We start from the raw sequence: 240,115 nt of genomic DNA on the forward strand, positions 1-240,115 counted from the left end.
AAATCAGCTGAGGCAAGGCAGGGGCTTGAACTGGCTTCCATAATCCTCTCTCTCCAAACACAGATGGAAGAAACAAACAAACAAGAAGTTTTTTTCCTGTGTTTTTTTTTTTCCTGTCCTCTTCAAAACTCATGTCTTGCAGAAGATTTTGGGGTCCCAGTGATGGCCATCAGCAGCAGATGGGCTGCAAGGCCTCACCCAGCAGGAGACCACGGGATGGGATGGTGGGATGCGCCATCACCCAGTCATCAGCCACATCTCCCCCCCTGCCCTCACTGTGGGCACGCAGCAGGTCATGAATCCCACAGGGACATCTTCCCCATCTTCCCCGTGCTTCCTGCCCCCCCGGCCCCTTGCCCAAGGTGCCTTGGTCAAGGGACAGCCATGCTCTGCCCCTCAATTCCAGCTAACTGCATCAACCCAACCTGGCGCTAATCAGCTTATTCCAGTTCTTGTTTGGGCTTTTATGGCTGCCAAAATAAAACCTCATTCACAAGATGCATGAGTGGAGTTCAGCAGCATGAGCCAGCATGGGAGAAAAAGCAAAAACCAGATTAAAGGCAAGGGGAAATGCTGAGGACACAGCCTCAGAAGACAGAGGGATATCTCCAAAGGACGCTCAACGCTGGCAGCTCAATTAATGCAGCTTAATTCATTGGGCAAATTGTTCAACCTTCTGTTTTTTTTACAGCATCCTTCCCTTTTTTACAGCAACACTGGTGCATGTCCCTCACCCAGACACGTAAAAGGGCATTGCTGTGGAATTAGGATGTGGGTGGTGGACTTAGGACATGGGCAGAGCCGGGGCTGCCAGGGCTGTGCCAGGAGCTTGGTGGACGGCTCTCAGTCCGGAGAAAACCTCTGCTTGGTTTTGGGCAGATCACTTCAGGTATTCAGGAGGCTAACGAGGCATTGAGGAACTCTGCTGGGCTTGGCTCCTGGGTTGTTTTTCTAGCTTATTTTCGTCTTGGCTCGGCGTTCCCAAAACATCCACCTACCCTCACAGCCCAGGCAGGTCCATGGGGGAGCAGTGCCCTTGGCTCATTTTGGGAAGGTGTTACTTTCCCACCTGGAGGTGATCCTGCATCCTACACCCATACTTGCAAATGTCACAGCTCAGCACCCACATAGACAGAGACTAAAGCCCCTATAAAAGCCAGCAAAAAAAAAAAAAGTCTTTTTCAGTGATTTCCTGCGTATTATCACTGGCACCTCACTTCGGGAACTCCAGGCTTTACAAGCTCTTGCGTTAGCCAGAGCAGCGAGCTGGGGCATCATCCTCACCAAAATTCACCAGCAGCTGGAGCCCAGTCCCTGCCCATGCTTCCCAGTGCCAAGTGGCACGGAGGAGAGACCCATGGACCTTCTCAAGGTTAGAGGTGGACTTGGACTTGCTCAGTCTGACTTCCAAGTAGCTGCCCTATGGGAACTGCCATCTGGTGCTCAGGGCTTGCAGCCTCCTCTGGGATAACCCACCTGAACCAAAAGACAGGGAAAGCTCTCCAGTTTTTATGTTATTTCCCCATAAATGTACAGCAAGGCTAAAGCTGGAAGGCGCTGAAGAGGCATTTAGGGGAAGATAAGCTGCGAGTATTGGTAGATAAACACTTTAGTTTTCTTTTGATGAACTGTCATTAATTGACATGGTAAGTTCTTCCTTTAGAAAGCTGAAACATCTGCTTTGGTTTTTTGAACCACTTGCCCGATAGCACTGACCTCAGAAAAGCCTTTCCAAGGGTGTCAGTAATGATTAAACGACCTTTGGTTTGGGGAAAGCAGCATTAGTGGGATCCCACATCACACCCAGAGCGATACATCAGGAGAAATGAGGCTTTAAGCTGAGGAATTCAGCTGACAGTGCAGCCCCTGTGCCATTTCCCCCCGTGCAGCAGAAAACAGCTCCAACATCTAGCATGAGACCAGGGATGAGAAACACCGGAGATCAGAGCCGAGAGAGAGGCAGCAGGGAGCTGCTCCTATTTACTGCAAGAACAGGGAACGAGGAAAAAATGAAGCTCCCCTTCCCAAGGAGTGTTTTGGTTTGTTTTTAAGATGCAGGACTGATGACTGCAGAATTCCCCACCCTGCTTGCGCAGGAGACGAGCAGCAATATTCCACCTTCACGGCAAATCTCCATGCAGACAATCACAATTGCCACTCAAAACCATCCCTGTGGCCTCCCCTGCATCCTTTCCTCACCCCATACTTCTTCCCATTTACCCCAGAACAGATGAGAGTGATTGCTCAGGGGGCAATGGCACGACCTGGGAGGCTCAGCCCATCTGCAAGCACACGTGAGGAGTTTCCCCCATGCACCCCGCTGAACCGAGTCACGCTGGGCTGAGCCGTACCCAGCTCCCATCAAATATTTAAGTGAGCGAAGATCGTTCTCTGCTCTCCCATTTGGGTCTTTCTTGATTTCTGGCTAAACAAGTCTCTTCTTCCTCTGCCATCAAGATGGGGAAAAGGATGCTTAAACCCAGTGCAAGCCAGGCTCCTTCTGGTTCAGATGCTCCCAGGAGCCCAGGGACAGAGGGAACTTTCTATATTTTCCAAACCTATGTCCCAAGAGGCTCAAAAAGCCAGGAACCATGGGCAGAGGGAGTCCAAATAACTCCTCTGATACCAACAGCAAATGAAAGATTTTCAGTTGCTGCATTGTCGATCCTTTCCCATCCCTCTTTTACCAGTGTTGTGTTATTTTTTTTAATATTAAAAACTAGAAAAATAATTTTGTGGCTTTTTGTTTTTTAATAATAATTTTTAAAAATTAAAAGGCACGTTTTCCACCACCCGCACAAACAAAAATAGCAAAGGCAGCCCTGCACAGAAGCCGCATTATGCTTGGAGCAGCTTCCCCTGGCCAGGCGGGACGCAGCGCTCCTTTCCAAGTCTCAGAGTGCTTTAGCGAGCATCCATCCTCCCCGCGGATGCTGAGGATGGCCAGGGCCAGCAACCCAGCAGCTCTGCTCGTGGCCAAGCACGATTCTGAGCAAACCACCAGCCCCGCTTGCTTTTGCAGGCTTGGGATCCAGGGGGGGTGAAGCTATTTTTGCGCCTCGCTTTGCATAAGGGTGAGCTCTCTGCAAAACGCTGGGGCAGGTGAGCCAGCCCGGGATAAAAAGGGCACCTATGCCACCTGGCACAGCGGTGTTTTGAGGTCTGGGGCTGCCCGGGGTCAGGACCCCGTGGAGGGAGATGCCTGGAGAGAGCCAGCTTTGAAGATGAGCTGCCTGAGCCAGCTGGCAGCTGGGCTGCCATGCAGCCTCTGCTTGCACCTCTCAAGAAAAATCCCTCCGACCCAGGCTTCCAAAGCCTTTGGAAATGAAAACGGGTGGATGCCAGTAAGCGCTAGATAACAGCAGGCATGTTTGGTTTCAGCCCCACAATGGAGCAGGGTAAGCCATTTAGAGCCTCGGACTCGCAGTGCCTAAAGCCCATGGCCCGGGGCTGTGACAAGCTGCCCAATATATCCATGGGCACCTACCCTCGAGTCGTTGCACTGGGATCTCAGTGGAAAAAGGCAGGACCTTGTGGAGATGTGATCCATCGGACCCAATCTGGACACTCACCTCCCTGCACTCACTGGACCTGCAAAGGGAGATGACACAATAAAACCCAGCACTGGTGCCCACCCTGGGCATCCCTGGGGGAAGCAAATGGAGGTGGTAGCACGGGGTGCGGAGACACAGCCACCATCCAGGGAGCTTGTCCCATCCCCATGTGGCAGACCAGACCTGCACAGAGCCCGGTGCAGGGGGAAAGGAGACCCAGGCAGCAAAATATCCCAGCAGAGCTCCGGATCTCCGAGCGGATGAAACATTAGGATGTTCCCTAGCATCGGGGTGCATAAATATTGCATAAGCTGCAGCGAGGAGGAGGGCGATGCCTGGATCCCAGCGGAGCTGCGTGCTGGGCACACAGCGACCTGCAGGCTCCGGCAGCAGCACCAAGCATCCCCCGGGGGCTTCGGCTTCCACACGGCAGATCTTCCACAGAGGCTGGCCCTGAGGTTTCACGCTTGTTGTACGGACCGAGACGCTCAGCGAATCCCATGCAGATAATTACACCCCAGCTCAGTGCCTCACAGCCTCTGGGGCTGTTTCTCAGGCTAATGAGCAGCACCCAGCAGGGCAGCGTGCGTCCCTGCCATCCCTTGCTCTTCCTCACCACGGGCGAGAGATGAAGGCCGCTGGTGGGAGCTCTTCTCTGCGTCAGGAGATGATGGCACAATCCACCATGCAGCCCAGTTTGCTGCAGTTGGTTTTGGTTTTGTGGTATTAGAAGCTTTTGGGGGGCAAGGCACAAAACGTGCCTCACCAGGACCTTGCACACAGCAGGATCATGCACAGGATGGGTTAGGGTGTGAGCAACCGGTTACAGAAAGAAGAGGTGTCCCTTCTCTTAGGGCTTTATCTTTTGGCTACATTCCCTGGGACACTGCCATTTTGCTGTCCTTACCTGGGCTGAGCAGCTCCTTTAGGGATCTATCCGTGCATTAATGACATCTAGATAAATCTTCTGGTCCTGGAAGGGCTCGTTCAGCTGGCAGCAGCTGAAGCCCCTTGATGGCACACGACATCCAAGCAGCACTGGTGCAGGCACAAGTGGGGGACAAGCAGGGTTTGCTGCCAACCACTGCAGCTTGCCTTGGGAGGACGAGAGTGGAGGAAGACGATCTCCAGCCAGCACGATCCCAGCAGCTCCTTGGCACTGAGCCATGGGGCATGGGGAGGGCTGGTGTCTGTCCTCAGCCCTAAAATGGGGGTGTCTGAAACCTTGATGGGCTGAGGACCTGGCGGGGCGTGCAGGGGTCCCTGGGGCTCCAAGCTTACCCACAGGGATGACCAAAGGGAGCTGGACACTCTTTGTGGGGCACCTGCAGCCAAAAAAAAATCCTTCCCTCAGCCAGGGGATGGGCAGAGGAAGGATCAGCCCAGACCTTGCCTCTCCTGGTCAGCAGGAGGAGAGCATACCCACCTCAGGACCATCGCTTCAGAACCACATCCCCCTGGGGAGCCCTGCAGCCAAGGGGAGGCAGGGGGCTCCAAACCTCTCCTCCCATCAGAGTCTGCAAGGAGCTGGCCGTTTCCACCAGCTAAAACCCAGCCAAACATCCCCGGGGTCCTGCAGGATGAAATTCCCCCAGCTCCAGTCTACAGCTACCTAAATCCCACCAATATCCGTGGAGCACGGGGAGAAGCAGGGACACACACTCATCCCATAAAGGTGCTCCTCACTATCCAGCTCAGCGAGCCGTGCTTTTCACCTCTCTCCAGCCCACCCCGACACATTTTTCTTTTCTCCTCGGATGGAGCAAACCGCGCGGCATTCCCAGCGTGACTAATCCCGTAATGACGGCGATCTCCCCAGCCTCCCGTGCAGCCCAGGGGGGTGCCAAGCACCATTAGCAGGCTGATTTGTGTTGCTGTTGAATAATCAGCTGGATCTTCCCGGGGGAAAACGAGCTGAATTAGACCGTCTCCTGCACTGGAATAGCAAGGACCAACGGGGATTTCCGCAAGAGAGATTGTTGTAAAAGGAAAATCCATATGACGCCACCAGGAACAGCCTTGAAAAAGTGCTGTCATCTGGAAAATGCTCTGGTGTGCCAAAAAGGAGCCTGCTTATCTTTCTAGCACACGTTTATGTGGTTGTGAAAGTGAAGGGGCTCTGTCTTTCCGTCCTTCCGTGCTTCTTACACCGTGATGCACACACTGCAAGGTTTTGTTCACCTCTTCACTTCAGGACTGAACATGCACCAAAGGGTGCAGGAGGGTTTATCCAGCACCATAGCTGTCATAGGTTAGTATGTTCTCTTACTCCAGAGGGATTTTAAAGAAGTAACTAGATTAAAAACAAATAAATAGATGAATAAATGAATAAATTTTTCAGGTTTAGAGGTAGAAGTGGAATTTGTTGGGCCACACAATTCTGTTGGCATGACCAAGGAAAAGTCCTGCTCACCATGGGGCACATCCGACCCCAGGAAAACAAGGAGTCTGCTCTGGCAAGGTCCTCAGGCAGACTCCTGGCTGGAGCAAGGTCTGCAGCCAAGGAAGATGACATGCATAAAGATGCATTGCCACCAAGACGTGTGTCTGGAGGGCGGGAAGCTCACCTGCAAGACCTCTAACGTAATTCCTTTCCTTGTGCCTGAAATCACATGCCAGTGACTGGAAACTCAGCCAAGAAAGGCTCCAACTTCCAGCCATTAAGTGTTGAAAAGTGACACAGCTAGTGACTGATAGCACCACACAGGACATCTCTTCCACTTCGCTGCAGCTGCCAGTGATAACAGCCTCCATGGGCTCTGATTTCTGAGCTCTGCTGGCCCAGGGGCACGTGGCTGCCCACCCATCCCCTCCTGATATTCACGGGGTACAGCCACACGCCGACATCCCCATGTACCCCTGCAGTGTCTCTTTGCTCTTCGGCTAAATTTCCCTAACTTGGGAGCAGCAGCCTGTACGTAGGATGTATGAATGTCCCAGACAGCCCTGTCTATTGTTAATAAGTTTCTACACGTGTGTGAAAGTCCCTGCAGCCCCCTGCAAAATGGACCTCCAGATGCAGATTTTGTGATGCTTCCCTTGGATGCTTTTCCCTCTCCGTTAATGGAAACGGGTTCCAGCAACATGTAGAGGCTGACAAGAGAAGAGGGACCATATCAGCCTTTGTCATCCTCCTTTGCCAGTGACCAGAGGTGCTTCCTAAGCGATGGCTGATCAGTTCATTTGAAGTGTGACACGAGTGGTTTCTTGCCCACCACGACTGTCGTGCTGTAGCCTGAAGAATGACGTCGGCTCCCATCACGTTGGTTTGTGAGATGGATGTTGGTCAGGACATCGTCCAAGTAAACCCAACACTCGTGCTCATTAAGAGCATTCAGTGCTTGTCAAATTCTTAATGAAGAACTTTGCAACGTTTTGAATAATTATCCCCATTTCGCAGAGGGGAGTTGGGGAAAGGCAGAACCAGCCCAGGGCTGGGATTAGCACTGAAGTCATGGCTGCCAGCACAGCCTTTCCCCGTGATTCACGTGGGAAACAGGAGGGCAAGAAGGTGTTTGGGGGGATCCTTTTCCTGGGGAAACAACAGCCTTCCCAAGGTACCACCGAGAATTTATCCTTTTTTTTTTTTCCTTTTCAGCTCAGCCAGGCTGGATGAACTGCCCTCCAGTGCAAGCAGCAGAGCTGCCTTTGGTGCTCTGCTTTCAGATAGCTTTGATCTTTAGCACAGCAATTGCCCAGGGCCTTCTGCTGGAGCAGCTGAGTGGAGAGCTGTTAGTTTCTCCTCCTGTAAAGAGGTTCCCCCGGGCTTTGGTGCACACACATCCAGAAAGCCATCACCAGATGGATGTGAGCACACTGATGCTCCTGATGTCCACTTGCACAGCTCCCATGCTGGACACATGAAGTCCCTGTTGGGTGTTGAAGGACCCTGGGCATGCTTTACACTTGTACCTGTTAAAAGAATAGGGGATATTTTCTAATGCACAGGTTGCCTGCACAATCCGCCCAGTGGTTTACACATACACACCCCTCTTTCTCACCAAGGGCCCATTAAAGGATATCAGATCGACCTCCACTTTATTTATCATCGTCATCACTTGCTCTGCCTTGCCAGAGACTGATGGCTGTTCCCACTATTTGCCACCCCAGACCTCAGTTAAAAAATACCCTAGGGCCTTGCTGTCTTTTGAGGGAGATGCAATCACAGAGCTGCAGGCAAACAGCCAGGCTAATTCCTGCTTACGGAGGGGAATATATGGCCAGCGATTTCTCAAATCCCACAATCAGCTGGTTTAGGCAGCTGTAAAATATAATCCTGCTCATATGAAGACTGAGCTTCGTTTAAAACACCAGGAAGATTTAGTCCTCTCTCCTAGGCTGCATATTTCCTTGGGTTGAAACCCCCTTCCCTGAACCCCAGGGACCCGCGTGCGGCTTTCGGGATGAAATCATCCAAGGTCTCCATAACCATAATAGAAACACTGCCCTGACTCTGAAATCCGGGGTAGCTCCACGTTTTCCTGGATCCTTTTTCTGTTGCCTGTTGCTGACTTTGTCACAGACACGCTTAGGTGAGGAATTAATTGGTCAGTGCAGAATTCCCTGGGAAAAATCAAGCAAGAAATCCCTTTTGTGTAATGTTTAGACGAAGAATATTGAGCTCAGTATTTGAAATCGTGGGAGAAGAGCTGTCAGTACATGTATGGATGGTAAACCAAACGAAAAAATAAAAAGAGGCAAGGGTGTGTTGGGTGTATGAGGGTGAGGGAGCGGCTTGGTGGGCAGATCCCAAGGGGGTGCCCCCAGCCAGCCACCAGCTCCAGAGGTTTGCAAACATCCCAAAAAATTACGCGTGGCTTTATGGAAGCAACAGAGCACCGCGTGGCCCCTTATTTTGGATATCTTCCTGGCTGGAGTCCTTTCCCATCCCTTTACTCCTGTACGTGGCGGAGCAAAGCTGCTCTGCACGCTCGGGTTATTTTTGGACGGCCGCACAGCCAGAGACACCCTTTCGGTAGCCAAAGTAAGAGGACACCAAATGGTCCTGACCTTTCCCTCCACGGCCCCATGTTGGGCCCGCGCGTTCAGCGGAGCAGAGGGTGGAAGGAGGGAAGGAAGGGATTCGCGTGTATTCGTTTGGCCGCCTGCCCTCGCCTGGGGCTCGGGTTTATATAAAGAAGGTGAGGACACTGCACGGGGATGAAGCTTTCTTGGTCGTCGCAGGGCTCGGAAGCTCAGCTGACAAGGTCACAGCCTTGAAGACACTTTCAGAAACCTCCCCAAGAGGTCTTCTGGAAATGGTTCGCCCAGGTGCCAACCTGAGCATGCCCCACAGCGCTACCTAGAGACCCCCACATTTTTTTCCAGTGTGCTTATGACACCCCAGGGCCCCAGCAGTGACGCGGCTCTGCATGCATGCAGCCATCGTTTTAAAACACAAAATAGCAAGGGGTTGGCCCCTGCTTGCACACAGGGCTCCTGAAAGACAGGTGAAGGGAGTCTCAGGTTTGTTCTGCCTTGTGCAGAGCTTCTGCTGCCCTTTTTCTTCTCCTAACCAACCCCATCACCTTGAGGCACGGTGTTTATTTCCTCAGTATTTGATGTCAGTGCAAAGCAAAGCTCCCGCAGCGGGGTGCTGTCGTGACCCTCTCCGGCTGCATAACGTCTTGGCTGCTCCTTGCAGGGTGGCATTCAGCAGCTGACAGCTGTGCCTTGTTCTTCCCTTCCCTTCCCTTCCCTTCCCTTCCCTTCCCTTCCCTTCCCTTCCCTTCCCTTCCCTTCCCTTCCCTTCCCTTCCCTTCCCCCTTCCCTTCCCTTCCCTTCCCTTCCCTTCCCTTCCCTTCCCTTCCCTTCCCTTCCCTTCCCTTCCCTTCCCTTCCCTTCCCTTCCCTTCCCTTCCCTTCCCTTCCCTTCCCTTCCCTTCCCTTCCCTTCCCTTCCCTTCCCTTCCCCCTTCCCTTCCCTTCCCTTCCCTTCCCTATATATCCCTCTTCCCCTCCATTCCCCATGGGTGACCCACTGAATGCAGCAGACCCAGCCTCGAGCCACCTGGTTTGGGCCCAGACCTTTCCAACAGATCAGGGAAACAAATCGCCACCTCCTTTGAATTCACTGCCTCAGAATGGCACTGCTTCACCAAAAACGATGCACGCTTCCCAGGCATGGAGCAGGGCCCTGCAGCTGCCCAAACCTAGGAATGAAAGAAAACCCTGGCTCCAACAGGGGCAATTTTAGGGCAGAAGGCAATCCACCACTGCAGACCAGGGTAACAAACACACGCTGTGCCTTTTTTCCAGGCTTCACAACCTCCTTTTCCCCCAACGTGTATCAGCGAGCACAACGGGCCGTGGGCTCAGCACTGGCTGGAAGCTCATCCCAATAATTAACACCACCGGGCTCCCCATCAGCCCCACCCTCGCCGGGATGCGAGAGGGACGTTAGGAGAGCGATCCCCGTTCCTGGAGCTGCTCCAGACAAGGAGGAGGCCGGATCCCCGCCGCCACAGCAGCGGGAGGAGAGGAGGAGGAGGCGACGCCACCCGCCAGCCCTCCCGAGCATAAGGACGCCTTTGTTTGCTTTGTCTTCAGCCGCCCCATTACCCAGAGGGGGAGAGCCAGGAGACGGCAGAAACCTGGGATTTTCAACCTGTTTCTGAGTCAGACACGGCGGGGAGGAAAGATCTCCCGTGCCCAGCGAGGCTGAAATAAACAGCCTCGAGCTGAGGGCACAAATCTCGCCTGAGAAACCCATGCAAACACCCAGGATTTTGGGGTCCACCTGGGTGTCTCCCCCTAAAAACCCAGCCCCAGCCTGTGTAGAGCATCGTATGGCATTGGAGAGGTTTTGGCTATCACGGGGGGCTGCAGCCTTTCCAGCAGGGACGTGCAAACTGCCTGCCTGCCCGTCATCCACCCCTCTCTGGGGGTTACAAGCCCCAGGGGCCCCCCTCATTGATTTGGGGGTTTTATTTATTTATTTATTTATTTTCCCCCGTTAATTTGGACAGGCGTTTTAAATCACACCTCCTCCTTCCCTCCTTTCCCTCCTGCGGGACTGGAATTACCTGAAGGTTGAGATTTCATCCGAATGTCAGGAGGAAGGAGGCAGAAAGGCCGTTAATTATCTCCAGGTTTTAATTGCTTCTGTTAGTCAGGTATAAAGGGGCAACTGGAAGCTACACAGATGGGTGGGCAAATATGTTCGAAGGGGCTGCTGTCATTTAATAGGTGGAGAAATAAGGAGTTTTAACATGAGGTTGAATTTAGGGCAATGCTGGTGTAATTTAGGGCAACGCAGGGAAGCTTCAGGCCCCTTTTTCCAGACCAGAAACAAAAGGTGAGGACAGCAGCCCTTAATTTGGCCACACTGAGCCCAGAAATTGGCCATTCTTAACTTGCAGCCAGCTTGAAGGCAGCAAATGCTGCTCCAAACCTGAAGGAAGGGATCGCATGCATCTTGCCTGCTTTTTTCCAACTGTATCATCCAGGCTAATAAAAGGCAATAACTCCTCCTCCAAACCTTGCCTTGCTCACAGCCTGAAAACACCAGAGTTTCAACAATGCTACTATAACAAAGGGAATGAGTCATTCATCAGAGCGAGCATTTGTGCTCGAGACCTTCAGGGAAAAGAAAAAATAAAAAATCTGCATATTCATTTATTCTTGTATTTGGCTAAAAATGATCTGTTTTACCTGTACCAAGTGGTAGAAATAAAAAAATGTGACTTCTTGAAATCTAAAATCTGGGTGCAAGTGGCTGAAAGATGTATCTGGGCTTGAATAACAATTTTTCAGCCTTAAGCAGAACAGGGGGGAGCAAAGGGCTCGCTGCAGGATTACAGCCGGAGCAAGCCCCAGGGAAATCATTTCAACAGCGAGGTGGCCGGGAGGACACCCGAGTGTCAGGAAGCGGCACCCCGAAAGTGGCAGCCTCCAGATTTCCTGAGCACGCCGGGAAATGAGGAAGCTGCTGTCATTTCACACCACAAATACTGATCGTCTGCATATAAAAAGGGAAAGGCACGGGGGGCTCGTGGAGTCTCTGAGAGGCAGAGGCGTGGTGAGCACAAGGTGCCCACGTTTTCAGTGGCAGGAGATTAACAGCACACCGAAAGCCTCTTTTTTAAAAAATAATGGGTGAATACACATGGCCTCTACTCCACAACACAAGCAGGTGCTGTGGTTTCAAAGGCGTTTCCATGGATCTTCGTAAAGCTCTTTCGGGTGGGATCCATGCTGCTTTGCATCTTGTCTCTCCGGAGCATGCTCCCAGGACCAGAATAAGAGGAATCGCACCAGCTCTTCTCTGAGCAAGGTGTCTTTGCCCTAGCACCTGAACAAGTGGCACTTTGAGGTAGCTTCTGCAAATCTTAATTGCATCCATCCCAAAGCAGTGACCTCAGCTCTGCCAACCATAAAACACCGCTCGCTCCGGGGGCTTAATGGTGTGTGGCCTGCCAAGGAATCCTTTTTTTCTCCCTCTCGGAGACAATCTGCGGGAATTTATTGGCTTTTTAAAGCTGTCTGATCTTTCGGTGAAGGAAACTAATGGAATATCAATGACACCAGGTATTTGTCACGAGTATCATTTGTGCAGGAAATATGGGTCTGGCTGGGGAGAGCTCCTCCTGCGCACGGTTCACCGGCTCCACGCGCGGGTCCGGGCGGCAGCCGGAGTCAGACCCCTGCTCCTCCATGGCTCTGGCCTTATCAGTCCCTGCCAAACACGTAAAAGCAAAAAGCATTCCTAATTCAGTTAACTAATTCAATTTAAAGCCCCGGTGAGGACAAGGCAGCTTGAGTTTTCATGTGAGGTTGAATTTAGGATGACACCTTCGCAGCTGGGAGGAAGGATCTTTGGCTGATTTTGAGCACCTTTTCAAACCAACAGGTCAAAAAATTCATTTAAAAAGTACTAAGACATTCACATTCTGATTTTTTTTTTATTGCAGTCTCGGGTTTTTAACTCTAATTTTTCATTGAATTATACTGATTTTGGTGAAACATCTGATATTTCTTCACCTCATTTTCTAACAGTTTCAGAATTTAAGTATTATCCAAAATAAAGTGTCACCTAAGAAGTGCCATTACAGATGTTAGTCTTCAGCTTTTAACAGATCAATGCTTTGCAACCACACTACATGCACAGGGGTTCACCTATCCCATATGGGGTCATCTATGCTATACACAGAACCTGAGCCCACTAACCTGAGTCCCACTCCATGGGGCATCAGCAGAGGGATTGCCCTAATGCCGAGATGTGCAAACTTCCAACACCAAACCTCTGGATTTGGGGGCACAGATCTGCTTTCAGGTTTTCCCACCAGCGTTAAATCCAGCTTGGGTTTTCAAGGGCTTCCTAAGGGCCATGCCCAGCAGTGAGCCTTCCTGAAAATGGTGGAAAAAAGTGCTCCTAAAAACATGAAATGTGCCAGAAAGAAACAAACAACGTTGCTCATTCCTCACATTTTTTGGAGCGGTGGTTGAGTAACAGAGAGGATGGAGGCAAAGGAAAATAAGGCCACTTTTGTGCTGAAAGACTGCAGAAATGTTTAAGTACCTGAAGCTTCATGTTAAATTAGAGCAAACCATGCTGATCTGCTGCAGGGTTTGGATTTCAGCTACTGCAAACCTCAGCAGAGAGGTGAGACAGAAAGTGCAGGTCCTCGTTTGGATCTGAGTTCGGAAGCAGAGCACAAGGATCAGCCTGGGATGCTCGGACCCCAGGAGAAGCCTCCATGGGATGGTGATGGGAATTTCTGCAGAGCCCCACAGCACAATTAGCAGTGGGGCAGGGAGGGAAAGTGGGAAAGAAGGCAGCCGGGGAGCATTTATGTTTGCTCACGTGCCTCTGAGCTGAAAAACCTTTGGGGTTTGGATTTGCTTGGGCTTAAGCCATAGCAGCCTGTCCCCTGCCTTCATCCCCCACTTCGGTGCACCGCTGCCACTGCCAGCATCCCTGTCCCAGACCATGGGGCACTGATTTTGTCCTGAGCTCCAAGATCAGCCGGATTTTACAGGGAAATACAGCTGTGCTGGGCGCAGGGATGGCCCAGCATCACCACTGCCATTAATCTCGGTGTTCCTTCCCAGAGCCCAAATTTTGGGGAAAGAGGGTTCAAAAAACGATGTTGTTCTTGTCTCAAATGGCCTGGTTGTGTGTTTTGTGGGGTTTATGGCCCGACCCTTAAATCAGGGCATGGCAGTGCTCCAGGTTCACCTCTGAGCTATCCCTAGGTGCATCTGCAGTGAACGCTGGCAGTTCCGACAACAGAGAGAAGGAGAGGGAGGCAGAGGGAAGGAGGGAGACTTGCTACAGACACTTGTACACCAGAACATCACATGAACATGTTTAGTATTTTTCCAATATTATCAGGGGAAAATATCATCCAGGAGGCATAATTATATCTTAGGTTCCCTTTTTTTTTTTTTTTTTTAAAAAAAAGGGGGTTTTTTAAGCCGTTGTTTTGTTTCATTCTTCTCCTTTTTCTATTTTTGAATTACAGCGTTTGCAGAAACAGGAGGAGGATGACAGTTAACACAAGAGAAAAGTCGTGGGTGCTTGAAAGAGAGAGCGATGCTGCTGTTCCTCACCGTTTGGGCAGAAAGCAGCACGGTTCCAGCCATGGTGCCCCAAACGCTTTTCACCTCTCTCCAGACCCTCTAGATCAAGCCACAGCTCCAAGAGCTGCGATGTGAGCACCCTGTTTCGGGTGCCCACCATCCGGGCACTGCTGGGGCAATCCTTTCTCCTTTCCCCAGGAAGGTCCGCAGTGAGATGGTTACAACAACTTGGTTGAATCCGATATTTTCCAAACCTCCTCCAGCTGTCGGCAGGGGAACTGCACACAGATTCAAGTGCCCTGAGGCTGCGCGCCGGGATTAGTCTCTCTTTGGGGCTGCCATTGAAGTAACAGGGGGGCCTCCCAAAAATAATCAGCGATGCGACGACGAGTAGCTCGCTTCTCATCTTGTAATTAGCAGCTTCTCAGCGTTTTGGCTGAAGACCGGTAGGCACCAGCAGGCATTAATAGTGGATGCTTCAGAGGGAATTTTTACATAACGCAGCTCGTCATCGGTCACCTATGGTCACCTGCAGACTGCGGCGGACAGATCCCTTCCCCACACCAGGATGCTTTCTGGCCTGAAGCACGAGATCTGATTAGAGCGCAGAACCATGAAAGCTATTACAGCCCATAAAGTCACCGAGGTATAAAAACCTTTATTTACTGTTTGCAATCCCAGCTCCTGCCGTTGCCTCCTGTGGCACACAGACACCCTCTGAGGAGGAATTTCCCACTGTTCACTCCCAAGGCATGGAGGGGGGGATGTTTTCAGCAACATTTTTAGTCCTCGTTCCTCTGACGGGCTCCAGCAGTGTTAACCTCTTCAGTGAGGACGTGAGGTCATCTACCAATCTTAGACAGATGTCACTGGCCAAAATTAACTTTGCACTTTTGTATATGTCAAACTGCAATTTTCCTAAATGCTTTACTGTTTGCAAAGTGACAGGCCCGATGAAGCTCGTGGCATGACCCGCTGGCCTCAGAGCACTGCGGGCAGACCCCTCAGTCCCTTCTTCTCCTCAGGATTTGCATCTACTGAGATACATGTCACGATGATTTGCAGTTTGCTTTATCTATTTAATTATTTGTTTTTAACAGGATGCTTCTTTTTCATGATTTCTGGTTTCTGAGAATTTCAGAGCTGTGCCCAATCATATTTTCAAAATTTCTTCCACATTTACAAGGGCTGGGAAACTTTTTTTTTTTTTGTCTATAACTGTACTTCGTGAAGCTTCAGATGCAGCACTGAGATTGGTGTTTGTACTGTGAGATTCAGGTCTCACAATAAGTTCAGGTGGGACTGCAAGGAGAGGGAGAACTCTCAAGTTCTCTCAAGAGGACTTCTCATGCCACTTTGAACCGGAGAAAGAGCCCCATGGGTGGAGTTGTTTGGAGCTCAGACCAAAATAGAGTGAGAGATGAAAAGGCAGGAGGCCAGCTGGTCCACAAAAGATGTAGTGCCATCAGGTCTCCTGGTCCTTCCCGTACAGACAAGCAGGTGCCCTCACACAAGATGATGCTCAGAGGAACCAACGGAAAAAACTCCCATTCACCACCGATTCCCAGGTGCATCGCCCTATCTGTAAAGCCATGTGTCAACACTAGGTACTCTGAGTTGGTGGAAAATACCAGCCCAGAAGCCCAGGAAAGAAATGTGGTTTTCTTGCATGATGTCAGCTGTTCCTGAAGTGGCACTATTGGCACGTGGCACCGCTGAAAGCACACCTGGTTGATGAGCATTTGAGATGAACTGAACTCCCACTGCCCTCCTGTTTTCTCTACAAATACCCCATTAGAATCCAAGCAACAGTCAGAGTCAAGAATGCAAAGACAATTAAGCACTGGAATTTAAACAAACCATTAATTACCAAGATACTCTGGCAGATGATGGCTCCAACAATGCCTATTACAAGAACCTTCATCAAGTTATCTGCTTTTTTCATGTAAGCAGGGGTAACGATCTTAATTGAGATGAGAAAAATAATTAGAAACCATACAACAAGATGTTTTATTAATGACATGCACGTCTCTGTCGCTCTAAGAAAATTGGGCAACCTGTTCCTATGCCACAACTCTCTGGCAAGGGTTTATGTTTACCATCACTTTAATAATGACTTGTAACAGTGCTAGCTAATTCTTTTGGTTTGTCTTGAAGGAGGGGAAGGAATTATTAATTTATTAAAGGCACCCACTGAGGAGCAGTCCTGTGGCACAAAGAGAACAGAAAGCAAACATGGCAAAGAGGATCTTTGCTTAGCACAAAGGTCTGGTTTTAAAGCAGGCCCTCAGCAATGCAAGAGCAAAACACAAATCACTTGAAAAAAATATCTGTAGGAAAAAGATATTTCCCCCCCCAAAAAAAAAAAATCAGACTCTCTTTACAAACCCAGTTCTGTTCTCAGTGGGGCTCATGTCAAAGGCCTTCAGTGGGAGCAGGAGCAGACCTGCTGGGGAATTTGGGGGAATTTCATGAACTTGAATTCAGAGATGGGACCACAGGGCTGAGCTTAGCCCTGGGATGGGGAACTTATTTCATTGCCCTTCATAGAAAGCATGAGGCTGAGATGTCTGACAATCAAGGTCCTCTCTTGATCACTGACCAAAGCCCCAAGAAGACAAGCTTTTCTGGTCTGCTCCATCAGCTGCCCTCAGTCCTGCCCCCAGGAGCATCCGCTCTTCCATCCGCTGGCACTGATGGTGGAGCCACCGAGGAGGTGACTCACTGAGGCGCTGAGCACCTTCACCGTTCCCACTGAGCACTAATTTACTTAATCACCACAGATTAAAGCGCGTCTAATTAAGGACAGGGGTTAGATCTGATGGGGACACGGTTCTTGTTCTGTTCACACGCTGTCTGGCTGGGCAAGTAACTCCAATGTCCCTTAATTAGTTACAGGCTTTCAAAATGAAATGTTTTCTTCCTCTTCCATTAGGATTTCAACGCATACATTTCATTTAAAAGATGAGGGTGTATAAAAACCTGGTTTCCAGACCCTAAAAATATTTTATTTGACTCTTCCTCTATGACCTGGGTATTTACATGAATGTGCTGAATCTCAGCAGGGATTCAATAGCTGTGTGTGTCAGTGGGCCGAAGAAGCAACAAAATATTGCCATGGGTAGTGCAGAAGGAAGCCCACTTACCACAGGCTCACTGCCCAGCATGACCTGCACGGTGACCAGGAGAAACTGGGACCCATCTCTGTAAGAACTGCTTTGCTCTGCTAACCTGATCTGCCCTGAAGGCACAGCTTCAAGCAGTGTGACACTAAACTCAGTCCCACCTCTTCCACATATTGCTGCATCGCCTTGAGAGAGTCACTTAACCCCCCCCAGGATGCACATGGTACAGCGAGGGAGGTACGGATACCCCCTTTCTGCCACTGTGTGGTTGATGGGATTGTAAGGTCTCTGTGATGGCGTCCTACTAGGTGTGGATACACTTCTGACATTGGAATAAATAATGTTAGAAATATTCAGTTTCTGTAAGGCACTTTTCACAAGCAGGTCTTGAAATGTATTCCAGAAGGTGCAAAAATTCTTTATTCTTTTCTGGTCTCAAAACTAAGGTCCAGTCTCTATGGCCGACAAAGTTGAATCACCTAGAGATAAACTAGCCAAGAATTCAGTAATGAAGGACAAATAAGGCATTCAAGGTATTTCCTGTGTAAAAAATTTGTCAGCTTCAGTTGATATAACATGGATTTATGAATACAAAGCTAAGAGGCAAAGAACAAAACCCAAGAGTTTACCCACCATCTTTCCAGCAGCACATAAGTTTCAGGCCAGGCCCTCAGAAGGTAATGATGGAAGCTCTCACGTAACACACCCACACTTCGTGATTCAAAGGTAAACTTAGCGTAAGTGCGAGAGGGCAAAATTCCACCAAAACCAAAGCGTTCAAGCAAAACCCGTGTCATTTTGCCACTTTTTAGAGTCTGGATTGAATTAATCCTTGGTGTAACTTTCTGTCTAATACAGAGACAGGGGAACTGCGTGCATATTCTCCTGCTTCTCCCCCCTAGCCCCAGCGGGAGCATATAGAAACTACCACGGTAAGAGTCCAGTGCCTCTCATCCACCGTTGTCCTTGAAATAGAGTAAAAAAAAACAAATTGCCTCATAAGATCAGCCAGGGCTGACGGCCACCGGTGGTTCATGACTCTCATTCATCAGAGCCCTTTCACTGCTACATCCCCCTGGCCGCCAGCAGAGCCAAAGGCCCGCTTAGTTTACAAACAAGCTTCAGAAGGCGTTTGCTGGGCTGGCACACTGGAGAAGCTCAAGTTTCGCTTCCCAAAGCGATGAAGCACATGTTCAGCGCTCGTTTGGCTGGATGGCGCTGAGAAGTTATTTAATCCTGGTAGAGTTTCATTAGGAGAAAAGATAGAACAGTTGAGGTGTAGCATGACTGTTTCAGGAGAGATTTAGGTGTAAATAATTCCCCCAAGGGAAGCACGTGCCTGGTGCGGAGATCGACTGGGGTGTGTGTAGGCCTGAAGCACAGCACTGCATGGCCAACACAGCCTTGACAACCCCTGAAGGGTCTCCAGGAACATGTCACAGCACAGATGTGGTAAGGGCTTCTCAAGGGCCTTGCAGCTCCCTTCCAGCATGGGTTGGGTTTGTAGAACAACCACCAGTGTCAGCTTCCTAGCTGGAGAAAATGAGACCGCCACAAGGGCAGGCTGGGAAAGCTGGGTGCTGCGAGCACCATCTGTCTCTCAAACACTGAGGGAGAGCAAAGAGGTCTATCGGCTGCGAAGAATGCAAGCCCAAGGCCAAAAGCAGGGATATCTGCCCAGGAAGAAGCAAGAAAACTCTCCCCCAGCAGGCTCCGCGGGCTCCCAGCCTCTGTCAGCCAGCAATCTGGGGCCATACGCAGGCAGCCACGCACAGAGGTGGCCACCGAGGCAGCGGGGACATCTGTATGTCCCCAGGCCCCAAAACGTGCCCGTGCCACGGTGAGGCCCCAGCTCTGCAGGCACCTCATTGGGATGCCAGGCACCGCTGAAACCGCGTCCTTTCAAAGCTGAGAAGAAAACAGCAGGGAGCACACGTCTGCATGTGACCTGGGTGACACGAGCCTGCAGGCACAAATTACATACTTTACAAGTGACATTTGCTGTCATGGGGGGAGGTTCGAGTGAGGCTGTTTAAAATTCAGCTAAACTGTGCCTGGAAAGAGGGCGGCATGTGGTCTTCTTTTCTTTTCCACTCCCTGGGGTAACGCTGTGATGTTTCTAGCAAGGAAAGCCCTCTCCTGCTCCCAGGTTTGGCAGGGAATTTTGCCCCAGGGACGGGGATTCGCATGTTACATCTTGGTGTAATTACGATTCTCTGGCTGCTTTGCAAACTCCAGGCTGACCTCCCTGTCAGTTAGCAGCATGGGAACTGATTTACACCAGCAGAGAGGCTGAGTTCGACCAGAAGTGCTACACAGCTCAGAAAATACCCAGTAGATTTATCCTACTAGCTCCCCTTTGCCAACAGAGAAACTGAGGTGCACGCAGCCACAACAAGAGGTGATAACACAGCCCTGCTCACCTTGTTCATGTCAGCTGGAGCAGCATCCACCTCCTCTTCTACACCACCTCTAGTAAGAGTGACAAAAAAGATAGCCATGCACAGAGGCTCCAGCTGGGATCAGAAGCACTTCATGTAGTGAGTTGTGGCGCCTTAGATCTCTTTTCTGCATTGCCATCCTAGCTTTCCCTTGATTGATTGCTTGATTTGCAATACCTGGTTTCAAGGGGCTTCTCTCTCACTCAGCCCTGTACCCTTCTGATTGTGGGTATCCTCCAGACTTATCTTCTTAGTACCTCTCATATGGGATGTGAGGCCACGATCACGACCAGTGAAGTTGGTCAGGGTGTTGGGACCCATTCTGAAGGAGACAAGCCCGCTCGCTGGCTGCACAGTTACATTCAGCCTCCCTTCCTCTGAACTTTCCTCATTCCCTCTTCTAAGTTGTGGTACAGCTTCTAAGGGAAAACAGAGAAGACCCCATGTCCTGTTCCAAAATCTGGGACAAAGGAAATTATTCTGAAGAAAGTGGTCAGAACCCTGCAAGGCAGGTGCCTGTTCTGGGTTATGTTGAAGCAGCTGTCAAAATTCAGGGTTGCTTCTGGAAGGAGAAATTACAGTAGGATCAAGATACCCACAGGGATGTCTTGTTCATTGAAAAAAATCCTTTTTTTTTTTCTTCAGTAATGGTGGAAATCCATTTTCCAGATAACTCAAGACATGAAAGTCAGTTGCTGTCCTCTCCATTTTCTCAGCAAATGCTGACAGTGTTCCTGTGACTACATCCTCTGGATATTCTTTTCCCAGTTTTCTGGTCTTTCTGACTCTTTTGTGGAAACGCATACTTCAATATGCAGCTAAACTCTCCCACCCATGCGTGGCTTGTATATAGCTTTGCTTTGACTTGTCATAGGTTGCTGTATCGTGACGATGTTACTGTCATTATCTCGTAACAGAGAATTACTTAATAATTTGTTCCATTTGTTCTCACTGACAGAAACAATGTGTTCAACCATGTGTTATCTCAGTTTCTAAGAATTTTCAGCAATCTTGCAAGGCCTTGAGCAGCCCCAGCTCTTTATTTTGTCAATGGGATGATCAGCATACATGACTCACTGCACTGCTAGAGGAACCTTCAGTCTGCTGAGGAGAAAAAGGACACAAGCCCAATCCAGAAGTTCAAACCAGACAAATCCAGATGAGAAAATTACCAGCCACAAGTAAAATCTACCCAGGGAATTCGTGCAGTGTCTATCTCCTGAAGATGCAATTTTTCTCATCAAATGACTCTATTTACTGACAAAGATGACACCAAGCTGTGTGGTGTGTTCAACACACTGGAGGGAAGGGATGCCACACAGAGGGACCTTGGCAGGCCTGAGAGGTGGGTCCTGGGCAAACCTCAGGAGGTTCAACCAGGCCAAGTGCAAGGCCCTGCATCTGGGCTGGGCCAATCCCAGGCAAAAACACAGGCTGGGTGGGGAATGGATTGGGAGCAGCCCTGAGCAGAAGGACCTGGGGGTGCTGGTGGATGAGAAGCTCAACATGAGCCGGCAATGTGCGCCAGCAGCCCAGAAAGCCAACATGTCCTGGGCTGCACCAACAGCAGCGTGGGCAGCAGGGCAGGGAGGGGATTGTCCCCTCTCTGCTCTGCTCTTGTGAGACCTCACCTGGAGCCTGCGCTCAGCTCTGGGCCCCAGCACCAGAAGGACGGGGACCTGTTGGAGTGAGTCCAGAGGAGGCCACGAGGATGCTCAGAGGCTGGAGCACCTCTGCTGTGGAGCCAGGCTGAGGGAGTTGGGGTTGTTCAGCCTGGAGAGGAGAAGGCTCCGGGGAGACCTCACAGCAGCCTGCCAGGGCCTAGAGGGGGCTGCAGGAGAGCTGGGGAGGGACTCTGTGTCAGGGGGTGTAGGGATAGAATATGGGGAAATGGCTTAAAACGGAAAGAGAGTGGGTTTAGATTAGATATTAGGAGGAAATCCTTCACTCAGAGGGAGCTGAGGCCCTGGCACAGGCTGCCCAGAGGAGCTGTGGGTGCCCCATCCCTGGCAGTGCCCAAGGCCAGGCTGGATGGGGCTGGGGGCAGCCTGGGCTGGTGGGAGGGGTCCCTGCCCATGGCAGGGGGTGGCACTGGGTGGGCTTTGAGGTCCCTTCCAACCCAAACTGTTCTGTGATTCTATGATTCTTGTCTTCCTAAAGGAGGCATCTAAATTAGAGTAGAGAAATGCCCTGAAGTGCTCATTTTCTAGCACTTAGAGTCAAGGGAGCTGAGAGTGGCCACATTAGTGGTCACATAATAGATCTGTATTATGAATGGAATGGAATGGAATGGAATGGAATGGAATGGAATGGGATGGGATGGGATGGGATGGGGATAGGATAGGATAGGATAGGATAGGATAGCATAGCATAGCATAGCATAGCATAGCATAGAATAGAACAGAACAGAACAGAACAGAACAGAACAGAACAGAACAGAATAGAATAGAATAGAATTGTAAATACTCTTGTAAAAGCACTCTGCAGACACTTGTACTTAGTTGTCTGTCTATGAGCTGAGCCTCACCCTTCATATCAATACATGCATCAGTTGACCGCACAGATATCTCACACTTCTTGAGGGTCATAGGGGTGTCCTGCTCCACTTCCAGAAGCTGCTCCATAAGGTAGGGAGCCTGTAGGCCTGCATCATTTCCTCCTAGACCTGTCTGGATGTGTCACATTCCCAAAGAATCTCAAAAAATCCCATACACCTCCATTTAGGCAAATGAACAGTGCCCTGTATGTTTTCCAGGAACAGACACATTACTCAAGAATGCATTACTGGACACAATGCAGAAATACGTGGGTGAATTTTTGTGGCTTGTGTACACAAGTGCTCAGACTCAAAGATCAGATGTTTTTGCTGTCCATAAAGTTTCAAAATGCACCTTACCTATCTTACAGGATGTTTGTTTTGCTCTGTTCATTAGTGTAGGCCAGACACTTTCACCGTGCTTTATCACAGGATCTCGAAGTGTAATTGATTTATATGAATAATGATGTTTATTCTATCAATGGGAACGTCCAATGGAGTTAAAATATAGCCTAACAAGATGCACGAGAACAGAATCACATGCTGCATTTCATGCATGTCCATAAACAAGCTAAGCTTATCACAAAAACAGGTCAGAAAATAAGAAAAAACAAATGTGTAAGGGGGCCAAAGCAGGCTCTCAGTCATGCAGCTCAGTCCGCAGCCAATGTGATTGCTTTCAGGTGAGCAAGTAGTAATCCATGTCGGCATGTGTGAAACACGGAATTGATGGCACTTATTGAAAAAAAGAAAATAGAAAAGAAAAACTTGAAAAAAAAAGTGGTTTTACGAGTGTTTCCAGTGTTGGCTCATTGGAAACTAATGGCAAAACTCAGAGACTGCGGGGTAAGCAGAAGAGGACTTCAGCATTTTCCCCCTTCCTGTTTTAAGCTCTTACCAATGCAGACTGGGAGCAAACCCTGGCCCCTCTCTCCAGCATTGTTTTCCCTACAAAAATAGAAGGAGTTTCCCATAGAATGAGTTTCCCTAATTGTTCCCGGCAGCTGTTTCACAGGCAGCCTCTCCATGGGCAAACCAGCGACGAGTCCCTCCACTAAAACCACAGCAAACGAGGTCTGGGGAACCAAACTCAAGATGACAGGGACGGCTTTAAATAAAAAGGAAAGAATTAAATTAAAAAAAAAAAAAAAAACAGTAGGCACATAATCAAATGAACCAAAACTCTTGTCCCTCCCACCACCCTACAGGTGCCAAATCTGTCCAGCCATGGTGCGAGAGGCAGAGGAAGGCAAGCCATCGTGGGGCTGAAATTCAGCTAAGATGAGTTGCTGTGGCCAGGATTGAATTTGGGGTGGCCTGGAGCAAAGAGAATAACCTGCTGATGCCTGCTTTTGCTGGGGAAAAGCCTGTAGCCCGCCTGGTCCAGCACTAGAGGGTAACAGTGAGTCAGGCTCCTGGAGCCCCATGGCTGGGCCAGGTCTTGCTGGAGGAGATGGAGCATTTGTGAGTGGTGAACCCAGAGAGGTAAGAGCAAATTAAGGGGCAGGTCGTGGTCCTCTCACCGCCCTTGCGTGGGGCACTTGGGTGGCTGGGCAGTGCCCGGGAGAGAGCAGCAGCTATGCTGGGAGGGTGTTCTCACATGCTGGTGGGAGAAGAAACGCGATGGCAGCAGAAGTGGGTCACGGAGCTGTGCCTAGGGCTGGAGCCCAGGGCAGGGGGTGAGGAACCCGGCAGGAGGTGCTTTGTGCCCTGCGCAGGATGGTTTGGGGCAAGGAGCCAACTCACTGCTCTGCTTGCGCATGCAGAGCAGCAGATGCATCCGCCACACTCCATGTGTCACCCCCAAAGCCCAGGTCGCTCGTGTTTAACAGCTAAATTAACACGCTTTCCAACACTAACGCAGGCATAAACCCACAGCTTGCTGCTTTTCCACTCAGAGCCTCGTCTTCTGGTGACCCACGGATGCGCAAAGCCCTGCCAGACACCTGGGCTGCCCGGAGCAGCAGGAGCCAAGCCTGCTGCCCGTGTCACTTGGCGTCAAGCCTAGGACCCCTCGTGTATTTGGAGCAGACAGCCGGTCAGCTCGTCTTCAGCGGAGCTTGTATTCCCGGGGGGGCTGTGCCTGGTCATGCATCGCCTGGTAAAGTTGGAGAGAATTATTTTTTTCCTTTAAAGCTCCAGTATTTTTTGAACCTTTAATCAAAACTGCAAAGCCTATGAGCGGGTTCTCCAGCGACTGATGTTAGGTATCTGGTGGTTAGAAAAGACCAGCAGTCAGGACTCCTGGGTCCCATTTTCACATCTCCCCCTGACTCTCTGAGTGACCTTGAAGAAGTCAATTAATTTCTGTGTCATTTCCCAGACAGGTAAAAATGAGGAGATAATTCTTCCCCAGCTCGCTAGGGGATAGTGAGACTTAATTGTTCGTAGGGCGCTTTGCTGGGCTCAGATGAGAGGGAAAGGGCTGCGGCCATACAATAGCCGGTGGGAGGCTGAAGCTCGGCATGGAAAGCCAGGAATACTTCGGGACGGAGCCTGCGGTGCTTAGAGGGCACATCCATCCTTGTTGTTGGCTGCACGGAGGCAGAACCACACGGTTCCTCACCCTGTGCCCTGTATGTACGGACAGCAAGCCACGGGTAGGAGAAGCAGCCGCGCTCCGCACCTCGGGGTTTGGCTCTCCCCTGAGCTGCTCCAGGTTTTCGCCAGGTCTGGAGGCTGCTGTCATCCTGCAGCCGTGTTCCTGAGCAGTCGGAGAGACAGAGGCAAGGAGAAGGACCCAGCTGCCTCCACCAGGGCCGCTCGCATCCCCCTGGGGCTCCAGCTCTGGCACATTCGCCGATCCTCACCGGTAACGTGCGGATACCTCACCCACGGGGCTGCCTCGCCAGCTGGCAGCCTTTCAGCATCCAGCCGCAGCTATGAAGTCCCATCTGGGCCATCAGCTGCTTTGCGGAGCCTACCACAAAATTCTTGAGGGTCTTAGTTTTGCTGGGAAATCGCATGTTTTCACATAGGGAACGCGGTGATCCTTTTGCCAGGGCAATCCGTTGAGGTCAGTGGAGCACTTTCAGGCCACATCAGCCCGCCCTGGGGTGTAAACAACTCCAGTAGGAATGGATCTTTGAGTTTATGTATGTGTGTGTTTATTTCTGCCTGGAAGGGGAGCTTGTCACTGCCCGCTCTGCAGAGCTGATCCCTGCACAGGTTTCCCCGGGGCAGAAGAGAGGAAGAGGAGCAGCCACCAGGGAACCCCCTCCAAATTAACCTACTTACCAGGCGCTTCTCCCACCCGTACGAGGAGAGTGGTTGTTTGTTTGCTTTAGGCCATTTCCATGCGAGGAGTAACTAGAGCTGAGCAAAATTCAGAATTTCTGCTCCCACGGGAAATTTCAGCATTTCAGAGGTCGGTTTGCATCTCAAATCAGGCCAGTTCAACAAAATGAAATTCTGCTTGAACTCACTTGAAACACTTGGATTCTCCCCAGTGAAAAACTGGAATCTGGGGAAAGAAGGAGGGGGAGCAGAGGGGAACATTTGGCTTTTACTCACAGGAAACTTCCCTTTTAGAGAAATTGTATTTTTCACTCGTTCCAGTCCCAAACTGCTCCAGAACTAATGCCAGGAATTCCATCATCTATTTATTCTCAGTTTTGCTGTCTGGGTCTTATTGTACCTGGTACTTGCTGTGATATACGGCCGGCTTGCAAGTAATAACGGGAACATTTACCTTGTGGAAGTGTCGCAGAGGGAAGGCTTCCAAGAGCCCTTTGCTAACCTTCTGTCACCAACCTGCAGGGGCTGCTCCCGGTCCCTCCCATCCTGCCAGCAAGGGCCCAGAGCCTTGCGGCTCTGTGAACGCTACAGCTGAAACAGCGTGGGCGTATTTTTGGGGCTAAATGCTCTTTCTGGTGAAAAAAGCAGAAACGCTGCGAATTTCTGTCAGTTTTGCCACATAAATTCATTTAGAATTGAAACCAAAAAAAAGTTGCTTGAGAAGGATTTCACTATGAAACGTCTTTCTGTTCAGATATTTCCTTTCACTCGGTTCCTTTTCTTTTTAACGTGAAAAATGCTTAAAAAACGACCTGACGTGTTTTCTCTGGTGTTGAGTGAAACTTTTTACAATATAGAAAAATAGGAACAATATAAATGTGTGCAATTATCTTTCAGAATCGCCAGCAAACCAAAACATCTCTTGCTCACCTCATTGTAACTGAAAGCGTCTTGGGACACCCCGTTAAAATAGAAGCAGTTTGCAATTGGCTCGGATCCAAACAAATAATTCTCAACCGAAACTCTTGTTTTTTACGAAAGGAGCCATGAAAACGTTACCGTAACGACTATCTGTCAGAGCTTATGCTGGGGGACAAAACTGCCAAGCGGTGGTTCTGAGTCTAATCTCACCGACACTGCTGTAATTACAAGCACAAGCAGATCCGTGGATTGCTTTTTTTTTTTCTTTGTATGAAACTGATGTCAACGTGAGACAGACCAGACCCGGGCTGAGATTCAGCCAACTGGATGCAAATGCCTGCATTTGAGTTAGCAGCTCTACGCTCCCTTTGTAGTCACAGAAATCTAATTGTGACAGTCGGTGGTGTCTAGGGAACAACTCACCTTCTCCTAAAAGAGGTGTCTAAAACAGTCTGGCTAAAACACACCTTGAAAATACTTACGTCTCTACACCATATACCAAAACAGCCCGGGGTGACCAGCTCAGATGGAGACACTGAAGATGCAGACGTGTAGGAAGGAATGCAAATGCCCAAATATACACCTAATGCCCCCGAAAATGCCCTGGTCTATCTCACCTGGCCTCTAGCTGCCACTCTGGAAGGACCCAGGTCTCGCACAGGTCCCATCTCCTACCCGCCATCCTCAAGCCGATGTCTCTGATACTACGGGGCACCTGAAGCAGCACTCGATGCTTGGTGCATTCCTCCAAGGCCACGTGAGATGAGATATGGAAACGCACAATTTACAAACTGATGGGACCACATTTCCAAAGATGGATGGTGTAAGAGCAGCCTGCAGGGTGCCCGTCCTGCCCAGCTTTTCGGGAGGTCCCCAGCACAGTGAGTCAGCCTCCCCGTCCCCTTACATAAGACACGTGTTGAGAGGAGGAATCGCTGTGCAGATTGCCTGGTGCTTTTTTGGGAGGTCCCTGTGTTAGCTTTCAACCTTTTGTCACCCTCGGTAGAATCGCTTCCATGACTTTTTTGCTGACAAGTCACACCTCTTGCGTTGGGGGGCAGCGCCGTGCCAAGCTGCCCTCCTTCTTTTTGACAGCAGCGAGCGAGGAAGAGGGAGATTTACACCAGCCCAGTGACATAACCGCCCCCGATAAGAGGAATGCAACTTGTCAGCAGTGTCCATGTCCATATCTCTGCAGGAAAGGCACACAGGAGCATGCAGACCTCTGTAGGGTCGATAGAAAAAATTATCCTTACCCCCAGCTTGCCTGGACATGAGTGGTGTAGAGTGGATAACTGGATTTGACAACAGCATCAGTGCGGTTTATCTGATATTAGACCACAGCTGGCACTGCTTTAAATCACACGTTTCCCTTTTGCTGTCATTTATAATCAATAGAGATATTTTATGTTTATGTAGCTTCTTTCATCCCGAGGATCCCATGGCGCATGGTAAGGCACGATCCAGGCACAGCCCCCCAGTTCTGCACGTAGGCTGGTTCGTGATGGGCTTTGTCCATCGGGAGCCAGTCTGGGCCTTCTGCCCTGGTGGCTTTCTTCTCATGGCTGTTCTGGTCACTGGTGGCTTCCCAAATAGTAATGGAAAGAAACACGGCCATCCCATTCAGTTTGCCTTGTCACACAACACTTCACACAGAGGATGGTTCAAAAGGGAGGTATGCCCCACGGCAAGAAACTCATAAAAGCATGATTTCTGTGAAGGGCCATATGTGCAGATGCTTTAGCAAACAAATTCAAATCATATCTGGGGAGGAGGGCAATTCCATCTCCAGAGATGTCTGGCTGATGTAAAAATAGACTGAGCAGAGGTTTGATTTCATAACCCTGAGATCCAGAGAAAACTCGACTGGAAATCTGAGGCTCACTAACTAAATCTGAATACCTCAGGTGTAGATGTCTGTGAGGTTATTTGCTGACCTCTGTTGATGTCCATGAAGACAAATGGGGTCTTTTAGGGCAAAACCCAACAGGGCACATGTTGCCAATGTCTACTTTAGGGAGAGGTAAATTTTTGAAATGTAAAGGGTGTCCAGGATGACTACTCAGAAGTAAAAGTTCACATTGCAGATGTGTAAAGTTACTAGGGATGAATCTTACCCGTCTGTACCATCTGTAGTAGCACCTGTGATCCCAGCACACGGCAAGGCATCTAAACAGAAAACAACAGGGTTCTGCTTTCATCTTCACCAACACCTTTGTGTTCTCTGTAACACACCTCTCAGAGCCACGGAGGGGATCTGGCAAACAGCACTGGCCTCTTTGTTGCTTTGGGTCCATATGACAAGCCAGTGAAACCAGCCTGGCCGGACAATCCCTCTAAAAGTAGTCAAAAGGTAGCTTAATTTAATTACCTAGGCCAGGAGTCGGTATAGAAATCAGCAAGTGCAGAATATACCCAGAAATAATGACCTTGATATTTTGATCACTGAAATAAAGAGAGTGGGCTGGAGCTGGGATGAGAAATAGTAATCTTTAAAACATAGCCTGTTGTAATCCTGCTTTGCAGATTATAATGAGAATTGTGAAATTACAGGCTGGATGCAAGTTTCCTATTTAGCAAATTAAAGAGAGGTTTCCAGGCTTCCCAGAATGACCCAGCTAGCTTCAAACCAGAGCAGAACAAAACCAAAGATCACCCAGCCTAATCGCAGTCCCGGTCAGAAGAACAGGTCGAAGAATACGTTGTGAGCATTTGATTCTCAGAGTTTTGGACAAACGCAGAGCTTTTTCCTCTTAGACGCGGACGATCTCAGAGCCGTGCCTAGAGCAGCTAATAAAGGCGCTCGCTCAACCCTGTTTGCCTGTCTGCATTCCTGAGCTAATGTACATTCCAGCCCGCGCAGAGGACTTCGCCTCACCTCCCATGCACAAGGTCACCTCACCTTTGATCCTCTGCACTGCTGCAAGGCTATCCGAGGAGGGCTGCGTGGTGACTCAGCACCTCGCTGCCTGCTGGGTTTCTCTCTTTAACTTGATTTTGTGCTCGGCCGAAGCTGTTCTCAGAATGGTTGAGGCTCACGTGCCTGATCTTGAAGCTAGCGAGAGCGCAATTACTCGGCAGGTGTAACGCCAGCTCATGCCAGCACTGTGCAGCTCAGGCATGCGGCAGGCAGGATGATGTGTCAAACAATTGCTGTCATTGCCAGGGGAATAGCAACACGGGAGAACAGCAGCACATAACATCCTGGCGAACCGTCACGTGTTAGCACGGCACCCACCTTCACCCTCGTCGTGTCCGCTGCAGAAGGGGAGCATGGTTTTGAGACCATGCACCTGGGATGCATCTGGGAGAGGTTTTCAGATGAATTCAGCGAGTCCTGTCTGTGCTGCCAAACCCCAGCACTGACTGGTCTTCCTGAGCTCGTGAGACATGTACCAAAATGTTGAGATGGCCAAGAGCTGTATGACAAGTGACAGATGGAAAGACAAACTGAAGTAGCACATAGATCAGATATACCAACTGCTTCTTAACTTCCTACTGTCCCTTGCGGAAAGGGGTCTGACCACCCATTTTAGTCCCACGATGGACTGGTGGTGTCAGTCTGAGCATCCCTGCCACCTCTACACTTTCCTCAACTGATGCCAGCAAAGCCCAGTAGCTCTCCACACAGCCTAGAGCAGCAGGGGAGATGTACGCGAGCCACCTGCAACTCAACAGTCCCACACAGGCCACACTAGAGGCTTTAGTAATAAAATTTTCAAGGGTCTTGCATGGTTCTTTCTTCACTCCATATCAGTGGCACAATTATTAGCGCATTAAAGTCCCACCGATCACTGGCCAGCATGCCACCACCTCACCCAGCTTTCCTTGAACACCTTTAGAAGGACATGAGTCTGAAGACACCACCTTCATTAGTTCTCCCTTAACTTCAACTATCATTAATCTCTACTAATTAGTACTGTTGGAAACTCTTGAGAAAGCATTGACAAACACTGAGAAACTACTTTATGCCCCCCCAAAACCTAAAAATATCTTGGCTTTACCAAGTTTATACTGTATTGTAGTATTCAACTTACAGCACAGGACATAAAAATAGCTCCCAACAATATTATCACTTTGTTATAATGGGCTAAATTCAGCCCTGAGGGGCTGTAGCAATTAATGGAGTTTGGCCCAACATGTGGTTAATGAGGATGGTCTATTTCAAGCCCATAAGATACCACACTTCTGCCACTACAGATTGGCTGGGAATAATTCACCTCTTCAGAGACACTGTATTCACTTCCAGCCCTGGCTATGTCTGCTCGAAATAGAGGCAGCAAAAATAGACATCAAAAACAAAAATATTTCTTTCAAACTCCGAATGCCTCTGGCTCTGATTTTCATCTCACACACAGCAGAAGCTCAAGTGCGTGGAGAGGTTTATTTCTCATTTGTGCCAGTACAAATGAGCTGGGCCCATTGCTTTAGAATGCAGAACATATAAACCAGTATCTAAACGCTTAGAAAATGTTAACTCCAATTAAACAAGGTTAACCTTTACTTCTTCAGATCTTTACCTACAGGTAATCTCTTTGCTTCATTTGATTTCTACAACCACACAGTTTCTAACTTCTTCCCTGCCCATATATCCATAAATCCACCTCCCCAGAAGTTCTTTCTCAGGAACTTCAGAATCAAACCCGTCTGCCATCAGATTTCTAGTTCTGCATGACCCTACTCTAGAAAGCACATAAGCCCATGTTCTCCTATTTGGACCGATATGTAGGTGTTTACTTCCACTAAGTGGTGCATCAGGTTGCTTTCTTGGAGCTTTCACTGTAGCTCACTCCTTTTGCATCTTACTCTTAGCCCCCAGTTTGAAGTGCAAGACTTCTTTTTGAACTTTGGACTTCATGTCTTTGCTGCCGCTTGTTTTGAAATAGCCCAGCCACAGAGGCTCAAAATACACCTTCAGTTCTAGTATCCAAATTCTCCATGTGGGAACCTCCAGCTGTTTTACTGAAAACCTCCAGAAAAGCAGAATGCTCCAGAAATTACTAAACAACAGTTCAAGTAGTGTTGGTTCTTTCAAACAGTCTTGCCATTTTTAAAGTAGTTTACCTATAATAGAAGATCTTATCAATTCCTTCTTCCTCTTACGATTTATCTCAGCTGTTCTCAGCTCAAGAGGTCATAGAGGAAGGATCTCCCCCAAATGTCTCCATATAGCTTAACCAGTTTCAGCTACACCTCTTCTAGTGGACTTAATTGTGCCACTGAGTATTTTATGGTGCAGAGGCCAACTAGGACAACCTGGCTGTGTCCATACTATCCAAGTCCTTCAGCCTCCAGAAGAAGGTGACCTCATCCAAACTGCCTGTGGGGGAAGGTCCCTTGTTCGTGTGAACTTCCAAGCTGTGAGTGGAGACTGTTTGGGACAGCGCTAGATGACCTGGGCCAAAAATTGTACCAGGGATCATTCTAATAACTGAACAAAACAGAAGGCAAATCCCAGGGGCCGAACACTGTTTAACTAGTGTAGATGTATCCTTTAAAACCTTCCCATCATCACTAAGAACAGATGTGGATCGTTTTTTTTCTGGACTACTTGATTTTAGCTTACGGGTAATTCTCTCTTCCCAGACAGAAAGAAAAATGTTCATTGCCTATAAAAACTCTGCTGAATTGGAGCACATCCACGTCTTTCCTTTGGGTTAAGCTTATAATTTCATTCCTATGACTCATAACCTTAGCTACCCAAATTTGTTGACTTCCAGCTAGATAGCCAAAGGTGGAACTTGGGACTGTAAATACGGATTCCTGTAGACTACAGCTATGCAGCTTAGGACCTTTCCAGGAATCTCTCTTCAAACCCAACAGCCTTACCTGGTCCACACTGATGCAGTCAGTACCTCCCAAGAGTATCCCTCTGTGTTCCAGCAGAGAAGAAGGGAACATCTAAGGTACTACATTTGGTCTTTTACCACTGCCTCCATGCATACTTCATTAATTGCTTGGACTGCAATGAAATAAAGAGTTGATACGAGATTCTCATCTACTTAGTCATTCGTTAACTTCTGATAAAACTGAGCTTTGTCTTCTTATCTCTCTTTGCCAAACAAAGAGGCCAAGGCCAGCAAATGAACCTCATCCTTCACACTCCTCACCTGATTCAATCAGTCACATATTGTAGTTGATCATTACGTATTCCGGATAACTGCTTGTCCTCTATTCTGTGATGTAAAATGTTTGGTACACTAACCATTATTTAATTGGAAGGTGGAGAAGAGACAAAGCTTCACAAATGCCATATCTTTCTTATTGGTTTCATGAGTGTAAATGTAGCAATAACTTAGCAATGTGTCTGGTTCACAATCAGCCGGAATAAATATTCTCTCTAGAATGAAAACAAATCTTTATCCTCAATATATAGCCATTATGACTCATTTTGCATGGACCATTGTAATACATAGGTTTTCCAGTGAACAAGCATCTCCATCCTATTTTTTATCATTATGATTTCTGAATCCTCAAAATATGAACATGGTCATCCTTCAGAAAGGTTTGACCCCAAACTGCTCAATTACACAATTCAGGTAGAAGGCCTAGCCCTTACTCATGGATGCTCTACATTTCCTGGGACCTGCCTCTCAAATAGATCCATTATCAGCTTTGCTCTTCTGGCTTATGTATCTGCTCACATCCACCAGACCTTTTATTTGGAAGACGATGGCACTTTCTTTGGAACAAGCTTATACCTCTAGCCTACAGTCCTTAAAGCCACTGGAAGAATTCCTAATTACTCACCAAATCTAAGGGGAAACGCAAGCTTTGCAAACTCTGAAAATCAACTTTAGAAACTTCACCATCAGTTCTAAAAATCTCAATTTTAGGCTGATGGCTTCATTGTGCAAACAGATCTGTATTCATTTGGTAGTAGTGATAAAATTCGGATCTCATTTGTAACAGCATAATTCTCAAAGCGGATTTAGTTAGTCCTTACAACTATTTTTTCTGGTAGAGGGCATAACTTTATATTTACACATATCTAACAGATTATGACCCACCTACTCCAGTGCTTTGGAGCATTTTTGCTTTTTTCCCACCTACTCCAATGTTTTGGCACCACATGTATTTATAACTTTATGTATACAGTAAGCAATCACACTGCAAAATAGCAAAGTAACTCCAAAGAGTAAGTCATTGCCAATAGCAAAGAACTGTTTATCTAAAAGAGTGGTTAATGTTCTGAAATACTGAGTGGTTAACAATACTTCAAGTGGCTGTTGAGAGAATGCTTGTATTTACTCAGAGGTCAATTATTCACTCATAAATTTCTCAGTTTAATTTCCTTGTAGTCTATTTCCTCTGCTACATATTCATAATCATCTTCTCATAAGTTCTCCTACAGCTACTAATTATTCTCTGTGTTCACCACATACACTTTTGTGCCATATACACGGTGAATATTAATTTCTGTAGAGCAGAGATTTTTTTAATTAAAGTAATGTTCTTTAGAAATAAATGCAATAACCATCAACTAAACTTAACAAATAAGGAAAAGTCATTAAAAAAGAATGCCAATCAAGATGCTGAGCTGAAATTCAAATGACAGCAACCATGCCTCTGTTGTTCCAAGAGGTTGATTTAACCAATATAAAGTCCACTGGTTTTCAGTAAGGGAACCATTCACACACATTACCTTTTATTTCTCTGGAAGATGCAGTTACCAGCTCTGTACCGGGAGCAATCAAACAGCATCTCTGCATCATCTGGAAAAAGGTGAGCAAAAGGTGTGCTCCATACAACGTACTTCTGAGAAATCAACAGAGAAGACATCTCAGACATTGCGTGGTGTCTTCACTCCTCCACGTGAATAAGATCGGGTACAGCGAACTGAAGCTTTGAAATACGTTACTGAAGATAGAGGCTCATATTCTCTGTGGACTCAATACTATTTACTTCTACAGGAGACAATCAGGAGTTGCACATTTTCTATTAGTATCTTCAAAATAAATTATTATTATTATTATTAATAATAATAATAATAATAAAGATACACGAGCCTTTTAAGGCCTGCAAGGGAGGTGTTTTTTTTTTTTTTGCATCAGCACATCCCTACTCTTTTTAATAAAAGTAGGTGAGAGGGAAGGACACGGTCACCAGGATATTAGGATTAGATTAAGAAAAGTAGTCTGGTGGGTCTTACAAAGTCAGTACATCGGGTCCTGGCTTCAAAGGACAAGGTTAAGAAACTTGCAGCTCTGGAACTGGGTATCCAGCTGTTGACTGCAGAGAGTTACAAGCTACTGAGGACTGAGCGGTTACACGGGGTCATTACACGCTGGAGTTACACTTAACAACAAAAAAACATACTTTAATGTGCATCTTGCCAATTGTGTTTTAAATACCAATTTGGCCCTTAGCAGGAAAAAAAGAAATAGTAACTTCTGCTGTAGAAAAGTCTCTTGTTCCAGGTGTTGGATTGCGTCCTAGAGCTATCACACAGATCTGATTTCCAGAACTGCAGCTAGACACACAAAACTCCCATTAAAGTAATTGATTGCTCCGTGAGCTTAATGCTTCAATATCCCAGGTTCTATACATTACAATACAATACATTATATTATAATTTATAACTAATACCACTGAAGTCAGTTGGCACTGGCTAAGTAAAGACCAAACAGAGGATAGATATTAGAGGCCAGAAAGACGCACAAGGGATATGGTAGAAGGCAGTAGCCAGCTGTGCAGAGTTTAACCTGTCTGTGATATTTCTGTGCGGGCTGCAAGCAGAAAATCCCATCCTATTATCTCCAGAGAGGGAAGAAGGAGCGTGAAGAGAGAAGGGTGAATTATTAAAGGATAGGCCAAGTATGACTGAGAGCTTATTAAAAAGGGAGGAGGATGGGTAAGTGCAGAAACAGCTTGCTAGGCTGGTTCTATTAAAATCTAAGGCCAGATCCTCTGTAAATTAGCATAGCTCCATTGACTTGGGTTGACTGGTTGACTTTTCTGGCTTTATGGAAGTTTACCAGCTGACATTTTAGCCTATTAACTTGAAGCATTGCATGTTTTCCTGCGAGCTTCATCTTTGTTTGTTCTGCCCTCCACTCTTTTTTCTGCCAGAACTGACAAAATTCTTCAGCTGAAACATCTGAGGAACGACATCTCATCAAAGATGGACGTTTCCATGGAAATATCTGTTTCAGATGAATCTTTTTGGGTCTTTCACAGATAAAATATAAATAAGTGCTTGGACAAGTTTTCAATAAATCAAAATAGAAACTTTGCTGGAGAAGCTGAAATGTTGTTTGGGTTGCATTTTTCCTCTCCTTTCTCTAATAAACATACAATGCCTGAAGAAAAGAAATGACCAAAATGAAAATCTGCTGAAAACTTGCAAGAGGAGACAAGACCATATATCAGCTTGTTCTCTCACAGATGCCCACATTTCTAGGCCTAGGGGCAGGATGAGATGATGAAGAGCTGGTGGCAGCGAATGCAAGGCAGAGGAGGGAGAGAAAGTGAGAGGTAAGCATTCTGGCTTCCCTCTAGATGAGGGCCTTTCTTTTCTCTCTCTCTTTTCCCTGCTCCTCCCTTCCCACTCATTGCAGCTAGTGCCTCAAACCGTAATCTGCTGGGAAAAAAAAAAATAGCAAGCTGCACCTCCCCTGCACCAGCCGTTGCCGATCGAGAAATCCTCTGACATGAATCTAGAGGGTTTTTTCTTCCTCATCTTGAGCACTGATTTAATCATACAAATAGACTGACATTTAATCATAAGGGGAAGCACATTCCAGGGTAGAAACTACTGTGACCACTTCTCAAAGCATGATCCCAAGGAAGGACTGGCTAAGGAAGATGATGCACTGAAAATGATCTTACAAATGAATACATAAAATAAAATGCAAAGTTCTGTTTAAATGATGCATATGTAGTCTGACCACAATGGAAGTTGGGTATCTATATCCCTGAGAGTCCCGTTGGGAGTCTCAGCCAAGGAATATTAGAGCAGGAATACATTGAGGACTCTGGAAACATCTTATCACACCCACATTACCCTAAGTAATCCCATGCCCCAAAACAGTTGGGGAACCACTCTTGGAGAAATACCTAGTATGCACAGAACCAAGGCTGGGCTTTACGATACAAAGATAGTACTGGATACAGAAGGCTCAGTTCTCAGAAGAATTTCCAGGGCTTTACCTTAACACCTCTACCCAGAAAGCTCTCTGCAAATGAAATGTGCCAACTGAATCAATCTCTGCTTCTGGAAATGCAGTACCAGCTTCCTTGGCACAATTCAGAATAGCAAAAATGTAAGAAGCCTCCCACGACTGGGGAAGAGAGCTAGAGCTACCAGCTGCTCTGAACATTTGTAGAGGAACACTTGGGGACTGGGCTGCAGATACATGAATATATTCCACTTTCCAGGAGCCTGAAGTATGTTTGGCAATATACAGGAGAGAACTGCTGATGGTGTGAAACCTCAGTGGGGAGGTTGACTAGAACAGTGCATAATCCTACACATGGATGAATACGGTCATATTTTATTGCTGTGTAGAAGATCCCATAAAGAATGTGTCACTTTGAGTTACTTTTCCCACATAAAGAATAAAAGATACGTTTAAATCAGTGCTTAGCTCTAGGCAGGACTTAGCTGCTGACCAGAGTGGATATCCCATCTGATGGAGCTAAGGAAAAGACACGCAGATTTGTCATCTCTGCCAAGTGGTTTTGTACAGAAAGTGCTACTGCAGAATGAGACAAGAGCTACTAATTCTGGTGGAGGCAAACTCCAGCTTTTCCTGTGAGCTAGTTAGGTGAGGTCAGAACAAAAATAAATAAATAAATAAATAAATAAAAAGGAAAAAAAAAAAGAAAAAAAAAAAGCTTGTTAAACTTTAAACGCAATGAAAACCGAAGAGATTGCACTAGGGAAAGGTGTTATTCAGTGTGTGTGTGTGATGGGATGCCAGAATCTGGCTCTGAATAGTTTTGATTAACAAACCCGAGTTTGAATTGTTAGAGAACTGTTCATTTCGTTAAGCCATTATTCATGGCCTGTGACTGGTCATAAGTAATGTTCTGCATCTTGATGAGAGGATTGAAGCTTACACTGGAATGATGAATGCCTGACAGCAGATAATGAATAGTGTACTTCCCCCACAATTCACAAATGCTCTAGGGTTTCTGAATTGTAAGCTACCAGGCCAACTCACTGAACAAGTACATTGAAATAACATTCCCAAGAGCAGCAGGATTTCAGCCCTTTCTCTATGGGGTAGAGCTTTATTTCTCTAAATCAAAGCAGTATAGGTCAAGCAGGTGTCCTAGAGCTGTTTGTTGGTTTTGTGTCAGGCCCAGGCAGCCTGTAAATACAACAAAACCCCTCAGCCTCCAACTCGGCCTTAGGGAAAGAGCTGGGGAGGTCCCTGGGAGGCCAAAACCCAACTCTCCCAAGTACTGTCACCCCACGACCCACGCACTTCCACGTGTAGTTGGAGCCGCATGAATACTTGCAAATAGTAACCACACACTCACAGAAATAGCAGTCAACGGAAGCCAAGTAATTCATTTATCAATATATTGGCCAACAGACTGTCTTCATTATTTAACTATTCTGGTAAAAGCTAATTCATAAAGAACTTAAATGGTACATGGATCTTGCACAGGGCCTTCGGCCAAGGGGAAATTTCACACAAAATGCCAGGCAGTTCAAAGTCTTCTCTGCATGTAAATAGAGCAGAGCACACTTCTGCTACACAGAGCTGCAGGATGACTAGCCAGGGGCAAAGCATTGCAAATGAGGCTTGGACCAACACATTGCAACACTGTTTTCCACTTTTATCATAGTCTCTAAACACCAGTTTGGCTTGTGCCCAGAAATATATATCTCCCCAACTGAATGTAATGCCAGTATGCAAAGAAAATGTTTCATTTACTGAGCAAGGGAAATTGAAATGTGGAATCAAACGAAGCTTGGAGAAAATCACCTGAGAACGTTAAGATGAACATTTGAAAGACAATCACAGGCAGAGCACTTTACCCATGACAGACAAGAAAAATTTGTTTGGCTTGAGATATTTGTGCTTCACGGGCTGATCTTTCAACCAAGCTGAAGAGCCAACTAATTGAATTTAATTGGCATATCAGTCTCCAAAGCGGTCAACACTCTGCAACTGTGTGAAGTCTGTTGCTGTGGCAGGCCTGCCTACACATCTTCAGCTAATAATGCCACAATCTATTTGCTTCCACTTACGACCATGTCTCTGCTAGCTGTAAATGACAGCAGTGGCACTCATTAAGTTGGTGGCTTGGGACAGGCTTCAAGTTGGGAATGGCTTATGTGAGAATCTCAGTTCAGCAGTACCCTGCTGGGGCGGTGGTGGCTACAAAAATAAACAAGCAGAGGCTTCCCACTGACCCACTGACACAGCATCAGTTACATTTTCACACTTGGCACCTCTTGAACAAACGATTGCACTGCGGTTGCATGAGGCAATAGTACACGCTCCATGAGCCCTTTGTGTCTGCTCACAGTGCTGAGCTCTTGCATCCCAGGGGGCCACTCAGTGCCTCTGCTTCTGATGGGTGGGTGATAGGACCAGGAATTACGGACTTTGTCTATCTTCCGGGAGCAGTGCATAACTTACCACATTATATTTCTTCTTGTGTCTTTACTGGGTTGATTTTCAAAATCTTACAGGATATTTTCATCTCTGACTGGAGAGGTAGCAGATGGGGTAATACCAACCCTGACAGAAATTGCCTATGTAATCTCAGCTAAATTACTCTTTCTTTGCTTGTTTTCCACATGAAATCGTATTTTCTTTCTCCTACAATTAATCTAGCTCTTCCCCTTAAATTGCAAATCTTTAGGCTGTGGGTCACTTCTGATTACATATTGTACAGAATCCAGTGCGGTGAGACTAATTTTGGCAAGATTATTCAAGTATCTTGAATTCACCATCAAATATTTTTAATAATCTCAGTTACATCCAAATTGTCCCCCATAAAGTTTATTCGTAAGGTTTAGACTGCTACATTACTTGTAGATATTTATCACAGAGCTTGTTTCATGGCCCTTTTCATAAAATCATAGACTCATCCAGTTTAAAAAAGACATTTAAGATCAAGTCCAACCATCAACATGACCGACCAAATCCCATCACTAAAATATGTCCTTTGGTGTCACATCCACAGATTTCTTAAATACTTCCAGCGATGGGGACTCCACTACTCCCCTGGGCAGCCCATTCCAATGCTTGTCCACTCTCTCTGTGAAGAAATTCTTCCTAACATCCAGTCTAAACCTCCCCTGGCACAACTTGAGACTGCTTCTCCGTGTCCTATCGCTTGTCACCTGAGAAAAGAGACTGACACTCTTCTTGTTGCAACCTCCTTCCATGTAGCTGGAGAGAGCGATGAGGTCTCTCCTCAGCATCCTTCTCTCCAGACTGAACAACCCCAGTTCCTTCAGCCACTCCTCTTAACTCTTGTTTTCCAGCCCCTTCACGGGTTTTGTTGCTCTTCTCTGGACATGCTTGTGCAACTCAGTATCATTCTTGTAGTGAAGGGCCCAAAACTGAATCTTCAATGCTCTGCAGGAACCTCCTGGACTGTTTGTGCCTAGCTGTGCGGTATTCCCAACAGATACCAGAGTGGTTGAAGTCTCCCATGAGAACCAGAGCTTGTGATTGTGAGGCTACTTCCAGCTGTCTAGAAGGCTTCATCTATTTCCTCTTTCCGATCAACAGGCCCGCAGCAAACTCCCACAACAGTATCAGCCACAGTAGCCTGACCTTTAATCCCTGCCCCTAAACTGCCACTCACTCTTCAGCTACCCCCAGGCAGAGCTTGATGCATTCCAGTTTCTCTTTCGCATAAAGAGCAACTCCACCACCTCACCTTCCTGGCCTGTCTTTCCTAAAAAGCACACAGCCCTCCGTGACAGCATTCCAGTCATGTGAGCTACCCCACCACCTTTCTGTAACTGCGATGAGATCACAGCCTTGCGACCACACACAGATTTCCAATTCTTCCCGTTTATTCCCCATGCTAGGTGCATTGCTATACAGGCATTTCAGGGAGGTGATCGAGACTGCAGGTTTCCCAGGAGGGGTGCAGGAGGATTCTCCATAGCCATGTTCTGCACTCGCTGCCCTGGCTGCATGCATCCACTGGAGGCATCCTGACTTGTTATATTTTGCTGCCTACCACACCCCCGAAACTCTCTTCTTCCCCCATTTTTGCTAGTTTAAAGGAAAGATTTTCTGTCCAGATCCCGCTGCAAAGCCTTCCTGCCCTCAAGCAGATTGACAATCCCACCTACCTTGGTATTGTCTGTGAACTTTCCTGAACTTTTCACTCGATCCCCTCATCCACATCACTGACAAAAACGTTAAGCTGGCCCCAGTACTGAGCCCTGGGGGATGCCACTGGTGACCAGCTGCTGACTGAACTCCGTTCACTGGCGTTCTTTGAGCCTGGCCCTCCAGCCAGTACCTCAACCAGCTAACTGTACGTCTGTCCAAGCCATTCCAGCTTTTACTGGAATACCACTTTGACAGTGTAAACAGGATATTACGCCAGACTGTTTGGGGATGGTTAGTGTCTTCTGCTTTGGGAGTCACCAGGAACCAGTCAAGCAGCAATACCTCCACAGCTTTGCACAGTCATGAAAGTAAAGTTACGTGGAGCTCCTGGTGTCCACTGGGCTCCACCTCATTATGAACACAGCAGACACAAACACTAGAGAAGAGAATGATGCTAGTCCTAAGCACAGCCACAGATCTCCGTTAAATTATCTCTGCATTTCCAACATCTAAAGCTCTTTTCCCCAACAAATACCACCAAATTTCTTCGCAGATTTCCAGAAACAAAGTACTGAAGTTCACCTCAAATTTCAAATGCCCTGTGAGGAAATGGCCAGAGGAAAGTCACTAGGATTGAAGCGTTGAAGGTTGTTAGGAGCTTTTGTTCAAGGACTTCCTATTTCCTACCCTTTCTGTGGCTCATTTTCCTTTCCTCTACCTTACCACATCCTCCATCTAACCCTTCCCCCGTGCGTACAGACCTCACACGTGCCTAAGGCTCCCTTTCATAGTATCTGCAGATACTCTCTCTTTTTCTCACTCAAGCCTACCCATTTTGACTCCCATTTCTCTACTTCCAGCCATAGGGACCACCCCACCAGATCAGAAACGCTCTTACACATTCTTGACACTCTGATGTTCCACCAGCAGCCGTGTGAACAAAATTTCAACCACACAAATGGTCACAGAATGGCAAGTAAGCATAGATCCATAGACTTCAAAGAGAATTTGTGGTTTTCATGCCAGCATTTTTTGTGGTAGTCATTCACTGCTCGTTAGGTCTAGATCAGCCTTAACCAATCAAGCCGCTTCACTTTCAAAAGCCAGCCCATAATTAAAAGAAGAAGGCCAATAGACTCTTGGTGATGATGCAATGATGTGTTCTCAGGTGCTCTTTTAGGCACGAGGCCAAAAGTTAAGTTACCATTTGTGTAATTTTAAATGAATGGCATAAAATTAAGCTAGAATTTCTCATTGCGATTCCTAATTGTTTTGACTTCATTTTTTCCAACAGTCAGCAGGATTTTCTTCTGAAAAGTCCTTTTTAAAAAAAAAAAAAAATTAGCCGCCTACCATAACTCTCAGTTTACTCTGATGACTGCACATCGTACTTACAAGAGCTTTTGCGTTCCTCACTCCTCCTTTTCTGTTTCTCAACAAGGCCAAATTCTACTACCTTTATTTGTACTACTGCCTTATTTCATAGCTCCCACTGATGATTTCAGTTCAGCGACTCCTAGAGTAAATTAATACCCCAGTGTGCCAAGATGACCTGGAGTCCTCGCCCAGGGCTGTTTCAGGCCTTTGTCATACCTTTCCTATCCACAGTTTCATCATACCACGAAGCAAGGACTTTCTCACAGCTCATCAGATTGTTCCCTCAGAATCAGTACGGAGACACCTTCCCATGTTTACAAGTGCTTAATGGGAAAGCATAGCCTTGTCACTAATGTGGCATGCCTTTGCTCTTATTACTTTAGCAATCCCGTCATGTATCTATCAGTAAGAATGGTATTTACTGTCCTGTTTCAAGGAGGCAAACTTTGAATGTGCTAATGGTTGTGGTGGTCAACGCCTCACTGAATCACGTGTTGATATTCCCACATTTGGGGGATAAAATGCACACTTTTAAGAATGGGTACCAGCAGCAGAAATGAGAATTCAGAACATGTAAAGCATTTAAAAGTATGCACCTTATAGAAGTATAGAAGCATCAGATACTTATCCTACTTCCCTCCAGTTAATTCCAGACTATTTCCAGTCCAGCCAATTCAGTAGATTGCTTGTAAGTATTGTGAAGATACCCACCTGAGGTAGGGCTTAGTTATGTAGCCTCTTGTTGGAAATCAGTTGGGATATTCTCAAGTATCAATCAGAGAGCAAAATCAATTGACTACCAATCGTGTCACAGAAAGAATACCAAGAGCATAAAGTTAAACACCCCAAAGTGAGGGAACGACAGAGTTAAGATGGTCATGACCTAGTCTGGAAAGGACAAGCTGCTACACTTGATGCTACATAGCCTCAGGGGAATGCGCAGTAACTGGTTACCCCAGTGCCCTATAAAATCTAGTCCCAGGCCTTCCACAGATACTATTAATAGGGGTTATAAACAGCCAGGGAACCATAACATGAGATTAGCTGTTATTATATCTGTTTCACAGATAAACTATCTGACAACCAGTAGAACTGAAATGGAAACCAGGCCTGTACAGGCCTATCAGCAGGAGTGCTACAGCAGGATAGTGGGGAACAGAGTGCTCATAATGGGTATGCGGATAAGGGCAAAGCCAGGTTTTAGCCTGTCCCACTGCTGTGCTCAGATGAAACTAAAGCACAGTCAGAAGTGAATCCTTGCTCCTGTTATCATGTCTGATCGCACAGAATTCCCACCTCTCACCTCTGACCACCAACAAGAACTTGTAGCACGGCTATGGTCTAAGGCTGCAGACAGACGAGCAATTACACCACGCGAAATTGCTGTTGCCTCCTAAACGGCGGTTTCTGGGCCTGTGGCAAAGATTATCGCTTCTGTAGCTTGAAAGCTTCAGAGTGAGCCCTAATCTGTTTTAGGCCAAGTTATTTAGGTTAAGGAATTTAAATAGTTGCCTTGAGTCAACTGGTTTGACTGAGTGGGAGTTTCCTTACAAATGTCTCCGCCAGCCAAATCCTGGTGGCAGCTCGCCTCCAGCTCTAAGATGTCGATGAGCACCTTAGGGCAGTAGGAGACTGTTTAAACTTGACCAGAAGAAGCCGAAGACAAAACCAGCACACCCAGTGAGTGGGAGACTTTGCCTGAAAAGGCCAGAACATGATTTGGTTGCTGGCTAAAAAAAGCAGGCTCTCTTGCAATGGCGTATCATTAGCAACTAGGAAGGACTGGATATGTCACTTGTAGGTCACCAGGTGATGAGCTAGCTATACGGAGCCTTCCACCTGTTGGTTGCCAATTGAATTCAACCCTGCATCAAAATTACGGACAGGCCTTTTAATTACATGTTTGCATCACATTGGCTTGAGTACTTTTCAGGCATTGTTTCTCATGTGGGTGTCTAGCGTCTGGCACAATCTGGCCTCATCTTCATTGGGTTCCTTAATCTAAGTTTCTGGAATAGGAGTCTATGGGGATTCTGGGTTGAAGGTAAACTGCTAATGCTAGTTTAAAAAAATAAATAAATAAAGTTACCTTGTCTTCAGCACTTTTAACCCATGCTAAGGACCTACATTTTCTGATACCATATGCACAGAGAAAGGCAATTAGAATTAAACAAAAAAAAAAAGAGAGAGAGAGAGAGAGAAACCAAAATTCTCAATGTTATTTTTTCCCAAAAAACACTGTATTGGGGCAACACGGAGGGAGACAATTTATGCTACAGTTTCTAAAGCAGGTTTCATGAATCTTTCTGGGCTTGACGGTACTTCCAATTCCTCCAAAACCACTCAGCCTGAAACAGACAACTCATAATGTGAAAGTTAGGTGTAGTTACAGTTGAGTGAGAAGGGCCTTAGAATGGAAATTGTTATGCAACTGCTACTTTATGAATTGCTGCCAGATCTGATGATAATATGAAAAGCAGATGCTTTCTTCTGATTGATTTGGTACTCTTTTATCCTTCTGTGGCATGAAAATAGTATCCTCTAAAAGACACTATTGTCTGCTTTTCTTCCCCCCCCCCCCCAATGGACAAAAAGAAATAAATACATCGTATTCAAAGGCACAAAATCTTAGGAATTCACAGCATTTGGTGAAACTGGAAGTGATGAAATAAGTACTAATTTAATAAGTTCTAATTCTTACATGTACCTATATTCCGAAAGGGAGTATGCTATGTTTTACTGTGGTGAAAGCAGAGTCCCAGCACATTTAATGCTCTAATGGTTTCTTATCAATATCTCTTATGCCATATGAAATAGGTCACTGTGTTGAAATCACAGCTACATTTCAAGTAAATGGTGTTAACTTTATGAATGCATCATAAAATGGGAACTCCATAACTTTGTATTGACACTGTTTTACTGTTGCAATTTACCATTGTAATGACACTATTTAGGAAACAATGAATGGGCTGCAATGAGATAATTAAGGAATAATCTCCAGTACTTCGAAGTATACAAAGCAATAAACAACTGCCAAAACGGATTAATAGCTGAAGAGAAGTTAAGACATTTAATCAATCTAATAAACCATTTATTGCAAGAATATACCAGCTTACACAAACTACGAAGCATTTATCTTATTGATACAAACTGCAGTATTTTCCTTTCTTTAGGATGTAATATCATGAGACCTTGATTGTTCTTCCATTAAAGTCAAGGATAAAACTCCCATTGTGGGCCCAGGGTCAAGCCTTCACTGAGCTGATACCGACAAAAATAAATGCTTCCTTTTAATGTAGAACAGTTCTGCTAAAAAACATTTTTTTTTCCTCTATTATAAAACATCCCGTGGCATTGAAAGGGGGACATGTTCTAGTGGCAAGGACAAATGTCAAGAGTCATGATGAAAATCTGGATCTCCTACTAGTTTATACTGCAATCTCCAGTAAAGTATTGTTTTGTTTGTATCTCCACCTCCAATTTGTAAAATGGAGATGAAACCATGCACCTGTTCTACGGGATTATTTAGGATTTCATTCATGTAACACATAAAGAATCATAGATAGAAGATACTGTACACACTCTGGAGTGTCTGGAAAGTAAAGAAAAGAAACAACATGGATTGCTCTTGATTCTGTTGCATTGGTGTTGTAACTGGCACAAGAATGGGAGGCAGGAGATGGGGGTGAACAACGCTGGTTAGGGGACAGGACCCGTTTCATATGCAACAGCAGTGCTGCCAGTGCAAGTACAGCTGAGCTCCCTGAGCTCCCATTCTGCTTCCTACAGCCCCCCAAGAGCATGGACTTCCAACAACACCCAGCGAGCCACTGGCATCCTGCTCTTCTGCTCTCCACACTAAACTGGAGGGAGAAGGAGGCTGTGACAACAGCAAAGGCGCAATTGCAGGGAGAGATGTCTCCTCCTGCCATGGTCTCTCACCCTATTTCCACATTAATTGCCTCCATAAACGGCAGCTGCCCCCCAAAGTGAAGTACATACCAAATTCCTTAATAAAGATGAGGAAGCAGGTAGCTGTTTGTCAGGAGTTTTACAATGTAAATTGTAAAAACAATCTTACCAACATTTAAAGCATACATAAAACATTGGCTCAGGGTGAGAATCGTATTTGTCAAGCCTTGCAAAACGTGCTTTTCATCAGACAAGATGTTTGTATCTCCTCATCCCTGCATAGAAAAGAAGCATTAGAGCACATGTTCTCCTACTCTACATTATAATTGCCCTTTCCCTGCACAGAAATGGAATATGTTTTTAGTGCTGGATGACTCTGAAACTTGCTCTGAATCAGCCCCTTTGTCTTAATGCTAGTAGGAAGCTACTTTGGTTTATCCAAATATAAATGTTGATACAGAAACTCATACCAAATAATAACAGAGGTATGAATTTATTGTTTCAGCAAAAGCTCCTATGTAAATTAACCATTGGATAATTAAAAATGCCTCCAGTGTCTGGGCGGGTAAAGATCAAGCGCTTGCTGGATTACAACACAGGCAGTGCTGCGATAAAGCTCCTAATGGCTTAGGAGCAGGAGCTCTCAAGCTTTGCAGGTAACAGGACCAATTCCATCGGCCAACATATACTAGCTCCTGCTCCTGCCGATCTAACCTGTAAGGGACTGTTTGCAACTGCAAGACTCTTGTCTGGAGAAGCCGAAGCTAAACAACAGGTTGAAACTTGCACAATTGGAAGCAATGCAAGCAGTGGCATTGCACTCATTCCCTGTGCAAGTGTTTGTCATAAGACGAGGACGGGCAAACCTAAAATACAAGTCCCAGAAACCTGCAATACTGGTATCTCTGCATGTACTGCTGCCTAGGGAGTGTTAGCTTTGTGAGAGAAAACACAGCTAGATTTTGAACAACCCTTTTCTGCATTAAACAAATGCAGCGATTTGAAGACTCGCAGCGAGGTATTTGAACATGTTGACTGTAGGAATATACTCACTGGGAGCGAAACAAGGCCCCTGAGTTTTAAGTACTTTTCCTCAGAAACTAAATGGGGTACTGCTGCAGATTAAAAATTCCTCGAGGCCAGGCCTGTTGCCTCCCTTTACGGTAGACCACTGCAATGACAGCAACTGGATGCTCTTGCTAGAAATAAACACAATGATCATCTCTGCATCCTGGCCGGGCAGTTGAATTGCCTCATTTTTGACCCTATTCATTAAAACTGTTCAGAGCTATCTACATTATAGACGTATATATGTGTGTGCAGAACCGCAGGCTGTGGTTTTCTCATCTCAGAGCAAAAGAGATTGTCGTAACCACTGCTGCAAAAACTCACATTGCCTGGGTCTGTGGCTGTTACAAAAGGATTTTCCCCAATTAGTTAATGGAATTTAAAATATCTGTCCTTTTTATTGCGAGGCTGCAATAGACTTGTATATACATTGGAAATACGTGTTTTAATTTTTCTGGGAAAGCAACATGGCTGCAATTCCTTACTTATTACCACCAATACTGTTTTCTAAAGGTTTTCTTTATTTTTATTTACTCTGACGGCCCCACGCAAGAGCCAGTTCTGTGGATGGCTTCCCCTGCCCAGCACCGTGCCTCAGCCCCTAGCAGCAGGCACTCGGGAGGACAGGGGAAGCAGGGTTTGTGCGTGGCATCCCTCACCCTGCTGCACTGAAGCGGGAATTCCTAGACAGGCAGGCTTTCAAGACACTAAAAAAATACGTATTTTCACTGCGAGAAGCTGCCAGGGGCGCCCCCGATACGAAAACAGCCGTGCGGCTGAGGATCGCTCCACGGCCACCTGCGGGCACGCCTCACACCGCCCTCCGAGGCGACCCCCGCCCGCCCAGCCGCGCTGAGGGAGGAAATGGCGGCGGGGCCCCGACGGCGGCCGGCCCCGGCCCCAGCGCCTCCCCGGCGCCTCCCAGCCTCGGGGCCCCCCTCAGGGCCTCCGCCCGCCGGCCTCCGCCCCGCGGCCACGCCCCCGCCCTTTAGCCACGCCCCCTCCCGCGAAGCCATTTGGGCGCGAAGCCCCGCCCCCTCTCGGGCAAGCCCCGCCCCCTCCCCGTAGCCCCGCCCCCTTGTTTACCGCGCAGCGGGGCCCGGGCGCTGCCCGCCGCCCGCCTCCATCTTGGAGCGCCCCGCGGCGCGGGGGCGGGGCGGGGCGGGGCCGTTCCCTTCCCTTCCTTTCCCTTCCCTTCCCTTCCCCTGCCCTGCCTTCCTCCCCTCGGCGCTGCCCTCCTCATCCTCGCTCGGCGAAGCGGCGGCCGCGGCTCCTCGCCCGGCGGGAGGAGGAAGAGGAAGAAGAAGGAGGAGGAGGAGGGGGGGGGGAGCAGGGAGAGAGAGCCCGCGGGGAGGGAGGAGGAGGAGGAGGAGGAGGAGGAGGAAGGCGGGATGAGATAAGCGGGGCGGGGGCATGTAGGCGGCCCGGGAGCCGGGGAGGGGGGGGAAGCTCAGGTGGATGCGGGGGGCGGTGTGAGGAAGGGCCGGCGGGGGGGGGGGGGGGAGTTCGCCGAGGGGCCGGGGCACTTCCCGACGAGGAGGAGGAAGAGGAGGAGGAGGAGGAGGAGGAAGGCGGCTGCGTGTGGCTGCGCGGCGGCAGCGCTCGGCGGGAGGCAGGGTTTGGGGTGTTTCGTTTTTTGGGGGGGGGGGTTGGTCTCACGCCCCCCCCCGGCCTTCCTCCTCCGTGGGGAATTGGCGCCTGGAGGAGGAGGAGGAGGGAGGAAGAGGAGGAGGAGGAGGAGGCAGCAGCAGTAGGGCCGGAGGGGCCCCATACGCGGTGCCCCCCCCCCCCCCCCCCCCCCTCCCCCCGCCTGGCTTCGTTCCTGGAGTGGTTTTTTTTCTTTCTTTTTTTTTTTTTTTTGAAATCTGCATATTGATTTTTAAACAAACAAACAACCCCCCCCCCCCCCCCGCACTCCCCCCCCACCTCGCAACGCCAGCTTCTGCCTCCGGGAGGGAAATAGCCGGGTGAAATCTCCCTCTGTTTCCATGGACAACCCGTCCATTATCACCCAGGTGACTAACCCCAAAGAGGAGGAGATCCTGTCCTGCGCTCAGGATAAAGGTGAGCCACCGAAATCTGCGCCGGGCGACCCCTGGGATCCCCCACCGACCCCTTCCCCCCCCCCCTGCCCGGAGCTCAGGGCGAGGTATGCCAGCACAGGGCTCTGCCAGGGGCTCGGGAATTGGGGGGGGGGGGGGGGAACAGGGGGGCTAATTAGTGGGTTGATTTCATTAAGCGCTCTCCTTTCGCGAGGGTCGGCGATGCAACTTCGGCTGGCTGTCAGTGCAGCGCGCACCCCGCTCGGGAAGGAAGGAAGGATACCTGCGCTGGGCTTGCTGGAAGGCTTTGAAACCTCAGCGCTTCTTTTTCCTCAAAAGAACGGGGAAGAAAAATAAAAAAACAACACCAAAAAAAAAAGGGGGATTTCTATCCTCCTTTCCTTTATTTCTCGCCGTCTCACGTTCGAGAATCTGTAGGGTTTTTTTTCCTAAAGCTACTTGCGCGCCGCCGAGAGAAATGTGGGCTGCTGCTGAGAGCTGGCGGTCGGAGCTGCTGGGCAGATAAACAGTTGTTGCTTGCGTAAAGCGTCGCGCTCGGGCTGCCTTTCGCTCCAAAATAAGATGAATCCAGCTTGGCCGAGGGAGCTGCTTCTCCTCCAAAGTCTAGACGTCGACGGGCGCCCTTAACCTCATTTCCTTTTGGAAGCTCGGAGGGGTCTCGGACTGAGCAGCCGCGTCCTGGCGGATCGCGCCCCGCGGTGCTGGCGGGATGAAGGTGCCGTGGAAGTGGCGTGGTTGGGGTCGTTGGGGATGGGGTGCTGGGTTTGGGAAGTGTTCTGGGCGTCAGGCTTGTGCTTTGTTGCAGGCAGTGTTGATAAGTGGGGGGGAAAGGGCAGAAATTGCTCGTGTGCGCAAGCAAAGCGTGTGGCGGTGTTGTCTGGGAGGCATGGTCGTAGACCTCCAAGTGGCCTGCTAGGAATGATAGGTTTCCCCCTAAAATCTGGGCTCTTGATACCCAGAGCGCTTCCATTTCTGTGTGGTTTATCACAGAAGTGGTGAGGGGTGGCTGGAGAAGTTGCTCCCGGTTACTTGCGACGAAAGGCTCGCATAAAGTCACGGTCCTCTCACCTCGTGCACGGTAACTGCAGGAGGATGGAGACAGATTTATTAGTATTTTTCAAATTGCGCCGTTAGGGACTTGAGAGGGGCGTTCTACCAAAAAAATATCGTTTGCTTTGGTACAGGAGCGCTCGCATAGCTCCCTTTTAGACTCCTAGCACTTGAGAAGTGATACTTCCACTCCGAGGCCTTGCTTGTCCCTGGAGACTTACGACGTTTTCTCCTTTCGGTGGTGCTGAGCGTGGGGTACCCGCAGCGGTGCAGGGCTGGTGCTGTGCGTGCGACATCTCCCCAGACCCATTTTGGAGCAGATTGATGTGACACGGTGCTCAGATGGTGCCGTGGTCTGAACGGCCTGTGTTATTGCAAGTGCTGGAGGGGCTTCATTAACAGTGCTGGCAGCTGGTTGGAGTCTGAATATAAAAAAAAAAAGCCAGTTGAGAGAAATCGGGGGGGAAAAATTGACAGCTGAAAATAAGAGTAAGCATCCCCATCAAACAAGTGTCTTCAGAGCCCTCAGTACAGCGAGCTGCGCTGCGTAGCGAAAATATGCATCTAACTTGCATAACTATGCAGTAACTTGCATAATACGCATTGTGTTCTTGCTGGTGGCTTGTCTGGAGCAGAAAATCACGATGGGCTTAATTGCATAGCAGGGGCCTTGCAGGCTGCGTGCGGGCGAGGGTGGGCTGGGGGGAGAGGGAGAAGGGTGGCTGGACTTTCACAGACCAGAGCCAACTTCAGCACGAGCTCGACACAGGAGGTAGATTATTTTTTGCTGTTTTTTTTTTTTTGTTTTGGATTGATTTTACTGCTTCGCAGCGTGGTAGTACGTGCTGTGCGATGGGACTCGGATCGTGCCGGAGCAACTTTTGCAGAAGGAGCGCTGCAAGTCTGCTTCCAGGGCTCGGGAAGGAGCGCTGCTGCCCTTACCTCTTCTGCTACAGGTTGTCCCGCTGCCGAGGCACGCAGCTTGCAAAAACCCATTGCATTACCTTCCCTGCGCCTGCTTTTCTGCGAGACTGCTGAAGTTTTAGCAGAGCCTCCAGGTCTGGTGAGCTGTGAGTGTCTGAAGCCGAGATGAACGGAGAGGCTCAGAAGCAGCGGTGCCCAGGGGGAGCGTGCGCTGCTAGCTCGGGCTGAGCCCAAATTATGGCACAAAATGGCTAACGCACATCGAGGCATAACGAATTAACCCTGGATTTAACTACTGCACGTATCGCCTGGGCCTGTGTTCGTCTGCAGTTTTGTGAGAGCGTGAATTACCGTAGCGCGGTGCTGTGTGAGCAAAGGCTGTCCAGCTTGATGAAAACCTGCTTCTCCCTGCGTTCAGCTTTTGGCTGCAGAAATGTGCTCCGGGATCCCGAGTGGCACGTAGTGGCTTCAGGAGTTGGGTTTTGTAGGGTTTGGGGGAGATTCCGTGGTGTTTCTTGTGACAAGTGGATTTTTTTTTCTTCTCCTTAAGCTGGAGAGAAGCAGTTTTACAATAGCAGGGTAGCTGCTAAATAATGTCTGTGTGTACCTGGAAGTGCTTTTTTTCTTTTCAATATTTCTGAAGCTTTTAATCAACTGTGAGTGCAGTGTTTAGCTTGACTCTGTTTGTTTTAAATCTGTATTTATGTTTTAAAAGGAGCATTACGTACAGTATATGCTCAATTACTTTCGTGGAAGGGAGGGAACACAGTTGGCAGGAGCTCTTTTCTCATCATGGGGCACTTCTGCTCTCTGTTTTTAAGTAAATATTGTGCTTTACAAATAAAAATGTCCAAATAGTTTTTTGCTAATCCAGGTGTATTAAAAATGGGCTTTTGAGATAAGTGAAGCTGTGATAACTCATTAAAGAGAAGCTTATTAATACTAAGGTGGAGCTATTTATTTTTAACAAATAGTCAAAATTGCAGAAAGTGGAAAAAAACAGGTCTTGGCACATGAACCATTCCTTAATATATTGCCACATGGTGGTGCACTGTATTTAGTTGTCTGTCAAAATGAAAGCTGAGCACAGAAAGTTGCTACAACCATATTTTATTATTATTATAATGTTTGCTTTGAAATGCATGTGGTGGTCATGCTCCTAGAGGATTTGGGCCCGTGTTTATGTCGTTACATTAGTTCTGGAAAATGTAAACTTATATTCTCCCATTTGGTGATCAAAAATATTCTCAGCATTAAATTTATGGAAAATATAATCCCCCCCCTTAGCTTTTTAAGTAAGGAAAACAGTCGTTTTTCACAGCATTATTTTATGTTGTGGTGATTTGGGCAAATTTGCCAACTTGAAGCATTAACAATACTTGTCACTAGAAAATAAAATGTGGACATAAGTATGTGAAAGGATGTGTTGTATCAGCAATTTATGTGAGCAATTAAGAAAATGTAAAGAAAAACTATAAAGAAAATCTAAATCTGACTCAGTATACTTAGCTTTGTAGATCAAATCAACTGTCTGTTTATTTTGCATTGAAAATATACAAATATTCAGTTGAACAGTGACCTCTAATGTACCAGTTAAATCTCTAGAAAGCCAAGCAATGATGACAGGCCTGTGCACTGAGTACAGCAGAGAGAGTGTGATCACAGGTGGGTAACAGGCAAGCAGCCCAAAGGAGTGAATCTCGCTATTTTTTTTTTTATCTATGTGCTTTGATTTGTTCCTCGTGGCTGATGCAAATTCTTGGTGTTTCCTTGTGGCTGGTTCAGCAGTAGCAATACCAACCCAGTCCTTGTAGAGGTACCCAGCCCTTCAAGCCATGGTGGTCTGTTTTTTGCCTTCAGGTATGTCCTTCTTGACTTCACTAGCATCTGTCTGTCAGCTGAGCATCTGTTTTCAGTTATTTAGAATACCTGACTGTTTTAGCGTGTCTACAAAAATGTGTTTTCTTCTGCCGTGAAGCATTTGGAAGAGGTCCACGTTGGAGCCTAAACCATTACCAATTTTTTAATGAACAGTGTAATTCCCCAAGGATGTTTTCACAAACAGGCAAACTTACTGTTTGGTTTTCCAATTTTATTCGAATGAAAAGGCAGTATTAATTATCATTTAAAACAACAAGCACTTAAGATCTAAAGTTAAAAGCCTATTTGAGAATGCAACCAGAACAAGTCTTTAATTGTATCTTCTGTAAGATACGTTTTGAAAATATCTAAAAATATTTAAAGAATCATTTTTGTTATTGCTTCATCAGGATTCAAAGTACTTAAACATTCAAAGATACATTAATGTCCTTGAGACGTTGTCTCAACAAATTTTTGTGATATTAACTACAGTATTTTTACTTTAATGTAGCGTTAAGAAATGGAAGTGAAAACCTCTTCGGCACCACATTGGAATGTGAATTGCTCACGGAGGGTAAAATTTTAAATCATTAACTAATGACATAGTTGTTACATGAAACCAGAGTAACCATACAGTAGGTTTTATGTTCCAGGGAGGCTGTAGTAACCTGTAGTAACCCAAGATTTGATTTAAGGTAGCAGTGAACAAGCTGAAGGGCACGGCAGTAACACGAAGGATAATTTACAGGAATATCTAGTATTTAGTGTCGGTAAGCTGCAATGTTATCATTTCGTCATATCATCTCAAATTCATATTCGTCTCAACGCAGTAATTTAACTTCAGAGTTCAGAAGTTTAATGTGCCTTAAAAAAAAAAAAACAGTTGACTCTACATTTTGTCAATTCAGCATTCAGAAATGCAAATAGCATTTTCGGAGATAATCAGTAAAACGCGGTGTGATCGATGCTGCACTTCGTCTTGCAGAATTTAATCTGACCACCACGAATATGCTTCCGGATAGCGTGTGTCTACATTTGTTTCTTCAAAGCGATACCAAACGAAAATGCTGGGAAAGTGAAAGCTGAGAGAAACGAAACTCACTTGTCCTGGTCAGTGTTGCTGAAAGGAGCCCTTCCCACTGCCTGCTAGATAGGCTTAACTCTTGCAGTCCTGTTTTCCTATTACATAATGCTTAATTTATGGATTTTGTTATCTTGTAAAACTCATAATTCACATACGAAAATGGCTACGGAGTTGTTCTAGCAAACATATTTTATGTATGTCGAATCTTGAATATTCACCCTGTAAACAAGTAGGCCTTTGTTTTTGCGATAAGTTTTTAGTCAGAAGAAGTTGGCAGTGACCACTGTGGTTGTCGGTCAGCGCTAGTTTCCATTGAAAATCCAGTTTCAGGCAGTCCTGGGTATGAAAACATTAATTTTGGGGGTGAAGTTACCCATTTCTCAACCCTACCCAATGAGGAGTTTCTTTGAGGTTGCTCAAAGATTCAGGGGGGTGAGCAGCAGAGGTGAGGGTAAGAAGAGGAGCCACGGGTGCTCTCCTAGTAACGTCGGCAGGACTTTGCCCACCTTGGTGGCTGTCTGTTTCCCCTCATCCCATGTTGTGTTTCCAGAAAGGAGCAGGAGTCCTACAAGCTGAGGTATGAGAGCTGATCAGCCGGCCTATTTAGGTGTTGAAAGGCCACCTCTGGACTGCCGGTGAGGGTTACGTGTTGGGTGACTCCTGCAGCAGCACAAACCTGACTGAAAAGTCCCACAGAAATCCCCCCAACCCTTCACGTGCCTGTTCTATTGAACAATGTTGATAAAAGCTTTATTTTCAGCGCTCGTCTTCCAGGCCAGGAACGGATGGGATGGCATGGTGGAGCTGGGGAGGGTTGGGTGTCAGTGGGGTTCGGTGCTTGGCTGCGCTTGGAGAGCTTTTAGTCAGGGGCGGCTGCGGGCAGGCGCAGGGGAAGGATGCCTTCTGTGCTGTGATGTACCCAGAGATATTTTTAAGACTTCCATATTGGAAATGTTAATCTCCTGTAAATTCTATTTTTGCCCGAGTTTGATGGGAGCTTGCTTTATTTTTACTTGGAGAGGGTTAAGGCGTAAAATGGACACAGATATGACAAATATGGAAAGCAGAAGGAGCATCGAAATAGAACAGTAAAAATCCTGTTCCAGGCACCCTGTCATATAATTTTGGCCTTCTGTATATTCTTAGAGTGTTTGCTACAAGTCCAAAAGATTTTCTAAATCAAAACAAGTCCTATATAGTCCGGTACTTTCAGTACCAGCCACTGCTTTGTGCCGTAGCTGGGATTTTTACCACTAATATCTGTAGATAAACCAGCAGGGAAGGTTGCACGCGTGGTGCCTACGTAAAGTTTGTAGGATTTAATCAGTGTGTTATCAGAGCAATCGCTTACATAAAAGTGCACGGCTTATTTTCTTTGTACAAGATGATAAAGTATGATTTATAAAAGAAAACCCCATTATTAGAAGTGATTGGCTGCACTAGAAACTAGAATTCTATTATATAGGAAATTTATTGCAAGCCAAATCTGAATAAATATATGGTAGACTTATATTCCAAGGATCTTGGGCTTTTAGAATGAGAGTTTTTTTCTGTATTTATTTTTGTGGAGAAGAACTATTAATCTCTTCTGAACCTCTACTAGTATTTTCAAAGCCTGACGGACAGGGCCAAATAAGATGCTGCAGGCTGTGTTTTGTGCAGAAGAACAGCAACCCCAAATGAAGGATGTCTGATCTGTCAAAAAGTACTGTGTATATAATTTCTAAGACTTTTTTTTTGGTTTAAAAAAAAAAATTCAGGGCACTTCAATAGAAAACACATACTTGGTGAATCTCAACCTGAATTTATGGAGTATATATTGGTGGTTTTGTTTCAAGCCAAGACATCTCTCCTGGGTAATGGACCAGTCAGTTCTGCCAGTGTTGTGTTTTTTTTTTTTCCGGCTACTGTTGCAGGGCCTCCTTATTTTCTTGGTAGAAAGTGATGTATTGATTTTTTTTTTTGTCACCTCCCTGCTCTCCCCCACCCCCAAAGCTCTCTTGCTTCCCGAGCTGGAGCCCAGGATTCCCTGCAGAATTCGCAGCAGAACAAATCTTGCCCTTTCCTTGTCTGCTGCAACCAGCAGTGAAACTTTAACCTTTCCTATTTCGTGATTTGCAAGGCTGTCATCTCCCTGGTACAGCACTTCTCTCCTGGCTCTGGCAGTGAGGGGTAGAGACATCTCCAGAGCCAGGAAGGAGCTCCTGGCATCACAAAACAAAGCTGTTAGCAAGGATTAGTGCCACAGCAGATGGACATCTGTAGAAGAATCAAGTCGTGTAGGTCTGAAGGAAGGTTTGAAGGTGAATTTTTGTGAAGGTATGAATTTTATACGTAGTTGTTCCAGGCATGCATGTAAGAATTTGCATGCACTGCTGCTTTTTTGTTCACAAAAGCTGATGTGTGCATACGCACGTTTGAGTATCTGCATCCTCGCAATGGATACCAATGAACGCGTGTACGTGAGGTTATTTGAGATCTAACTATCAGAAAGCTTTAGTAAAGTTAAAAATGGTGGGTGTAGGTCTCAAAGTTGTTTTGCAGTCTCAGGTTCGCTTGAATCGTCAAGTTGGCAAGTTTTCCTTAGTGCTAGCTCAGATGAAAGCACTCTGTGAAGGAGTGGTCATTAGTGACACATTCCTAGAAGATATTTAATAATTTATCCATACTTCTGCCAAGCACATTGAAAGATCTAATATTTACCACCTGGAGGAGAAAGGCAATTTTAAGATAATAGCAGATCTCAATAAACTCTCATGAAAGCCTTACAAATCTAAAAAAACGAGGTTTATAGGGCTTTGTGTAAACTAAAAATAGTTAGATACAAGTTCACAATTTGAGGAATGCAGTGTAAAGCAAAATGTTTCAGGAGAAAAGTTTAAACAAATATTTTATGGGGATTTTTGGAGTGAACCTTTGATTTTTATTTTTAATTATCTCCCTTGCTGTATTTTGCATTCTTTCCTTTTTTATTCTCATCTTAAGTTTCTGGATTACACCAGCTGCCTCTTCATTCTCTAATGGTGCTGAGGTTTGAGGGGCTCAGAGACGTTTGGTGCTGCTGGTTGTCTGTGTCAGGGATGGTTCTGCTATGAGAAATGATGGGAGGTGTTTGAGGAGGGAGATGGTGTAGCCATGAGGAACTTCTGAAACGTTTGCATGGCCAGGCTGGCCCTGGCAAATTGGCCAAAGCGGTGTAGAAGAGAGATCCTCTGCATTTCTGAACTATTAAAATCTAGTGAGGTAAAGATCTTGGTCTTGTCTGATGCAGGATCACTGCTACAGCATGGCAGCTTTGGCTCTTAAAGCAGAGACATTTATTTCTTCTGTTTCCTTTTTTAAAATCATATAAAAACCTCGAGTGAATATTGTGCTGTGTTGAAAGGGAGGAGATGCATGAAAAGTAACGAAAGAGTAAGGATGCTAGGGCTTTTTCCATCATACAGCATGCCTTCAGAAATAAAGACAGAACATCCAATTTGGCGAAAAGGAGCTGTTTGCTCATGCACCTGTATAATCCTTGGGAAGACTGGTTGCCAGAATAATTTACCTGGGAATTCCTAAACGGGATTAACTGACTGCAGTTTGCATTTACACCAACAAAAATAGTATTGTAAAGGTACTGATTGCATTCCAGCACATGAATTGTCACCCACCAGTTAGGGAAGGAGGAGAAAATACCTTTATGTAAACACCAACTGAATATGTCAAGTATCTGAAGTCACGTTCCTTGTGAACTTGCGCCCGGGGTTCCTGTGTGATGGGCTGTGCGCGCTGGAAGATGATTCCCTTCGCCAAGCCGCTCGTTGGCCGGCGGCCAGTTCTCCTGCCTCTAATGATATGAAGCTGGTCGTGTTGAGAATCAGTAAGTTGCGAGGTTTGGAAAGAGGGCGGGGGTTCTGCGTTCACTGGGGAATCAAAAAAAAAAAAAAAAAGGAAAGAAAAGCAAAAGAGTGCTGAATGCAGTCTTCATCGCAATTCATTTGCTAATTACAAATTGACATCAATTGAAAAGTCCCAGAAGGAGGAGGTTTACAACATAACTGTAAAACAATTTGCATCAGTGTAGAGGTCTGTAAAGTGCTTATCCACAAAGGAATGAGATTTTAAGTGGATTTGTTTAATCGGGTTTATCATGAGCACATAGTTGTTGGACTTTTTTTTCCTCACTTGAAAATTTTTCCGTCTTTCTGGAAGATTCCCTCTTGTGTTGAGATTAAAGATGTCAAGGAAGCAAGTATGGTGAAGTTTAATGGAGAATGAAAGTGAAACAAATAAAAAGAAACTTCCTTAATTGTGTAGTGTACTGAAGACCTAAATGTTTTTGTCTCCAGATTATCACGATAAAACCGACAATGTAAGGCAAACTGCGCCCTGAAATTCAAATAATTTTTATTCTGCCTCGTAAGAAATTTTGAAAGCCTCCAGCAAATTCTTGCTGTCTACTGAAAAGGATGCTAACAACATAGATATACTACCTGACCAACTAGTATTATTACAAAGGGCCCTCGCTGTTAGCATTCTGATCTTTTTTTCCCCCCTCTAAGGCTTGCTGGTGGCCAACACGTTGCCCTGCAGTCCTCCAGTTGCTGCCACTCTTTCTTTTTTAAACATGTCATGGCAGGAACAGGGTCGAACAAAACCGGGAATGAAACCTGGCAGTTTTGAAGCAGGAATCTGTTCAGGTTTCATTCCTGTATTTACATGTTGTACTATCACTGCTGCAGTTTCCTATAAATCACCTTTTTTAGCATCACTCTGGTAGGCAAATGAGCTCCGAGAGATGAGTTTTTAGAGATGTCACTACCTGTTGTCTTGGTAGTGATGGATTCTGTTCCATGCCCTTAAATCAAACCTTCTTTGTCTTCGAATGTAATAACTAAATACTGTTATGCCTCAAGTTATGGAACTGTAGTTTTATTAAAAGGAGAAAAAGAAGCTGTTTCGGACAAAACCTGTCCCAGATGCGAGAACAACGTTAATGCACTCCGGAGGGCCAGGTGCCGCTAGGTTCGTCAGTAAGGGACTGTGCCCGTTGGATGCTGAGAGGCGCTCGGTGACTGCTCTGCCACATTTCAAGAAAAGATGAGATCAGAAGGAGGTTTTGCTATTTTTTCTTTTTTTTTATTTTTTCTTTTTTTGGAGGTTTTTCTATTCAAAGTATCCTTTCAGAAAATGTCCTAAATAGAAAGAATGAAGCTCTGCCACTCCATTTTGCAGTGTGTAATATGCTAGAATGAGCCCCGAGGTGCAGAAATGAAGGTTGACCTTGTGCTATTGTGGTGCTGTTCAAACAAAATTTGCACAGGTTTGGAGTTCTTCGTGCACCAGATGGTTTCGATTCCTCCCCCACAACCCAAAAGTAATTCTTTCACCCAAGTCTGTTCACATAACACTGGTAATCTTTACTAATTATATATCCTAAAATACTCACTGGAGCTTTGTGACATAAAACACGATTCCCCTCTGCTCCTAAAAATAAAGCAACAAAACAAACAGTAATAACAGCAGAGATGTAAGACAAAAAAAAAGAAACCAATCATGAAAATCTGAGTGAGAAGGCAATGTTGAGATGATGCCCAGAGGGGCATAGCAGTGTGATTTTTAGCGAGGTAACCTGGTGCTCGCCCTGCACAAAACTCCCTCCAACCCCCTGAGAAAACGGGATGCCAGCATACAAGGATATGCGTTTGGTTGAGTAGTGTTTGCACTAAAACAGAAGTAAGGTGTGTTCTGTTTTTGAGAATGTCTTCAGTGGATGCTAAAGGAAGATAAAAACATGCTGCTTTTCCAAACAAGAAAAATAATATATATATATATATAATTGTGGAGATGATTTCCTCAAGTAACAAAAGGCTCTCTTCTGTTCTGCTAATAAGGTCAGCTGAAGATTTCTGGTTTGGATAATAAGGTCTCCGTTTTGAATGGATAATGATTTTGACTGGAAAACAGGGTCACAGTTTTCACCTTTTTAATAGCTGGTTAGGTGATAGTCAGCTAGCTGGCTGTTGGGAGGTATTTTACAGGAGTAAATGGGCTTTCTTGCTTTAATTAAGACCATATGTGTACAGCAGCTGTGATTCCCTGGGAATCTGTATCTTACATTTTCAGTTAAATAGCTGATAAAATGTAGTTGTAGAGAGGATGACCAAGTCCAGAAGGCAAATGTCTTTGAAAGTAGTTTGTCTTTTGCTTCCTATTTCTTCATATAGAGCAGCCAAATATTTCTTCAGGTTGCATAGCCTATTGCTACAAGAGAATAAACACTGGATATTTGTCTGTATCTGATAAGACTGCTGTTTGGACCCAGTATTCAGAAACACTTTCTTTATAAATCTCAAGTTCACTAAGTGGCAAAACACCAAAAAATTCTCTTTTCTTTGCGAAGCTTTCATGGATTAACGTCTCTGTAAACAGCTGGCTTGCATGTTAAATAATAATAAAAATGTATTGAGCAACAGAGTTGAAGATGAACATGGTAAATTCTTGATTTATGGTCTGTTTCAGTGAAAGGGAGCAGGCAGCATTTACTAGAGAGGTCACTTTATAATTCTTCTAGAAAAAAAAAATTAAAACATGTCAAGTAAATGGAGCAGCATAAGGACTCAGATGCTTGACCTGAAGATACTTCTTTGGTAATGTCTTGGCGAAATCTAACGCTAGCACCCTTCTCTCTGGAAAACATCGCTTCTATTCATATCACTTCCCAGAGGCCAAATGTAGTCCTTGGAACGCTAACAGGAAAAAAAATATCATTCTGCTTGTAAACTGTGACCTGCCTTTTGGTCGGAGTGCCCAAATCTGCCACTCCTGTTGTTGCTGTCAGACCACATGCAATTAGCCGTGCCTTGCGCGGAGCCAGGAGGCGGCTCGGGGCCCGTGCACTCGCTGCCCGGTGCTGCAAGTGGGCTGCTGATGGCTTTTTTTGGGCTGTTTGTTCCCAAACACCACCTGTGTACTGCTTTCAGGCTTCCCGTGCTTTTTGAGGAGAAGCTGAGCCAGATGTTCTGTTGTGCTTCGGCTGAGGACGCGTGACCAGAAGAGATGCTGTACTGCTCATCTCGGATGCTGTTAATTTTGCACTATTCTCTCGGAAACATGGCTTTCAGCTGTCACTAGTATTTTAATTACAGTCATTTACCTTGCTTGGAGGAGTCTTAAATAGTGCAGTGCTTACATATCTGGTAGAATATTCTCGGTCAGATGCACAAACTGTTGCTAGCAGCTCTGGAAGCCTTTTTGTGACTGAAAAATGGAAGTGTTGCTGTGCCTTCCAGGTGGTCAGGACCAGGAGAATTTTCCTCGATTCGTTTGATAAATCTGGAGGTCAGAGCCTCTTCCAGTTTGTTCAGTATAAAACGAGCACGTGGCTTTGTTGTGTGTGCACCCGAACAAGGTGGTTTTGTTTTAATCATCTGTTGTGTAGAGGTCTGCTTTAGGGCGACGTGAGCTGAGTCCTGGGGCCTCCATGAAAAGCAAGGGCATATGTGCAGCTTTTCTCTGACCTCTCTCCTCAGTTGTGAGTAAAGTAAAGTGGAATGGCGTTCAAAATCCCAATTTCATAACTTTGTCCAGGCGCTGTGCAGGCCGCGGGGGTGCCTGGCTGCACCGCAGGGTGGCCGGAGACACGGAGGTGCCCGGCTTATCTTTAGCCTCATCTTCAGAGAAAGGATGAAAAGAGGGAAAACTCGGCAAAAATTTTCCACGGGTATCGGTGGCGTTCAGCTTCTCTAAGTTTAGCAGCCTTGGGGGTGGTGGTTAAAACGGGCTCTCCAGTGGTGAACCCGTTCTGAAGAGCGTTGGGTAGTGTGGGCCTGCAGCGGGCTGGGAGTCCGTCCGCGCCCCAGCATCCACCGTACCCCACTCAATTTAATCAGTAATTTAATAAAATGTGGAAGAGATTTACCAACTTTCCCTCACCGATAAGCTTTGGCCAGCATTTTCACGTTGCAGTTTCTGGAGGTTGGAGTCACGCTGAAGTCACATCGCGATCCTCCACAGAGGCAAACCTGACGCCGGCATCAGCAGGGGCTGTTGTTCTGCCACTGTGGAGAAACTTCTCCTTGTGTCTGTCAGGCAGCCAGGAGAACAATATAGAGGGTTATGGAAAGGCTGCATTATTCCGGGGGCCTTTCTGGCGGTGTCCACTGTTCCTATACAATGCTAACGAACCTGAAAAGCTGCAAGGGAATTTGATGAAGTATCACCTCTTCTAATTCCGTCTCTGATGTATTTTGGCAGCTGGCTTCCTGAGTGAGTAGCCCCAACGTTTTATATGCTCACCCTTCAGCGTTTCTACAGAAGCTTAAAAATCTGTTTTAACTGTCTGGTTCTGAATTAAGTGTACTTGCAAATTCATGATCCTTTGCATAGTTATCTATGAAAAGTCGTTCTAACAAGCTTTTAGTTCCCTGCTCTTCTGAAATCTCCAGCATTGAAGGTAAGGTATGAAAAGGGAGGGGGGTTCCTGTTAAAGTTGGTTACATGGGAGGAAATAGGGTTGTGTGAAATACAGGAGTATTTGAGGGGATGCAGACTGGTGTCGTCCCATACACCTGTTGATAGTCCAGGACACTGCTCAGGAAAAAGTCTGAAGTCTACATCCCATTAAAAAAATAAATATCCTTCTCTTTTAAGATGTACATTCAGGAAGCGTACATACACTGTGCTCATAGCAAAATGATTTTTTTTCATTGCTCTATAGAGCTAAGACTGTTTCTGTGTTTTTCTGAGTTTCATTGGACTTGCACTGCCAATGTCTGGGTCCCAGTTTGCTCTCAGCAGTGGGGCAGGAGCTGGGCAGAGCTGTGGGATCCTGCCTGGAACAGGGGATCTCAGCCCTGCTCTGCTCGCAGCACTCCTACACCTGCTTGCAGCAGGAATACGGGAGAGAATGAGGGGTTTAACAACGTTGTAACTGTTCAGTGGTGATGATTCGGGGTAGATACGATCGTCGTTCAGTGTATTAAACGTGCTCTCCTAAAGCAAAATGTTCTGGGTGACAGATACTCCAGTTTCTTCAAAGGTAACTGTAGGGTCTGATAGGAAGTACCCCTGTAAAGCATGGATGTAAAACACCTGTAACTTCACTTGTGTTGACTTTGTTGCTCTAGAAACCATTCTTGTAAGATCAGTGCTTCACAGGTCTTCTTCTAGAACCTCCCTTCACATCCCTATTTCCCACCTTCCTCCTCCTGTGAACTTCAAGCTGTAAAATTTTGGATCCTTGTCTCATCCTGCAGGTATGTGCGGCTTGGCAGCTGGACAGGACTTTGTTTGTGAGAGCTTAAGCTCTTAGTTCAAGGGGAGTCATTTTAACACAGGTACTTGCTATGCGTTTTGGGTTGGGACAGTGGATTTACAGCCAAGGGCCCGATTAAATCAATCTGTAAGCTCAGCTGTCTGCTCAGTGGTATGATTTTAATGGCCCTGTTCTCTGATATTAAGGATGAAACTTAGCTCCCTGCCGAAGCTTGGCACAGTAAGATTCATGATGCAAGTTTGCGATTCAGTAAATATTTACAAGGCATTTAGCCATTACACTCTTCCCCCTTTTTCTGTGATCAATGATTAACAAGGTGGTATTTTATTTCTGCTGGCACGCTGAGGTATTGCGCTAACTCTGCTATTAATGTCCAAGGAAGTAATTTAAGGGAATGAGGATGCCTAAATAGAAAGGATCTGAAAGAAAAAAAAAAAAAAAAAAGGCTGGTATTTCTGGGGTATAAGCAGAAAACGGAGAAAAAGGAGAATAAGGCAGCTGGCGTGAAGCTGGAGGAAAGATGACTGAAGGCTTTTAAAAATTCAGTCTGATGTAAATGTCAGTTTAGAAAAAAATCACCTTTCAGGTGTCATACAAGCCCTTTTTAGGTTTTCTTATTTGGCAATATCGTTTTTCAAGATTAAAACACTGAGCTTTAATTTTCTGCTACATGAAAAAAAGAAAAAAGAAAAGGCTTATTGTTCATTTGAGGCTGGCAGACTAATGTTAGAGAGGGATTTTGTGGCTTTATTTTTCAGTGCTATCTTCTTAACCCTTTAATGTGATTTCAGCAGTTGGAAATATTTGTGTGCGCTTCTTTAGATATCTGTTAGTTGCTGCATATGTGTACAGGACCACAGAGTGTACTACGGAGGTGAATGCCAGTGCTCAGCCCTGTGGCTCCATACAGCAGCTGAGGATGGAAGGGACACCTGCAGGTCCCTGTGCAAAGGAATAACAAAATGCTTGTTTATCCAGTGTCTCTCTTTTTTTTTTTTTTTCTTTTGCTCTTCTCTAGAAGAAACAAAATCCCGCTCTCAAAGCTGTTGTCTCACAAAGTCGCACTACGTGTCAAGCTTAAGGCTGTGAGCCACTGATGAGAATGGCAGCTGAGGACCTTTGAAAGGGATATTCCTACTTCCCAGCACCCTTTCGTTAGGGATTTGACATGGTGGTTCTTGAGAGGGTGTGGGCAACTAGCATGTATTTCCTAAAAGGCTTAGTAATTCGCTCATGAACTCTTTTTAATTGCCCAGTGACACATTCAGAAAATTTGGATGAGGGTGAAGACAAAGGCAGAATCTGCTGTGTGTCGGACTGGCAAATGCCAGTTTTACATCTTGAGCATGTTAGGGTGGGGGCTGTTGTGCTGTGCGTTAGGATGATAGCTGCAGCATAAAAGGTAGGAAATAGGAAGCAAACTTCTATGGGAATAGCGCTTGCATCTGTTCAGCACAGTAAAAGCCTAAGCAGTGTAAAAGCCTGGTCTCTTAGGTAAGCTAGAAACAGGTGAGCTTAAAAGATACTGTTAATAGAAATGTTATGTTGGTTCCTGTTTCAAATAGAGCAACAGTATGTTCTTTCTTAAAAAGCAAACAAAACTCCCCAAAAATGAAGAATAAAATGAACCTTCTTGGCTTTCCTATACCCGCTTTGAGGCCATCCTACAAAATACGCAGGGATGCTTAGCTGCAGTTGTAGACAAACAGTTTTTGTGTATGTATTCATGTGAAGGTCACAGTGCTATCAGCTCGCCTTTTCAAAGATGGAAAGGGAAAGAATGAGCTCGTTACAATTATTATTTTTAACTCCTTGACAGCTGTGGTCCTAACTGTGTAACGGTCTCATTCCTGAGTAGTTTGCTGTTGTCACACAGTGTAATCCTGAAATCACCTTCTGTTTTCCGGGATTTAAAATTCATATGAGTTCTTTTTGCTTTTAAAATTCAACCTTCTTTGTGGCAGAAGTTGACCGTTCATAATAACCCGCAGCAATTTGGCATGGCAGCGTGATACCTTTTCTGTAAAAACACACAGAAGCTGAACGTACAGGATCTCAGTGAGCAGTTACAATAGTGTCTGTATGCGGTATGGTGTGAGTGTGAAAAAGCTTTGGGGCTTTGTCACTGCTCTGCCAAAAAATACGCCAAGGACTTTACTGGTGCCAGGTAGTCGCAGTCTCCCTCCAGAAATGGCATGGCGATCCGTAATCAGCTCAGTGTTCATGAACAAAAAACTTAGATATTGGGTTACTTTTAAATAACTTGCCGTCTCACAACGTTTTTTTCATTTTTCTGTGCATTACTTATTTTTTTCCAAATGTATAGAGATTTCAATAGATTATGGGATTGTAGCGTAAGGTGATGACGTGCAGACTTCATGGGGAGAGAGAAAGTTGGGTTTTAAGAGGACAGCAACAACATCTGAAGAGCGTGTTGGTTTGGGGCACCATTTCAACCTTTCATTAGTACTGCCTCTTCTTGTCTGTGCCAGTTCCTTTCCTCACCAGGAGGTTCTGCAGGGCACAGAAGAGACACAAATTTCAGGCTGGAGTTTGTATCCTTCAAAACTTACATCGTTACTCCAATAAACAGTTACTGATACTTGCAGTTAGCCTCCTTTCTTTTCAATACTTCTTTGCTTTTCCTCAGCTGTAAAAATGAACTGCTGACAGTCGTGTCTGCACAGAGGTGTAGGAGGAGCAGGGTTAAAGACTGCAACAGGAGAGAGCTTACCCGTATTTGCAAAATGCTCTTCTGAGGTTACAGGAAACAATTAAGACGAGGTGGGGATTTTTTGGTGGTGTTAATGCAGGGATTTGAGGGGATTCTTTCTTTTTTTTTTTTTTTTTTTTTTTTTAACTGCTGTGGGTATGACAATCTTTCTCTGGTGTTTGATTTTGCTTTCCTAGGACTTGTAAGATGAATGCCTTCTAGGTGCTACTTTTTGCCCTAACTTCTTATTTTAGCATAGAACCTGCAGAGGTGAAATAGTTTAATGCTTCATGCAGTCTGTGGTTCACATGGCCTCAGGAAGAATGTATACCATAATTTTTAAAAAAATTGTTATTTTAGCAATTCATCAGAATACCATGAGCGTTAATTTTCAGCGCAGAAGCTTCCAAAAAAAATTGGGTAGGTATTTCTGTAGAAAACCTGCACTTAAAAAAAAACAAAACAAAACAAAAACCTCTGAATCCTGTCTTCAAAGAAAAAAATATATATAAAATCACTTTGCATCTCCCAATGAAATTCTGACATATCCTCTCTTTAATGTCAGCTTTCCATGTGCAGTGCCCTTTGTTTTATTGCCATAGCATCAACACATCCATAAGAACCACTCTCGTTTCTTTAAGCCATGTCTTGTTAGCAGGTTGCTTATAGTCTGTTAATTCTGTCAGATGAGACAATTTGATGTTTTAATTACTGCTCTGGTGTCCCACAGTATTTGGGCATACATCTCTATTACAGTCAATCATGTGTTTTCTCATATTTTTGTTTGCTCTGGTGACAATATTAGAGTTTCACTCCAGTGTTTTGCTTTAAGATTAACGTACCAGGAGGTGTAATAAGATGCGGTCTTAATTGTCATGCAGTGAAATGGCAGGGGAAGGCAGGGCAGGTTTTACAACAGTGTTTCATTGGTTAATTCAACAGAAGCTTTTTTAAAAAAATATCTGTAGGTGGATTAGCCGATTAATGGGCATTCTGTTAGGGGACAGCAAAGCCATAAGTGAAGCATTTACAGTAAAGCTCCTGCTCAGGAAGGTGGGTTATTTTTCCATCTCTGCTGAATGTTGCAAAACACTGGCTGCTGGTCATCATTCTTGCTCTGTTTGTGAGGGGCAACAATCTGTTTGATCTAGGGGCAAGTCTTTTGCTGTCAGAGTCAGGAAACTGCCCTTTGACAGCTTATTTTTGGCACGTTCCTTAAAATCATGCTGTTTGTTAGCTCTGCCACTATTTGCAGCATTTGTCGTAGTGTGTTCAGCTCAGGGCCCCAGCACCAGAAGGACAGGGACCTGTTGGAGCGAGTCCAGAAGAGGCCACAAGGACGCTCAGAGGCTGGAGCACCTCTGCTGTGGAGCCAGGCTGAGGGAGTTGGGGTTGTTCAGCCTGGAGAGGAGAAGGCTCCGGGGAGACCTCACAGCGGCCTGCCAGGGCCTAAAGGGGGCTGCAGGAGAGCTGGGGAGGGACTCTTGGTCAGGGGGTGCAGGGATAGGACAAGGGGTAATGGCTTTAAAATGAAGGAGGGTATGTTTAGATTAGATACTAGGAAGATGTTTTTTCATTATGAGGGAGCTGAGGCCCTGTCCCAGGCTGCCCAGAGGAGCTGTGGCTGCCCCATCCCTGGCAGTGCCCAAGGCCAGGCTGGATGGGGCTGGGGGCAGCCTGGGCTGGTGGGAGGGGTCCCTGCCCATGGCAGGGGGTGGGATTAGGTGGGCTTTAAGGTCCCTTCTGATCCAAACCATTCTGTGATCCTGACTCCTTACATTGCTGCCCGTGAAAACCGTGTTCTTCACGTGCGCCTCCTCTTTGTAAAACAAGATGGTGGCTCTGTTCCTTAAGCAGGGATCATCAGGTAGGTACTTCGTTCCTGGGAGTCTGATCTCACGCTGTCATCTTCACAGCTAAGTTTTGCTTGGATTCATCGGGTTCTCCCCGCTCTTTTGGACTTTGTGAGCTACCCGCAGAGACGAGCGTGCCAGGCAGGTTGTTAATTGTCACGGTTGCTTGTACTGGAGTCTGCACGAAGAAATCTCGTGATGGAAAGGTGGTTGTACATGTTGAAAACCTGATCAATGAACATGTCACCGTTGACATGAAACATTACAAATGTGCCTGTAGTCATTTCATTCATCACTACAAATGTGATGCTCTTCATTTGCTTGGCATGCATATATATATGCAGAACGGCTGAACAGATTTAAGCATGCGTGTGTCAAACGATCATCTGGATTTGGTGTGGTGCTAGAAGCATTTCTTCTTACAAGAGATTGTAAGTTCAGGGATCTCTTTTGTAATCTCTGTTGTATAGTTCAGTAACAACGATGGCTGTTGCTTGAAATGGGATGGGAACCTACTAGTGTTGGTCTGAGCTGCAGCATTCAGCAGCCTTGAACATCCATTCTGATTTCTTATTTTACTGGGGCTCCTTGAACTCTACAGTTGGTTTTTTGGTGGTGGTGGTGGAGTTGTTTTTTGATTTTGTTTTTTCGGCGGGGGAGGATTGTTAACGTTTAAGCTTTTTATTACTCTAAACATTTGGACTTATACAAATGCTGATTTTGGAGGTAGTGTGTTTTGGGGGGGAAAAATGTACTCAGGACAGCCACAATGTAATTTTTATCTGTCCTTCTGAGGATATTTAATACTGATTCAAGTTTTGGAGGTCAGTTCATTTGCTACCTATACAGAAAGTGTTAAGGAAACCCGTAAGTGTTTCACTGACTGCTGAGCCTGCAAAGCTGCATTTTTACCAACACTCATATTGTCTTCAAAGATGATTTAAGAAACAGTACAAGACTGCACAAAGCATTTTTTTGGTTCTCTCTTTCTCTTTCCCATGAAACAAACAAACAAACTAAAAACCCTTGCAGCTCAGTGTGGTTAGCCTTGCAGTGAAAACATTGATTTCATGACAGCTTCCTTACAGGAAGCAGCTTTGCCACTTGGGCAGAAGAAATGACTGTAGGCAGATCCTTGTTCGATCAAAATGAGAAGCGTGCCCCGTCGAGAGGTGCTTCGGGAGGGATTTGAGCAGAATTAGAGCTCACTCCTGTGTGTCGCTGCCTCTCTGGCACCTCTTAGACTTTGAAAAACAACCTGAAATTGTCTTAGTAAGAAAATAAGATTCATCTCTTAAGGATTAAGATGCACCTCTCAAAATAACTCCTATTTATTGCACTTAGCCGTGAAGATTTGTTAAAGCAAATATTTTTATAAGAAGATCTGAGGTGAATTACGCATTTGTGAAAACAGATCAGTGTGATGTACGTGTCGTGGCAGACATGAGAAAAGCGGTGGTTGTGAAGGGAAGGGATCTGGAAAGGGAGGAAAACACAGAGATTGTCACAGGAGGGAATGTCAGTTTGGGCAGATCCCTTCACCTGGGATGGATGATGCCTCTGTAACCAAATATCTTGCACTTGGGAGATGCTGGAGTCACCTCTGGTGCAGAGACTGCCTACAGCCCGTGTTCGCACAGCACACGTATTTTAGGGTGGACTAAGACGTGCTCTGTACGAACAGGAGCAGTGAAAGTGATACAGAGCTCAGGTGTAATGTCTGCACAGCACCACTGGCACATCGCAGCGTTGGGCCTTCATGGCTGGCTTCGTCCCACCGCCCTGCGACAGCATGGCCTGGCAGCTGCACAAGCTTGTGCCAGGCAGCAAACACCGTCGTGGCCTGCGAGGTAATTATTGGAACTTCTTCTGTGGAGTTATCCAAAAAGTATGAAGCCAAATGTTACAAATAGTAAAAGTTAGAGTATAACGATAGAATCAACGAGCTTCTGTAGTGACCAAGTTTCGTGAAAACACATCTCTAGCTTGTTGGGTTGTAGAAGGGAACGCTACTGATGGTACAATTCACAGTTCTTCAGCAAGTGTCTTACATGTTGGATCACTGTTCCAAAGCAATTGAAGCCCCCAGAAGACAGCAGGGATGTGATTTTTACAACTAGACGCCAAGGGAAGGAGTACGGCAGGACATGTCTACCCAGCATCTTCTCCGAGCATTCAGAACAGTGTTTCCCTGTAGGAAGGGCAGCAGGGAGAGATGCTTCAAGGTGAGATTCTGAACCATAGGTGAGAGCACAGAATTGGCAGGTAGCTCAGAAAGGGTAAGTGTGAGGTGGTGGCATCCTTTGGGGAAGGGGGAGAGGGAGAGAGAGCAAAAACATAACGAGCAGTGAGCTACCAGGTAGCACACCTCAGTAAACTGGGAAGTGGGGGAGACAACTCGCGGAGTTTTTAAAGATGCAAACCTGACAGCAAGAGCTTAGATGAGGTAGCAGTTTGACAACTTTTTCTTATGGAGACGAGCACAAACTGTCCCAGTTCAAATTAAAGATAGAAAGTACAGTAACTAACTTCGTAAGTTTCTCCAGCACATGAAAGAAGGAAGGGAGCCTGCAGAGAGCCTGACCTAGTTTTTAGATGGGTTGATTTGAGCAGGGATAACTATAAAAGAATACTTTGGCTTCTCCGACTTTTATTTACTTATTTATTACTACTTATCTTTTCTGTGCTTTGTGCTTGCCAGGATGTGCACCTAGCAGTGGATGCAGGGCTCTGAGGAAGACAAAGAATCCTCAGATATTGTGGTAGTGAAAGGAGGACGAAAGATCTGGGCAGCTGTCAGCAGGAAAAGGAAGCTAGCAACTTGTGATGCTAAAATACTTTATTAAGATGGAGGAGGGGAAGTTTGTATCAGTCTTTGGCTAAGACTTTAATTGAGAGCAGATGGCAAATTAAATCACTGGATGCTTAGTGACTGGTGTGAAACTACAGAACTTTAGAACCTCGAGTTATCTTCGCTACCTTGAGAAGAGTAAATAAGGTTCTTAAAAAAAAAAAAGAAGAAGAAACGTGGTACTTAGGCTGCCTGATTCATAATTTCTAATTCCCGTTTTCAAGAATGAACATGAAGGCCTAAGAAATCTTGCAAGAAAACAAGGAAACAGATGACGTTCAACAGATTTTCCTTTCAAAAATAAATTACGTTAAAGCAACTGAACTTATTTCTGTGGCTTGGTTAGAAGGAAAGGAAAAACTAATACATCATGACAAATTGAAGTGAAGCTTTTAAGATTCAAAACTAGAAAACCGTGGTGCATATAAACTGCTGTAAAATGGGTGCAGAAGTGTTTGCATAGTGTGCAGTAGCTCAGGGCCTTTGAAGGGGTGTGGGAAGTGGGACCATGCAGGGTCCGTCAGTCATTAATGGCCTGGATGATGCCGTGGAGAATATACAGAATTTGCAGGTACCAAAATGAAAGCCATACTGGATGACTGAACTGAAAATAGAAAGGGACTGGATGAGCTAAATCTATATCCTGTGTTTTTCGTGCTGCTTAATCAGACTGTTTCAAGATTGCATGGAGCAATCCCCTGCAAAAACCGAGAAGAAAGAGCAACTAGTTGTCTTGCTAGTCCGTACAAAATCCTGAGACTTTTGTAATAGTCAGATCGGTCGCACAGCAGTAAAAAAGATATATGCCTGTTTACGCATTCCAACATGACAGCTGATTTGTAAGAACAGTGAAGTCGTCCTGCTGTACTCTGCTTTGGAAAGACTTCTTCTGAACTGCTCTGTAAAGCTTTGAGCGCTGCATTTGAATTTGAGAGCATTCCAAGGAGCAGGGAGAAAGAAATCATCCTAAAAATCTGACCACTAGTGAAGATTGAACAAATTGAGGACTTCTTTTTTTAATCCTGAAGAAAAAAAAAAACAGACTTTTTTTTTCAGTCCTGAAATAAATGCTGCTGTAAAAAATAATCTGTTCTCTCTATTGTTGTGGGATAGGACAAGAAGTGATAGGCTTTGAACTGCATCTCCTTTGTTGGAGCTTAGTATTAGAAACCTTTTTGAAGAATGGAGGTAATGGAGGCCATTTCCCATGGCTGTGGAGATTGTGGAGTCCCGGTCATTAAAAACTTAATGAAAATTTAAAAAAAAAAAAAAAAAGCTGGATTAGAGAGATTCTATCAGAAGTAGTTGCTTGGATTTATTTATTGGTAGAGGAGAATGGGTTAGATCTCCATGTGCTTTCTGCTTGTTTTCTCTGCAACTGATGTGACTACAGCATTTCAGTAGTTGGGTTGCCAACAGAAATCAAAATAGGGCTGAAGTTGGCATATTTTTTTTTAATAAAGCAAAGGTATGTTGGTGTGGTTACTTGTGCAGATGGTTATCTGCATAAAGGCGCTTCCTTTCTTCTCTCTTTTTCATGCCATTGCATTATGAGATGTTAGATGTAAATGCTCGGGGGATCTGTGTAGTTGAATGTGAGGTAAAGTGTGAGCGTTTAAAAGAATTCAGTTCATTCCTACCACCGGACACACCTTGAATCAGCAGCATCCAGTAACCTAGAAGAGAGAAATCAGTTCAACTGTCTCTTAAATCAGCAGCCCTTCTTCATTCCCTTTGGAGCAACCTCTTGGCCGTTCCTTCCCTTTGGAGCAACTGCCTCTTCTCTTGCCCATATTGAATGATTTTTGCAGAATACCGTGAGGGATTGTTGTTTGGGCCTGGCCGAATTTAGGGGAAGGGCTCAGATACCGGGTTTTGTGGTGCCCTTCGCGCATCTTGTGGTGTTTCTGGTGAGGTGGCTGCATTTATTCAGCTGACCACAGGCATTTGGAGATGCACCGGCTTGTTTTGATGAGGCTCTTGATACAGCAGTTGGTGCTGAAGTTGACAGTAACCTATTGCTGTGCTGTCTGAAAGGCTGTAAAATTATTTCGAGTAACCCAGTGAAAACTGCGGTGACGTTGGCTGCTGGCCTTGGCCGCTGGAGGAATGGTGAGCCTGGGAAATGGGGCACCCCACCTGTCTTAGAAGTGCCGGGCATGCGGTTCAGCCAATTGTCTTCGTTTAGTATGCGCATTTAGCTAACAGCAGCCAAGGAGAAAACGCCAAAATAATTGAAAAGGATGATGGTTCCTTTTTAACGTATTTTAGGCTGTGAGGTTCAGGGAGGTGGAGCTGAGGAAGCTGTCGAGTAGGTGGGGGGGACACAACACTACAAAATGCTGTGTAGCAAGATGCAGAAATTCAAATTTTACTTGATTTTTTGCTCCTGAGGAACAGACTGAGGCCGTCCTCATGATGTTGTAATGGCCAGGAGAGAGGAAAAGGTGGTTCACACTCCAGCTGGAAGGAAGGAAGCTGTTGTGAGGATCGAAGGGGCTGATGGCGAGGTTGAGGCTGGCGTGGAGCAGAGAGGCCGTAGGTGCCTTCTTAGTGCAGAGAAACTCAACTGACTTCAGACCACAACAAAAATAAGAGTTGTAGGCTCCTTCTTCCTCCTTTTACCCCCTCAGCCCGTTGCAGTGGGTTCCCAGGCTCCCATAACCAAGGTCTTCTGCTTGCAACCGCGTCTTCCTCATCTTTCTACCATCTCCCACAAGTGCGCTATCACTGCCGCTTCCCCGAGCCCCACAGAAGCCACCGAAAGTGCTCGAGCGTGGCTGCGTCGGGCTCACGGAGCGGCCAAAGTGTGGTCGTGTCGAAGCATGTGAAGGAAGATATTGGGACACACTTGGTTATCTGCTGGTAGGGATGTTGCAAGGTTTGTTTGTACCTTTGGATTTGGATCATCCGCGCCCCATCTTGATAAACAGCGTGGCGCGTTTGTTCAACCGGAGCAACCCTTTAATCCTTCTCTCCTTCGCTTTTCTCCCAGAAAATCGGGAGAAATCATCTCTCTGTGCAGTTCACAGCAAAGATTCGGTTGCAGGAGCCTTTTTTTTTTTTTTTTCGCTGGAAGAATCTGCTCGCAGTAGTAGCTGGAACAGACCCGAACTGAACGCGCAGGCTTAAGCTTGAGGCCCCGGCTTCCTGTATAAGGGGAGGAGAGCGCTGGCGAGCACAAAACAGTCGCCGAAAGGAAAAAGGGTAATGGACAAACAGCGGCTGGGCGGCTCTCCGGTGCGTGCCAGCGGCTGCTGGGAGGGCTTCCTGCCGCGGGACGGGGCTGGCGTTTGGGGCAGTCGCTGCAGAGCTGCCCTTTCGCCGCGCCGAGCGCAGGAGGTAGGCGAGGGCAGCCAGAGCTGGCAGCTCGTCGTGTTGTTAACAGCTCAGGAAGCAAGAGGGTTTTTACTGCTGCGAGCGTTGAGGTGAAGAGCTCGTATGAGGTTTATTATTTGAGGCTGAAGCGAACGTTGAGGAGTGGGGAAATGGAAGTTGTTGGAAAAGTAACATGAGGAATTCACAGCCACGGCTCTGTAAGGGGAGGCTCCCAGCCCCTCGCTTGAATGCTGCAGGGCCAAGTGACTCGGCAACCCTGATCCCCACACCTTGCTGGGACCCCAGCTCCTTTTTTTGATAAGAAGTCTGGTTTTGATAGGGTTTACAGCTGCCTTGCACAGTCTCTGCTCTGGGAGCTGGTGATCCAGCAGTGTTTGTAGCGTGGTTGGTTACACACCGGCCACTAGCGAGTCTGTCTTTCTCGAGTCTTGCACCTCAGATTTGCCTTGTTTTAGGAACGTGAAGAGCCACCTGAAAATCCATCCAAGCCCACATGAAATACGAGTGCCAATAACTTAGCTTGTAATAATTTAAAAAGCATTTGTAGTAAATGATGAAACTTCTCCCTTCTCCCCCTCCACGGCTGTGCTGATGAGCAGAGGGTCCCAGCTCTTGCAGAACGCGGTGCCTTAGGATAAAGGAGAAGTCCCTTCACTAGGTAACAGGGCAGAAAGTTGGCTTAGCCCTGTCCTTGCAGCCATGATGGGCAGGTCCGTAACAAACTTCTTTCAGTCACCTTCACAAGAAGACCCTCTTTTGCCTGTGAAATCCCTCCCCTGCTCTGCTGATCCTTGCAGAGGAGCAACACAGAGGAATGGAGGCGAGGAGGCTTGTTTGTTAGGTTCAGCTTTTATTCTGCAGCTGGTAGTGCGTAAGCTCCTTTCTCAGAGGACACCTTGTCCAGTTCCTCAAGTGTCATGAACTCGCTGGTGGCTTCCTGGAAAAGATCCTTGAAGGCTCCCGGGAATTGACCTCGACCGTGCTGGCTTCTAACGCAGCGCTGCCAGAAGCGAGCACTTAAAAATACACGTACGGTAGCTGTCTGATGGGCCTCTTGCTTTCTGATTTGTGAACCGCCCGGGTTCATGTTCCGCAGTTTGTTTACTTTTACACAGGCGTGAGGAGGAGGAGGAGGAAGCCCTCGCTGCAGAACGGAGGCCGGAGCAGCTGCCGATCGGGGAAGGGCTCTTCTCCTGCCGGGAACCTGCCGGCCCCTTTACCAGCTGCATGTTTTGCTCCATCGGCTCCGTGAAAGAATTCCTGCTGTCGTAAATGGCTCTGGTTGTGGTATTCGGTTTTATTTGCATCTCGTGGTAGCGATGCGGTCTAGAGGTGCCTGCCTCAAAATCAGTTTTCTCCTGTCTCTGCCTCGTAAACAAGTGGGTTTTGGGTGAGTGGCTGAAGAGATCTGTTCCGCTTCAGATCATAACAAAATGCATTAAACTCCTGATTGTGGATACGGTAAGCGATTATCTTTGTTGATGGCAGTCGGAAAGCTCTATATTACTGTTTTAGAGTCGGTATGATAAATGGTGAAATACTTCGTTACAGCTTAATTTTAACAAACAGTAGTTTACGATCTGCCCCTATTCAAATGTCTACAGTAATCCTTTCAAAGTAATAGGGCAAATACAGTACTGTTTCTGGAGGCTCAAAAAGAAGATTTGTTCTCTAATATTAAATTTTTTCATGTATTATTCATGAAGCTGAAAGCTTTTTTTCTCCCCTCGGTAGCAATGAACTTGAAGAATACATTATCTGTATGGGAAAAAAAAATGTAAAGGGTCTTTTATAACTCCAGCTCTTGCTAGCACTTGAGTGGTGCCTGCAAGTACTATCGTAACTTCCTTAGGGAAAAGGAACCGTTATTTTGCTGAAAATAAGCTGATATGATCATTGAATAATTCGTATAATACTACTGGAATTTAATTCCTAAAAGTCAGGGTAATTCTAGTTGGGATATGCTTTTTGGAATGATTTACTTACTGTTTGTTGGAGTTGCTTTAAACTCCATGACCAAAAAGGATTACCTCTCTGGTTTGGTACAGGGCTGGGCTGCACGTTGCTGTTAGTGCGTGTTTTTGTGACTTGTTTCAGGCTGGGTTTTCCAGTTGTGGGCATGCTGTTGGTGCACACTCTTGGTTTATTTAGGTGGGCAGAATGTGTGAGCTCTTCTGTCAGTGCCTTTTAAGTGGACTTTGGAAAAGCATTTCAAGCTATTTGGCATTGTGTAGTAGAGTATATTCTTCCAGTATGGAATATTCATGTTTGTAATTACATTTTCTGCTGTACTGTCACTATAAGCAAGAAGTATAAGCCCATGACATCATCTTTAGTGATATTTTTCATTTAATGCACTTTCTTACTCCTAGATTATGCTCAGTTTGGTTGCCTGAAGTGACTCAAGGAAAAAAACACCAAGCTGCATGTTCAGACAAGAGGCTGTCGAGATATGTTTTTCCATTGCCTTACTTACGCAACAATTAGTTTATTAATAAGAAAAAGTATCTGTAATTAGTAGTATACAAACACCAAACACCACAATTATATTTTGTGGAAGCCAGAAGTTAAATTGTTCCTTAAATATTAAAGACCTCAACTAGCAGTACTTCCTACTTACACTTAATGTCATTTCCAGAATACATGGAACAACATAGTGTGATACCACTACTGGATTTCTTGCTCCCTGTGATAAGGGAATAAATCAGGATGTTACTACTCCAGACCTTACTATCAAATTATGAGCACCTCTCATTTCTTCAATATATAATCAGCCCCAAGCTCCTAGTGGTGAGCTGCACGTGTGCATTATCGGTGATTAAAAACAAAGCAGGAAGTCTGCTATGCCTGCTCGTTGTTTTGGTTTTCATTTGTTTTTTGTTTTCTTTTTTCTTTTTCTTTACCCTGGATTTAAAAACGTGTTCTGTAGCCCAGGAGCCATGGCACGAAATCTGTGAAGTCACTTGTCCTAAAAGATGGATATGTTGGGCGGAGCAGAAAAGTGAATCCAGTTCTCTTTAACTAGATGTCTTAAGTTTGTGGGGTTGACCTTTTCCTCTTTGCCTTGCAGTATGTGTATCCTATTAAGTAGTACAATGCAGCATTGTGTTTTGTCACTTCATGCAAAGTTTTAAGGAAACCTCAGCTCAGTGTCCCCAGTTGTCACTTGAGGCAGTTGATACCTTCCAACATTACTTGGATATTTTATTGTCTTTAATTATAATGGGAGTATCAAAATCCAGTGGTTTCAATGGAAACTTCATATCTCTAGCTCTTTTTTTCCCCACAAATTGCCTTCCAGCCATGTTCCTAAATGTCACTGGACAAACCACAGCAAACATCCAATACAAACAGATACTGGTATCGTAAGCAAGGGAGCAAGAGGAATGTCACTGATTCATGGAACTTGCATTTTTTGACGTTAATCATAATGATACAACTGACGTTGGGGTTGAACATAAGTTTTAGGGTGAGGAACTTAAAACCTGTGGCCAGAAAGCAGGCACAAACATTGCCCAGGTGTTGTAATTACCCCACGTTGTTATTGGGTGGTGGTGAAGCATGTCTTAACCTGTGCCTTCTCAAAGGTATTTGGAAACGGTGCTCATCCTTCATTAAAGGAAGGGATGAAGCAGCCTCTTCTATGCTTGGGCTCACCTGTAAATGTGCACTAGATGATTAAATTGGATTCTTTGAATAATTGAATTTTCTTAACTGAGGAAAAAAAAAAGAAAAAAAAAACTTAATGAATAATGTGCTTGCTTCAGTACTGTATAACTCAGTGTCCAAAGCATCCTCTGGAAAAAATGCTCCACTTTCACCTCTTGGCAAAAGGAGGGAGGGAGAGTGAAGGAAAATGCTGTGAAAGTACATCCCGAAACTCTTCCCTGTTTGTGTAAGCTCTGTCCCTTGTGAATTGTGCTGTGGTCTTTGAGCTGGTGGATTTTCATAATATTTTGGGGAAATAAATCTGCCCTGATATGTCCTTTCCCCAGGCCTTCTGTGCCACGGCATATTTCTTGCAACATACCATGGGGAGCTCAAGAATCCTAAAAACTGGGGTGGCTGCCGGAGGCATTTGGTGCCCCAGTAATCAGGCAGGTGCTGCAGCCCCAGCTGCACTGGGGAGCCCCACGGTTCCCTACTGTTTTGTTTTTTATGGCAGCATCATTTCCAGTTGTGTTTGGACTACACAGATCAACAGTTCGGAGCGGTTAGGAAATAGTTGCGTTGATACGGGTAGGGGAGCAGAAGGACTGCCGTGGAAACTGCAGAAATGCAATGGAACTGCAGAAGGATTACGAAGGGGTTATTTTGCAGCATTTTTAGCGTAGACGTGCTTGATGGATTGCTTCTGGTCTTGGCCAACCCCAGTGACTTACAGGAAGGCCAGAAGAAGGGATGTGGGGGATGGTGATCTTTCCCCTAACTGCAGTTGTTTGCAGCATAAACAGCTGAGCTATTCCTCAGAGGCTACCGAGGGGGGGAAATAAACAAAAACAGGCGATTTTAGGGTGAGTTCTAATGTGGACAAATCATATTAATTGCGCCCTACAAGTGCTTATCAGCTGGGCTTTGTGAATGCTACCTGTGGTTAGCTGGACTGACAGCAGGAGGCCAAGGTGAATATCCGTAGGAATTTCTTTGAAGGCAACAATTTATTTTTAATTCTATCATTATAACCCCAATGTGGAGACCGATTACCACCTAGAAACTTCCCACCGGTAGCTGTCAGGGTCTTGGCAGGAGATTCTTGGCAGCAGGGCCGCTTGAATGCAGCGGGTCTTGCTTTGGTTGTTCTGTGGGGTTGTTCTGTGGGGCTGGGACCACAGGGGGAGGCGGGACTGGCCTGGGCTCTCCTTCCTACGGTCTTGTAAGAAAAAGAACGAAGCAAGCTGCCGCGCAGCTATTTGTCCTCTTTTTTCGGGTTATGTAGGAGTGGGAGAGCTGCCAAACATTTATCTTGTTTTGCAGCAGGCATGCCATCCCCTACAGTGCGTTCCTGCTTTAGCTCTGTGTAGTTTCGGGAGCTTGATTCGGACACAGAAGTTGGTTTAGGTTTTAGTAACAGAGCGAGCACGCTGGGGCTGGGCAGGGGAACATCGTACTGAGTGGTGGAAATGCCTTCAGGCCGAGGGGGGATGAAACGCCAAGGCCAAACAATGCTGCCCACCTCGTGCAGCACTCAGGAAAGCCCTGCTGGCCTCAGCACGGTCTGGGGGCAGAAATGGCTGTCGTTGTCCTGCTCTTCCAGCCCAGCCCGAGGCCTGGGCCCAGTTGCAGGGCGTGAAGCAGCCAAAATGGCCGGCAGCGGTGCTGGGTGTCCCTGCCGCCGGCTGCTCTGTAAATTCACGGCTTATTCTTAATTTGGGGGGAGGAGAAGGGGTAAATCCTCAAGATGGCCTTCTAAGCGCTCGAGCGTAGACATGATCCCTATGGCAGGGATTTTCCATGTGAGATAAATGCAGAGCAAGTCTTAGATGGGTTATCGGCTGTGGGCCCCTGCATGAGAGCAGCGATACTTCTCTCCCTTCTGCCTGAATGAGGTAGAAAGCTGCTGGTAGGCCCGAAGGGACCCACCTGCAAGAGATGAAGAGTTAAATGCTCTGCAAGTGCCAGCCTTCTTCAGTGCTAGGAACTGCAGGGCAAGAAGGTCTGTACGTCAGTGGTCCAAGCCTGGGTCTGCCTCTCCTCCCAGCAGAGGAGAGGACGTAGGAAAGCAGCTACGGTAGTCCTGCGTCAAGCCTAAATAAACTGATCGCCCTCGCCACTGCCTGGGTGATGAAGGGAAGCAGCTTTTTTGCCAGATCGGGCAGAGACCAGCTGATCTGGACGTGTTCTGCATAAACAGGTTGGGCAGGAACGTACGCTAAGAGAGACTGGGGCCAGAGGGAGCTGTAAAATTGCTCTAATTTCTGTTGCATCATCTGTTGCCTTTGTTATTCTACGGTTAGCAGAAAGGCACATCCTGAAGAAGTAAGCTAGGAAATGGGTTTAATTTTGTTAATGGGTGTAGGTGCTATTTTTACCTTCATTCATTCTGGTTTTGGTAGGATCAATATACGGCCTTTGTCTGAGGGTAGAATGTAGCCACATAATTATTTACAAATTTAATCATTTTTCTTCAGTTAAGCAACAAAGTCACTGTACTATTTTTTTTTCTGGTAGAATTAAGGGAAGAGCTTATTCTTAACCTGAAGACACCAGGTATTTAACACCTTCAGTTACCATATAGCAGTCGCTCACGACTTACCTATCTAAGAGCAAGGGCTGCCTTTGTGCTTTACAGGATTGAGTTGAGGTTACAGCATCGGTATTAAACTGTGTGCTTTCTTTTTCATACAAAGTTTAGGATATTTCACATAGGTCACACGTACGTGGTGTTCTGGTGTTTGGAGAACAACTAAACATGTCTGCAGCTGTTCCAGCCCGCAGCTGAGCCCTCAGCGTGAGAGAGGCATCGAAGGACTCGGTTAAGGAACCAGAATGCTTTTTAAAAATTTCCTCTCATTGCACATGTAGTATGTCATGAGAAAAAAAAAATCATTTATTTTCATTGCTGATTATCTGCATTTCTAAACAAGCAGTGAAACGTGGCTTTGTTCTAGAAAGGAATTGGTGGAAGTTGGGCAAGTTTGGCTGTTTTTTGTCAAAACCGGAGTAACTTTATCATACAGAGCTTGCAGTTTCCTGTATCTTTAGTTTGTCTTAATCTAGTTTAGCTTTCTTAATATCCCATTTCCAGGCAGGAATGTGCTGTTTTTAATGGCTCAGGAATGCTGATTGGCTAAAATAATCTTCAAATCAAAGTATATGGACAGAAGAGCTAGGAATTAGTATTTTCCAATTTATTTCTCAGGATCAGTTGAAAAGAAAATAGTCTTAATGTTAAGCCATACCTGCAGTTTGCAGTCCATCCTGTTGCAGGGGTTGCTGGCACTGGTTGAATTACTGTGTGGGCTATAGATAGTTATCATTTCAGGCTTTTAAATTCTTAATGTGAAACATTACTTTTTTTTTTTTTCTCGGGGAGGGTATAAATTACGGACTTGCTGAATGAAGTGAGTAAACTGAATGTTTTCTTAAAGGTGGTTTTGATATTTTGTTCTGCTTAGTGTTTGGGTACAGCGTACACACGTAGCCAGTAAGGAAATAAAAATCTCTGTCAGACTCCTAATCATTCATTAAAAATGTCAGATGTATATTGGTTTTGGCTGTTCCTCCCTCTGCAGTCGTCTTTTTTTTTTAACTTGATCTGGATTCAGATAGACATTTAGATGTTTTAAACTTAATGTGAGTACATTACTCTTGTCTTTCAGAAATGACAGCATGTATCCTACTGGCCTTTTTGAATACACCCCAGGGAAGTGGAGTTTGAAAGCCAAGGAGAGAGGTCTCATGCTTCAGCAGTGCAATGCTAGCTGTTTTAGCTAATTATTAATGAGAATTTACCACGCTCTTTCATGGTTTTTTGACTTAACCATTTATTCAAAGTATAGCAACAGATGCTGCGAGTTTCCCTTGAACTGAAAACTTGCGGTGGTTGGTGTCATAATTTCTTTAGATTTAATATAGTTACTGAATATTTGTAGCTCTTCTGAAAAACTTCATTCTTTCTTGCTTAAGTGGAGAGGGTAGATGCAACAGCTTGGAGAAAAAAAGAAAAAAAAAAGACCGTAAACAATACTTTTCTCTGTATAATACGCACTTGTATTACATGTCCATAGGTAATATAAGTATTCAAAAAAAAGAAGGGTCATCTAAGGTTAGGTGAAATTGACTCCATGGAAGCCAAAAATGGAAGAGAAATGGCTTTGGCAGTTCCTCTTAAGTCGTTGGGTTCTGTCCACACGGATGCACAAGAGTCATTAATAAATGACTCTTTAATAAATTCCTGCAATTAATCACACATCAGTTTTTGATTATAAACTTGATTGTTGCTTTAATTTTGTTCCCAGAACCACAGGATTCAAATAACTTGGTGAAATGATGTTAGCTGAATGCTGGCTGTAACTTGATTTCAGGAGCCGTCTTAGCTGTTGAAAGCAAGTATTACTTCTAGATTGGATTAATAACTGAAGCACCAATAAGACAGTGATTTAGAGAAAGTTCCCTCTTGAATGGAGTTCCTTCCTCTTTTTGCCTTAGGGTGTGGGTTTCACACTATAGAGGAATTTGGGGGGGAAGGGGAAAAGCAGGGAAAAACGTTAATGGGTCCAGATAATGACACCTCTACTGAAGTCAGTGTCTTTTTGAAATTATACGACTCCCTCCCCAAGAAAGATGGTAAACCTTTCATATAGTCGTGCCTGTTTCTTAGTCCGTTGCAGTCAGTCTTTTTCAGGAATTGTGTGATTTCAGTGGCCTTGGTTCTATAAAGCACGTTACCGGAACACCACCGCCCGCATCGTGTGCTTTCTGGCAGAGCGCATGTTTGATGAGGTCTGCACGCAACGTCCACAAAACAGCAGTAAGTAGCGTAATTTGAAACAGGCATCCGAGACAACACAAAAGAAGCGTGTTGTAGTTTGTTTTTTACTATTAGAGGTGGATCTTTTCGGGGAATGGGCTTTGGACGAGCGATTCCTCTGGCAGGGAGGAGAACTGCAGCCCGTGCCAAAGCATCCCCAGGGAGCGTCTGAAAAATTCATAAAGCAAAATGGAGAAACAAAACTTCCTGCAAGGGAGCACCCCGTAGCAGTGTGTTTGCTAGATTAATTCCTTAGCGAAGAGCTGTTCTTGGGGAAGAGATGAGAAAGCTAGCAAATACAGGCTAATACTTCAGGTTTGATGTCTCTCTGAAGTATTTGCTGCAAAAAGTGCAGCGGGGAATGTAGCCGTCTCTATGGGAACATCACTGCTATATTTAGCAAAAGGAAATTAAGTTTGTTCCATCAGATGAGCGGGGTTTTGGTAAGGGTTGGAGGTGTTAGGGTTATTTTTGAAGGGAAAGAGACTCGAAGAATTTCTCGACATTTGGGTTCAGTGAATCACTTGTCTGATATTTTTTTTAAGTCAGAAAGGGAGCTGAACCAGTAACCTGTGTTTGAGTGGGCCCTTTTGCAGCATGGCAGAAGGAAACTCGGTTTAATTTCCAGGGCCAAACCTCGGGTTGTGAATTCGGTCATGGGAGGGGAAAAAAAACATCTGTTTGTATTAAACTGAAGGAACTTGATAACGAAACGAGCAGGTCAGAGGTGCAGTGCCCAGCAATATTCATTCCGTGGCCAGTTTCAGGATTGGATGACGCTTGGACTTGAAAAATTAATTGCTTGGATAAAATATGTATGGGAGGCGGCTAGCTGGGGGGTTAAACACTGTGCGAGTTAGCTTTGGTTCAGTGAATTACAGGTTTCACTCCAGCCTTGCCAGGCGTTGATGCTTGGTGCAGGCTGCCGACGGGTCTGGTTTGGTTCAGGTGCTGGCCCCTTGCTTGCAGGTAGCTGCTGCTGCTGCGTTTTCGCTGCTCGGCACTCCCCTCTGCCTTTCCCACCGCGTTACACGTAAGCACAGTCCAAAGGCGAGCGGATGGGATGCTGTACATACTTCTGCTCTATAAACACATGCTTGTTTACATTTGTTTCGTTGCCGTTCTGACTCTAATCCTACGCCGATGCCAGAGGGTATCAGCCGTGACTAACAAACCCTGAGATGCTGCCATTTTGACCCCGTGTGCTGCTCGCCTTTCCATTTGTTTGTTTCTCTTCTGCCTTCCTGCTCGAGTATTTAACAAATTATTATTAAATATCTTCCAGGAGTTAAGAGGCTGACCTGGGAGTGATTCAAAGGAGCCGAGATGCACGAACATATGTTCTGGTTACTAACTCTGTTTGTTACTTCTCAGTTGCAGGCAAACTTCAGTGTTAAGTACTCGTTCTGCAGCGCTGCACGCATTATACACAGAACGAAAATGAAACACAACCCCTTTCCTTTTATTTTGCAAAAATAAGCCTTTTTATCCCCTGCAATTCTCTCCATTTTGATCGACTGCAGCACCTCGGTTGTAAGCTGCTGCTAATACTTGCAAAACCTCCCTAAAACAAACCCTCCGGAGTGCATGCAGTCGGTGCTGGCTGTCAGCACCTGGAAGAAGCTCACCCCGGCGGCTTTTACATCTCGAAGCTCCCAGCCCACGGCTGATCCAGCTCCACAAAGCCGTGACGTTGCGCTAGCGCCGTGCGCGCGTCGAATTCCTTTTTATCGGGAAAAAAAAAAAAGACCGTTTTTGGATTCGCAGGCCACATCTGCCAGTGAACTTTGTGCAGTCTGCCTGCTTTTTTTTTTTTTTTTTTCTTTCCCTCCCCTTTTACTAGAAGAAAGGTTTGTTTGTTGGCCGCTGGCTCGGGGCGGGACAGGAATGCGATGCATGCCCAGACCGCGCAGTATTTCCTGTTGCTGCAGCCCTCTGCGCCGGGCACGGCTCCAGCACCGGAGCTCAGCCCTCGGTCGCACAGCGAAGAAAACGAGGCGGCTCCCGAAACGCCTCGAGTTTTATGGCGAGCGGATTTCTAACAGTGAATCTTTGTGGCGCGCTGGTGAGATGCGTCAGGTCGGAGAGTGTTGCTTCTCCGCTCTTTATAGGTTGCTGCGGCGGAGAGAAAACACAAAAAGCGAAGGCTCCGTCGTGTCACTGCAAAAAGTGATGTTTATTTTGTAGCAGAGTACGTCTCCCAAATGCTTCCTGCGTAGTTCACATGGCTTCAGTTTTCCACCCAGTTAAAATGGCAGTAAGCTTTTGCCACTGGGGTTGTTTCCGCTTTATTTGTGCTCTGTTTTACTTTGCCCTTATGCTGCCCAGAAGTATCGCTTCTGCACTGCATGAATTTTGTGGTAAAAGAGAAATAGCGTGTGGTAGCAAAGGGAAAACAGTTTGAGCTCCGTCAGTTCTGCCAAGGAACACTAAACTTCGCCATGTAGGTAGTGTGGAAGGGAGATGGGGGGGGGGGTTCTTCCTTTTAATATGATTTTGAAGTGGTTTTGGTCCATTGTACATGTGAAGTACTTACACAGATTTGTACACTTGAAACTGTTCTATATCCTTGTAGGGCCTTTTTCAGCGTGCTCAGCAGCTGCTTAATCCTGGGTGAAAAGTGAGCGAGCGTGCAGGGTCAGTCCTCAGGTTGGTTCCTTGTTCTTGATCCCGTTAGGGTGGTGTGGATGGATGCAGGGACAGGACGGTGCCCGGCCCTGCTCAGGCTCCTCTCTAGCTCAGAGGAGAACTAAGGACAGGCCGTCTGGCCACATCCAGTCCTATTTCAACACCATCCAGCTGTTTACGTGGGGGGCAGAGGCACAGCAGCTCCCTAGCGTGTTGTGCCGGAGGTCCTGAAGCCAAACGTCTCCTAACTTCTCCTCCAGCCTCCGTTCCTGGCTGCTCCTGTGGCAAGCAATGCACAGGCAGAGGAGAAAGCGCTAAGTGTCGGTGAGTTCCTTCCTGGAGCACAAGGAGACCTACTTCTCGGTCCTTCCACGATGAACATCTGCACATGCTGCTTCTCCAGGAGTTGGACTCGATGATCCTTACGGGTCCCTTCCAACTCGGGATATTCTATGATTCTGTGATTCAAGTTGGAAGTGGTCTCAGTGCAGCCGTCACCTTATCAGGCAGCAGGGTAGTGAAGGAGCCGGCCAAACTCTGCGCTGTGTAATGCCGACTTGGAGGTATTTCGCTGTAGTTCCGCAGGTGAAGTAGGTTTTTAAAACAGCTTTTTAACTTTCTGGCTTCCTTATTAAACGTGGATGCCCCCAAAGCAGTGGGTCTGTTCCGAAAGCCTTCCAGCAGAATGACTTTGAGGAGCTGGACGGATTTATTTTAATTTAGCATTTCCTGGTAGCAACATCTTTAATTTTTTTTTCTTTGAATGCTTGCAACACTGCAAGGCAGCATGGGTGTTTATCTTTAATTCATGGCTCAGATGAGAAGCTAAAGTATATGATACGAAGGATATAACATCATAAATATGTACATCCAACCGAACTAGTCTACAGACTGTAGCGTACCAACTGTTTGACAGTTCGGGGATTCACTGTGGGAGCTGTCAGCTTTAGGGGCCGTCCTGAGGCTTGTCATGGTTTCTCTTCCCTCCTTGTCAGTTCAGAGTTGTCCAGTTGCTGTATTTAACCTTGAGGAGCTGCACCCGATGGCACATCGCAGCATTGTGCGGAGAAGACAACACTAAAAGAGTGACTTCTGAATTTCATTACTCTGGACCCTTAGGAAGCGAGATGTTTAATCCGCCCACATTTGAGGAATGTAGCTAATAATTATTGTAAGGCAAAAGTTGTTTTGTTCCTTTAAGCTGCTGCAACCAAAATGTTTCCAAAGCATTGCTTGGTTAGGTGGAGAGCTGTTGGCTTCAGGCAGCTTTAGCTGTCTTCAATTAACATTCATCCTGATGCTTTTTCTCCTTGTATCCTAGGTAGTACACGAAAGTGTAATTTTACAGGACTTTCAAAGGATGGAAAGCACACTGCTATCCATTAGATAACTCCTCTCTGAATGAAATAAGCGGTTCTTGTGTACCTGTTTGATCTCAGCCTACAGGTGCAACTTCTGAGCTTGCTTCCCAGACCATCGTGGAACGGGTTAATGAAGCAGTGCTGTTCATTTCTTCTTAAAATTCCTCCTCCCTAAAGTGGGAGGCTTGCTGGGGGGGAGTTAAATGTTTTGTGGAAGAAAAATCTTCTCCAATCTAGCCTGGGATCCCTCCCTTCAAAGCAATACATTTTTGATGGAAAAAACAAAACCTGAAGTTTATTTAATTATGTATGGGGGTGGGGAGAGAGATTGCCAGCTTCAGTTGAAATGAAAATAATTCTGGAGTATATCATACTCGATCTAAACAGAGCAATTTACTTGGGTTTTGCTTGTTTGAAGGTTAAACCGGTTGTGGGTGGTTATTTCAGGTATGTGGCAGTGCTGTTACTGCTATATTTTCGGCAAGCTCGCATGGAAAATTAAATCTTTCAATGCTAATCTCTAAATGGCGTTTAAAACTAAAGTAGTCTGGGCATCATGTGCAGGTTTTGTGTCAAGTATTGTAAAGTAACATGTTTCCTGGTCAGCACCTTCCAAAAAATGGGAACTGGGGAAGCAGACAAAGCCAAGAGTTTGCTGCTGCTCAGCTGTTTCTAGCTTGAGCCCTGCAGGATATTAGAAAAAGGAAATTTTATAATAAATCTGGTTAAGGAGATTGAGAAATCAGGCATCTGTAAATTTAGAAGAAGCTTTCTTTTGAAGGGAGGCTTTGTTTAATACCACTTGATTCTTATTTGCATCCCTCCATTTTGTATGATAAACAACCTCGTTCGTGGAGGGCTCCTGATACGCAGATGTTCGTTTCATTGCATTTAGCGAGTTCGACTGTAAACGCCCCGAAAGTCTCTTCATTACCCAGTTGATGTTCTTCAGGAAGACTGGCTATTGCATTCACTTCATTAGGAAAATCGCAGCGGTAATTAGATCCCTCGCAGGCTGCAGGGGGACGGACGGGGCCAGCAGCTCGCCAGGCTGCCCGCGGTGCCTCTCCGGAGCAGGCAGAGCGTTCGTGCACCGCAGCTGCCCGGCAATCTGGTTTTCGGTTTAATTGTATTTTGATAGCGACTTTCCAAGCGTAAATCAACTCTATTTCACACAACCGCAGCGAAATTTGATGGGAGAAGCCTTGGACTGAACTTTTTTTTTAGAATGCAGTGTGTTTTCCTTACCGTGTAACTCCTGTTGCTGTTGGGATTGTGTTTGGAGAGCAAAAGTGTAATGGCTCTGCCTCCCAAGGGCAGCTTGGGTCGTAGGAGATTTGCAGAGATGGCCTGGATTTCTTCTAAAAGCAAGCGTCTGTGTTATTCTCTACAATACCAGTTGTCTGATGTTTTTCTTCGGATTCTTGTATAGCCACCCAGCATGGTTGCGTATCTTCTGTTCAGGCTTACGTGGTTGGAGGACTTTATTGTAAAACTTGCCTTCGGTTTCCTTGAACCCCTCCCCATGGTCAGTAAAGCTGTGGGTTCACTGGGACTTGCCAGAAGACCTCGAGAAGCACAGCTGTTCAGACCATAGGTGACTTCCAGCAGTTTGTGGGCAATTCATGAACGAGGTTACCTGCAAGCAGCATGCAGTGCCAAGGTTGGGAGCAGGGAGCTTTTTGTGAGAGCGAGGGCAGGGGAGCACCTGGGGATTGCAGGTGAGACATTTCTCGGGTTTGAAAGTGGAGATCTGCACCAGAGGGACTTGGCTTCCAGCAGCGAGAGCCATGCTCCCATTTCCAGCCCTCTGCAAAGTGTGGTATGTGCATGGTCCTGTTCTGCTGATGTCTCTTCTCTGCTCTGATGTCTTTTAAGTGTAGGTACACGTGAGTTTTTCTGCATCGGAAGAGATGAGAATTCTTGCCTTGTATTTGCAGTGGTGTCTGAAGCTTCTATTAATAAAGAGATCTTGGTGTTAATTGGATCTTCGGAAAAACCACACTAGCCCAACTCTCAGTTGTAGACGAACACAGATAAGATGTTAGGAATTACTAGAGTACTACAAAGCTTTGTCTCGGTGTATAAATTCATGGTGCACTCTCCTTTCATCCGGGGCATTGCATGCGGTTCGAGTCCCAGAATATGAACTGGAGCAGGTACAAGGATGGGAAACAAGGAGGGTTAAGAAACAGCCTTCTTGCCACGGGATACTTCTGGCACTAGAAGTTGGTGTGAACTCAAAAGCGATGAGGCAGTGCTATGAAAAGGAATTTGTTGAGGGCTGTTAGGTACGCCGTTGATGTCTTTTAGGTAGGGAAGTCACAGCGCCCCTGGGCTGCTGTTAAGGGAAAGCATCGCTCCAGTCTCGTGGCGTTTCGTTCTCCCACTCTTCTGCAGGGAGCTGCTGGTTCCATTACCTGCTTCTGCCGACAGTGAGCTGGTGCTGCTTCAGCTTGCCCGTTGGAGAACTGAGCACATGGCTCTCGTCTTCACTGCCTGGGCTTACCTACGGACTTTCTGAGAGTGCCGGTTACATCTTTTGCTGTTTACCTCTTCTCTTTAAGATTAGCTGGCATCCAGGGGTTCAGTTTTAATGCATCTTCACATTCTCAGGGTTATGGTTGTTACCCATATGGACCGTCAGCTCTTTGAAGATGCAAATTAGCATTTGGTTTGGTCCAGTGCAACTGGGAAAGGAGGCAGCATTGCACATCACAAAAAGCCGGGTAGTTGCTTGAAATGAGATGGCTTGCAAATCTTTTCTGTGTGCACACTGCCTGGGTAGGTTAATAGTGCGTGTCATGCACACAGCTTCAACACTTCCATGCTGTATTGCATCCAAAGTTACGCTTTCTTAAGTCATAGTAGAACCTTTAGACCAGTTGGTTTACATATACATCTTTAAAAATAACATCAAAATTAGTGGAAAGACCTATTGGAGACACCACTCTATCATGAACGGCAAGCGGCATTAAGGAACGTTTTTCCTAAGACAGGTATTTCACTAAGTAAAAGTGAGTGTGCAGATCTAAACTGATTTGACCAAGGAAAATAAGTATTCTTAAACAATTGGGACAAATCAGTAGCTTTCGTCTGAGACTTTTGAATATTGTTCCGAGTTTTTCCTCTGTTTATTGCCTCTTGCTGTCCTCTGCATAGAAAAGGTAGAAGTACTGCTCCTTGATGCCTCGCGCTGTTCCTGTTGACCTGATACTCATCCGAGGCCCTAAGTTAGGAATTTAAGGATGCTGCTGCAGCTCGTCCCCGACCAACAGGCCGGCTGCAGACCCGAAGGATCCCCAGAGGGCACCGGCAGCTCCAGCATCCCCTTGCCACATGCACGTTGCTGCAGCTGCGGTTGAATGCTGTAGCTGTCACCGGGCAGAATTCCTCTTGAAAAGTTGGGATTTTGCCCTGTAACCTCTTAATACTGCTCTTTGTGCATCCAGACATCCATGGTCTGATCCTTAGCGTATGAGACTCGAGGACTGTAGCGTGGTGTGGTTGAGGTAAATTTAATCCCTGCGTGCCGCTTGTGTTCAGTAACCCCTGAAGACAAAGCTCAGAAGTGTTCTGCAGCGTCCTTAGGCAGGCGTTTGGTAACTAGTTTTTCCTGCTGAACACCAACCTCTTCTTAACTTCACAGAGAGGTTTTCTGAAGACCTGCTTCAGTCCCAGCGTAGAGTATCAGCTGGGCTTCGTTGTACAGTGCAGGCTTGGCTTCTTATGCATAAAAATTGTTTGCAGAATGAAATTCAATATTACGTTCTTGTACCTTAAGAAGTCCGGGAGGAGAACAAATGATAAATGCTGCGTAAGGACATTCCTATTCTAAGCATTCAGCTTTGTTTAATTGCTGTCATATTTTTAAGTGAACGGACGGATCAGAGGAAAGCAAGGGAAAGTGAGTGGCTCACAGGTGTGGGATATCAAAATTGTTCCCGTGAAACAGAGCTCAGTGCATCACAGATCTGCAGGTATTGATACAGACAGGGCAAGCGTAAACAAAATACAAATTATTTGGGGGCATCATCGGCACTGGCTGTAGGTAACAAGATGTACAGCATTGTACTCCCTGTCCTAATATCAGCGTATTTCAGTGGTTGAGGTCAGCGAGGAGTTTCTCCTTGCCTTGATGATATTGCAACGAACTTCTTTATGCCTGCAGGACAGATGTTCTCGAGTGCTGTTTGAAAAACCGGCTCAGAGCTGCATGGGGTGTCCGCGGGGATTTGTGGACGTGTTCCCACAGATTTGATGCAGACAGAGCATGACACTTCAAGAATAAGCCTTTTTCTGTAACGTGTAGGTACATCACAAATGGGTGGAGTTTTGCATATTTTTTTTCTGTTTGAGTACTGAAGAGCAGTGTTTAGATTAGCTGAAAAATGGTTTCAATTTACGAGTGTCTTCGCAGCAGTGCAACACTTCCTTAAACAGGCGCATGCACAAATCTCTGCCCTATGCTAACTTTATTCTGTTATCCAAGATTTTTAAAATGATGAAAGTTTATAAAACCTGTTTAGTGTTTGATATGGGAACAGTTCCAGAAAGTAGCTGAACTAGAGCTCTGCCTCCCTTAAAGGCAAAAATACATCAGCTAATACAGAAATACACACTACACGGAGAGCAGAACATCGCTGTCATCAGGCACCATGTGTCCGAGGTGTTTTGAGAAGACAAACGGTTTATGTCCAGCTTGTGCTGACTTTTCCAAATACTTTTGGAAACACAGACACAAATCTGATGTGGAAGTTCGCTCAAAATCTGCCTGGTGATGCTTCTTCGTCCACGCACCCGCACCCCTCCTGCTTCCAGACCGCCGTGGTTCCTCCAGGCAGGTTTCTCCGCTCCGTACAAAACTCCTGCAGAAATTTTCTTCTTGTATTTAGGCACGTTGCCAGTTGCCTCGATTGCACTTGGTCTCTTTGTAGTATTGGGAAGAAAGGAGGTGTATGTGTTGGTTCCCTCTTAATTCGACAGAGGAGGCAAGGTAGGGAGCTAGGTATGGAAGCATCTTCGTAGGGGACTTCCTAAGGGTGTCAGCCCCTCACTTTGGGGTGGGGGGTGTTGTGTTTCTTCCAAGATAAATAAGCTGTATTTTATATTTATATATTTTTATATTTATTTTTTTATATACCTTTTCAAGGTTTCTTCCACGGTCATGTTTTGGTCGGAGGACTTGGTGAAGATCTAAAACCATAACTGGGTTTTCCTTCCCTGAGCTCACTCTCACGGCGTGATCAGCAGGAGCAAATTAAACACACGTAGTCATCCTCTGGCAAGCTGAAATGTAACACGCTCACGTGCTGCCCGTGAAGAAGGCTGGGTTGTTTGCTTTCGCAGTCTCTTCATCCAGCTTTAGATGCGTAGCTGGGAATAGAAACAAAAAATAACTTGTTCGGGCTTGCTTGCATATATTTTAAATGAAATCATCCGTAGACTCTAAAAATGAAGCAATTAATCCCTATAGGCTCAGGTATTTCTCTGCTTAATGGAAAGGGTGAGCTGGTCCCAGCCAGCTCGGGGCAGGTGGTGGGAGCGCCTGTCCCAGGAGGATTTGGGTTTGTGCGGCGTTCTCGGAGCCGGTGCTGGGAAGGCAGGTAGTTTGTAACTACCTAATCCTACCGTCTTACTAACTAGTTTGTACGATGGCCGTGGCGTGGCTGTCTCTCATTGTGTGACCGTGTGGTGCAGCGTGGTGTAGTTGAACATCAAAGAAGGGCCTCGTGGAGGTGCAAGATCAAAGTGGTACCCACAGCTGGACGCCGAATCCAGTGGGTATTGCACGGCAGCGTGGCGAACGAGAACTTCTGGCTAACAACAGTTCATCAAATATTTGATGATCAAATCGGGCATTATTAAAATGCTCTAAAGCCTTTTCTGAACTCCTTTTTTTAATTTATTTTAATGTTTTGTTCGAGGTCTGATTGAGTCCTAGGGGAATCACTAGGTGTCTTGTGTGTATTTCTTTTTCTGCAACGTTACCCTTTTCTACAACTTCTGGTCTTAAAAAAGGCTACTCTTGCTTTCATTGAGCTGTGTGTAACTTTTTCTTTTACCTGTTTGGTTTTTTTAAACCCTAGTAGAGCAATAAGCTAGTGAAACAGGAGTCCTGGCCTTTCTTTTCGCTCAGCGACACCCTCCCGCCCTGATCCTGCAGCTCCCGGGACTTGTTTTTGTCAATATGACAAAACCTGTGATTCTGCAGAGATCCAAGTTGTTAGTAACACACCGTGTGCGACTTTGACGAGCAAAGAGTGCATTGAAATAGAGGGAGGGGGTCTCAACATGATGGAAAACTTCTGTGGGCTTATCTTAAGGCTCGAGAAGAACTTGGGTAATAACCATGCCTCTTATATTCAGTTGTTGTATGTATGGAAAAATAGGTCTGTTACATGAATTTATTTCTATTGTGTTTTTTCTCCTAGTGTCCCAGTGTAATATCAGCTTGAAGAAGCAAAGGAGTCGAAGTATCTTTAGCACCTTATTCTGCTGCTTTCGTGACTACAATGTCGAACCACCATCTACCAATAGCACCAGTGCTCTTCCTCCTTTGGTGGAGGAGAATGGAGGACTTCAGAAGGTCAGGCTTTTATCTTATTTACCTGTCGTATAAGGTCTTCTGTAACCAAGGTTTAACTATGAACTTCTAAAAGTTTGTCTCAACAGGTTTCCCTCGTGGGTAACCGTAATGAGTTACTGAGAAGCTGAACGTTTTCACGATGAATTGCTAACAGCATTCATACAGCTGCGACTTAAAACTAACTTACCATGAAGGGTATTGGCACTATATATTTTATATGCAAATAACACTAAAAACCTGAGTAAGGCATTCTAAAAATGTAGACTTCTCATAATGCTCCAGATGCTGAGTTGTCTCCTAGCTTTGGTTCTCTTTCACAAATAAAGGAAGATGGGAGGATTTCTGAATGGAGCGTAGTGGAGCTGCTTTGAATGTCAATTGAAATAAATCCCAGTGACATAAAAATGATCCAAAAAGGGGGAGAACTGTTAATTGTTTTGACTTTTTTTAACCACTTCACCTGCATTTAATGCGTGCTGAGTCCAGAGGTATCAGCTTTTGCTCTTTTGGCTAGGTTGTTAATAGTTTTGTTTAGCTAAGAAGTCGATTTAATTTAAACTTTCAGCACTTCAAAGCATTGTGTGTTAAGAGCAGCAGATTACGTTCATTAAGTTTTAGTGATTAAACTGCTTTGACATACCATAAAATCAACACAAATAATTTTCAATGTCCTCTTTCAATCCGATGATATTGAGCAGATTTGCATTAAGTTGCTGATGGATTTCAGTTCAGTGCAAGCGTAGGAGTACCATTGTTCCCATGCTGTGGTGTATTTCAGCACTCTCACACTCGAAACTGAAGTCTTTCCCCTCCAGTTTTTGAGGACTTGAAGGGATTGCAAGAATAGATGTATCCATGATGAGGAATAATAACAAAAATAAAGAAGTTTCCATCTTTTCACCCTTCTGCTCTTCATACTAATTTTTCGTATTTGATGCAGCTGATTTCTTGCCTACTTGGCCCGTATCTTTGGGGTTTCTTTTGGAATTCTGGTGTTGATGTTTGAATTCTGTAAAGCTCAGGAGACAGCACACAGGATCTGTGGAGGAAGAGAGGAAAGAAGAGCAAATTAAGCGTCAGAGACCAGAAATACACTGGCAGGGTAAAAGTGTGCTGAAAATTTCTCTGTCAAGAGGAGGAATTGTATGTGTATTTTAAAACTTTTTTTTCCTAGCCAAGATGAAGTGAGGGAAATCTAGCTTGGATAGGCTGAAGGAAAAGTTAAGTATTGTGTAGCATGTTCACCTGAAAAAGAAAACAGATAGGAAACTAGTGAAGTTTCCTTTTGTCCTATGCTGGTGAATGGAAAGAGGTACAAGTGACAGTAACAGCAAAATTGAAATAAGAGAAAATCAGAGAAAGAAAAAATTGTTTAAAGAATAATAATAAAAAAAAAATCTTTGGAAAATTTTAATCAAAATGTTCTGGAATCCAAATTTTTCAGAGTACATTTCGTAAAACACGTAATTACTGTCTAAATGTTTCTTACACCTTGAGCAAGTGATTGCATGTGTTTACACAAGTTTCCATCCTCACGCTGTACCACCTTAGTGAGTGATTTGGAGTTGTGCAATGCTTGTGTGAGTCCAAAACACAAATCACCGAATTGAGAGAATTGCCAAAGTACAACTTAATTGGGCAGAAAAGTCCAATTAATATGATAAAAAGAATTACTCATGAGTGCAGTTTCTTCAGATACAATGAACACTCCGATATGAACAGTTTCTGTAGAAAGAAACAAGGGTAGCTAAGCTTTTGGGTAGTTTTTAAGTGAGCGCAGATAGGTTCTGTAGCATTTTCATTTTAAATGCAGTTCTGCAGGCTAATAAGCTTTATGTTCCTTTCTATGCTGCTTTTATTTTCAGTGCTAACGTGGTTAGTATAAGTGAGAAATTCTTTTAAAGACAGAAAAACAGCACTGGTGGATATACTTGAATATTCTCACTCGTCAGGCCCGTGCTTTCTACCAGGAGAGCTGTGGTCCAGATCTGTGCAGGAGGCTTGGGTCTGATTGAGTTACAGTGAGCATCTTACTTAGATTTGGAGGTGGTGTGGAAGTTGGAGGAAAGTACATGCAGCATGGGCATCAGCTTCTATATCAGTGAAATTAAGCATCCGAAAAGGACTAAATGAGCAGCTATAGAAAAGAAGGGAGAGCTTTACAACACACTACTTAAACTCTTCTGCTGTTTGTTTAAAGATCTTGTTGCATTCATCTGCCTGCCAGCTTAGAAGAGTTTAAATTCTGTTGGGCTGCTGTTCAGATGGTCACTTCATTACATCTGCTATCACTCTTGTGTTATTGTATTAATTATTGATCCATCACAGGTGACCTCTGACCGTGGTGCAATTGGGTCCTGTAACCTTTCCCTTCAAAACTGGGAAAATGAAATTGCACAATGATGTTATATAGTTAGAAACTGGAGTATAAAATTGCTTGGATGTACTTTCCTTCTGCCTTTACTGTTCAATGGAACCGTTATATGGAAACCAGTGATAAAGACTGGAGGGGAAGGAAAGAAACCGAGAGAACTTCTGCTGGTTTCACAGAAATTCAGCGTTCTGCATTGCTTCTGGCACATTTTTAACTTGGTGTGACAAGCTTACTTCCTTCTAATTAGGAGTCTCCATTCTTTCGATGTTAACCTGTCGTAAAGGAAGGGAAGCAGCGAAGAGTTATTTTATAAAGCAATTGAAAACAGAGTTGTGAGATTTTGTTCTGAGTAATTGTGCTGAGATTTTTTTTTCTTGCTGTGTTAGGAAAAAAAAAAAAGAGATGAAATGAAATCAGTGCTTCATTTAGTGTTTTACCAAATAATGTGACTTGATTATGTGTGGCAAGTTAAATGGCATGTCACTTCTCCATAGGATTGGAAGAAACACCAAATTGAGCATGGTTTTGAATACAAGGGTTTTACAGCACTGACTTTGCTCCATTAGAAAAGAATAAAAAGCCCAAAAACTTCTTTAAGTATTGAGTTCACTTTCCAAAACCTCTACTCACAGAGCAGCTGCTTGTCCAAGCGTGACTCTAATACTGGAAGTGAATGGTCCGCTCTGTCTCTAAAGTTTCGATACAACATTTTTCAATAATAACTTGTATTTACTGAAACTATTGTATGCTTGTTTTCCTTAAAACACGGCAGCTTTTTAATGCAGCCCAAAGATAAGCTCTAAGATGGAATATCTGTTACAGTGGGTATATCGGCCTGTCTGCAGCTCGGGTGCCGAGTGCGGTGTGTCATTGGGAGCACACAATGTTCAGCCTCCTGAAATCCTGGCTAATTTTTTCCTGCCTTCTCAGCAGCAGGCAGCTCGCCAAGACCTTCCAGCCAGCTTTTTTGGGGCAGCAGTGTTGGGAGGGAGGCAGCGGTTTTTGTTTTCTTCTGAGCAATCTCAATTTCTGTTCCGCAGCGAGCAGTCTGACTCAAATGTGTAATTGCTGGGCACGCTGCTGGATTAAGTTTTATTCTGGCCAGGTTTGTTACCTGACTTCTGAAGCATCTGCAGGCTTCAAGGAGAGATCTAACCAGGGAAAAGTGGGAAAAGTTCGGTGCAAACGGGCTCCCTTCCCTCCCCTTTCAGTCCTGGTGGCTGCGGAGCTCTGGCGCCTCTCGGCACTCGGCCATTTCTCCCACAGCCCAGTTCCACTGCAGTAATCTCTGCTTTTCTTTCACAGTTGGATACAGATCGGGCACATGGCTCGTGTTCAGCAAGATGAAGCGTGAATGAGGAAAGGGCTTTTTTATACTTGCTGGATTAGGGGAGAAGGTCTTGATCCGCTCTCAATGGAGAAGACGACGGAATTAGAAGAAGGTTTATTCTGGGGGCAGCAGCTGCCCCTACTGCTTTCCCTGTTACAGGAGAGAAGCCAGAAAGGTCAAGTCCTTGAATTTCCACCTCAGCCATCCCAACCACTACAAACGTTAGGTGTCTTTCTCCCCACTGCTTTCCACTGCAGGGTGCTGCCATCTCCAAGGAGATGCTGGAAAACTGTTTTGATGACCTATTGTCATGTCTCCGAAACTTCTGCTTTAGGGATCGCTATTTATAACACACTTGAAAGTGCAGGGCAAAGGATCTTCTCTGTCTCACGTGAACATGGTTCACCGGAGTGAGAAAAACAGAGCTTGTAGGGAACGTGTTCTTTAGATCTGAAGTAGTATCTGCTTCATCCAGAAGACATAAAGGAGCAAGATGTGTGTGGACTCTGATGGGGAGACCTAACAGCACGCTTGCTGAACAGATGTGGAACCAGTCTCATTCCCCAGTGTGGAAGAAGAAAAGTGAGATAAATATAAATAACAGTACTTTTTTCTTCTGCTTAACCCTTGCTATCAGAGCTGGAAATGCCTACTGTCCGATTCCACCGGTCATCATCAGCATGCAGTATGATGAATCTATTTAGAAAATAAGAAAATCTCCACGCAGATACGTTTGGTTTCTCTTACTCTGCCTCTTCATTCGAACCTTGTCCTTTGCCTTCCAAAAGTCTTCTATATTAAGAGAGAAAGCGCCGTGATCCAAGTCAGTGAAAGATTCGAATAGGTTAAGGATGGTAATATATTAACTATCAACAGCCTAGCATAAACTTGGGTTGAAGAAATCAATATGATGAATCGTTCATTTGATCAGCTTCTTCTATGAATAGGTTGTTCTTTAAAACAAAACATCTCCTTCTCTTTGAACGCAGGTTGTTCTCAAACAAGCAAAATACTGTGGTTTGTCACTTGGCAATCATCGATCCCCTGTGCTGCCTTAGCACTGCATCTCAAACTGAAACTACATGGCTCAGGGAAAGGGTGAGATTTATCACTGCATGTATCGTGACACGAAAAACACAGATTTCAGTGGCTGGACAAATCAGTTCCTGGATATCTTAGTTACACAATGGGGGAATTTTGGCATTTCAATAGCTTTGTCCTATTACCAGCATCAGAAGCTCATGGAAAGACTTCAGCAAATGCAGTCATCTGTCATCTATTTCAAACGACAGCATTATGACCTACTTCCCTTCCTGTTCCAAGGCATCAGGAAATGAGGCAGGACATTTTTTAAAGTTTCCCACAGCAGTTTAGTTTTTAAAAAGCATTTGTCTGTTCACGGCCATTTACACTTTACCGGCAGACTCTTAGGTCTATCTCTCTGCTTGTTTTTCCAAGTGTCGTCATAACCATTTTGATTTTTGTATATGTACTTCTAGTGTTCCATCTAGGGAATTCAATTGTTTTCCTCAAGAACTTTATGATATAATAAATTCTGCAAGAAAAATACAGCAAAGAGTGATTCAAGGGCTTTATCAGCTTGATTCTAGATTCTCATGGAAGGCAGGCTTATAGCAACACCGTAGAGTGCAGCTCTTGTTTCACGAGATTGCCAAAACAAAAAGCAACTTACATCGCCACGAGTGCCTCTGGGAGTTTGTGGGAAAACCTGATGTGATACACGGCTATTTTTGTGCCCACAATTAAGATAATCTTTTACCGTATGCCTCTACCTCTCATACTGCTTTATCTGTTGACAGAAGAGAAGCCCCAGTTGTATTTTAGTCTAACAGTGAGTGAAGGAAAAAAAACCAACAACAAAACAACCCTCAGGTTCGCGATCGGTGCTCTGCCTACATAACCATATCCTTGATAACAGTCTGATCCCAGGCCAGCTGATCTGACTGGCACCTACTCACATTCACTCCTTTCTCAAATGGCACGTGAACTCAAGATGACGTCCTGCTCTGTGGATATATGTGAATATGCTGAATTACTGTTTTCTTTTTTTTTCTTCTGTAGTTATCTTGAGGATAGTTCGAAATAACTAAAATAACTAATCTTATTGTTTGCCTTTTTTTTTTTTTTTAAGTCAGGTGCTTTTTACTAAAGGAAACATTTTGATAGTTCACCTAGTGTCTGTCTGTTCTTCAGCTGCTTCAGCAGCTTGTCTGGGATTTGGTCAAAGGTCAATAAAAATCTGCTATTTTAGCAATAAAAGGTACGTAAAAATAGCACGGAGTTCTTTTCATTTGTCATTCATATTTTTATTTGTCAACTCTGTGAGGTTCCAACACAAGCAAGCACAAGACCTTTTCAGCCAGAAGAGGATGTTCAATGTTGAAAGCAGTCCTTTTGATAAATAGCCTTCTGGTAGTCAGTACCATTGCTTTCCAAGTAATTAGAAAGAAAAAAAATCATTTCTACATTAGCAACAGTTGGTCAGCTTCTTTTTTTATGTGCAGTGCCCACCAGAAAACAAATCTCTTTGAGAGAGAGAGAGAGAGAGAGAGAGAGAGAGAAATGCATGATTAGAAAACACAATTCCTGCTTCCCACATCTCTTTCACATTAAGTCGATGACCTCGCGATCAACCTTTCTGCATTTGGAGGCTGTAAAAGGAAGTGTCTTTTGCCTTAGTATGTCAGGTCCCTGGATGAGAAGAAAGCGTCAAGTTGGCCAAGGTCCCGACTGTCATCTTGCTTTTTTCCCAGTGCTTCCAAGCACACTGGAAAAAAAATAAGATTATGAGAAGAGCATTGATACTGCTGCCTCTTTCTGGCTGAAGAAAGTGGGATTCCTCGGTTTTGTCATCATCCATCCATCCATCTTGGCCTTTTTGCTGTTGTGTAATTGAAAATGATGTTTTTTCTGAGGCCGTCATCTCAAGTCAGGTTAACGTCAACAAGTGGGCTTCTGCCCTGCTGCCAAGGTCTGGCTGAGCCTCTTGCTGCTGCTGCTGTGAAACGAGACAGATATACCCACTAGTAGACCTTGAAGCTGAAAAAGTTACAGTAAATACAGGTACTTTCTTATTATCATCTCTTTTAATCATAGCATGGGTTTTACCAGTCCAGTCTCCTACAAATCATGAATAGCGATATACTAACCAATCGTTTTAGCAACTAAAATACAAGATCCTGTTTTTTGTTTGTTTTTTTTTTTACCCTGGTTTCTTGAATACTTTGAACTTTTGGTTTAAAATGTTTGAGTGCTACATTTACTGCTTCAGACCTTTGTTCTACCCTTTAAAAGCCATTACCCTTACAGTGATTTTTTTTCTTTTTCCCCAGGGTGACCAGATGCAGGTCATGCCTATACCAAGTGTATGTATTTTTATCCCTTTTTCTTTTAATAATTTTCATAACTTTTGCTTTGAGTCATCTTATGTTGCAGTCTAACAGGTCTGTTTTGTGTTGCATGTTAACAAAAGGATTTTGTGTTGTCTGCGATGTATACTCAGAGATGAATTGAACTGCACATGTTGTACACGGACTAAAAGAAGAGTTTGGGTTTTATATGGTTTTCATCTTGCACCTCAGTTAAATTTGTTTCTGAAATTTTAGCATTTTAAAAATGCGTGTAGTAGTCTGACAATTGAAGCTGCTTATTTCAATAGTGACAAAAGCTGACTCAGTGGAACATATTTACAAAAAATCCTTCCTCTTATTTTTCCAAATATTCGAGTTGGAAAAGAGGAGGTAGGAGCTCCATAACTTGTGTTGAAACAAGCCATTTTAGGAAAATAGAGTACGCCGACCATATCTGTATTACTCTGCTTGTTGGAGATGATGCTCTCATTATCAGCTGTTGGTTTATGGTCCTCAGTATTCCTGCTTATCTTTCCTGGATTAACTGTGGAATGCTGTTTGGCATTTGAATTATTTTTCAAACCTAAATAAAAGAACAAGTTCATCAAACGTAACCCTTTAATTTAATGTGGGATAGCCATTTTTGGCCAAAAAGCTGCTCCTTTTCTGCTTGTTTTTAGGGGGACAAAGACATAGGCTTTTTAAAAGCTGGAAGTATTTTTTGAGCTCTTTTGCCTTTTTTAATACTTTATTATTGCAGAGTTTTCCAGGAAGTAGCACACCACTGCTGGTGTGTGGAGTTATTGGCACAACCCTCTTTCTGGGGATACTCGGTAGCCCTAAAGATCTGAGTATTCCCAAGATACCATTTTTACCTCTTTTCCTGCTTCTCATGTAGCCCAGCATTACAAGGGCTCTCAGAAGAATCCCATTAGTGCTGTAGTGTCAGAAGGTGGTGAAAACTCTGCAGATCGCTTCCCGCCTTCACCCCTTGTAAGAACTGTTAGGAATTACTCTTTGTTCCTTATTAATAATAACATGATATTACTTCTTATATGGCTAATGCCTACATTTGTGCGCGTGTTGTATGCATACACATAGACACATACATAATTTGCATCTCTGCAAGTCTTAAAATAAAAAGTTTCAGGCCAAGGAAGATGCCAATTCACAAATTTAAAATACCGATTTCTGAAGTACTCCTCCTTGTACGTAGCCACCAGAATCCGATCGCGGTAGCTCCTGTACTGGCAGTCATTTGAACATGAAACACGGTCTGGCTGTGATCTGAGCTAAAATAAAACATCACCCAGGAGTAAATGTAAGAGTTCATGCCGAAGACAGTTTTGAAACTACAAATGTGAGTGCAGCTTTGTCAGATACTGACACGAAACCAGAAGCTTTGCTAGAACGCCGTCTTCATGACGGTAAAGCAGTGCTCTGCTAGGCTTGGGTGGTGGTAGGAAAATGAAGGATTCAAGAAGGGGGTTCTGGTTTCTTTCTTTCTGTTGTTTATTGTGGTTCAGATGTAATTTTGCTGAACTGTATTCCCAGAACCTGAAGGTAGTAAAATTAACTTATCCTAGCAATCGTGGCAGCCAGCTCTCGGGAGACAGGTGCCTAAATGCACTTGTTCCTCTCCTCCTGGGCCATTTGATGCCTTCTCCCCAGCAGGACACTCAGGGGATGTCAAGGGACTGGCGCTGGGGAGCTTCTCGCTCTCAAAGCTGGTCCAGCAAGCAGCACTGTGTTGGCTTCTAAGTCAAGACCGAAGCACGCTGTATATGGAGCAAGTGGAAGGAAAGGAGAGGCAAAGCCACCATTGTATTTGGAAAAAAAAAAATGTAGTCCAAAATTAAAGCAGTCCTTCTTGCTGGTCTTACAAGACCTTGTTTGTCCTAAGCACCAAAGCCCAGAGGTTCACTCTGAGATGCTCTGAAATCTGTGGTCAGGACCCAGGCAGGTAGAAGTTCTTGATGCTCTGCTACACGGGGATGTGGGTGAGAAGTAGGCTGTTTGAGCTGTGTGCATTATACATACCAGGAGAAAATCCTTTAAACAGAGTGAGGTTGGTCGCAATTAAATTGGACGTTTACTTTTTATAGGGTTCATCGCAAATGTAATCACTTCAAGTGTTTAGAGAATTCCTTAGTGACTCTGAAAAGAGCCCTGCCTGCTCTCTACTCATTAAACTTGCAAGTTGAAGCCTCCAGTCAAAGTAAGAGGTTTTCTAGAGTTTTATCATGTGCGTATAAAGTCTGGCAGTCTGCTAGGGTCACCTGTTTGGCCACAAAATGAAGTTTTGATAGGTAAAGTATATCTTTGAATCCAAAAATTGAATCCAGTATTTGCTGTATTAATTGCACTAAATTTAAAAACAAAAAACTTTATATAATTTATAAAACTGTATGTAAAAAACATAAAACTTAGTTAGGTATGAATTTTCACTTGGTTATTGATAGAGATAAGTGCTAATCAGGAAACATTCCAGTTCTTCAGAAAACAGAAACCATGCAACTTTGGTGCGTTTTTTTTTAAAGGTGAACTTTATTCTGTTTATTATGAAACTGTTTCCAGATAAGGCATAAATTAAACAGCAGTGTAACTGATTTTTATTTTTTTTTTATAATACCGCAAAATTATTTATTTTTAAGGGTGAAATAAACACAAAACTAGGAAAAAATGCCAGCTGACACGTGAGCAGAATAGTAATCCCAGGGGTTTTGTGGAAGACTCAATTTCAAAATGCGTTGGCTGTAGCTCAAGATGCCTGTGCTTTCCTGGGCTTTTCTCTGCTTTGTTTGGAAAAGAGTACAGTAGAGATATCAAAGTAAACCCTTAGCAACTTCACCCATTTTCATTCTTTTGAATGAAGATTTCATTCTTTTCATTTCTTTTGAATGAAAATGTAGATGGAAACACAAAGCAATAGACATATACTTGCTTAAAAAAAGATGGAAGTATCCTTTTATTTTTTTCCTGTATTTAAAATTGCAGTATGAAGAAGCAGCACTGAAAACAGTCTTCAGAATCCCTGCAGAAGTTAAATCTTAGCATTGGGATATCTGGTTTTCACTTTTCCTTAACTACATTCGGATCGTTTCTTGTTTTACCTTTTTCCAGAAGAAAGTTTGTGAACTGCCTGCTTCATAATAGCGGCTGGCTTCTCCTGGCACCGAGGATTTAATGGGGAGCTCTTACCCTCTATTAGTGTTCTGTGCCTACCTGCTGGGAGAAGCTGTTAGCTGCAGAGTACAACAAAAGAGAACTGAAGGGAACCTAAACAGCAAATTAATGTTCTGCATGTAGGCTAGACAACATTTTCAGTACAAAGAGAAATGATTTCTAAATTCTGGTATTTGTTTTTATGGGAAATGTGGGCCTGCAGAGAAGAAGGGTTATGATTGCTTTGTAGAGTAAATTCTTGAGAGGTTTGTGTTGACCAACTCTCAGCTTCAGCCAGAAGTCTTGTTTTCCTGCTCCCCTTCATTTTTTTGTTTTTCTTTAGCCAATAATACACGATCTCTATGGGACTGAAACGGTGCAGTAGTCATTTCACTGCAAGGTCAGCTGAGCGATCAGCCATGAGACCTGATCCCAAACACTGACAAGTTCAAAACCTTTAACTTGTATACAATTTAGTTTTTGTTGGGATTGAAGACCAAGCTAGGACTTAGAGTACTGAGATACCACAGAGTATTTTTCTACTGAATTCTGTGGCAGTCTGTAGTATCTCTTCACCATCAGCTACAATGAAAATCTGTAAATTACAGCTCTCCTCAGATGTGGCTCCATCAGTGAGGGTATTGAGTAATGCCATTTTCTGCATAAAAGCTTTGCTACTCTGGAAAATGTGGAAATTTTTTGACATCAGAAGGTTTGAATGGCAAAGCATATGGATTGATATTCTACGTACAAGGCCTGTAAGCCTTAAAAATGTCATCTTTGCTCCAGAGTCACCAGACATTTTGTGGTCTCACAACTTGCAGGCCCTGCAGCTTCAGAACAGGTTCCAGGCAGATTATCACATTGAAAATCATTTTTTAAAGTCGAAGGCAGAAGAGATGCAGCATTTGAAATGGAAAGTGTATTTCTTCTGTCTTCAAATGCGCAAGCAGTTGGCCACGTGTCTTTGAAAACAGGATGAGATGGAATTCAAAACGACCTGCTCTGGTGGGAGACCTTCCCCAGGGCAAACCTGGAGGAATAGGCCTCTTAGATGGAGTCAGGTCGATATTTGCACGTTGTCTCCTAAGGTAATGGTGAAAAAGGGGACAAAATACCACGGTAATCAGCATGCCTGTGCAGCTACCTCGGGTAAGCTTGTTCCTCTCACAGCTGCTGCCTTCAAGGTGGCTGAGGAAGAGGGGACTGAGTGCAGGCAAAGAGGTCAGGGCCTCTCACCAAAGTCTTTGTAGCCCCTGGTGTTTGTTCATCCTTTCTCTGATGGCAGCTGTATTAGATTCCAGATAAAGAACAAGGATAACTGTGACCTGACGGTGCTCACATTTTCCATATATGTATTTTTACACGAAAGAAAATCTATTTCCATATATTCTCGATATATATATATATGTAATGCAGATTAACTTCACTCAAAAAATCACACTAAATACTAGCAGTCCTAAAAGTATAGAAATGAATGGAGCAATTTTGTTTAAAAAAAAAAAAAAAAAGTTTTTTGGGGGATGTCCCTGCCTTTTTCACTTCAAAGACAGGCAAGAAACGTGTATCAAAGCATGGATTCTGAAGAAGATTGTCTTTAAGTGGATGTGATTTTCTTCTGATAAGCTTTTAGTCTATTTAGATTGTAAGTATGGATATTTCTTACGATGAAAAATGTAGGTGGAATGCCTTCAAGGTTTTGATGTAGGAGTGAAAAACCTGAATTCTTTAGAACTGGTCCTGGTCTACTGTGCTAGCATGCTGCCGAGCAAGCAAGCCAAGCTGGAGCTCAGGCAGTTGTGGAAGTAATGTATACGTGGGACTCTATATCCTAGAAAGGGTGTCGTGTAAATTTTGGTCCCATTAGATCACTGTGATGGATGCACACTTTACAGGCATTAAGCAGCGGTAGTTTTTTCTTAAAGGTCACTGTTAGATGTGTGCTGAGAGGAAATGTATTAAGACAAGTGGCTGTTGTAAGCAAGGCAGCTTCTGTTTTCTTAGCTCCAGAAAGTGATGTTAATTGGAAGGAACTAAATCAGTTTCAGTGAGCCCTCCTATAAATTGCCTGGTAACTTATACTTTATTTAGCTAAGGACTCCTCTGTCTCAGTCCAGAGTCTCATTTGTTAGCTACTTCATTTAAACAAGACCTTGCTAGGCATTGCTGGCCAGTATCTATCAATTTGAGACAGCATCCGAAGTAAATCGGTGATTAAGGGAGAATCTGTACTTGCTGCTGCGATGTGCTCAGTGGGTATCTTACTCATCTGTTGTCACACTGCTCTCTGCCAAGTGGTGACCTCAGGTCTCCGATAGCACCTCAACAAAAGGCTATTGTGTCCAGAAGGAACAAAGGACAGGGTGGATGCATCCTCACCAGAGCAACATCATCTGAATAGAACAGATAGAGAGATGGCAAGAGAATGAAGTTAGAGTTCTGTGTCCAATTTTTTATATTCTTAATTGATCTAATTTCCGCTCAGTCTCGAGCTTCTCTTTACTGATGCTTTTCTATAAAACTAGTCCTTTCCCGTAATCAAAAAAGACCTCTTTAAGCCAGCAGTGGTTCAGCTCCAAATGGAGGAGTTCTCTCCATGTCTGTTCTTTCATGAACTAATCAGTGCAGAATCCTAAAATAATGCAAGTCTGCTGCAGATTGGGATGTTCAATTGGGGGTTGAAGACTATGCGACTGCACTGATTTCAGGGGAAAAAAGAAAAGTCAATTCTTCCTTTATGTAATTGGTACCGTTTTTATAAGGGCAGTATGTTGCAGAAGAGCATGGGTTTAGGAAAGCTTTCGTTACTGCAGGCTTAATACCTTGATTCTGAATACTACCCAAGGTTTTGGTCAGCACCCTCATAAGTAAAAATTAGAATGGAGATGTGTTCTGGAAGATAAAATCAGTAGTGCTGTCTTCCTTTGGGATGGCTTCTCCACTTCAGCATTTTTCGTGGCCATCAGAATTTGTGTAAATGTCCATCGATGTGATGTGGCCAGAAATAGTACTGATGAAGCAGGATGATAACAGCATCGAATAAAACTGAGGCATTGGAAGGAGGGCCACTGGGAAAAGATGTCGTTGTATCAAATGTCCAGTTTTTCACTGTTGTTTTCAATTAGTGATGATGTTTTACCATTTTCATCTCAAGTGCTTTGGAAAACATTCTAAACATTTTAGAAAATAGAAAAAATATGTATCTGCATTGCATGAGCCGTTGATTTCCATATGTGTCCTTGCAGCGAGCCCAGAAATGCATTCAACTTTGAATCACGTATTTCAGTTCCCAATGAGTGACTACTGGAAGAGTAATGTTGGCAGAAGAGTGCCCCTTCAGTAGAGGTTTTACATTTTTTTGTTGTCTTCCTCTTTCCTCTTTTTTTAGCCACCAGCTAAATACCTCCTGCCAGAACTGACAGCATCAGACTATGGGAAGAAGTGTGTGGTCATTGATTTAGATGAAACTTTAGTGCACAGTTCATTTAAGGTGAGTACATTTGAAAGTGATCTCTTGCACCTTACCTCTGCCAAGGAGTGCTGTAGGAGCTGTTAAGCCTCTTAGCACATTAACTGGTCTTGCAGGCTCTCCCAGGACGCCTGGTAGTTCTCATTGTTCCTTCTACGATTATTCATCCTAACTTAGTTTTAAGGGGAGTACCACAGGCACTGCTATTTTTTGATTCTGAGGCTGAAACAAGGCTCTGAACGGTCACTAGCTTTGTAGCTTTAGACCGTAACTATCCCAACAAGGACCAGCATCGAACAGGTACAGAACTTGTTGCTCTGACAATACAGTTTGGCGTTTTATGTTTAAACGATGCCATAGTTCTGGAGCATGGAGGGAATGGAAATTCAGCACAGCCCTATGCTGGGTAGATAGAGCTCAAACCAGTACGTTGTGGGCACCAGTGACTGCTGTGCTCCATTACTGAAGAAGATTGCATCGCGTATCATGGGGTAAGCAAATGGCAGGCTGCTGTTCTGGTCATAGTAACTGGGTTTAAGTATTCAGCTTTCACAGCAGGAAAGCAAATAGCATTTAGCTGTTGCTGATGAGTCAGTCATCTTGTGAAGCAACTTGTATAACCCTTCACAATTCAGCATGGGGTGGAAGTAGTGGTATTTTTCTATTGTTTAAGTAGGTCTAAAGTTAGAATCAGAGAATTCAGTAATACCCAAATAACAACCTAAATTGGCTCAGAGTACTGGTAGTATTTCTGATTATTAAATGTCAGACATTATAAAAGGAATAGTTTTATACTTTGATACTGGAGAATTTGTAAGAATCAATAGTATTTTTCCTTACAAGCAGCAAGCTAGAGTTAGCACTAAATTCAGTCCTGTAATTCTGATTGCACTCCATTTTTCACCACTAGCAAAAATCCAGCATTTTAATCCTGCACTATTTAGTTGCCAGCATTTAAATATGCAAACCATAATTCATGTTGTGGTTGAAATTTGGCAACGCTCTGTCTTTGTTGACTTAAAGAAGACCTTATATGGAGATACTAGAACAAATATTCCTATGCCTCCAACTGAAACTCAAATTTTTCTCTTTCTTTATTGTGCCTAATAGTATATGCCAATTTGTGGTGGTGTACAGGGGCCTCTTAACATCAGTGCCAGCTCCCTGTCTGCTGTACCCAGACTGAAGTCGTACTTCAAAATTTTTCAGGGAGATTAGAATCATAGCTGGATAGGGAAGGGAGGGACCATGCCGTCCTAATTAACTGAGAATCAAAAATAGGAAGGGAAAGCTCAATGTAAAAGTCTAAATTTACATAATACTAAGTCTAATACTTCATTATTTTTATCTGAAATGTAAAACTAGAAGTCTGTTTTCTGTGTGCTGTGGATAACTGTGCTGTGATTTTCTGGTTCTTGAAAGAAAATGAGCTTCCATTTAGGTGGTTCATAATTTTTTAACCATTTTAAAGAAATAAATCTTTAATGGTTGACATATTGTAAATCCTTTCTTGTAGGACTGAGGTTTGCCTTTATTGCAGAGTGCTTGCTCAGTGGGCTCATTTTCAAATTTAATCGTCCCATTTATTCATGTTTTGATATTTAATGGGTATTTAAAAGATGTTAAATAGATATTTAAGAAAAAAATCCAAAGATTATTCTGCTTGAACACTGTTCAGTGTTTTCTGCGGGAGAAGAAAACTGCTTTTTTTCTGTGAGGTAAATAACATTGGGAAAATGTTAGAACTTCTGTAGTGTTAGAGTCTTAGGGCTATCGTCACGTTATCTTAGTGTGAAGCACCATGATGGGTGTATTTAAGAGAAAAATAAATGTTGGAGGAAACAGCTGGAGTTGTTCAGTGTCTGGCACTCTGTCCAGTGTGCTTCTGTGGTGCTGTTTGGATTTTGTTTCATAAGGGGTACTGAAGTAAGGCCATTGTGGTCGTCAAAAATCTGATGGATTTCCAGACCAGGGGTTTTTACACCTATATGCACAGTGCTCTGCCTGAATAATTGTGCAGTTACTTGTAGGTGTTTTTCATTGAAATGTGTCTGCTTTACCCAGCCAGGTCCCTACTTAAAAGCTGTAAGAGCATACATAAATTTGTGATTTTCAGTACAAAAGGCTTTATTTAAAACACATTTTAGAATTCATAATTCTGTTATGAAATAGGCTTCATATTTCAAATGCAGATAATTGTGTTTTTTTGTTGTTTTTTTTAACACAACCAGAGATGCAGGGTATTTAAAGTACTCCTTTATGAAAGCAGCAACATCTGAAGGAGGGTAATTCTCATCGTTTTATGCCCCTGCATATTTGAAGCTTTAAGAGATATTAGTCTTTTATGTTAAATGCATATTAAAGGAATAAAGTTTGGGGTGCTTTGGCAGGAGTAAAAAAGGAATAGATAGACATTACAGTTATCATTCCCATCATAAAACAATAATAGAAGTAAAAAATCATAAATTACTAAATCAAGAAGATGTAAACATTGTCTTGTATAAAATGAATTAAACCACATGCAAGTCTGGAATGTAGTTGTATTCAAAACTGGCTGTGAAACGTTTCTGTAGAACATGTTTAAAACTCTGAAGCTTTTCATTAAAAGAAGACAGTTTTAACTGAAGAAAAGAGTTTTAAATGAAAATGCATTGCCTTCTTTCACGGTCTGTCTGTGCAGTTCCCACTTGGGACGTGTACGTGCTTCGTGTAGGCCACCCCAGAAGCCCTTAGCCAGCAAACTCTTGCAGACTCTGCTCTGTCTTCCCACCATGGTGAAGCACAGAACCCCAGTCCATTCTGTCTTCCTTATCACTTGTGCCAACAACACAGCTATGTAGTACCTCAAATATAAGTGGGGGAAGCAAATACGTAGTTAAGAGTACTTCAGTTAGCGTTACAAAGTCTTGAGGGTGAGGCTTGTTTGTTGGTAAAAACTGAGTTGTCTAAACAAGATACGCTTTTCTCTGACGTGGTCGGTAGCTGCTGGTCCCTTTGGTAAGAAAGGTCAGTTACAGCCTTGTTTTTGTCGGTGGGCTTCAAAACCTTTGCAGCTTGCAGTGACCTACTCTTCCTCTGCTGGTACAGGGATTTATCTTGCTTCAGGGAGTCATGCATATAGAAATTACACAAGTGCCTGCAAGTCTCTTCAAAGTATGCATAGAGCTGGCAACCACTTGAAAACTTTGGTGGCTGGGTCTTATTGGAAGTTCATTTGGGTTTCTTTTAAGGTGAAGCTTCAGAACATTTTTATGTACCTGTTCTCTTGCTGTTAGAGATACTGCAGAGGAATATAGTGTCTTTTCTGGCTGAGAGACTCCGTGCAGGTAACAGTTGGAGCTTCTCTTCTACTTTTTAAGAGGCAGAAAGCTGGGTATATCTTGATATTTGCTTGTTGGAAGCTAAAGAACAGTCCAGATTGTATCTGCAGGTATTTGAGGAACTCTTTAGCCCCTGCTAGTGCAACAGGCGTCAGAAGGATTGAGTTGTCCATCATTTGAGGTTTGGTTGCTGATAGTGGTTTATTGGCAGGACCATATTCAGGGTAGCTTCTCGTTTGCTGTCTGACACGGCACGTACAGAAGTCAGAGCAGACCGGCTTCCACAGTACTGCTTTACTGAGGGCAGGTCTTGCTCTTGGTATAAATTATTCCAGCTATTTTGCTGACCTCACAGGAAAGTTGTTCAACAGTGGAATTAAAATCTCCTTTTGAAGGGGCATCAAAGGGCTGTTTGCAGCTTAATGCTGCAGGATTCTCTTTCCTTCTATTTTTCTTCGAGCATCTGTTCAGGCTCACCAGTGTGTGTTTGCTTCTCAGTCGTCTTAGCTTGTCCGCTTCTCTGCTTTCTTGGCACCCTTCAATGCCCCAAATGGGTTTGAAGGCACTTTTCAGCCTCACCAGTTCTTCTGGGCCACGCTTCTTCGTGGTACTTCAGATGGGTCTTTTGGTTGATCCAGACAACCAGGTGGGAAGGTCTGACAGAGCCGCGTGAAGGTGTTCTCCAGCATAAGCTTAGCAATGCCATAGTTCCCAGCCAGAGTACTCCTGGCATTCATTTTAGGCTGTTACCTGTGAAGCAGACTGTCTGGTACTCAGTCCCGTCAAAATGTGCTTGGTTTTTGGCTGTTCGCAAGCTGTGGGTCCTGGAGTTAGTACAGACTTCAGCCAGGCATGTTCACATCATTTTTTTATCCCAGACATAATGCATGAGCCACGCCAAAGGTTTCTACCCAAGTTTCTCCATTTAAACTAGCAAATGTTAACTGTGTGCTCCCCAGTTACCACCACTGCCTAGCCAAGATTAGACTATGTACTCATAAACTGTCTACAAGGTCATTTTTCTGCCTTCCAAAGTTATTTTCCTAGACTGACAGTTTTTCACACTAAGTCTTAAGAAATGAGTTGTATCCAACAAGCTAGAAAAATGGATTCTGGGACTTGGCTAGGGTGTGCCTGCTCTTCCTTCAGGATTAAAATGCTGTTTTGCATGATTAATTGGGTTAGTATAGCATGTTTTTCAGGTATCGCGTCTTGAGAATCGTTTAACTAAATGACTTAAGTCTTTCCTTTCTGCAGCTCCTGATTCAAATATATCATTTAGGTTCCACTTTTACAGCTGCCTTTATTTTAAATTAATTACTAGTTGATGACCCAGAGTAGAATATGTGGAATTTCAAATGGCAGAATTTCTTTGTGATCATCCACGCAAACTTGATGAAAGAGTTACCCAAATAGATATTTATCCTGGTACACATGCTCAGAAGTAGAGAGGGTTACTCGAGCAGTGAACTTTATTACATTGTATGAAGCTGAACAATATGAGGGAGGATGGGAACGCAGTATCTGGTGAAGACAGCTGCCTACGAGTTTTGACTTCTGTGTGCAAAGGACACAGACACGGAGTGGATCTGTGCAGTCAGTAATGCTTATGAACTCCAGAATTAAGTGAACTTTTATTTTATGCCTCTGAAATTTTCCCTGGAATGATTTCATTTTTAAAGTTGATTGATTTTCTTGTCATCTCTTCTAGCCAATTAGCAATGCTGATTTCATCGTTCCTGTTGAGATTGATGGAACCATACATCAGGTAAGCCCTGTTATTCATTTAACATTGATTTGGTAGCAAAACTATCCTCAGTGTCACGGAGTGTTACTTTCTCCCTTTGCTATTTTACACCGACTGACTTGGTTTTTTTTGAAAAACACAAAAGCTGTGCTCTGGAGCGTATCATCCAGGCAAGCATTCACATTTGATCAGGTATGTAGTTCCCACCAGAGTAGAAATCTCACGAGTTTCCATTTTCACTTTTCCTGTTCTCTAGAGTATCTCTCTCAAGACTTCAATACTTAACTCCTGGTCAATTAATTGTAAAACATTTTCAAATGGGAAATGATCTCGTGATGGGTTTTCAAACATTGCTAGGCCCAGAAGAAATTACTCTGAATACTGCATTCCCTCCACAGACAAATGGACAGAAGTAGGTCTGAATGTCTGTTACTAGTCCAAATAGCCAATGCTTTGTGAATGTATAAAGGAGAGCAGACGTTTCTTCCATTTTTGTGGCAATTTCTATCCCCTTCCTGTAAGTAATTTAGGTTCCTTTGATTAGGACTCCTTATAAACTTAAGTATCTTTAAAATGTCCAGACAAATTTGCAGTAAGACTAGTTTTTATCTCTTGTTCCTCAAGAACTTCGTACTCTGTGAAATGGTTTTCAGTGAATGCAAAATGCCCCTAATTTGAAAATCAGTCCCCTTCGTGTACCTTAGTTTGGTGTCTTTATTCAGTTGAAATAAATATACAGTACGGTAAGTTTTCCTCTGCAGCCAGATGTTGAAGTTCGTGCTGGAGACAGGTCACACCAGTTGCTGTGAAGCTGAGCCTTTCTGATATCTGAAGGTTTCAAATTGCTTGAAACAGCTTTTGTTGGTTGTTGTAGGTTTAAGTTGCAAATCTTCCTGGATGCAATTCAATGGAGATTTTAAATACTCTGATTTCTGAAATGTTGTCTTTTATATGGATTATTTTTTACTCAGACAAATATGCCGGTATTTTTAGCTTGGAACAATTGATAGATCATTAAGTTAATTCATAATTTTGTTTGATTTCCTGTTATGAAAACCATCCATGTAACTGTCAGTCTTAAAATGATTACTGAATATAAGTCAATAGTGATAGTTGCTCTGTACTGTGCCTCTTTTATGTAGCAAAAAAATCAATACTTAAGGTACTTTAACCTATAATCTTCACTAGAGCTGAATGTTTAAAATGTGTATGTGATGTTCTGGGAGGCTTGTGTTGCAATAGTGTTTATCCTCATTTGATTTGGACTTCAAATGTGTTTGGTGCTGTAACAGACATTTTCTCTCCTAAAGCTTTCTGGAACGGTTTTGAAAGGGAATAAAATAGATTGCCTAACAATTTTGAGTTACTTAGGACTGTGATCGCCTAGCTTGTCAATATTAGACATTTATATTTCGAAACAAAACCGCAAAAGACTGGGCTTTTTTGGTTCATTTTTCTGTTAGTTTGTTTGTAATTTAAATATTCAGCTGGGGGGTGCAGTGAGGAACAGGTCAAGGGGAGTGGGTTAGTACATACCCTAAAAGTGAAGGGGAGGAAGGAGAGGACAGAGGACGGAGCAGGTCAAATGAAGTCAGTCTCAGATGTGCCTCGCTTGAGACTTTCTGCATAATTTTCAGGAAATTGCTTAATCCCTGTGTGCTGCAGATTCAAAATCTCTAAAACAGGTAAAACATCTCAGTCAAATCTGGGTGGTTAGAGTGAAGTTAATTGTAAGGAATTTGTGATCCTTGAAGTAAAGTTAATTTATACAATGTGCAGAGCAGGCAAAGTCTTGGATTCCTGTGTTTGTAATCACCTCTGCAGGCAATGTAATGTGTTGCTATCTAGCAATCTTTTTTTTTTTTTTTTTAAGTGTAATAATCTAAAGGGCAAAAGCAGACTTTCTGGCTTAGTCTGATGTTTATTAACACAGGCTGTAGAGTTTTTAACAACTCATTCCCACTTCAAGCCTGTAATCTTTTTATTCACTTAAAGCATAAACAAAACCGATACCAACAACTTTTATTGTCTGTCAGAATTTGTCTATTTAATGCTTGTCCGTTTTCATAAGGAGTTTATGTACTCCAAGATTAGAGAAATACTTAAATATTTAAAATGCCCTGGGATGGGTGAAATGCGGAACTGAACCATCAGCAGCACATGTCCCTGACTGGACCAGTAGCACGGTGTCTGCCCGAGTGCTGGTGTACTTGAACCCTGCCTTACACAGAACCCCGTGGAAGACAAATGGGGAGCAGTGCTTCAGAAGTGCCCATTTGGAAAGAAATTGGGTTTTCTTCAGATTTCCTATACCAAAAATACACGTTATTTTTTACATGGTGAACTCGTGTTTGCCTCCTGTGTATTGCTGTACACTTGCAAGAGGTTTGAGGCTGCCTTATCTAATGAGTTTTGTTCATGGTGTTACATTTTTGTTGTTGTTGTCCAGCAGAGGTGTTGAAAAAAGGCTGCCCGTAATTTGGGGAGTTATTCTCCCTTATGTCCTTTATAATCCAAAGGTGAGAGATGCTCTTGCTCTTATACAAAAAGGACTGTTGGATCATCATCTTAAAGGGTGCTTGGGTAAACCAGCTTTCCTCAATTAAAAAATAGCTTATCTGAACACCCCTTGGCCCTCTCCCATCCTTCTTTCTCTAGCCAAATTTACGTAATCTGTTAGAAAGGATTTGCCATTTTATTTTGCGAGGAAATAACTTGTGTGGCACCTCTCGTTCCTTCTGTTAGAGGTGTTCAGATGCCTGCAGAGGTTGTGCCCGTCCACAAGGCAGCTCGTGTTACTGAAGATGAATTCCCCACTTTGTGTTGGAAATCACGGCACAGATAAAAAAGCACAGTTTAATGCAAACTGACACTACTTTGGCCAGTTCTTTAATTTAATTCCGGTTCTCTGAATAAAAGGAAATCAGAGCTGGTCCCCTGTTCTGCCAAATTATAAGGGAGAAGCTGTGGGAAGTCCAGTGAAATGTGCTGCAACTGAAGGTGCTCTTTAAAGGATGTTTATAGAGGATGAAAGCAGTGGTTGGAGAAAAGATGTTCAGCCTGTTTGGTACCAACATAGCTTCTGCAAGAAAATGTTCTCTCTCCTGGAGCGTCCTTCCCATTGAACAAGTGCAGAGCAATTGCAGCCCCCAGATTAGTTCAAATGGACTTTGCCATGCCTTTGTGCCTCTCAGTGCCCAAAAGTAAGGAGAGCAGCCAGGATGTGTTTGATTTGGTGTTATTTGGAATCTTGTTCCTGAATGTCATTTGTTTATTAATAGATTAAAACTATATTTTAAGTCATTTTATTCTATTGAATAAATAATTGCTTATTATTAGTTACAGAAAGCTAAAGAGATGTTTAATAAGTCTTATTTAGAATGCAGTGTACAAACTGTTTTTTAATGGTGGGGGGAAATGCTGTTCAAATAACGAACTTTTTTTCTATAAAGGACGAAATTCCTTAATTGGCTGTCACCTGGTTCAAGTAATCCAGGATAGGCTGTATCCGTTCCTGCTGGCCTATTCTTGGTTACTTGCACTGGGAGGCAGCCACGGCCGGGTGGACCAGAAAGACAAGGCTCAAGACCCCGCATGTTGTGCTCTCCTCACTGCAAAGAAGATGCACCTACCCCAGGACATAGGAGATTACAGAAGCCTGAGATGTCATGAGCTGATTTCTTTGTCGTTTCTTGAAAATCGTGTTATTCTGAAGTCGGTTTTGCAAGGCAATTCTTTCTGACCTGTTTAATTGATTGAAATTAAGCTGGGTTTCTCTTTTGGTTTACAAATACTACATCTTTTTAGGCTAAGACTGCTTTGAGGTATAAAAACTGTACGTGGAAATACCACACGCTTGAGGACAACTCAAGATAATTGCTTGTGTTCTGCCATTAGCAGCTGTAAATGCAGAATCCTGTGAAAACATGCCTAGTGCCTGCTTCGTGCCTTAGCATTTTAACAGTAAGGTTCATGAAAAATGACTGTATTCTGCTAATTCTTGCTGTGATAAGGAAGATATTAGTGAGCGAACAGTACAGAAAAACTGGAGGGTTTTTTTTAATACCCTGAAGACAGTATATAAATCTCAGAAAAATGCCAGGAGCCAGTTAGTCTAGAGACTTAAACTGAAGACATCAGGCAGCAGAGGAGAAAGCCAAGCCACAAATAACCATGCGGCATTGAGATTCAAGTCCAGCCACTAACAAAGTGAAGGGAAAAAATTCCAAACGAGGAGGAAGAGGAGAAAAGAGCTGCACTGTTGGTTGAAGAAAGCTTTTTGTGTGAAATAAACCAAAGAGATTTTGTAGCCCAGGATACGAGGACGCTTGCAGGATCTAAGTAGGAATTCTCAAAGCGATTTCAAGGGGAATATCTAGCCATGTTATTAAGAAATGTCGCTCTGGAAGGAAAAACAGCGCTGTTTGAAAAGAGAGGGGTGAGGGAGCTGGGGCCTTTGGCGGGGGGAATATGCTGAGGCCTCCGCTGACAAGGCCGCATTTATTGCTATCGGGACATTTAAATGAGGAGCAAATCTGTTGGCCAGGGTCCAGTAGGTAACTTTCAAGGCAAAACAGCAAGGGAAAGTGAAGCAGAGGAGGCTGAGGGTTGCTCCGTGGTGGCTCAGGAGATCCAAAAAGAGCCGAACGGCGACGACGCAACCTAAAAACGCCACGTGCCTACAGCTCACGCGGCCCAGTTGCTGCTGCGTAGCAGCGGGAGGCCTACAAGTTGCAAAAAGAGCACATTTTCCAAATATTTGCTTTCAGAAGCTCTCCCCTTTCCACAGGGCTGTGGTTGAGCAGCTCTCGGGCCGTAGCTGCCGGGTTGGTTTCGCGTAGGCTCGCGCTGGGGAGGAGATGGGTTGTGTCGCAAGCACGACGTCCGTAGCCTTGGCTGGGAGTTCGTGCTGACGTGCCAAGTGGGAATACTTCCCCGGCATAGCCGTGGGGAGGAAAGGGGACTGTGCTGTGGCTGAAAACGCTAGTTTTTAAAAGGGAAATTCATGCTGGATTCCAGCACTTAGTACCCAAGAATGCTTTTAAGACTTTGGGGTGCCCTTTTGTGCTCTCAGAAGTAAGTGGTGTAGGAATAAAGTTTCAGCTTAAAAAATTAAAGAACTGTATTACGAACTGTGGAGTTAATGGGTAACTCATTTCCTGCTATCTTTCCTCTTATAACTGACAAGTCAGATAAGTCTGAGTACCCAAACGCAGAGTGACTGCAGCTGGCTTTCTACCCATCTCTTTGAAAATTTGAAGAAATAATTTGGAAAGGGAATGCTACAGAGCAATTCTGTGTAGTAAGATTCGAGCGAAGAATGAATTGCGCTGTTACAGGAGGGAAATTACTTGGTTTATGCCTAGTGAAATACAGGAACCTTTGCTGTAATTATCTGGAAAGAGCAATGTTGAAGTGCATCTGTCAAATCTCTTTAAGTTTTAATTCATAAAAAGTCACAATTGGTAGGTTGGGTGTTGTGGTTGGTTTTTGTTTAAAAAAAAAAGTTAGGTTATAAATTCATGTCTGCATCAAAGTTTGAGTATACTACTTGAATTTGAGGGGGTAGAATTAAAGTTTAGTTAAACTTAATAGAAACAACTTAGAAAGCAAATCAAGTCTTCATGCTATGAGCTATTGGCCACTTAAAGCAAAGTAGAAAAGTAATTAACATTTCTGCTTTAGTCATTAAAGTACAGCTCCATCATACATGTTTTTAATAAAACTTTGCTTTCAGATTTAGGTTTTAAATTTCGAATCTCTATTATACAACTTCTTTTGCTTCTGCTAGAGGCTTTAATTGTTGCACATAAGTTCAAGCTGGCATTTCCATATTTTTCTCCTTCAGGCTTTTTCTCTGGGTGTCTTATGTTTTTTTGCCTTTTTTATTACTATGAATCTCATAAAATACCTGCAATTCATCTAGTTCTGCATATCAAGCAAAGAATTCCTAAAATTGCATTAGGCTTGCAATTCTTGAATTCGGGTATATGCCAGACCTTTCCATTTGAAATTTCCAATATTAGGGATTATTTGCCAAACGGAGAAGATAAAATGCTGCCAGTGTTTTCTCTCAAACTTTTAATCTAACCACAAACAAGATAGATAAATATTTTTCATGCAAACTCCCCTCTTCAGCTTCCCAGAGTGTTGTGGATGGTTGTAAGCTTTCTAACCAGCAGTTACCTTATCTCGGTATTTTCTGCAAATCGTCTTGCTTGCTCTGAAAAGCAAGCAAGGAGGTTCTAATATTAATTAATCAGGTTGTTGACAGTAGGCAGCCAGGCTGCCTGAATGGTTGTCAGTGCAAAAAGGCAACTTAGCGCCATTGAAACCCAGCTGCTCCGGAGGAGCAAGATCCTGAGCATTCATCCTACTGCAAGGTCAGGGTAGGAGATGGAGACTTTTCTACTGAATCTAGAAAGCTGCATTTGCCAGATGTTCTGCGTGGTGCTGTGAAGATTTCTGGTGAATACCTCTGCACAGAGCCCAATGACTGCTGTGTATCACGAGTGCGGTACAGTGCTTAGCGCCTGGAATTCAGAAAATGAAGGAATTAGCCACAGGAAGAAAAACAGTTCCCTATTGTGCAATTCCTATCATCACAGAGGTTTCTTCAGATTTATTTCTTCTGTAAAGCTCTTCGGATTGATGACATCAGCACCAAAATCATGTTGGTTGAGAGGTTTGCATCCTCATTTCTTGGGAAGCCCTACTGTCTCTCTGTGCCTTAATGAGATTTTCAGGAAGCATCGCTCCAGGTGATGCACAGTATTTGCAATTGCATAATCAGCATGGGTCTTTGCAGTCCATGCATTCAAATTCTCATTATTGAATATCTACTTTTATCATATATACTCTTTTTTTTTTTTCCTCTCAGCATTTCATTTGAAGCGCCTGCATGCTAACTTTTGTTTTTTCATGTGTTTAGGATTACAGCAGTGGGTTGGTTTGTTTCTTTTTTTTTTTTTTTTTTTGCTTTTACCTTCAACACCATTTGACCTAAATAGTCATTGTCATTCCAGGTTTATGTATTGAAACGACCACATGTGGATGAGTTTCTTCAGAGGATGGGAGAGCTCTTTGAATGTGTACTCTTCACAGCCAGTCTAGCAAAGGTTTGTTGCTCTCTTCATTTCAGTAACCCGTATAGTGCTGGGCAGTGGACTTTTGCTTGGGTTTTCTAGTGGATAATTATTTCTGCAGTTGGTACTATCTTAATTTTTCCCCTTCTTTTCTGCTTCTTTGTCTGACAGTGTGTACTTTGTCTGCTAGTGTGTGGGTAAGTGTTCCCATGGTAACGCTATCACATATGGGCTCGCCTCATAATGTAGCCTCCATGCATTGCTCATAATGCCAATATGAAAGGCTTACAAGTTACCATGGTTATCGGCAGAAATTAGAACAAATAGCGTGCGAGTACAGCAGCATATTAAAGCTGGGCATGAAATAAAATACACCGTATTTAACTCTTACCTACACGATCAACCGGTGACTCAAATTTGTTGCGTGTGAAAAAATTGGAACGTGTTGTGGTCCTGTCAAGGTGCAATTGCAATCTGGGGTTAGGAAACGAGACATTTTGGAAAGCCTGAAACGTCAACATGAATATTTTGTGCCCTCTGGTAGCAGTAGTACCTTGTAGGTAGTTTTGTGGTAGACGTTACAGTAGTAGACACCTAAAATTCAGTTCTTTCAATGTACGGTGCTTGTGGTGTCCTGTGTGTAAAGCTGTTTTTATTATTTTTAAGTCATACTCTAGCATTGTAAGCTTTTACACCAATATACTGTAGAGATTGGTGGGAGGGGACAGGACCCTATTGATCTACCATGGTGCCCTATTGTTAGGGGATTCTTCCCTGAACTCTTAGCCATGTTCTGTTTAGTCATATCTTGAAAATCCTAAATAATGGAACAGTTTTGTACTGCAGCTAGCTGTCTAGCAGTTTTCAGAGTCAAGAGATGACTGATTTCAGCATCAATTTTGTTTCTCTGTTTGAAATACAGGAAAACGGTAATCCCTGTCCTGTAAAAATAAGTTCTGACTACCATTTTCAAGTACACGGTCACTTAACATTCTGATCTATTTGGACGTTTTATATCAGTTGTTGGATCCTAAGCTATGCCTCACCTAAAGTATCATCTCCTGTATGGAACAGTACATATTTGAGATACTGTCCTTTTGAGAATTTCCCAGTATTGTACATGAGCATTTTGCCTAATACCATCTTTGATTTTTTTTTATGGCCCAATTACGCAATTTGATAACTTTAACTCTTACTGAGCCAGTCATTCCATCGTCACTGCCTGGGGGAAAAAAAACACCTGCATCAAGCTGAGATGCGTGCATTGCGGTTTGTCCTCAGAGGCACGTGGAAAATGAATCAGCCAGGGGAAATGTCTTCCGATTGATTTTCTGTTAGTGTTCATTGGTTTTATGGTAATGTTAGGTGAGATCTCTGGATCCATCAACTTCTGGGTGTAAAAGGGTAACTAAGATGACCCTAAGATGAAAACCTAATCAGTAAATCACAGAAAACATTAGAGTGCAAGTTAGCTTTCTCCAGAAAGATAAGCATTCTACTTCTGTGTTATCTGTTAATCGCTTCAGGTTTGCAGACATGTAAGTTACTTAAGAAGGAACAGGGAAGAAAATGAGGAAAAGGCAGTTTATCTGAAATTTTGTGTTTCTTCTTCATAATTCTGTGAATTAGCCTTATCTGCAGATTGCTAACTTTGGGTTTCTGACTTCTGTTTTTAAGTATGCAGACCCAGTAGCCGACTTACTGGATCGCTGGGGTGTGTTCAGGGCAAGGCTATTTAGAGAATCCTGTGTTTTCCACCGAGGAAATTACGTGAAGGATCTGAGTCGGCTGGGACGTGAGCTGAGTAAAGTTATTATAGTGGATAATTCTCCTGCATCTTACATCTTCCATCCTGAAAATGCAGTAAGTGTTCTTAGAATTCCAAATACTCAACTGTGGTTTTATCTTTCTGGTCTCTTCCTAGACATTTCTGTTGCAGAATATACACTTTCAGATTGTTAACATTTTTAGTCTCTGTGTCTTCTTAGGTTGCAGGTAAGTTCTGGTATTTGCTGCCGAATGGTGAAGGGCTGTGGCAAACAGATCTTGACAGTGTGTCATAGTCATCACTGTTCCTCTGCTCTCAGTTTTAGCTGTTGGCATGCAGTCCATCAGCTTTGAGAAATACTAAGCAGTGGTATAACTATGTAACTAACCTAGATCTCAAAAGTGAAGTTGCTTTCCAGCGTAGTTTTTGTTCTTTGGAGTGGTTATTTCTGTAAGGATGGATTATTTGAAGTGCTTTTGGTACTCCATCTTTTTTCATTGTGTGAAAGAAATTATTTTATTAGGTAAAGGTAATGTTTTACTGGTTACTATCCGTTTTCTTTATTCATGGCTAGAGGGAAGAAAAAAAATTAAGATCCTGTTGTGTTATGCTTCCAAATATTTTTGTGATAGCTTCATAATTAGAAATGTTAGTCTACAAGCTCATCAAGTTTTAGAAATAAGGGTAAAAGGCAACAGCATTTCTAGGGAGAAATAAGTAGGAGCCATGCACGTTTTCACTGTGCATTTCGTATCGGTTCCAGAAGCTGTGCTGGAACGGTCTGGCACTTGCCCCTTCCATCGCAGCGGTCGGCACAGATGCTCACATCTGTTTTGTAGCTGCCAGGATAGCAAGCTGGAACTTCCCTTAGATCTGCTGACTCCTAAACAGCCAGGCTGTGTAATGTTTTCTTTGATGGTTTAAGGCTGCCTTTTCTGTGAACTGTTTAAATTAGCATAAGGAAATTTTTATCAGGAACATTGTTTTGCATGGTCCTGCCTTTCTGGATAGCATTTTTTTTATGAGCTGCTTTATCTTAACAGCATTGAGCATTTAAATTCAGATCTTAATACTGTGCTGTCCTGAATGATTGGGTGAAAACATTTTTTCCTGGTTGGTGCCACACATGGTTTAAAGTTGCTATTTATAATAACCAGGAGCTGTAACTCTTAATTTATGTTCATGGTTAAAATTAAAAACCCCATCCGGATCATCATTTGGTATCTCAGAATTCAGTGCCAAGAAAATAATGAGCTGTAGAAATTTGGGAGATGAAATTAAAGACTTTGTCAGAATGGTTTAATCATGTATAGAAAAGTGCTGCTAGCGAAGGGATGGTTGAGACTCTGCAGAAACCAAGCCATGTAACTTAGATCCAAGATAGTCTTTAAAAGATCTCAGTATACTTTCACAGGGAAGATACACAGAACTCCTTCTGCAAATCCAGCCCACATTTAAGGAGTATTATTAGATGCATTGTTTTCTGAACCGGCTCTTACATTTTAATCAGAGAGAACTGTTCAGTATTCACTGTTTAAATATTTCCTCCGTAGCCTCGTGTGCCAGAGGAGGCTGTTGCTGCATGCTTGTGTTTAGTGACTCACACTGATAATACTTAGAGGAGGAAAAAGACTCGCCCATAAATATTTTTTTCCAAGTGGAGCATCAGTACGGCTTTACAAGCAGCGTGCATCCTCCTTCCAGTCTGTCCTGAATATCAAGGAGGCAGGACAGATCGAGGTGCCCAGCATTGCCTTGCTTAGGCTGCCTGGGCTGTTTGGTGCAGGTCAGCTCTGTGCCACGCTGGTTTTACACTCGGGTCTGGGGTTAATCTTGCTAGAAAATGTGAACTTGAACCTGGCACTCCTCTTGAATGCTGATGGCCAGCAATTTGCCTTACTTGTGATGGCAGTGAGGATTACAGGGCATCTGTGCAGGCAAAACTCACACGCTTTCTTCACATCATAAATTCTTAACAGCTTTTGTTGGTTGCTTTGTTTCAGGTGCCTGTGCAGTCCTGGTTTGATGACATGACAGACACAGAGCTGCTAGATCTTATTCCTTTCTTTGAAGGACTAAGCAAAGAGGAAGAAGTTTACAGTATGCTTCATAAACTCTGCAACAGGTAGCCCTTAACTTTGACTGACTTCTGCTACTAGATTGCAGTTGCTAGAGGATGTCTCCATCTTTTTCAGCTCTTTCAAATGTAAGCTTTGGGGAGGTCCCTCCTGTCAGAAGTGCTACTCTTGATCTTCCTCTTACATTGGACACGAAGGACAATCTTGAGTGATGCTATTAAGCCTTCAGAAACCTGACTCCTAAGGTCATGTGTTCAGACTACTTTTTTAAAGGAAAAAAAAAAAAAAGAAGCTATTTTAAATGGGACTCTTTTAATGAATTTCATAAATGGACATCTTTTACTGGATCAGCTTTTCTTAAAACATGCCAAAAAAGAAGCTTGTATTTCAGCAGTTGAATTTCTCTCCCTTTCTTCCCCTCCCACTATGCAGACAATTTTACCCCCCTGCTTAGAGCAGTTGACCTGACTCTGAATTTTTCTTACAGAATGAAGTGCCTTTTTGAATGTTATTTTAAGATAAAAATTCATTTTTGTATAAGACTTATTTCCAGACATCTTTTAGTCTTGTATTGTCTAAATGCTTTAAAAGGAAAAAGGAAAAAAATTTTATAGAGCACTGTAATATATAACAAAGGAAAAAGTTAAAACAAAGATGCTGGGTTCCTGTCTCCACGTTGACATTAAGTTGTATTACGTTTTGTCATGCTCAGAAGGTTCAAGCGTTTGTGGGAGGGGCGATTTGGATTACACGGTTATTTCACTGATAAGATTTTGGATACGGTTTTGAACATATCTGCAGTTGTTTGAGTATTAGGGAATGATGGAATTTAGAAAATAGGGTGACAAATAGATCTAAAGCACCTTCTGTTCTAGACAGATGAAGTTCTATTGTTTCTGCTTACGCACAACTGCCATGCCTCTCATTTTTTTTTTGGAAAATCATTATCTTGGGAGAATGGGGAGGAGATCTATTTATTAGTTTAAAATTCTTTTCTTAAAAAGAAACCCATCTGGGTAAGCTGGATCTGTATTGAGCTGTTTGGAGTACTTTTTTCTTTTAATTGCTGCTACTGTATACTCACCAAATGGAGTTGACCATCGGCTGTTATACTGTTTTTGCCACTGTGCCTGTGCTATGAAACATTTTCTGTAAGCTGCAAACTAGGGCAATAAATAAAACGCAGGCTTCATAACCCACCCTTACGTATTAATCCCATGGTATTTGATATACCAGAGAACTCAGTTAAAGGTGACCTGCAAAGGATTTTTTTTTTATCATCATGTAGTTTTTGGGTTTTTTTTTTTTCAGTTTAGATGAAGCCCTCTCCTTTCTTTGGTATATAAACATGGGAAAAGTATTTTTCCCTTATCTCTGATTTGTATTTCTTCTTTCCCAAGGTGTAAGGTACAGGCTGGGAAGCTATCACAAGACTTCCTAGAAGGGAGTAAGTTACTAGCCTAGACTTTTCTCTAAAGCAGTCCTCTGCTTTGGAGCTAAATAAACCTCATCTTTGAATCTGGAATTCTGCTTAGCACCTACTCTTCTGTAGGGTCATTAATACCCTAAACTAACATCTAACTAATTTAAGCGTTTTGAAGGAAAATGTTTTTTTTTTTCCTTTGCAGTGTCACCTTTTAATTATGTCCCGCACCAGAAATCTACAACCATAAAAATCCCAGCTCTACTGGGCTGTCAGAAAAGAAAACCGATCAGAGCAGTTGGTGCTTCTAATTAGCCTAGTGCTAAATTCTCAACAGTAGATCCCCTTTGCCTTTTGCCTTTTTTTCTTGAAAAGTCTTGAAGACTTGGGGTTGGGGGGGGGGGGGGGGTTGCAGTGGACTTGAATCGTCATCCTTGTTTTTAGACAACAAATTGGTGAAGCAGCTTAAGGAATCCATTCATAGAAGGGCAGGCCAGCCGACGCAGGCAGTGAGGAGATAGTCGCGGGCGCAGTGTGAGCCTGGAGGACGATTTGCCCCTTGCGGTGCCGCTGTGCCTCGCGGGGAGGGCGATGGAGGCAGCCCCGGGACACTCGTGAGTCTGTACGGCGTCCCCGTTTTCTTTTCTTACCAGTTGGCATTACCTTAGTACTGTATCATTCTGTGCCACAACAAAAGACAAAACCGACGCTTAAGCATTAAAATAAAAATAAAAAACCCACCCTACGTTGTTTCAGAGAAGACGTATGGATTCTGGTTAGTCCATTAACGTTCACTTTCAGTTTAAGATTGTTTAGTTTTGTATTTGAATTCAGAGTAATGAAACTGTAAGCTGCCAAAAAGTTGTTCTCTGAGCAGTATTTTCAACTGTGTTCGTAGCTTCTGTGCTGCAAATGCAGTTTGCAGGGAAGTATTCAGGTTGTAGTTAGTTGTGCAGGTATGATAGGAATGGCTGAAAAAAAAATTCAAAGACTTTCTCGCTAGCATTAGACCAAACAATCTTCCAACTAGACAATAAATAACCCCGCTGAGGCGTTACCATTGTATGGTTGTAACCTGTTCCACGTGAGACGAACCATGTCGTTAGTTTGCATTTATGAAAGCAGCGATTTCATGAACCAGTTGCCTTAAGTCTGTGAATGAATGTTGATTATTAAAGTGTCTTGTATTGTTTTTAAAATCCACATATAATGGACAACTGAACTTCTGTTCCAGCTTCTGGATGAACGGTTTTGATGATGCTCTGTACAGCCCTACTTGTTTTGTATTGTTTTTCAGCTCTTGAAAGCCACAAATTTCCAGAAGAAAAAAAAAAATGAATAAAGCATTAAAATGATACTTGGTGACAATACAAAAGGGTAAAACATAGCAGCATTTTTGATCTCTGCTAGTATCTTAAGGCTATTTTCTGTAATTTCTGTTGTAGGGTTTGGTTTTTGTGCTTTTTTTTGTTTGTTTTTTTAGCTCGTTCCCATTGAAATAAAAGTTGCAGTGTTCTGCAGTCAAGTGTGGGCTTGCCTGGCTATTCAGATTTGGGCAAAGGGATCAAACCATCATATTTTGTCGTACTTAAAAGTTCATGTTTTAAGTTTGTTTGAATATACACGCGCTATATATTTAAAGCATCTACATTTTAACAAAGCAATAGAGTTCTGTCTGTAAAGCCAGATAAAGGAGTGGAATGTTTGTAACATTTGCAATACGGGTATTTGATAGTATTTTAAGTACAAGATTATTAGGATAGGAGACAAAATATCTCCTAAACCTCCAACGTATTTCAAAGTGCAGTTAACGCATGCAGGTCTACAGGGTTGTTATTAACCTTGGTTCTCAATTACATTTCTGGATATCAGAAGAGTATTAACAAGTCTTTTCCAGTTGATCATTCTGTCCAAGAAAAGAAACGCTGCCTGGCCTGAAGTTCTGTTGTCCGTTTTATGTTGGGTTAAAAAAGGGTTTTTGCCTGTATAGGTATTTTTAAATTAAGCTGTAAGGCAGAATGCCTTCAATTCTTGAAATTCAACTGAAGTGTTACGATTAAATTGCCATTTGTTAAACTAGGGCTGTGCGCAGGATATTTGTTAACCGCCAGGAAGCGCGGCAGGTCTCGATGGAGGCTCGTAGCAAATGTACAGTATTGCTGTGTGCACTTAGGTAGCTTCGGAGGAATAATTTGTCTATTGTTTTGCCCTCTAATCTTTTTTCAAACAGCAGAGTTATACACATGGAAGAGACTCACCACCTGAAGAGATTTGGTTATCAGTGTACGCAATCACTTTATCACAGCATGATTTTGATTAGACTGGTTGGGGACAATAAAGTATCTAAATGACACTGGTGTGTACTGATGTTGCAGCTTTTGAAATTTCAGTGTAAAAAAAAAAAAACCTGTAGCTATATAATTTACAAACACATAATCCTATGTTTTACAGATTCTTTTTAACTAATAAAACACAGTACCGCACAGCCCTATTTGTAAAACAACAACATGTTTGTGCCTCTGATTTCCAAGGTGCTGTGATGTATGCCTTTGTGGGGCGAGGAGGGCAGGTGAGACGTGCGCGGGGCGATGGCTTTAAAAATCTCTGGGCTAACTATGCAAAACCAGCTGTCAGTTTTCTGTTTCGCATTATATTGTAAAAATCCAGCTGACTTTTTTCTTCCTTTTTTTCTTGTTAAAGATCTATTGGGAACTTCTTAAAAGAGGAGTAAGCAATGGAAATGTTTCTTGATTATTTTTTTTCTAATAATGGAGCTGTTTACACTTTAATGCAATGAACAATCCAGCGATACTTGAGAAACACTACAGATACCATTTGAGTGTTTTCAGGAGAGAGAAGTGTTGTCAATCAGGTATTGAATGGTTTCTTTACTGTCACAAATAAAAAGATTTTAACAATATAGTTACTTGTGCATGTAATGCTTCTCTGGGAAAAAAAGATTTTCTGCCCTTTCCCTTTCAGTAATAGTCACTGCCATAATTTGACAGGGACTTTCTTCCTGTCGTGTGCACATCCATGTTGGACAGCAAAATCCCCCTTCTCTATTCCACTCTCCTCCCCCTCTCCTCTTCTTAAATCATGTATAGGACTCCTTATTGACTGCTCTGGCACCTGCTTGTGCAAACAGAGCTGATGAACTACTGATGAACTCTGCTAAATAAATTGGTGGTGACTCTGGCAGATGTTCCAGCTATTTAGATCTCTGGGATGAGATCATACAATAATTTGTTCAAGTCTCAGAGCTGGGTGACTTCTTCTGAAGGGCTTACTTCAGCTACTTGAATAGCTGTTCTTAAAATCGTTGCCATATCCAAGTGAATATCTGAATAAAATGCTTTATTTAGTTGCAAAGTCTATTTTGAGAGTTTTTATCTGACATAGTAAGACTTAGGCAGAGCCTTCCTTTCTAGGAAAAGGCACGTATTATTGATGCTTTATGAGCAGAAATCCTCGGGCCTGTTGGAATAAGCAGCTGGCTCAAGATAACGCCTCGGCTGCAGTTTTTTAGTTATTCCTGCAATTGGTTGCAATGACCTAGACTGCCTTCAGTTTGCGGTGGGTTGGGTTTTTTGATTTTATTTTTTGATTTTACCAATCTCCTTAGCTGCTGCTTAGGGTAAAGATCACAGAATCACAGAATGGAGGAGGTTGGAACGTACCACGGAAGATCATGTAGTCCAACCCCTAAGTACTTCAAAATTCCCAAAACAGCTCTTTTATAGAGATGAGGAAGCTCGGGTTGTTCTATCCTGACTGTTGGATGCCGTTTGCAAAATCGAATACACCATTGGCTATATACACACCTCTGTGCACATGCCTTCCGCTTTCTTTTGCCTTTTCATTGTGTTCTGACCACGAAGGAAAGCCATCCGCTCCGACATTCCCTGCAGGATGGGCTTAGGGCTCTCCCAGGTGGGCTGCAGCTCCAGGGGACCCTGCAGTCTCCAGCAGTTTTCCTGGCAGGAAGATCAGGCAGAGCTCTCCTGGACTCCTCTGCCGGTTCTCCCGGAGCTACTGGAAAATAAATGATCTGTGGGTAATGTATCGGTTTGGACAGGTTGGCAAGCTCAAACCTGAAAAGCTTCCAGGCGTGTTTTGTTGGAAACCTTCGAGTGCTATGTCGGAGGGAGCAAGTTGCATTTCCAAAGCACGGGAAACACACCAACGTCTTGGATTTGCTTTGCCTCTGTACAATAGGTCTGCGTTGCAATTCCACACCAACGATGCAAACAGATTTGGTGATCAGTTAAACCAGCAGAAAAACGAATGTTTGAGGGGATGGCTCAAAGCCGGCCGTACCCCCGGACCTCGGAGGATGCTGTGCTGCAGCCATACCTCCTGCGCTCCTCCCCGCGACCACCACTTCATCCCACGAGCCTCTCTTACCTTAGTGCTGCACCACCTTCCTTCGGGATGTTGATCGCATGGAAGTCCTGGCCAGAGGAGCAAAACTCGGCTGCCTTAGCAGTTGCTTCAGGCTGACTCCAGCTGAGCCCAGGCTGCTGCTGCTCAAAGGCTCGGGGAGGATTCGTCGCTGAGCCGGGAGCATTTGGCATCCCCCCGACAGCCACCGCGCTCCTGGCTCCTGAGGGCTGAGTGTTCCGTCCTTACAAACACGATGGGCACCACCTAGGAATTTGCAGCCCTTCAATACCAGTTCCGCACAAGTCTGAGGGTAGTTTCGGGGGTTGCTGGCTTGGCATTGGGCTGGGCTCTTTGTCAGGTTTTTATGAGCTTTTGTGATGAAAACCAAATTTTTTCCTGGTGTAACTTTGTGATTTTTTTTTCATGCTTTGATTGTTTGCTAATAAACAATCTGTTATTTTTTTCATCCTCTCCATGTCTGATCATGCATGTAGCCAAAGCCCCTCTCCTCCCCGTGCCAGTCTCCTGGGGGAAAATACGGGGAAAAAAAAAAACCACAAAGACTTCAGAGAACCAGGGCAGAAAATTCTTGTTCCATTCCTGCCCAGGTCTTTTGGTTTGCTGGGCTCTAGGCGAGATCAAAGCCTTGACTGGTGGGCATCGGGCTTCTCCAGCTAGGTTCGGATCCGGGTCTTTCCTTGTTAACCTGCTGAGATTTGAATAAAACAAGCTTGTGGCTTCCAAAGTCGCCCAAAGCTATGGCTAAGCTGGAGCTGAGAGAGGAGCAAGATGCTGGGAGGGTGGGGACAAAAAGAAGCTGGTGATCCCCAACTAACCCGGTCCCAGGTTAACCAGTGACCTCCAGCCTGCCGCCAAGGGGTGTTTGTGCCCAAAGCAAAGCAGGGGGAGCTGTACTCGGGGGGAAGGTTCGAGGCAGCGGTGTGGAGGCAGCAGCTAGCAGGCTAACCCGTGGGAATACTGACCAAGCTCTGACGTATTTTCGTGCATCGTTCAGTAAAAGTTCTTAGATTCTTTTTCCCCCTAATCCTTACCTAACAACCTGGTTACTACACGCCATACCACGAGAGGCAGCAAACCACAGGTGCAAGTAAAATTGAAGTGGTTTTTACACACCTAATACGTAAAGGTGTAAAACCTGCTCTCTTGGGCCATGCTGCTCCTTCGCGAGCAAACGCATTTATGCGATGAAGGGAGGAGGGTTTGTGTTGGGAACTGAGGCCATTTCTGGCTGAGCTGGGCCACTATTTGTGTAAGATTTGGGCTAAGATAGAGCTTGGGTGGGTTCTTGCCTTGGCTCTGTACCCCTTAGTCTTCCCTCTAATATTTTATCTTAATAGTGAGGCTTTTGGAGGCTCACTGCCTGCACATTTAACCCAATGGAGCCTCGATCTCCTCTGAGTGCTCTACAGGCATCATAGTAATTCAGCTAAGGCAGATTTCAATGAATCATCATTCACCAGTCCTGAATAGGTCTTGAAATACTAATTGAAAGAGTGGGGGCAAATATTTGGGTGGGATGACGATGGTTGCGATTCAAAAACCTTTGGGACATCGCTCGAAGACAGAAAGGCTGGGAGATGGCGAGGCCGGGGGCGGGCAATGGGATCGCTCGGCTTTTGTACACGTCTGTGCTCAAAGTCTTGGGGAAATGGGGAAAAACACGAAGCTCTGAAGGCTTTGGCCATGCAGGGCTTGGGCGCACCACGAGATGGTGCAGCTGTGCAGCAATGGCTTTTAAAGGCGCCGTAAAGGGAGCTTAAAAGACATTATCTCAAATGAAAACATCACCACGGCTTCGGTGTCTTAATCTGCCAGCGTTGTACTCCGTGTGGGAAATGTCTTCCTTCAATTAAAATCTCTCTCGGTACTTCAGAGGTAATTTCTTCGTTTGTTTAATGAACGCTGAGTTTCCCTTGCAAAAGGAACTGGGGTCTCCCCAGCTGAATACAGCACAGAAAGTATTCATGTTAATTTTAGTTACGGGGTTTTTTTTCTTCCACAGAAATGCAGAATCCTGTCATCAGCACATGAAAAATAAGGAAATTAGTATCTCCCCAATAGAGTTTAAAATGTTTTTACACCTTTCCTAGTGTGGTAAATATACTTCTGCTCCAAAATCTTCACTGCTAACCTTCCTGTTTGGTTTGTTTCTTTGCTTAAAATTGTCTGGGATTTGGCCGAAGTACATACTAAAATCCATGGACAAATGTTAAATCTCCAGGAGGGAGATTAAAAAAAAAAAAAATAGAAATAAACAGAATTGGATGCCAAGCTGGCAGGTGGGAGCAAGGCAGTGTTCCCTGCGCCTCTTCCGCATCCCCGCCTGCGCGCGGAGCTGAGCCGGGGGGGTTGGAGCCGAGCCAGAGCTGCAGCATCCGCTGCAGGGTTATGGGGCAGGGTTATGGGGCTGGGGCGTCCATCTGTCCTGGAGGGGGATCTGTCCAGCCCGGGGAGCAGCCCCAGCTCAGCCTGGGGGCTGCTGGCTTCTGGTTCAGTTGTTCTCTCTCTTCTGCCCCTTCTTTTAGAGGAATGAATGTCTCCCTGAGTGTTGCTTAGTTTATTTCCTTTCCACGATATCTAGATGGGAAGTTATCCCTCACTGCCCGTGCATAGCACGGGAGATTAAAGCTGAGAAATAATAGCTATCGGCATACCGGGAACTCCACATGGGACTCGAACTGCACATCTCCTGCCTGCCTTCCAGCTAATCCGTAGCCCAGCTCTGCTCAGAGCTTCTGTCCTGGGTTCTTCCCCTGGCCAGGCAGCAGCCTTTGCATTGCAACAGCATCTGCTGTGGTGCTGAACAGCAAATTCCTCCTCCTCGGCCAGCAGGAAGGCGTCTCGCCCTAATCCATCTTCCAACGAAGATAACATCCCGGCAGAGGGAGCGCGAGCAGGCGTTGGGTGCTGGACGTTAGCTCGGGGAGCTGAGCTGGGTGCTGCCAGGGGATGGGACTTGAGCTGCCCTCGCCAAGGGCGAAAAGGGTGGTTTGGGGGGATTTATGTGAGCACTGCAGGTTTTCCTGTGTTCCTGTGGAGAGGGGGAGGCTGCCCCTGAAAGCCAAGCTGGCTAGCAGACAGGCGTTCTCCTTCCTCCAAAATGGATCGTCCGCGAGCACGTTCCCCCCAGGAGGAGAATTAAGGTGAAACTCAATTAACGTAATCCAAGCAATATGGAGAATTTCAATTAAAAGGAGTGGGATTCCTGCAGGAGGTGTCTGCCAGCCTGCGCCACGAGTGACCTGTGCCAGGGAAAGGCTCCGGCTCCAGCCGATGGCCTGGTGTTAAACTGGGCTCTGATCTCCCCGAAATCCTGCTGCTCTGTGAATTATTCCACTTCCTCGGGTGTGCTGTTGGGCACGGCCCTTTCTCACCTCGACTCTGATATAAAGGAATGAAATGATCTGAGGGATTCCATTTCTGAGGGCAAACCGTTCAACAAATAAAGCATTTCCGTACACCTGCTGCGAAGGCTGCGGCCTGCTCGCCCGTGGTTCCGCGTCGCCGTGGCACCTTCTGGCCAGCCCTGCCGGGGGGTCAGCCACAGGCAGCAAACACAGCCGGGCTTGTTGACTTCTTTAGATTCGAGAAAATAAAATCCATCATTTAACTTCTTCTTCTTAACCGTGCTGTCGGCCCTGATGCTCTCTTGCTGTGTTTTTAAAGCAGCGAATTTGATGTGCTCCCTGGCAGGCCGGGATGCCCAGGCACCAGTCTTGTGTGCTCTCACCCGCTTTTAGGAATTTGGGGAATGGGGGTTTCATGGATGTTTGCTTCAGTGTTTCCGGCCTGGAGAGGGTTGGAAAGCAAAGTGACTAATTTGTCAAAGTACCAGGTTCCCTCCTCTGATAACTTTTTCAGCCTTACAGCAGGTGTCCCTTGAGAACTACTGCATGATATTATGGTGTTAGTGAAGCAGAAATCGGATCATTACGAACCTCTGTAATTAAGGAGAACGGCTGGTCACCCACCAGCGAGATGATAAATGTGCAGAAGTGCTCCAGCAAATGGAGTGGGTCAGGATCGGGTGAGACTTGACCCCAAGGGAGATGAAACACAGGCTAGTTGCCAAGCTGCAAATCTGAGTAGTTTCTACATCTCCCTGCCCTCAGAGCAGAAGAAAATCGTCACCATTTAATGTCCCTCAGCTGCATTATACGAAACACAGCAGTAGAAGGGCAAGTGCTCCATTGAAGGGCAGCATATACCCATTTTACAGATGGGAAGGGGCGGTGTAGGTGGAAGAGGGCTCTGGATCCCACTCCACAGCTCAAAGCACCGTCCCCTCCAGAGCCTTCTGAGCCCAGAGCTCTCCAGCATGGCTTCAGTAATTCGCTCCTGCCAATCTTCCTTAGATGGTAACACAACCAGCTGCAGTTCCCCAAACTCAGTTTCCAGTCAGAAGTGCCCAATAACTGTTCCTCGCCTCTCCCTTTGCCCCAGGCGCCTGGCCATGTGTTAGGAACTAAGCTCCCAGCTCTGTAGGTCTGACCTTATAACATGTCCAGGTCCGTATGGACGGGCAGCCCAAACCACCTAAGCCTGGCTTGCTCCTGGACATTTCCTACTCCCCAGGATGCCGGAGGTTTTGCTCCAGAAGAATAAATCCTGTTGGGTATGGAGCTGCTGAGAGGTGCACGCTGCCGTGCTGCGTCCTTCCACCGCTGCACCCCATGCTCTGGAGAGCTGCTTCTGTAGCAGTGGCAGTCAGAGCTGGGGAAAGTGCCCTCTGCTGCTTTATTTTAAAATGCCAGCCTTTTCTCAACAACAAACTGCAAACTTGCCATGTCCTACAAACTTTCTGGTCACCCCTCTTGTTTTATGACCAGTTATAGAGCAATGAAATCATGTCAAATCCTGTAATAGCATCTTCAAAGTTCAAAGCAGTTCTGTGATTATTTCCTGTTTTATTATTATTATTATTATTATTTTCCTGTAAATGAGCCTAATTAATTTTACCTTCTAACAATCTCAAGATACAAAGGCTGTTAGAAATAAGCTGCACTTCTGCAATGAAAGAAACTCAAGTATAGGAAAACCAGGGCTACTACAATGCCAGTGAGCTCTGCTTGCCCTCCTGCGGATCCATTATACCTTTCACCTGGCTTCCACCAATACCCAATGGAAAGGGGTGGGCAGATGATGTTTAATAGTCCCAATCCAAGCCTAGAAATTGTGTGACGGCATAGCTCTGGTTTCCTAAAGACCCGTTCGGAGCTCATCCTGATGGCAGCACCTGAAAAACGCGCCGTGGCAGGGCAGGAGGAGACAATGTCCCCACCGGGCTGGTGCAGGCAAAAGGCAAAGCCAAGCTTCCAGGTCCCTGAACTGCCCTCAAGTCCACAGCAGAAGCAGCTGCTTCAAAGGATTTCATAGAATCACCGAATGGTTTGGGGTGGAAGGGACCTCAAAGCCCACCTAATCACAACCCTGTGCCATGGGCAGGGACCCCTCCCACCAGCCCAGGCTACCCAAAGCCCCCAGCAAAGCCCCATCCAACACAAAGCTCGCTGTTTGAGCAGGAAAACATGCACCGTAGGGAACAGCAACAGCAGATGCTTTTTTTTTTCTGGGAAAATAAGGTCTTGGGAGAGGTCTCCCTCATGGCCAAAACATCCTGTATTGTTGAGTCAGTGCTGCCCCTGTTCCTTGCTCCTGGTGCCATTCCACCTGGTACCCAGAGGTACCAACAATGGCCTCATTTCTCCTTCAGCTCCCCCCCTCCCCACTCCAAGTGCTTTGCTTCTCAGGAGATTTGAGCAGAAATCGCTTTAGTCCCGCCTGAAGCCCCATGGAAAGAACTAAGCCCTCCTGTCCCGAAGCCACTGCTTTGGTTGGCTTTGCAGAGCTTTCAGGAGATCATTTCCTAATACTGCTGCCCCCGGGGAGGACTCTTCCCTGTGCTGTTGTGGTTGCTGTCTTTAGTGAACTGAAATATTGGGCTAGAGGAAGAGAAAATGGGACTATTTAAAACATTGCTGTTATTTTAGGTAAACTGCATGCAGAATGAAATGGCTGCTGAGGGACGGTGGATACAGTCATACCCGTACCAGTACTTAGAGGGGGCTGCAGGAGAGCTGGGGAGGGACTCTTGGTCAGGGGTGTAGGGATAGGACATGGGGTAATGGCTTTAAAATGAAGGAGGGTATGTTTAGATTAGATATTAGGAGGAAATCCTTCACTAGATTGGTGAGGCCCTGTCCCGGGCTGCCCAGAGGAGCTGTGGCTGCCCCATCCCTGGCAGTGCCCAAGGCCAGGCTGGATGGGGCTGGGGGCAGCCTGGGCTGGTGGGAGGGGTCCCTGCCCATGGCAGGGGGCTGGGATTAGGTGGGCTTTGAGGTTCCTCCCAGCCCAAACCATTCTCTAATTCTAGGACTGAGTGGGCAGACCGTGTTTGCCTCTCCTGCAGGAGAGGTCCAAACAAACAAGCATACGGCAGGACACCAGGAGGCTGCGCCACAGGGCGCTGCGCTGCAGGAGAGCAGGGAGATGCAGCAGATGACAAAGCTCAGATCACTTACACGATGCTTCTGAAGAAAAAATAACCTCAAGTTTAAAAAAACAAGCCACTGCCAAAAAAAAAAAAAAAAAGTCTCATTCTAGGAATATATTCAGAGGGAAAGTTATGTAAAATCTGGGAAACCGTTGCTGCTGTGCTGCTCAATGCCAGAGAGATTTGGACAGAAGCTGTGTTCGGTGCCAGAGTGCCTTAAGGCAGAAAATACCGATAAAGTGGACGGGCAGAGCCACAGATTGTGAAGAGCCTAACCCACAGGAAAGCAGCACACAGAGCGTTTCTTCTCAAAGAGAGAAATTGACAGGATTAATGCTTGGTTTTTAGCAGAACGTCCATCAGATTTCTGTCATCTCTAGAAAACAGCATCATTTTCAACCAAAAAAATAATAATTCAGCAACATATTAGCACTACCGTATAGCTACAGCCTGTACATGGATTAAGTGGGGACATCACTTATCTGGACCAGAAGAACATTTCACCAGCACGATGCTTCTTCCCCTGGACCGCCCCATGCAGACACCTTGTGTCTCTGTAGGTACATGTCTGCAGGTGGCATTTTGTGGCATGAAGGCATCTGGACCAACCTTCAAAAGCAAGGATTATAAAAGCCTTCTGCTCTCAGCGCCCCCAGGATGCTGACCTGCTGCCGCTTTGCTTTCCAAAAGTGTTTTAGAGGCGTCTTTGGGACAGGTAATCCAGCTAGGAAAGCTGGTTAGGAGAGGAGAAAGGGGATGTAAGGAAATAGCTTCACGCCTGCGTCATCGGAGATTTGAAAAGTTCTGGAATTTGGCTGAGAGCTGGGGTGTGGGTTTTCATTGAATACTCGACAGTTTCTGGGTAGTGCAGAAAATGTTCCTGAGAGATCCTGAATTTGTCACTAGTTCATGCGACAAGCAACCCTGTACCAGCAGGCTGCTCCTCTCTCTGCATTTTTACGTACAACATGTGGTTCTCTTAGGACGGCAGGAAACTTCTTCCTTCTGGATTCATCCACCAAGCCAGGAATGCCCTGGAGGTATCGTTTGTGCTCCTCTCCCCCAGATGCCCCCTGGAGCTGGATTTGTGCACAGAAGTAATGTGGTCTGCAGAAGTCCCCCACAGCATGTCTTCCAGCAAAAGGAGCCCATCCCGATCCTCAGTGGCGAGAGAAAACCTCCTAAAAGCAAAGGTCAGTACAGGAGATGAAGGATATCCTCTTCTACTCCTCCTCCTCCCTCTTTGTGAATGCTTCTGATTCCAGGCGAGGCAAAACCCATGCAGAAATGGGCAGAAACCGCATGTTTGAGTGCACGGTGATGCAATCATGCACACTGATATTTCCCTGGCATCTTTATCGTCTGTCCCCGAGCAGGTTTGGCTAGAAGTGGAATGGCATTGCTCATTTGCACAAGGATTCCCCGAGCATGACCTCTCCCTCGTAGTAGAAATCCCACAAGGAAGTAACGTGGGTTTCTTGCCTGGTGTTTAAACTGGTGACTAGAACTGCCCAGGAAAATGCTTGCAGCTCACAGGTGTCGGTAGTCTGACCCCGTAAGGATGCGCGGTGTCGATGTTCTCCCTGACTAACAGCCAAAGCACTCCAGAAGATTTGGGTGTACCAGACTCGGGGCGCGTTTTTTTTTCCTGAAAATGGGAGGGTTTGGGGGAGCACCACCAGCTCCTCTCATGCAGAGCTTGGTGGCAGCTGGGGGAGGCCATTGCTTGTTGGACCCAAACTTGCAACCAGATTTTAGGTCCGAACAACACGGCCGTGATGTACGGCACCATGGGTTGTACGGAGGACACAGGAGACCTGGGCTTCATCTCTGGCTTTGACTTTCTGAAGATCTTTAGTGACAAAGAGATTTAACTCTCTAGGCCATGATGTTGCCTAAAACACAGCTGCAGGAGTTCTGCCATCATTGAAGCAATCAGAATAGCACAAACCAAGTTGTTTCCCTCAAATAGTTTTCATGCCCTTCATCTCCCATTTTCAGGGGGTGAAGCAGAAAACCTCTGTGGGTTCTGCTCCACCCCACCCCACATGTAATGTCGCACTTGTGCTCCTTGGGCTGATCTGCAAGAGGCAGGTGGAGCTGATGCTGGGAAGTCCCCAGACCACGCAGAGGTGTGCACAGCACACTCGTGCCCAGCAACACCGGAGCTCCTTCCAGCAGCACGACACGTCCAGCGTCAGTTCACTGCATGTAATGAGGCAAGCGAGCACCCTTTGGGGACCATGAAGGACAGGGAGGGGTGACATTTAGCGGGGTGACAATTCCTCAGCCCTGAGGGTGATTCATTTTTCTTGCTCCTTCCTGGTTGGCATACAGAGGGCTGCATTCCTGCAAACAATAGCTCGGCCAGCCTCGGCTACCTGCCGTACCCACAGTCCTGTGGTCACGGTCCTGCTGCTGCCTGCAGGTCCTGGGGATCAGGACCTCTGCACCTCCTAGGGTTTGAAACTCATCGGCTGTGACACTGGTTTCGTGGGGGTGACTGCCATGTGGGCAGAAGGACAGGGCTTCGGGATTTCTGCCCCCACCTTCCCCCTTAGCAGAGGGTGCCTGTGCAGTCACACCAGCAGCCAGGTCGCTGAAACGATGGGGATTAAAAATTAAGCTTGCGAGGGAGGGTGGGGTGATTTTGTGGGCACTCAGGTATAGTCACCAATGCGAGAAATCGGGTTTCCCACAGTAGATAAAACCACTGGTCTGCCTGAATGCTAAAAATAGGTAAATAGTGAGGGTGAGAGCTCCGGCAGCCTTTGCCACCAGGGCTCGTCTCTTGCATGGTGGGGCGAGCTGCTGGGGACCCACACTGACTTTCTGCTTCTCGCACAGGCTTCCCGTGTAATTGTGGCCAAAAAGGCATAAATAACCTCCTTTTCTGCATCCTACTTGTTCATGGTGCAATTCCCATGCCAGGACAGTCCCCAGGATCTCTGGGGATGTGAGCACCATGAGGTGAGCAAGTTACTTCTTTGCCACCAAAGGCTGCCGTGGTCACACAGCCATTAACTGGTGCTGGCATGGCCGTGCCTTCCCTGCGTGTGCAGTCCTTGCTGTGAAATGTCTGCTTTCTGCTGGATTCAGCTGGCGCTGGAAACTGCAGAGGCTTTGCTCGATGACCCTGACCAAAGCGTGCTGGAATTTGCTGGGTTTCATACGGTTTTCATTAGGGCTGAGAGAGAGCCCCTGAGGTTTTGTGAAATTCCTGAGCTATCCGTACGGCAATGTGCAGGGCTGGCCCGTTTGTAGGGATGTTTGGTTTTACTGATCCTCCCTGCTCTCTGTCTTCCTCCCCTCCTTCTCTTCCTCTTCAAGGTAGGCTCTGCTCTACCTAGGGGAACGTCTGCTCCGTGCTACAGCTGAGGACTGAAGACAAAGTGGTGACAGGACACTTAGGAGGAGGTTCGTCTTCGTGACCAAGTCAACAGGCTGGTGCTTGGGTGATTTGGGCTTATTTATGCCTCTATTACTCAGTTCTGTGTATTACTCAGTACATTAATACTGATCAGGAGACCTTATCCATCTCCCAGCTGATGATCCCTGCTACCGATTGAAGACTGACGTGAGAGAGGTAAACACAGGGCCAGGCTCCCACAATCACTTACCCTGGGATTATCAGTTTAGGTGTCTGTGCTTGCTCTGTAAAGGGCTGAATCAGAATCTGAGATCTCTAAAGGAAGTTGGTAATTTAATAAGGGTTATTAACAGCTGACAGCCCCGAACCTCAGCTCAGCTGGTTGCAGTTTATGTAAAACCAAGGAAAACACTCAGGGAAAGGAATGCAACAGCTCGGTTCTCCTGCACATCGTTCCCCCAGGGTTAGACTCTGTGTAGATCACCGCATTGCCTTGAAGCTCATCCCTTTAAAATCTCCATCTCTTTACTTAAAGGGCCAAGTCCTGCTGAGCCTTCATTGACACTGAGTACTTCCCCACAGCCTTTTGGCTTTCTGGAGAAACAGAGACATTTTCTGAAGCAGTAGAAAATGGAAGCACAAACCTCATTCATCCTAGCAGGCATCCAGCCAATAACCTGAAGAACATCAGATGCCCAAACTCCGGACCAGCATTAGGGGTAGGGTCTGACGGTGACATGGGGTGAGGGGTCTGGGGGACTCGTGTTCTTCTGGAAGCCTCCCCAGATGAAGCGAAGGCCTGAAAATGGCTGGATCTGCACGGGGGCCCCACTGCCGCATTCCTCCTCTCCGTTCCCTCTGGAAGGCAGCCAGGGCCGCTGTTTGCCCGTGCCACGCCGCACGGCCCCACCTGGGCCATCCTGTTTTCTCAGCACACCTGTTAGTTCTTGGCACGAGCGAGCACGTGGAGAAGGGAGCAGAGGAACGCGTGACCCCCGTGCCCCCAGGTAGGGCCAGCAAAACTGATTGACCTCCCGAAGGTGAGGAGCTACTCCCTGAGGATTTTCCTCCACGTCCTCCCAAATATAATTTTGGAAAACAAAATCCAATGCAGCATAGCACCCTGCAAAGCTTTCGGTAGTGGTCAGTGCTCACACAGCAAGGCCAAGGGAGGGCTGACATTGTATGACCATGTCCTTCAACTTCGCTGTAGTGAATGCAGGTATCATCGCTGAGGCATTTCTCCTTATTAGCAGAGACTTAGAGTTGTGCCTCCCACCTCCAAGGATGGGCTGTAGATATTTTAGGGTGTAGAAGAGGGGTTCGAGGCTGAGCAGAAGCCCTGGCAGACCTTGCTGTGGTGCTACAAGGTGACACCGTCTCTGGCCCTCTCTTCTTTTGTTTTGCAAGGGGGACTTTCCCTCATAATCCTGAGGAAATATGATCCTCATATCCACAGTTCTCATCCTGTCACAGCTGGCTTAAAATGGGGTTTGCACCAAGGTTGCCAAACAATAAATTGGAGCAACCAGTACAGGTTTTGCTGTGCCAGAGGTACTGCTGCTGTCTCAGCCTGCTGCAAGCTGTGGGCTCCGGGAAGGCGAACCGGCTCTCCAGAGCTCCCACCAAGATATTCCTGCCTGAAATCAGCATTTAACCTTGAGTCCTTGGCTTTCCAAGGCCTCTCCTTCCTTCTGTGTTGAGAGGAGAGAGTTTGGCCCGTCCTGCCCCTGCCACTGCAGGAGCCGACGTGTGCAGGGCTCCATTGCCCAAGAGCCGAGGTGGAAGGGCTCGTCCGAGGGATGGAGGCATCTCCGTGAGCCTAGAGCTGCCTGCCGAGGCGAGGAGGACTCACTGCCGCCGAAGGCCACTTTGTTCTGGCTGGTGCAAGACAGCCCTGCACAGGAACACTCCTCACCCAGTGCCCGGGCACCTTCCCCAGTTCCGAGACGTTTCCATTTGCTGCAGTTAACCATTAACCAGAACACCACTGCTCGGCACAGGCAGCTCTGTGCTGCCGTGTCAGCTGGTTCTGGCAGAGCTTTACCCTGAGAAATACTTTCCATTCCGAGCCCTGACCTCCACTGGTCCAAACCCACCGGGCCAAAGACTAAAGCTGCGTTCCCCTTCCCCCATGGCCAAGTGCCTCCCTGCAGCCAGCCTCCCCTTGCAGGCAGCAGGGCCAAATCCTGAGGCTGGTGCTCAGTCCCTCCCAGCTGCCCTCCAGCCCTGTCTTGCTCATGGCTTGGATGCTGAGGCTGGCTCTTTACCTTCTTCTGGGTGCCTCTGATGCATCAGCAAGTTATAAGCCCCCACAAGTGAGTTCCTTGCATGTATTGTGGTCAAAATACCTTTATATGCATTGCTTTTGCATCTTTTTCCCATACCCAGGAGCACAACAGACCACAGGAACAGTAAATTACAGCCCAGTCCTCCTCTATCAGACCTGCAGGCAGGTCTGCAAGAGGCATGATGTGTGATTACATTTGGACACAGCGATTTTGCAGGGCAGAGAAGTGCCTGAGTGAGGAACGTGTAGTAAAATGTCACATTTTGGGTCAAGGAAAGCTCTCCTGCAGCATTCTCAGAAATCCATGCAGTGCCTGGCTGCTACCAGTCGTATAACCCCGTATAAGTAGCAATGGGTCCCTGCACTGCTCTCTTGTATGGGTTTTTGTCTCCTTCCCTCACTTCTCCAAAGCACGAGGCCCCTGCCGTGTTATCTCACCCGCGGGGTTTGGCCTTTCCCTCTTCCTCCCGGAGCTCTGTACCCGAAAGTGGGGTGGAAATACCTTTGCAATGTGTCATTTGACAAATACGTCTTTGGCAGAGCCTGTTTCCCCGTGCACAATGTTAACCTTGTCCACAGGCAATTGGGGTGGCCAAGGGTGAGGCAGATGGGGGCCACTACATTGCCAAACCTTGACTGTGTGCTTCAACAGAGTCTTCCTCCCAGTACCCTCTGATTTCCCCAAGCACATCCCTATGACAATGTCTTCAGTGTCTTAGGCTTGCACTGGGACACCGAAAACAGCCTCATCTGCCAGTCGTACATATGTAAAATATCCTTTAACCGCAAGGTCTTTGAGCTCTGGGAATACCAGGTCAAGGCTCAGGATGAGACTAGGATTGCATCAGGTCACGCATGTGTGAAACGTAGCTGGGACGGGAACAGCTCAGATTATGTATGGTTACAAAAGTCAGGCTGTTCTGTTTTCCACCAGTACCAAGCTAAACTGCTTGGAAATAATGTTTTCTGCTCCGTAACCCCATGGCACGACCAAAATTAGCAGGAAGCAAAAGTGCCTACAGCTCAGCACTGAATGAGCCCATATTTTACGACGAACATTTCCTTTTCCCTCAGCACCGACTGTTCTAAACTGCTGTACGTATATTTCTACAGATTTGGGCTCCTTAGCAGCTCACCAGGATTATTTACTATTTTTTTCACTACAAAAGTTGAAAGGAGTAGGGACAAGCAGCTCAAACATAATTTGTGCAGGAGCCAAATGTGCCTTACAGCCGAAGTGGTAGGTATAGGAATGACCTGCTTCATGCCAGAGCCCCAGTTCGTGCAGCTGCAGCCCTGGAAATGGGTTGGTTTACATCAGCATCTATCAGCACTGAGTAGGACCCAGACATGCAGACACTATTAATTAAACCCATGGTGCTGGTGATAATGACTTCATGCAGCTAAAGGGGAACTGATGATGGAGTTTGGTGCCGATCCTCTGATGCCCCAAGGTGTCCTTCCCCAGATCCTACCATCTCCCACCAAACCCAGGTGTGTGACCCTCAAAGCTGGTGAGGGCTTGGTGCTGACTCCTAAGGCAAAGGCAGGCCCTGCTGGAGGTCCCCATCTCCTGTGGGCTGGAGGAAGACCCAAAACATCATCCCTCTGCTCCCTGTAACATGAATTACTCAGCATGAACTTTTCAGAAATGAAAAGAATCAAAAAAGCAAGGTGAAGGCTGTTATGGGTTTTGTGAGCTGTAACCTGCTGACATCAAGGGACAAAATGTTCACTGATAGTTTGGCATCTTCAGCCGTGAAACCATGAGCTTTCTGAAAGGTTCCTCTCAAATATGGGCACACACAGGGCGAATGAGCAAGTTCAGCCTGCACCCTGATCTGCAGCCATCGTGATTAGTGGCCCGCTGGTCTGTACCCAACATCACGAATACTTTGGGCACTCTTCCTGTTAGAGGTTCCTCAGCTCTGAGGTGGGTCAGTGGACAATATCTGTGGAAACTGTGTTTGTTTAATCCAGCATATCCATTTTAAGTTTATGTGGGTTATTCTAAGAAATTAAGAAAATGGCAAAAGAAGCTTCTTATTTAGTTCCTAGTCCAAAGGGGCTGTGGTGTCTCCATCCTTGGAGATATTTCAAGCCCAACTCTACACCGTCTTGGGCATGGTCCTCTCTGGTATCTCTCTGCTGCACATTTGATCTTCTTTCTTATACTGAATGCCTGGTGACCTTTTCCCTCTGCTGCAAAAGGCGGAGCAGGGCTGGTATTCTCGTTTCATAGGGGAGCACAGGAGATGGATGGGATTGATGTTCCGAGGCTCATTTCCCATGGGCATCAGTGGAAGCCTGGCCTCTGAATTTCTCTGAAGGTCTAGGTCCGAGCAACCTACCCCAAAGCATGCAGCAAATCAGTTGAAAAGCAGAGGTGTACATGCAGGGCAAATGTTCTCTCGGTGCTGGGTAGTCCTAACTCTGTGGACACCCAAGGTGTCCTGGCCCCCAAAGGCAAAGCCACCTGGTGACAACAGGTTAAAGAGTGTTGCCTCATCCAGGGTTCCCACTACCAGCCACGAGCAGCACCATGCAGACGCCAGGCAGGAGCGGTTGGGACAGAAAGGAGATGGCCCTTTCAGAGGGGCTAACTTCATATTACAGCCACCCTCTTGCAGATGCTTTTTTCTTAACGATGATCCACCATATCAAAACATGTGTCCACACGTGTGTTCCCAAGCGCATCACAAGGGTGAAACCCACCCCATTTCTGATATATCACTTCTGTCAGGGAGGTAGGCACACAGCCCATCTGAGTTATCTCACGCCACGTCTGAACCACCAGCTACAGGCTTTCCCCTCAAAGGGGAGAGCTTTCTGCTGCGGGAGGCGGCCACAGCAAACACCGCCAGCTTCGCAGGGATTTTCTGGTTTATCATTATTTTCTCCTGGGAGGGCAGCCTGGCTGCACGCTCCGGTGCTCCGTCACATGCCCGTTTCAGCCTTTAATCCTGACGGCAAACCTCACCCCCAGGGCTGCACATGCACCACGGGAGATCGTGCAGGTTTTCTGCCCACAGCACCTCTCCCTCAGACTATTTTGGCAGCTGGCTGCTGAAATCTGGGACAGTCAGAGCCAGGAACGGGAGCTGGGACACCGGGGCCCAAGCGTTGATGCGGCACTGAGCAGCACCGCGCCTGGCTTTGCGCAGCTCAGCCAGAGTAAAGAGGAGGAAAACCAACTCCTGCCCTTTAAATCTGGACAAAACAGGTTTCTAATTAAAGCAGCCCTTAATCATTAGCGCTGGATGAGTGCGGCGGTGGTGGATATTTAATGCAAACAGCGAGTTGGTTGAAACCCTCTCATACTGGCTCCGTCTTTGTCCCTCAGTGCGCGGGGGAATGGGTGTGATCCGCCAGTAGGAGTGTCTGCAGCTAAGTAGGGGATTGAATTACCGAGCACTGCCGTTCCCTAGCTGACAAGGTAGCAGAACAGCAAACAAAAAGTGCCTTGAAACTAGCTCACCAAAGAGGAGAGAAAGTGCTGGGTGTGCGGAGAAGGGAGACCTGCGAGGACACCACCGTGCGCATTGCAAGGTAAGCGGCTTTTCTGCACCCCTCCTGCTTTCAGTGGGAAGGCCAGAAGGGTTTCGTGACCACTCTTGCTGGGTGGGAGAGTAAGAAATAAAAAAGAAAAAGGGAAAAAGTATTTCATAAAATAAAAAAAGCTCTCCTGGTGGAAGCCTGGGTCTCTACTAAAAGCAATGAGCCCCCCAGATTTGCACCATGCCTGGTGCTGCCGCTGCGACTGGGTAGGCAGCGAGTATCGGCCGTGGTTTGGAGGACACATGCTTCTCGTTGAGCTCTCTGCACAGAAAGGCTGTGATTTCACCCAAAAAGCAATTAACGGCATTTGGCTTTAACCCGGTTTGTTTCACTTCTTGCTGCCATGGGGACTTGCCCGAAGCCTGTGTGATGTGGTTACGAGTCCGAGCAGCGAAAAAAACTTGCTGGACATCCTGACCCATGGGTCTTGCTGTAGTCTAATGGATAAATCTGCTAATGGCTGAATGCCGGGCTGTTTGCTCTACCAGTACAGATTGTTTTCTCTTCTTGTTCATTTGAGATGCAGATTGCACTGAGATAAAACTGAGTAGTAATGGAGTTGAGCTGCAGGCTTACTTGCCAGTATTTTTCTTAGGCGTGTCTATTAAGAGCATAAATATTTAACAGAAAGGAGAACCGATATGAATTAGCATCCGTGGGAGGTTTGCGTTTGTTCAAGGCTGTCCTAGCACAGGTGTAAACAAATATTACAACAGCTGAGGCAAACTGGCCCCACCAGGGTAGCACTTAGTTGGTGAATCATCCAGGTGCTCTTTACACGCCGTGGCTAAATGGGTAGATTAAAGCTTGCAAAGTGGAGATTAGACAATCAGAGGGCATCAGCCTTCTGTGTCGGTGGGGCTTTACCATTCCCTGCCTGTTTCCTCGCATTCCTCCTGGCAGGTAGGCCAGTCCTTCTCCTCCTCCAGCTCCCTTCCCACCGGCGGCAGTGTAGGTCTTGTGCCGTGATTTCCTAGGCAGGACTTTGTGGCAACAGTTGTCAAGGTCTCCCAGCTGGGAGCAAAGGTTTCCTACCATGGCTACAAGCAGTGTCACCCTGGTCTCCTTCCTTCCCCTGTGTCCTGAGGTTCCTGGTTAGGTTGAGACAATGAATCTCTGCTCTTGACTGGCCAAGGATGCTAAAGATGCTCACGGTCTCTCTTGGTCTTTCCCACTGACCTGCACGTGTTTTTCTCGACTTGAAGCTTGGTGTTTGTTACCTTTTCTGCCCTGGAGCTCCCAGGGAGGTATGGGATCCGTGGCATGTGAAGGAGATGCACCATGAGCTCTGTGACTCCAGGCTGGGTCCGTGCTGGGCACAGCCTGTTGGACGAGAAAGTTTTGATAAAGCTAAATATAACACAGCCTGCTTTGATGCCAAGCTCTGAAATGCCCTGTGCGATGAAGAGGAGCATGGGACACGGTGAAGGCCTTTGTGCTACCTGCCCCACCCCTGGAGAAGAAGTGTATCACAATTAGCCCTCGTCAAGGGCCCTCGTTACTCTCAAGGAACGGGCTCCTTGCAGCCTCCTGACTCTTGCTCAGTGACCAGCACAAATCCATGGGTTGGGCTTTCTGTGTCTGTCCTAAAAGCTGCTCAGCTATGTGTGACGTGTCCACCTGTGCAAGGAAGGGCTTTCATGTGGACATCCCACACCCAAAATATCTCAGCTCTGTCTCTCTTTTATTACCACATATTCTTCAGCTTCTCTTGACCCCTCAGACAAACACACCTTATACATGCTCCTAAGGCCCATTAACACCTCTCATCTATCCTTTCCCTTTCCACATAAAACAGCCCTGGAAATGGTTTCTCCTGGGTGATTATTCATTTCCATTGATGGTTTTGGCTGCAAAAGGAATGCAGAAAAGGGTGAATGTTGTCCCTAAGTCTTTGGCATCCTTCAGTCCGAAGAGTCCTCTTATATGTAATGATTTTTAGTACAGGGTACTGTGCATCTGCTCCAGTTGCCTTGATTTCCAAGGACCTTTGCTTGAAACAGAAATCCTACCATTCATTATCTTTTATCTGAGCCTACTCATGCTTATCTGAGGCAGCGCTGGGCAGACTAAAACTTGTCCTCACTTTACATCCACGTCAAAGGCATGAGGCACGGGGGATGCAAAATTACACGGTTTTGCTCCATCCTGGGCATTTCCTGTGGAATGGGCTATTCAGAGCAGCCAGCCTCTCCTACCTAAAAATGTCCTTTTGCCATGCCCTGGAATGAAAGAATACGTTTCTGGGTAGCCCTTTATTTAAAACTGCTCTTAGAAAAACAGCCGAACAGAATAGGAAACGGGCGGCACTAGAAGTCGTGTTCTCTTTTGGATGATTGAGGCCGTCGAGATACCCACCTTCTCTTTGGGAGGCTGCCAGAGCCCGAATTACTGTCCTTTGCTGCTGCCTAGGAAGTAGCTCTCTGGGCCTGAGCAAATCCCACCCATCCCATCTTTCAGAGGCCTGATTTCCCTCTCAGCACCCAGACAAACCTCCCATTGGCAGCTCTGGTTGCAAAACCAGGTCCCGGATGAATGACTCTTTCTAAAGCTCTTTGCAGCATTTGCAGGGATGTTTTATTCATTCGGCTTTATGCAGTTGCCGTGCTGCTCTCTCAAAGCTGGCCTTCATTTCTAGCAAGACGGGGGTGCAGAGTCTCCTCGCGCTTGCGTGCTGAGGACCTGTGTGGGATGGATTTCCCTTGTCATGCCAGACGAGTGCCAGACACACTCTGAACTCCCCTCCAGTTTCAGAGAAGCTTACAAGATAACGCCAGTGTGGGTGCTGCTGGGGTTCCCTTGAGAGAAGAGCCCGTGAAGGTCTGGCTCTGTTTCAAGTCATTGAAGCTTGTATAAGGGAACTCGCACCTTGGCTCAGCACCCTGTCCTAGTCAAGGAAGGGTGGGTTGGGTTCTCCAGCTCATCTGAGAGAAGCCAGGCCAGCAGCCCTGCTCCATCACCAGCAAACAAAAGTCCTGATAGCAAGGGCTTATTCGACTGCACTACTTAAACGCTGCTCCAGGGAAACCCACTCTTATCTTGTATGCATGTATGTGTGCGCACATGTGCACGGGCACTCTCACAATAGCTAAAAAAAATTGTTGCATGCAGTAGGCAAAAACTTTAACTCCTAGACTTGGCTTTTGAAGAGGATGGCATAGGTGGGCTCGGTTGGGTTTCACTGGGGTTTGTTTGTGGTGTTAGGCTCAGTTCTCGCTGACATACCTGGGTCAGGGCCTTCAGACCTGGGAAATGAGGCAGGGTCTTTGGGCATGGAGGATGGGGCTGAGCTCCCACGCTCTGCAAGAGGTGAGGTACAGCGTGGGACACTGGGCTCTCCACCCAGGGGCTTCCCTTTTAAGTTGAGTCCCTCCTGACCGAGGTTCACCAGACCTGCCCTAGACCCAAAGTCAGGAGGAGGGGAACCACCCAGGGAGAGTCCTCAGACTTGAGCACCTAAAACTGAAATATCCAAGCGGGTACAGACGAATCTCATCCTTTCCTGGCCTTTCTCCAAGCTCTTTTAACCCTACACAGTGGCCTTTATTCGGTGTCAGCTGGGAAAATGCCTTCTTTTGGGGGTCTCTTCTCAGCTGTCCTTACAGGCAGCTGCATGCATCTTACAGTTCCTGCATGCGTCTGAGCTCCGGTGCTCCCTGGGGCTCAAGAAGCTCTTGTACACATGACCAAACACACGTCCTCCTCCCTGATGTCTCAGCTCGTGTTTTACTTACCTGCGGTCATTAGGTTTAACAACACTGTTAAAATGCTGATGTGGGAGAGGATCATACCTTTTTTTTTTCCTGGAGGCGGTGAGGAACGAGAAGTTTCTGACAATGCTGCTAACCGAACCGCTTCTCTGGGAACCAGGAAGAGGAATTAAAATGGCCTCAGCTTTGTTTTCCTTCTGCGTGCATCTCTTTGCCCTCGCTGTGGCATGGAGCCCTGCCTTCGGACGCAGGGCTGGTCCCGAGCCAGCGATCGCTCCCTTTCACCAGGGCAGGAAGAGCTGAAAGAAAGGAGAGATTTGTTCGTAATGAATTGGCAGGCTTCTTGCTTGCCTTTCCCAGGGGATGGCTCTGTACCGTTACCGACTCAATAACCTCACGACGAGGAGCCAGGGGTGGAATGGATACCTCTGGAGCAGGCGTGGGTCCAGCTGCATTTTATTATTTGAAAATAATGCACCTGGCACCGCACCAGGGGCAGCGCTGCTGCAAGGCACTTGTGTACAGCTTCCAGAAGCTACTTGTGCTTGTGCCACTGCTCTTTCTCACAGCCAGATCCTCGGGGAGAGGTGGGTTTGCACTGAACGAGTTCGGTGCAGGTCGCTGGGACTGATCTCAGGGGGCAGTGGCTGCAGCACAGACTCTGCTGCTGCTTCAGAAAGCTTTGGGTCGAACAGAGCTGCCCTCTCCCCGGAGAGCTGCTGGTGAGCCTGCTGCTTCCACAGACAGCCTGGAGAAGAAGGACTTCATGGGACAGCACTCGGTCAAGAGCAGCAGGGGTAGGACACCAAGGCAAGCGCCGCCAGCCTCTATGTTTAGCCAATTTGCTCTCCTTTTTCGTGTCAGTCTCTGCTGAGCACCTGTCTCTCCGCTCAGTATGATGAGTGTGGAAACTCCATCTGTGTGACCCGGGGGCTGTGTCTGGTGTCAGGATTTCTACTGAATTGCCAGTACGTTGCTGTTATGTTGCAGAGAAGTTTGCGGAGACAGCGCATCTCTACCCTTCCCAGGGAAAATAGACGTTAACATTTTAGCAGGAGGATTCTGAAATAGCAGCAGTTTGGGAAAATCTGCTCCTACAAATCAGTTTCCTAAGACCATCTGCTTGAAGATCAGGCTGCTGGAAAGCTACCAGCAGTCAGATGAATAGGGAGAACAAAGGAGGTCATAAAGGGAGGTGTGGAGAGATGAGCAAGGCTTTCTGGATGGAGCAATGTGTTAAGCTAGAATTTATGGCAGGTGGAAATGAGGCAGCTGCAGAGACTAGTCAAAGTCAGAGCAGATAAACTGTGGTTTGCTGGCCCTCCTAAGTGAGATGTCCTCCAAGGAATCTGAAGAGGCAGATGAGGTACAGATTGAGGGCTGCAGCAGCTGGGAAGGTGGTTATTTCCCAGTAAAGCATTACTTCTGCTCCTTCCTTTTAAGCAATTGTAAGTTTGGAGAATTAGTGCAAAGCCCATCTGCCTGTGACTTAGGAGGGGCTGAAAGGTGAAGGTTCACAGCATCAGTGGGTTTCTGGGAAAGACTGTGTAAGCTAGAAAGCAAGGCAGAAACATCAGAAATGGACAGGAGGTGAAAGCACGGGTTACAGAGAGAGATGCTGAGCCAAAGGTCTGCATCTTGGTAGTGCCCTGGGACAGTGGTTGGAGATCAGGTAAATTCCCAGGGTTCAAGAGAGACAGTAGCTGGGTCCTGGGGGAGGGTGGTCATCTTTTGTCAGCCAGAGCAAACTGCTTTTTGCTCATTCAGCCCCTGAGAAGTGACTTGGTTGGGTGGATCCAGGTTTGTGCATCTTTTACAGAGAATATAAAGGGAATATAAACCTATCCTGGGGTATAGAGCACTTCCAGTTTGAGGGACTATCACAAGCATAAAATCATCCCAGTTTTCTCCTCTTCATCCCAGGCCCTTAAGTTTTCCCTCACATTAACTCTGAACAGACTTTAGCATCTCAGTCCTCAGCACCCCAGCCCTTGCCCTGTGAGCAAAGAAAAGATGGAAGAAGGTGGAAACATGCCCACTGAACTCAGGGAAGGTTCCTTCTTAGCTCTAGAGCCAGTGACCCTGAGAAGGTGAGCAAGAAGTTTCTTCTTAATCCTAGCTCATTGTGCCCAACACACCATCTCAAATTTGGATCCATCTTCCTTCAGACTGACAAAGCCATCCAACCCCTTTTGTAAGCCACCTGGATGATTTGCTAGCAAGGATAAGGAATCTTTTTGGACCCGAGGGGGTGGCTGGGTGAAGCCCTGAAGCATGAGGACCGATCCATGCTATCACCTCGTTGCCCAGCTGACAGGAGGGGCAGCACCTGTGGGGGCCTCCTGCTCCCAGGCTGTGAGGATCCGAGCCCAGAGAGCACACCCTGGCCATTTAGCCGTCTCATTTCAAAGACATTAAGTAAAGCCAAGCCTGCCAGCTTCCCTAATAAGCTGTTCCAATGTTTAATTGCCCACCGTGATCAGAAATAGCATCTTATTTCAAGGCTTCTTTTACGTAATTTTAGCTGCCAGGCAACAGCTCTTTCCAAGAGGGATGAAGTGCTCTCCGTGGTCAGCGTCTGTGCAGAGCCCTCTCCTTGGCACGCTGGCCACACTGAGCTCCTGAACCTGGACCTCGAGGGGTCTAGAGAAGGAGGGTGCTCTGAAATGTGCTCTTTTCTTCTTTTGCCACCCTCCAAAGCACATATCCCATCCTCTGCCTCGTCACCACGTCCCTGCACGTCCAGCATGGGTGATGAGATTCAGCCTCTCTGACTGCAGCCCTCCTGTGTCTGTGCGAGAGGATCGGAGCTGTCACCAGCACACCCATATGCCTGTGGATATTATACCTTGTGGGCACTCTCACTTATGTGAATTTTGCCTTCCTGCTGAAAAATTGGAGGAGGATATTACACGAGTGCCCATGTGATGGCATCAAAGGGAAGACAAGCCCCACGGCCGAGCCTCCCACCGGTCATTTCCATGTGAGATGGAAAACCACTTTTTCTCCTCCTGCAACAGTAAAATAGGTAGCTCAGCACTGAATTTCATTCCTCGGGGCAAAACAAGAGTAAACTGCTGCCCCCTGTGCAAACAAAAATCGGCACCTCCTTCGGCCCAGACACCCAGCTATAGTGGAGACAACGTAAGCAATTGGACAGCCCTACTTTACCTCATCTAATGCCAGTCCAAGTGTTCCCAATAATTAGGCCTTTCAGCCTGGAGCCACAGCTGCTTCCTATTTTCCCGAAGCTGTACAGAGCATTAGTCATCTCACTGGGGTTTTTTTATTGCCGTGACTGCAGCCGAGTAAGCGCACCGCCAAAATCCAGACAAGCCAAATCAGGATTAATTCAGAACGTACTCCGGGAGCTTGAAATCACCTCCTGTCCCCCTTCTGAGCCCCTGTTCTCCCTCCCCACCCATACAGCTCCAGTCTGCCTGAAGAAATGTCCTCCTCCTAAGTCTGCTTTCTCAACAAGTACCAGGTTGCCCAAAACCAAGCAGTGATTGTTGGCACTTCCACCCCAAATGTTATATATTAACCAATCTTGGGAATGACCTTGACACTTAATTAGTCATCTAGTCCTTCTTGAAGGCAAAGCTCTTCCCCACTGGTTATAGAGGGGATGGGGATCAGTTACCAAGCAGGAGCATTGCTCTGATTTTGGCAGGACGTGAAGAAGAGCAAGTGTGAAGGAGACCCATCTACCCTTGCCCGCCAGCTTTGTAACTTAACATGCCGCCTCCAATTGGTTTCCAGGTCCCCTGCCCTCGCCCAGCAGAAACATTTGCTCTTTCCAGTTTCATTTATAACATCTTAGCCAAGCAGCGATGACCCAGCAGAGCAGCCCTGAGCCAACATTTGTCTTTGCCGTGCAGTGACCTCTGATCCTTCCTCTCAGCCTGCACCTAAGGTGTGAGCTTGTCTCCTTTTTCTGAGGCTGCAAGAATCTGTGGAAATGGTGAAAATAGGGTAGCTGGCCCTGGAGGTGGAAATTGGATAGCTGCATGCTACTAATCCACATCACAGAGCTACAGCTGCTTTAGTGCCTCTCTTTCCCCTTCACAGGTAAAGCTGTGTCTGTGCAAATAGCAAATAGCAAAAAGCAAATACCCTCCATAACAAGCTTTTTTTTTTTTCGGTGAATTCCTGCCCCAGAGGCAGTTCGCTTCACATTTCACCTAGTGCTGGGCAGAACCATTTTGAATGAGAGAGGAACTGACCTGGACATCGCTGTTCAAAACCCGCAGTGAGCCCAAGCCTTGTAAAGTTTCATTTTTTCTTTTTTAAATTAGAAAAGTTTCTGCCCTTCCTGCTTTCAGCACAGATGAGAAGTTTTCACCCCATTAATACTGGATTTTGTGTCTGGGCAGGAGCTGAATTATGGGACCGTCTGATTAAAAACCCACATTAAATCTTTATTGAGATGAGCTGTCTGATTATAGAAGTCATATTCCTACTATTTCTAACTTGGCCACCAGCCGGAAGAAGCTGGAAAGTCCAAAGAAACAGCTGACCTTGTCTGCTTCACACTTCAACCATTAAATGACTCAGGAGGAGGGGAGGGACAGCATTTCCCAGAAAAATGGGACCAGAGCTACGATGCAGGTGCCCAAAAGAGGAGCCCCAGGAGCAGAGGAGATGGAAGATCCCCATTTTGAGTCAAAGACGGACTTCAGTAAAACATTGCTGGCTTCTGGAGGGTTTTGTCCAACGCAGTTGTCTGTGCTCAGAGGATTCTCAGGATCCTCTGGGTTAACTTTTTGGATGGGAGAGGACGGGATGCTGGGAGAAGCAGGGCGCCAGCTGTGTTTCACAGCCGGCCAGCTGCTGTTTTCCTGTTGTTAGGAGGCGAGCAGGACGCCTGCTGCCTTCCACAGGGAGAAACATCAGATTTACTAAAAGATTTCAGCCCCCGAATGCTCCCTGACATACAAACCTCCGTACTGGCTTTACTTTCAATTGTTTTGGTGCTAGACTGGACGGAAAAACACACAAACAAATGGAAAAGATAGCTAAAGAAAGGCGGCTTCGCTTGTTTTTTTCTTCGATAGAGGCTTTTTGAATGCTATTCTGAAATGAAAGGATGGTCTTTTGGTTAAAGAGCTGATCTGGGACCTTGCTTCTGGCCTTAGCTGCTGGCAGCCACAGACTCCACAGTAGGTGAGTCAGGAGTGAGTTCCCAAAAGTGTCTAGCTCCAACTTAGACGCTGACATATCTTCCTGGATCTGGCTTTCACTATATGTGGGTCTCAATTACCTTTCTGGGAATCCAGATGAAAAATGGCTTTTTTCTTCTTGCTGTTTGTCCTCTTGCCTGGAAGCTATTTGGGAGGAGCTGAAAGGGAGCTGAGGGTTGCTGAATGCACTCCTGGTAGATGCATGAGGCCACGTGGACTCAATCTTCTACAATCCTTCAGATACATCCATGTCCAAGGAGTGAGCATTGCTGACTCCTGCTCGGTTAGCAGAGAGGTGCTGGGGCTGTGCTCACACCTCTCTGGGAGGTAGCCGCTTCCCTCCACTGCCTGGGCACGGAGCCAGGCTCTGGCAGCTCCGGGCTGTGGTAAATCTGGATGGACCAACCTTCAAACAGCAATTTTTGTCCTCTTAATGAAGTGAAAACTCTTCAGGAGGAGGATCGTGGCTTCTAATGACTTACCGATGACAAGTGCAGCGTATCTCCCCGTGCTTTTGTAACGCAGGCAATAAACACGCCTTCCGGCATGAGCTCATCCATCTTTGTTCTTTTGTTCCTCGGAAGAAGCTTCTTTTGTGGCTTTGTGTGGTGGCTTCTTTTATTTTTCACCTTTTTGTGGCTCAGGTATTGTGCCAGGTTCATGCAGAAATGTCACCGTTCCTTCCTGTAGGCAGTTTCCTGCAGCAGAACAGAGGAGCCCGGGGAGGCCGCGGCCTACAGTCAGTGCCGCCATGTCACCCAGAAGCGGAAAAGAAAATGCAGTCAATCAAGTTGTGTTTTTTTTTTTAACACAGTACAATAGTTCAGTCTGTCATGAGCAAATGCAAATCAGGGGAGGGCACTTGTAAAGCAAATGAATGCAAAACGCAGAAATCAGTGAGCCGTGCTTTCTCTCGAAGCTGGGCCTTGGTTTGTGAGCAGGACTGACTCACACGGGATCGGCTGATGTGGGTGCTGCCCCTCCACAATCACAGCCTGTCCTGTGGTCACTGCAGCTGAGATAAATCGATCTGGAGGCACCTGCTGTGCCCCACGGGCAAGCCAGCACTGCTAGGACATAACCCGGTGCTTTCATGTACACTGCTTGTGATCTGCTTCAGGAGGCTGCCCTGTAAACGCTTGGGTTCAGAAGTTGCTTCTTGAGCAAAACATCGGCCATCCAGGCAGAGGGAACAGGGAACATAGCTAAGGGGAGTCCTTTTTTCTTTCCACAGCTGGCAGATAGGATAGATGATGGATGGGAGACCTTCACCCTTCAGAATGGCATCTGGAGATACCCAAACCATCTCAAATGTCCCCAGATACCTTTGTGTGGGTAGCTGAAACTCTCAACTTTGCCCTGCAGGCAACAGAGCCTAGGGAGCTGCCTGGCTACACATAACGTAGGTGTTTGGGTCATCAGCTGAATCACTCCCTGTGCTCTGCTGGCTGCACTGGCTCCATTGACCCTAATGGAGATGAAAGCCTGGTGCCCTACCTTGAGCTACCTTGCAGGTAGTTTAATTTAGACCTGAATCTCCTCCTGACGTGGCTGCTCCAGGAGGGCATGGGTCTCCTGGAGGTTCACCGTTGTCTCTGCCACCCCTTGTGCCACAGTGTGAGCACAGCAGTACTGATGTCAGGTTCAACACCTTGCTGAATCCTTTCCATCTATGCAAATAGGGGAAAAGCAATCCCATACCTATCAATGGTATCCCATCCAGGCTTTTATGGGCAGTGTTCTCGTGCTTTGTTGGAGCTCCCTGAGCATGTATACACTGGGAATGGGACTTCGTCCCACCTAATTGTTGATAATTATATCTGTGCTGGGCTGTGCTCTCTTCATAGGCAGCAGAGGGTGAGGGACAGAGACACTTCAAGTGGGGACTATCTCTACTAAACCTCCACTGACTGTAAGAGAAAGCCATCTGACTAACGCACTTACTGTTGTATCCAATACTGTAATTATTTTGTTTTTTCTTCTTCTTTTCCCTTCTAGCTCAGAGTGCAGGATGGCAGACGGTGACACAAATCTTCCAACTATCGAAAGAAGGCTGGGACTGCAGATATGGGGCATAGAGGTAGGACAACACAGCAATGATGTCATATGTCTTGTGTGTGTGTTTCAAGGAAGATATTCTTGAAGTAATCTGGGTAGGAAAAGAGGGTCGTATAGATAAGATACAGCAGTGGGAAACAGGAAACACAGCTTCTCCCTATGCCACTTTGAATGTGTTGTTGCTTGGTGTTTTGGTGTTCCTCTGTAAAACAAGGATAATGCTGACTAAGGAAACGTGAATTTGGTGGGACTGATGGTGTTCCTCCAGCACTGGAGTCTTTCTTAGTCCGTTTGGGGAACAATTGTAAGGCTGCTTTAGCACACTAGAAATGAATTACTTGTTTCACCAAGAAGAAGGATTATGCGTGAGTAGCCTTAGTCTTTACCAGCAGTGTGGCAGCTGCCATGATGAAGACATATATTTTTGCAGTGAAGGCATCCCATGGAGTCTGCTTCAATCTTATCCTTAGCTTTCCCACTCTGACTGATGGGACACTGCAGGGATATTGCAGCCTGCAAAGTTACCTTCTGCTTGGGGTGGTCTTTGCTTGTAGTTTGGAGCTCAGTTTTGCATTATTCTTGTTCATTTCACTGAGGATGTTCCCCTGCAACAAGAGGGGGCATAAAATGAGGTGCATAGACAGCCTAGGGGAGAAGTGGGAAGGGTCTCCAACACATGTCTCTAAGTGATGGTGGCCGTCTGTAAATCCCACCCAAGTTCCCAATACCACAGGGTCTTTGCCTTTCCATTTCTCTCCAAAACACTGTACCAAGCTGTTTGCTAGAGGATCTGTAATTAGAGACGTATCGGTTCTCGAGGGTCAGGTTGGTATGCTGGGAAACAAGTCAGGCCACCAAAAAAATGCATGTCTCTAATTCCAGGGAACCACAGAGTAAGTTCCAGCCCAGGAGCTCGGTGTGTACTGGTGGGTGGCACACCCAGCCACCTACGCTGGGCAGGCATGGCTGCTCAATTGTGCACTTGTACCAGATGGAACATGCAATTAAGAGTCTGGAGGGTTGAAAGACACATAAGTGTCCATCTTTTCTCAGCACTGCCAGTTGCTCTGAATCCCAAACAAAGTGGTTATCTTAACAAAGCTCTGAAAATTATCCTTGAGTTTTATGGGTACTGATTAAAAGCCATGCCCCAGAACTAAATGTAGGATGAGATGTGTGCAATCACCTAGGAAGTTCCCCACAAATGCAAGCCCTGGAGGACTTCAGCATGACCTCTAGGTCTTCTTGCCTTAGACCTACAGGATTGCAAAGGGGAAAGGAGAGTTAAAAAAAAAATACTTGTCAGTCTAGGCAAGCAGCATTTTCATTTACACCTTCTTACCCCCTAGTACATTTGGAATTTCCCCTAGAAGTGACTTTTTCCAGTCCACAGGCACAGCCCTGGTTCTTCCTTTTCCAAACCCTCATTGTCACCTTGGTGTTTCATGTGTCCTGTGCATGTTCTATCAATGACCCAAATACTAATTTTCTTACAGAATATGAAGATGGTTCCTGTACCTGAAAAAGCTTATGGGACTTTTTTTGAAGGGGACTGTTACATAATTCTGCACGTAAGTAAGGCAAATGTTAGTCTCTTTGGTAGGCAACAGGTTCAACGTTGTTTCTTTGGTTCCAGCTAATGCTGGACAGTAGAGAGGCTCTGCAGCCCTTCTCCCTCTCCCTCTTAGGAGACCTCCCAAATTAGATCCAGACCTGCTTGCAACCAGTTATACCCAAGCTAGCCAGAAGCACAAGGAACTTCTGAGAATTAACCTTACTGTTGGGTTGTGCAAAGTGTCCTCTGTGGGAGGACAATGTACTGCACTAAGCTCCCAGACTTCCTTCCAAGTCTATTCAAATGCAAAGAGCAATCCAGGCCCCATTGCATCAAACAACATCCATATGGTGGGAACTAGAAGCATTTCCCACTTCTGGGTCTGAGTGTTCCTTCTGCAAACATCTCCATCAGTCAAGAGACAGAAAAGCCTTCACTATTCCACATTAACCAAATGCATATTCACTATACATCAGGCTGGGAAAGCAGACTGGATAACAACCCACAATGACTCATCTGCACTAATTCACCATGCACATGCTTTTATGGTACCTTTTGAGTGCTTTGGGGAATAGATTTGGTAGCAGCCACCCAAAGACATGCTTAGACCATCCTTGCAAGGGGCTGACTATAATCACTATAGATTTTGATGCTCACAGGCTCAGCTTATGTTGCAATAGCTTCCCCAGGTAGAAAAGCCCTTAGAAAATCCATGACTCTCCTTCCCACCTGCAGATAAGAGGGTAAAAATATTCATCTTTGCTTTCTGCATCTTGGATGCTCTCCAAAAAAAAATTGTCAGCAGGACAATGGGACTTTGATCGTCTTCAATAGCAGTGTATTAAACTGAGTGATTTTGCCACAAATTAATCAGCTGTGCCTAGAGGAACTGAATTGTATTTTATTCAAGTTCTTCTAGTGTTTTACACCGCGGTATCACTGCACAAAGCAAATAAACAGAACTTAGTGTCAAATCGAGTTTATAAAATGAGCTTCTATTATCTTTCCCAGGCATGGATGATAGGATTTAACACAGTAGGTGCTGAAAAATAACTGGCGCAAGTCACATAACAGTAAGCACACCTGTTCTCAGATCGCTTGCCTTTTATTTCTAGGCTATTGGGTTTTTCTGTAATAAGATGAATCACAGCATGCACACACAGGCTCAGCTTCCTTTGGAGTTATGTCTCTTTTGCAAGTCAGCAGGAATTCACAGGCAGTTGGTGCTACTATGTAGCACGACATGAGAAAGAGAAAGGGGGAGAAAGGATAGTATCTCCAGGCAAATAAATAGCAGTGCATATTACTTTTTTTTTTAAGCGATTTATGAGAAGAATGTCCTTTAAGTTTTAATATCAAACTCTACAAAACTAGGACAGGTTGAACACACGCATTTTTGGACTTTCACAGGTGCTCAGTTTTCTTTGATAGCAAGAGTCATAAAAGCATATACAACACAAACATGCTTCAGTGCAATACGTATGTAAGCCGTATTCTCCTGAATCAGGTCGCTGGCTCCAGGCTGAGCTCCTGTGGAACATTATAGGGTTCCATCCCGTCTCCCCTTGCCCAGCAGCATTATTTGCTGCAGATATCTGGACTTTGCCCTCACTCAGCTTTCTCGCCTCTTCCAGAGCAAAAGAACCTCTCGTGGCACGGCTGTGGATTTGCATTACTGGATTGGCAAGGATTCGTCTCAGGATGAGCAAGGTGCCGCGGCCATGTACGTCACCCAGCTGGACACTGCGCTCAGGGGAAACCCTGTGCAGCACCGGGAGGTGCAGGGACACGAGTCTGAGACCTTCCAAAGCTATTTTCGCAATGGCATTATGTGAGTAGCATAAAAGGCTTTGCAGCAACGTCACGGTCCCTGGGGCTTTCTCTGCTTCCCTCTGTCTCAGAGGCATCAACATTTCAAAAATGGAGCACTGGGATTGTTCAAAATTCAGAGGAAAAACTTCCCATTTTGAAAAAATTAACTGTAAGCATTGGGACTGGACCCATGTCATTCTGATCTACTGACTGTTTTCCCAGATGTTTGCTGTAAAAGGTTTTTAACCTCCCCTTTTTTCACTGTAAGGTCTTCCTCTCCTCCACACACTTTAGATTAATATGCCCATCCACAGCACTTTAAACTAATAGACACCTTGAGGAGAAGTGTTGATTTGGCTCACGCTGGGAGTAATTTTCCTGCAGAGAAAGCAAAGATTGACTCTCTGAACTAAGCCATCTAAAAGATAGTATTGCGTTAACCCTCTGGTGTTGAGTCCAAACCTGTGGTCATGACTCCCTCTGGGGTCTTTGGAAGGTGACTCCGAAAGACGTCCTCCAGGAGGACCTTCGCTGGCAGTAAGTGGCCAGTGAAGTAGTTCATCGCTTTTAAACAGCTGAAGAAAACCCAGATGAAAACCCATCCTCAGACTCTACCCAGTCTTGCTCTCAGTATCTCGGTATTGTGCATCTCTAAAGCCTCGCATGAGTTTCTTCAGGCCTTTTCTGAGACAGAAGAGTGCTTTTACCCTCATTTTAAAGATGAGTAAAGGGCAATGAAGGACCAAAATTCAGACCTTCAAAAGCATTTGGGTATAGAAGTCTATTTGGAAACCTATCTGGCTCTGAAATCAGTATGAGTTAGACTTCATCTTGGCCTAAACCACATACATAAGGTCAAGCAGGAAGTCTGAGTCAGAATGAGAAATTAAAACAGGCTCTTTCCACACCTTGGCAGGTAGACTAATCAGCAGAGCATCCTTCTGTGGATTCATAGAACTGTGCCAAACAAGTCTAAAGCACTGTGAATCACTCACAAGCCTGACCACATTTGCCAGTCTTTTCCAAGCTATAATAAAACATACTTATTTTCCACATAGCAAAGCTATAAAACTCTCAACAATCACCTCTCTTTCCCACAAATGGCAATTAGATAGCTTCAACTGTTACTTTAAGGCCTGAAGCATGAACATTGGGTTAGATTTCTAGAACGGACTAGGATACGTGGAAAGTGGTTAGACTTGTCCAAAAAACTGTTAAAATTTTCCGGGACTTCTTTAAGGGACTATGTGCTCTCATGATGTGATTGTGTCCTCCTTGCAAAGCTGCAGAGGGAGGGAGGGATGGCATCATGCAGTGAGACAATTACAGTGCTAACAGCAGCTATTGCAAAGTGTGTGTTCAAGGATGGAAGGACAACAAAATTGGTAGATTCCATCGGAGAGAAAGACGGTGTCCTGTATCCCTTTACAATAGCATTTTGTTCTGCTTATGGCAACAACTTTCTATCTAAGCTGCTTTAAACAGAACACCTATTTTGAATAAAAACAAATTTTAGCAAAAAATATATTGTCTGCAAAACATGGCTCATTTTTTATTTGACTGTTTATGGAAAATTTCTGAGGTGCCACTGCCATGCTTAATGGGACTTTCAGTTTGGTTGTGTTATGTCTCCATTGCCATCCCTGACCTGCCCGTTCATCTACACACATCAAGGTGCACGACAGCAACACCCACACCGGGTGGATGGACAATGTGAGGAGTTGTTGTCTGACCAGGGACCAGGAACAGTAGAGTGAAGCAACACAGCACCATTTCACATTCCATTTTTAGGACTTTGAGATATTAGCTCTAGATTTTTTACTTGTCAACAAAAGCTTGAGATGTTCTCAGAGGATAGAGGGGACTTTATTTTCTAACTAACTCTAACTCTTTATTCCTTGTTGCACAACAGCTACAAGAAGGGAGGAGTGGCGTCAGGATTTAAGCATGTGGAGACCAATATGTACAACATCAAACGTCTTCTTCATGTCAAAGGGAAGAAGCATGTGACAGCCACAGAAGTAAGCACGGGAGCTCCTCTCCTTATGGATCATTTCTCCTTCCCTCCCCTCCTACACCCATATTCTATCAGGTCTGCCTGCTCAATAGCTCTTTTCTGGTCAAGCATCCTCACTGGGGTTTGGTATAATCCCGAGAAAAGCCATTTGGCTCAGTGCTAGAAAAATGATCCAGTTGTTGCAGACCAGTTGTTACGTCCCCAGGGCAGTTTCTCCATGCCTGTGACTTGTCTCCTGCGGCTCTCATTGTCCGCTCCATTCGCCGAGCCTTTTCATTTCCTCACAACAGGTAGCACTTTCCTGGGACAGCTTCAATAAGGGTGATGTGTTCCTGCTGGACCTCGGGAAAGTGCTGATCCAGTGGAACGGACCCAACTGCAACATTGCTGAGAAATCCAGGGTGAGTAAAGGCAAAAGCACCGTGGTTTATTGGAGGTATTTTTTGATCACGGGTTGGGTAAAAAAATAAAAAAAGAGAGAAAGACACATACAGAGCTCAGTGTTTGTGAAGATGGAAACAGTATTCAGTGTTTGCACAGTGAGAATCTGATTAAAACCAGGAACACAGAGCTGAACAGAGAAAATCTTAGTAAATCTTCTACTTCCTCATCCACTGATATCCACTGTTCCAGAAAGGCATCCATCTCCCTCTGGGGAGGTCCATCGCCAGCCCTCTGTGCCCTGTAGTTTGTGTGACATAAGAATAAAAAATCAGTAGCACCAGTAGATTTAACTGCAGTAGATTTAACAATAGATTTAATTCACCCGGGGGTAGATGAATTTCAGTTTATTTTTACATCACAGGGAATTCCAGCTTGGTCAGTATGAGACAAGCAGGAACGCATAAACCAGGTTTTGATAGGTCAGATCCCTAATTATAAAGGCACTTTACAAAGGGATCATTAATCCTTATTTTACTGATAGAGGAACTGCGATATAGAGATGTAATAAACCAGATTTATCTACAGGTCATAATGGCACCTGATGATCTGGGGTTGGGGGAGACCTCACAGGGAAGGCAGTTGTCCAGGGCACGATGGGTTGAGATGAAGAGCCAACAGAGGGTGAGACAGAGAAACTCCTGAGAGAGAGGAAAGGGAGCAAGACAGAGGGAAGACTAGAAGAAGACCATGGTTCATCTCAGGCCTGGCAATCAAACAGGTCATTTCCTAGGTCTAAGAGAGATGTCTCCCTTTAAAATCTGTTGTGGTAAGAGTCACGGGGGGGAAAAATCAATGGAAGATGGAAATAATTTGTTTGGCATTTCACACTTTTTTCACAGAAAACATCCATGTTTTTCAAATACTTGAAATCTTTAAATGTAAAATATCACCACAGGGCAACCGGGGTCCTACAGCTCTGCAGCATTCAGCCTCATTGTCCTCAGCACGTGTCTCTCTCCCAGAATATTTTAGGATTATTGGACCTGCTTGTGTACTGTCACACATAAGCAATACCTGCTCTGGCTACTGCATATCTGCGCCCTGTGAGACCAGACACCAATAGTTATGTACTAAGCAGTACTTTTCTGAGATTAAGTTAATAAACAGGCATAAAGCACACATCCCCATTTTTAAATAGCAAAATCTGGAGGACACTAGCATCTTTGGAGAGCTGTGGTAATCTGTCTTAGACTATTAGTCCTCAGTCAGTGCTCTAGGTCTGACACAATGCTTGCTGAATTTGTTGTATGGATCAGGATTAATCCCCTGATGATCCTTGTGCAGGGCCTCGCGTTGGCTCGTAGCATCAGGGACAGTGAAAGAGGTGGCCGTGCTCAGATCGGCATCATTGACAATGAGAAAGACTCCCCAGACCTCCTAAAGATCATGAAGATGGTGCTGGGGGAGAGGCGTGGGGAGCTCCGAGATGCCATCCCGGACACGAAAGCAGACGAGCTGCAGAAAGCAAACGTCCGGCTCTACCAGTAAGTCTGGGGCTGGGCCTCCAAACCCCATCCCTTGCCACAGCAGGTGCTGTGCAGCCTGGCTCTACTCATTACCTCTGTCTTTCAGTGCCTACGAGAAGGACAATGACCTGGTGGTACAGGAGATAGCCACCCGGCCTCTGACACAGGACCTGCTCCAGCACGAGGTGAAAGGCAGCCCTTATAGCAATAAAAGGATGTAGTGGTTCTCTTTATGTTCAGCTGAGCACCTGTTTCTATAGGATACCTCAATTTTCTGGAAATTAGCAGCCCTTCCGTCCTTCCAGATTAACAGTGTCCTCCCCAAACAAGACAGCTTAGCCTCTGCCTACAGCTCCAGTGGCTGGAGGCAGGCAGTGGGTTGAAGCTGTTCTAACAAGAGATGGCAAACCCACCCTGTCAGCCAAGGACAGTGTTACCTTGGCAATCATTATAAAAGGAGAGTCGAAGCTGGAGGCCAGGAATAAATTCCAGATAGAAACGAGGCTTCTTAATATCTGATGTTCTGCTATAACTCTCCATCTGCAGCGTTCAGAGCAAATTAGCACTGTGTTCAAAAAATCATGAATTTAGATATAATTTCCTGCTGTAGGGAGTGACTAGTCTCAATGACGTTCCCCCAGCCTGAAAACCAAGAATCCTTTGGTCTCACAGTGGGTTGTCAGTTTGGACCACCAGCTCTCTGCAGAGAAGACAGGCTGCCTGGCAGCCATCTCATCCTGCTGGGGTTCAGGATCCTGACGCAACACTTTTAGCTTCGTGCTGGGGACACATAATAGTCATGAAGAAGAGGTCTAGGGTTGATGGTACTTGTTAGCCCAATTTTGAACCAGTAAATCCATCCTGTGTTGCCTCTACTAATGGTTTGCCAGCTTTAAAACTCTGGAAGTCAAGGAAATGAGATAATCTACATCTAATCTAGGTCTTCATCAAGAAGCCAACCTGGGTAGGCTACAAATTAGGATCTTTGCTTGAAGAGATCTTTTTACATATATTTTTTGGTTTCTCCTCAGGACTGCTACATTTTAGACCAAGGTGGCTTTAAGATTTATGTCTGGAGAGGAAAAGCCTCCAACCAGGAAGAGAAAAAAGCAGCCTTCACTCGAGCTGTGGTGAGTAGTGCAAACAATGTCGTAGGAGGTTAACTAAGCGCTAATCTAGATCTGACCACTAATTACAATTAAGAATAGGTCTTGAGGAGCTGGCCTGGGTAATAACAGAGAAAGAGCTTGAACTTCTATGGGAGGTGCAATGACATAATGTAAAATAGTTCTTCAGCAATTCTCACTAAGGGCTGTCTGACTAAGAGGAAATTGGTTAAAGAAAAGCAAATGTAAAAGAGAATATGTGTCACTATGTGACATGGTAAGTGGTAGACTTGTGGAATTTGTTGCTTCAGGAGATGGTGGAAGCAGAGAGTATCAGCAGGGCTGAGAAAAGATTAGGCCAATTCATGGTCAATGGGTCCAAAAACAGATACTAAAGGGGGTAGGCTCTTATAGCCTCTGTAACATCCATGTCCCTATATTGTGAATATTAGGAAGAATGAAGGGATCACACTACAGATAGTTACAAGGCTCACATGTTTTTGCTGAACAGTATCTCTTACTGCCACTGTCCAAGGCAGCATGGATCACTGCTCTGAACAAGAAAGGCATGTCTTGGGTTCCCAACCAAGTGTAATACTTCTGAGCAAGTCAGTGGGGAACTCAGTTCCTTGGGTTCTCTGAAAAAACACACCTGATATTAGGTGCTATGGGACTCAATCCCAAGTCCATTACAGGCAAGAAGTATTCTTCAGAGTGTTGATGGGGTTGGGCCCATGTGAATTAGAAGCTGTCACAGGGCTCTTCCACTTGGTAAAAAGAGATCTGTTATTAACTGTTAGTAACTCAGATCGGTCAACCTGTGGAAAAACCATGGCTCCTGTTAAGGTAGAATGCTCCAGCAGAGCACACGGGTGCCTGTGCTGCTCCTTCAGATGACTGCCATGCAGTCATTCTCTGGCAGAGCATGCCTCACCACTTCCATTCAGACAAAATTAGCCTTATGGGAGCCTGAGTGTGTAAGGCATTTGGTAGTTTTGCATGGTAGCTTGCAGATGGAAATGAAGACTACAAGGGAACTTAGCTTTTAATTCTGTTGACTTACGTGAAGACCACAAATGGCCTCATTTTCAATGAGATCTTACTTGGAGATACCGAACCTCAGTGGCCCCATCTTCAGTGAGATCCTACCTGGAGATACCCAACTTCAATACCAATTGCACCTATTGTCCCAGAGAAGAAAATCTTGGATGAACTTTGACTTAAAACTTATCTCACAATCCTCTGCGCTCCTTTCCAAAGCTTAACCCAGATGCTTTTTATAGGCAATTAGCTCTGCAAATTCTGGCCCTGAGCTAAAAACGTAGAACAACAGATATCTCTTTCTTTCAGCGTGGCAGGTGGGAGGGATGGGAAGACCATCTGCTCTGCTTTTTCCTTGGGGGGTAGTATGTGGCTGCGGTATTTACAGCAGAAGATGAATGCTCAGAAAGCCCACACTCAGGCTCCTTCCCTGAACCAGGTCTGTCAGCATTGTACCTCCAGGTCATCCTGGAGTCTGCCGTGATAAACATGAGAGCAGTGCTCAAAAACCAAGCAATGGCTTTGACATTGTGGCAGAACACAGACCATTTTCATCCTTATCACATTGTATCAAGCACCTCTGTTGAAGCACTCTTTTAACTCAATAGCTGCTCTATTTCAAAGAAATAATATGTTTTCAGGAAAAAAAAAAAAAAAAAAACACAGATTTATGAGAGTTTTATCCCTTCAGGATACATGCCACACTCTGGGGTATGTAACTTCCTCCATCCCTTCACTATCTTGGCATGCATGCTCTCTATCGTGCTGAAGGGAGGACAGGATCCCTGTTTTAGAGAGGGTCTTTTTGGCACAGAAGTGAATTGAACTAGGCTCTCAGGTCATGGGCACACTCCATCACTGTTCCCTCCCTCTCCACTCCTGGTTCTATGACCAGAAACTCTCTACAGAGCTGAATGAGATAGAAGGAGGCTGTGCATTAGACCTATTGAGTTAGATTTTCTTCAAGACTTAGATACCATGCATAAATTAAGTTTAGGATGTGATCCAGCTGGCCGTCCTCTAAATTTGTAGACATCTGCATAAGTCTGAATGCAAGTGTCTTCATCTTGGGGTGAATCCTGCCCTTGGTTATGCTGCTGTGTTCAGCTGCAGGTGGAAGTTTGCTTTTGGGGCTGGTTTAGGCCACTTCTTCTCATGTCTATGAGAACTTTGATGTGTCCCCACTAATGCCCCTTTTCTACCCCATTAGGGTTTTATCCAGGCCAAAGGCTACTCTCCTTCTACCAACATTGAAGTGATCAACGATGGTGCAGAGTCAGCCATGTTCAAACAGCTCTTCCAGAAGTGGACAGAAAAAGATGAAACACTAGGGCTTGGCAAGGTCTATACTGTTGGCAAAACTGGTGAGTATGTTTTCAGAGCCATGACTTACCCTGCATTTGACTTCGCTACCTGTGATAAACTACCGCTGAAATAACATCATTCACATTAACTGTTCCCTGTCCTCAGCCCTTTGAAAATCCAGTGCACATTCTTCTCATGTCCTGTATTTTCCACCTTCCTCAGTAGAAACAATGATTCAGCAATTGAACAATGTTCAAAATTGCTGGGGCTTTTTGTATAAACCAAACTGCCACTTATTCCAAATGTGAATGCTGGCAGAAGATCAACCTCATCTGAAAAATGTGTGCAGAAAATTCACGCTTGTAGAACTTCTTAATTTTCTTTAGAGAGGGCTAATGATGAACCTGGTAAGGAAGTGTTGAACAACATTCTGCTTTCATTTACACTGGCATCCACCCAAGCCCCTCCTGACGTCAATGGAATTATTCTGTATTTACACCAGTGTAAATGGTGCCCCCATTTATCATGCTGCTGAAGTGAATATTGCAAGGCATTAACCCCAAAGAGTAAACACAGAAGAGAGAGATCTTCCTGACAGAGAGAAAAATGACAGAGATGCTGAATGTCTCCATCAGTGATATCTTCGGAGATACAAATACCCTTCTTTTGCAAGTTCTCTCTCCCTGCTGTCCATAAATACTCTCTTTATCATGAGCTGAAGAACCGTAGGCATTCTACTTCTGAAAGTAGCATTCAAAAAATGAGGGAAATATGTATAGATTTGGAAAACAATTACGAATTTTTGGTCATGAGATAACTTCTATTTTTATCTGCCAATCATCACAACTTTCCAATAAAGTGCTATATGGGCAGTTGCCAGCCTGTAACTGATCAACACTGGAGTGTGTGAGCTCTTGTAATCAACATTTGCCTACTGCAGACCAAGTTTTTCTTACGTGCATAATGATTGTGTGTGTGTGCACAAGGGTGATACATAGGGTTTGTATGTTATTGTGCATTCACTGGGTTCCTGCTTTTATTCTGCTGGTGCATGCAGCCAAGGTGGAGCAGGTGAAGTTTGACACGACTCAGCTCCATGCCAGACCAGAGCTAGCAGCTGAGCAGAGAATGGTGGATGATGCCTCTGGGGACGTTGAGGTGAGAGAGCTCCTTTGGCTGACAGAGGATGCAACTGTCAACGTGTTTCCAAACTTCTCTTCCTTTTCATACGCAGCAGCTGTATGAGCTGTGCCCACCTATCCTCCCCAAAGAAGCATGGCTGTGGCCAGAGCAATCTGCTTACAAACTCCAACCAAGCAGCTCTTACCTCTAGGGCATTTCTCCTCCAGCCCATGTCCGCCAGAGCAAAGTAGCCACCAAGTTGAACCCTCTTCTGCCACGTGCACAGGGCACGAGGCTGAATCAGGCAGCTCCCTTCTCACACTGTCCCTTAGTTCAGTCCGTATTACATGTGTCAGTGCAGAGCAGAGGCCACTCTCATTTTCCTTCCCATGGAAGACAGAACTAGTTGAGAGATGGGACATGGGTCTGAGAAGCTGCACCTCCACCTCCTTGAGGGCCACTGACTGTTCAGCTATGGCACATATATTATGACAGTCACTAGGTAGATGTGACTTTGCCAGCGAGCGCTTTAATCAAGCTGGGGAAAAACAAGCTGGCATCCAGGAGAGAGAGGAAAGGCTGTCTTTCCAGATGAAGACCTGAACTTCAGTGGTCTTTTGGCAAAGGGGCTGTTCTCTCTTCACGTTGACTACACTGCTGCTCACCAACATATTTCTCACACTAGGTGTGGAGAATTGAAGACCTACAAATGCAGCCAGTGAATCCCAAGACATATGGGCAGTTCTACGGAGGCGATTGCTACCTGGTCCTGTACACCTACCTCAGATCAGGCAGGCCTCACTATGTCCTCTACATGTGGCAGGTAGGTCAAACTGAAACAGGAGGGACTGTGCTGTGTCTGCTAGAAGTCTAAAACTCAAAGAAAGAGTTGCACACAAAAATCCTAAGCAAAACATCCAGAAGAACTCGCGTGTCCTTTGCTCATCAATTGTCCACTTGGAAACATCCCAAGCTCTGCTTTGTAGGCTGCATGAACACTGAGCCCAAGCTAGCATCAGGCTGAGAGCCAGCAATGTCATATAGAAGTGGTGAAGGATTATAAGGCTTACAATGCAGAGGTTAAACTTTATGGTCTTTCAGATTGTCCTTTAAGGCCTCAGCTCCTAGGGTCTAGTGAGTATACGAATACCAATAGCTCTGCTCTTTAAATTATAATTTCCTCTCCTGGAATGCATGCTTTTCTCTAAAGCTTTGAAAATGTGATCCTACAGGCTTCAAAAGAATGAAATAAATAAAATGTAAAAATCAAGTCATTTTTTACTCTCATTATATTGTACACAGGGCTTTGGATTGACAAGATGTTACACTTTGCAGAGCTTTACACCCTTCCCCTCATCGTGTTGCATGTTGCATCTTCTTCCCCAGGGTCGCCATGCCTCTGTGGATGAAATCACTGCCTGTGCCCTCAATGCCATTGAGCTGGACAAAAAGCACGGGGACGAGGCTGTGCAGGTGCGCGTGACCATGGGCAAGGAGCCAGCACACTTCCTGGCAATCTTCAAGGGCAAGCTGATCATTTACGAGGTAACGTGGCTTTGTGTGCATGGTCAGTGGAAGGTGAAAGCACCAGTGATGGATTGGCAGTGACAATGGAAATAGTCCAGAAAAATGGGCTGATATTCAGGAAGAGAGCCTGCCAGGTCCGTATGGGCTGGCATGGAAACGTGGTAGAATATTTTTAGCTCTTCCTTTGTGGGTGCAAATAGAGCCATCGTTGCTGTAATGTGTCTTCAACCCCACCCCCCCACACACACCTTCACCCTACAGGTGGGTAACTAAGACATAGAGGGGCTGATTTCCACAGCCTTGAAGCCGTCTCTGGTGTGGTAGGAACATCACAGGACCTGAGTTATCCGTACTAACTTCCCAAGTTAGTGAGTAGGCTCAACACCACATGAGAAAATACACAAAGGGGAACAATCCTTGACTGGCTTGGACTCAGCTGTCCACCCCTGAGCTCCAATGTTAATGTGTGATGTTCTTTCCAACTCTATCCAAAAATATTTTACAGTTACAATAGGATGATAGTATTGTAAATTACAGGTATCACAATCCTTCAGGGCCTGCCTCCGGAGGGGTTCCTCCAAAATACCCAGCAAGCAGTTAACATGGTTTGAATTTTCTCTGCCTGAGTTACATCACATTAACTTCTAACCCACTTTGTTTTGGGTGCCAACATCTCTGGTGGAGACACTGCAAATGGCTGGGAAAGAGGGGGATTGCCCTCAGCTCTCCGTGTTGGCTTAAAGCTTCCACCGCATATGATCAGCTAAGGAGAGCACAGCTGGAAATCTGAATCCAGCTGCCTTGCCCAGTTTACATGGCAAGTGCTTTACAGATGCTAAGATCTGCTGAGTGTCTTGACGGGAGCTGGTCAAAACACAGAATAACCAGGGAGCAGTTTGTGTGTTACAACATGTGGGTTTTATTCTGGTCTGGAACCAGACGTACTTGGACTTCCTCAACTGCTCTATGCAGGCCCATGGTCTGTTGCTCTGTGGAGGACCGAGAGACCAAGTCTTCTTCCTCAAACCAGTTGCACCCTGGATTTGCACCCTCACCTCCCAACACCATCCTTCCCTCTGTTGCCTTGCAGGGTGGCACGAGCCGGGCCCAGAAAAGCGCGCCCGAGCCGGCGATCCGCCTCTTCCAGGTGAGGGGCACAAACGAGATGAACACCAAGGCCACGGAGGTGCCAGCCCGGGCCTCTTCTCTCAACTCCAATGACGTCTTCCTGCTGGCCACCAACCAAGTCTGCTACCTGTGGTGTGGGAAGGTGAGATCACCATGATCCCAGGGGAGGCAGCCCCAGGGGGTTGAAATTGCTGATGTGGGTCTTGAGTCTCCTGCCTCCACTGAGCTGTGGAGGTATAGCCTTGGGCACAGAGCCCATTAACTTCAATGGAAGAAGGTGAACCCAGGAGAAGGCTTTGTCTGTGGAGGATTAGCAGCTCTCTCTCTTCAGAAGTAACCTACCTTGGGGTTCACCTCACCTCGTTTTACATGTTCATACAGCTTTCATCTGAATAAAGCACCCCAGGCTATCCAGTTGTAAGAAACTAGCAAGATTTGGGCATGCTCATTTAACCTCTTGTAGTCATCTGCTTCAGGATGAGAAGAGTTGTGCCCCAGATGCCGTTGACTGCACTGGTTGTCCCTTCAATGACTAGAAATAGATTCTTAGTGACCTGCTCATATGAGACCCTCAAAAGCATTGAAGCAGGTCTAAAACTCTCTGGAGCAGTGCAGGGATCAAGACAGTTTGGCCCCACTGATAAGTTTCTCCAGCCTGCCACTAACTCATCCTCAATTTTCTGTCCTGAACTCAGGGCTGCAGCGGAGACGAGAGGGAGATGGCAAAGATGGTGGCCGACATCGTCTCTAGACGGGACAAGCACACCATTTTGGAGGGACAAGAGCCAGCAGAGTTCTGGGAAGCGCTGGGAGGCAAAGCCCCTTACGCCAGTGAAAAGAGGTAATAGTGACTGGGTTGTTCCTCTGGGCTTGGCCAGGGAACATTAGGTAAAGGATCAGACCTTTGCAGGAAGGTGGGTAAGTACTTTGATTCCACATCCTCACCAAAGCAAGCACTGGATCAGAAATTTTAGAGATATAGATTTTATTCCCAAAATCTTGGTTTGACACAATCAGAAATTGCACCAAGATGACTATTGTCTTGGTTTTGGGTATTGGGTTGGATGGATTTCCTCACTGTAAATCCATCTAATGTCCTGTTATAAGGGCTACATGACCCACATTCTCCATTTCCAGCCATCACTGGCCTTATGGGCACCCCCAGAAGATTAACAAAACTGAACTGGCATTTGAACAACCTGGAATTATCCAGCCCTCAGAGCCAGAGACATGTTCCTTTTCAACCAAGTGATCTGATGTGGCTTTCACCTGGCAGCAGGCTCTTCCCCACAAGGAGGGAAGGGTTCTTATGCCTTTGCCTTTGGGTGGAAAAAGTTACCTTTAAAAATAGTAAAAATGGGCCAAGTATCTTGTGCGAACTGACATTGCTGAATTTCAGGCCCTCTGACGAGTGCTGCCATATTTCCATCTCATCCTGCATGATCATGACTAGTAGTGGCAGGGCCCAGAGGTAATCCACAGGGTAAACGTTTTCATCTTGCTTTTTCTTTCTGTGCTGTGCATGAGGAAGGTTTCAAGAGCAGATCACACACTACCAGCCTCGCCTCTTTGAGTGCTCCAACCAGACGGGGAGGTTCATTATGACAGAAGTGGTGGGCTTCTGCCAGGAAGACTTGGACGAAGACGATGTCATGCTGCTAGACACTTGGGAAGAGGTCAGCACAGATTCCACTTCCCCTACCTTCCAGACATATTTTCAAACAGGTTATGGCTTAATTTCATATGAATCTGTCACTCAACATGAAAATGAGGGCCATATGTCTTCTGCCCTGTCTCTAAACCCTTCCTGATGCCTGGTCAGACAAGCAGACATATGTCTAATTCTTCTCACCCAGGTAAAAACACTTCAGTGAGGCACTATTGTTAGCCTGTCTGAAAAGTGGGAAACTGAGGCACAGAAAGCAAAGCACTTTGGCCAAGGTTGCTTAGTGTGTACATTCAGTGTGAGGAATGTAGTTCCTCCTAAACAGGATGGTTTCAGACACAATCTAGAGACAGAAAATAGTTTTTCCTCCTTCCCTCTCCTCTACTCCCAGACTAGATGTTTTCGAAGGAGACCAAAAGCAATCAACTCCCATGTTTCTTGAGAGCAAAGGGTGCTCTCCCAAGCTTAGTGCGAATAGTCCTGAACCTGGGGCCCAGGTTTTGGGGCCAAATTCATTCCCTCCCCCAGCCTGGTTTCCTTTTCTCCCTATTTTCTGAAATATTTATGCTTTGTGCCTGTCTCAGAAGCAAAATCCTTCTTGGTTGGGAGTAAATCTGAGATAAAAATCCCAGGTGGCTATTGGGAAACAACAGTTGCAGTCTTATCTCCATTTCACTTGTCGGGAGAACAAAGAGCTGTGTCTGCACAGGTCCTAACTGCTCACTGGTCTTCAACGCCTTCTCTCATTTCAGATTTTCCTTTGGGTTGGCAAAGCCTCCAACACATATGAGAGGAACGAGGCAATTGCCTCAGCCAAGGAGTATCTCAAGACCCATCCGGCAGGGAGAGACTTGGCAACTCCAATAATACTGGTGAAGCAGGGTTGTGAACCCCTCAACTTCACAGGATGGTTCAACGCTTGGGACCCCTACAAATGGAGTGTAAGTTGCTGGGGTGTGAGGTACAAATCTTCCCTATGACCTTTCCCTCAGCAGCTTCTGTTCCCTCATCAGCAAAAAGTACCTATTTGGTGAAATGGGCTTCCGCAAATATAAGTAAATGTGCTTTAACTCACACCTATTTGTGTACAGCATGGTTGTATGGAGGAAGGAGTGATGCACTCATCCATCCAGACCACGCACCAGCTGGTCCAGCCTACCCAGGGGTGCAGCACAGAATTTATTGAGAATAAAGGGCAACCCTGGAGGAGCTTCGGTGGTTAATAGACCTGGAATATCTCATGTGGAAGCAAGCTTGCCAGGCTGCACCCAAATTCCTGACACACGATGGCACCTATGTGCACAGTTTAGGAAAGGAAAAGCTGTAGGATGATGAGCAGCTGGAAAAGCTGAGCTCCTAAGTGGTGTTTTCCCAGACCCTTCCACAGTGGGCTGCCACTGATTGTCCCTTCTCTCTCCTGTATTTTCTACAAGCATCATTGTTCAGCCCATTCGCAACCAATCTCATCTTCTGATTGCCCAAAGGGCTGTGAATAAATTCCACACCAGAGCCTGAGGGAGGACAGCCAGGGCAGTGGGTGAAAGTACCCAGGGGACTTCACACAGCAGGAAATCCCATACAGAGATTTTTCTCCTGTAGCTGAATTTGCATCACCTTTCTGTGCAGTCAGTAAGGTGTAGAAAGTCTGTCCTAACAGCTGTATTTGGACAGATGAGACAGCAGCTCCTAGAGCACTGATCCTTAAAACAACGTTGATGCTTAGAACAAAGGTCAAAACTTGATTTTTCTGAAGAACTGCTAAAAAACAAGGGCACAACTTATAAAATATATACATCTAAACGTATCCCCTATAGGCAGTTTTAACAACAACAGACAAGCCATCCGAACCGCTAACATCCCAGAAACATCTGGTGTGTGTGTTCCTTTCTCAGTTTTGGGTCTAAATGTGTTCTACAGTCCCTGTGTTTATGTTGTTTGTTCTCGTTGGGGATCTTTGCTGGATGGTGCTGCTAAGAACTGACATCTCCTGGCTGTTTAGGAAAACACAGCCATCAGCTTGCCAGTATATCTAGTACATTTCTTTTGTAGGAACTAAAAGGTACCTGGTCATACATGGCACTAAAAGAAGTCTGCAACTGAGGCTTTGAAAAATCTGTGGCTTTAGCTAAGTGAAATGAGGAAATAAAAAAAAAAATAAAAAAAAATGTCTTATTCCAAATTTTCGTGCATTGCAAGATTGTTTTAAAATTTAGAAGATGTCATTCTAGCAGTAAATATGATTTCTCTTGATCTGCCTTCTGTTCTCTGAAGTCTTTAAATTTTCTGTTTTCACCTGTTAGTTTATAACTGCAGAGGCTAAAGTTCAGCTGTTTCTTTGTTTTCAAGTGGCAGCTCAGGGTCTGGCTCAGTCTCCTGGTTCCAAGAGCTGGGAGTTAAAGGAGACACCAGCTGCCACCCTCAGTGAGCACCACTAGGCTTTAAAATTCATATGATCTCCTGACCCTGTTAGAGGATAGGAGCATGTGCTAATTAAAGGTGGCCCGTGCTTCTCACAACTCTCTTTACCTTTAGGATGGCAAGTCCTATGAAGAGATGAAGAACAGCTTAGGAGACATGTCGGCTATCTCTGAGATTACAGTGGTGAGTGGCTTCGAGCTGGTATGGGTGGGAAACACCTGGGTTTAAACACCACCATGTCCCCCAGCCTACCATACAATCACAGAATCCTAGAATCATTAAGGTTGGAAAAGCCCTCCAAGATCATCTGGTCCAACCATCCCCTACCACCAATGTCACCACTAAACCATGTCCCTAAGCACCACGTCCAACCTCTCCTTGAACACCCCCAGGGATGGTGACGCCACCACCTCCCTGGGCAACCCGTCCCAGTGCCTGACTGCTCTTTCTGAGCAGAAATGTCTCCTCATTACTAACCTGAACCTCCCCTGGTGCAACTTGAGGCCATTCCCTCTAGTCCTATCACTGGTTACCAGTGAGAAGAGGCTGACCCCCAGTTCACCACAACTATCTGCTTGAAGAAGAAAGCCATAATGACCCAAGCAGGTGTGGGGACCTCAAGATGTCAGGATCAGAGCTGTGCTTGTCAGTGAAAAGCAGAGGGAATCATGATTAATTACCCATAAATACACCCAGATCTCCTGGGCCTTTTCCAGTCCTGTACAGAGGCACCTGTGGGCAGGAGACTGGTCAGCTGTACACGTGCAAAGAAGTGTGTGCAGCAGAGTGTGCAATTAAGAGCTGCATGAACAGCAGTGCTGTGGCCCCAAACAGAAATGATCAAGAACACACACAGTGGGAGAGAGCACAGAGAGAGGATCAGTCCCAAACACAATTTTCACAAGGGATTAGTTCCACTCTGGACAGGAGCAGGAGAAATGCTGGAAGGATGTGATAGGGGCTTTGAACAAGGAGAGGTGGCAGCACAGCGAATGGTACGCAGCTAATTTAGAAGTTTCAGACATGGTAGATATTTAATCTTACTGTCTGTGCCCCCACGTGCATCCTCTCTCTGCCATTGCCTTGAGGAAAATGAGACTACTCGAAGTATCTTCACTTATTCCCAAGGGCTCTCAACACGGCTGTGCTTTTAACAGTCCTAACATCTGGTTGTGACGTTGATGGAAGTGCTGGACTGATGTTTTAGTGTCGACTTTCTCCTTGATGCTTTGGCTCTCCAAAGCAGCAGACCAGCAGATAGTCTGTGCCAGGAGCAGTCCCTTCAACCCAAACAGAAAGAAAGACTCCGGGATAACCCCCAAGTTGCTCTGCTTCTCTTGACATCTTTTCCTCCATTTGGCAGGACCTTAACAACATCAGCCTGAGCAAGAAAACCCTCAGCATGACCAACTTGGCTGTTTCAAGCACAGCAAGTGCTTCCCCCGAGTATAAATCCCACTTCAACCACAATGACAGCAGCAGCTACACCCACAGCAGCAGCTACAACAACAGCAGCCCTTCCCCAATGCCCAATGGCGAAGGAATTTACTCCCGGGAGGTGCTGATGAACAAGACTGTGGATGAACTTCCAGAAGGAGTGGATCCCACTAAAAAAGAGGTGACAGCACTGCTGGTTTAATGTCTTTGTAGCTCAAGCTGGAACTTAGTTGCAGGCTAAGAGCACAGGCACCTTGGGCTATTAAATCCTACTTGAGGCTCAAGGAGATGCCAGCTGGACACGGAGCTCTATTGAAAAAGCAGGAGTTTCATGTGAGAGGAAACTGTGGTAGTTTTACTGTAGTTGAAATATTCCTCTTTTTTTTCTTTATGGAAGAAAAGTGAATTTTAAATAGTTAATTAAAAAAGTATGTTCTAAAGGCAGCTCAGAATGAAACCAGGAGCTGGGTTTTGCCTGGGCTGTAGGTTTTCATTTTCATTTGAAACTCCTTCCAGAAGGGATCTTGTTTTTGTTTATTTGTTTGTTTGTTTTTGGTTTTGTTTGTCAGCTTACATTTCAGCAAAACCCACTGAGAAGGGCAGGGAGGAGCACCATATTTCAGCCCCACGATTTTGCCAACATCTGTAGCTGAGTGCAAGCAAGCCAGTGGGAGGGACACAGGGGGCTGCTTCCCTCTATTCTCTACAACCCGTGTTTGACCAGTTTCTTGCCCCAGCAGACCTTCAGGCAAAGACCAGTGTCATAGCCAGATTTACATCTGACCAGAGAGCTGCTGGGCCAGCAGCTCTGCCCTGCAGCAATGGCCATGTGCTATCAGCTGTATTTCAGCTGGGCTGTACGAGTTCTTTCTTTTACTCAAAGTGTTGGAGAAAAGTCAACTTCCATGTCCCACAGGGTCTTCCTGAGACCACTGTCTGAGTTCCTGTCTTTCCAGCAGTGGGAGCGAGCATCTCCAGTGGAATATTCAGGGGCATTTAAGCCAGGGGGAGATGCTTTCACTGTGAGTTGCTGCCTGAGAAAGCACTCAAAACTCAGGCCAGCAGAATTTCTCTGAGTCAGCATTAATTGTCCTTGCCTCAGTATCATTAGCAGGGACTGAATTCCAACCAGAGCATACTAAGTGTCAAAACCAGGGCATCCCTTTGGGCTGGTGGGCTTTTTTTCCCCTTGTGCTTTGGGAAGCGGGACGAGAAACAGTTGCTGGGACGTTCCATTTCCCAAGACAAGGACAGACAGCAGGACAGGAGCTGTTTGCCTGGAGTCAGGGGGTGTCACGGTGAGGAAGGGGCACAGCTGATGGAGATGTCCCAGCCTTTGCAAAAGCCCGTGCTGACATCTCCTTGCTCTCTCGTCCCGCTGCAGTACTATCTCTCTGACGCTGATTTCCACGATATCTTCGGGAAGTCCAAACACGAGTTCTACCAGATGCCCAAATGGAAGCAGCAGAATGAGAAGAAGCAGTGTGGACTCTTCTGAGCCTGCAGGGGCCACCCAGCATCCAGTGACTCTGGGACCAACCCTTGCTCTCTTAGGAGCTGCAGGGAGGAAGTACAGACATTTGCGCAACGAACCCAACCCAACATCTTAATCAGGCCAAGCTCCAACGCAGTTATTCCAGCAGCCACTGTTCAGGGGATGGCTCCTTTCTCCCTGCAAATCCCCAAAACAAGGAGACAAAACCTTTTGCAGAATGGCTTTGCAGGATGTTTTTGCCTCTTTTGGACACTTTATTGCTGATAGCCATTAAGACAAGTGTGTGTCACAGCTGTGTTGTAGCCTCTTCTTTTCCTCTCCCTTCTGCAGTTTGCCACATCCACAAGGTCACGATCTTCCTTCATTTGGAGAAGTTTAAATTTAGGCAAGACAAAGGCCGCTTGTAGCTGTTATGTAAATTCTGTGTGGGAAGAGAAGGGGAGAGCCCTAAGGGTTAGGGAGGAAGCCTTGGGGTCAGGAAAAGGCACTGGAGTAGCCAGAAGTGTGGTGGGGCAGCCCATGGGGTGCGACTGGCCAGTTCAGCCCCTTCTCACCCTGCAGAAAAGCTACTTGTCATAAGCCAGCAAGGATCAATTGTAGACTAACATGCATAGCCTAATACAGGTAAAACAAATAAAAAAAATGGGTTGGGAAAAAAAATACATATTTAGAGCATATTTATTAGCTAATCTATTTCAAGAAGATGATGAGATTAAAGGCTAGATGCAGCTGTTGATTTCGACTGCCCAAGACTGTTTTTTTTTCCATTCAGACAACATCTCCAGTCCCACCCTGAGCACGTCTGGGGGCAGGTGAGCCTACGAGTCACCTGCCCACAGACCAGAGCCTTGGCAAAGCCGTGAGGGTTTGGGGTATGACCTGAGGCAGAATGTGTCCCAGTGAAGGTTTTGCCAGGGCTCCATCCCTGTGATGTCCACGGACTGAGGGCGCTGGATCCACATTGTGAGCTCAGTCTGATTGGAGGGGGCAGGGGGAAATGTGAATGATCGGTGATGAAGGGATGCAACTATATAGGAAAGAAGGAAACACATATGTTTAAAACCCCCAAAGGTGTGGTTTTAAAGCTTTAGTCTATTTCCAGCCTGATTGGTGATTCCAAATAAACAGCCAACAGCAGCACTGTAAGTGTCCTTGATCGGTGTGTGGGGTAGGATGGCGGAAGAGAAAAGCTCTGCAGGGCCACAGCTCCTTCAAACACCTGGTCTTTGATGGAATTTGGGATCTTCCTTGGAAAGAAGAGTCCTAAACACCACTGTCAGGTCCATTTGTCTCCCCAGCCCACACACTCTGCTCCTGAAAGCCCCCGTTCCCCACGTTGTTCAGCAGGTGGCTTGACTGCCCACCCCTGCTGCAGGGACGTGGGGCTGGAGCTGAGGAGCTGCTGATGTGTTGGCTGAGGAGCAGAGGGCTCTCATGCAGCACCCAGGAGGTCTGGAGGCACGGACCTTCCAGTGGTGGGTTCTTCTGGACAGCTCTTTGTGTTTCAGAATTGGCAGTTGCTTCACGTAAGCCACAACCACATCATTACCTCCATGCTCCTGCAGCCACTTTGGCCCATTTCCGCGTGAGGTACCAGCCCCAAACCCACAGAAACACTCTGCAGAGTAAGGTGAGAGTCAAGCAGAGACATAGATCGGCCAAACTGCCTGTGTGAATGCCTTCTGTTGTGTTCACGCTGGATATAATCAGTGCACATTATCCCTCTTCCAACACTACTGCCATGGCTGGAAGCTGCAATCTACGTACAATATCTATATTGCCCCGCTGCGGCGTGCTCGTGCCAGCTCCCAAATTAACGAATTGCGTGTGCTACTTCATAAAATGCAGTGATTCCACCTATCAGCCCTGACGGGGGGGCCTAATGAGCATCATGCAATCAACAGAGGGCAGTGGCAACCCAATCAAGAAAGGGAGGTTAAGCTGGTTTGCTACGTGTTGCTTTTGTTCCTGCTGCTATGATGCTCACCAGCAAATGGGACCAGAGTGGTCCTACCTGGACTCAGAAACCAGCATGATTAGTTAATATTATTTTTATATTATTATTATTATTTTATAAATAATAGATCTCTGATATTGAGGCCTGATGAAAACTGCTGCTGCTCTCCTCTTCTCATGGGGAGAGTTGGTTTTACTCTCTGCCTCTGATTTATGAAGGAAAGGGCAGTTTCTCCCCCGCATCCTCCCCTTCATGCCGCTTCCTGCTTTTGCTGCAGCGTCTGATGGGTCATGGTCCGTCTGCTGCTCTTCTCACTAAATCTCTTCCCCAGCATGAGGCTGAAGCACTTCTTGGTCTGCTCAGACACGAGGTTCCTCAGTAATGGCATGGACCACGTCCCTTCCTCGGGGGAGAGAGGAGACGTTGCAGCATTGGGCATCGTGCTCTGGTCCATCCCACCTCCCTCACAGCTCCTCTCCCATGGCGCTGCAGGGAACAGACACATTTCCCCTGGCCTCTCTACCTATTCCATAAGGGATGTTGTCTTCCCACAGATCTTGCCTACCTTCACAACAGGCAGCGGCAGCCTTGGCTTCTCCATGTAGTCCATCTAAACCCAACCTGACCCTGGCTGGACAGTGAGGTCCTGCTTCTGCCTGCATATCTCCCCCAGCTCTCATCTCTCCCAGATCCTTAAAACAAAATGTTCAGAGCATCCTGGGAGCCTGCATGGACCAAACTCAGGGTGTCTCTGAGCTAGAGCTAAGGATGCTCCATCCTTGGCCTTCAAATGTGCCTCCTGGTGCAATGTGCCTGTCCTAGTGGTGAGCTGAAAGTTCATGTCACTGTAGGACACCCAGCTCTGCCTCAGTGCCCTCTGCTGCTCTTGAACTCCTTCAACCGCAGGTAATTAAGTCAATTTCAGCCTTTTTGGTGTGGATATAATTCACATTTAATCTGGCAATGGTTTACAACATCACAGATTATTATAGTGAAGAGGAAAAATCAATGTGTCCAGCATTACTGCAGCACAACAAACTCCAGGTTGGACTAAAAGAAGCCCAGTTTTGCAGTGGGCCCAAAGATCACTAAATCCAAGCTATTTTAGACTTGGAAAAAGGTGGAGGATTGAATGGACTGGAATTTGTGTAAACAGAAATTAACCTCTTTGGTAGTAGCCAAATCCTCTCCAATGCCAACCACGAAAAACCAACCCCCCCAAAAGACTGACAGCTTTAAGAAATTAAGTAGGTCTGTCTCCAAATTCATCCATGTTGCTTTCAAGTAAGTCAACGAGGCAAAGAGTGACGAGGATTTGGACTTTTCCAGATTATTTTTTTGTACTTTTAATAGTCTAACATAGCATTAGTAACATAGCTGGAACTCGAAAATATATATTATTTTATCTCAACACTATTCACTTAACTCTGTAGTTGTGCTCGAAAAAACCACCTTTTGCCATAAATATTGGGTTGTTCAAAATGCTTTTGTCTGCTTGTGCTAGGTTACCTCTACAGTGCAACTGGGACTGAGCTAACATTTAAAACCATTTCTACCGCCACTTCCTGCGTTAAAAAGAGGTTTTGCTATAAAAACACAAACAAAGTTTTACTGCATTAAAAAAAAGAAAAAAACCCTACTGTCAGTTCAGTGTATTTCCACTGTCATTGGCAAAAGACATTCTCTGAGGTCCCTTTGAGTGGATTTCACTTTGGGTTAGAGGGAAATCTGCCGTTCGGCAGCTTCTTTCTCCTTCACAGGGTAAGAGCCAGGCTTTGAATGCAAAGCGACCTGGCTGGGAGCCAGGCACGCAGGCAGAGTAGTGTTCATGTATTTTTTATTATAATACAAAAGGAAAGTCAAGTTATATAACGTGGCCCTTTGTAGTGCAGCTTTCCTTTTAATCTGTTACAGACAAGAGGAGAATTGTGTCCTCATTTAGGACTTCAGATGGTGAAGGATGTCTGACATCTGAAGCTACAAGAAGTCACCTGATACCTAGCCACTGAATTCAGTGGTAGGGTGCATTTTTCTTGCACGGATGTGGAGTGTTTTGTCCAGATGCTTGATGGAACCCACACCAAGAGCTGTAATTTGCTAAAAAGGAATCCCTATCCTCTTGCTAAAAGCAGAATTGAAAATCACACTAAGTAAAGTGAACTAGAAAACACAGCTGGATTGGTTGGACAGGTACAAAAGGATTAATCTCAACAGCAGCATTAGGATGTTTCCAGCACGCAGAAGGGAGACAGTCAATGGCTATTTCAGATCAGAGCCCTGTGGGGCACCGTGTGCTGCTCCAGAGAAGGCACTGGGGATCAGATGGGACCCTGGCATTGGCAGCCGACACACGCTGCGTTCCTCCTAGGTCTGTAACAAGGTCCGCTGCACCCTGAAAGAGCCGAGCTGCTAATCGCAGTCCTGGATATTGATGTAGACAAAGAGGGTGGAGGAGGAGTACGGGTCGCCGTTCTTGGTCAGAAGATGAATGTGGCGGTAACCTGGAAGCACAGACACAGATGGAGAGTGGCCTTTAGTCCGGTCGGAAAAACATTTGCTAACATTTGCCAAGACCCTGCAGTAACATTTCCCCATCTCTGAGAGCAATTTGCTCCCTGTGCCCCACAGAACAGGTAGGTCAGAGAGGCATGGCTTTGAGCCTTGTTAACATAACGTGTCCAAGGCTACTGGTGACAAGGGCATCCCCTCCCAGGAGTCAGCATGCGACAGCTGCTCAGTAAATCATTTATCACCTTGTCCAGACACCAGAGCAAGGACCCGTTCTGACCCAAAGTGTTCTGGGATCTGGACCTCTCATGTGGGACACTGGAGATACCCAAAGGTATCAGAGGGTGTGAGAAAGAGGGAAAAGGGCCTTACCTTGCTTCAGACTAGTGAAGGGAACGGTATACTGCCCGATGAAGTCGTTCTTGGTTGACATGTCAAAGTCTTCCACCACAAAGCGGACCAGGGCAAGTGCAGGGATCTCTATGTCAAACGTAAACTCTTCGTCCCACTTCGGGTTAAAGCCTGAGCAACACAGACAAGGATGGAGATCAGAGCTGCTCGCAAACAAGGAGGAAGGCAGGAGATGCTCACGAGCAAGGACGTTGGTCAGAGATGTTTGCAAATAAGGATGGAGACTTGGCCTGACTGGGAACCTAACCTGACCCAGCTCAGAGGTCTCAGGAGATGCCAAGACTTTTTCCCACCTCTGACACTGAACTGCTACCTGGTATTAATTAATACTTCCTTCAGCTTAGGCTGCCCACTGCAGGCCTCAGCACCACACCCCCAGGAGGCAGCAGGGGGCAGGATGGGGCTGAACTCAGCTCTGCTCCAAAGGCTCTCCCTGGCTGATACACAGACGTCTTGGGTTGCCGTTGGACCAGCAGCAAACTTTTACAGCCCCAGACCAGGGGGGAGCAGAGAGAACTGTGCCTTTGTGTTATGACAGCTTTCTGGGGCTTTATGTCTAAGGATCTTGTGATCCAGACTCACAAAGCAAACAAAACAATGACAAGTCCCACCAAATGAGAGACAAAAAGCAAGCGCAATGCTTTCTCACTAAGTCACTGCGGGTGCTCTCTGCAGTTTCAACAAACCACTCCCCAGAAACAAACAGGAGAAGAGGACATCCTGTTTGAAATCACACTGCCATCGGCACAGCCTGTGAGCAAGTGAAGCCCCAGGACAGCAAAACATCAGCTCAAGCCTGCCGGTCCTGGAGGGTCTGTGGATGACTCGGCAGGAGGCAGTGGTCTTTCAGCTGGCCCTGAAGGTGTTAGGAGGGTCTGGGGACAGTGTCATAGCAAAATAATTGGGTTGGATTGTTGCACTTTATTTGGAATTTTGGGGCTACTCTCCCTTCAGCACCCCTTGAGCCCCCTTCCAGCATCTCTCCAGCCCCACTCCAGGCAGCTGTGCGCTGGCCATGGAGGTGTGCTAAGCAGCCCTGAGGAATAGGCCTGGCAGGTCTAAAATGTTCCTTACACAGCCTCCACTTGAGACATTCTGAAAATCATTGTAGGCAAAGGAAATGACCGTGAGCTTTAGGAGCCAGGCCAGATTTACTCAAACAGGAAAGGAGGAAAAGGGAAACAATGTTAGCAGAGAGGAAAATATGCATTGACTTTCTAGTGCTTGGCTTTTGCTTCACGCAGAAAAGCAGTGTGTGCATGTGTCTGTGTGTACGTAAGTGTTTGGAGGAGGGTGAGGTCTGATTTCTCAGACTCCTACTGCCTTCTCTTCCCACAGAAGAGAGGGATGAACTTGCCCTCTGCTGTCTCTGAAGGCCGCAGTATTCAGACCCTCACCACATGGAGGGAAGCCACAGCCATGTTCGACTGATGAGAAATGGTCCAAAGGGAGGTGAAGTGTCTGTGAGACATCTGAGGTCAGTGCTGGGTATGGAAGGAACCTCACTCTTTGGAGCTGTGGGCTTACAACCTCCTTCCTTCACCTGCCACATTGCTGTGACGTGCATTAATTTAGCACAGGTGACATATGGGTCAAGAGGATGAGCAAATTCAGTGTCCCTGCCTTGTGAGGAGGTTCTGAGCTTCAAGAGATGTAGCACAGACTACGTTTGATATAAGAAGAGACTGAGAAAGCTCATGTTATTCATCCTGGAGAAGGCTAAGGGGGGTTATTATTGCCATCTTTCACTTCCTCCTGTTAAAAAGATGAAGCCTGATTCTTCTTACATGTGCACAGCAAACACATGATGGGTAATGGGCAGAAATAACAACAGGTGAATTTCTGGTTAAGTATAGACCTTATTTCAAGTGAAAGACTGGATCACTCGCCCAGACAGCGTGGGCAATTTCCACCCTTTGGGATACTCAAAATCCATCTGGGCAATACAGCGAACAACTTGAGTTAACTTAGGTCCTGCTTCAGACAGGGGTTGGAATGGGCACCTCCAGTCCCTTCCAACCTCACTCTTTCATGAGTTTGTGGCTCTTTCAAAATAAAATCAGCCTCTTGGGAGGCCTTCTCTGGGAAGATCTTGGTGGGAACCTTTTTGTCCCAGGTCAGATCCAACTGCATGGAAGTAAAGAGCACTTCCAAAGCTCTGGGTCTGCAGATTTGGCAGCCAACCTCAAAACAATTCATCTGGCTGATGTTTTGCAGGTAATTTCTATCTCCAAACACCTCAGACAGAGATGGAAGAACCCCTGAAAGAAATGCCCCATAGGGACAGCCTGTGGGGCTAGCTATATAACCAGGGTCACTGCACTGAAGTACACCAACAGCAACTGATGGATCTGCTCAGTGTGAGCAAGCTTGGGTGCAGCTGGGCAGGCCTGGCCACAGGGCAGCAGGTCTTGATGAGGAACACACTGCTACACAAAACCACAGAATTACTGCCCCAGGGGTCGCAGCATGAAAGAAAAACCCTTACCATTATTTTCAATGACTCTGGTCTGCTTCTTGTTGTTATCCTGTTGGACGCCATGGATCTCAATCGTTACCTTGGGATCAACGATGGAGTTTTTGCTTTTGTTTACCTTGGGCAGCTGCTGACCAGAGATGATCTGTGGAGGAAACAGAGGAAAAGGTCAGAACATCAGTAGGAGATGGGGTTCCCTGACAAACATCCCTCTCCTTCTCCAGGAGCACAGGACTTGTTGCTGGTGTTGGTCTTTCAGAGCCAACACTGTGACATTCTTCAGAGGAAGCTGTCATGAGCTAAAGCACCTAATGAACACTGCTGCAGTGCTGCCAGCTGGTCTGGGTCAGGGAAAAGTCAACTTCTCTCTCTCCCCAAAATGATCAAATGATACTTGGAAATAACAGCGGTGACTGTTGACTGCCTGTCTATAAAATGCCTGTGTGTTCCTGTAGGGTGAATACTGTCGTTAACCTCTCCTGTTGCCAAACATTAAACGTGTGAGTGAGTCCCTGGAGGATGAGAGCCCATGCAGGACTGAAGCAGTGACGCTGGCAGTGACAAATGAGTAGGGCTAGGATAACATTGCCCACGTGGGACCAGGAGAAGGCACAACCTATACCCCCCAAAGAAATGGATGCTACTAAGATAAGTTTCCGACTTCTATTCTTACTTTAAGCAGAAGCTTCTTCTTTGTCCCCCATGTTCCTTCTGTGATGGATTTTGGATTGAATTTGGTTTGCTCATCCCGGAGGAATTCCGGCTTTAAGACATACCCAGAAAACCCATTGTCCTGGAACCGACCCTGGTAGACATCCATTTCTGTGCCTGCTGTCTGGAAATTTAGGGCAACTGCAACATAAATAAATAAATTTAGTCACTTTCAGATAAATCAATGAGAGTATACCAATTCTGTTCACATGAAATTACATTTCATGGACATAAACATTGACTTTTCCATGCTTTAAAGATCTGTGATAAACTCTGACCCCCAAAGCCTGCTTCCCCTGAGGATTTCTTCCATTCAGAGATGTTAGAGGCAGAAGGAACCACTGTAGCTACCTCAGTTTTCTTCCTACCTACCACAGGATCAAAAAATGTCCTGCACTGAATTCATGTCACCTGGTTGAACAACCATATCTTTCACATAAACCCATTCAGGAAGACACAGATCATTCTCAGATCGTTTCTCTAGCTACTTAACCTCATTATAAAACCTCTTTTCCAGCCCAAATACACCTATTTTCATTTGCCACCCTCAGGGACCTCTACTGGTTACGCTACAGAGCTCCTCACTGTCTGAAATCCTTATGCAGTCCGGTACAGAAGCTGTGATCAAATCACCTCTTTATTGTCCTTTGCCCAAAACAGATCAAACCTCACAGTTCTCCTAACACCAGGCAGATTTCCTGTATCCTTTCTAATTTGCCCCTATCTTTTTAAAAGCTTTGATGTCAAATCTGGAAGCAGCCTCTGTGAACAGTTTCACTAATATCATATAGGGAGGGCACATGGACCCCAGAGCTTGCTCGATACTCTTCTGATTTCCCAAGGGTGATGCTAACCTCTTTAGCCACTTCTAAAGAAGCTCTAGGACAGATGACAATTTATCCTGGGCCTTGGTCCTACATACCCTGCACAAGGTTTTCTGAGTGAAAGCTACAAGATAATTCACTTAGCAGGCTGCAAGACCTTTTCATCACATCTCTGAGACATGAATATGCCATCAGGGCTTCAGTGTCCCAGGAGCAGACTAGAGGCACTGCTTTGACTACTGGAAAGAGCTCAGGCCACAGCTTTTCCCTTATGGTTACAGCCCTCCTCTAGGGCTTGAGAGATCTGAGTCTGATTTCCAGCTCTGCCACAGATTTCAGCATGCTTTTTGGTAAGCAACTCTATCTCCTGGCTCCCCTCTTCTTTGTTACACAGCAGGAACTGTGCTTCCAGCTAATTGCAAGGATGTGCCCATTAACATGCAGGAAAGGCTCTCCTAATGGTTACAAGAGCTGATCTCTTCTGGTGACTACTGAGCCCCTCTGCCTGCAAGTGGCTTGAGATCACATGTCTACCTCAGTCAAAGCCCTACCACAGCCAGGTCATGAAGAGGGAATGGCCTCAGGTTGAGCCAGGGGAGGTTTAGGTTAGAAATTAGGACGACATTTCTTCTCAGAAAGAGCAGTCAGGCATTGGGACGGGTTGCCCAGGGAGGTGGTGGCGTCACTGTCCCTGGGGGTGTTCAAGGAGAGGTTGGACGTGATGCTTAGGGACACGTTTTAGTGGTGACACTGGTGGTAGGGGGGATGGTTGGACCAGGTGATCTTGGAGGGCTTCTACAACCTTAATGATTCTGTGAATCTATGATTCTATGACCAACCCAGCCAGGCTGACCCCCTCCAAGCTCCCAGTTGCACCCACCGATCTGGCAGCCGACGTTCCACAAGTCGATGGGGTTGTAGTTGGAAGAATCTGTCCTCCACCCGGCAGGGTAGATCCGGCTCAGGTGCCTGATGTTGTGATGAATAAAACTGTTTCCTTTGGAAAAAAAAAAAAATGTTCCTTTCAGTGATGGGCCTGCTTTTCCTTGATGCTGCAGTTTATAGTCCTTTTCCGTCTAGTTAGTCTGGCTGAGTGTGAACGGCCTGCATAAAATGCCCTTCTTGGTGACAACCTGTGACATTAAGTTTTTCCCACTGTTTCTCAAAGTGACATGGATGGCCAAGGAGACCATGACCTACGTCTTTGGGGATGCCTCCTCCTCTTGCCTAACCACCACTAGCTGTCACTTTATGGGGGACTGGAAAAGAGGATGGCCTGCTGCCAGAATATACATACCAGACTCCTGGGCTAGTTTCAGAGCTTTGCTCTCCGTGAACGATGACATCTCGTAGAAAGCCCGAGGGTGGCTGGGGTCCTCGAAGCCGTTGAAATGAACACTCTTGCAGTAGACAACTGTGTCTGACAGCTCCTTGGCCAGCTTCAGGGTGTCACTCTAAAAGAAGGAGCAAGAGGTTTGTGGGGAGCTTCTGCAGCCCTACTCAAAAGTAACGGTTATGTTTTGTCTAGGACCCCTGGAGCTTTTCTTTTCCACCGACTTCAGACGGAAAGGATGCCCATGATAATTTGGGGCTCCCCTAGGAAGAGTGGTAAAGGGGCAGACTGCCCTTGCTATGTCCTTTGCCCTGCATGCAGTGCTAATCCCTCCTCTCAGACCTTCAGTAGGTAACACTACTGGCACGTTTCACCAGCCCACACTGGCCTGTCCAGTGATATCACTGACTTCCCAAGCGCTACCACCAAGAATACTTCACTTCATCTGGGTTGTCCCTCCTGCATTCATCCACGCGCCATTATGTGAATGACTGTTTCACCTTGGCTAATACAGCTCACAAGTGATTAGGGATATAAACACAGATAGAACCTATTCAGCCTGTATTGGTGAGCTAAGAGAGGATTTCACACAGCAGATGCTTTGCTGTCCCAGCACCCTTTGTTGCATGATGTCCTCCAGATGAAATTTCTCACTTTTTATTGGTGGGAGACCCTTTCTGCTGCTTTTTGCATTACCATTTGTAATTCAGCATCAGTGGCTGTCACCAGTCGCTAAACCTTACAACCAAGCCTTAGTAATGAACTTCCCATACTGTCCTGGTGCCAAGTAGGCAAACCTGGAAACAAGAGTGGCTTTTTCCAGGCATGGTACAAAGCACACCTAGAAAGTGGTTTGCCAACATAAGGCGTGGGATTGGCTAACAAGACCAGACCTCCTGATGCAGGACTTCAAAGCCTTCTGCAACACACAAAAATCTAATTTATAGCTTTTCTGACTCTCCAGGTCTGCTCCTTTCAGGGATTCAGTTACTTTTTTTTACTTACCTTCCCCTTCTGCTGCACCTCTGTCTTTACAGATTCATCTTCTATTTCAGCTGCTTCATCTTCATCAGAGACATCCTCAGCCTCCAGGTTGTTGTTCCCATTTGTGGGGTCCTCCTGTCTGCTCAGCTTCTTGCCTTTCACAAGGATCTTCCCTTTCAGTTGCTGCACAAAGAGAAGCGGACAAAATAGCTGGCGATTAGCAGACATGGCATCAGAATACTTAAAGGATCTCACAGGTGAAATGTTAGGGCACTGACACCCTAAGTAAGAGTTCCCAAACTGGAGCCTTCTTAGATACCTCCTTCTGTGAGGACCTCCTCCCACCACTGCAACCACAGTCAGCACAAATAACAACCAGCAGCACGTGCCAACATATCACAGCTGGCTGCTGAGCTAATCCAAGGAACATTTTTCTTGTGCCGAAACACAGCCTCTTTCAAAGCCCACATAAAAGTGTCAGGTGAAGGAACACTCCAAAAGCAGATGGTTGCTCACAGACCACCATACCACTGACACGACCTGGTTCTCATGCAAGCTCAGACTGTGGGAGGAAAGCTGAAGCCTGGAGAGGGCTGACTGAACCAAAATGGTGCTGCAGCAATACTGGCAGCAAGGAGCAGTAGTATTGCCTGGATGCAATCTCCAAGTGAATGGATTACACCTCAAAAATCAAACAGTTCAGCACAGGAGCAGCCCTAGATCCTGCAGCTTCCAGTAAAGTCAGTGGGAGATTTGCTGCCACGTGTGTGGTACTGCTGGCTACGGAGGGTGCTACTTATTCCAGGAAAAAGGCGATCTCAGGTTTAGCCAATGCAGTCCCTTTACTCGTGTAGCATGGCCCCTCTTCTCACAGCAACATCCTATATTTGCCCCTTCCACATCTGCAAAAGCAACAAGCCCCACTGTTCTCAAATGACAGGGCTGTGGAAAACCAAGGATCTTTTTAAAAACAACACAGGCATTTTCAAAGAATGCTGTTCCCCTTCTGTGGGTGCAAGCAAATTGCATCGTGTCTCCGCGGAGACCAGCCCAGCTCCTCACGGACCAGCTACGCCGTGGATGAAACTTGGTTTGAGCTGAAATCTGGCACGGGCACCTGAGGAAGCAGCCAAGAGCATTTTTCTTCATCTACCACAAATGATCTGTTTACACTGAGGCACTTTCCCTGTCATTCAAAAGCTGCACAGAGGCAGCTGGGAGGAATGTACCAGTTTCTGGAAATAAAAGGCCCAAAGGAGCATTCAGAACATAGCATCCTCCTCCTCCCCATCCCCAGACCACCCTCCAGCCTCCCCGCTCCTCAGCCTTCTTCCAAGGCAGAGCTGTGTCCAGTCAATGCTTTGAGTGCCCCAGCCTGGAGGGGTTGCACTGGGGACAGTTGTAGGGGGACACAGAGAAGTCCCTCTGGTCCTTCACGGGCTGCAGATAGCATCCTGCTATACACTACGTTATTACCTGCCTCTGCTTTCTAATGTCCCATAAGAAAACTTACCACCTCATCTCACAGTTCAGCAGTAGAGAACTCAGGACAAAATGTGTTTGGGGCAGGCTGCTTGATTACCAACAGAGACAGTAGCCCTTTCTAAGCTTTTACAACTCTAGACAAAATGTGCCTGCAGAAACTGCCAGTGATAAACATTGCCCTGCCTCGTTTACTGTGGATATTAGGAAGCAAAATCCTAAATCTGAGTGCTTATCCCTTTACAAAGGTTTTAAATAAGCTGACAAACACAGACACAAACACTCACAAGCACTTGTTCCAACCCTCTCAGTTCCTCTTCATGTGACATGAAGTATTTCTGGCCTGAGGGGAAAGACACTCAGCTCATCAGTTCAGCTCTGCTGAGCAGATCCCTTGTCTTAGGAAAAAGCATTAGCTAAAATGCTCAATAAATACTCTCCAAGTAGGCCATAAAGCTATTCCAATTGCCAGTGGCAAGCCCGAAGTTGAATATAACTTAGGAAAATGGGAGAAGCTACACGGATGCAGGACTCCACTGAGAACGTATAGTGTAGTGGAATAAATGCAACTCTTTCACTTCCTTATGTACCTTGTAAATCATGTTGCTTTCGTTCCTGCTCTCTCACCTTTTCTCCGTCACGCCAAAGCAAGCTCAGCTCTGCACATGAGATGGTTCTGACACACGGCCTTGCTCACTTTGGGAATCTGTGATATGGGACATGGCAACTATCTAATGAAAGCACTGTTCTTTATCAGCAGCAAAGCTGTTAAGAGCAGAGTTTAAAAGATCTGCACTCATGCATTTATTTTACCTGAGGGTTTCCTGCCCCTACTAGCAGCCCAAAGGCCGTGGCAAGATCTGATTTCCAGTCTTTGTCTCAGTGGGAGTGTCAGACTCTTAAAAGAAACCACTTTCTATGGCTTCACACCTCCTTTAGAGTCAACAAATAGAACTAAATACTCCTAAGATGTGATTCACCTGGTCTATTTAGACAATCACTTAGGAGGAGGAGGACCACACCTCCAATGCCCGTGACTGTATTAACTAGATGTAAAACAGAGCCCGAAGTGGCATGTGGATATACAGGGGCTGAGAACTGCCACCTTAGAAGATATCCATCTCCCCAGATTTCTGAGAAGCTGTGAGGATTAACGTGTTCACATTCATGAAGAGATGTGCAGACTAGGTGCGCTTTTTCCTATCACATCTCCATCTGTGGATGTCTTTCAGGGTAGCTGTAACCTGAGGTGTTGCAGGGTTTTACAATGAGTAGCACCACAAGATAAAAAGAGTCTCAAAAAAAAAGAAGGGGGGGGAAGGGAGGAGGGAAGAAACACATTATTGAAGGAGATTTTGAGAGACTTCAGATCAGTTGTGCCTTACTGCTGCTATACTGGAAGCAGCTGCTGGGCTGCATGGCTCAAGGTGATGTTGAATGGGGGCGCTGGGCTCAGTAATGGATGTGACGGGACAGCTGGTGGGGCACAGAAGGTGTGCGATGGCAGAGACCCCAGCCACTGCACTGGGGCTCTCACCTGGGGGGCTCGTGGTCCAAGGGTCACCCACCAAGGCAGGTCTGTTAAACCCAAAGCCATCCTCATTGTGAAAGGTGTCCAACAACAAAGAGCTGAAGGGCTCTTAGATATGCCTGAAATGGTGATTAGTGGCATGCGATGTTCGCAGCTTCTTTAGTCTCATTCCAAGATGGGAGTTTTGCATCATTTCTAGCTGGCATGCAAGGACAGGGGGAAAGGGCCCTGGCAGACCCCTGTGCAGGTCAGGAATCAGGCAAAAAGGCCTGATAAATAAACAATCAGCAGCAAAGATTGGAGCAGCTCTTCCCTACAACTCTGGCACTGACCTGAAGCTTTCCTGGAGCTTTTTTTGTAGCTTTTGGCCTTTTATCCTATACGGCTTTAATTTATTATTGGGACCTAAAGACAGCAGCTTGAGGGAGGTATTTAGATGCTCTGTGTAGCCCAATACTCTGTTCCTAAATGGGACCTAATAAATCAGATGCCTGCCTTGGGCTGCACTGTGAATTGTTAGTGTGAATACAAACTGTGTTGATCTTTTAATTACTGACATTGCTCTGCAAACACACTTTGCAGCAATGCTTTGCCTGTTTTTATTCACAGCCTTTCAGACCTCTTCCCAGTGGCGGATCCCACCCTTTTTCTATGACAAAATACCCCAGGCTTCCTCATGCCAGCACCACAAGGAAGTGGAAAATCCAAGGGGTTTCTGTTGTTGTTTTTTTGTTCTTAATGTTTCAGCTTCAATGTATTTTCCACAAACATACTCTCCTAGTTCACGTGGCAGGAAAGTGGAGGAAAAGTAACAGAGGAAAAAGGATATGTTTTACTACATTGACATTTTTTCTCCCTTTAAACTACATGGATCAGTCCCTCCACTGGAGCGTATCAGCCCAGCTCCATTCACTAACGTAGATCTGGGCCCTTTTGTTCCAGCTGAGGCCACGTGTCCATCTGGGCAAGGAAAGCAGGAGGTTAGAATGAGCACAAGAATGGGAAAAACATCTTTGGGAAGCTGGGGTCGTTCCCTTATACACACATATCACACATTTCTTTCCCTGGTGTTTCTCTTTTCTTTCTTCATATCATTCCTCTGCTCACAAGGCAGCATTTTGAAAAGCCATCAGCAGCTTTCCTGATCCTACGCTGAAGATAAATAACAAGCCAACATGTAACACTGGAGACTGATTTTCCAACCCAGTAACAGCCTGCGGAGACCTGTTTCCATGCTGGGTGTAACCTCATCCTGGGAGAGTCACTTCTTAACGGGAGGCAACTTGTCCGTGCCAGTGCAAAGGTCCTGCTGAAGCAGCACTATTAAATATTATGATTCATCCTAATTTATTGCACTGGTACCTAGGGACCAACCCAGATCAGCTTCCCTCTGCACTAGGCATTGTATCAAGTGAGGCACAGCACTTCCAAAAAAAGGGAGAAGTCAGAAAGGGAAAAATGGGGATGGAGAACAAGTATAGGAGGTATTTTGGGTGGCTCATTTCCCTCCCCTTTCTCCCCTGCTGACTGCCAGCTTTATCCCACCCACAAACTGCTTCCAGCTCTGGCTAGGCATTCTCATCCAATTTTGGGAAAATTATTTCTTTTGCAAAGAAAGGCAATTTGAAAGGAACTGCAGCTATTCACACACATAAAAGTCTGGTTCTGAAAAGTGCTTAGGAGAGAAAAAAGAAAGAAAACGCTAACCCAAACTGTAGAAACAGATGAAAAGATTAACATTTTGGCTACTTTTTTGGAAACACAGTTCTTTTTTTTTATATATATATATACATGAAGATTCCATTTCCGCATTTTTTTTCTAATTACCTGGTAATGACATCAATGCAGTGGTATACAGTTAAGAGCTGTATATCTCCTTCCCCAGAAGGGCTGCCCTGATACACATCAATCACAGTGGTACCTGTCCTCCACATAATCTCCCACCTCCCCTTGTCCTCCTAGGACATCTCCCCAGTAAGCCCATCCCCACTGCTGTGCCACCCCAGGCCGTTCTCAGTGGAAGGACATCTCACACGTGATCCAGTTTTAGGCCACTTGTGCTGATTTTCTCCTTGGGTTTCAAGAGGCAAGCAATCACAGTCGTCCTTTCAGCTCTCATGACTTCCTAATCAGCAGTTGAGGTCTCCACGGCAGTGTACCTGAGGCACTAAAGGAGGAGGGAAGTGTATGCTACGTCCCTCAACACTGAGCAAAATATCTCACCTACCATGAAATCAGGCAGTGCCCAGACTTGCTGGATCAAAAACACAGAGACAATTTGTAGTCACTTCTCATGGAGCTAATCTTCCCTTCATGTGCAGCAACCTGCCTGTGCTTCAGAGGATTAGCCTGAATGAGGCCATATTCAGGTTTGGGGTGTGGGAGCAGACACAAAACAGATCCTTGGGACTCAGCTCCCTTACATCCTCTCCTCATGGGATGAAGGACAATGCCTAGCCTCAGTAAATGGACCAGGAATGTCCTCAGTCCCTCAGGAATGTCTCCTCTGAAACCTTACACAGCAAACAAGGAGCAACAGATCATTTTGGAGCTTGACGTGCACAAGTGATTTCTAGCTACTCCTATTTCCTATTCCACCACTGATCACAAACATGCTCTGTTCCCACCACCCCTCAGGCATGTAGTCCCCCAGCTAGCAGCCAGCAAGAAGACAGACCTCGCTCTTGTCCCACTTTCAGAGGGCAGAAAGTGCTAGAGTGGCCTTGCTCACCTCTGGGGAGGGGAACTGCGATTTGTTTCCATCAACCGGGGCCACCAAGAGCATGTCCTGCAGGATCGTCGTCATGTGCTGAGCCATGACCTTCTGCTGGTCGAGGCTGCAGTGGTTCTCCAGGGAGATGATGACAGGGTATGGTGAGGTCTAGGACAAGACATAACATCCATCATCAGTGAACTCTGTAATTTCACCTGTCCATAGCAATTGATATAAGACCCCCGTGTTGTTTGCTCTGGAAATGAGTGCGTCAATGGCAGGGACAAAAAATGGACAAATTCAGATGTGTAGTAGCTGCTCAGATCTATGCCGATGTCTTCCAGGCTGGATCAGGATCCCACGGGCTTGCCAGGTGTGGTAAGCCTCCCTGTGTCTCCATTCTCCACTTGCAACATAGGTCAGAGCACCTTCCTAGCTCACAGAAAGACTGGGAAGGGAGCTTTGCAAGTCCCTGAGTTTGTTCAGACCCTTAAGCGACCTGAATCCTTCCTCCTTTCCTGCACAGACCTGATGTGGTTCCCTGAGGCCCCCTAGACATTTTGTGTGCTGAAGGCATTGCCTTGCTATTGCCTAATAGCCCCAAGGGAAACTTGGGGCTGGTTCTCAAGTCAAGTGCACTGAAGGAAAATAGCAGAAAGCACAGTCAGTCTGGACAAACCCAAGGATTTTTAAAGGCTGCTAGCCCAGGACTGCCATTCCAGAGTCCAGACCTACTCACTCCTTTCAAACCTGAGCAGAAACTGTCCTTCGCATTAGTCCCTCCAAGGCATACACACTTAAGTTCCTTCAAACTAGGGACAGACCCTGAGACGTGAAAACCAAGCAAATCAAAAACTCGTTTGCGTTTTCTACCAGGTATATTCAAGATGTTGGACATTATTTTCATTGCAGTGGGGTCCAGTATCCAGCTGTGCTGGTACAGATTTAAACTCATCCCCAGGCAGTGCCTTGTCTCACCAGCAACTTCCAGGAATGGATCTCTGCAGAAAGCAGAACAAGGATGCCTAGACAGAAGGATGCATCTTCTACCCATGACAAAAGCTAAAGTGAAGTCTTCATTCTTTATGCTCTCTACTGGGAGGGCAGAGATCTGCTATTGGTCTTGGACTGTGAAATATGAGAAATCTTAGAGGGTCCCAGGTCTCTCATCCTTACTTTGAAAGCATAGTTCTTGATGGCCTTAATGACATCGCTGAAGAGGATCTTGGAGGTGAGAGTGTAGCCATGATAAATGATGGGTTCCGAGTTAGGGCCATCCCAGCAGTCCAGCTCCACACATCGACAGCCTTTGGTGAGGGCTCTGGAAACAAAGAAGGGACCTGGTTGGGTTTTAAACCTTTGGCTCTGTCTCAAAGTGAGACTGGATCGGCCACAGGTATTGCCTGGGAAGGTTGATGGGAAGTTCAGGGAGAAAAGGAGAAAAGAGGAGCTTGGAAAAACAGGAAAGCAGATGGAATAAGGATGGGACCAGGAGAGCTCGGGGTCAACAAAGAGAGCTTAAGGTTGAGCAAGGAAAGCACATTGGGATCTGAGAAAGAAAGTCATGAAAGTCCAAAGTAAGGACCATCCAAAGAAGGAGACATAGTAAGAGCCAGATGAGAAAGGACACTCATGTCTGTGCCCAGAGTCTTTTCCCAAAGATGGTAAAGAGAAGGGAAAATCAAGAGTAGTTAGACTGGAAGAAAGACAGCCTTAGAAAACAGTTCATGAAGCCTGGATGATGTGCCTTCTTCCTCTAGATCTGATAAGACACAAGGGATGGATCCTCTGGGATTTCAGGGAGGGAGACTTGGAAACTCAATCACAGCTGGGGAGACTGCTGAGGGCCAGTTTCCCAAACAGAATCTACAGATTGAATTCCCATTTGAAACTCCTTCCACATATCCATACTTTTATTTTCATTTCATTTCAAATGGAGGTTCCCCCTGTAAAGACTTACCTGTCTGGGAGGTGATCTTTTTCTTTTACATAGCTCTTTTACATTTTTTCTTTTACATTTCAGATAACACAACTCCTTTAAATCATTGCAATAAGAATCATGGGATTTATTTACTTTACAGCCAGAATGTAATTCTGTAATGTTAAGATACTGTAACAGGAGTTCAAACAGCTACTTTCATTAGTTTGTGCCAGATTTCTCTCTCTACTCCTTTAAGCTTGTGACTCAAGATAGACATTATTCCCTGGGAATCAGATAAATCATATACAAAGACAGAATTACAGTCATTGACTTGCTTATAAGGCAACATTGTCTTACTTGATAAAAGCACAGGTGACTACAGAAGTAAGATAAGGTGTTTGTGCAAGATAATAAAGGCCACTGTAAACATCTGGCCATGAGACGTCAGACAGCAGTCATTGTTAAAGGCAAAAGCAGGCAACACTTACTGTTCTGTCCAGGGGAGACGTGGGAGCAACTAAACTGCTAGAGGGACCGGGCAGAAGATTCCTGATCACTCACACCACTGTGTTAGCTCACATCCCATATCTTTTTTGGATTACTCCAGCTAGCCTTCTCCAAGATAAACCCCAGTATGGCTCTAAGGAATAGTCTATGCTGATTCTCCCAAAAGGCAGTAAGGATTGCAAACGTCATGACAGTATGCATCATTTTGGTCTCCCTCCAGTCTCTACGCAGCTGTCCAGCTTTATCCCAGAAATCTTTGCACCCTCTAAGCCCTTGCACACACGATCCCATGCCATATTGAGGCTGAGGGAGTTGGGCTTGTTCAGCCTGGAGAAGAGAAGGCTCAGGGGAGACCTTACAGCAACCTGCCAGTGACTAAAGGGGGCTACAGAAGAGCTGGGGAGGGACTCCCCTACCCCCAGATGTGGTAATTATATATCTTACAGTCAGAAGAACACCACATGGGGTTCAGCAGAAACCCGGGACAAAGTGCAATGAAAAGGGAGCCATGACCAACCTGGTTTAGGTTGCCTCACAACCTAAGTGCCTCACAGGCACATAAACACATACATGCATAAACACACACACATACATTACCTGATGTAGGCTTCTGTGCTGCTAGGACCTGTAAGCTGGTCTTCCATAAGATAGGTATTGTGTGAGGATGACACAAAGTAGTGACTGAGAGGTTGAGTCATGTCCTGGTAAACTTTACGGTGGGAGGAGTTGAATATATTCCCGTCATCAGACAGCAAGTACATCAGGAAACCATCTTTGGTCATGGCGTTACGTTTCTTGGCTGCCCGATAAATAGATAGAAACCCCACGTTAAAATCTGACACGACCAGGTAGTGGTGCCATCTTCACCATGATGCCTGCTGATCTCCAGGGGATCTCAAAGGTAAAACATGCTCCCTAGGCATTCAGCTAATGGTAGAGATATCGATGCTGTTCAGATAATGGTGACAGCTTCCTCTGTCAGAAAATGCTTTTAAAACCCCTTCACAAGCAGGCTATTACAGCACTTACTGTCCTCGATAAGACCTAAAAGTGCCAAAGACAGCACTTACTTCACCTGCTTCTAGAGATCTATAGTACAAAAATCTCCATTTGAGCACTTCAAGCCTCTTTCATGCCAACACAGGCATTGTCAGATGTCTAAACATGGCCAGATAAATCCTGCCTAGATTATACAATGACTACAAGATTTGCACAGAGTAAATGAAAAATAATGCAAATTTGGGGGAGAATTAGTATCTCCCCATCTTGAAGGACTGAGATAGATTTCTGTCCTATTTTCAATCTGCAAAGCATCATCCCTCTCCTGAAGGTATACCAGGACAGCACAGAGGCAGCCTATGATCCAGCACTGGTTTCTTGAACATGTCCTCTGAAGTGCTGCAGTCTGGTGTTTTGCTTCATTTCTGAGCAGACAGTTAGTTCTGTGATTGCTCTCCTAAACAACTGTCACCTTGTTTGCCCTCTACTCAAAGATCTCACCAACTTACAGCTTTTCAGGTGCTCACATTCAAAAATATTTGCCTCCCTTCCTGCTTCTGAAGAGTAGAAATATTGCTACATTTTTAACCTTGAAAACCACCTGAGATCTTGACATTTGAACAAGCCATCAGAGCCTTTCCCACGGGAATTTCACTGCCTTGTAACCAACTGCATGTCAACCCCACTCCGGCTGCTTGGTGTGCCTAAGCCAAAAATGAACATAACTATTTCCCAGTTTCTCCTGTCCCCTCCTCTCCTAGAGCTGCTAATGTGCCCCTAGAAAACAGTTTCGAGGAAAAATAACAAATATAGTTGCAGAAGAAAACAACAGCAAAGCAATTCAGAGTTCATCTAGATAGCAAGATTATGACCCAAGCCAACCAGGGTTTCCAACCTACCTATTTCGTTGGGCTCGTATCTCTGAATTAAGGGAGGGGCAGCAACAACAGCATCTTCTTCTTGTTGTGTCTCATAGAGGAACCTCACTAGGTTCTGGCAGGACATGAACCCTTCCGCATCTGAGTACTTTTGGAAGATCTTGTCTATTTCCTTTCTCTCTGTCAGTATCTTGTAAAATTCCTCTATCTCATCATCCTCCAGAGCCTCTGTTTTGGACTTGTCACAGTGCTGTAAACGTAGAGGGGAGAAGGAGTGAAAACCTTCTTTCCTTCTGGCATATGCCAGCCGTAATCTGCACCAGGGCTACACAACGCAGAACACAAAATAATTGGAAATGGTTACTGGCCAGTGAATGAGAAGCGTGGTCAATGGTTCTCATTGACAAGGCCAACAGTCACATAATGGTTACAATCACTATTTTTTACTCATATTATCTGTATGCTGAAGGGCACCAGGCTCCACAGAACTATGTGCTGTGCAAAACACGAGTTAAAAGGAAAGCTCTTTACAATTTAAGCGTAAATCAAGGGTCAAAATAAATGTACCTCTTGAGATTCCTTTGAGTAATATAGGGAAACAATTAACTCAATGCATCTTAAATTGATAGAAACCCTGGCCTAAAATCTCGTAAGTGAAAAAGGCCTTCCCCTTGATCCTAGTAGGTCTGAACTCAGGCCTCAAGAGACTGTCAAGGCTATTTAGTAGGGCTGGTTGCAAAAAGAGCATCAAAACTGACTTAAAATATCCTGCTAAATACGTGCTTTACGTATGGGGAAAAATAAATAAAATAAAAGTCTTTCCATGGAAATTATCTGTTCTTCTGCAAAAATCACCGAGTAGCAAAATCTCCACAAAATTTCAAATCAGGTCTCAGCTTCTCAAGGAGCTGTAATTCAAATTCTTCACACTCCCATGCTTCTCTATGGTTTGAAATTTTTTACTAGGTAACAGATCTGATAGAACAACACAGTCAAGGACTTGGCTGATCACAGAAGATCAGCAGTTTAAGATATGCAAGTTAGTGTCTCCATTAAGGACAACATCTTTTCCAACAATAAATATTACCAGTTTATTTAAAATAATCCCAGGTTCAACTTTTCATCAGATTTTTTTTTTTCTGTGGCAAATCCTGATAGGAATTTTGTTGTTTTTTCCTAGCAGAATTCCTCACAGAGAGGTGAACAACTATTCTCCAGTTATCTCTGGGATGTACACCTCTGCAGTAAATATGACTGAGAAAAACAAGCTGCAACGGAAAGCAGGAGCCTATCTCAGAGGAATCACTTATGGCAGGGAGCGTTATACTTCTTCAGAGTGTTCTTTGCCAGAAATTTCAGCAGTCGACCCACTTTAAGTTAACGTCTTACTATTACAATGATTCCCACCCTCTCAAGACAGCAAGCTAGCAGCCCCTCAGCAGTGGTGCCCTCATCTCATACAGCCTACTGACATCCTACATTTCAGGTAAGTCTGAAAAACCTAACTTTTGGCACGGATGCCAAACCTCCAACAGGACATAAAGTGCTTGCAGGACACGGATTGACTTACTTCGTTTTTGGCCTAAAAACTTTTCTTCTTCGGATCTGAACTAGGCATACAGCATGTGCTCCACACCACTCAGCGGAGGTAGGAGTGCATTTCACCTCACCCTTGAGACGGACAACTTGCTGTCAGTTGCTGTGACTTAGCTGACATGGGGCAACTTGTCAAACCAGAGGAATTTAATTGCTTTTGATCTTTGATCTCTTATGACAGATAGAGCTATTGTCCTGGCTTTTATGAGCAAAATGAATGTCTCAGTTTTACCAGTCATCGTACTAATTTCAGCCTAACCCTTCTAATGATCTCAGCGATGGCCACAGCGGCTTTGGCAGCTCTCCAAGCAAGATGATAATGACAGGCTGTTTCTCCCCATGCAGTGCCTCCACTGGAGCCCTTCACTTGCAGTTTGTGGCACACTTATAATACCAAACAAAACAATCTTGATGCATTGTATTTCACAAACTGAACCAAGAACAAAAAGTTCAACTTGTTCTGATTTCAGAATCGGCTGGTTAAAAGCCATGGGCTAATCTCAGGGATAGAATAACCCATTAAATGCTCAATACTAGAGACACCTTCAAAATGAGTTTGAGCTGTCCAGGAAACATCTTTTCCTTGCTGCCTTCCATCTCTGTATGATCCTGTCCTGTGGCTTTGGCAGATTTCACAAGCTAAGCTGAGCATGACATTTAGCAGCTGAAAAAGGAGTGTAAAGAGGGAAACCAACTGGTACAGACTGCAGTAATGCTTTGAATGATAGGCATTCTTTTCTTTAAGACAAAACACGGAAATTAACATGATATGACTCCTAGGAAGCTAGCATTATAACTAATGTCCCTTGGGAATTTTGTTCATTAGTGGCCATTAAAGGTTGTGATGAACATAGCACAATAGCATTGGTTGGCATCACAGTCAGATTCCAGGATGGATCAGATATGTGGTGTAAAATTGGGCTTTTTCTGCTTGGGCTACAAGAGCTCCATATTAGAGAGACACTCTCAATACCAAAGGCTGTATTTTAGCTCACTTCTATGGACCATGAACCACGAGTCCTGAATAAACCTTCATTTGCCAGAAAGAGTCTGAACCTCTCTGATGCACCATAATGAACATCCAGGTTGAAATGAAGTGAGCAATTACAGGATTTGCACAGTTTCTGGCTGCATTGCATGTGTCTTACTTAGGTGTGTCTAAAACCTAGACGTGGACACGGAGTTATGTGACAAAAAGCAAGAAAAATGTGAGAGCGTGCCCTGTAGCTCTCTCTTAAATCCTTGGTCACCCTTCCTTCCTGTGACTAAATGAAGAAAAACTCACAAAGACAGAAAAGAAGATCACCATTTTAATACTCTGTAATGTCTCTCAATCCATCTATATTTAGGTAATATGTAAAATGAATACGTAATTGCTTTAGGATAACTCAGTGGTCAAACGGAGTGAGACAGACTCTCCCTAGAGGCAATTCACCCCACAAGAGATCTGAATTAACCTCCCGAAGGTTAATTCAGAAGGTTAATTAACCTCCTCTCTTTCCGCTGGCTATACAGGAAGCTTATAACAATTACATGTCTAATGAGGGCACTTCAACTAGAAGCCTGGATTTAAATGGGATAAATCAGGGCTTAGTTACTACTTGGAGTCCTTAAGCAAAAAGAGAATTGAACTTCAGCAAGTTTCCACTCCAATTGCTCCCTTCTAACTAAAAGAGGTTCATTGAATGAAAAGGAGACCGTGCCTCTAAAGATAAAAGGTGTCTTTTCAGATGTTTGGTGTTTGAAGATTTAGGGACTGATTCATCTAATGCATGTGAGATGCCTCCTTTAGGATGAGGTGAATCACACCTGGTCTCCATTATTGGCTTGATCTATGCAGACTGCAAAGGCAGTGTAGGAATTGGTGATTACTTCCAATGTAGGTGCCTGCACTGGAGACTTCTAACTCAGCCAGAGGAATTCCAGCCTTATTGCTATTCTTCCAGGGTTTTCCTGAACAGGGAACAAAGCACAGGATATGCCAGCCACAGCAAGCAGCCTATCCGGTGGATTTTGCAAGATTTAATTTTTAAAGATCTGCTGCCCACCTTCTCCTCGGTCCTGCAGAGCTACCAAAGAGACCTCCATAAAGTAAGAGTTAGAAAACTCCTCCTCTGGGGAAGGTCCTAGCAAGACCTTGCCAACCTCCCCTGTTATCTGCTTACAGGAAGGAGCAGAACAATTACTGCCTGTACCTGCAACCACCCACATGTTTACCACTGATCAGAAACAGCATTTCTGAAACTGCCCGCCCATGAATTCAAATCCTTCTTCAGACAGGGTGGAAGTCTGGAAATCATCCAGATGTTTTATCTTGCCTCAGCAGGAAAGCTCATTTAGAGAGACTCTAAAAACAACTTAGAATTTTTCATCCCTTTCTTATCTTCAAATAGGCTCAGCCAGCAGCTCAATCTTGAGACATAGAAGTTTATGTCCCAAGTGGATTGAATGTACCTTGGGCTATTAGAGCAACCAGAATGCTCCACGTCTAGGTGCAATATCAGGCATCTATCACCATTTTGGTTTTTATTCCCAATTTGCACTTTCTTTTTGTTTACACAAGTCACAAGTCCTCCTTCCCTGAGAAGGTAAAGGATTCATAATTTTAATCAAACTGATTTCAGGTAGGCTTAGGCATTGATATGTGGTCATGGCACACAGAACTTCTGAAACGCCTGGGACTCAAAGTGCACCTACACTTTGCTTTTTCCTTTTTCTCTCACTATCCATGTTCATGTCTCATATTCTCTGAACCCAGGTAAAATTGGGTATCAATGGTAAAGAAAGAACACTTTAGCATAACTACACCAAAAGCACTATGCTGCCATAACTCGGTTGTTTGTAGGAATCTGTTGAGCACCAAAGCCCCCAAGTCCTTCCTTAGTACAAGAAAAGATGCTGAGTTCACTTTAGCTTAGTTCTCCAACCAAAGCTGAAAGCAGCAGGAGACCTTGTCCTCAGTCAACAGCAAGTACTTTATCTGCTTGCACTTGTTACCTGGAAAATCTCCTTGGCATGATAGTCATCAACTTCAATGTTCACTTCTTTTAGGAAGTTCTTGAGCTCTTTCAAGCTCATCTTGTTGTCTTTGTTCTTATCAGCTTTCCGCAGGCAGGTATGAATCCAACTGCAGGATGATGTAAGGAAATCTTTCCAGATCAATACATTGTCTAAACACCACCCACCCCTCTGTAGACCCTGGGGGTAAGGAGGGAAATTTCTTCTAAGGACTCTGAACCACCTCTCCATGCTGCTGTAAATCGGCATGCTCCCACTGAACAGCTTGCATCATCTCACCTTCTGCTCTGAAAGGGCACAACGGTGCTTTGGCAGAAACAAAATGCTCTGTAATACAAGCTATCATGACCTGGGAAAAGCTTTTAACCACCTGACCAAGGCTGGATCAGCTCTATTTACCCTGTAGGAGTTTCTCGTCACAGCCACATCACAAAACAGTCCAATCTTTCTTTTGCAAAAGAAAGTGCTTTCTGCTCCAGAGTGTTAAGAGGGGAGAGAGGAGGGAGTAAAAGAGCTCCCAAGTACAGGAAACTAATCATTAGGGATCTGATTGATATTCAATGTATCAAGCTGAACACTGAACAGGGTTTCTCCAAAAGAAATGTTAGTATTTATCTTCTTACTCACCTTCAGCTTCTGTATTTATTTAGGGATTTCTTCCTAAATAGTCTTAAAGAACTTTGTTGTAAGCAAAAATCAAAATCAATACAAACTTTATGGATCTTGGCTTTCCTCAATAAAATACACGAGGTCCATTCATGTATCCTACTGTGATAGTAGTTCTTAAAAGCTTCATTTATAATAACTTTAGTATATCTATGGATCTAAAGAAATTACTATAAAAAATGAGCTTCTTAATGTGACACAAGTTAATTTGAACTGGGTCTCCCATGTTCTTTTAGTCCCTTGGGAAAATAATGTTGGACAGTTGACACACCTTGGAGTTTTTTGGATTTTCTTTTTGTTTGTTTTGTTTTGTTTTAACGTTTTTTGCATCTAACAGCTGCCTCTCTCTAATTTGCTTTGACTGTCAAATGACAAAGTTCACCCAGAAGAATCTCCTATTTTTCAATAGAAAAATGATGGAAGAGATGGTAAGTAACAATTAGATCTCCATGAATCTAACCATCTATGTCTTGCATAGGAAGCACTGCTTCAAACTCATTCAAAAAAAAAAAAAAACTTTAAAAAATGCTCAGTCTGGATGTTAAACAGAGTAAACTTCAGAATTAGCAAATACCAGCTGGGGCATATAATGCCATAACATTTTATCTGGTCCTTTCAAAATCACCTCCAAAAAGAGGTGCTAACTGACAGATTTAAGGTCTATAGACATAACCCTGAAAGAGGGTATTCACCAGAGCTACCACTCAAATATTTCCAGACACTCAGAAATATGTGTAAACTGTTTGTTAGTGTTGTTGGTCTCATGGAAAGCTGAACTTTCTGTCTTTAAAAATCTTGGCAGGTGCTAAACCATGACCTCATGCTGCATCCCTCTTAGCCCGGTAATATTAATATTCCTCTTTTATACACATGGAAATGAAAATAAAGAGAGGCTACGTTTGCTCTGGCTCCCAAGGATACTCCAGGCTCTGGCTGGGACCAGTTCTCCATAAAACCAAGTTTGAGACATGAAGCTCCTATGGGAGTTCCCCCAGGGATGCTCTGCTGGGAGCACACCATCATCCTCCCCAGGGTGGAGAACACCAACTGTGCTCTAAGAGCATCTATCTGCTCAGTATGTCAGTGCGGTGCCAACAGCAGGGCAACCCATTCCCACTCAACCCCTGCACCACCTTTAGCTCCCCTAAAAGGCCGGGAGTAAAGCACACCTCTAGGGAGCCAAGAGGAAAGCCAATTTGTCGTAGCCAGACGTGGGCAGCAGGGGTGGCTACAAATTCCGTGTAGGAACTACGCTGTCTGCTCTAGCCGCTGCAAAAGAAAACCACCCTTTTTTACAAGTCCGTGGTCATTTTCCCTGAACATGAGCACCCAAAGCTCATGCACATATCCAAAGTCCACTCTGAAAAGCAGTATGTGAGCAGTAAAAGGGATCCAAAAAAGAATATGCCTGGGTCTGACTGCAAATGGAGGATGCTTTTCTCTGCTATTGCTCCCAGAAAGGCTGAGCAACGCGGGACGGAAATCAGTGGGCCCATGAAGAGCAGAGACACACAGCAGGCCCTCTCACCACGAGGGTGAGCAACAAAGAGAGAAAACTGAGACTACAGACAACGGGAGCCTCAGCCTGTTATTTCAGCAAGCAGTGTTCAGTCTCAGAAATACCCAAACTCCTCACGCATCTGGATCCCCTTGGGTTTGAGAGGGCTTAGAGGAGCTGGGTGAACTAAGCACTTAAACTGAAATTCTTCTTGTCTGATACAAATGCCATTTTGCTGCCCTGGTTGTGGGTCTTCCTTTCACCTTACACAGCCTATTTGGGCCTGGGCAGACTAGGAAGAAGCTGTTCCCATTCCTGTATACCTCCAGAGTGCCTGCTTCCTGCCTCTTGTTTTTAAAGTATCTGCCAGCTTCAGGACTACCAGCTTTCAACGTGAAACCAAAGAGGGATGACTGAAACTATCTGGCAGATATCCCATGAATGTGCTTGGAACAGAAATGCTGCAAAACTTCTGGTAAGTGATTCCCGACCAGAAGAAAAGCTCATATATACGTTCCAGAATTGAAGCAGGCAGTGCCACACTACTCAAATGAAAAGTCCCCTGTATTTTCTGGTCTAAAGTCATCCCTGCACACATACCTGCAATATTAGCTTAACAACCTATGCCAACTTACTGAGGGCGAAATCTGAGGCTTAATAAAACACTACTGTATGCACAAGAACATCTGAAATACTCTTCAAGCATGAGGAGGGATAAAACCTGTAAGTATATAGGACTGGAGAGGACACATAAGACACTAATTCCAGTCCCTTGCTACCACAGTTATAACAAATCCCACCTGAAACTAGCATGTTCTTTGCTCTCAATACTTGTTTTCAAAATCTAGCTGATCTCTTATTTGCTTTGCAAGGTTTCAAAGGCTGGAAAAGACCCACAGCAAGGCAGTTCTCCAGTGATGGGGGACAGGCAGAGGACCCAACGTTTCTCCTCCACAACTGACTCTTCCCCTTCTGTGCTCACAGATGCAGAGAACACTTCTGAGGTTTAAGCAAGATCTGAGTAAGCCCACGCTGCCAAGCAAACCCAGTGAAGACAGACTAAATTTAAAATCCCAGGCTTTAATTAAACATCATCAAATTTCAAATGAGAAATCATGCTGTTCTGTAATTCCAGGTTACGTTAAATGGCCTGAGACAATCCCAGATTGGAAGCCAGCACTGCACAGTAATTACTCTTCCAGAAATACGGCTTGCCTACCAACCCCATTTAGCTCTGATTCTGCTTTCCAAAGACAGAGAGGCACTTTTCCACGCTGGAAATTTACAGCTTTCTTCCCTTGCAAATGCCATTGTTATTTATCCCGCACCGCCCCCCCCCCCCCCCCCCGCCCCCTTAGTGATCTGGTCTCTTCTTACAGGGAAGATTTTCAGCGTTATAGTCAATTTTGACATGCTCCAGGGATAAGTTTCTGTACTCCAGATTTCCCCCACACACCATGGGGTGGAGGCAGCCTTCACATTCAAAAGGAAAACTGCCAGGCTGTACCATTTCCATCAGCACTGGAGCTGCAAGATTTCAACTTGCCTAGGGACTGCTTCCTGCCACCATGGACACACAGCTGCTGGCACAGCTGAGGAATGACCTTAGAGACTAGAGCTTGAAAAAACACCTGAAAAGATACTCATAGCGCAAGAGATAAACACACCATCGTATGCACATCAGAACTAATGGAATCTGATTCCTTTAAAGAAGCTGTACTATGGCTGTGCAAGTGTTTATTAGGCTTCAGAGAACCCACAGAAGAGTAAAGCCTGATGAAAGCTCAGCATTTATGTGCCATTTCCTTCATCATCAGTACATTATTACCCAGCAGGGAACCCGCATGGAGTGAAGCCCTGACTGAGGGCAAGACTCCCTGGGGCCTGCTCAGGCTCAGACTCCAGTTTTGTGATTTTCCCCAGCTGAGGACTTCACATCTCCCTTCCTCTGCACAAATTCTTTGATGCTGAACCAGGCATGAAGCTCACGCAGCCTCCCTTCACTGCAAGCACTATCAGTTTTCCTCTCTGATAGCGGGATGCCCGTTTTTGTAGAGCTTAACGGAACTTGATACTTTATGACCCCTACTGCTCTGTCAAATCAGGGTGAAATTGGCCAACAGGTTCATATGTTACGGCCACGGCCTCAGGTGCACAGGGATTGTAGAAAATCAAGCAAAAACTACACCCACAGATAGTCTGCTTTTACAAGGATACAAGGTGGTCACAAAGCAACTTACTGAGTGAAACTTGGCCCTGAGAAAAATTCCCTGAGAATTCAGCAATGACAGGATTTCACCCAATAACCATCTCACTCTCCTTCTCACAGCTAATTTACCCTTCTTTCCTGCTTTGCTCCTTTTCCCTTCTGCGTCTGCATTGTCTCTAGAGCAACTGCAATCTTGTTCAGGGCAAAACTTCCTCCCATGCTGAGGCAAATAAGGAGTAGTTTCACTAAAGTCAGAGGAGCTACCCTACAGTAAACTTGGCAGAGAGAAGAATCAGTTCCCTTGCCTTGTATTACTGAGAAACACGATAAACAGTACAGGCTTTTCATGCCTTGCCAAGAAGTGCCTATCCTGGAGTTTACTGCAGTGCAAGTGAAACAGACCCCTGAAAAATACAAGATAATAATTGTTTTATCTGGAGCTCCCTAAAAGGGGCAATTCTTTACTTATGGAGCTATGTGAAGCCTGAATCCTCTCTTGCTTGTAGGAAAGGAAAAAAAGCACTGGAAACCAGGGATTTGCCTGGGTGCAAAATCAATGTGAGAGAAAACTCGGTGCCCAGGGCCAATAGGAAAAAAGGGGGCTAGTCTACTATCTCCACCCACTGAGAAGGACAAGTGCTTCTTTGTGTGTGATTAATCACTTTACAAGGCAAAGGATACTGTTGGAGTTTCTCTTTCTGGTTCATGGAGTTGCTGTGGGCTATGATTTTCCCAAGGCCGCAGACCCAGTGGTTGGCATCGTCCTCTGAACTCGCAATGAGGTCCAGGTTTTTCCGCTGGTCTTTGAAGACGATGGAAAAGCAGCGATACTCTGGTACATCCTTGGCGTATTTTTCCATACCTTCTGTTTTATGGCCTGACCTCACATCCCGAATATCTTCAATGGAGACTGTGGAAAGAAAGCAGAGCCTGCTGTCAGCAGGGGTTCAGTCATCCTTATCTCTATTTGGTGATGGATATTCAGAAATAACTCTTTTTCCTTTTCCTGCAACCTCTCCCTCCCACAGCTGGAGGATTCCCTTCTCTTTTCTGCCTTCCACAAACTTTGTTGCCGCAGAAAGCTCAAATAAAAAGGAGCAGAAATAGCAAGAAAACAAACAAACAAAACCCCCAACACCTCTCCTTTGTTCTGTTCCCATGTCCTTTATTTAACAAAGAATTAGAATATGCATGGATGCCATGCTGTGATACCATGTTTATGACTTATCAGTCACTGTCAGGGCTGGCTCCAGCCCTTGGAGCATCCCTGCCTTGACCTCTGCCCCTGTCTGTGAGTGGGGGGAGTGGAGCTATGCCTCCCCATGAACAGGGGCAGGTAACCCAGTAGGTCTGTCCACTTTCCCCTGTAAATCTGGACCTGGATTTATCACTGAGACCATCATTTCTAAGTGTCCAACCTGTGACACTGACATTCAGAGACAGGAGTTAACGGTTCCTCAAATCCATGCTCCTTTCCATGCTTTTGAAAAAGGACACCAGAAATCACTGATTGCTTTTGTGGCTTCATCTGTTTGTGCTTTTCTCACCCCTCTATAAACACAGGGAGACAAAACACTAATCCTCCTCTGGTAAATGGTTGGGTGCTTTTGGCTTTTTAGATGCAACTAAGATTTCTCTTGGGCATAGTATTAGATGCTATGTAATCAATAAACACTTGAAAGACACAAGGATCATGACCAACAGGACCTCACCCCAACAATCAAATAACCTTTGGCTATTTTAGTCTCAGAACTGGAAACGAAGAATTCTAACAGCCCACAGGGAGATGAGAGGGACCAAAATGGCCATTCTTCAGTTTGCAAAAAGTGAGAAGGTAAAATTTTAAATCCCGTATACTCTTCTCAGTCACGCTAGTAAAAACTGCTCCAGAGCAGTTTGGTGTCACCCATGACCCGTCCACACCCCTGCCAAAGGCAGACTTGATCCTCGTTGCTGTAAGCAAGCAATACACAGCTTTCAAACCCTCCCATTTCCATCTCTGACTCTCAGTTAGTGGAAACGAGCCCTGAAGGCACACCAAGTTTGCCATGTGCACACGCAAGGCAGACCAGAAAGAGTGGTGCATTCAACAAAGTACGTGAAGCAAATGCATGTAACTGAGGCAGCCCTACTCTGCTCTGAGGGCATTGCGGGTGCCCTCCGACTCTGCTGAAAGCGGGCAAGCTCAGAAACTCTCAGCAGCATACACAGCCTCCTTTTGTCTTTTGGGAGTTGATGGGCAACTTAATACATCACAAAGGCCTGAGAGGAAAGGGCAGAAACTGCTTAAACAGATTTGATGCTGAGAAACTTAACATCTAAATAGGGATGGCACTTACATACACTAGATGGAAAAACTGTTTACAAATGGTGTTGGAGTCTCTAACTGAGAACATCCGATTGGATTTTCCTTGGGGGTTGACAGACCAGTTAACATTTTGCAAACATCTACCAGTAACATTCATCTCAGGGCACACACACAAAACGTAGCACACCTGAGAGATTGTATTGGGTTTATGTGGCAAGGTTTTGGTACTGGGCGGGCTGCAGTGGTGGCCTCTATGAGAAGAATCCAGCAGCTGCCCCATGTTAGATAAGGGCCAGTTTCAACCGGCTCCAAAGGGACCCACTGCTGGCCAGAGCCGAGCCAATAAATGATGTTGTTTGTGCCTCTGGGAAAGCAGATTCAAGGAAGGGAAAAAAAAACCTACTGCACAACAGCAGCTGGGAGAGCAAGGAGTGAGACCCAGCCCTGCAGCCCCCAAGGTGAGTGCAGCAGGAGGGCAGGAGGTGCTCCAGGCACGCAGCACAATTCCCCCGCGGCCTGTGGAGAGGCCCCTGGTGGAGCAGGCTGTCCCCCTGCAGCCCACGGGTCCCACACGGAGCAGATCTCCACGCTGCAGCCCGTGGAGGAGCCCCCGGTGGAGCAGGTGGATGTGGCCTGGAGGAGGCTGCGGCCCACGGAGAGCCCCCGCAGGAGCAGGCCCCGGGCCGGAGCTGCAGCCCGTGGAGAGGAGCCCCCGCAGGAGCAGGGGGTCTGGGGGGAGCTGCCGCCCGTGGGGGACCCGTGCTGGAGCAGTTTGCTCCTGGGGGACGGACCCCGTGGTACGGAGCCGTGTGGGAGCAGGTCTTGAAGAGCTGCTGCCTGTGGGCAGCCCCCGCAGGCTCAGTTGGGGAAGGACGGCATCCCGTGGGAGGGACCCCGCGTGGAGCAGGGGCAGAGAGGGACCGTCAGGGAGCCGTGGGGATGAAGCAACAGGGACTGACCGCAGCCTCCAGTCCCCATTCCCCTGCACCTCTTGGGGGGAAGAGAGAGGAGAGAGTGGATGGAGGGAAGGTGGTTTTAGTCTGGTTTTGTTTGTTTCTCATCACTCTAGCTTATTAGTAATAGTTAATACATTACATTAATCTCCCTATGCTGAGTCTGTTTTGCCAGTGATGATAATCGTTGAGTGATCTCCCTGTCCCTATCTCAGCCTTTGAGCCCTTTTCATCTATTCTTCTCTCTTTCCCTTAGAGGAAGGGAAGTGAGAGCAGTTGTAGGGGAGCTCAGCAGCCCAGCTGAGTAAAACCACCACCAAGATATCCAGACATCTTCAGTAACACGCATGCCTAAAACCAGATATAATCACTGGAATAAGAAAAAAAGTTGGTTTTAACTTATTCCTATTTCAAACTGAAAATCATGGGTAAAAATTAATTCCTGTCTCATGGAGGCTTGAGACTGATTTTGTTCGTGCTTGTCTTCAAGGAGCTTTATTAAAACCATATGTGAGTGTAAAATATCCCTACTATTTAGCTGAGTAAGAGAAACTTGAGAAATTTACCCCCCAGAAGAAAAAGATTTTATCTGTTCCTTCATTTAAATTGGTTCAATTTCACTGTTACAGTGCCCAATTAATTCAAATCTAACACTTCAAAATACACAACTCAATATCCACTCTGCACATTTTCAGCATTGCTGCCCTGGGATCACCCAAAATTCATTGGATGCTCCGTGGAGTTTTAAAATCTCCCTTTTTCTCCAGGGCAGTCATGATATTGCTCAGCTGTGGGGAAAAAACACACACACTCAGCAAAAAAACCTACAATTTCCAAAAATTAGCGACTGTCCAAAACCAACACTTGACATTTGCTTTAAATTCCCACCATGTGTTGGGGTGGTCAAACACTTTGCTGATTTGGTGTCGATACAAGAACATGCCATGAGACCCTTCCTGGAGTTGGCAAAGCTCCTCTCTGATGATGAGCAATTACCTTTGTGTGGTCTTATTTTCACTTGGTAAAGGCCAACAGTGGAACAGACAGAGGGGAGGGGAGGGGAGGAGAGGCTTGGGTTGGGATGGGATGGGATGGGCTGCTGTGGAATTACGCTATCTAGCCAACTTATTTTAGAGTGAAAGTTTATGGTTTTGAGTGCTAAAACCATCTTTCGAAGAAAAGGGCTGCAATTCCCTTGAAGCTAGGCTGCTGGTGGAGAGCCTTTCTGCTGAGTTTACTTGTTAACTAGCACATTGGGCGAATGACAGGGATTGTGCCTTAGGTAGCACTGCACAGTTTACGCCTTTATTGTAAAGGATGCTGTCGTGTTTAGAGGGATTCAGCTCAGTCAAAATACCTAAACCTTGCTCCCTTTATAAGCAATGGGGAAAAGAAAACAACAACAACAAAAACAAACTTGTGGAACACAAACGTTCTGTCCTATTTAGAAATAAACTTTAGCATGAGAGAAATCACAGCCTAAATCTATGGCTACAGTGGATCCTTGACCAGAAAGGAAGCCCAGGCTGAGCATCTCAGATGCAGATGTGGGCCATGCAGATGGTCCATAAGCAGGTGATTCTGCTCCACTCCCAGTGTCCTTTGGTTATGGCAGTGCAAGTGGAAGGATCATCCTGTTGTTCCTCATCACCTGCCAACTGCTCACCACTGCTTGGCTCGTACGTTATTATCCCTTCAGACCGGCTAGCTACTCTGCTTGTGCAATCAATCCCTAAACCTTGGGTTGGCAATGACATAGTGTTTCCAAGACTAGAAAATCTGATGTTAAATATTGGAAATTTAGAATGTATTCTTTGGAAACCGTTATCTGGCAAAGTGAATCCACTGGAAAAAAAAAAAAAGTGAGTTGTGTGGGAGGAAAAAAAGATTGAAAACCTGTAGCTGGAAGGGCTGCCTTGATCTCCATGGAGTATACTGCTGAGAAGAGGATGATGGAGGGCACAGAGTGTCCCCATGCAGAAAAAGTACAAGGAAGGCTGAGGAACAAGATCAATGTCTACTGTTGTCACACAAGAGACAAGTGAAGCTATCAGTGCAGGAACCATTAAAAAAGCACGGTAAAGGAGGACATTTTTTAAAGCTTTCCATAGCTTGGTCATATGTACTGCTTTCATCTATCAATATAAAAGCTGAAGCCAAAGGAGTCAGCCCAAACCATCTGCAAATGTTATCTCTTTTCTGGAAAATCTTAGTCCAACATGAATACATTATCAGCTGCTCCTGGACAAAGACTGTGCTGTATTAGCAGTCCCAAACCAACTGTGTTCTCAGATGAGCTAGTTGCAAGGAGATATCAGAAATAACTGGGGGACAGATAAGTGATTTACAGAAGAGGAGTAGTTACAGCAAACACCGATCAATCACATATCCCTGCAACCTCTCTTGGTCCTTCCCCATCACGCCACAGTGGGGAGGTAACCAAAAGCAGAAGGGAGTCTGAAAAGTTTGCATCTGCTTCTCTTGAGTGTTTATGTCTGCTGAAAGGTTGGTTTGTGCAAAGCCCAAAATAATGAAGCATCACACAAGGAAGCTTGTGTCCTTCCTGGCCTCCAGACATTGAGTCAAACAGGTTACATGCCGGTCAACCTTCCTGGCTGCTGCAGATGCCAATCGGCCAGCGCCGCAGCCGATGGTCATAGCTCCCTGCTCACACGGACATACACCAGCATTCCCTGGAGCCACTGAAATTATTCCTCTCAGTCTCGTGGAGATGCGAGAATTTTCTTTTTATTCTCATGCCCTCGTGTACCTTTCTTCCTAACGCTTGGTCCTGTGCCCTTCTCCCATTTCACCCATGGCATTAGCAGGTGTGAGTTAGGCCCGCAGAATACCAAGACCAGTTTCAACAGCCCAATATTTTCAAGCAATGTCTCTTTTGGGAGTCTCTTTTGATTTGTATTTCTCTCTTCATGCCTTTCAAGGAGTTTGCTGCTACACTTGCAAGCTCATCCCCTCATGCAGAAGGACAAGGAACACCTCCTCTGAAGGAAGACAAAAGCTGTGACTCACACCGATGTGCCTGTAAGCAGACTTAGAGTCTGCAAGAGCTCAGGTCCAACACAGTGACCCACAAAACCTTGCTGAGTGGGTATGGAGCCTCACCTCTGCCTCTGCCTGACCCAGAAGATTCCCCAGGCTCTAGGAGCCACTATCACTTTAGTGATAGGACTAGAGGGAATGGCCTCAAGTTGCACCAGGGGAGGTTCAGTTTGGAAATGAGAAGACATTTCTCCTCAGAAAGAGCAGTCAGGCATTGGGACGGGTTGCCCAGGGAGGTGGTGGCTTCACCGTCCCTGGGGTTGTTCAAGGAGAGGTTGGACGTGGTGCTTAGGGACATGGTTTAGTGGTGACATTGGTGGTAGGGGGGTGGGGACCGATGATCCTGAAGGTCTCTTCCAACCTTAATGATTGTAGGATTCTAGGATTCTACGATTTCTCCCCAAGGGTGGCCCCTGAGGGAAAGGCTCCCCACCTGCCTTCCACCAGGACCTGATCCACCCTCACCACCCTCCACGAAGTGCTTTTATGCCCACCTCAGCGCAAGGACTGAGGCCCTACAGGCCTGTGCAGCAGGGAGGCCCCTCTGAGAGGGAAACAATCCTGTGGGAGGCAGCAGGGAGAGGGACCCAAATCTGATCTCCCCTTCACCCTAAAAGCTGCAACCCCAGAGCTGTCAGGCCTCAGGACTGCATCAGAGTCACACGCACTCAGAGTGAGCCATTTGGTAGCCAAAAATACAAATGCTGAAGAGCCAGAAGTACGAGCCTGACAAGGTGCCTAATGATTAGAGCACTTGTCTGAGAGATGAGCCCTGGCCACTGGCCTCTGCTTTGGGGGCAATGTCCATCTCTTCTCCAGTCATTGCTCTTGAAGTAAAATATCCAGATTGTGCTGGGTACATGGACAGTAGAACACTTTGGTAATCCCGAAAAAAATACAGAAAAAGGAGGACGGGAGGCAGAAGGCAATCCCTTTACCTTCCTCCTGATTGAGAGGCAGCTCTTTGAGAGGAGATGCTTTGTCAAGACTCGTACAGAAAAGAAAGACAAGGAACTGAACCCACATATTCAAACCACTAAGGATGTGAAGGACAAGGACAACTAGATGCTTCTTACTTGTGCCTTTGCTGATAAAGAGGGAGAGGAGAGTCAATGTATGGACATTTGGAGGCACTGTCAAAACAAGCTGGCTTTGAAGGGAGGGGGACATTTTTTTTCACTCTGGGGCAAATGCTCTTCAGATCCTTCCCTTTCCATATCCTACTTCCCCTTCATTAGCAAATGATGTCTGCAATGTGGCATTCAGTCACGCTGAATTACTCCATCCCACTCTAATTGTCTCAGTAAGTCACTTCTGTTTACTGTCACGAAATGCAGATGAGAAATGCACTGAGCTGTTAATAGCTCGCACCATATTTGCACACAACGCTGTATTTCTGCAGAGATCACACCTTCTCCAACCACAGCTCAGCTAGATTGCTTTAGCATCTTGCCAAGAACCGACAAAAGCTGCTACCTGACCGCAGCACTGCCCTGCCAGCCCGGGGGGGCTGCAGTGAGGCTACACGGATTTTGCAACACGCTGAGCACATGGGGCAAACTGGCACTGTGTGCTGCTTCTCTCTTTGGTTTTGTCCCAGGAAAAGCACTTTAGTTGCTTTTAGTTTCACCATAGGCAACTGATGCTAGTGGCAAAACGCACTTGGGTTTGGGGCCTTTGTAATCAGCAGGAGTGGGAGCACATCAAATTCGTGGACTGGGAACGACAAAGATTATCCAGCACCCTCATCACTGATGGATGCTTTGCATCATGATTCGAGGGTGGGTTTAGCTTGAGCCCCGCTGTTCTGTGCCTTCTTAGCTCTGACCACATTGCTTTCTCTTCTCCCTGTGCCTGAATTACTCCAGGTCTCAACTGCTGATTCCTCACCCGCTCTCTTCGCTCCCCCCTCCACCAACTTGCTCAGCACATTGTTTGAACTTGAGATCTGCTGCCCAGCAGCCTGCCCTCATTGCTGGTGTGTGTCACCAGCTGACAACTAGTGATATAATGCACGTGTAATTTTACAGGTTGTTCAGAAATACCTTTTAATAAAAGGTCTTTACCCAATCTTTCTGTATAAGCAACACAGATTGGGGCGCTGATATAAATAGTGATCTCTATTTACATTCCTTCCAGACACCACAAGCAAGTCCCTGCAAACTATTTTTGCAACTAGTTCCTACTTCTCCTGCCACTAAATTTGGATCTAAGGCATTCCACCTTTGCATTTAACTTGCTATAGAGAATAAGGTCGGTATTTGCCAGCAGACTGCCTGTGATGAAAACTGTCCCAGAAACTCACGGCAGTGGCCTGATTTAAAATTAAATCGAAAAAACAGGCCGCTCTGCAATTGAAGTGACTTGTTTTATGGGTTGAATGATTTTGATAAAAACTAATGAGACCCACAGACAGACAGTTTTGTTTTCACAGCTGACGGCTGCCTTGCATAACATATTCACATCAGCAAATATTTTTCCAGGGACAAATACATGTCTGATCGTGAAGGCAACAATTCCTAGAGAAACTGCCTAACCAGCTCCAAAAGGAAGCTGTTGGTGTAGTCAGTTTCCTGCTATGTGCATACAGGTTGCTGAGAATTTCTGTTGACTTTTGGCACTCATCAGATCCACAGGAACAACTTTAAGTTTTTACTTTTTGACTTGAGCAAGCACAGAGCAATACCACGTCCTTTCTGTTCTTCTAAAGGCAAGTTCAGGGCATTAATTCAATGGAGGCAATCATTCATCCATCCACAAAAATGGCATGGTATGATCATCATGTGGCATTTTAAGGGTGTTCCTAAACTTAACAGAACTAAAAAATGAAGAAAAAAGTCTTCTGCTGAACATTGGTAGTATAGAGTGTTATAAAGCTTTAAAAAGTACAAAAATATCCTACAATTGGGTTGGAATTGGGAGGAACTGAAACAAATTCTGTGCATTTTTAATACTGAAGATAATTAATCATTAGATCAAAATATCAATTTCATGATTTAAGATAATAATACAATCTTCATTTAAACAGTTGTGCAAGTGAATTTAGATTGCCTCTGTAAATTGCTTCCCAAACTGTTTTTTTTAAACCAAAGTAGAAAAAAAAAAACAACAATAGTAGTACTTCAGTAAGCTTTTGGCTAGAAATTGCAATGTTTGAGCCAAAACTCCTAAACTTGTGTCTTGATTGCACAGTTCATGACTCAATGAAGCACCCCCAGTGAGTCATCCCCTGTGCGGTGTGCGAAGCTCGCTCATGGCTGTCATGGGAAACGTCATCTCCCTGAGCTTCCAACAGAGAAAGGGTGCAGGAGGCAGTGACGTACCTGCTCCTCTGGGGCCCTGCTGTACTACGCCTGAATCTAAACGACTTATTCAGCCTTTTCCTTCCGCCTCTGAATATTCTGTTTTTCCACCAAACGCCCCAAAGGGTGTTTCACTGGAAAGCTTTCAACCATCCTACAGATCCTCAAGCTCAGAGAGTTTTTGGAGGGCTTGAGGCTGGCTTAAGTGAGCTCAGGCTGGGGATTTCAGTTGGTTTAGGAAAAAACTTTCAAAAACTGATTTCACTGAAAGCAGCACGTGGCTTTCTATTCTATTGCATGTGTAGATGAGACCTGATATTTGACCACAGCTAGCCAAGACAGCGTTACTGACAGGTTGCTGCTTCTTGAGGGCAATCCCCTCTGCCTCCTTTGGCTCCCCTCTCTCCCACCACAATGATGCTCAAGAGAAAGAATGGGCAGTGGTTGAACTGGCTGTCTACCTGCCCCCTTGCACAAACCTCTTCTTTTTGCCCCCAAACTGTTAATCCTGCCACTTGAACCCCAGTGGATCATGGTTTAACATTTGTTGGAAAACTGTCCCCTTAAGGTGCTTCAAGGGCTTTTTGAAAAACTCATTCCTTGGGCCTAAATAGAAATATTGAAAAATAATGGATTATGGATAAAAAGGAAAAAAATGGATTACATTCCCCCTGTGTAGCAACCATATCAGAAGGGCAGCCTATTCCCCAAAAAAGCCCTGTAGGTAATAGAGATATCATACAGCATCCAATCTAAATTTCCAGTTGTTAAAATAAAGACAACAGAGGAAGGTAATGGTTGTACGCCTTGTATCTGACCCAGGCAACATCTGTGCCTGTGACAACCCTGATATGTTGTTTTTTTTCTACTCCAATCAGCTGAGATTCTCCTGTCTAACCCTAGAGATCCGCAGTTTTATCTCCTACAGACACCACCACACAATGGTTTACAAGTAGCTTTTCTGCCTGATTATAGGAACAGTAACACGAATAACAGGAAACTGCCCAAATAAAAACATAACCCTTACCCTATCCAGACTTTGCTCCTCTGAGGTGCCTCCATATGCCTGCTCTGAGTCCAGCTGCAGATAAGATTAGGCCTGCTGCTCAAACCTCCCAGTTTCCATTCAGCTCATTCTTTTTCCTTCCTTAAAAAAAAAAAGCAGCTTATCATCAGTTTTAGAAAGGCTTTGCACTGGAGTGCACTGGAGTCTGTTAACAGGAAGGGTGACCCTCTGGAGAGACTCGCCTTGAAATTCCTGGTTTTGTGTACAAAAGCAATGATCCTGAACTCTTCCTCTGTCTTCTGACTGCCTACACACACCAAACCAAATGAGAAGGTGGCCACAGCAATAAAGCCTGCCAGAGGACACAACATGAACCAGGGGCAATCCTCTCTGGACCTAAACACAAAGCATCCCGGTGAAGTCAAATGCCCGATAAACAAACCCAAACCCAGCAATCACTCTAAAAACTTGGGAATGAAAGGTCTCAGAGGACCAAGAGAGGAGAAAGGCATGGGAAAATGGGTGGCCTTGGGGTTTTGGCTGGGGACTGGGCAGGCATCAGTCTAGTATTCATCTCTCCTGTTGACTTCCAGGTTCAGGCACATCCACTGTGCTTGTTGAAAGCAGCCCCAAGGTGGCCCTCCAACCCTCCCAAACACTTGTGCCACCACCTCTAGCAGACCTGCACGTCCTCCCAGGAGCATGTGGGACGTGGCTTGCCCCAGCGTGCTCAGTAGGTCAGGCTGACATCAGGCATGCTCCTACAGCAAGCAGGGCATAAAGGTGCAGAGCCAGCAGCTTTGCTGCTGTCCTTCTCTTTTTCAGAGCAGCAAGGACAGCTGTGCCTCAACTGCCTTGTCTCCCTTCCTGGTCTCTTGACGATAAAAAATTTAAAAAGACTTTCTGTGGGGAAAGGTGTGAATGCGTGGGGGTGTTACAGAGCACATCTGTGGGTGTGAGTCAATAGGCAGTTTTACTCCATTCTTGCACTGCACCAAGGATGCTCCTAAGGCAGAGCTGGTTCTGCACTGCCTCTATCCCCAGCAGCACAATAATGTTAGCTGGGACCGGTTAGCAAAGCCTATCTCGAGTGGTGTTAATCCACACCCACGCAGACACACTCCCAACCTGTGCCCTACGCCCAGCTCAAAGGATTTGATCTTACTGTAGGGCTCCTATTGCAACTGAACACAGAATAAAGTTATGATTGGGCCAGTTCTCCACGCCACTGGCCCAGCGATGGAGAAAATGGGATTGACCAGTGCTTCTCCAAGCAGGCTTCAAGGTCCATGAAGCCACGGCACAAGGACGCCTCCTGTTCAATTCAGAGGATCAGGTGAGGTGGGAATGTTGCTGGAGGTGTCCTCAGCCCCTGTAATTTAGAAACTGCTGGCTCAGAGCACAGGAAAGAAAGCTCTGAAAGCCATTCTTCACTCACGCCCTTGTTTGTTTTGTAGGAAGACAAAATCTGGGAAAGGATTTAGCTTTTATCTGGGACGGAGCTCAATGTAACAGACATTCCTAGGGAGCAAATGCTCAGGTGTTATTATGGGGTATTGCACTGGTACCTAAACAGCCCAGCTGAGCTCAGGACCCTGCTGAGCTCAGGACCACGCTAAGCACGCAAGCACGCAGCAAGGGACACTCTCTAATCCAAAGCCTTTTACAGCTAGATTGAGGAGGAGAAAGGAAATGCGGGGGGAAGGATGCACAAAGAGACTAAATGAGCTGACAAAAGTCATATAAAAAGATTTTGGTTGTAAACTAAACATATTTTGCCCTGCTACTTTACTCCTCCTCACCATTTCTGGGAGACGGATGAGGTAATTTGGAAGACCTACTATTCATTTAGTTAGATGTGACTGTTACAAACAAACTGTAAATAACCCAGGCAGCATGTTCTACATTTCAATGTGCTATAAAATAAGTTCCACATTATTCATTTACCTCCTGTCTTTACCAGACCACAATTATCAGTGATAACGAAATATGTCAGAAAAATACCGAAATGAGGAGGAAAAAACAGATACACAGCCTGCCTGATCCCATTTTGACAGCACATGGCAGGACCAGGAGCCCCTGTTCCCAGTTACGGCTCTGAGCTGGGTGATGCTGGGGAAGAATGGTGGTCCTTGTGCCCGTGCAATAATGACTGTCATATCTGGACTTTTTACAAAGGGGCAGATTGAGAGTTTCCAAGATAAGGATGGGAATAAGTTCTCCTTCCCAAAGATATCTGTCCTGACAGAACCCAAACCAACAGCCAAAGTGCCCCATACCATGCCATGGATGCTCAAGCCACATCACACACCATGCATTACAGCTTCAGGTATCCCCATAGAGACACCTGAGTAACCCAAACCCTTTATTTGGAGAGGAAATAAGCCAGGCAGGGCTGCTGAGCCCAGCACAGCAGCAGGACACCTGGGTGCCAACTGCTGTTGGCGTGCTATTCCCTCTGCACACCACATCACGCCACGCCACGCAGCCCCTGTGGTTCCTGCCGTTCTAACCCATGACAATTTTGAGCAGTAGCTCATGAGCTTGGGAAATGCGGCCATTCCCGACTCGGCAGATTCCTCCCCGCTGTCTCCAAAGCGGACAGCATAACTCAGTGTATGATACAGGACGAGGGAAGGATCTGCTCGCATTGCTCCAAGCCCTGCCTTCACACCACAAGCATAATGGTCCTGGTTCACCCCAAGCACCTCTGCAGACCATGCCCCACGCCTGTGATGATGCAAACTTTACTTACAGATCTGTGACTCTGGAGACCTCAGCATCTTCTTCGATTCCTGCCATATGGTTTTGCAGTCCTCCTGGAGCTTATAAAACCGCTCCTTTCTCCAAGAGCTGGACTTGACTTTCAGCAGCTGGCTGCCTTTCAGGAGGAACTTCAGATCCTTGTCATCTTTCAGGCCTGGGGAGAAACAGTAGTGATAATGATGTAAGAGCTAGCACAAGAAATAATGTACATAGGGTCTTGCCTTCCACAGGACACAAGTCAGAGACATAAACAGACCACTGCAGAGCATCCAGCTCTGGGCAGAACAGCAGAGTAGAGACCCAGAATCTGCCACGTCATATTTTATGCTCACATAAGTGACTGGAGCCTTGTGGATTTCTTAGATGGAGTCCAAAGATTTCGGTACTATAATTCTCAGGTGGTTTACAAGCATAAAATATCTCCTTTGCAGTAAATATAGTTAGGATGCAAGAACAACAGCATAAAAGTAAAAGCAGAGGAAGGAAAGTTGTGTAACTTTCAATTGGAGTGCTGTCAGGAGCTTTGAAGAGAATTCAGCTCTATTCTGCAGCAAATTTCCGTCATGAAAACAGGTCCCTCTCAGAAAAGATGTCCCCTTCTGGTCCCAGCAACTGCAGAGATTTCTCAACTCAGACTAGGTTCAGGAAGGCACTTAGACATCCAGAGAAGCAACAGTCATCTACTAAGGCTTTCAAAACATACATTTGACATTCTAGGTGGTTTTGAACATCTCAGAAGTATATGACTTCCACATACCTAAACACCTTGGAGATTTTGTCCCTCAGACCAACCATTAATTAGAGATCTGCAGTGTGTGAACTGGTGCAGGGAGGGTGGGGGGCAGCAGGAGAATGAAACATGAGGAACACACCCTGGGCTTTCTGTAATAGGCACCTTGCAGCTCTGACATTGCATAAAAGGCTGTTTCAAAGCTGGTGAAACAACATTTAGCTCCGTAGCACTGAACAAGCCCAACTCCAACTCAGCATGACTTCTGCTAACCTTATCTTGACGATGCAGGTGAGACTGTCACTAATAACTACCTGGCCGCTTGCAGCCACCTGACACTCCCATCCCAATGCTACATAAACACAACACAGAGCCCCACAAAGCAGGAATCCGAGTTAACTGATTTGTGCAATAGGATTTATACTGCAGCGTGGCATTCCCCTGTGCCATTGGGTTTGTTCCTCCCTGGATAGGGCTGCCTTGAATGGCCGCTCTTTGAACAGGACAAGGCAATAAACCACCAAGCATTACTTCAGTCCTGCTTGAAAAACAAAACATGGTCATTTTAGGTTGGCAAAGTCTGCGATCTCTGTCAGAGATAAATATTAGGGGTGTCCTGTGTCCAGCTCAGGCCACCTCACTGGTTTTCAAATGCCGAGGAGCAGGCCTGGAGCTGAGGAGGAGCAGGCCTGGAGCTGAGCCTCGCTGAGGCATTCAGGATTGAAAGCACCACAATGGGAGCAGAAGACAGAGCAAAAGGTTGCTGTGGCCTCTCTCTTTCCTCTACATTCAATTAGCTAGATCAGTAATTAAGTACCTGCACATGCTACAGCCTCTCAGCTCCAATGTCAGGTTTGGAAGTGCCCAGGAGGAGGAATTGAACACTTCCTCTGGAAACTTCAGAAAGAAATTCATGGTGAGAAGGAAAAATCTGGCTCCCACAAAGCACAGAAGGTTGAAAGACTGATCCCAGCTATGGCATCAGGAACACCCTCAGGTTTGCTGAGGTTCAAGCACACCCAGGGGTCTACAAGAGGCCATCCACAGGAAGGACTGACACCACAACAGCCTCACAAGGCCTTGGTCTCCTGAGCTGCAGTGTCGAGGTTTCGTCCCTGATCCTAAGGTCTTTCAAGCACAAAGAATTGCAGACTTAGGCTTCACTAACACTGCTGTGGTACTTCTCAAGGTTTCTGGAGAGGGAACAAACTTCCTCCTCTGTGTACACCCACAAAATTTCTGTTCTGGCTCCCAGCCTCACTCCATCTTCCCTCAGATCCCAACCATGCAAGGCATCGTTATGGGACTAGAAAGGGGACATGCCATCCTGGGGTGACATGAGCAGGAAAGCAGGAAAACCACCAATTCCTTTGGATGCCTATGTGCATAAGTGTGCAATGAGAAACCCCTGCTGACTGACATGTTTTGTTGCACAGACACTGTATGCAGCATGCATAACATGTCATACTACCTGATCAAAAAGCTGCATCAATGTCATAAGGGCAAATTTGGGTGGCCACTAGCAGTAGTCAAGGGCAGGTTTGTCTCCTCCAAGCTAGATCCACACAGGTAGGACACAAGCTGGAGTGGGCCCTTCATCCTTCTCACAGCCCAGGCCTTACATTAGCATGGGACAAAATTCCCCTTCCTCTTCAGAGGATCCAACTACGGGTTCGGAACAGCCCTGCCAGCCATCCCCACACATCCCTGGCTGCTGTGCCCGAGGACCAGGCCAGGTTCAATGACCCAGTGAAGGAAACCACTGCCCTTCGCAGGAGTAGGAGGAAAAGATGAAGAGAGACAGTGCATGGTGAAAGGCTAGCAGAGATCAAAGATCAAAGATGGCAGGGAGCGTGAATCAGAGGGCAGCTAGAAAAGCCAGGGAGGGGATGGAAACAAGTTTGCCTCCAGAAGATGGTGAATTTGGTCAGGAAAGGACAAGAGGTTTAAAGATGGTGTCTGATCATCCCTCTGATGTGGGAGGTTGGTACTCTCATGGGGCCTTTCAGATACACAGCAGTCACCCAAAGTTGACCTCTGCCAACAGTGACCCAAAGTATGGATTGAGCCACCATGGTAGGCCCAGAGGAAGGAATAAGGCCCGTGTTTTGGGCCCTGCCTCCTATGCCTGGTCCAAGCACTGCCACAGACTCTTTAAATGACCTTGGGCAAGGCACTTAGCTTCTCTGTTCCTATCTACGAGGCAGATAGCAGTGTTTTGTTAGGTCAGAGATGGAGCACAGCATGATCTGATTTGATGATATAGGACCTCAAATGCACCCCCAATGTGTCAGTGGGACATGACTCTCAGCTGGCCATTTGAATTGCTTTCCTGAAAAAACAAACAAACTAACAAAAAACACCTTTTCACAGCAGAACCTTCATTTTGGGTTTTATATCCAAAGCAGCCCCTGGGGATTTCTGCCAGACATCCCCACGGAGCTGATGAGGTTGGCCGTGCAGAGCTCTGTCTCACAGCAATGGAAACTTCTGTATGAAAAAAACCAGAGTTGTCATATACAAACGTCATCTAACGATCCAAAAACACTGTGCAGTGGGACAGGGATATTTGCAATTATATAACAGTGCAGGGCACGAGAAACACAATCGCCACGCTGAAGTAGATGTCCAAATCCTGCCTGAAACGTGTGGCAGGGCCGTATCTTGCTTAGCATCCTCTGCAAAATACCAAATACACATCTGTCACACAAAATTGCACTATGTGTTTCAAGGGTCAGGCCCCCCTCCTTAAAAATATCAGTCAAACACTTGCTAAACAGAACACAGTTAGTGTACAGTACAGTTCAGAGGGAAAATCGCATTTGGCAGAGGTAAGAGAGCCTCAAGCACACACAGCACCACCATGAGCATGAAGTTAATATCCTGCACTATGAAGCTTTAGACACCAAGAGCCCCAAAACGTTAACCTTTTTATTATCCATCTCAGGTTTACAGCAAGCAGGGAACACAATAGAACAACAGCTGTCAAGGCAGCAACCTAGCTCTGAGCTCACTGAGGAGATAGTTAGGATATTTACAGGTGACAGCGACAGTCTGTATTTCTGCATTGCTCACTTTGCAAATCTGCTGATCTGATAAAAACATTAATTACAACCGCGATAAAACAAGCCTCCTCCTGCCTGCTCCTCTCTCCCACCTGGCTGAAGACCAGGCACAGCTCAGGATTGCCACTTTAAAAGGGCAGAAAGCCTTTCAGATTAAACACAGACAACTCGGGGGGGGGGAGGGGGGGGGGGGGACGACAAATGGTGATTTTTTCAATTCCACCTGCTGTCTGTAGTCACGTAAATCAACAGATCTGCATTCACTTGGGCTGTCTCTCCAGACTGCAGGCACCAGCCGTAAAATCGTAGTCAGAGAAGTTACGAAACTCGCTGGGGTTTCCTGTCTCTTTTCATCTGGTGAACACAGCCCTCTGAGTGGTTCCTCGGGCTGTAATCAGCTGGCACCGCACCGCTGACAAGTCCTAAAATCGGGCAGAAAAGGGGCACCGCCGTCCCCAAACACCCTCACGGCACCAACAGCTCAAAAGCCCAGCAAGAGATCTGCGAACCCACCCTCTGCCAGAGAGGTCCCGCTTTCTTTGATGCCTCGACCGAAGCGGTTCGTACATCTGGCGGGTGGTTACAGGCAAAGGAAAGGAAAAGAAACCTCGGGAGTTTAAAAATAACCTCGGAGCTGCCTGTAGGGTGGAGCGCTGCCTCTGAGCAGGGAAAAGAGGCAGAAGCGAAGCGGCTGCCAGCGTGTGGAAGCGCCGAGGGTCTGGCCAACTTGTCCCTTACCCAGCCTCATGCCGTTCAGTGCGGCCACTTGACGGCTCTGCTCCCGCAGGATGTTCTCCTGGGACACGGTGCGCTTGAGCGGCCTTCGGAAGCACTGCATGGTCCAGCGTAGGGCTCGGAAAGAGGCACCGTGAGCCGGGAAGGATGGGGGGCCCTGTCGGCCCCGCGGGGATCCGTGCTCATCCAGGAGCCCCGGGCGTGCGCCGTGTCAAACTGGGCTCCAAGGAGGGAGAGGAGGCAGCGGGGAGAGGACAGGCAGAGGAAGGCAGAGGAGGGCAGAGTCCGGCTAGGGGTGGGACTGTGGGAAGTCTCTCCTCCTGCTTGCTCATCGGCCGCACACGCTGGGTGCGAAACTACAGCCGGCTGTCTGCCAGCAGCGGCCCAGGTAGAAGGAGCGAGTTTCCCTACAGGCAGCCAGTGGGGTTTCGTGCCTCGTTTCCAGGGCCTGGAGGGGCCCCAGATATTGCCTGTGGCTCCAGGGGGCTCGTCAGCTCAGCTTGCCCACAAATGCCTGGCTAAGAGACCTCGGCTCCACCCTTTCCTTCTGTGCCGAGCTCTGTGCTGTTCCCACTGACACGCAGTGATTGACATACAGGAAGCTTAAAAACACCGGGGCAGACGTAGCCCGAAAGCTGCTCGGAAATTGTTTTAATGCTCTTTTTCCACCTAGAGGAGAGCATTTTCCTGAGACTCTGGAGAATGTCTTTCCTGCCACCGATTTCCTACGTGACTTGGGTGAGTCACCCTGCGTTTCTGCATTGCTACGGGTTTATTCTTGTAGTTCAAGTTTACAGGTACAGGGATAAGCCCCCACCGGTGGTTTAACAAGTCACTGATAATAGAGAATCACAGCTGGAATGGACCTCTGGTGGTCTCCTGGTCAACCACCCACTCAAGGGGGAGTCACTTCAAACGCAGATCAGGTGCTCACAGCCTCGTCCAGGTGAGTTTGGGATATCTCTAAGGATGGAAACTTCATAGCCAATCTAGACCACTGTTCAAGAGCTTAGATGCTCTCATAGTGAAGAATTTGTTTATATAAGTTTAAGTTGTTTATGTAAGTTTCCCTTGCTGACCCTCATGTTCATTGCTTATTCTCCTGGCAATGTCTGGGACTAAAATCCATCTCTTCCCTAGCCATGACTCCTCCTGCAGCGAAATGCAGAGTTCTACTTATTAAGCTGTCCCATCCTAGGTGAATTTACAGACCTTGTCAGGTTTTTTTCATTGCTTTTGCAGAGCCGCTGCCCTAAAAAGCCAGCCACAAGTGAAAATACTGCAGGGAGATGGATCCAAACTGGGGTGAATGCCCCTTACTGCAAAACCAGCATCTGCCCGAGAAGCTCGACAGCAAACCACGTGTCACCATCTCTGCTGGAGATCCAAGTCTCTCCACCATCAGCCCCCATCATACCCAATGCATTTTGTAACACAAAGGTTTTCAGGAACAGATTCTCTATTTCAGGTGTCTGACACCCCAGTCATCCTCCTCTTTCTCTGTATTTTGAAGGAAGCCCTACTGATGCTCACAGACGACTGGGCGATCTGACCAGCACAAGGACATGGTCAAAGTCATTAATCCCTAGCACAGTGAGTAAGAAACTCACTGGGAACAAGGCAGAGCCACTGTCTGGCCTTGAACAGCAGCACAACTAGTAACGCCTTATTTACACATAACAGCTACAAGTCACAGAAGGCAAAGGAGAATAAAGGCATTTTATGGCTAGGACATTGTCAGACACATCAGCCAGGCAGTGTGCTTGAGGAAATAGCCCCAGCCTCTTCTGATCCCTCTAGGCGTGCAGGGGCCAGATGTCTTTGTAGCCCTCCCCCGGCAGCTGGGGACTTGCCCTTGCTCTGGCCGGAGGGTGAGCACCGTGATGTGATGGCTAGCTGATGTTTATTAGCTAGCAGTCTCTGAGCACTTCCCATATTTCACATTGTACTGGAGAGGGCTGATTTAATTAAGGAGCGGGGAAGAGAGTCATCTCTTGTACTCGCCTTCGCAAAACAGTTTGCTTCTGTGCACCAGCTCTCCCAGCAGCCGGTGTCCCATAGGGATCGGTTTGGGAGCATGCAGATCCCCTCTGCCTCATTTTCTCATTAATTCCTAATAAAAAGTGTCAGCAACAGCACTGCTCAGAGCCTCCCAGGCTCTCAGAGAACATTTTAATGTACTTATCCCTGAAGTTTGCACATATGCAAAGCACAGGATCAGCACTCACCAAGTTTAGATACTTCTCCAGAACAGCAATGAGCAAGTTCTGATGTTGTGAGGACTTCAGAGTTGGAAGACAGATAAAATCAGTTTGTTTTTAAAACAAAGATGACAACACTGGTCCAGAAATACCCTGCTTAGGGAAACAACAGATCTGGATCTATTGTGGTCTTGAGGTCATTTAGAGACAGTGTCACATCTCGTAGACAAGCTGTGATGGGTAAGTGTGGCACTGTAAGATATGGGGCATTGCTTATTGATGTTACCTGATGCTGCGTCACACACCAGTGCTGGAGGAAATGATTCCTTCAACGGCTCAGGGATAAATTCTCCAACCCTTATTCACTGCAGGTAACACCTGACTGGGGCTGAAGCCTGTGAACACTCAACCATGCAATTTTACCCCTATGACCAACCCCACTGAAATCGATGGCACTAGTCACATGAGTGAAGTTATTCATGTCCTTGTGCCCAGGATCGGGGCTTTGCTAATCATCCTATCGATTCCGGCTGGATTACTCACGGAGCAAATGGAAATTGATGTGAATGAGGTTGTCAGAACATGGTCCTGAAGTTAGCAAAGTGCTTCAATATGCAGGAAACAGGCACTTGAGATAAAAGGGCTGGACAGCCTGGTAGGAAATGGGCTATGTGAGAAAACTATTAATGCTGAGGCTGCTCTTCAGGCAGTTTTCCAGAATGAATTAATCTTCATCACATCCATATACAAAGGACCGAAGGAAGCTCTGTTACCACTTCACAGAGGAAGAAGCAGGTCGGTTTGGGGTTGGAACTTGTCACCTAGCATGGCCACGGTTGGGCAACACCAAAAGTGGTGCAGCCCTATTACTGATGGCAATCTCTTTACACCACGTTGACCCCAATGACATGACAGCAGTCAGCTGCTGATTTGCCCCGACTTGTGATAATTTGGGACTGGAATGAAAATATCCACGCTGGTGATGCCCTCACCACTTCCCCATTGCATCATGCACACGACGTAAATTGCTCTATTAGGACTGGTAATGCCTCTGGCAGCTACACAACACCTACACATCTCAATTTGGGGGGAAATTCCCACTAATGAGGTCAAAGGTTGTTCATTGCTCTGTATTCCTTATCAAGAAGGAATAAGGTCTATTTCACATGATGCTTATCTTTGAAGTTACTGTAATTTCAGCTTCCCTCCCAGGCTCACCTGCAGTGAAATTCAGTAAAATTATTTTTAAAAGAGTAACAGCATGCACTGAGTATCACTGCTCACTAAGGAACCACTCCGTCTGTCCCTGTTTATTCCTAGCCCTCACCAGGAGCAAGAACTTTCAATCCAGGTGAACTGAGAATCAGTGAAAGCTTGGAAAAGTTGTGGTCCAGCTGATCTGATCGTGTCGTAGACACGACAACCTGCCATTGCTTGTTAGGGTGAGGGAGCCCTCAGAACATGAAGTTTCTGGTGGTCAGTGAAGTCCGAGGATTATTTTGCACACCTACTATGAGGAGCACTGTCAGTGCACTGGCTGCGTGGAAATGAGCACAGCCAGCTGCAGCAATGGGCAGTGGCTGCTGTTCAGAAACGCAGGAAACCTGCCAAGTGACAAATAAGTTAGTTGGTTTTCCAAGTGTTTTTGCAAATCACTGATGTTACCTGTGAGGTGCCTCTGAGAGACGCCTTTTGTTAAGTGCCATCAACCCATGGTTATATATACCTGGCTTTTACATCAGCTCTTGAACAGCCCTTTGCTTGGGATTTTCCTCCTTCCATTTCCAATTGCTTCCATTTCCTCCTTCCTTGCTACCTCCAGGACCCCACCACTGTCTCTCGGCTTTATTTTCCCCAGTTACACCACAGGACGGGGCTTTGCTGTTTAGAGCAGCCAGTTTCTCACCACCACCAAAAAATGCCAGTGGCTCCTCTACACCAGCTCTCCCCTTTTTGCTCCTTCTGGGGGAGTGGGGAGCAGGGAGGGGGGACTGGGACCATAAACACTGGTGCATCTCTGGCCAAAGCTGCTGTTGCTTGGTGAGTGTGGATGCATTTCGGTGCATGTGGTATGGACCAAGTTCCACCTTGTGGTGACAATGAGAATGGGCTTCTCCACAAAGTCGGTGGCAGCATCAGTAAACCTCTTTTTTCTTCCTTACTCTGGCTTTTCTTGCCCACTCTACTTCTTGTCCAATGTGCCTGAGAGGTCCTGCTGAGCAGAAGCAGGGTGATCTTAAAGCTTCATATAGGAGGAGTTGTCCCCAGGCATTGTGTTGTGGCTGTCCTTCAAATCACCGCCTAAAATCTCCTTATGTTGGCAAGAAGATGTATGATGGGCAGGTTTCTGGTGCACTGAGACCAGCGCTGCCACCCTGCACAATATTTCCCAGCCCCACTTTCTCCCTGTATCTCCCTTTGGCTGTCCCACCTTGTCTGCAAGGTCTCTGGGAGGAGAACGGCCTTTTCTCCAGCTCTGCTCTGATCAGTCTGCACAGCTGAGCCACCTTTCCCCAAAACAGGCTGGCCATATCCAGACTGCACACCGGGAAGGATCTCTGACCCATGCCATCACCCAGATCATGTCCAAGTATCGTCTGGGAGAGTGCTAGCTGCTGGTGATGTGACCCGTCAAAAGCTTCTGCTTCCTCCCTGCACTCTCTGTGAAATCCAGGTAAAACTCCTACCTCAAGTTCTTTGCAGCCAGGAACTCAAAAGCAGGCTGAAGGTTTGGTTTGGTCCTTCCACAATGGTGCACAAGCAGATTGGGCTGCAGAGTGAGAGGCACCAGAGCAAGCACTGTCTTGAAGTAAATTGCAGCTTTTCCAGCAGTTGGTGTGAAGGGAATAGGAGGAAAGTAATTAAAAAGAAGGATGTCAACTTGATCAATAGGACCAGCAGCAGCAGCTTACTTGCGTAACTCCTAAGTCATGTTTCTCAGCACATATTGATGAAGACGTTCATGCCATAAAACCATAGTCAGTTGTAGGTGGGTCCCAGCTTCATTTTTGTTTTTTTCAGGCCACTTAACAGCTTTCCTCAACAGCTTTTTCAGGAGCTGAGATTTCCTCCACGGCCAAAAAGCAGGCCACTCAGAGCATTCCACAGCAGGGCAAAATTTGTGCAATAATTAAATTGCACCGAGTTATGCAAAACTAGGGATTTTTTTATTTTTTTTTTCCCTGTGTGATTTATCTAGAATTTCATCACTCTGTAACTAGAGCCAGAAATAGCCAAGACTTGTTGTGTGTATCTCAACACAGGGCTTTAAAAGGCACCCGTGTGAGGGGCAGCCCAAGGTGTGAGGCTTTCTCCCCACTCACTGTCTCAAGTGGCTTATTTAAGGTGTGGAAGTATCTTGGTTTAGAAGAAACTGTGGCAAAATCTTCTCTACCTGCATAAAGAAAAAGAGAAACCTTCAGGTTTGACCCAAGGTCTGCAGCCATCCATTGTGGTGGGCTTGACTAAGGACTGAGATGCTCCACCCATGGGAAGGACTTTGGAGATGCAAGGACTGGGGGTCAGTCTCACAGTATTTAGATATTTAGATTTTAGGTTGGCCTAGGTGATCTTGGAGGTCTCTTCCAACCTAAACGATTCTGTGATTCTGTGATATCTGCAGTACACGGAGCAAGGGGCCAGGAGACGGGTGTAACTCATCCATCCACATCCCTGCAAGTCTGCAATTTCCTGCAGATGCCTGCGTTTAGCTAGCGGATTCCCACCCTGGATGATCAAATCAGCAAGAGCACGATGCAGTTTTCCCTATTAATACCTGTTTATATATATCTGATCTGCCTGTGAGGGAAACTATACTTTGCTCCCAAATCAACACCTGTGGCTCCCAGAGCTGCCTGTCCAGTTGGCTGAGTTTCCTGACCTTGCACAAACCACCTCTTCCCCACACCTCTTCCTCTTGCTTTTCCCTGTACTTGGCAGTGTCCTTTCATCCCTGCTACCTGCAGCAGTTTTCCAGGTGACTGCATTTCCTTCTTCCTCCTCTTTCATTTCTTCTTTAAAATCTATTTTTCCACAGGCATCTTTTGCCTCTACTCATCTGCTTCTGAGCCTGATGTTGGGGCTTTACGCATTGGCAGCAGTCTTAAAACCAATTAAAGGCCTTAGCTTTATTTAAAAAACATTGCTCAGATTGGACATTTAGCAGTTTTCGATTGAAAATAAAAAAAGGTCCAAGATGACTTTGACTTGTCCTGTGCAAAAAGGGAAAGCTGCATGTTTAATGCACCGAGCAGTGCCAGTATGGCAGATTCTCCTGCACTACCGGCAGAGTTATGGCTTTAAAAAACCCCACGTCATGAATCTGGCACAACCTCCAACAATCCAGGTGTGCCAGGCGTATCTTGTTTGCAGGAAAGGAGATCAAAGCCACCGGCTGCTTCGGAGCAGATCTCAGCTGACGCCAAGCAGCATCACCTCCACCCACGGAGGGTGAAGCCCAGAAGGAGCCTGCTCAGCACTCCCAGCTTAGAAGGGCAGGTAGAGATGATTCATTTGGAAATTTAAATCCAGGAGAAGTTAGTCCTTGGGACCGGCTGACCGAAAAACAAGGAAACAGCCTGTTCTGTAGGATTTTACCAGCCCCTCCCTGCTGACTCTCACCCTGGGCTGTGGCAGAAGGCATTCCCGTAACGGGGCTCTGGCATTCCCTGCACAATGTGCACAGTGTCTCGGATGAAGAGGTCAGTGTATAAGAATAAGGCACAGCACAAATTAGCTATTCTGCAATCTGTGTGAGCACAAGGACTCCCAGTTCACATACATGTCAGGTTGATGAAGCAAAAGAAAGCTTATTAATAGCCCACAGAGTCCGGCAGATCCGTTGCATAATAAATGCAGATGACCCTTTATAAAATAAGCAACGAGAAGCCCATACAGCTGAATCAAACACGTTCCGAATAAAAGGCGCAGACCACTAAATCACAGCAGCTACATGGGTCTATGGACAAGGGAGCACGTTCAGTTTCCATCCCAGGATTCAGATCTCCATCCAAACACAGGACAAACAGAACTCTACGAACTTTTCAGAAACTCTCATCAAGAGTACTAGCCACTGTTGCTACCGGAATATATCCCAGGGGTGCCAGATACCGTGCTGAGATGGAACCGTGTGTCTGCGGTTAATTCTGATACAGCAAACACAGTTGTGTCCATGTGGGACAGGAAGAAACTGAGTTTCAACACACAGCCATAGATGAAACATACCTATAAACCACAGTATCTGAGAAATTTCTGACAAACGGAGCAGCGCAAGTCTGATCCTGCTAACTAACCAGCACGTGAGCAACCTTTCCTGTCTAAGAAGTCTGGCATTCAGAATGACTTTGGCACTGGTGCACGTATGTGCCAAGGAATTTCAGCAAATAGTTTTCTGAAAGCACACAGCTCATTCAGCACTTGTGTATTTTTCTGCCTGAGAGAAGAAAATAGAATAACGAACAGACACTGAATTTTCTTGGTCCCTAACACCACAAAAAAAAAAAAAAAAGTAATATTCACTGAAAAATGACCTACAAACCAGATTAGGAAAGATTTTAATACTTCCAGATGTATTTCCTAGCTTTCTTTCCCCAGTGGCTCTATAATGAATGAGATACCTACAAAAAGTTTAACATTAACCTCAGTTTCACCTTCCTGTCTATTTCTAGGTTCTGGGAAAAGCAGAGGGAAGATTTCTTGAGCCTGGGGATGATTTTTTCACAGTTTGCTTGGCAATGCTAACTGATTCTGTTTACAGTCAATCACAGATCGATCTATTAATTTTTTGTTTTGTTTTGTTTATAACTCATCTACAGGAAGAAAGCACCTATATCAAGAACTAGAAATAAGCACTCTAGACTTTTCCCATTTCAAGTCCTGAGCTGTTCCTGCTCATCAGTGAATAAAACACAATGAAGAGGTAACAGATCAATATCTTCAAGTCAGACCAGGGAATAAGGGATATTTCCCTGCCTATCAGACAAGCCTCCTCGTCTTGGTACTGATCGAGACTTCTTAAATCTCACTTGCTGTCAGGGCAGAGAGGATTTCTTCTTTTTTAGAAACATTACTTATTTTTTTACAGAGCATTTACAGAGTCTTGGGGGCAGGCGCTGAGCCGAAGAGATTTATCCTGGCTCTGCTGCCTTCACCAGAGCCTGATTTACTCCGCTGAGCATCTGTCCCGCTCTCAGTTTCACCATAAAGGGGAGGAGATTTGGATCAGCCTTGCTGGGCTCGCACACACTGATCAGCCAAGACACCCTTCCGACCAACACATCTAAGCTTAATAAAGGAGAAAAAATCTGTCATCTCTCTCCCGTAACACTGATTTAAACGCTGCGTTACTTCCAAGCGAGAGAACTGCGGCGGCAAAGGGGGAGGGAGGAGAGAGGAGGAAAAAGCCAGCTCTCGCACGAGATAAAAGGGCTGAAACACAAGGACATTTGTACAGACTTACTGTTGCAAGCGAGGAAGGTGCCGTTCGATTCCATGGCTGCAAAACGAGCCGAGGGGTGGCCGCAGGAAGGGCTCCGGCAAACAGCTGTGCCCAGATGTTAGCGCCGGCCGGGGCTGGCAGCCAGAGCCGCGAGGCTCCCCCTGCTCCCTCCTCCAGTAATCCCCAAACGTCAGCTCCCTTCGGCGAGGCCTGCTCCTTCCCCTTGGCTGGAGAGCCGTCTTCGCTATGACTCCTCATTTATTTCTCTCCCGCATCCGCACGCCGCCGCCTGCCCAACGCGTCGAGTGAGGCCAAGCGCCCAAGCCCCAGCGCCGGCCCTGGCTCCTCCCTGTGCAAGCTGGCCCTCTTCTCCGCGGGGCCAGCCTCCTGTTCCTGCTCCTGCTGGGGCTCCAAGCCGTGCCTCTGTTCCTGCTGCTGGCACAAACGCTTAAACACGCTCCGCTCCTTTCCGGCAAGGCTTCCAGAAGACGCCGAGCGCTCGAATCTGTCCCCAACCCAAGGGAAGGGCCGTACGACACGAGGCAGCACCTGGGGTTTAAAGGGCTTATTGGCACTGGTGGGGGCATATCTCACGACGCAACGCAACAAAACAATGAGGAAAAAAACAACAAAACAGCTCAGAAGCTGGCAGCGGAGAAGCTGTAACCACAACCGCTCACAGATTAAAGCAGACGAAAAGCTGCAAGCTTCACATTCGAGACAGCGAGGCAGAAAGCAGAAAAAACTCCTCGCTGCCCTGAGGCTTGTACCGAGCCGAGCTGTTTTCCTCTGCCCTGCCCCCTGCTCTTAAAATAGATTACATTTTTTTCCTTTTTAAAGGAGAAAAAGATGATGCTGTCGAGCAGGGAGGGGGAAAGAAAGGGAATCCACACTAGAAAAATAAAGTGTCCGTCTACCTGAGTGGCTGGGGGAGGTTTTTAATTATTTTGCTCTTGTTGTTTATTTTTATTTCTGGTTATTTAGGTGATCTTGATTCAATCAATGCAGCTGTCAGAGGATTCAAAGCCCTTGCTTCTCAGCAGCTGTGCACACAGCAGCTCCAGTGACAGAAGGGAAAAGTCCCTCTCTGACGGTGACAGCTCTGGGATGTACCTGGTGACAAATACTTTGGGACTAGGACTGTTCGCCCATCCCTGCCAGGAATTGAGCTGCTCCTTCAAGAGCTCAGACTTCACCTCCAGCTAATTTTATGCCCTCCAAATTGCCCTAATACAGCAAAACTCGCCTGTGCTAGCACAAAGCATAAGAGCAAACAAGTGAGACACTTTTTGAAGGACCCAGGAAGGAGCATCCCTTTTGCAAACCCACAGAAAAAAGGAGACGTTGGCTCGGACAGGGTCAAATTTTTTGGCAGTGAGGAAAGCAGGACAGCAGCCAGGGTGTCTCAAGAATCCTTGTAAAGCCTTAAAAGCCCCAGGGGAGGGGGGTTTCCAGAGGACACCACCAAAACCCATCACCCTATCAGCTGAAGGGGAAGCGACTGCTGGAGAGGTTGGTAGATGAGTCAGCCAGACTGGAAACTCCGGTAAAGCGGTGGTGATGAAGGTGTTATGGTTTTCAGAAGGGAGGAGAAGCAGAGAAGGGCAAACAGTTTGAAAGCGGTGACAGGAAATAACATTATAGTCAGTCCTTTGCCCTTCTCTATATCACACCCTGTTGCATCCTCATGCTGCCTAGCACAAGGCCTCACTTAAAGACATACCTGCCAGTCTCCCTGTGTCCCCTGTAGTAAAGTAAAGAGGTGTAAGCGAGCTGTTAGCCCCCAAAAAAGACGAAAACCACAATCTGGATAGTGCAGGGCACAGTGGCACCAAGACAGGACCATCAGCCCCCTGCAACACTGTGAACACCACCACGACTGCGTTGGCTTCCTCGGGCTGGACAGGGCACCCTCAAGTGGGACTGAGCTTCTCTGCCATCACACCTTGACATTTGAAGGCGTGAGGTTTGAAGGTGTGAAATTTGAGATTTGTTGATCCTCTGTGCCTACCCCTTTGGCAGCCCAACGCATCTGCCTGCGCTTCCTCCTTGCCATGCTGCCTTCTCCTTGATGAGATCAAGTGGGAGCAGAAATAGTGCCTGTCAGGAGGATTCGCAAAACTTTGTCCAACCTTGCACTTTTCTCCATTACGCTAACTCTTCCTGCTTCCGTACCTGTCCAGAAGTATCACTGTTTTAGCTGCTTTGAGCACTGTGGCACCTCCCTGCCATCCTAAGCTTAAGCATCACCACTCCTAAATCCTTGACAGGCTTGATGTGTGCTCAGAGCACGCCTAGCACTTGCAGGCAGCCTTGCATTCCTGGCATTCATCAGAAAGTACAGCAGCCGCCATCAGAGCCAGTGAAACCCTGCAGCAAACACACCGAAGCTGAGATCATACAGCACGGGTCTCATCAGAGCCTTTTTTCTCAAGGCAACAGTCTTTTTAGCTATATTTCTGCATGCATGCCATATGCACTTGATTTCACATTCTTTTCCATTACTGAAACCAATATATGTGCAGAATAACAATTAAACCAAAGTGACATGAGGAGCAATCGGGCTCCTGTAAGCTGCAGAAATCCTGAAGCAGTATTCTAAGAATAAAAGAAAAATATAAGAATCCTTTTTGAATCAAGTCCCTGGTCCCCAGTTTGGATCACAGCCCTCACTGTTTGCCTTCCTGGTTTGGGTTTTGGCTGATCCAAGAGACCCAAGGTGTTTAGGGGGATTGCCCTTTTCCTAGTTAAACCTGTATCACAGCTGAGTGGCAAGTTTAAAATTGGTGATTAAAAAATAGAAATAAAAAATCATCTGGAAGCCCTAAGAGAGCGATTTGTTCTCTAACAAAATGCATAGATAAGATAGGCTGCAACTGACTGTTCCTGCATCTTCACTTATTTTTTAAAAGCTGTCTGAATTTCTGATTGCTTCTTCCCTGTTCTGAATATACCTCCTAAGCTCTATCCATCAGCATACCCATGAACAGTTCTGGGGCTCTTGATCTTCAAGATCAAACTAGGATTTGAAGGAGAGAGTTCAGTATGATTAAAATTAAACATCACTCCTCGGTGCGTGTTGTCTCCACTCAGAGCAACAATCCTGCTGTTAAGGGCCAAAGTTAAATAAATACAATATATTCTGAGTAGATCAGTCCTGGCATCTGTAAAGTTGCATTTCAATGCCTTTTTTAGTCACCAAAGGTTTGTCACTTTAAAAATTAACCTTTACAGTGAAATAAAAACAGCACCATATAATCTTTTTTTTTTTTTTTTTTTAAATTTTATTTTATTTTTTATTGCAGGGCAACTGAACAAAGTGATTGCATACTTTCTGCCCATGACGACTTCGCCCTATTTATCACTTAATAAAATTTCTTCCTCCGGGATTTTACAGCAGGTGAGTTAACGTGCTCTGGTTATTTTGCTGGAGGAACACACCTTTTCCTGCAACGAGGCCAAAACCTAACAGAAAAACCTGTTTTCCTGAATCCCACAAGTACATGATAGATTACATTGAGGGCTGGATTTATTCTCTCTGGACCCCTGTGGGCACCACCTACAAGCAGTGACTTTACCACCAAGCCCAGCTTGGTGTCTCCCAGGTTTTTGCACGCTGCAGGTTATTATATTTAATGGCTCTCCGAGACTTGGGAAGCCGCTTTATTTCCCCGCCTTTGTTGTCATGGATTTTAATCCCCAAACCACCCTGCCAGGCTGGAGATGAATGTGAGGAATTTCCGTCGTAGGCATCTCCTGTCCTCCTCCTTTCCGCCCTTCCTTGGAGTCGGGATCCTGGCTGACAGCGGCTGTACCTGGACCTAAGTTCCTCCTTGCTCCCTTCCCAAAAGGCAAGGTTGGGATTAAAAAAAAAGTAGAATGCCACTAAAAATTAAAGTGATAGGATAAGGGCATGTAAATCGAGGAGAGGAGCAGGTGGTTGCTGTCGGTCTCCTTGGCCTCAATGCACAGGGTACATTCTCCGTGTTTGAACAGGCAGGAGATATGATGGGACAGAATAATGCATTAAAGAGGATATCTAGAAATGCCCAGGTGAGGGAGGGGATAGGAAAGGACCCAAATTCTACATCACAAAATTTTCTCCGGGGCAGAAAGAAACCTAGACACAGCAATGACTCAAGAAATGAGCAACCTGTTATTTTTTGTTCCCTTCTCCTCAGTCCTTCCCCGCCAAGCCAAACAGTCCCTTGAGGCTCTGACAGGGCTCCTCCATCCTTCTCCAGCCCTTCCCTTGGCCACAGACAAAGGCTTTCAGGGCTGGAGGAGGAAAAAGGACTCCCAATTTTCAGTCCCATCTGAAAGGGGTGGGGGCAGGATGCATTTCTGGAGCAGGAATCCCTGAATGGGAAGAGGCCAGAGATGCTGTGAGATCCTCCTTGGGGCTTCTCTGCTCTTAGGGTAGGGAAATGAGGTTCCCAGGAGAAGAGGAGAGGGCAAAATCTCAATACATGCCTCATGCATCTGGACTACCACAAAAGGCTTTTTCCAAACCCCAAGTTTCAGGCTTGCACTGATGACAATTCTGGTATCCTCTGGCTCGTGGTTACAGGCTTCACAAAGCCCATTTTCCTTCGCAGCCCCTTAAATTTGGCTCATCCACAGCCCAGACTCAGGCTGAAGGACCTCCCAGCACAGACAGCAGGCACAGAGCCACGCTCAGGCCCTGGCTGCGGCTGGTGAAGACAGGCCTTTCTTTGCGCCAGTGCATCTTCCAGCCACAGGGACTCAAAGCAAGCAGCAATTATGTTTCAGACGAGTAGAAGAACCTTCTATGACCACCCTGCTCTTTTCTTGTCCATGCCATCATTTTCTGAGCTCACCAAGATGCAGTGAGGACATTTCAAGGCCTGGGGACACGCCGTAGAGTTGGCACGGCCTTCCCAAAACAAAGCTGCCTCTGTTTAAAGAGTCCAAAGTCGGGGACGTGATATTTTAATGAGGGGCAAGTCCTGAACCCAGAACACACCTTAATTAACGCCCTTGCTCTGTCTCACTGTGTGAACAAGCGCAGAAGGAGTTCAATGGCAGCAAGGCCGGGTGAGGACCCGGCCGCCACCTCCAGCCCAGCCTCCGACCCGTCCACACGCAGCAGAGCTGCGATGACAGCCGAACAGGAGCTCCCTTTCCTCACACGCACATTCCTGCATCCCTTTTCAGTCTCCTTTGTTTGTGCACACACAGCCCAGCCCAGGCAGCAGTGAGCATTTGCAGAGTTCAAAGCCAAAAATGTTCGCAGGGTTCAATCCAACAGGGAGCCCAAAGCAAAGCAGTTCACCTGCCTGCACTCTGAAAGCATGACTCAAGTGTTTGTTTAATTGCACACGATGGAAGGAGTAGGTTTTAATCTCAGAGGAATGCTACGCAGCCCGGTCACCAAGTATTTCCTATGGAGAAGATACCTCCTGGCTCCCTCAGCCTTTCAGACTCACCCTCCTCACACACCCTCCTCATCACAGAAATGTTCCCAACAGCCTCTCCCAAAGATAAGGGCAAGGTGCTTTGTTTGCTTTGCGGCAAGGACTCGGGATTTCTGCTGCTGTGACAAGGCAGGACTGTAAGAAGCATTTGGGGTCATACGCCCGGCAGGGAGCTGTGGTAGCTACGTGTTATTTTTTTGTCAGCAGAATTACTGGAACCAGCACAAAGGAAAATGTTATATTAGAGGTCATGTCAGCGCCAAAGTGGGACCTGAATTTTTCAGACACTTCTGTTATGGTCTGTACTGTTTTTTTTTTCCCGTCTCTTCCCAGTCTGTTTACTGGTTTAGGCCATCATATTTGATTTTTAGATGGGGTGCCTTACCATCCTCAGATCAGGTGGTCACTCTACATCCAACTGTCATGTAAATTATGCAATAATGGACAGCAAAATGCAATATTTTCACATGCCTTCTTACATTTTGGGAACTGCTTGGGGTTGTTATTAAATAGGCTATGTATTAGTTTGGGAGGCCATCTCCAGTCACCCCAATGACTCACATTTTGCCATGGTGTCATCACTCTTTTGTTATCAGCGCTGTCTTTCTTTAGGAGTTCCTTCTGATAATGTGTTGCATTCCCTGCCTGTGCAAGATCTGGTTTTCAAAGGACTGGTCCTGCAGCTCAGTCTGCTCCACCCCACGTTTACCCACTGGAAGGGTTTCCCAACACTGCCAGGTCTCTGGCAGCTGCTGGTCCTGCACCCTGGGGGAAACACACTGCAGCGTGGGGCAGAGCAGCCTCACGGCTCAGAAGGAGCTGGCAGAGCTCAGCTCCTTTGGAAATCAAGTTCCCTTTGGAGATAATTTGGAAAAAGCTCAGAAATGGGATTTATAGCCCTGTAACAACAGTGAGATTATTGGGTTTGTGGAGGACTCACTGGACACAGTAATTCACTGTAGTTTATAAGCTAGACTGAACTGTAATGAGCACAGTGCAATGCCTTAAAGTTCACAGAATGGGTAGGGCAGCCAGATTCCTCGCTTATCACCATGAACAGCTTTGCCTAAACATCTTCAGACAGAACAATGTTGATGCATTTAAGCCATTTATTGCAACAGTTACTCCCATTCACAAGAGCAGTATGTGTC

At 45.8% G+C, this 240,115-nt stretch overlaps 3 protein-coding genes and 1 long non-coding RNA gene across 9 annotated transcripts; 2 read left to right on the forward strand and 2 right to left on the reverse strand.

Annotated features, from left to right (window-relative positions):
* Positions 1–21,682: 21,682 nt before the first annotated feature.
* On the reverse strand, positions 21,683–48,353 carry LOC106036870 (uncharacterized). 2 transcript variants are annotated; one of them, XR_007162747.2, is made up of 4 exons: positions 33,982–48,353; positions 32,166–32,298; positions 25,416–29,755; positions 21,683–23,286 (listed from the first exon to the last, which is right to left on the reverse strand). It is a non-coding gene; the product is annotated as an uncharacterized lncRNA (long non-coding RNA). The 2 variants fall into 2 exon arrangements; XR_001207707.3 differs by having other exon boundaries at positions 21,683–29,755.
* Positions 48,354–48,844: 491 nt separating this feature from the next.
* CTDSPL (CTD small phosphatase like) lies at positions 48,845–127,056 on the forward strand. Of its 3 annotated transcripts, none has more exons than XM_048062257.2 (8): positions 48,846–49,021; positions 92,850–93,004; positions 100,062–100,094; positions 106,633–106,734; positions 111,745–111,801; positions 118,806–118,898; positions 120,543–120,728; positions 122,637–127,056. In XM_048062257.2, the coding sequence occupies exons 1-8, from the start codon at positions 48,946–48,948 to the stop codon at positions 122,760–122,762; spliced, it is 828 nt and encodes a 275-aa protein (XP_047918214.1). In that variant the 5' UTR covers positions 48,846–48,945; the 3' UTR covers positions 122,763–127,056. The 3 variants fall into 3 exon arrangements, with proteins under 3 accessions (XP_047918215.1, XP_047918214.1, XP_013037872.2); XM_013182418.3 differs by lacking the exon at positions 48,846–49,021 and adding an exon at positions 81,451–82,426; XM_048062258.2 differs by lacking the exon at positions 100,062–100,094 and having other exon boundaries at positions 48,845–49,021.
* Positions 127,057–143,795: 16,739 nt separating this feature from the next.
* On the forward strand, positions 143,796–177,882 carry VILL (villin like). The gene is made up of 20 exons (XM_013182519.3): positions 143,796–144,243; positions 155,144–155,225; positions 156,700–156,774; positions 158,393–158,589; positions 160,483–160,591; positions 160,878–160,988; positions 162,316–162,515; positions 162,604–162,682; positions 163,529–163,627; positions 165,855–166,008; positions 167,007–167,107; positions 167,757–167,894; positions 168,458–168,616; positions 169,689–169,868; positions 170,422–170,567; positions 171,258–171,402; positions 172,145–172,333; positions 173,925–173,993; positions 175,174–175,428; positions 176,632–177,882. Exons 2-20 carry the CDS (start codon positions 155,157–155,159, stop codon positions 176,743–176,745), a joined length of 2,589 nt encoding a protein of 862 aa, XP_013037973.3. The 5' UTR covers positions 143,796–144,243; positions 155,144–155,156; the 3' UTR covers positions 176,746–177,882.
* Positions 177,883–179,626: 1,744 nt separating this feature from the next.
* On the reverse strand, positions 179,627–234,203 carry PLCD1 (phospholipase C delta 1). 3 transcript variants are annotated; one of them, XM_013182487.3, is made up of 15 exons: positions 233,548–234,203; positions 220,349–220,513; positions 207,646–207,874; positions 202,571–202,700; positions 197,999–198,227; positions 196,698–196,899; positions 194,849–194,993; positions 193,691–193,840; positions 187,968–188,129; positions 186,927–187,083; positions 186,510–186,626; positions 184,768–184,946; positions 184,107–184,239; positions 181,580–181,729; positions 179,627–181,200 (listed from the first exon to the last, which is right to left on the reverse strand). In XM_013182487.3, the coding sequence occupies exons 1-15, from the start codon at positions 233,579–233,581 to the stop codon at positions 181,109–181,111; spliced, it is 2,274 nt and encodes a 757-aa protein (XP_013037941.3). In that variant the 5' UTR covers positions 233,582–234,203; the 3' UTR covers positions 179,627–181,108. The 3 variants fall into 3 exon arrangements, with proteins under 3 accessions (XP_013037941.3, XP_013037940.3, XP_013037942.3); XM_013182486.3 differs by lacking the exon at positions 233,548–234,203 and adding an exon at positions 224,893–225,148; XM_013182488.3 differs by lacking the exon at positions 233,548–234,203 and adding an exon at positions 217,615–217,734 and having other exon boundaries at positions 220,349–220,508.
* Positions 234,204–240,115: the final 5,912 nt, after the last annotated feature.

This window comes from Anser cygnoides, chromosome 2, assembly GCF_040182565.1.
Source record: "Anser cygnoides isolate HZ-2024a breed goose chromosome 2, Taihu_goose_T2T_genome, whole genome shotgun sequence".
In the NCBI taxonomy this organism is placed as follows: Eukaryota; Metazoa; Chordata; class Aves; order Anseriformes; family Anatidae; genus Anser; species Anser cygnoides.

Bases quoted from the DNA above. Each gene is read 5' to 3' on its own strand.
- CTDSPL (XM_048062257.2), top strand. From the start codon at position 48,946: ATGGACAACCCGTCCATTATCACCCAGGTGACTAACCCCAAAGAGGAG. The intron at 100,095-106,632 runs GTATGTATTTTT...CTCTTTTTTTAG, and splicing joins AGGTCATGCCTATACCAAGT to CCACCAGCTAAATACCTCCT. The intron at 118,899-120,542 runs GTTTGTTGCTCT...TCTGTTTTTAAG, and splicing joins TCACAGCCAGTCTAGCAAAG to TATGCAGACCCAGTAGCCGA.
- VILL (XM_013182519.3), top strand. From the start codon at position 155,157: ATGGCAGACGGTGACACAAATCTTCCAACTATCGAAAGAAGGCTGGGA. The intron at 169,869-170,421 runs GTGAGATCACCA...TCCTGAACTCAG, and splicing joins GCTACCTGTGGTGTGGGAAG to GGCTGCAGCGGAGACGAGAG. The intron at 175,429-176,631 runs GTGACAGCACTG...GTCCCGCTGCAG, and splicing joins TGGATCCCACTAAAAAAGAG to TACTATCTCTCTGACGCTGA.
- PLCD1 (XM_013182486.3), bottom strand. From the start codon at position 224,992: ATGCAGTGCTTCCGAAGGCCGCTCAAGCGCACCGTGTCCCAGGAGAAC. The intron at 207,875-220,348 runs GTAAGTAAAGTT...TTCTTTCCACAG, and splicing joins GTCTCCAGAGTCACAGATCT to TCTCCATTGAAGATATTCGG. The intron at 187,084-187,967 runs GTAAGTAAAAAA...TCCTTCTTTTAG, and splicing joins AGGTGCAGCAGAAGGGGAAG to AGTGACACCCTGAAGCTGGC.